The 288,358-nt window shown below is 37.4% G+C and overlaps 16 protein-coding genes and 2 long non-coding RNA genes across 37 annotated transcripts; 14 read left to right on the forward strand and 4 right to left on the reverse strand.

Moving 5' to 3' along the window:
- Nucleotides 1-1,368: 1,368 nt before the first annotated feature.
- On the reverse strand, nucleotides 1,369-2,667 carry LOC127523315 (uncharacterized). Its single transcript, XR_007932845.1, has 2 exons — nucleotides 2,474-2,667; nucleotides 1,369-1,723 (listed from the first exon to the last, which is right to left on the reverse strand). It is a non-coding gene; the product is annotated as an uncharacterized LOC127523315 (long non-coding RNA).
- Nucleotides 2,668-9,783: 7,116 nt separating this feature from the next.
- Nucleotides 9,784-16,161, forward strand: msl1b (MSL complex subunit 1b). 2 transcript variants are annotated; one of them, XM_051913871.1, is made up of 9 exons: nucleotides 9,784-9,976; nucleotides 10,602-11,283; nucleotides 11,792-11,973; nucleotides 12,804-13,123; nucleotides 13,202-13,266; nucleotides 13,364-13,431; nucleotides 14,272-14,399; nucleotides 14,520-14,592; nucleotides 14,722-16,161. In XM_051913871.1, the coding sequence occupies exons 2-9, from the start codon at nucleotides 10,669-10,671 to the stop codon at nucleotides 14,810-14,812; spliced, it is 1,542 nt and encodes a 513-aa protein (XP_051769831.1). In that variant the 5' UTR covers nucleotides 9,784-9,976; nucleotides 10,602-10,668; the 3' UTR covers nucleotides 14,813-16,161. The 2 variants fall into 2 exon arrangements, with proteins under 2 accessions (XP_051769831.1, XP_051769832.1); XM_051913872.1 differs by having other exon boundaries at nucleotides 9,797-9,976; nucleotides 12,816-13,123.
- A 224-nt stretch (nucleotides 16,162-16,385) lies between these two features.
- chmp2a (charged multivesicular body protein 2A) lies at nucleotides 16,386-19,858 on the reverse strand. The gene is made up of 6 exons (XM_051913879.1): nucleotides 19,675-19,858; nucleotides 18,908-19,075; nucleotides 18,640-18,819; nucleotides 18,409-18,539; nucleotides 17,478-17,539; nucleotides 16,386-17,389 (listed from the first exon to the last, which is right to left on the reverse strand). The coding sequence occupies exons 2-6, from the start codon at nucleotides 19,073-19,075 to the stop codon at nucleotides 17,268-17,270; spliced, it is 663 nt and encodes a 220-aa protein (XP_051769839.1). The 5' UTR covers nucleotides 19,675-19,858; the 3' UTR covers nucleotides 16,386-17,267.
- Nucleotides 19,859-20,958: 1,100 nt separating this feature from the next.
- fbrs (fibrosin) lies at nucleotides 20,959-36,784 on the forward strand. Of its 6 annotated transcripts, none has more exons than XM_051913843.1 (19): nucleotides 20,960-21,377; nucleotides 22,459-23,077; nucleotides 23,336-23,527; nucleotides 24,176-24,208; nucleotides 25,431-25,460; nucleotides 25,570-25,615; nucleotides 26,444-26,789; nucleotides 29,151-29,365; nucleotides 29,485-29,687; nucleotides 29,776-29,820; nucleotides 29,997-30,092; nucleotides 31,152-31,235; nucleotides 31,339-31,377; nucleotides 31,483-31,554; nucleotides 31,775-31,934; nucleotides 32,238-32,315; nucleotides 32,493-32,573; nucleotides 33,616-33,823; nucleotides 33,981-36,784. In XM_051913843.1, the coding sequence occupies exons 2-19, from the start codon at nucleotides 22,769-22,771 to the stop codon at nucleotides 35,518-35,520; spliced, it is 3,777 nt and encodes a 1,258-aa protein (XP_051769803.1). In that variant the 5' UTR covers nucleotides 20,960-21,377; nucleotides 22,459-22,768; the 3' UTR covers nucleotides 35,521-36,784. The 6 variants fall into 6 exon arrangements, with proteins under 6 accessions (XP_051769807.1, XP_051769808.1, XP_051769806.1 ...); XM_051913844.1 differs by having other exon boundaries at nucleotides 31,167-31,235; XM_051913847.1 differs by lacking the exon at nucleotides 32,238-32,315 and having other exon boundaries at nucleotides 20,959-21,377.
- A 273-nt stretch (nucleotides 36,785-37,057) lies between these two features.
- On the forward strand, nucleotides 37,058-64,916 carry srcap (Snf2-related CREBBP activator protein). 4 transcript variants are annotated; one of them, XM_051913839.1, is made up of 34 exons: nucleotides 37,058-37,584; nucleotides 39,753-39,831; nucleotides 40,166-43,092; nucleotides 43,988-44,245; nucleotides 44,365-44,550; nucleotides 44,639-44,779; nucleotides 44,874-45,069; nucleotides 46,705-46,874; nucleotides 48,114-48,201; nucleotides 48,321-48,410; nucleotides 50,034-50,204; nucleotides 50,300-50,529; nucleotides 50,618-50,795; nucleotides 50,894-51,030; nucleotides 51,189-51,358; nucleotides 51,523-51,715; nucleotides 51,889-52,025; nucleotides 52,211-52,397; nucleotides 53,343-53,512; nucleotides 53,663-53,817; nucleotides 53,914-54,129; nucleotides 54,231-54,395; nucleotides 54,558-54,731; nucleotides 55,890-56,204; nucleotides 56,319-56,482; nucleotides 56,759-57,069; nucleotides 57,191-57,393; nucleotides 57,526-57,695; nucleotides 57,826-58,022; nucleotides 58,178-58,292; nucleotides 58,392-58,511; nucleotides 58,621-58,800; nucleotides 58,917-59,000; nucleotides 59,093-64,916. In XM_051913839.1, the coding sequence occupies exons 3-34, from the start codon at nucleotides 40,645-40,647 to the stop codon at nucleotides 63,245-63,247; spliced, it is 11,874 nt and encodes a 3,957-aa protein (XP_051769799.1). In that variant the 5' UTR covers nucleotides 37,058-37,584; nucleotides 39,753-39,831; nucleotides 40,166-40,644; the 3' UTR covers nucleotides 63,248-64,916. The 4 variants fall into 4 exon arrangements, with proteins under 4 accessions (XP_051769799.1, XP_051769801.1, XP_051769800.1 ...); XM_051913840.1 differs by lacking the exon at nucleotides 37,058-37,584 and adding an exon at nucleotides 38,663-38,858; XM_051913841.1 differs by lacking the exon at nucleotides 54,558-54,731 and having other exon boundaries at nucleotides 37,059-37,584.
- A 152-nt stretch (nucleotides 64,917-65,068) lies between these two features.
- On the forward strand, nucleotides 65,069-78,754 carry ttll6 (tubulin tyrosine ligase-like family, member 6). 2 transcript variants are annotated; one of them, XM_051913866.1, is made up of 16 exons: nucleotides 65,069-65,492; nucleotides 66,315-66,473; nucleotides 68,121-68,279; nucleotides 71,270-71,307; nucleotides 71,421-71,539; nucleotides 71,639-71,769; nucleotides 71,876-72,032; nucleotides 72,188-72,331; nucleotides 72,893-72,978; nucleotides 73,068-73,293; nucleotides 73,441-73,619; nucleotides 74,581-74,769; nucleotides 74,867-75,011; nucleotides 75,205-75,444; nucleotides 77,652-77,937; nucleotides 78,042-78,754. In XM_051913866.1, the coding sequence occupies exons 3-16, from the start codon at nucleotides 68,122-68,124 to the stop codon at nucleotides 78,284-78,286; spliced, it is 2,343 nt and encodes a 780-aa protein (XP_051769826.1). In that variant the 5' UTR covers nucleotides 65,069-65,492; nucleotides 66,315-66,473; nucleotide 68,121; the 3' UTR covers nucleotides 78,287-78,754. The 2 variants fall into 2 exon arrangements, with proteins under 2 accessions (XP_051769826.1, XP_051769827.1); XM_051913867.1 differs by lacking the exons at nucleotides 65,069-65,492; nucleotides 66,315-66,473; nucleotides 68,121-68,279 and having other exon boundaries at nucleotides 71,146-71,307.
- Nucleotides 78,755-80,744: 1,990 nt separating this feature from the next.
- Nucleotides 80,745-83,267, forward strand: hoxb8b (homeobox B8b). Its single transcript, XM_051915551.1, has 2 exons — nucleotides 80,745-81,918; nucleotides 82,208-83,267. The coding sequence occupies exons 1-2, from the start codon at nucleotides 81,495-81,497 to the stop codon at nucleotides 82,525-82,527; spliced, it is 744 nt and encodes a 247-aa protein (XP_051771511.1). The 5' UTR covers nucleotides 80,745-81,494; the 3' UTR covers nucleotides 82,528-83,267.
- A 3,913-nt stretch (nucleotides 83,268-87,180) lies between these two features.
- hoxb5b (homeobox B5b) lies at nucleotides 87,181-94,959 on the forward strand. Of its 2 annotated transcripts, XM_051915292.1 has the most exons (3): nucleotides 87,181-87,562; nucleotides 93,057-93,535; nucleotides 93,992-94,959. In XM_051915292.1, the coding sequence occupies exons 2-3, from the start codon at nucleotides 93,070-93,072 to the stop codon at nucleotides 94,237-94,239; spliced, it is 714 nt and encodes a 237-aa protein (XP_051771252.1). In that variant the 5' UTR covers nucleotides 87,181-87,562; nucleotides 93,057-93,069; the 3' UTR covers nucleotides 94,240-94,959. The 2 variants fall into 2 exon arrangements, with proteins under 2 accessions (XP_051771252.1, XP_051771251.1); XM_051915291.1 differs by lacking the exon at nucleotides 87,181-87,562 and having other exon boundaries at nucleotides 92,170-93,535.
- On the forward strand, nucleotides 87,597-92,042 carry hoxb6b (homeobox B6b). The gene is made up of 2 exons (XM_051915293.1): nucleotides 87,597-90,800; nucleotides 91,256-92,042. Exons 1-2 carry the CDS (start codon nucleotides 90,380-90,382, stop codon nucleotides 91,507-91,509), a joined length of 675 nt encoding a protein of 224 aa, XP_051771253.1. The 5' UTR covers nucleotides 87,597-90,379; the 3' UTR covers nucleotides 91,510-92,042.
- Nucleotides 94,960-98,350: 3,391 nt separating the features above from the next.
- On the forward strand, nucleotides 98,351-106,020 carry hoxb1b (homeobox B1b). 5 transcript variants are annotated; one of them, XM_051915288.1, is made up of 5 exons: nucleotides 98,351-98,532; nucleotides 98,885-98,993; nucleotides 102,192-102,714; nucleotides 102,965-105,124; nucleotides 105,252-106,020. In XM_051915288.1, exons 4-5 carry the CDS (start codon nucleotides 104,530-104,532, stop codon nucleotides 105,578-105,580), a joined length of 924 nt encoding a protein of 307 aa, XP_051771248.1. In that variant the 5' UTR covers nucleotides 98,351-98,532; nucleotides 98,885-98,993; nucleotides 102,192-102,714; nucleotides 102,965-104,529; the 3' UTR covers nucleotides 105,581-106,020. The 5 variants fall into 5 exon arrangements, with proteins under 5 accessions (XP_051771248.1, XP_051771247.1, XP_051771246.1 ...); XM_051915287.1 differs by having other exon boundaries at nucleotides 102,247-102,714; XM_051915286.1 differs by having other exon boundaries at nucleotides 98,351-98,993.
- Nucleotides 106,021-115,919: 9,899 nt separating this feature from the next.
- Nucleotides 115,920-149,409, forward strand: skap1 (src kinase associated phosphoprotein 1). The gene is made up of 13 exons (XM_051913602.1): nucleotides 115,920-117,099; nucleotides 117,873-117,978; nucleotides 118,657-118,682; nucleotides 118,916-119,032; nucleotides 132,432-132,512; nucleotides 132,589-132,672; nucleotides 132,769-132,893; nucleotides 133,018-133,081; nucleotides 134,200-134,448; nucleotides 136,278-136,322; nucleotides 136,411-136,517; nucleotides 146,739-146,832; nucleotides 147,582-149,409. The coding sequence occupies exons 1-12, from the start codon at nucleotides 117,060-117,062 to the stop codon at nucleotides 146,829-146,831; spliced, it is 1,137 nt and encodes a 378-aa protein (XP_051769562.1). The 5' UTR covers nucleotides 115,920-117,059; the 3' UTR covers nucleotide 146,832; nucleotides 147,582-149,409.
- A 157-nt stretch (nucleotides 149,410-149,566) lies between these two features.
- psme3 (proteasome activator subunit 3) lies at nucleotides 149,567-153,389 on the reverse strand. The gene is made up of 11 exons (XM_051913603.1): nucleotides 153,224-153,389; nucleotides 152,612-152,644; nucleotides 152,465-152,527; nucleotides 152,270-152,374; nucleotides 151,427-151,475; nucleotides 151,210-151,328; nucleotides 151,054-151,122; nucleotides 150,799-150,866; nucleotides 150,657-150,711; nucleotides 150,476-150,562; nucleotides 149,567-150,359 (listed from the first exon to the last, which is right to left on the reverse strand). Exons 1-11 carry the CDS (start codon nucleotides 153,263-153,265, stop codon nucleotides 150,279-150,281), a joined length of 771 nt encoding a protein of 256 aa, XP_051769563.1. The 5' UTR covers nucleotides 153,266-153,389; the 3' UTR covers nucleotides 149,567-150,278.
- Nucleotides 153,390-153,792: 403 nt separating this feature from the next.
- nbr1a (NBR1 autophagy cargo receptor a) lies at nucleotides 153,793-165,077 on the forward strand. Of its 2 annotated transcripts, XM_051913600.1 has the most exons (21): nucleotides 153,793-154,028; nucleotides 154,442-154,504; nucleotides 154,663-154,681; nucleotides 154,791-154,813; nucleotides 154,995-155,177; nucleotides 156,051-156,128; nucleotides 156,236-156,450; nucleotides 157,939-158,058; nucleotides 158,183-158,434; nucleotides 158,677-158,836; nucleotides 158,930-159,178; nucleotides 159,298-159,420; nucleotides 159,508-159,583; nucleotides 159,701-159,811; nucleotides 160,665-160,841; nucleotides 160,927-161,058; nucleotides 161,235-161,700; nucleotides 161,891-161,973; nucleotides 162,795-162,861; nucleotides 163,322-163,424; nucleotides 164,190-165,077. In XM_051913600.1, exons 1-21 carry the CDS (start codon nucleotides 153,927-153,929, stop codon nucleotides 164,367-164,369), a joined length of 2,982 nt encoding a protein of 993 aa, XP_051769560.1. In that variant the 5' UTR covers nucleotides 153,793-153,926; the 3' UTR covers nucleotides 164,370-165,077. The 2 variants fall into 2 exon arrangements, with proteins under 2 accessions (XP_051769560.1, XP_051769561.1); XM_051913601.1 differs by lacking the exons at nucleotides 162,795-162,861; nucleotides 163,322-163,424; nucleotides 164,190-165,077 and having other exon boundaries at nucleotides 161,852-161,937.
- A 1,376-nt stretch (nucleotides 165,078-166,453) lies between these two features.
- Nucleotides 166,454-173,059, forward strand: tmem106a (transmembrane protein 106A). Of its 3 annotated transcripts, none has more exons than XM_051913605.1 (8): nucleotides 166,454-166,637; nucleotides 167,892-168,063; nucleotides 168,187-168,250; nucleotides 168,374-168,527; nucleotides 168,628-168,768; nucleotides 168,958-169,001; nucleotides 169,177-169,230; nucleotides 171,872-173,059. In XM_051913605.1, exons 2-8 carry the CDS (start codon nucleotides 167,940-167,942, stop codon nucleotides 171,984-171,986), a joined length of 696 nt encoding a protein of 231 aa, XP_051769565.1. In that variant the 5' UTR covers nucleotides 166,454-166,637; nucleotides 167,892-167,939; the 3' UTR covers nucleotides 171,987-173,059. The 3 variants fall into 3 exon arrangements, with proteins under 3 accessions (XP_051769565.1, XP_051769564.1, XP_051769566.1); XM_051913604.1 differs by having other exon boundaries at nucleotides 166,470-166,637; nucleotides 167,936-168,063; XM_051913606.1 differs by having other exon boundaries at nucleotides 166,477-166,637; nucleotides 167,838-168,063.
- Nucleotides 172,183-174,568, reverse strand: LOC127523190 (uncharacterized). 2 transcript variants are annotated; one of them, XR_007932829.1, is made up of 3 exons: nucleotides 173,635-174,568; nucleotides 173,146-173,229; nucleotides 172,183-173,027 (listed from the first exon to the last, which is right to left on the reverse strand). It is a non-coding gene; the product is annotated as an uncharacterized LOC127523190 (long non-coding RNA). The 2 variants fall into 2 exon arrangements; XR_007932828.1 differs by having other exon boundaries at nucleotides 173,137-173,229.
- Nucleotides 174,569-174,723: 155 nt separating this feature from the next.
- arl4d (ADP-ribosylation factor-like 4D) lies at nucleotides 174,724-176,990 on the forward strand. Its single transcript, XM_051913608.1, has 2 exons — nucleotides 174,724-174,917; nucleotides 175,631-176,990. The coding sequence occupies exon 2, from the start codon at nucleotides 175,758-175,760 to the stop codon at nucleotides 176,358-176,360; it is 603 nt and encodes a 200-aa protein (XP_051769568.1). The 5' UTR covers nucleotides 174,724-174,917; nucleotides 175,631-175,757; the 3' UTR covers nucleotides 176,361-176,990.
- Nucleotides 176,991-201,975: 24,985 nt separating this feature from the next.
- dusp3a (dual specificity phosphatase 3a) lies at nucleotides 201,976-220,019 on the forward strand. The gene is made up of 3 exons (XM_051915156.1): nucleotides 201,976-202,404; nucleotides 209,931-210,157; nucleotides 216,134-220,019. The coding sequence occupies exons 1-3, from the start codon at nucleotides 202,238-202,240 to the stop codon at nucleotides 216,340-216,342; spliced, it is 603 nt and encodes a 200-aa protein (XP_051771116.1). The 5' UTR covers nucleotides 201,976-202,237; the 3' UTR covers nucleotides 216,343-220,019.
- Nucleotides 220,020-233,656: 13,637 nt separating this feature from the next.
- sost (sclerostin) lies at nucleotides 233,657-238,205 on the forward strand. The gene is made up of 2 exons (XM_051915417.1): nucleotides 233,657-233,992; nucleotides 236,271-238,205. Exons 1-2 carry the CDS (start codon nucleotides 233,752-233,754, stop codon nucleotides 236,663-236,665), a joined length of 636 nt encoding a protein of 211 aa, XP_051771377.1. The 5' UTR covers nucleotides 233,657-233,751; the 3' UTR covers nucleotides 236,666-238,205.
- The last annotated feature ends 50,153 nt before the right edge of the window (nucleotides 238,206-288,358 follow it).

Raw genomic sequence — 288,358 nt, forward strand, 5'->3', positions numbered from 1 at the left:
AGTTTGCAATTTCAAGCAGCATCATGGGCTGTTTTTGTACAGTTTAAATAAACTGGAAGCATATGATATCAGAAGTCTTGCACATTCAAGTTACAAATGTTTGCACACTATGTCAAAAATTAGGTGGATAGTCACACTACGTGGGGTAAGTTGTCACAATGAGGACCTGCCATAGGTTTTCCACCAAAATGTAAACAATAAAACAATTAAGAAACAGCGAAAACGTATAATGTATAACATACACAACATCGGAAAAACATATCTTCCTTACTTACAGTTCTTTATTTCTTTTCTTTTCCCCTCTTTACATTCTCCTCACTCAGGCTTTCTTTTCAAACATGATCTGCACTGTGGACAAACTCACAACCCCCTGTAACAAAGGATATGCCAGCCTGCATCTCTGGCTCTCTGGAGAGGGCCTATTTAAGACAGATTTGCACCCCAGGTCAAAGAACCTCCAACTGGGCATGTTAGCCAGCAACAGTAGGCCTCCTCATCCTGGTGTTTAACCCTTACCCACCATGGCACTAATACAGAAGGGGTGAAGTGTGGTGACCACCCTAACTGTTCTCTAACATTAGGACAAAGAGACATACATGTTTGTGATTTGGGGTCTAATAGCTTGGAGCAGTGATACTCAGGAGCATTAATTAGTCTCATATGTAGGTGGAGAGAATCATAGCAGACAAAAAATAAGCAGTTTTTACACAAGTACAGACACAGAGTCCAACTGACAAGTTCAGCAAAAGTTATTTAAGGCCTCTTTCCATATCTTCTTTTGTCCTTATAGCCATTTATTTTATGGAATAAAACATACTGAATCCTCACCTTGGTGATCCGCCTCAACAGGGAAGGAGAGTGGCTCGCCTGAAGGACTCACCCAGGATTTTTACATTAACATCAAGTCTCCAGCTGACATTCTTCATGAGCCAAGCAAAAGCCCCCCACTGCTTTTACACCTGAAGCCCCCTCTCTCCAACCCTCATGTTTTTTTCTCTCTCAAAGAATGAAAAAAAAGAATAATACTTGATTCCCTCTCTTCTCTTTCACCAGAAGGTATGCATCTGATTTTGCCAGAGAAAACTGAGCCTTCTTAAGCAATACTTCATGTTCCGTAACGTTGTTTTACACGCAAAAGTTAAACATTCACACAAGTTCTGATAAAAAATAAAAAAACCCTCTATTTTAAAATATAAGAATTTGGATTGGATAAACACTCTCTGAACTGAATATTTCATTTTTGATAAAACGTTAATAAAGAAACAATCCCTGTTAATTTAACAAAATAGAATATGGTTAAGAACAGAATTAATATTAATGTAGTAATAATAATAATAATAATAATAATAATTTAATTATTAATTACAATTAAACCAAAATTTGAAGTTTTAATATTTTCAAAATCACACCATGTTGCAACAATAGACTAGTTATTAAGGGACAATGTTTATTACATTACATGAATGACAACTGACTTTATTTCAAGACTACTTACCAAAAAAACTAATTTGTGGACATTATATTTATCTTTCAGTCTCCGCTGAGAAACAAATAGGATATAAGCACATACCAACAAGACAAACATGCAAAACAATATTAAAGTAAAATTAGATGTGTTCTGCTTGAAGCGGTGCTGCGCACATCAATCGGTGTAGGTGAGAGTGCGGGGACGGCTGGAACAAGGGGCCCAATTGTTCATGCCACCAGTTTCGGCAGTCACACCCTTAAAATAGATGACATATTTTTAGGGATATTAGGACATACCAAGATGGTGCGATTGACCAATCATTTTAAAGTATTCCAGAGAGCATATAATAAAAAGAAATAATGAATTATTTATTTAAGCATTTCCTGGGTATCAACCAGTGGCATCAACCCCATAACATTGGCAATTGTAGTGCTCTACAGTTTGAACTAAAACAACTGTAAAGTTGTTTCAGGCAAAGAGTTGAGTTGAGGACCTAATTTCAGTGTTTTATTAACACAAAGGATAAACCAAGAAAAGCCATAAAAAAACGCAATGGCTTCGGATACACACAATAACCAATAAATACAGTCTAAAACAAAGGGCTATAAATACACAGGAGTACAAGCAACTAAACCAGACACATGGGGGAAATCAATGGAAACCTATAGAAACTAAGGAAAACAGGTACTAAACCTCAGAAACTGAAAACAGAAGCAAAGAAACAAAATGAGTATCAAAATAGGAGTCTATGAAAGGAATACACACAATTAGCGATGACAAGACTATAAATCTGCTCCAACTGAGGTATAGATATTCAGGTCTATTCATCTCAATGAGGGTATGACAGGAGAGCATCATGTAGAAGGATATTCAGATATATTCATACAGAGATGACTACCAGTTCAAATTGCATATACAACACACAAAGATAGCATCCTGATCCTGAACATCTGTATGTAGTTTCAGTGTTAAAAGATTTCATAGATCTTGCCTTTAGCTACAGACCTGTCTCTTGTAACCAGCAACAGATCACTCCAATCAGAGTGATGCTAGAGGAGGCCCTGCACCATCCAGACAGCTTTTGGGTTTAAATATCAGAAAATGCTCATCTTCAAAAGATGACATCCAAATATTTTTTGATTCCCATTCCTGTTCTGGCTTTCATTTCCTGCCCCTAGGAGAAGGGCGTGTATGAGTGTGTGTGTAGACCTGGAAGCCCGAGCAGAGAGTCACATGGCTCTGGTTTAGGTGGAAAATCAAACACAGTTGTGGGCAGGCACCGATTTAACCAAAATAGGTACTTTAATCATTTTTATGGATGGTGGGAGTTTACAACCTTTATATGTATTTATGTACTCTCAGACTAGGAGAGAGGCATAAATCATGCGGTCACTGCAGGAGAGCAGAGGAGATCGGAAGAAAGGACAGAAGAGGAGATGGAAGGACAGAAAATGAAAGAGAGCGCCAAGAGAAGAAGAGAGGAGAGGTAAAAAGACAGAAAACAAGCCAAATTTTGACAAAGTCATTCAAACATCACTTAAAATCATTATATATCTGACGGAAGCTTAATAAAATGAATTTTTACTTTTTATAATTACACTAAAGGATTCAACATTTACTCTTAATGTGGGTGGGAAAGGGTGCCAAAAGCCAGGTGATTCACCTTCATTAGTTTAAATGAACAGACCCATTAGTCTCCTTTATTACAGACTAATTAGGCTATTAGATAAGGGCCAGGTGTTGGCATGCAAAAAGAGCACTTTTGTCACCTTAGAGTGAACTTTGTTGTGATGGAACTCAAAAAGCTTTCTCCATCCCTCCCACACAGAGTATTTTACAAGTCAACTCCGACCGCTGCAGGAATAATAACAGGGTTGGTTTTGGAGGTTGAAAATAAACAGGACGGGTCCTTGAGCTGTAAACCTGAGTTGGGAGTGTTGTTTTTGTTTCCATGGCTTTCGAAGCTCCACTGAGAGCTCATGGAGAATTGATTGTGTCTGAGTCACTCCCTCCGCCTGGTTACGAGACCTTTTTGTTTGTTTTTCGCCCATTTGCTTGTCGGCCCAAAGAGGTACGCCTGACCCCTTTGTCTCCCCTCAGAACAAACTCACATACATATTTTGGTAATTAATAAAAGACACTGATTCACACAATGCCATATATTTACTGGATGTGGTGATAAAATAGGTATCATAGCTGCAAGCTGGGGATGCGTGTATAAATGTGTGTTCTGGGGATATGAGGTGGGAAGTTATGGCGCCTGCATGCTAGAGAAAGCACTGGGGGAGAGTGTGACGGATAGCAATGAGCAAGATATGTTTTGAGGGTGTGGAAAGAGCTAGGTCATTTTGAAATCAAGAGGGAGTATAACAAATTGGATTTCTGAAAGGAGGTTTATAATACCTGGAGAAAGCTATCTGTCAGCATTCCCACTAAAATCAATGGCTGTCGCTTGAATGGCACAGGATGCCACAGAAGTTTGGATGAAGCAATACAAAGCATTCCTGTAGCTCAAACAGTTGAGCATGGCACTAACAATGAGTTTGATTCCCAGGCAGGAAATGTTTGCAATATAAGTCACTTTGCATAAAATGTATAAATTACCAAAACAGCCGCTTTTTGACTGTCAGGCCAAACCTTTCTCTTTGCTTAACCATTCCATTCCGAGCCAATCCCAATTTACATCGCAAACAAGTGACCAATCCTGAGTTGCGACGTCACTACAAGCATTCTACCAGCACGGTTCAGCATGGTTAGCCAACCATACTGAGAACTCCGGGTCGAAAACAGTTTGTAATTGTGCCTTACCAGGCTCAAGTAGAAATTTAACTAGAACTGTTCCGCCTGACGGTGGAAAAGCAGCTTAAGTGAACTAGTTTACGGAATTAACAGTTTTTGCTAGTAAAGAAACAGTTCACAAGGCCTTAAAGGGTTAGTTCACCCAAAAATGAAATTTCTGTCATTAAGTACTCACCCTCTTGTCGTTCCACACTCGTAAGACCTTCATTCATCTTCGGAACACAAGTTAAGATATTTTTGATGAAATCCGAGGGTATCTGATCCACAGCAACGTCATTGCACCTTTCACGTCCAGAAAGGTAGTTGAAAACATGGTTAAAATAGTCAATGTGACTACGGCTCATTATTGGCCGAAGCTGAACACGTGAGCAGCACGACGCATGCATGTGATACTGACACAGGATCCAGCCAATAATGAGCCGGCATTCGGACGTAAACAAGGAAGCCTTCACTGAGTTCACTACATATGACAACAGTTCGAATTGTTGAATAAATTCATTATTTTTGTTTTGTTTTTGCGCACAAAAAGTGTTCTCGTCGCTTCATAACATTAAGGTTGAACCACTGTAGTCACGTTGACTATTTTAACCATTTTTTCAGCTACCTTTCTGGACGTCAAAAGGTGATGTTGCTGCCTATGTGTGGATCAGATACCCTCAGATTTCATCAAAATTATCTTAATTTATGTTTTGAAGATGAACGAAGGTCTTATGGGTGTGGAACGACAAGAGGGTGAGTACTTAATGACAGAAATTTCATTTTTGGGTGAACTAACCCTTTAAAAGATAAATAAATATTTATAAATGAATAAAAAATAAAAATGAATCAATCAATCAATGAATCAATCCATCAATCAATCAATCAATCAGAGCAAGAAAAGAAGTGAACTTTTCTTTATTACAGAATATTTTCACCTCATGTATGAACTGAAGAGACATTTTGGGCTTTTTGGACTAGTGCCCCCATGCAGGGTCAATGTCATAAAGTATAAGTGTTAACTTATTTATTACGAAACTCATATATCAGAGTTAGGCATGAAGTTTAGATTTGTCTAAATGAAACTTCTCTACACAAGATGTCAAAACCAAAACTTGTGATTTATTTAGTTTGCAATACTTTGGTGGGTACTTTTTCTTTCTGCAGTAGTTCTTTAAAGTATTTAAAATGCTTCCAGAAGTGATGTAACTATATTAATGTAACAGAAAGTGTGGATAAATTGAGTTTAACTGGCTTTTGAAATGATAGGCTACTCACAAAAATCATGAGCCCCTGTGTTATCCCCTTCTACACCCCATGCACCCACCAAGGTCATTCTGTGGAAATAGAAAGCAGCAGCTGAGCTTATGGAGCCAATACAGATGCCAATTTAAAAGATGGACTAACAAGATGAGTTATGTGTACAAGAATGAAAAAGGAGCAGAGCGAGAGGTTGAATACATTGTTTCATCTGTTATATAAAGCAATCTGTGATGTTCTGATTCTGGCAGAGGAGAAATCAGCAAATATAAAAATATAGATGATTATAGTATTCAGCAGCCTCCAGGATCCACTGTTCTGAATCAGCCCCTTTGGCTAAACCCGAACCTATTCAGCGCCGGGCTGGAGGCAGCGTGATGGCTGCCGGCCAAACGTGCTAACTGTGCAGCAAGAGATTGCAGAGCCTCCACTGTGCCAAACTGTGTTGAAATTAACCCAGTAATCAGAAACATTATGTTCTTGTGGGGAGAGCCCAGGCAATTGGCAGATGGCTAAGAGCATTAGAGAGATACCTGCCAAACGTTAGCCTGCTCTCTCCTCCTGGTGTGAAAGCCATTGTGATAACGAGAGAGGGGCACCCCTGTGCATCTGCAGCATATGGCGGGGGAAATATTGACTGATATTATAATTATGAACAGCATAATCTAATAATTAATCATGCACATGCTCACATATTCAATACTCAAGCAGACACATACCGGAGGAAAGCCATTTGTACATTATGCATGCAGGAAGAATATGACAGATGCCACAAGACCTGTAGCTGTCTATACTGACATGATGCTTTAATCTGCAATATGATCACTTTCGATCTGAAGATGCTGCAATGGATATGATATGAGACAAGAAAATGTAAAGTCATCTAGAATTGGTGTTCCTAAGTATCTTTTCTGTACTTTTAAAGACAAAATCTTGACGAACGATTTCATTTAAGCAACAGGTTATAACAATGATTCATGATTCTAATTGAGTTAGTTACTTTTTATGGAAACTAATGCGTTATGATATTTTTGCATTACTTTTTCTCACCTGGGCTGGGCTTGCTTGCTTGTTTTTTAATGACAAAAAAGTTTTGGACATTTTGAACATTAAGAAATAAAGTTTTCAATACATAATGTGACCATTAGCAAAATGTTTGAACATATTTTTGTTTTCTGTGCTTATGGCCATAGCATAGTGATAAAAGTGGATCTGACTGGATTATGAATACTAATTTTTGAGAACCACTACATCAAAACCATTAAAATTTAGGATTGTAGGTCAACATTTAGCACCTAAACAAGGCGAGTTTGATAAGTCATGATAAGTGAGGGTGTGCTCCATTAATTACTTACCGTTTATCTCTGAATTTGAAGAACGTTGCCGTATGAACATAAACAGCCTGCGAACACACAGAAACACACATTGATGTGATCCATTTAAGTCTTTTAGAGATCAATAGCTTGCAAAAGTCAAGTGAGATAATACGCTTTAGTTTTCTCAATTTCTCAGAGAGAGAGAGAGAGCCTCAAGCCCTCTGATGTAGGCTATTCCAGCTGAGGGAAGTGAACCTCAGTCTAACTAAACGCCTGCCTGTGTTCAATCATTTAAGATATATTCGTTGGCCTTAGTGGTAATTGTAAAATAACAACATAATTGCATTTGGGCCACATTATACACACTTCTTCAAACCACTCTTTTCTACAAATACATTTAAGCTACGTGAGGAAGCAAGCGTTAGAAAAATATAATCAATTGTACTACATCTCCCCCTGCTGGTGATATCAGTTACACACACATAAATGCACGTAATCTTATGCCGCTGAAACCAGCAGGTAAACTGAGTAACATTGAAAATAAGATATATAGCCTATTGGGTCATAAATACTTTCCCATACGTGTGAAATACAAATACCATCACACCTTATGACTAATGTAAAAGTTAAATATGAGAATTTGAAGTTTGAAATGCGAGAGCTAAATTTGTCCATTTTGCTAATAAGAGTAAATCAATGTAGTCTGATAGACTGGAGGGAGCGTGAGCATTATCTACATGAGTTGGGTTTCAACAGTTGTAGCTACCTTCACCGGTTAGAGATCTTGTAGAGATCACGGCCTATGGCATATGGCAAGCTGTTTTGACTTTTATTCATTTTTAGGATATGAATTCTTGATATCAGCAATTCAATTCTTGATATCAGGAATTACATTTCCACTAGTAACAATGTTAATTCTTGATATCAACAATTAAATTCTTGATATCTGTAATTGTATTTTCACTAGTAAAATGTCACCATAGGCTGCCATTCAAATTCAATTGTTGATATCAAGAATTGATTTCTTACTAGTTGAAATTCCAATTTCACATATCAGAAATACAATTCTTACTAGTAAAAATCATAATTTTTGATATCATTAATTACTTTGTTACTAGTGCAAATATCTATTCTTGATATGAACAATTGAACTAGTAACAAAGTTAATTTTTGATATCAATAATTTGTCACTAGTGACATTGTTAGTTTCTGATATCATGAATGTGATTGTTAGTAAGAAAGCCATTTTAGATACCTTTAATTATATTGATATCAGAAATACATTTTCAGATATCATAAATGAACATTTTTACTAGTAGCAATTCAATTGTTGATATCAAGAACTGACGTTTCAACTATAGTGCCAAATTAATTCTTGATATCAAAAATTCACAATGTAATTATTTATATCAAAAATTATGATTTTTACTAGTAAGAATTGTATTTCTGATATGTGAAATTGGAATTTCAACTAGTTAGAAATCAATTTTTGATATCAACAAATGAATTTGAATGGCAGCCTATAGTGACATTTCGCTAGTGAAAATACAATACAGATATTAAGAATTCTAGTTTTTAATAGTGGAAATGAAATTGCTGATATCAAGAATTCGTATCCTGATATCAACAATTCAATTCTTGATATCAGATACTTCTTGATACTAGTAGCAATGGCAGTTTTTGATATCAGGAATTACATTTCCATTGTTAATTCTTGATATCAACAATTCAATTTTCACTAGTTAAAATGCTAATTTTTGATATCAAGAAATACATTTCCAATAGTAAAAATAGTAGAATAGTAGAATTCTTGATATCTGTAGGCTAATTGTATTTTCACTAGTGAAATGTCACCATAGGCTGCCATTCAAATTCAATTGTTGATATCAAGAATTGATTTCTTACTAGTTGAAATTCTAATTTCACATATCAGAAATACAATTCTTACTAGTAAAAATCGTAATGTCAGTTCTAGATATCAACAATTGAATTGCTACAAGTAAAACTGTTCATTTTTGATATGTGAAAATGTATTTCTGATATCAATATAAATCAATATAAATTAACATTGTTACCAGTAGCAATTCAGTTGTTGATGTCATGAATAGATATTTGCACTAGTAACAAAGTAATTAATGATATAAAAAAAATATGATTTTTACTAGTAAGAATTGTATTTCTGATATGTGAAATTGGAATTTCAACTAGTAAGAAACCAATTCTTGATATCAAAAATTTGATATTGCCAGGAATTTGAATGGCAGCCTATGGTGACATTTCACTAGTGAAAATACAATTACAGATATCAAGAATTCTAGTTTTTACTGGTGGAAATGTAATTCTTGATATCAAAAATTAGCATTTTAACTAGTGAAAATTGAATTGTTGATATCAAGAATTAACATTGTTAAAGTGGAAATGTAATTCCTGATATCAAGAATTGTTGATGTCAAGAATTCATATCCTGAGAAATGAATAAAAGTCAAAACGGCTTGCCATACACATCCTCATGTTCTGATATCAAAGACAAGTGACACTCAACTTTTTCCACATGATTTTATTAATTGGTTTGCTAAATACAGAACAGTATTACTGCTCTACTACTGAATTAGTTTAATACAGCATCTCTTCAGTTAAAAACATAAACGCATACTGTCCACTCAAGTGGACATCTGAAAATCTCTTGGGTAAAAATATAGGTAAAAAGGTTCTTGTTTTTCGTGCCATAAGAGCAATAAAAACACATAGGAAAAAAATCCTGATTTAAGTTATCATAATTCATGCACGAAAGGGTTAATCCCGGATAAATAAATTTAGAAATGAAACGAAAGGAGTGCGAAAACTTCGGAGGAAATGACGTTGAAAGGTCCTCTCCCCAAGTGTGCACGGTACGATCCATATTTTTCCTCTGACAGACAACTAGCGTTCCACTACCACGACTATCTTTACCATTTTCCATAGGTTAAAGTAACGTTAACGTAAGTTAGTGCAGATAAAAATTTACATGCACACTGACTTTTAATATAGCTCGATAGACCCCATTACTCTGAATGTAAACATGTCCTGACACTACGCATGCGCACTGATTCAAACGCACTCCTATGTTGGGACATTGTGCAGATTCAAGCCTGAAAATGGGGGACAAACAACAATAAAAGTAAAGTAAAAATCTTATTTAAGACGCTTTTCTTCTGACTGTTGAGGGTTTACCCGAGGCGAACCCGTAACTATGTAAGAAATGCGGTATAAAGTGGATTCTGACTGAACTGTGCAGCGAAAACGACATAACATCGTTTGCTAATAGCGGCTAGCTAGCAATGAGGATCAAAATGGAGGCGCGCTATTTATTATTAGCTCAAGTTAAAATGGTTCATACCTCTTGAACAGTATGCATCATAGCGTTTAGTAAGAAGATTCATATGTATCTTTAGTAATGGTATAATAAATGTGTGCATGTCTTCACCCAAGTCCAACCGGTAGTGAGCTGCAGTGATCTGTTGTTTATGACTAAGCAAATGATTTTTAGCCTATAGGCAACTTATATCATAAGCGATATTATGTGAACGGTTTTAGTGTTTTATTTAGTCTTTGCTCACCCGCTTATTTAATTGTAACTTTATAAAGAAGCATAGGTTGCATATAGACAGAAACTATATACTTCTTTGCAGTCTTCACATTTCTTCTGCATTCAAGGCGATTTTTAAATAATAATTTACAATTTACATATTCGTTACTTTGCTATAAAATTGATTCTAATTGGATTCTAATTCTAATTTTTCCAGGTATAGGTCTGCAGACATATCAACTCTATAGTAGCCATGGTTCATAGGGTAGAGGTTTCTCTTCGCCATGAATATGCGACCTGAATGCTTTTCTAAAGTGGGATTGTACTCAAACAACTGTGACTTCAGCCCATCCCAAACGAGACACCCAGTTAGTGTCCGAAAAGAGCTCAGTGATTCTCTTGGTGACACTCCAGACAGCAACAGACAACATCTGATCTTGGACAAGACTTTTGGTGGGAAAGCTGAACGGACTTCATTGCCTTTAAAGCCTGGCAGAGAGTTGGCTGTGGCTTCAGAGGCTGGCTCTGTGGGCACAGAAACACTGTCATCTCAAGCTAAACAAATGGGGGGTGAAGGCACCCCTGTAAAAAGTAAAACTCCTCTTGGACAGACCAACACCATTGATAACAAGCCAGAGTTTGTATCCATGAATTCACATAGTAATTCTAGAGACCCTGTGGGTGAGAAAAGTGCCAAAGGGTTAGAGACCATGGGAGCATCACATGAACACTCGGAGGGTAAAAAGACAAATTTGAGGAAGATCACGGGTCATCCTCACACACAAGCCACCTGCCTTAAACAACTGCTTTTGCTTCAGCTGGACTTAATAGAGCAACAACAGCAACAGCTGCAGTCTAAGGACAAGGAAATAGATGAACTCAAATCAGACAGAGATACGGTATGTACACTACCATTAGGGTCTGCAAGGATGCATTAAATTGGTCAAAATACATTTATTATGCTACAACAGTTTTCTATTTCAAATTCTGTTCTTTTGAACTGTCTATTCATCAAAGAATCCTGGAAAAACATGTATCACGGTTAACCACAAAAATATTAAGTGTAACAACTGATTTCAACATTAATAATATTGTTACTTGAGCACTAAATCATGTGATAGTGTGACACTGAAGACTGAAGTAATGGCTGCTAAAAATGTTTGCATTGCCATCACAGGAATAAATTACAACTCATAATATATTAAAATACAAAACAGTTGTTTTAAATTGTAATAATATTTCACAGTATTCTGTTTTTACTGTATTTTTGATCAAATAAATGCAGCCATGGTAAGCATAAGAGACTTCTTGCAGACCTCAACCTTTTGAATTGTAGTGTAACTTTCATGGTTTGTGGGATATTGATTTTTGTTTTTTCCCTAATGTATTTGTCCTGCTTTGAAATAGTTGCTTGCCCGAATTGAGCGGATGGAGCGCCGTTTGCAGTTGTTAAGCAAGGAACCACGTGACAAGAGGCTCTTCCAGCCATTAGAGAGATGGGTCCCTGACACGGATGACTTTTGGGAATCAGATTTGGGGGACAGCCCTCAAACTCAGACATCTAAGTCAAGTGGCAAAGTGCAAAAGAGGTAAGAATGGGAAATTCATCTGTTAGTAGAGCTGCACGTTTCTGGATAAATTGAGAATCACGATAATTTGTTTCAAATAGAGATCACGATTCTCACATGATCCTGAACAGACAAGAGCCAACTAAACAAAATAACATGATTTACTAAAGGTTCTGACAAAATGTTGATTGTTGCAGTCTATTTAAAATGATTAATTTGAATGATTTAAAAAAAAAAAAAAAAAAAAAAGAATAAATGATTCAATGACTCACTCATAAATACTTCACTTGTTTCTTTGCTGGATGAATCAGCGTTTTTGAACGAATGTCTTGAATAAATGATTCAATGACATACACTTTTAAATCACTTGTCGCCACTTAGTGGCATAACGATGTAATTTAAACAATCTTTATTTGAAAAGTCAAGTTACTTTCAAAAGGATTTGCGCTCTTTTCGTAGACATCAGTTTTTATATACAAGCTATAAACTTTAATCCCAGTTCGGCTGTGATATGAATACTTGTAACATAGAAATAACAATTCTGCGTGGTTAAAAAGAAGTTTGTGAAGCTGTTTCATACCTATAAATGATAACTGCTTTCTCTGGCTCAGCGGCAGCGCCGACGCTGATTTGAATGTTCCGGTGTGATTTTGTCAAAGGTTTAATATACAAATCTATTCAATTTAATAGGCGAATCGTTGTCATTCAGGAATGAGATCATTAGGTGTTTGAATGGAGATTGAGATCTTTTAACGATTAATCGTGCAGCTCTAGATGTTAGTCTCTTTCCTGTTCTTTTTTTACTTGTTATTTCTTCTTGTGGCTTCAGCTTGACTGATATAACCTGTAAGTACTCCATCTAGGAAGATGAACATGTTAGAAACAAAGATGCAGAGGTCAAGGGGTAAATCCTCAAGAATGACCCCCCAAAAATCAGATACAGGAGGGACGTCGCCATGTCAGCATGACCTGCGAAGCAAAGAGACCCCAGAGAAGACAAACGTTGTGAAATCATCCGGACAGACGGACCTGCATCCAGAGGAAGAAGACAGCAGAGAAACCGAAGAGCTTCCGTACATGACAACAACTGAGATGTACCTATGCTGCTGGCAGCAACCTCCAGCCTCTCCATTACAGGAAGAGTGTCCAAAGAAAGAAGAGGATGTTGCAAGTAAGTGCCTGGTTCAAATGCAAAATGGCTGTTATAAACATTGATTTACAAATTCTAATACAAAAAATATTTCCTCAGTCCCATCATGGAGGGAAAACATCATGGAACCCCTCCAGGAGGAGGATGCTGTTGACATCCCCGAAGTAAGAGCCATCATTTATATCATATATGTAATATACATAAGTCCCAAGAATCTTAAGTATGAGTTCCAGTGTCATTTATCAATCTTGGTTTCTATAGAATCTTGATGATGGTGCTTTTCTGAAACGGCACGCAAAGTTAGAACTGGATGAGAAGAGACGAAAAAGGTGAGATTTAATTCTAAAAAAGACTTTATTGTTCATTAAAAAAAATCAAGTGAATTGAATAATGTGATATTTATTGATTTATTGTGACAAGAGTCAAATTAGCCCAAACTTTACTCACCCTCAAGCCATCCTAGGTGTATATGACTTTCTTCTTTCTGATGAACATAATCTGAGAAATATTAATAAATATCCTGACGCATCCAAGCTTTACAATGGCAGTGATAGGGATTAATGAGTATGAGTTGAAGAAAGTGCCTCCATCCACAGCTATTCATCATAAATGTGTACTCCATACGGCTCCATATTTAACAAGTTATGAAGTCAAATATCTAACTTCCGCCAGACCGCCTTCCGTATTGAAGTTCCGAAGAAAGTGTAAACTGGCGTCACGTCAGTTAAACTTTTTCCGTAAGTTGAATAGGGAAGGCGTAGGACAACTGCAAGAGTTTTACACTTTCTTCGTACGTTGAATACGGAAGGCGGTCTGGCTATTTTAATTCATAACTTGTTTAAATATGGATATTTTTTTACACAAACGCATCGCTTCACTTTAGAAGGCCTTTAGTAACCCCCCAGAGCACACGTTTATGATAGATGGATGTGGATAGATGCACTTTCTTCAGCTCATACTCGTTTATCCCGCTCACTGCCATTATAAAGCTCGGATGCGTCAGGATATTTATTAATATTTCTCCAATTGTGTTCATCAGAAAGAAGAAAGTCATATACACCTAGGATGGCTTGAGGGTGAGTAAAGCTTGGGCTAATTTTCATTTGAAAGTGAACTAATCTTTAACCCTTTTAATGCTCTTAATATTCTTGCTTTTTTTCTCCTTTTAGATGGGACATTCAGAGAATCCGTGAACAGCGTATGCTTCAAAGACTGCAGCAGCGCATGGAGAAGAAGAAAACGAATGTTCAGGAGAGCGAGCCAGAAGTGTCCTCGTTTCATCCCGATTTGGACAGTGGTATAAGCCTTAGAAAGATTCATTTGAAAAAAAAAAAAAAATTATTTTGTATTATATTAATGAACAAAACAACCATTATCGTGTTATATACTATATTTTTACTGATGTTCCCTTATATAGTGGAGGCAATCCTAGTCACACCCTTTCTGCCAGTAGTGGCGTTTGGTCGGCCTCTGCCTAATTTACCTGCACAGTAAGAGCCTTTTTTTCTTTTTGAAATATCTTCTGAGTAACATGTAACTGCTTTTAAGTACTGTTTAAGTGTCATTATAACAATTATAAGGCATTGTGAACAAGTTGATCCACTTCTGTTGTCTGCTAGGAACTTTGAGTTGCCCTGGCTTGATGAAAGAAGTCGATGTCGCATTGAAAACCAGAAGAAACAAACTCCCCACAGGACCTGTCGGAAATAAGTCGCACCTATTCTGGGCATATGTCCGAGTTGAATGCCACACAGAGGAGTGCTACTTCATGTCCAGTGGTAGAACATGGGATTAAAAGTGGCAAAGCACTATTTGATCAGTCTGTTTGGGTGAGAAGGAAATAGCAGCATTACTGCTGAGTTTTCATTTTACTGTGCCCTGATAATAAAGCAACAACTGCCCGGTTAACTGCTATTTTAGTTCCCTCACAATCAGTGTGGTGTGGCCTTGATTTAATTCTTTACTTGTAGTCCTGTTCTGTGTATTTTCACTGAGGTTAAGTGATATTGATTATTGCAGGCTCCACTGCAAATACTGTTTTAATGTGCACTAAACTGTGGTTATGGAGTATTGCTGCACATTTGCATGTAATTGTGTTCAGAATGACTTTAAGGATTTTTTGTTTTTGAAAATGTAATTGTGCATGAATGTCTTGATAAATCCTCTGCCTCAATGTACATATTTTTGTAAGCTTAGCATAGTCGTTTAGAGAAAAAATATTTGCAGGATTAGAGTGAGGATGCTAAAATGCTTAAATGAATGAAAAGTAGCAAGAATTTGTTTGTACGACATTTTAGGGTTCTCTGAAGTTGTTCAGCATCCCATGCAGGTTTAAGGACAATGCCCTTAACGTTATTTTTGGATCGATTAGTTGGTCTGTTGATGTGTTGTTGTTTTTTTTTGGATGTACACCAATGTTCTTTATGAAAGTAACATTTTTACACCACCATTTTCTTTAAACCTAATCCATGTCCAAAAGTGTTGCTTGTCTTTATGAATTTTGCATAAATTCTGTGCCTCATGGGATTCATGGGATTTCAGGGCCTTTGTAATGTATTTCCTAAAGATATTCAATTCTTGTTACAACTGATAAGTGATAATTTTCCTTTTTTTTCCTCCTTCCTTTTTTTGTGTAAATGTGTTGATTTTGTGAACACCACACACATCAAGTTTTTTTTTTCTTTCTTTTCTTTCTATTTTTTTGTGTGAACGTGTACAACTGGACCCATGTAAATAGCTTTACTGACATACATTGGCTGTAAATAAGGAAAATGTTGCTGTTATTTTTTTATTTAATGTCAGAAACGTTGTATGTCCAGCATAGATATTATATTAATAGCATTATTTACAAAGTAAGAATTTTTGTTTTTCAAAAAAAAAAAAAAAAAAAAAAAATAGATAAAACTCACTCTTGTGGTTTCATAATTGATGCACAATTTTTAATGTCTTATGTGTCCATATTTGGTTTTACTGTCTTTCTTCCCAAATCAATTGATTGGGCAGCTTAGCATTAAAAAGATGTGATCTGTTTTCATTATCAAATCACATTTATTCAAAAACCTTGATTTAAGTATTTTAACACAGTTTTGATTATGTATTATATAAACACTTTAATACAATTTAATAATTGTGTGTATTATGCAAAATTCAGTTTGGGGTAAGTTAATTGTAAAGTCATTTTGTAATTTGTTTGGTGAAATCCACAAAACCTAGATACTTATTTTTGAGAATTACCTATGCATGCAAATTTATATCTGATGACCATTGTAAAACATCACAGAACTCAAGTGTGAAAAATGTTTATTGAAACAAAAAATGCAAAATAATGATTTTTTTTTTCTTCCAAAATATACCACCTCTTTTGATTCACCTTAAGATAAATACACTGATAATATTTCTAATGTTTTTAATATTTCTTTAGATTATTTTGAGACAATACAAGCTTTGGAAAACTGCCTCCAAGATTTTTTTTAATTAAATGAAAAGTTGTGAGACATTGCCTTGCACAAACTTGAGTTCATGAAGGTTTATAGTTTATTGAACAGGCCTGGGACTAAAGATTCAATCACTTTGAGAAACAAATATATATACCACCACATTTATTATATGAAGGTATTTACCACTATAAGATCACGATTAAAATATTAATAGAAGATAATGATAGTATAATAGCACAGGTATTTCAAAGAGAATTCTCTGATGTTCCCTTATAGGAACAGATTGAAAACTGGAGTGACTCCATTTCGCACTATTTATATAAAAGATTAGGATCACCGTCTGTTTGTTATAATTAAGAGATGATGTGTGATAAACCAAATTTTATAGCAGTAAAATACTTAGTGTTAAGTTTTCCTCAAAAGATCAAGTTGGAATCCCAGGGTAAGCAGATTCTTTGTTGATTTTATCACCTTTAAAAGTATTTGTCTAAACAGAAGGCATGAGGGCAGTCTGATGCATTGCATCTTCATTTGGGTTATGTGTTTGGTAACATTTATACAGCACATGTCATAAAAAGAGGACATAAAAACAAAAGGGACGCATTAAAGCGTCAAATGTCAGAAAAAAAGACAGCATTCACATCCTCTCTCTTTGCATCAGTCTACATTTTAGTGAAGCGAGCTTTACGCAAACATTTCTGAATCAAAACCTTCATTGAAAGTCTTTCTCAGTCTCTCCTCAGGTTGTTCAGCCTCTCCTCCAAGTCAGCATCAGCATCTGCCAGTGTAGGCTGCGGTTCAGCTTTCTTCCCAGCTGCAACCGAAAGGCTCCCTCCAGTAGAAGGCAGGTCTGTTTGAATTAAATAAAGTTAAGATAAGAACGACTTTGGGTAGAACTTTAAGGCATAGTTAGTAACTGTGGTGTCTTTTTAGCTTACTTGAAAGTTCATCAGACAGAGTCAGACCCAGCTCATCCAGAACTTGAGAAACCACAGCATCACTGGATTTGAAGTAAAAAGAGTGCATGTCAGAAGAGTGCATGTCAGGAGAGTGCAAAGTCTGGTATGGAGACATCTCTATTTCGGAGCTACACTACTGATTTTATAATGTTTTATATAGAAAAGTCTCCTTTGCTCACCATGGCTTCATTTATTTGATCATTATAAAATAGCTGTTTTCTACTTGAATATATTTTAGAGATCCAGATCAAAGGTAGGAGAAAATTGTAGCTTTAATAAAGATTAATCTATATTTAATTTATAATTTATGCAGTGAAGACTGTAAAGTGTTTAATAACTTTATTTAATTTCTGTAGGCCCATATTTCCTACCTGTTAGACAGGTAGGAAGGCCACAGGTACAGTAAATATGGCATTTATTATAATGGGTTTATGTGAAGATTGTTTTAGGTTGATATAAATTAAAAGTTGTTATTTTTTTAAAAACTAATAAATGTTGAATTGATAGCTTTCATGTATACTGTAATGTTCAATGTCTATAATTAATGTTTTATAGAAACATCAGTACCATTATTAGCATCAGTGATTCTGGCCTTCATTGATGACAAGATGCCATTATACAAATATTTAAAATATACTGTCTTTAAGTTGTTTCTACATTAATTTGGAGAGTGAGTGTGAAATTATTACAATATAAAAATATTAAAAACTCCAATGTTTTTAATCACGATTAATTACAGAAAAAAAATTTAATGTGTGATTAATTAGTTAATTTTTTTTAAATCGATTGACAGCACTAATATATTTTAAATATTTATTCCTGTGATGGCAAAGCTGAAATTTCAGCAGTCTTTAGTGTCACATGATTCTTCAGAAATCATTCTAATATGATGATTTATTGGAATTCTCACCTCTCCTCTTCATCGTCTTCATCTCCCATTGCATCATCGATTGCATCATTCATCATCTCCTCCTTCATGTCCATGATTTCACTTTGGCGCTCAAACTCCATCATGATCTTCTGAATCTGTGGCAACTTCAACTGCATTGAGAGAAAAAGGAATTCACATCAAACAAATGCACATCAACGAGCTATCTGTTGACAAGACAAATAAAAACTGAGAATGCTATTGCGGATATACCTGTCTGTTCATGGTGGCCATAGCTTTGGTGACTCCTTTCATGGCCTGCGCCATGCTGTTGTTTGATTTGAGGGTTTGGATTTTAAGGCTGACAGCTTGAATATTGGCTCTCATCATGATGAATTTCTTAACGTATCGTCTTGTGCGGACCAAGTCCTTAGCCATGATTTTCACAGCATCCTGTCGGAAAAAGAATATCACTTGCACTCAAGCGAGACTTCATGGACATGTCAGTAACAGAGATATGTCAAATTAAAACTCTCCTAACCATCTGTCCTTGTTTGGCCATTTTCTTAATGTCAGCAATTATTTTCTTTTCCTGTTGCTCCAGCCTCTGGCGTTCTCTGTCAAGATCTCGCATGGCTCTATTTAGCGCTCTCTGATTCTGTCTGAGCATCTCCTCCGGAGTCTTTCTCCTTCCAAACAGGAACTCCATCTGACATGGCCAATACAAAAGAGAGAAAAAAGACCAGATTGTTAGGTGTTTGAAGGAAAATTTTAAGGAAGGGTTTCCACAATCTGATAAACTATCCGAACAACACTACAGACAGATGATTATGTCACAGAAAGGAATTCATATTCCCATGACTCTCGGGCACGTGATGCTATGACATCATTCTTTACAGGTATGCCATAAGGTGAACAAGTGGTTTCTAAAGTTACTCTCAAATTAAAATATTTTACACGCTATGAATCAAGTGGCATCACCCATACTGTAATCGCTGTCATATTGTTCGCTTCCTTCCCAATTTAAGACAAAAAAAAAAAAAAAAAAATCGAACACTCCTTAATATTCAGCTTATATATATGATACTGTTAATGACAATGAACAGCGCCATTTAGCACAATACACTCTGAAACTTACTCGAAAGGACACCGATAATCCAGACTCAAACGTTGAAAAAATAAATGATTGTCCTTTTATAAAATGACAAAGACTTTTTCTAAGTAATATTAATAATAATGAGCTGAGTTGCTAGAATTAGCTCAACAAAAGAAAGAAACCCTGGAGGCCTTTATCGCTCTCATTTTTACCTTGCCTTTTCTTTATGTGGAAAACGTCCACCAGAGATAGAAGTAGCTGATCAGGACAAATATCGCGCCGTCGTTTGTTTCTTCTATTCCTTATTTAAAGTTACAGTTCGTCGATCCACCCGATTGTTTTCCCCAGTCTAGCTTCTTCCGCATATGAATGTCAATACTTCCTTTGTAAAGGTCTACGTCACAGGAAATGCGTCATACAAGACTTCTCAACAAACCAGAGCCGTTAACGGCTCTGCAACAAACAACAGGGACATTTATGACTGACTAATGACAAATTGTTGTGCAATTTTCTTTTGCTATATGAACGTGTAATATTTTTTTATTATTATTATTATTAACGGAAAGAGTTTGAAAAATGAGGCATACATTATTAATATTTCATATTCATCAGTGTAAATTAAGCATTTATAATTATATAGTTACTATAATGGAAAGTACAAACAAAAAAGATTGAAACTGTTTCTTTGTTTAATACATTTAATATTTTGTGAAATAGCAAGGCCTTTTATTATTTTATTTATTTGTTTTATTATTTAGTTATTGTTATTATTTTGGCAGTTTTATTTACATAGATTGTATTTGTTTTATATATTATTATATGTACACCCTTGGCATTGTTATGTAATTTGTGACTCGTTTATTATTATTATTATTATTATTATTAATATATTGTTATTGTATTTATCAAATTAGATATTATACTGGTTATGTTCTTACACTGAAATATATTGTTTTATCGTATGAAATCAAAAATACCTTTCTTGAAAATATTGTACAAATCTTGAATTTCTTAGATAAATTTCATATTAATAACTTGTATTATTAATAATAATAATAACAATAAAAATTCCCCATAACCTCTTATACAGCACATACCATCTCTTTATATTTATACGGATATATGCTACAATGCAAAGTTGATATATTATGTACTGTTCTAATATGCATATGTTACTTAGGAAACAAAACAAATTCATAGACAGTAAACATCATGCATAGCTGAATTAAAGAAAATCTCCAAACAAATTCTACAGTAAAATATCCAGAAAAAAATTATAAAATAGGCACACTGAAGTTACTTTGGTTAATTACACATATATCAAATAGCCTATAATGACAAATGGTAATACAGTCTAAATTAAATAAATATCTCAATATCAACACTTGTTTTTTGGACGATGAGAACAAATGTGCATTACTTCTCAGAATGTGCCCTTCAATGACAGTAGATGGCAGTACTGTCGTCGCATTCAGTACAGCCTGTCTTTAGCGAATCAACAGAGGAAGAAAACCCGACAGAAGCACACAATGCAGTTTGACTGCTACGGGTTATCCACCCAGGCTTCATGTATGCCTTAGCTTCCCAAATAAAATGAATAAATCTATTTATTCCATTTTGACGATCGGGACGAAAAGCAATCTTTCATAGGTCAATTTTCACATTGCGCTTGAGAAAGAAGACAACTCCTGCTGCGGACACCGGCGAAATCTCCAGCTTGACCGCACACAGTGGATCACAGAGCGGGCCGCGGAAGGAGGTGCCCAGCCTGCGCTGACGGGGCTGCGCTCAACATCCTTGACGCTGCAACTCCAGCCCGAGGCCTCGGGGCCTGTTGTATATTATTATCGTTTTAAATGGAGGCTCGGACGAAAGCAGAAGCCAGAGGAAAATGGCCCTCTGTACAGTGCGAATGGTGGGTGTGATTGGAAATATTGTTTTTGTTTTATTCGTGTCCGTACCTTTGAGTATCGTTAGTAAAACAAGACGGAGTGGGTTAGTTTTTAGCAAAAAGAAGGAAAAAGGTAATATAGTTCAGTTGAGATTTCGCACAGTGTCCTCTTTTCTCCTCTGCTCGTTAAATAGAGCTAAAGGGCTAGTATGTTATTTCATCTGACGGGTTTTATTTTTTAAATCCGCAAATAGACAAGTGGTTAAGAGTCGTGATAGGTTCATCGGTTGTATTAATGTGCTGAACTGAGTGATTAGTTTAATTTCCTTAAATGTGAAGTGCGAGGTGGGGTGTCAACGAAGCACAGGCTACATGGTTAGCTTGTTTTATTGGAGTCATATTAAATAGCTTTGGGCCCCTCGACAGATGTTTTAGAAGAGAAATAACGAACTAGACTGTTGTAAAACGAGTGATTGATCTTTTAAAATGACATTTGATATGTGGTTAGGTGGTTCACGTAACGTTGGTTGGTGTTTACTCGCCTGGTTGTTTACACCGGATATATAATAATCGATGAATAATTGGCAACATCACAATCGCATAAATTTACTACTGTCATATATAGTACAATAAGCTAAAATGTTACGAATTTGGTCGTTTAAAAGCGAGTGTGTTTAATTCGCGATCATAACCAGGTTAGCTAACTAGCAAGCTAACATCGAGCGATGTAACTCGTCGCTTCATTACGCGATTTATCTGCTTTAGATTCAGGAAAAAAAAGACTTTGACTAATATTTTAATCTAAAAGGATTCATTTTGCTCCACGGTTGGGCTTTGTTTGTATTCATCTACCTTTTAATAAAGTTCACTAACGAAAACTCAGCCCTAACTTATAAGGTAGCACATTTTTCTCTTTTATGTTATTAGCATATCATAGTTATACTTTAAAAGACTATAAAACATATGTCAGTGTATATTCTATAAGAAGAAAACCAGCTGTTTCCAACATAACCAATGCACATTTCCTTAGTTAAACAGCCATATTGAATCTTTAAATGCCTGACTGCGCCACTCATGGGTAGTTTCTCCTTTTTTCCTTCCCCAGATGAAAGTGACAATGTCTTGACAGAAAGACCGTAAGTGGAATATCTAGAAGCTTTCATAATCGCTGTGTTATTGGATAAAACAGGCCCGTTGATGCCCAGACATGACTGAACTCAGACTGCAGTGTGCTCGCACCATACAGCTTCCACTGGACTCTATTAAATTATAAGACAGAAACCTTAAACCACATTTTCATCTGAGATCCACAGCTCTGGTCCTGGAGGCGTTGGTTTTTATTCAGTAACAGTTGTAAAGACTCCCAGGCCGGACCAGGGTGTGTTTTTAATAAGTGCCTTTGTACGAACATTGACATGGACGGTCCCAGTCGAAGCGGAGGCTTCAGGCAGAGCCGTCGCTCCCGCTCGCAGCGTGACCGAGAGCGGCGGCGGAGGAGAGCGGATCTCGAAGAGCCCAGGGCCTCGTCGCCATCCTCGGCCTCGGACCAAGAACTCTGTAGAGGAGACTCTCTGCTCCGTGCCAGCGGAGGAGAATGCAGACCCGGCTTCCCCGGGGCCAGACACCGGCCTCCGCGTCGGAGGAAGCGAGAGTCGGTGTCTTGCGAGGAGGATATCATTGATGGATTCGCCATAGCCAGCTTCATAAGCCTGGAGGCCTTGGAGGTTTGTGTGCTTTTTCATGTTTTACTATAGTCTGACTCTGTGGTAAATGTTGCAGTACTGTATGGAGATTAGAAGTTGTGACATTTTGCATATTAATTTTAGGAAAAAATATACTACTCAATAATACCTACTAATTAATACACAATTAGTGTAAATTGTGTAAAACAAATAAAAGCGTAGTGAGTTGAATAACAGCAGTCCCAGTACAGAGCTTGAATATTTGTTGCTCTAACATGTTTTACTGTGTTACTTTGATAGATGGACTGTTCCCTAAAGCCTCCAGAACGATCTGGCTTGTTAATAAGTAGAGGAAGCAAAAGGAAGAGAGGTCTAGATGAAAACGGAGGGCCTCTGTCAGAGCCGGAAGAAGGACCTCCTGCTACGTACACCAACAGTTGGGAGCAGCGCAGGAAGATCAAATCAAAACTGAAGAGAAATAGAGATGCTAAGGTTAGTACTGCAGTTTCATCACACTTTACTTGAATAAAAAAAATTCACTGTTAAAAACGCCCATAAAAAATATTTCACAGCACTATTTTTGGTGCAACAAGCAAACATTTCTAGAATAGTCCTGCGTAGATGTGCTTTTAACATGATAAATCAGTTATTTAAAAATACGTTTTTAATATTGAGCAGTAATGGTGCTGTATTGTTGGGGAAATTAGACTGGTGACTGGTCTAAACAAAATTTGCATCACATGTGCATATGATTCTCGCTGTCCTAGCAGCTTTCAGAAGACTGCTGTACTGACTCAGTACAGATATCTGGAGAGCAGGGTGACCACTGGCCAATGTGTGTACCTGTATGTAGTTATGAAATTCAAAGGCAGCAAAAATAGTGTAGAAAGGCAATGTGTAGATTTCAGAAATGATCCCAAGGGGAACTGCCACTTCTCTAAATATGTACATGATTATCAGCCAGTACAGTAGTCTCAAGAGTAGCCAAATATCAGCTGATTAGTTAGTCTGACCTATGTATCAGCCTGTAACTAACTACTGGCAGCAAACCCTTTAAAATGCAAGATAAAAATAAATATATTTATTTGCTACACTGTATTCTTTTCACCATGGTTTGACTTTTCCAAATGTCTGTTTCAGTTATCTGGAAATCACATGGAGACAGGATACATTGTAAGTTGTTTTTTTCCCCACGTGTTGTCTTTTTTTCTTGCTGCCCATAAACGCGACTGAAATGTTTTCAGACTTTCAAAATGCATATATTGTGCACATACACTGCCATTCATGGGCACAGAATATTGGGCACACTTTTTTTTCGGGCAAATGTGTTCACGGAGAGGTTTTCATGGGCCAATGTGAATACATATAAATTTAAATTTAAGGAGACAAGATAGTGTACGTATGACCTGATATTTTATTCTTATCCTAAAAGAGGTGATGTAAACATCATGGAGTGCTAAACTCTCATGTAATGTATGCTTCATTCATACTCAAAGCCGGAGGGCGCTCTCTCGCAGAAAGTCCAGAACGGACTCGTAGAAGTAATAACTTAGAAATCCCTTATATGGACAAAGGCATCAAGCTATCGCTGTAGCTGAATAAAAAAACAGAAAAATTTAGACTGATGAAACATGAAGACAAAAAACACACGATTGCAACATTAAATGGTTTATGTGTGTTTTTCAAGCAATCTTGTGGTATTTGAAAGTATATGAGTAATGCAGTGCTAATTGAAAGCCTTTACTACAGTATAAAAACTATAAAATATTTGCATTGTATAAAATCTATGATGGCTTACTGCACAAGTGTTTGTAGTACATAAACAAATCTTAAAATTGTATTATGGGAAAAAATAGGAAAACATAATAGAATACAAATTTGTGGTTATTGCTCAGCAGTGTATTTGATTTCTTAGCCAATTAAAAGCAAGAGATAAGAACTTGTTAGTTAGACACAGATCAGGGGAAAACACTGGCATTATACTTGACATGTCTGTCCCCCTCACTTCTGAAATGATGGCTATGCCCCTGCTACCATTCAAAAGTCTGGGTCTGGTAAGATTATTGTTTTTCAATTAAGTCTATTATGCTTACCAAGGCTGCATTTGTTTGATCAAAAGAGCAGCATTTATTTCAAATGGAAATCTTTTTGTAACTTCATAAATGTCTTTACTGTCACTTTTTAATCTATTTAATGCATCCTTTGCTAAATAAAAATAAATATTAATTTCTTTCAAAAAAGAATTTTACTGACCCAAACTTTTGAACGGTAGTGTATGTTTTTTGTTTGTTTGCATGTCATAAATTATATAATAAACAAGGAATATTGTCATTACATTTATTTCTTGCAAGAATGTAATGCTATTACTTAATTACTTTATTTTTTTTACCCACAGTGCGATACAGAGAGTGAATCGGGAGATAAGGTAAAAACCTTTCTTCGTTTACCTCATTTTGCATTTATTTATGTATTGTGATGTGTTTTTCTATTTTCATGAGTTTTTCCAAAATGACAATTCTCCCACTATTATTTAGGCTTCTGACAATATGGAGCCAGCATTCATCGTCTGCACAAGAGAAGGTAAATGTCGGCTGCCAGTGGCAGATTTGTGTATTAGGGGTGGGAGAAAAAACTAATTCTCTTTGACGATTCTGAAAATTTCACAATCAATTCAGAGTTTCGTTCTTAACCGCAGATTCATGACACTGTGTGCGCTCTAGAAACAGCTGTATTCTGCTTGCTTCCAATTCCATACACATAGAGAGACACACACACACACACAATTCCTTGAACCTTCCATAAAATAATCTTCTATAAAGTTTGAAAAGGTTGAAGCAAATTACAAGTGCAATCGCAGGCTTCATTGCACTGGATATGTACTTTGCTTGATGTTACGCTTACAATGTGCGGTCTCGTCCGCCAGTATTTCAGCGTTTTCTCCTCAAAATGCTCTACAAAGGCATCATTTATGCTGTTTGGAATACAGTAGGTCTATATATTCAGTACACGAAACTCACTTACTGACAGACGGCTGCTTTCAAATGCTAATGTGCACTCCGTGTAAGTGGTTAAATACACTTGCACCTCAAAATGCTTGTATAACATGAAATTAATGTAAGCAGTCAGTTATGTCTTAAGGGATTAGACAGACAGGACAAGCATCTAATATGTCAAAATAGAGCTGTACATTAGAGTAAATGCGGACTATTAGATCTCCTGCTGCCTCGGACAATGGTGTTCATCATGAATTAAAATGCATGCGCAATTTATATGCCACACAGATATTTTTTTCATGAAGAAACAATGCTTTTGTGTATTCTTACATGGAATTGTTTGATTATTTTGTTGTCATAAAGCCTGGAAAACAGTATTACATGGATTACATTGTAGCTCTCTCCTTTTCCATAGCAGTTAACTCCAACTCTGCAAGCGCTGCTGTGGGCAACGGTTGCCCTCTCTTGCCCTCGAATAGCTCACTATCCCTTCTGTCAGTCACACCCCGGGTCTCTGGCCTGGAGAGGAGTCAGGAGAGGAGTATGGAGCAGCCTTACCCTGAGCCCATCTCTACCTCATCCTCTCTGCCTAGCCTTGCAGCCCATTCCACTGCTTCTGTCTCCAACTCACTTCCTGAGCAGCGTAATGGAAATGGTGGTCCTCATCACCGCCATAATCCTAGCCCACAGCACAAACACAAGCCTTTCCTCCCTTTCCCTGGAAAGTCACAATCGATCTACTCAATGGCCAGCAACAACAGGTCAGTGTAGTGAAACAGTGTTTCTGTGTATTTTAACTTAAACAGTGTCCTCAGCCTTCTAAAACCAATCATGCTGTTGAAGCTAATAGAATAATCTTGGCACACTTAGTTTGTTCACATAGCTTCGAAGGCATATTGTACACAAAAATAGTAAAAGCTTTCTGAAATTGTTTTTTTTCCCCCCCCCCCAATGTGTTTGCCTTGGCTTGACACAGCTTCAGTAAAAGGTGTTTTTTGTTGTTGTTGTTGTTTAACAACAACAATGTAATGATGCATTATTCAAATTAATCAAAAATGACAGTAAAGACATTTATAATGTTTCTGAAGGATTATGAAAGCTAGAGTTATGGCTGTTGAAAATTCAGCTTTGCCATCACAGTAATAAATACAATTTTAAAATATATTATAATAGAAAACAGTAATTTTAAATTGTGGTAATATTTTTATTGTATTTTTGATCGAATATTTTGACCAATGCAACCTTGGTGAGCATAAGGGATTTCTTTGAAAACATTTAAAAAGTTAGTGAACATCTATTAAATAATTTGTACTTAATGATTTTGGCATGAATAAGTTCTTATCACAATTACTTTTTTTCTGTTTTTCCCCCCACCAGCACAATTATAAGTATTATAATTATATTACATTACTTAATTTTTGTATTTAAATGTTATTACACTACTGTTCAAACGTTTGGGGCCAGTAAGATTTTTTTTATGTTTTTGAAAGAAGTGTCTTAATGCTCACCAAGGCTGCATTTATTGGACAAAAAAACTGTGAAAACAGTAATATTGTGAATATTATTACAATTTAAAATAACTGTTTTCTATGTGAATATATTTTAAAATATTATTTATTCCTGTGATTATGGCAAAGCTGAAAATTCAGCAGCCATTACTCCAGTCTTCAGTGTCACATGATCCTTCAGGAAAAATAAAATATTAAGCAGCATAGCTGTTTTCATCATTGATGATAATAAGAAATGTTTCTTGAACACCAAGTCCACATATAAGAATGATTCCCGAAGGAACATGAGGTTTGCGCATTCACTTTAAGGAGTACCGTTCCATGGCGTATGCGTTTCAGGTGATAAATGCAATCAATCATAATTCTAATTGCAAGAAAGCATGTCGAAATGACTATTCCCAAAGTATAAATGGTTAGTTAATCCAAAAATGTAAATTCTGCATTTACTCACACTTATGTTGTTTTCACGCATCACGCAAACATTTGAACGTCGTGTAAACTACAGTATGCGTGTCGTTGTAAATCTGTTCATCATATAAAGCCGTTGTGTCTCTTCAGAAGACTTGGATTTGGATTAGACTGCTCGATTGATTATTTTTACGATGCCTTTATGACATTTTTTGGATCTTTTAAGTGTTAGAGGAATGGACTTTAAATGGAGGGACAGAAATCTCTATATAACTCTATATATCGCAAATCATATTGTTTACACCAACGGTACATATTGTCGCATTTTTATATCGTATCATTATCTTGATATAATGATGTATCTACCCAAACGCTAGTGTGTATATATAATAAATACAGTAATTGAATTAAAGTCCCCCTGTAGTCAATAATTTTATCTCTTAAAACTTATCTTTGATCAACAAAGTACATATTTAAATGTTTTTTCCTGTGGAAAAAAAGATTCTTAATGCTTTAAAATAGTTGAATGTAACTCTACACCCTTGCCTCATTTAATATACACGGATCTATGAATATGATAATTAGCCCCGCCTCCACTTACTCGCACAAGCTCAGATGAGAACCACTCGGCCAACTTACTGAGGTAAACGCTGCACAATGGTATCGCTTTTTACAACGTCGGACACATAGCAGTAATTAATGTGATTAGCGTTTTTCTTGACTATGTTATCAAACAGCTAATAATGTGTTGCTAATGTTACACAAACCATGTTCACATTCGAGAGTCAGACAGCTGTCTTCTAACAATCAGTATCCTTAAAACGCTTTGAACAACTCAGAACGTCAATGGAGAAAGGCATATAGTTCATCATAACATCGTTATATACATCGTACACCCGCCATATTGCTAAATCTACCCGATTTTTCATATCAACAGAAAAATATACCAGGATAATAATTAATGTTTCTGTCTTTAATCTGTTATTGTGGTATAATCAAATATATGGCATATATATATATATATATATATATATATAATATATTTTTTTTTTTATTATTTACAAGCATCAGATGGTTCCTATCATATTGCGCAGCTCTTGCCCAGCTGCAATCTGACTTGTACCTTTTGTCAAAAGAGTGTGTCTGTTAATATAATAGATAGATCGTATTCCCTAAACTTGTGATGTGGCATTGGTTTTCCATCAGGAGCAGTACCTCAGGCAAGCCTCCATCTTCATCAGCCTCTTCTTCATCAATCAGACCACCTACTCCTGCTTCAAGTGTGTCCCTAGTTCGAGGCCCAGGGGGTGTGGGGACAGTAAGACCCTCCTCTCGACCAAGTCCTGGTGCTGTCTTCACACCGTCCCCCAGCCTTCCCCCACCTCCTCCTCTAATGCAGGTGTCACCCCACCCTTCAACAGGTAAAGTTTAGTAACCGATACACTACAGAAAGATATGAAATGTTAACCGCTCATAGAAATGAACGGTGTATGTTGCTATTCAGAAAGATGAAGTTCTTTCTTTTCTATTCAATTAACAGATCAGGATCCGACACAATCAAATGCCTCTGCATCTGGAGGACCGTCTGTGTCAAGTTCAAGCTCTGGGACATCTAGCAGATCCTCCCAGGCCCAGACGTCTATCCCTACAATGGCCTACCAGTTCCATCAGCACAATCACCAGCACCAGCACACTCATACTCACCAACACTTCCTACATCCCACAGCTGCACCACAACCATTGGTGAGGTGTCAACTATAGCCCATTTCAGAAAGTGTCTGGTTATGGCATTTCACACTTTGACATTTCTCTCGTGGTTGTTGTTTTTCAGTTCGAGAAGTATCCAGGCAAAATAGACAGTCTCTTTCGACACCCAGTAAGTGTATTGAATTTGTAAGCCTTTAGTTTTTTACATTTTTATTCATGAAGTTTAATTTAAATGTGTGGGACAATTTTCAAACTTTTGGTGAATATAGCAGGGTTTAAGGTCTCTATGAAACACTAGTGTTTCTAGTTTCTGATTATTAATAATTTCTTTCCTCTCCTGCAAAGTTTTTTCCTCAGTACCCACCATCTGTGCCTGGAATACAGCCTGTTCTTCCGCCCACAGGACCTTTCAGTTCATTGCATGGAGCTTTTCAGCCTAAGGTAAGAGTTGCTTGTCATTTTGTCCATGTTTTGAATTTTGAAATCTAAAAGCTCTGTGTATAAATATTTAAATCAGATGAAGAATGCTTGTGTATTACCACAATATCCAGTGATCTTGGAAAGATAATAATGTGCTATCTGTCCACCGCATAAAAGCATTAAAAAGGACAACCATTTCATCAAACTTTTAACAGTAGTCAGCATATTTTGCTAATAATGTACACTACTGTTCAAAGGAAGAAATTAATACGTTAATTCAGCAAGGATGCATTAAATCTGTCAAAAGTGACTTTAAAGACATTTATAATGTCAACTAATTTTTACTTTTTATTCATCAAAGCATCCTGAACAAAATGTATCATGGTTTCCCCAATTATATTAAGCAGCGCTGTTTTCAACATTGATAGAGAAATGTCTCTTGAATTCGGTGTTCACATGCTGTCTGCGGTGAGTTCCACATTGAGTTCTCTTTCGCATGTTCTTGAATGCTTAAAACTCGCTTAAATGTTTAAACTGACAGGACTTAAAAACGTGCAAATGATAAATTTCCACTCTATGATGGTTAAACTTTGCCAACTTTGAATCATATGTGTTTTGAACCGTGGGGCCTGATCTGTACGGGTCATTGATCAACTACGATCCCTACTTGAACCGATATATACTATCGCAGATGTGCACATAGTGATGTTGATGCTGAACCGATATATAATGTGCAGCCCTTCTCTTAAGTTAGCAAAGCTTATGCTGCCTTATCTTAACATTTATTTTGGTAATTGTAGTTCTTCTGGTGTTTAGAAATACTAAGTGTTCTACAGTATAAAGGGATGAATATTCATGGTTTTTGTTATATTTTGGGCAAGATATTTTAAAACTTAAGAGGTCATGTGTTAGAGTCTTGAATTAAAAAAGTTCAAGGACAATCTGATCTGTCAGGATGACCACTTTAATTGAACTTTTTAAATACTTAAAGCCAATTTTTGGCACCAATTCAGCCACTTTTTATCCTGTTTTTATTTTGAATCCATGAAGTGGGTTTGAACAGTGTGTTGTTATTGACAGCTTGTTGCCCTTCAGGGAGCTGCTCCAGAGATGACTTCTGGTTTAGGAGTTGTACCGCCTCATCTGCAGCCTAAAGCTACTAGGGTAAAGATGCTGTATCATGTACATTTGTATCATACATCATTATCAAGAAACTTTTGTTTGAATAATGTATGGTGTTTGTGTTTCCTATTTTCTGTGTCCACAGCTAACAGACCCATTTGCACCACCACCAAAAGTCAGTAATGTAAGTTTTACTCTTTTGTATTGTACTTGATTTATTTTAGTTGTTGATCTCTAAATGAGTAGCAGGGATTTCCTTTCTAACTGTACTTAGACGGTCTCTTTACAGAAACCTGGAAAATGGTGCGCTATGCATGTCCGTGTGGCTTGGATGATTCTAAGGCATCAAGAAAAAGTCAAGGTTTTTGCGTTCATCTGTGTTTTCATTTTTAGTTCTAATGCAAAAAAATGGGTTATAAAGTGGCTGAAATATTTCCTAGTATTTTATAAAAATGTATATTGATATTCAATCAAATTTTGACCATGAAACAATGAGATTTTAGAAATGTTTTTTAGAAAGTGTTTTTAAATACTAGTAGTGTCATTCCTGTTGACCTTCTTTTTGTCACTATCTTCCTCAGCTTATGCATGCTGATCCACAAAAGCTCGACTTCCGTAATGACCCATTGCCTCGACTCACTGGCCCTGGTATTGGTGGACTAGGAGGTCTAGGACCACTTGGTGGTTCCCTTACCCCAACTCATGATCTTACAAGACCAGGAAGCCTGTTTGCAGCCGCTGGTGGGTGATACTCCTTACAATTATTTCTGTTACAAATTTAGGAATTCGCCGGTGACAGCCTGTGATTGTTCTTAAGCTATTGAAGTGAGTTGTTTCCACCTAAATAATAACAGTTTTCAGATGCAAGACACTGACAGCACTACTAAAGGATTTTTACAGCACTATTGTGCTGTTGTACAAGGGTTTTAAATTAGAAAGACTTAAGGAGGATATAAAACACAAACTTGGCCAAATGTCAACACTCAATGGTAGTCCATTTATGGGTGTTTAAGCTTTTGTCTGAGTTGACCTATGTCTTCTCAGGTGGAGTCAATCCGTCCTCCACACCATTCATGCCTCCATCAACGCCCCACTCTTTCCTCAGCCCAGCAGCACATCTGGGTAAGAGACTGACTCTGAGAAAGTAGGGGCATCAAAAGCCAATATGACCCATGCTGCTCTTGTTGCTCTGTGCAGTTCTGTTCTTCAGGCTTGCTTGACTTGCTAGCTTTGTAGAGCATAATTTCCTCTGTATTGATGTCTGATTTCATCATCACTAACAACTGTTTCTTGTTGCAGAACCATATGTTCGTTCACCACCGTTCTCTTTGGGAGCCCTGGGTTCTAGTGCCTTTGGAGGCCTAGGCAGCCCCACGATAGGTTTGTCATGCCAGTTTGTTTTTTAGGAATATATTAATAAGTAGGATTGCTCTTACTTAGTGATTTTCAATCTTTTTGACTCCAGGGCATTTTTTTGTGATTTACTGGATAAGGATTTGTAAAAATATGTTTTACTTACAGTTGGTACTCAGTAAAATATTATAAAGCTTGGCATCACTAGAAAATGGATATAAATGGATATTCATTATAAAATTCCCATGGAGTTAAGATTCACCAGTTTACATGACATTTCAGGTCGAGAAATCATAGTTTTAAAATTATGCTTCCTCATTCATCAGTGGTAATCCTGGTTCTCTAAAGGAAAAAAAAAAACAGTTGTTGAGGGGTGAATCAAAATCTGATATATCTTGATTTTGTTTTTGTGTAATTGTAATGCTTGTTTTGTCTTATTTAAACCATTTTAAAGCCCTGTTTATGCTAGTGCATTTTCGTTTTAAAACACATAACTTTTGCTACGGTTACGGCTGGTGTTGTCCACACTACTCCAGAGATTTCGATCCTCCAAAAACTGAGACTTTTGGAAATGCTGCAGAACCCATTTTAGTTTCAAACTAAATTTTTTGCATTTCTGTGTAGACAGACCAAAACTGAGACTTTTATATTTTATAATACTGCAGCTGCCTACATGCACAAGAGGCAAGCTATTATTAGAGCAATCAGCAACAATTGGCAACTGTTTACACTTGTACACATGCCCAGTGTGCATGAATGGTCATGTGACATGCGTTTTCGGTCGTGTAGTGTGGACGGAGATCTTTTCTGAAACACAGTGGAAACACCAGTATGGACGAGGATCATTTTAATTTTAAAACCCTATGTTAAAATGAAAATGCACTAGTGTGGACATCCTTGGAAATTTGCTTGCCCCTGGTTGAAAACCACTGCCCTAACTTGAATGTTTTTATAGCATTTCTTAAGCATTTTAATTAAAGGTTTATCAAAGGTTAATTTAAGTACTGCTTTATCAGTCACATTCTTCTCTCAGCAAAAGACTAATCAAATTTGATACCTTTCCTTTTAGCGGCCAGTGTTTTTGGACATAAGACCGAACCCTCTGCAAGTGCGGTTGGAGGACTAGGTAATCCCCATGATCCATGGAATCGTCTGCATGTTGCTCCTGCCTCTTTCCCCTCTGGATCGTCTTGGGCCAAGGGACCGGAGAAAAAAGATGATCGAGGAAAGGAAGTGGAGAGAAGAGAACTGACTCATATAAAAGATGAAAAGGACAGGTATGACATTATAACAAAATACGTTTCTTTTTCTTTCTGTTCACTTTAACTTTCAATGATTTGTTGTCATAAGATACTTTTCAAGATCAAAAGTGAATGATGTATTGTGTCTCTCAATTTGACACATACTTAAATGGTTTAATACTGTTTCACACAGAGACAGTTTCATGTATGGACGCCCACCAGTGCGAATGTCACCTGGTGTCCCATCCATCAGGCACCGCAGCAACACCCCCAGTTCACATACGAATGGCTTGGGTGCACTGAGCGTAGGTGGGGTCCCTTCAGATGGCCAAAGCAGAGAGCGTGAACGAGAAAGAGAGTCAGACAAGAGACAACATTCTGCATCAAGGGGACCAGGGTCATCTTCCTCTGTAGCACCGGACAGACCTCGATCCTCAACATCTTCTATTCTCACAACCTCTCCTTCTAATGTCCCCTTAGCCCCTTCTCCCCTGGATCTGTTTCACCGACAGCCACCACACACTCTCAGCACAGAATCCAATCACTCTTCGCAAAGAGAGAATAACGGTCCAGCCTCTTCTTCCTCTTCTAGTTCGCTTCCAGTAAAGAAACCTGATCGGACCACAACTCCAGTATCCAAACCTGTAATTGGTCTACCAACTGGGCTGCTCCTCCCCCAAGTCAAGGTCAAAGAAGAGCGTAAGGAGGAGCCTGAGCCAGTGCCCATCTCCATACCGCATTCTGCCGTAACTTCACACAACTTTGAACGGCCCAGTAGTCGACACACACACCATCCATCCACCCCTTCCTCAACCCTCTCATTGACGCCTACACCTGGCATTCCTCTTCCTCCTCCAACTCCGCACCCTCCCCACCATCCTCTGTCCCTTTTAGATCGTACACGGGCTATTGATGCCTATCTAGGTGGTGCTGGAGGCTCAGCCGGACTGGTATTAGGTGCTGCAGCTGACCGTTTCCCACCACATCCACATGGTCCTCCGCAAGGTCATTCCCAAGCCACTCACAGCTTTCCTTGGGACCCTTGGAGGGATCTGGCCGCCCAACAACAACAGCAGCAGCAGCGCAGGGAAATATTGACTCTGAGGTCAGCAGATCACCTTGCACTTCGCTCTGATCAACACTTGTCAAGACTTCTCCAGCATCAGCAGGTACAGCGACTCTTGGAGGCTGAGAGAGCCGCAGTAGCGGCAGCTGTGGCGTCCAGCCCGCACCATCCACCAGTACCTACCTCTACGTCCTCTGCTTCAGCTTCAGCAGGCAGGCCAGAGTTCGGTTTGATGTCCCACCCATTTGATGAGGAACAACGTGCTCAGATAATGCGGGAAGACTTTGAGCGAGCACGGTACTTTGGGATGCATCCACATCCTCACCTGTCTGCACCTCACCTTCCTAGCCCGTCTCATGCTGCCCACCTAGAACAGCTTCACGCAGGGCTACTGTCTCACTCTCATCTCCATCCAGCTGGAGCCTCCGCACAAGCATCACATCACCCTGGCCTCTACTCTAGACTTGGACCCCTGCATTCACACTCTCATGTGCCTAATGGCATTCTAACGAAGACCCCAGGTCTAGTTGGGGCATTGTCAGTTGGGGCTCCACCACCTCTTATTCCTTCTGTTAACAGATCTTCTACTCCACCCCGCGGCTCCAGACTTGGTGGGGCAGGAGACTTGGCCCTTTTTACCACACATAAAGATGGCGAGTCAAGATAGTACTAGGTAAAGTTTGGGGAGCTTCCAGAACTACTTTGCTGAATAAACTGCTCCTCACATGGCAAGGTTCTGCAGGACACTCAAAAAGAGCTAAGCTTCAATGACCATACACAAGTGTTGAAACAACCCGGGGAGAGAACAGAGACACTTCCCAGGGCTGTTTGATATATTTATCCACTGTGGTTATGTTGGTGCAATTTAGGTACTCTCTTGCTGTGGCCTAGTTTTTATGTAGGGTTTTCTTTACAAAGAGGCCTGTGGATGCTCAAAGACAATTCATTACTACTAATAATATGAAGACAAGTTTTGTTGAAGAGTGGTGTCTTAAAAATTGCGAACTTGTTTGTCTTGGTGAACTCAAGGAAAACCTATTGTAGAGTTATGGTCCTCAGCTTTGCGTTTGAAGAAAGAGAAATCGGACCCTGGCTGAAGTAATCAAGTACTTCTCATTGTCTGAATCAGCACTGTTGGCAAATGTATGAATTAAAAGAAACACTTGGTCCATATTCTGCTTTAAATATTCAAGTCATCCATCAGACAACTTCCATTAACATCAGAATGAACTTAAGATTTATTTTATTCTTTAAAAAAAGTTATTATGAACTGTATGTACATCTTGTTGGATAATATTTTAAAATTTAAAGGGAAAAAACTGTCTCCCATTCATTAGTCTGACTCGGTACAAGAGCTGGGCCAGAATATAGTAGAATAGTGATATTGCTTTTGTAATAATTATTGTTAACATTAATTACCTTCCATAATAAATATATTCACTGTTTATGTTATGCCATGTTTCAGGTCTCACCAAATGCACTCACTTGTTGAAATAAGTCAATGATGATTATTGTCCAGCAAAGCACTACAATGAGATATTTTGCTCCAATATACCGGTTATGTTAAAACCAATGTACTGAGGATGTATCAAAGCCAGCCTATACAGTTCAGAGAATTGTATATCTTCATACTTTGGGAGAGGAGTGTGTGTGTGTCTGTGTTATTTCTATGTTTTCCACAGTTGAAGCCTTTGGAAGTCTCCAACAACCATCATCCAAACACAGAGTGGCACGAGGCATCTGTCGACTGGACAAAAGGAGTGCACGTCTTGTACTTGCAGCTAAACTATAGGATTAGAAAGACTCTTGAGATACAGGACATTCTGGATTAATTATTTGAGCAAAACAATTTTATACATTTTAAATATGTCCCTTTCCCCTTGAAAAGAAAACCACGAAGATTAATTATTAAACAAATGGTTGGTTATTTACATGTGTTAGTGTATTGATTCATTGTGCAAGTATAAATGATGCATGGTGTACTATCCCTTCTAAAAATTTCAGAGCCAAACTGTGACTTACCTAGGCTTACATCTGACTAAACTTTGCATATTTTGAATTACTTAATATATATGACCCATGTGCAATAAACATTAATTGTCACCATAAGTAAAGGTAGGAGACCTAAAATTCTATCTTGAGTCATAAAAATCTGTAGAAATATTTGTTAGTGTCTGTGGATAAAAAAACTTTATTAAACGTAGTCTAAAATGAGTGAATAGAATATCAGTAACTTATACCTTGTCAAACCGCTGCCAGCCAGGCAGTGAGAGAGAATTTTTTTTAAAAACTAGTTTGGAAAAACAAATATGTATTATAAAGTTCCGTGCAAACAAGTCATGGGTTTGTTAGAAATATAAAAACAAGGTGAACTTTCAGCAACGGCTGAGGTATCTGTGCTGCAGAAACTGCCTCAGAAGCCTGCAGTGAGTCAAGTGCGCGCTGAAGCACGTCTCGCGAGATGTCTATTCGCTCCGCAACTTGGTCAGCAGTCGTTCGTTCCTCCATTTCGCTGCGTCGAAAGTCTCCTCCCCGCAACCGCTAGATTCAGCGATTCCGGACCCAGTCTCTCTCGGACCGTTCTTTAACTTGATCCTACGAACCTGCCAGTACCTCACTGGGTACCGAGAGACAGTTTGGAATAGTCTCAACACGGATTGAGTACGATTTGAAGCGGATGGCGACTCCTTCAGCGAGAATTTAGTAAAAGAAAAGTGCTCGGAAATTTCAGGTAGGTGGGAACTTAAGATGGCGGTGGTGAGAGGAGGGGGGAATGCTGGGGAGGAAGTGATAGGAGAGGGAGGGGAGGAGGGTAATGGGGTCACTGGGGGGGGGGATTGTGACATGGCGGGACAAGTTGACTTTCAAGCGATCGGGTGCTAAAAGTATGGGTTTTGTAAGATTATGTACAGTACGGCCTTTATTGAACTGACTTGATTTGGATCAACAGCACATTTTATCATTGCAACTACCTCCGTATAATCTACTTTAAATGCAAAATATAGAATTGTACCCAAATCCTTAGCAATTCAGATGGGTTCCTATTTCCTTTGTACCGCACACTTTTGAGAGGACATGCTGGAAACGAAACTGTCGTCTGTCACTGCGAATTCAACAACAACCAAGTTGTTATATTTGTGCGTTACTTTAGCCTCTAGTGCGTTTGTTTATTGTTCTTATTCAAAGCGGTTTCATATAAAATGTCATATTAACCAATGCATTGCTATGAGTCATGAAGATACAACTAATTCAGTATATAGTAAGCATGACAGACTGTAGAATTGTTGACTGTAGTGATGGAAAGTCCAACTGATTTCTGCGCATCAGTTCCTTCGAACAAAGAACCGGCTCAGGAACCGACTCAGTGATTCTTTGTCATCCAGCGGTCCCTTACATGCTCTAAAACTTCCCCAATAAAGCTATTTGTATGCACATTTTGCTGTTTATTACCTTTTTCTTATTACCGTTGTAATTGCAAGTTATTTGTAATGTCAATGTATTTGGAACCTAAATATAATTTTGCATACATTAAATAGTATTAAATGCACTTGTATTTCCTGTCAATGATTTTACAAAGTTTTTAATATAATGCTAAAATGTTATTTATTAAAATTAAAAAGCGCAACTGTTTCGTATCTGTTGATCGAACTGTCATACAATTACATAACGTATTTTTCATTAACAGCCGAATATTAAACTAACTTTCATTTCGAAAAGATCCGACTCAAAAGAACGACTTGTTCGCGAATCGGGCATCGCTAGTTGACTGGCATTTTTGTCTAGCGTGACCCCGCGCGGTGACGTCAAGACGTCGTTCCTGTAATGGGTGTATAAGAAACATCAAGCAATATATTTGTTTATTGACAAGTCTAAAACTATCGATATGGCTAATGATGAGTTATAGTTTGTTCTTGATCATTGCATAACTTCTTATGGAAGCCGATGTGTACACGCGCGCTCTTTGCCCGAGCAGTGTGTTCAGCGCGCGCGTGAAAGCTTGAAACGGTGTGTGTGTATTTATATTTATATCTCAATGTGTTTGTCTGAGTCAGATAGTTAGATAATAACAGACACCCTCTCACATACTATTACACAAACAGTCAAAGAATTTAGTTCCCTGTCATTTAAACACCAACACCATTAAATGAAACGTTATCGTGTCGGCTCCATTGCAACGTCTATAAGCTATTAGCATTGCTAGCCTTCTAAAGGCCCATGTGTGTGCGACCGCCTCATGTATACAAAACTGCCGGCTGCGTTTGTTATCTGTATTCGGTATTACACGTTAACCGCCGTCCTATCTTCTGAAGTTTATGAGCACTCGTAGGAGAATAACGTCCGAACAAGCGGTAACTCGTCGCTAGCTGAACGTGAAGCACCCGCACTATTGTACTGAATGAGACTGTCCGGCAATATATGTCCGGCTATACAACAGTTTTTCTTTGTAACTTTTAAGTGATAAGGTGTGTGTGTTTTAAAAGTTGTGAGCAGTTAGTATTCTTGTTCAAAATGACTTCATTTCGTTTTGTATATGCTCGGTAGAAGCCGGCAGTTTGAAAAAAATAATATTAGCGATATTTACTTATGATTTCCTATAGTTCCAAAAGAGAATAACTGTCCGTAAGTCTTTAGATTCAGCCAACGAGAAACACCATTTTACCTGTGTTTGCTCTGAATTATTTGGCTGCAATAGCATTTTAACTACCGACCACGTAGAATAGATAGCATTTGAGGAAATTAGTTCTTCTGCAGCTTAATTCATCTATAATTTTCGTTCTAAGAAAACACGTTTTTCTCTCTATTTGGCGTCATGCACGTGTTGTTTTTTCAGGATTGTATATTTGATGTTACACATAAATGAACAAATTCATGAAATTCACTCCAAATGTTTAACTTTAGACCCTCAGATGCAGCGGTACCCTTGATCTCAGCATCCTGGAAGTGGAAATCACGGAAGAGACTGCTTCATCACATACAGGTATTTATTAAGTTCATTCCTTTTAAGTTATATGCAGGCCCACTTGGAATCTGCAGCTGTAGTAGAATTACACACTTTGCACAGAATTGTAATGTCGTCACTCATATAATTCTTTAGATCTTTCACCCCGTGTTTTTGTTCTCTCAGCTTTGATAACACAATGTTTAAATACTGCTTGGCAAAATTTCTCTTGCAATTAAGCACAGAAAATTTTAAAAAGTCAACAGATTCCACATAGGCGTTTTATTTTTTTATATGTTCATCTCAACATGCGTGTCATGTATTTTTGCATTTTGTTAAGGGTTAGACATGACATGTCTCACTGTTCTTTCAGGTTCAGTGTGTAGCACTGCCGGTTCTGAAGCAGGACAGTCTGGGGAAGAGGCGGTGCAGCAGCGCACCTGTCCGGCAGTGGCTGTGCTGGGTGGCACCTCCGCGGCTGCGCAGAATGTGGCCGGGCCACCCCAGCATGCCCTGCAGCCAGTCGCAGCTGCCACTCTACCACCATCATCAGTTGACATCAGTACTGGATCTCAGCAGCAGAAAGGAGACTCAAAGGCTGCATGTAAAGAACAGACCATCGCTCACATTCAACGAAACAGCGGCATCAAGGAACCAGAGGAGATATTGGCTGTCCAAAGAGGACTGGTGTCAGCTATTGCTAAAGACTCACAAAAGCTTACAGACGCATTGGAGGGTCAGACTCCCTCAGACAAACTTTTTGAGAGAGGGACTGATAGCATTGCGCAAAAACAGGATTTCCTTCACGGGTGTAACACGGAGCAATCAAGCCTTGCATACAGGGAGATTGATATGGCGGAAGGATCCAGCACAGGCCACTGCCAAGATTGGAGCCAACACCCTGGAGATGCAGGGGGTGTCTCTGCCCCTATTGAGACAGAAAAGGGACCCTTGCCTCCAGAGACAATCAAATTGGACTACAAGTACATGTGTGGAAAGCACACACCTGGAGAAAGCCCCTGTGACCCAAGAACAGAAGTCATCCCAGCAGTCTCAAGTGCAGTACAACAGACAACAGACAGAAATGTGGAGCAGCTCCAAACAACTCCCCCTTTTCAGACAAATCAGACTGCCACCTCATCTGCATTTGGCGTCCCACAAGAACAAAGTACGACAAATTCAGCGAAGTGGGCTTGTAAACTTGACTCTAAGGAGGCTATGGAAGATGTCACGCAACATCTGCCTAAAACAAACAAAGAAGGTGCCGTTAGTCCAGGTAGACAAACCTTGTCAGCTGAGGGAACAAAACAAGGTATTAGTGGAAATTCTCTTTGCTCAGGATATTCATCAAAACAAGGGGGGCAGCACATTACCCCTGAGAGTGGAAATAGCATGCCAAATGACTCCGATAAGGGCGGCTGTTATCCCCCAGAGGACTGCAGTAAAACACAAAGGGCTACGCAAAAGACAAGCCCCCTTCCTAAAACACCTGGCGGGCCCACCCCGCCTGAGAATACACAGTGTGTGCAGGAGCTAAGTTCTCAGTATGTACATGTAAGTGAAACCCCCAAAATGTTTCAGTTGGGTAAAGAGACTAGTGCAAGGGAGGGACAAGTCAATGAGAAAGTCCCTGTTGATGGAGATTTGTGTTGTAATGTGGCTGCTAAAGAAGTATTTCACAACATTTCTGTTGATGAACCAAAGCTGTCTGGGCATGGGACATGCACTGACAATGTACAGGTCCCTATTGTGAATGAAAGGTCACAAGTCGTGGTTTGCGACTCTTCTGATGTGATTTTGAAGCAGAATGACAGTGCCAATCGAATAGAAATATCTATGTCTTCAAATCACCAACAGGATAGGAGCATGCTGCTCGCTCACACTGAGAACTGTGTGACTTTAGAGGGGCTAGAATCAGATCAGCCAAATCTTTCTGACTGTATGGTCCAACAAGTACAAGAGTCCGTTCCAGCAGATCATAAACTCTCACAAATTCAGATATGCCTGAATGACACACCAGGTATCGTGAATGTGGAAGAGAGGCAGGAAGTGAGTGCAGAGGCTCTCAATGCTGTCAAGGTAAAAGATTTGATTGACGTAGGTATTTTAATGCAGCCAGATTTGGAGGATACTTGGCTGGTCGTAAGTGAGATAGACGGGCAGTCTGAGCATGCAGAGATGGAGGTCAGCGAGGAGTCTCTGGTGCAGTGCCCTGAAACCCAGTCAACTGTTGCTCTATATGAATGCACTGTGCCCTGCTTTACATCAGCTGCCATTCACAGTGAAGTTAAGCTGCTGTTAACTGACAAAGAAGAGGAGGAACCAATAGAAACATTGACGCAAGGCTTACAAGCCCAGAGTAATCTAGGGACTCATTCTGATACACTCAAGCCCACAAAAGATTTAACCACCATACCTTCTACCCAAAAAGAAGGATCTATAATTGTCAAGCAACATAATTCAAGTCCCACTGATCTTGCAAACACATTGACAGGGTTAACGTCCACAGTGTTGGATGCCACGCTTGACTCTGTGCAAGAGCAGCAAGAATCTGATGTGGTGAAAAGCACACAAGGTGTGTCATTAATTTCATTGTCTTGTGGCACGATTGACCCAAACCTGTTGATCTTAAAGAAGGGTGACAACCCTGCCCTTAAGCATCCTTCTTCCCTGTCAGCTAGGATCTCAACCAATCAGAACTCCCCTGTCCAGGCTGGATCCCCCAGTGATGGATTGAATAAAGCTTCAGAGTGCCTTGCTAAAACTGATACACTTGCATCTCCCACAGTAAAGGAGGATGCCACGTTACATGCTGACTGCCCTGTCTCAAACACTTTCTCTCAATCCTCTCGGACTCTTTCCACTTCTAATGTACTTACACAGAACAGATCTGTGAAAGAAAACATAAATAAATCAAATAGTTCTGTCAAGATGCTTCAAAATGAATTCTCTGCTAATACTTCATCAACTTCAGTACAACTCCATAACTCACAAAGCCGCTTTCCTCTATCTGCTGGAGATGTGTGGGGTACTGTATCCAGCGTTGTCCCAGAGGGGAATCAGTTTAAACAGTCATCGGCCACTACACCATGCCAAGATTCAATGTCTTTGGGAGGTGAACTGGAGTTGGAGCAGCAGCAGTCACCGGACAAACTTTTGTCAACAACGCAAGATGCTCAACACTCCATCCTGGAGCCACTTGATGCTTCTGTAGAAGAGAGCAGCGACGGAGAGGTTGACAGCTCTATGGAGGTCCAGAATGAGGATAGCAATGCTATGCCCAGTCCAGCAGCAAACAAGGTAAAAGCAACCGAACTATTAACTGTTATGACTTGAACAATGATGTAGTAGTGATTTCAAGTTTTTTTTTTTTTTTTTGTACGTGTTTAGTCACAATGAAGGTATCAGAGGTAGTCAGCAAAAGTGTTTTTATAATTCAGATCTTTTTTAGCCTGTACACAGTCCATAACAGTTTCAAAGCCATAGTCTGATGCTAGTGCACTTCTTGGCTGTATATTAAGCCATGTGTGTTTTCCAGCATGAGCAGAGCAGGACAGACAGACAAGGCTTGTTATTGAAGGTAAGAGGTGTCAGGCATCCTTCAAATCTGATCGTTGCAATCTGATGCGATGATCCTGCTTCTTACAACTAGTGGTTGACCGATATAGGTTTTGCAATGGCCAGTATTGTTATCTGGAAGGCGGGGTGCCCAATTTATTTTAGTGTTATTTATTTTTAACAAATATGCTGATATTAAAGTGAACACTTATTTTACCAAATATTTAAATTCACAAAAAGGGGGAAAATAAAACTTGCGTTTCATCAGCCAAGCTGGCATGGTTTCTGAATGATGCCAAAAATCTCAAAATGGCCAGCTAATTGACGTGGAATATATATCGGTCTGTCACTGTTTCAACTCGGTCACTAGCTTAAATTTTCTAATTTTTTTTCCAATTATAACCTGGAAGGAAAATGAGGGTATGAAACTGTTTTATCATTCAGAGTAGCATGTATTATTTAGAAATAAGGAGAGAGGTTGTAAGATGTTTGCTCAACAAGATGTCCTTGTAGACTGGCTGTTTTTATAAAGCTCTTTTATCTCTTCTTGGGCACTCTATCTCTCCTTTGTACTCTACGCTGAATAATGTTGTGCAGTCACGCAGTCAGATACACTGTTTTATTTGTCTGTCCCAAGGTTTGCCAGTGGATTGCAGGCAAGGTTACAGCAGCCTCTACTCCTTCCTCCTCCCCCGTTCCATGTCCATCGCCATCTCCCTCATCCGGTGACTGGATGCGTTCTCACACAGGCAGAGCCTCACCTGTACAAAACTCTCATGGCAAAAACATGCCCTCCACTTCCTCCCAGGGTTCTGGTGGCTGTTCTCAGTCAGAGCAAACAACCACCCCGAAATCCACCCCGAAGCATACAGACATGGCAGAACTGGCAAAACATGTGAGAGAAGGACAAATTTCATAATTTACTGTCTGAAATAGTGATTGGCGTTCATAATTGGACTTTATTCTTGTTTTTGTTTTGTTGTTTTTTTTGTTTGTTTTTTTTACTTCTAACAGGAAGCAGAAATAGAACATCGTACCCTTGCACTAAAACGTGAAGGTTTCTGGTCCCTAAAACGCCTGTCTCGTATAACCGAACCAGTACGGCCCAAAGTTCATTGGGATTACCTCTGTGAGGAAATGCAGTGGCTCTCTGCAGACTTTGCACAAGAGAGGCGATGGAAAAGAGGAGTGGCTAGAAAGGTAAATGTTACATTTAGGCTATCCTATTTGAAACATGCTATTTGTATTTTGAAAATGGAGCATCTCACCAGTCTGAACTTATTTTCAGGTAGTACGGATGGTGATGCGCCACCATGAGGAGCTGAGGCAGAAGGAAGAGAGAGCGAAACGCGAGGAGCAGGCCAAACTGAGGAGAGTTGCTTCTTCTATTGCCAAGGAGGTCCGTGCCTTCTGGAGCAGTGTTGAAAAGGTGACTTTTCAGGGGGTTTTTGGACAAAATTTCTATTGTACTAGACTATAAATGATTCACATTTTAACTGTTTCCGGCCCATTGCTGTACACAGGTTGTCCAGTATAAACAACAGTCCAGACTGGAGGAGAAGCGGAAGAAGGCCCTAGATCTCCAGCTGGATTTCATTGTGGGTCAGACAGAGCGTTACTCTGACTTGTTAAGCCAGTCTCTGCATGCTGCTCCTGTACACAGTTCAGACACTGCAGCTGTCTCCAAACAATCACAGCTGAATGCTGTTGATGAGGATGGTGAGGACTGACTTTTGTTTTACTGTGTTGTTGTTTAGATCAAGTATCTTGGAACTAGGGCTGCCACTAATAGTCAAATAAATGTTAGTCGACGAGAAGAGGCTTAATTGACAAATTTTGTTAGTCGGTTAGTCACGGGGAAAAAAAACCCCACAGCTGAGCGTGCATTCTACAAGATGCTTAGGCTCTGTTGCGCAACAAATCCTCCACCATGGTCTTGTCAGTCATCTCGCTTTACTCTCGTCATGTGATCAGTGAACTGATTCCTGCTGCACTGTGTGTGACTCTGCAGCTCGTGCTGGATGAGCAGAGCAGACATTTACAATAGTTTACAATTGAAGCGACCGCTATAGAGACAGAGCGAAACGCGTCATAATCTGAAAAAAGCAAAAAAAAAAAAAAAAAAAAAAAGCTGTTTATAAGCTGTCGACCCAAAAAACAAGCGTTTAAAGACTAAAAAGTGGATACAGGCGATTGAGACAGAGCGCGACATGTCATATTACTATGAGAATTACGCCCACTGGAGGGTAACGTAATTAGCGACAGGGAATATAATATATAAAACTGACATTTGGATATTTAACTTAACAGTGACAAAATGTTTACTGCACACGTAGGCTTACTGAGGCATACTGAGTGTCAGGATCCCAAAATGTACCCGTTCTTCCTGCTGATGCTTCACGTCTTATTGCCTGTATCCACTTTTGTCTCCTTAAAGACTGACTTTTACAGTTCAATAGCTTATAAAAACTTAGTTCTGGGTTTTTTAGCTTGTTTGCTGTACACCTTGTCACACGGCAGCTTTAAGGCATTGTTCTGTTTTTTGTTATAAGTCAGAAATGACAAGGAGGCAGCCTCACGCAATACAAAGTCAATGGAGATGGTTGGATTGTTTTCCCCCCGGTGTGGGCGTGGCCTAAATGCGCTCTCTCTTTATCCAGCTGAATTAAATGGTTTTTATTCCTATAAAAAAAGCAAAATGACAGTGGAGGCGGTGCCGTGGTGGGCACTGTATGTTAATTTTACTCTCACGCTCTGTCATGGCGATATTGCGAGACAGCTTTTCACTCGACAAGAAATCTCATCACATTTTAATATCATGTGATCTCATGTCACGAGATCTCGTCACACCCCTACTACTACTTTATGCATGTCATTGCTATATATATATATATATATATATATAATATATAAAAAATCAAACCAAGTGGGTTATGCTTAAATTATGCTAGATTAAATTTGTTTAATAGATGTATGAGGTCAGTTCCACAGAAAGACTGATAGTTTAAATGCAGTCTTAATTTTAACAGTATTTAATGTTGCATTCAAAACCTAGAAAACATTTTATTTCTTTATTATATTAAGCTTTTGTTATTCTCGTTTGATATTTTATGTAGTGCAATGGTATTCATTGATTTTTGAAAAAAAAAATCAATTTAACCTTGGCTCAAGTGTCCAAATTCTGTGGGGCCACTGTACACACAAAGATTGTACTTTAATAAATTTAGTGAATTAAAAATTTGCTCTTGTGAGTTTTTTTGTGTGCAGTAGGGTTTGATATGTTTTTGAACACGATTCAGGAAATTCTTGTTTACTCTTTGTTTAGATGTCTAAATTGTCCCTTTTCTGCTGCAGATAGAGACTTTGAGCCACCTTGTGAGGAGGAGGATGATGAAGAGACCATAGAGGTAGAGGAGCAGCAAGAGGGGAATGATGCAGAGACACAAAGGCGAGAGATAGAATTACTGAGGGAGGAGGGCACTCTGCCTTTGGACCAGCTACTCAGTACTTTAACTCTCCCCCAGGTACAGCGATTTCCCAGAATCAATTCCAACAGTCACATACACTAATTAATTTATGTAGTAGGGCTGCACAATTAATCGAATTTCTAATCGCGATTACGGATGCCACGATTTCACGATTACATGAAAAAATATCCACTTACATTATTCTGCGTGTTTAAGAGGTGTGTTTAGAGCATGTTACGTTGCGAGAGGCGAATCACGACTACTTCAGAGTATAAAAGGTCTAACCCAGCACAAAAGGAGCTACCAGTGACGTAGGTTTACGCTGATATGTCGAACGCATGCGAAACACCAGGACCTGCCATTTTTAAAAAGTGTGTACACAGCCTATATATTTACTCTACAAACTAACTCTACAAACATGGAAAACAGTGATAGATGGACCTCTCAAATGAAAAAGAAAATCCAGCGTGACTTTGAGCAGACCAAGCAAAACATGATTATGTATTTCTGCTAAGCTAGCGACATTGGGCATCAGCCAACCACACAGCAAAAGCTAATACTTTTTCATATCTTGTCTACTTTCTTTGTATAACAGTTCTATCTAATAACGTATTAGACAGGACTGTTAAACAGATCGTAAACTAACGAAGACGGAGAATGTGAACACTGTGTGCTCAGGATCTGTCTGAACTGTTCTCAGCACTGTCAAAATAAAAGTCCGCCGTGCCGTCAAAATAAAAGTAACAACAAGAAGCACAGTTTAGGTCACTTCAGGCCCTAGGGAAACATTAGTTCTCGGGGAACCACACTGGTGGCTAGTTCCTATATCTAAGTTCCAAGAATAACCCGATGCAAAAGCCCCTATTATTATACCATGCATACGCTGACTTTTTTTTATTATTTAAAAAAGAAACCAAACCAATGTGTAGTTGACATTGGAGGTTTAATGCTATAGAAAAACAATAAAAAAAAAAAAAAAGTGTTCTCAGCTTGTTTTTTATTTTTATACAAAAATATGGCATGCAGTTGCTTCAAACAATGGTATAAAGCTATTCAATACATCATTCAATGTAAATTGTGATAATCGTAATTAATAATCGCAATTACAATTTCAAGGGAATAATCGACAATTATGATTTGTGTCATAATCATGCAGCCCTATTACGTAGCCATTGTCTCATAGTCAGAATTCTCTGATTAATGTGGTCCATAACTGTTCACATCAGCTGATTCAGTATGGCATCATATTTTTTTCAGTTCTCACATATTTAAATAGACTTATTTTTCCTTGCACAGGTTGTTGAATCTGAAGAAGAGGCCTCGGATGCTTCATCTTCTACAGTTGGAGATGAAGACAAAGAATTTAGTGCCAATGAAGAAGATGGTTAGTAGAGGTTTTTTTTTTTTTTTTTTTTTTTTTTTTTAGATTGGCAGACACTTAACTTGGGTATCCTATTGATTTGAACAAAGATATAACTTAAATTATTCTGTGCTTTGCTTCAGCGGAAGATGAAGAAGACACCATTGCAGCCCAGGAAGTTGTTGAAGGAGAGGGAGACCATGCAGAGGAACTGGATGACCTTGCTAGAGAAGGTAAATGAAATAATAAAATATCCTTAAAGGGATAGTTCACCCAAAAATGAAAAATATCTCCATGATTTACTCACCCTCAAGTAGGGTTGGGTATCGTTTTAATTTTAACGATTCCGATTCCGGTTCTGCTTATCGAATCCGGTTCTTATCGATTCTAGATTCCGATTCCAATATTTTTTTTTTTATGGAGAGAAAAAAAGAGCAAATAATTTAAGAATAATGTTTTTACCTTTTATTCTTGCCACATTTAGGCTATAACCAGTAGGCTGTAACTGTTTTTGTACCTGAGTGTGAGACGCTGCTATTGCTAAGCTGTATCTGGTGCTTTAGGACTCGCGGCTGGGTTAGAGTTCACATTTTGTTCAAATGTTTCCAGGCGCGCCTGTATGCTTTTCAGAATGCCTCAAGCGCAGGTCATGTGACTAGAACCAACCGATCAGCTTCGGCCTTTCCGTAATAACATCAAAAGCTCAGCCGGGTTTTATTTCTCATCTCCATAAATATATCTAGTAAAGCTAATTCAAGGGCTAGAAATCAATTAATCCTTTGCTGATACTTCCTCGTCATCTTGCAGAGCGCAGTTCATGTTTGCATAGCAACGACAGACGCCACTGGAGCGAAAGCGCTTTGGAAAGGAGGAGAAAGTTTAAGAGCCGCGCTTTCCACGCGTTTTTAGACTGGACATGTGAATGGCCCCAAACACGGTGCATTCCTTCAGATTAATACCGTGTTGAAGCAAAAGTCAGTGCCGATTGTAATGAACTGCGTATGTGTGTGATGAGATAAGGTCCTTGTCGCAGGTCCTAGCAGAAAGATACAACTGTAAAATGCTCACTGCTGTTCACCGTGCGAGAATGACTGAAAAAAAAGTCAGGAATTGATAAACAGAATCGAAATGCGCGCATCGTATCGAATACCCGGTTCTTTGAAATTTGGAACCGATTCTAAAATGGAACCGGTTCTCGATACCCAACCCTACCCTCAAGCCATCCTAGGTGTAAATGACTTATCTTCTTTCAGACAAATACAGTTGGAGTTATAAATATCCTGGCTCTTCCAAGCTTTATAATGGTAGTGAATGGGGCACTGTATTTTGAAGCCCAAAAAAGCACATCCATCCATCATAAAAGTAATCCACACAACTCCAGGGAGTTAATAAAGGCCTTCCAAAGTCAAGCGAGGGGTTTTTGTAAGAAAAATATCCATATTTAAAACTTTAAACTTTATAAATTAGCTAAAATGTAATTTAAATGTAATTTATTCCTGTGATGGCAAAGCTGAATTTTCAGGAGCCATTACTCCAGTCTTCAGTGTCTCATGATCCTTCAGAAATCACTCTAATATGCTGATTTAGTTATCAGTGTTTAAAACAGTTGTGCTACTTTATATTTCTGTGGAAACTCTGGTACATCTTTGAATAGTTCAAACACATTTATTTGAAATATAAATCTTTTGAAACATCATAGATGTCTTTGCTGTCTTTTTTATCAGTTTGAATAACTAAAATAATAAAAGTTATACTAACCCCAAACCTTTGAATAATATAACAAAGTGTGTTTAATTATGACTTAAGCAGTAATTTTTTGAGGTCAAATTGTCACTTGTAGTTTCTTTATTTCACAGGGGAGATGAGCATGGAAGAGCTCTTAGAAAAGTACAGAGGAGCATATGCCTCTGATTTTGAGGAGCCCTCAGCGTCACCAGATTCCTCAGAAGAATCAGAGGGAACTGAGGAAGAGGCGGAGGAAGAGACAGAAGGAGAGGACAGTGCTGATGATAGTGGCTCCTCCTCAGGTGAGCTGAAATTTATGGCAATATGAATTGTTGTATGAAGTGTCCAAATACCGCACATCATTAACTTTTCCCACTGTGATCCACACAATATTCAGGTTCCCAAGCGGCTGTAGACAGTGACGAAGAAGAGGAGGATGAGGATGTGCAGGAGAGTGATGATGATGAGGATGATGATGATGGAGGAGAGGGAATGGAGGTTCTGCTGAGAGAGGGAGACCATAGTCCCACTGTAACAACATCTCCCCGACCTAAGAAAGAAATCAGCCACATTGCTGCTACTGCTGAGAGCCTTCAACCTAAGGGATATACACTGGCAACAACAAAGGTAGTAACAAACCCTCAGAAACAATGGCTGAAGAACATATAGTTTCTGTTTATCATTAACTGCAGTTGTTTGGTTTTTTTAATATAAGGTCAAAACACCGATTCCATTCCTCCTTCATGGTACCTTGCGTGAGTATCAGCACATTGGACTGGACTGGTTGGTCACAATGAATGAGAAGAAACTCAATGGCATACTTGCAGATGAAATGGGGCTTGGAAAAACCATCCAAACCATCGCTCTGTTAGCTCATCTCGCTTGTGTAAAGGGTAAAAAGTCAACATAAATACATATTTCCCTATGATGTGTGTTGAAAATATAGTGGATATATGTAGTTTGACAAACATTTTCTCTGTTTCTCTTACAGGTAACTGGGGTCCACATCTGATCATTGTGCCCACCAGTGTAATGCTCAATTGGGAGATGGAGTTGAAACGTTGGTGCCCAGGATTCAAAATCCTCACCTACTATGGCAGCCAGAAGGAGCGCAAACTCAAGCGACAAGTAATGAATACAATAATGAGCATATTTATTACAAATTAAGATCTTTTTAAAAAAAAAAAAAACACTTTTACAAAGCTCTCTAAAGCAATTGTGTATTCATTTAGCCTTTCAATCCTTGTGATTTTAGAATTGTTTTTCCCTTTTTTATCATTTCTCAGGGCTGGACCAAACCCAATGCTTTCCATGTTTGCATTACCTCGTATAAGCTAGTACTGCAGGATCATCAGGCTTTTAGACGCAAGTCTTGGAGGTACCTCATTCTGGATGAAGCTCAGAACATCAAGAACTTTAAGTCCCAGCGCTGGCAAAGCTTGCTCAACTTCAACAGGTACTACTTGTATAGTCATTTCTATGATGCACTTGATAATTTATCGCTACAGGTCCCATTCTAACTTTCATTTCTTTACGTTTTATGTGCAAAGCCCATATAATTATGAGAATGTAATGAGTTTATTTACTATTTTTCCTCGCAATTCTCTGTCTTCCTTGCAGTCAGAGGCGATTGTTGCTCACGGGTACCCCTCTCCAGAACAGTCTAATGGAGCTTTGGTCTCTTATGCACTTCCTCATGCCGCACGTTTTCCAGTCCCATCGTGAGTTCAAGGAGTGGTTCTCAAACCCGCTCACTGGCATGATTGAAGGGAGCCAGGAGTACAACGAGGGCTTGGTCAAACGACTTCACAAGGTAGTACAAGTTTATGAATTGTGGAGGACATTTTAGTTGATCTATTGCATTTATGGATGTAGCACAAACATAGTTCCCATGTTTCTCTTATGAACTTTGTGTTTGTAATATTATAGGGAAGCATTTATGCATTTGGCTTTACATAAGTTTCCTTTATCTCTCTCTCTTTCTAGGTGCTACGACCCTTTCTGCTGCGGAGAATAAAAGCAGATGTGGAGAAACAAATGCCCAAAAAATATGAGCATGTTGTGCGCTGTCGACTCTCCAAAAGACAGCGTTTTCTCTATGATGACTTCATGGCCCAGGCCTCGTGAGTAACCAGGGCAAGCAGACATGGGTGTGGTTGAGGGAGAAAAAAAAAGCCTTTTTACTTTGAAGATAACTTCCAATCTCAGGCCTTGGATGAAAATTAATTGGCTAATTTTGTTCTTACTTCAGGGAGGATTTTTTTTCCCCCCTAACTGTTTGTCTTTTTTTGTGCCCATATACTCCCAGGACACGAGAGACTTTGGCCAGCGGTCATTTCATGTCTGTGATCAACATCCTGATGCAGCTACGGAAAGTGTGTAATCACCCTAACCTGTTTGATCCAAGGCCTATACAATCTCCCTTCATCACAAAGGCCATTGTCTATTCTACTGCTTCACTGGTTCAGCGGGCTCTTGAGACCTCACCATTTGAGGTAAAGACCAGAAATTACTAAACTTTCACCATCCTCTAATTTTGCTTGTTTATCTATAATAGGTGTGTCCAATCCTGCTACTGGAGAACCAATGTCCTGCTGAGTTTAGATCCAACCTGCCCCAACACACTTGCATCAAAGTTTATAGCAATCCTGAAGACAGTGGCTGTGTTCAAAATCAACCTATACCCTAATATATTGCACTGTTTGAGGGGACAGCCATTTGTAGTGCTGTCCGAAACCACGGTCAATCCCACAATGCACCTCAATAACAAGTGTATACCCATGCACTGTGAGTATTGCACCGAATTAATTCCCATGTCTTGCCAGAAGATGCCGCCCGCAGCATTTCTGGTGTACAGTGTCACTCACTCGCTTTCATTCACTCATTCCGTGGACTGTATTAGTAGAATAATGTAGGGAATAGTGAATGAGGGAATATGGAGCATTTTTGGATACAGTCTTGATAAGCTGGTTCAGGTGTGTTTAATTAGGATTGGAGCTAAACTCCGCAGTGTGGTGGAGCAGGACACCTTTGATCTGAACCCTTTATTATTTTCTTCTTTCTGAGGATAGGGGTGGGCAGTATTCCAGAAATTACAATGTTTTGTGAAAAGCACTATACAAATAAACATTTTTTTTGTTGATTTTAACATCAGTTTTGTTTTTTGTTTTTTTTAATCTTGACTTTATTTGGGACACTTCCAGCTCTGTATTTTTACATTCTTTCATGTTTTTTCCATCATTCCCATAACAATGAAATAGCCCTGTCCATTGATCACATTAATGTATAGCTAAGGTGATTTATAAATGGAAAAAAAAATCTTTTTTTGGTTTCAACACATTTCTGTGTTCAGAAATTTTTTAAAGTTAATGCTTGTATGTTTCTTTTTCTTTTCTGGACCCTCAGTGAAGGTTAATTAAAAAATTATATTATTTTCAAAGCGCTGTGACTTGTCCATGTTTGACCTGGTTGGTCTGGAGCAGCGTGTGTCTAGATACCAGGCAGATGTTTTCCTGCCTCAGAGGAAAGTGACACATCAGCTTATTCAGGAAATCATGGAGTCCCCTGATCCTCCTCCCAGACCGAAGCCTGTTCGCATGAAGGTCAACAGGTATGTTGTTTGAAATAGTTAAGCACACAATTCTGATGTATAATATATATGCTCAAGTTAAATAAATGTTTTTTATATTAAGACTTATTTTAATTGTGATTTTGATCATATCTTTTAATAAAGTTTTGGCATATGCTTGCTTCTCTTCAGGATGCTCCAGCCTCTTCCTAAGTCTGATGGACGTTCAGCAGCGAATAACCCACGGTCTGCGTGTCCTACCACCATCGCCACCACAGTTCAGTCACCAAAGCCTCTAATCACAGAGGTCACCCCTTCCCAAGCTCCCTCCCAGCCAATACCTCAAGGTCAGCTCAAGGGGCCAAGCCTCACATCCTGATCAGCAAGTATCTGTCATGTGATGGTGTAATCAGGAAGAGAATAACTTTTTACTCTTATTTCAGTTTGTCCTGTTACTCCTGTCACTACTCCAAGAGCTCCAGTGGCTCCTAGTAGCGTCCCTTCTGCCCCTGCAGTCAGGCCGCCAGCCCCCCAGCCAGTGACTGTACGTCCCTCAGCACCCTCCAGCATCACAACTGTGTCTGCACCCCCTCAACCACCAAGCAACATTATGACTCAGAGGGTCCTGCTCAGTCCAGATATGCAGGCTCGTTTGCCATGTAAGTTAATTACATCAGACTTGTTTCACTTCATTGTTTATCGGCATGAAACAGTAGCAGCACATTGTTAAATTATTTTAATTTATCTCCCACATGTACAGCCGGTGAAGTTGTGAGTATCGCTCAGCTGGCCTCCCTGGCAGGCCGACCAGTGTCGTCCTCTCAGGGCAGTAAACCAGTAACCTTCCAGCTACAGGGCAACAAGCTCACACTCTCTGGGACTCCGCTGCACCAGGTCCCTGTTCCTCAGCCGCGACCCATCCAAGGTATCCACTGTCTTCCACATAAATAGATAAATAATCTGCTTGTGGAAATAGTCCACTGCCTGCTTTGGATAGGTTTCGCTTTTCCTGCACGCCTTTAGTCTTTCTGTGAGTGTTTGGTGTAGTCTATAGCCTAACACTTTCTTCTGTGGTTGTGCCCTTTAGGAAATGTAATGCATCTGGTTTCCAGTAGTGGGCAGCACCACCTTATTAGTCAGCCAGCTCAGGTGGCAGTTCTTCACACAGTTAGTCAGACAGGTAGCAGCTCAGCAATTCCCCACCCAGCCAGCACAACCCCAACCTGCTCTGGACTAGCATTACCTTTCACCGCTACTCAAGGTACTGGTGCTGTCCTTGAGTTCATCCTTGTTTGGGTACAGCCTGTATCCTGGGTACCAAACTACCTGTTACTCAGCAGAGCATGTGCATGGGTATTCTGGCTTTGGTTCTTTTTTTCTAACTGCATGTGACAGCTTATTTGAATGGTTTGTTGGCTACTTACTCATTAGGTCCTGTTGAATGAAGGTATTTGAAATCTAAAAAAGATAAATGCAAACAGCACTGCAAATATTAAGTCAAATGTTGTAGAGGTTGCATGAGGTTTGAAATGGTTTGATTTGGTTTTCATTTTTATTTACTTGTTCATTATTTTATGAAGTGTGTATTAAACTGTTCTCATTTCAGAATTTTTAATTTCTAGTTTTTAATTTTGTTCCTTTAAGTCTAATGTATGCAGGTAAAAATGTATAAAGTTTCAATTGTCCATTCTTTTATAGAGTTAAAAGACTAAAGAATTGCACTACCATTCAGTTTGGGGTCAGAATCGTTGTTTTCTTTTGGGAGATATTAACCTTTTATTCAGCAATTATGCGTTAAATTTATAAAGTGACAGTAAAATCATTTATAATGTTACAAAGGATTTTTATTTCAAATAATTTTTTTTTTTTTTTTTTTTTTACTTTCTATTCATAAAAAAAATCCTGAAAGAAATGTATCAGTGTTTCCACACATATTAAGAAGCAGTTTTTCAACATTGATAATAATAATGTATCTTGAGCACCATATTGAGCATAATAGAAGGATTTCTGAAGAATCACGTGACATTGAAATATGTATATGTATATAATGGAAATATGTATATAATGGATGCTGAAAATTCAGCTTTTCCATCAAAGGAATCAATTACATTTAAAAATATATTAAAAATAGAAAATAGTTATTTTAAATTGTAATAATATTTCATAATATTACTGTTTTTCTGCATTTTTAATTAAATAAGTTCAGCTTTTTTGAGTGTAAGAGACTTTTTTTCAAAAACCTTTAAAAAAAAAATTACTGGCCCCTAAACTTATGAACAGCAATGTATTAGATAATGCGAGACATTTTATTGATAGCTCTGCTACTGTAATCAATATTCTGGTGCCCAGTCGAACTGAACTTTCTGTCCAGGTTAAATACTTGTGTATTTACTAAACTCTCTCTTTTTTTTAATTCCAGTCCCAACATCCATGGTAAGTGGACCCGGAATTGTAAAGATTGTTGTACGACAGGCACCAAGTAAAGAAGGAGGGTCAATCCCTACTCTGGCCGTGCCTCCTTCTCCTCGCCCTGCTCCTCCTCAGTCGGTCACCCTTCACCCACATGGCACTCCAAGCCCTGTTCTTAGAGCGTCCGCTGCTTCTCAGCCTCCACACCGGCCTCCGGTATATGCTGCTCCACCCCGAACTGTTGCTTCCTCCCAGACACCACCCACTCGTCCTGTGTTGAGAGTAGTACAGGGACCAGCACCACCACCAGCCCCAGAACCACCAGGTAAGTTGAGCCCAGATGTGGTTTTCAGAATTTACTTGACAGAAGTTTAAACAATATATTAAGGAAAAAAGAATAAGTAGAATAATTATGCATTCAATACTCTGTACTTTTCAGTTACGAAGGCAAATTCATCATCAGTGCGTGAGGACAGTAATAATGATGTGATAACTTTGCGCATGAGCACACCTAAGCCCACATCCTCATCTCAGAGCAGTGGGTCAACATCTCAGCGTCCCCGCATTCAGCCGCCACCTCCACCACGTTCCCCCTTCTACATGGTAATAAATGGAGTGTTAATCTTAAATTGATTCTTAAACTCAAAAAGGAACATGACACTGTTTCTACTTTAAATCTCAGTTTAATGACAACCCACATCTAAGGGTGTAATATTTTGCTAATATAGATGTTTCTTAATTCAAGCATCAGTAACTACATCATAGTGCATTTAGGTCAATTTTCTGTACCCTTTATTTTTGGTATAAAAATTTGGTGACCCTGTTAGTTGTTTGTCTGTTTCTGTAGCATTCACTTATTTGTTACTTTGGTTCTGACAGTCATGGCTTGCAGGCAGGCGAAAGGCTCAGCGAGATGACAGAATCTCTCAAATTATGCGCATCAATGAGCTGCACTGCAATGCTAAGCCTGTGTATGGCCGTGAGGTGCTGGACTTTCTAACCTTCCTCCCAGGCCCTTGTCCATCTCCACCACGTCCTGTTGTAAACAACTGGAGTTACTCAGGTTATAGCTCCTGCCTGACTGCTCAATCACATCATACCAATAGTATTTTGGAAAAGAGCAAAGTCCTGACGGAAGCCATTCACAACTCAGAGGAGAGGCTTCAACTTCTCTCTGAGGTCATAGACAGGTATAGCTCACAAACATGCATAAAGCACTAAACTTTTATTTAATTTAGAAATGGAATATAAAAATTACATCTGAAAATAATAGTGTCACACTGTGTTTAAATGTGTGCCCTCATTCCACAGGTTCACTTTTGTCATTCCTCCAGTAGAGGCAAAGCCTATCACCATGCACAGCTGCCACCCACCTCCTTCCCTCAGATACCAGCAATCTGTTTTCTCCTCTGTTTTATCTTCCTATCTCTCCCCACTTACACACACGCTCCATCGCATCCAGTGTAACATGAGGACATATTTCCCTGACTTGAGGCTTATTCAGTATGACTGTGGTAAGTACTGGGACCCCAGAGTGTGCATTTTAGTATTTCATTGTACTTGAATTTACCATGTTTATACATAATAAACATATAACATTTGTGTAGTACCATAAATAAATATTTTATGGCTGTTCATCTGTTTAGGTAAGCTACAGACACTCCACCTCCTGCTTAGAAAGTTGAAGGCAGGAGGGCATAGAGTCCTCATTTTCACTCAGATGACACGTATGCTAGATATACTTGAGCAGTTCCTCAACTACCATGGGCACATTTACCTGAGGTTGGATGGAAGTACACGTGTAGAACAGAGACAGGTGAAATACTATTTCCAGTACTCGAATTGTGTGTTTGTGATTTTCATATAACTTGACTTAGGCAAGCAGAACAAAGTATGTGTTTTGTCTCTCAACTGTGACATTATTATAATGCTTGTCTACCTTTCAGGCTCTGATGGAGCGCTTCAATGCAGACCGTCGCATATTCTGCTTCATCCTGTCCACCCGCAGTGGAGGTGTAGGTGTTAACCTGACTGGGGCAGATACAGTAGTGTTCTATGACAGTGATTGGAACCCAACCATGGATGCCCAAGCTCAGGACCGGTGCCATAGAATTGGACAGACAAGAGATGTCCACATCTATAGGTAAAGGCAAAACTAAAAACCTTTTTTTTTTTTCTTTCATACAGAACCAATTATTATTATTATTATTATTATTATTATTTTTTAAATAAAATAAATGATTAACATTGAATAGATTATGCAAGCAAGTTTGACATTTAAATATGTTGTTTGTTTAGGCTAATCAGTGAACGCACAGTTGAAGAAAATATTCTGAAAAAAGCCAATCAAAAAAGGATGTTGGGAGATATGGCTATTGAAGGCGGAAACTTTACCACTGCCTTTTTTAAGCAGGTAATAGCAGCTTTAATTTTAATCTAGTTTTTCATAGTGAAATCCTAGCTTGAAATAAACTTTGGAAGGATTGATTGCATAACTGTCTCTTTCCCTCAGCAAACTATCAGAGAGTTGTTTGATGTGTCAGAGGGAGAGAAGAAAGTGGCTGAATTGAGCGTGCCTCAGTCAGATGATGATGAGTCCGTCAATAAACATACAACCACCATTTTGGAACAGGTAATTTTAAATATATTCGTTTGGTGTATTTAATGTATTTCTTTGTAAGAAATTTATTCCATCTGTTACAAACCACTGAAAATGAGATTTTATGTGTTCTTTATACTAGGCCCTGTGTCGTGCTGAGGATGAAGAGGATATCGTGGCTGCATCTCAAGCCAAGGCTGAGCAGGTGGCTGAGCTTGCAGAGTTTAACGAGAACATCCCTCTGGATGATGGTGATAGCCGGGACCAGGAAGAGGAGGAGCTTTCCAAAGCTGAGCAGGAAATCGCTGCCCTGGTTGAACAGGTAGTCATGATATTAATGCTTTTCTTTATAGAATCTTTTATTAGAATGTGAATTTACCTGTTTTTATCATAATGTACCTTTTTCCACTAAATTTCAATTATCCCTGTTCTTAACAGCTCACTCCCATAGAGCGATATGCCATGAATTTCCTTGAGGCCTCCCTTGAAGATATTTGCAAAGAGGAGCTGAAGCAGGCAGAGGTAACAATTAAAACAGTAACCAAGCTTTGATTACTTTATGGTAGAATAAACTTTTAGCAGTCATACCCACAACATTTATCTTGACTTTACAGGAACAAGTTGAGGCTGCAAGGAAAGGGTTGGATCAGGCAAAGGAAGAAGGATTGAAACTGCATCAGTCATCTGACAGTGATGAAGAGGATTCCGTACCTCCTAGTAACGAGGAACCTACTCCAACCCGCCGCCCTCGTAAACACAAAGAGAAAGGCGCTCCTTCTACAAGGGTCAGTGGCAGGCTCAGAGGGGCACCTGCTGACAAGATACCCCTAACCCAGCTGTCCCCAGAGAGAGGCAGGAGGGGGTCATGGATGAACTCTGAGCGCAGTATAAGCCAAACCCCTGGGTCCACACAAAAGTCACCCCAACACAGAGAAGTGCCTGAGAAACTTCGCAGTGGTCCGCGCGGGCGAGGGACAACCAAAGAATCTGAATCCCTCATGTCATCAGAAAACCAGACAGTCCAAACCAACCAGCAGCTCTCAGATTCAACAACCTTGTCCCCTGCTATGCAGGGCTCAGTCCAAAAAATTAGAAATGTGTCATCCCCCCACCTGCAGCCCATTTCCCCATCAAGCTCTGTGCCTTCAGCTGCTGCATCTCCTCCAATGGACAGAAACACTTGTGGCCATCAGTCCTCCTCTTCTGCTGCATGCAGAGAGGAGAGTGAAGAGCAGGGGGGAGAGACAGTGTCTGAAACTGTACAGTGTAGCAGGAGAGATAGGAGAGCCTCTGCATCATCAGACTCCATCTGTTCTCCTGAGCATTATTCTGAACAGGATGGTCAGCTCTCCCTTTCTCCTACTCTTGCATCACCGAACTCTCGCTCACCACGAAAGCGTCAGTCTGCTGAAAGTGAAATTCTCAAGGGACTTCCAGAAGATTCTCCATCAGCCAAGGTCCTTCGAAAGCTTCCAGGTCGTCTGGTCACGGTGGTGGAAGAGAAAGAGCCCAAACGGAGACGGAGGGGAATGAGTGGAAGTGGAGGAGCACACAACGAGGGTTCGTCAGAGGAGACTGAACAGGTAGAACCGGTTCAAGAACCAGCCACTCATTCATCTGATGGAGCAAGTCAAACTCTTAAAGACTCTCCTCCCATATCAGTCCCCACATCCTTAGCTTCTTCCTCACCACCACCACCACCACCACCACCACCACGAGAGCAGGAACAGGCCTCCTCTCCGTTACAGTGTAGTCCAGGGAGAGGGCACCACCCCTGTTCCCCAACACACCATTCACCAGATATGCCTGTCCTACGGAACTTACCAGTACGCCGAAGGCTTGAGACAGAGTCTCGAATGGCTGCACAGTTAGGAGAGCAATTTGTAGGAAGAGGTAGAGGGGTGGATCGGAGATCTGCTTTGTCACCAAAGAAACAAGAAATGAATTCAGACAAGGACAGTGCTGCTCAAAGTGACTCAAATGTCACCAATCTTATATCAGTGAAGCGCAAGAGGGGCAGGCCACCTAAAACACCCCCAAGGGCACCAGAGCTGCCAGAAGACAAGAAACCAGTAACCCAGAAAACCAGTCCTGAGCATAGTCCCCCTCACTCACCAAAACGGAAAAGGGGTCGTCCCCGTAAAGATTCCACCACAACTACAAGCTCATCACCATCTTCTCCTTCTACAGCTACTCCTTCCTCCCAAGAGCCTAATTTGTCAACGTCCAATGTTATGCCTGTGACTTTGCCTGCTGTCAGTAAAACTTCACCAATAAGCTCTCCAACACTCAACCCCACTTCACCCTCAAATGCTGCTGAAGTGTCATCATCTAAACCTGATTCAGAAACAAATCAATCCACTACGTCTGTTTTACTGTCCTCTATGCATAGAGACTCTCAAAATATGTCCTCGTCTACATCAGAACTTGTAGACTCACAAGGTGATACTCACACCAGTCCAAACCCTGTAATTGCATGCATTGACTCTGACACCAATACACTTAAAACTTCACACAAGTCTTCTACTGCAGAGGCCTCTCAGACTTGTACTGCTTCTTCCCTTACACTACAGCTTCCAAGTCCCCTCATAGAGCCTCTCACATGTACCCACTTATCCCCAATCCATGCCGAGAAACTTACCCAAATGCCTGTGCTTTCTGAGACCAGTGAAATCCCAGCATTTTCAGAACCTTCAGCTGTCTCAGTGACTGCTGTAGAAGCTGAGGAAAATTCAGTCACAACTAACCAGCAAATAGATCATTTGCAGTACTCAGATACATCAACTCATGTCACTTCACAACCCTTACACAGAACCAGTACAACTGCAAACTCTCCACAAACCTTTGTAGAACCCATGTGCAATATAGCTGCATCTCCTACTGCCACTCATCCGTCATCCACCCAACCTTCTCCACCTGCTTTGACTTCTGGGATTGAGCCAGAATCCTCCTCATCTAAATCAGAGGCACCAGAAGCTTCAGCTACACTGACTCTGTCAACAGTCCAGCAGTCCACACCTAAGTCTGATCAAACTTCTGTTCCTACCTCACAACTTCAAATTACAGCCATTGAAGCAGCAACAGATTCAGCACCTGTATCACACAAAATGTCTTCAACATCTTTACAATCTCCATCTACCGCTAATCAGACAACAACAGATTCTCTGTCAACATTCAGTTATACAGATGCAGATTCTTCTCCACCCCAAAACATGCCAGTGGCTGATAATCATGAAGGCCATTATTCATCCAAGGACGAGGTTGTAACTGAGGAGGAGGTTGTAACTGAGGAGACAGAGAAAATTGAAGTAGACAGTGTTGCTGAGGATGATGCAGGAGAAAATGAGGGCGTCTTATCTCAGCCAAAAAGAAGGAAATTGGATAGTTTGCCAAAGGAACAGACACCCAGTGCCTCAGGAATTGCCTCATCAAATTCAGATATTGAGACTCATGATGCTCCCAAGAGTGATGGACCTGTTAAGCCATCAGAAGAGGAAACAAGAGAGGACAGAGAGACCAGATCATCTGCCAAAAAACGAAGCGTTAGTAGACAAAGCAGCCAGGAGTCAGTCCGTTCCTCTTCCCCATCTTCTGTATCCTCCAGTGGTATAAGATCATCTCAGTCCAAAAAGGCTGGAGAGAGTAGGAGGCCTTCAAAAAGGAAAAGGGATGATATAAAGTCTGAAAAAGAGAAAACTGAAGAAGGATCTGACAAAAAGCACCAGTCCAACTCTTCCTCCTCATCTTCAGACTCTGAGGACTCTAATAGTACGAAAAGATGTCTGACAAGATCGGCTCAAAAGAAGTTGGAGAAAGATGGCATGATTTCTAAAAATGATGAGAGCAGTAATAGACAAAGGGGGAGATCAGACAAGAAGGGTCAAACCACCAATACCACAGAAGGGGAGTCCAGTGGTGAAACGTGTTCAAGAGTTACCCGGAAATCTGCAGGCCCACAATCCAATACTTTAGCTTCCCCTGAACCTGAGGTACTGGGCAAACGCTGCTCAGCCCTTAATGCTGCAGCCAAGCTCTTGGCAATGAGGGGAAGAGGGCCAGACACACCCAGTCCCAGCCCCAAAAATAAGACAGCTGTACAGCAAAACAGAGCACTGTCCTCTGAAAGAAGCAGTAAATCCAAGGGAAAAACAGGGCAGGACTCTCCTAAGATGTCTAACAGTAAAGCAGGGAGTGGTAGGCAAACCCCCAATCAGTCAACTGAATCACCACAGTCCTCATCTTCTGCTCGATCCACTCGGCAGCGACCGGGCAGCCTTGTTCCACCCTTGGAAACAGACAGGTTTAAAAAAGAAGAAAAGAAAAAGGCATCTGATCAGAAGGAAGAAGGTGAAGATGAAAATAGAGAGACCAGGTCTTCAAGAGGTCATAGTGCCTGCAGTAGTATAAGCAGCGAAAGAGGTGCAGGCAGCAGTAGAAGTCGGAGTAGCAGCAACAGCAGTCAGCGCACCCACAGTCTAAGCTCACAAAGTACAGAGCCTACCCGCTCCCGTTCCAGAGCAGCCTCCTCTGGTAGTGATACAGAGAGAGGCAAAAGTATACGGCGGAAGAGCGATGGAGGCAGAGACAGGGAGAGCAGGAAAGAGAAGAGGTCCCGGAAGCATGACAAACCTGAACTGAGTGCTGGGTCCAGCGATGGGACTCCGGACAGGGTTCTCAGGAGTGTAGCTGCACTGGCAGCCGCTCAGGCACGTACTCCGGCTAGCAACACACGCTCTTCATCCACCCAACACCGGCACTCCAAGACGTGATATGGAGTGGAGAAATCATCTCTAGGTTTAAACAAGGAGTTGGATGTGAATTTCAGTAAGGAGAGAATGCAGATTTTATGGAGGAAAGGGGATCAATTTTATTTAAGGCCATGGTTTAGCTGTGAGAGAAGACGGGGAAAGAAAGATCTGTTGCACATTGCAATTAGATCTGACCTCGCCTTTGCCACTCAGCTATCTTAAGTCAAGCCATTTACAGTGTGGAAAGGGTCTATAGATGCAGGACAATTATGAAGATTTGGTCACCTATTTAAAAATGTGTCCTAATAATTTGAGTTAAAACCAGAGAATATTTTACCCTACCACAAAGACTTTGGAACTTCAAAGTAGCTGGGCAAGAGGCAAGATTTATTATTTGTTCACACTATGTACTGTAATCATAAAGACTGGAAATACTATGTGAAGTATATGTTAGAAGATTGGTTGCATAGATTGTACACTTTTTACAGAGTTTACTAGTGCTGCAAATGGTATTGATGAGGAAGAAATTCATTAATGCTACATTGAAACGATTAGTGGGGATTGTATAATTGTAAAGTTTTTAGACTGCTGCATTCTGGATAATGTTTATCAGCTGTTTTGACTATTGTTTGTTTCAAGTCAGTTGATAAATTACAAAAATATCTTCTATATCTTCCAGGGTATGAAGAAGAGGGCAAGTCTAAAAATGAGATTTTTTTTTTTTCTTCCCCCCCCCTCTGCACTATGCTGGAGTTACAATTTGCTTAAATCACCTGTCTTGTGTAATGTTTCAGTCCATTACTTTTAAATTCTGCTGCTGCCTGCTTTTCCCCATTTGCACATCTGGAATGTCTCAGACATTGGAGGTGTGCATTGTGATTTAGGGTTTTTTTTGTTTGTTTGTTTTTCTTTTTGGTTTTTTTTTTTTCCCAGAACATCAACTTGTCAGTACATCTTTACTGGTACCTCACTGCATTTTGTAAGCTCTAAAGTATGTGTATCTCTTGAGCTTGTGATGAACCTTGAAATTTGCTTGTTATTTGCTTTATAGCAGTACAGAAATGGGAGACAACATCTTGCTATTTTTCTTATCTCTTTCCCAAAGTGTTAGTCATTATGATCATCTTTACACATTAAATTGTATTCTCGAACACAGAATCTAAACAAGTTTGAAAAAATGAGAGTGCCTGTTGATCCATACAAGGATCCATGTTAACGTATAGACGTTTGGTCATCTGTAGTGCTTCAAGTGTAATAAGCTCTTCCACCCTTCATCGTAACAACGCCATTTCTGTTTATGTGCAACCAAAACTGAAATAATTCCTCCAGTGAAAATTGCTACTGTCAGCTATTTTTATTTCTGGAGTATTGGTCCTTTCTTATGAAGGGACCGATGCTGGGTTGGTAGGATACACCTGAAATAACTTCGTAAGAGGAATATCTTATTTTTTTGCTGAACATTGGCAGTCAAGTGAGTTGTAAGATAGCTTTTCTTTGCCCTTTTTGGACAGAAAGATGTTGGGGGGGAGGGGGGGGGGGTGTATTTAGTAGAATATGGTGATGGTCTTATTTTCATTTTGATTTGTCTATTCTAATTTGTTACATTCCTTATGTTCCCTTGTAATTCCACATTGTTTTACTTGAAAGATTGAAACAAAAATGTAAGTTGAATAAAAAGACCAAAAATACACTTTGTTGATGTCATCTTAAATGTCTTTATTCAAATTGTAAATTATTTTAATCATGATTTTCTTGATCAACATGGACACTTTGGAATTGGGTCATTTACAATGGCTTTAAATTTTGTGATTGTAAAAGTGCAGAATTTCCTCAGTAGATTGAGTTAAAGTCCCTCAAGCCAATTAGCCACGTCTAGTTTAATCTGCTTGTTCTTTTTCAAGCCTCAAAACCTGTTTTGGTTTATGCTTTGTTTGTATGGTTTTTTTTTTTTTTTGGTTTTTTTTTGTGGTGATGTTCAAATAGTAGGCATAACCGTTAATACGGGTTGGATTAATGATCCAAAAACTAGATTAGCAACATCAGAGTGGGAACCAATCAGAGATCAAGTATTTGCAAACGTGAATTGAGATTGGACATCTGTGTGTTCCCCTGACCTCGTGCAGCTCATTCCGTTTTGAGAGCACCTGGCAACATTGTAAGCATGAGAAAATCCGCTGACATTTCCTTCTGAACAGCCATGAAAATCCGTGTTACTGGGCTGGCCCCCTATGAAACTACTGCGCATTTTTGACAAAAACAGCAACAGGTGCGTACTTTAATTCCACCGGACCCACTGAGTTGCTTTGCTGTATTTATTTAAGAATATTAGCCAGCTAGCCGGCTAACCTTCTTTTGAAACGCATTCCGTTGCCATGGCAATTGTACAGGGAAAGTCGTGCGCTGACTTAAAAAGCAAGGGAATCAAGCACGCCATTATTTTGCTTTTAGTCTGGCTTGCAAACTTGCAAAAAGGTAGTTTGAGAATATTTATGTCTTATGTGTTACCCTAAAGTAGTTTATATTGTTTTAATCTGAGTTTAGTTAGTTACACTGTTTATAGTTTGAGTGTTACTTCAATGTCACAGAGTATTTCAGAGTGGACTGGAAAAAGGAAAGATTGTAATTATTGCTTTCTGCTTCTTGAAATGTAACTACAACAACAGTTCTTCGTCTGATGATTCACACTTTTTAAATCTTATTTATTAAAATTGAGCAATTTGATATATTTAAGAAACTCAGTAATAATTGAGTTTGAGTTGATGTCTGTATTACATTAACTTACCATCTTATTTCAAAGACTTTATTGTTGCAAATCCCAGTATAGTGTAACCAACAGCTTCTTTTTTTATATGTAATATTTGTTCCAGGAACCAAGCACTTTTCTCATCACATTTGACAAGTAGGGATTGTCTTTCTTCTCTGATTCTTGCTCGCCTCCTGGCCTTCATTTTCATGTTCATGTATCAGGTTTAGGTCTCCTGTGTTTCTAATAGGTCACTTGATCTTAAGGTTTCAGCGTGTCAGTATGTAAGTATATCCAAGTTGGGCCACCCATCACAGAAGAGGCGAATTTGTTCCTTTTTGTCAGGTATTACTTGCCAGTACCCAGACGACAGCTCGCAGAGGGGATGATGATAGCTTTCTATTGCACAGCTAGAGCCAAGTGGTGTGGACAGGAGACTTTTACATCTTAGAGGGTTGTGAGCTGACTGCCAGCACTGCTGCCCTCTTTCTGAAGAGATCACAGGTTGGTGTAAGTGTTGAACCAGTTATAAAATATGTAGATTTTATTGGATAAATTGATAGCTTTTTGAAACTGTTGATCAAACGTAACAAGTAAAACTATTATGTGGTTTTGTTCTACCTATTTTCTTGAAATCCTGGTGAAATGGTTCTCCTTTAAAATGTATTTTTTTATATTTATTTTCCCTTCTCACTGAATAAATATTATCTGTCTAATAAGGTCGCTAGGCTATTTCATTTGAGCTCAGGGCCAAGAGGTCATGGTCAGGATTGTCTAATTCACTGGATCAGAATACAGTTACCTCAGTCAGGTGTCTTACCTTCTTTCCCTTTGCTAATTGACACTTGCATTCAGAAGCACTTACAACTTCAGTTGGACCGCAGATATGTCGCTTTGTGTAAGCTGTGTGGCTAGTTTTTTTTTTTTTTTTTTTTTTTTTTTTAACCATAAAAAGCAAAATTGACAATTCTTGTTTTTTTGGAATATTTCAGTGTTTATTATAAAACCTGGGAAAACATGTCCCTCATATGAGATCACAGCAATAGGCACAGTTGGGTTCTGGAAGTAAAAACTCATTCATTTTTTCCATAAGGTCCTGAAGCCGTCAGCCCACTTAATTTTAAAATAAGTGTTTAACTGTGGAATTCCTGGTCAAAAACTACATTACTAATGATGCTGTATAGAAAATTACACCAATCAGAGAGTCAAAAAAAGCAGCTCTTTAGCTCCGCCCACTCCCATGAAGCTCTGCGAATGACGTAATCAAGCCGATCTCCCTACACTCTCGAAATACTGAAATGTTTGTATATACATGCATATTTTGCAATGCACTTAAAATGTTTTTATACATTTAATCAACATTTGTAAATGAGTAGTTTTATATTTCTTCATTGTTTTTAATTCGATTATGCTGTTGACAGTGCTTCACGGGTTTGGAGTTCTTTTACTAAAACCTTTAAGTACACAGTCTTGTATCTTTGTCTTTTTGTCCCATTTTCAAAAACTTTTTTGCTTCAAATCAAATTTTGTAGTGTTGTGATTCACCTTGTAGCTGCTTAGCTTGGTTCATGGCTCAACTCTTTAACAAAACTATTTTAAAATCCCTATAGGAAAAAGGAATGAAAAAATACTTATGGAACTAGCGCCACTGAAAAAGGGGATAGGCACTGTTGCACTCTAAACAACAATGAACAAATATATTCTCAGTGGACAAAGTCAAGCCCCGCCCTATATTTTTTCTTGTTCTTGAAGCCGTTTCACTCGGATATGCGTCACAATAGGGAAGAAAAGACTATCACACCTTCCATTTCACGCCATGTTTAATATCAATAATATCAATTTATTTGACCCATTGAAGTGGTTAAATACTGAAAATATGGTTCAGTTTAGGTATTAAGTGACACAACCTCAATCGTGTTGTTGACAGGTGGTATACTCAACTATGAAGAGAAACGGGGACAGAAACATGATGCTAAGCTTAGCATTTTGCCCTTTACAAGCACTACCGATAGGGTTGATTGAGTTTCACATTGGGGATGTGACATCACGCAGCAATATTAGATCTTTCAGCTCATAAGTTCTTAAATAGGTGTTTCACTAAATCTCTCAGCCCTCGCTCAGTCTTCATCAAACTTTTATGTTTGTTCTCAGAATGGGGACACCAGTGGAGCACTCAGTGAGTGAAGTGTACAGGTGTGAGCCTGATCCAGGGGTGGAGGGAGAAGGCTGGGAAAGTGACACTCCAGCAGAGCCCTGTAACACGCCAATCCCTCTGCCTGCAGCGAACAAGAAAAAAAAGAAAAAGAAGAAGTAAGCCATTTCTATGTTATGGTATTCATATACAACCATTAAAAAGTTTGGGGGCGTTTTGTAGTTTTTGAAAGAAGTCACTTATGCTCACCAAGGCTGCATGTTAAATAGTATTACACGTTAAACTGTTTTCTATTTTAATATCTTTTAAAATGTAATTTATTCCTATGATGGCAAAGCTGAATTTTCAGCAGCCATTACTCCATTCTTCAGTAATGCATGATCCTTCAGAAGCCATTCTAATATGCTGATGCTCAAGGATATTGGTGCTCATATCTTATTATTATCAAGGTTGAAAGCATTTTATTTGATACTTTTTATTTGAAACTATGATACTTTTTACTGTCACTCTGTACTGTCACTTTTGATCAATTTAATGCATTCTTGCTGAATAAAAGTATTAATTTTTTTAAGAACAATCTTACTGACTTGAAACATTTGAACGTTAGTGTACATAAGATATTACTGTAATGTCACGCATTTAGTAACATGAACTAACACTGAACAATACTTATACGGCATTTATTAATTTGGTTAATGTTAATTTCAGCATATACATTTTTAACAATTCAAGCTGTATATATTAACATTAGCAAATGTATAATGACCACAACCCGGTCACCAATAAGTGGCAAGAAAATTAATTAATGAATGAATTAAAAGCATATAATGAGCAAACATGAATTAACAATGAACTATAGATTTATAAAAAAAAAATAATAATAAAAAAAAATTAATCTACAATGTGTGCATAATTATTATGCAAGTTGGTATTCTGATCATATTTTTTTCCCCAGCACATTTCACCAATTCCAAACCACATCAATCTTAATAACTACTATTAATTTTGTATTTAATCATTTATAAGTGATATATAATAGTTCATGAAGGCTGGAAGTGAAAAATGCCTTATATTTAGGTGTGCATAATTATTAGGCAGGTTTTCTTTTACAGATAAAATGAGCCAAAAAAGAGATTTAACTCAGACATTTAATTAAATGCTCATGAGAAGGATGCAATACCAATGCAATACTGGAAATTGCAAAGTTAAGGCATGACCATTGGACAGCGAAATGCTCATTAGGTCAGCAGGGATAGACAAAAAAAGGTGAAGGCACATGTTAATTTTTGACTTTTAATAATTATGCACACCTTAAGACATTTTCACTTCCAGCCTATATGAATAATTATATATCACTTATAAATGATTAAATACAAAATTAATAGTAGTTATTAAGATTTATGTGGTTTGGAATTGGTAAAGTGTGCTTGGGGGAAAAAAAAAAAAGATGACCTTGCATAATAATTATGCACACACTGTAAATGAATAAATGCAGTAAAAATGTTAATAATCAGTTAGTTCTTGATATTAAGTGCATTACCCAGTGTTAATAAATTGAACCTTATTTAATTTGATTTTTTCCTTAAATTATCGATAACTATAAGCAATATTAGTAGGAAGAGGACCTTTTAACAAGATTTTTATACAACCCGAATTCTGGAAAAGTTTGGACGTTTTTTAAATTTGAATAAAATGAACACTAAAAGACTTTCAAATCACACAAACCAATATTTTATTCACAATAGAACATAGATAACATGTTTAAACTGAGAAATTTTTCAATTCTATGCACAAAATGAGCTGATTTCAAATTTGATGCCTGTTATAGGTCTCAAAGTTGGCACAGGGACAACAAATGGCTGAAAAAGCAAGAAATTTTGAAAAGATTTAGCTGGGAGAACATCTAGCAACTAATTAAGTTAATTGATATCAGGTCTGTAACATGATTAGCTATAAAAGGGATGTCTTAGAGAGGCAGAGTCTCTCAGAAGTAAAGATGGGCAGAGCTGTGAAAGAGTGTGTAAAAAGATTGTGGAATACTTTAAAAACAATGTTTTTCAACATCACATTGCAAAGGCTTTGCAAATCTCATCATCTACAGTGCATAACATCATCAAAAGATTCAGAGAAACTGGAGAAATCTCTGTGCGTAAGGGACAATGCCGAAGACCTTTATTGGATGCCCGTGGTCTTCGGGCCCTCAGACGACACTGCATCACTCATTGGCATGATCGTGTCAATGACATTACTAAATGGGCCCAGGAGTACTTCCAGAAACCACTGTTGGTAAACACAATCCGCCGTGCCATCTGCAGATGCCAACTAAAGCTCTATCATGCAAAAAGGAAGCCATATGTGAACATGGTCCAGAAGCGCCGTCGTGTCCTGTGGGCCAAGGCTCATTTAAAATGGACTGTTTCAAAGTGGAAAAGTGTTCTATGGTCAGACAAGTCCAACTTTGACATTATTGTTGGAAATCACAGACACTGTGTCCTCCGGGCTAAAGAGGAGGGAGACCTTCCAGCGTGTCAATAGCATTCAGTTCAAAAGCCAGCATCTCTGATGGTATGGGGGTGCATAAGTGCATACAGTATGGGCAGCTTGCATGTTTTAAAAGGCACTATGAATGCTGAAAGGTATATAAAGGTTTTAGAGCAACATTAAACAAAAAATACTTCAAAGACAACCACGAACTCTTCAGCAGCTGGAAACCTATATCAGGCAAGAATGGGACCAGTTCCAACACCAAAACTCCAGAAACCCATAACCTCGATGCCCAGATGTCTTCAAACTGTTTTGAAAAGAAGAGGAGATGCTACACCATTGTAAACATGCCCCCGTCCCAACTTTTTTGAGACCTGTAGCAGGCATCAAATTTGAAATGAGCTCATTTTGTGCATAAAATTGTAAAATTTTTCAGTTTAAACATTTATGTTATCTATGTTCTATTGTGAATAAAGTATTGGCTCATGTGATTTGAAAGTCTTTTAGTTTTCATTTTATTCAAATAAAAAAAAAAAACGTCCCAACTTTTCTGGAATTCGGGCTGTAATTAAACATAAACTGTTGTATAAAGGTTAACAAGGGAGCTGTTCAATTCCTGAACAATGCACAGGTCTGTCTCTGTCTTCTTCCTTTTTTTCAGATGACTGTGGATTAATCTCACCAACTGCAAATATGAGAGTGGTGAGTTTTTACTCCAAACATTTGTGGATATAGTCTCAAAGCTTTGACTAAGCATTTGTGTTTATGCAGTGGCATGTTTTTTTTTTTTTTTTTTTTTTTTTTTTTTTTTTAAGTGCGTCGTGCTGCTCGCAGATATGGGCTACGAGAGGCTGCAGAAGGAGAAGACTGGACCCTGTTTTGGACCGACTGCTCTGTCTCACTAGACAGGGTCATGGATATGAAGCGTTACCAGGTATTTGCTGTCAAACATCATTCTTCTCTTGTTTAGTGTCCTTTACGGTGTCACTCATCCCCCCTTGGCTAACAAGATGCTTAAATTTCCCCCACACAGAAAATCAACCATTTTCCTGGCATGAGTGAAATCTGCAGGAAGGATTTGCTCGCACGTAATATGAACCGTATGCTGAAACTCTTCCCGAAGGAGTACAACATCTTTCCTCGCACATGGTGCCTCCCTGCAGAGTGAGTTGTTTCGAGTTCAATCATATGTTTGTGTTGCCATACAGATCTTTTAATGATCATAAAATGCAACTTTTCCCTATTTCCCCACTCTCTCTATGTCATTCAGTTATAGTGACTTCCAAGCTTACACCAGAGCCAAAAAGCACAAAACATATATCTGCAAGCCAGACTCAGGTTGCCAAGGACGTGGTATCTATCTTACCAAGTCCAACAAGGATATTCGGCCAGGAGAACACATGATTTGCCAGGTGTATATATCCAAGGTAACACAATGTTCATAAAGTCACAGTTACTACAAGAAGCCTCACTATTATAATACTAATATCCAGTTAGATTCAAAATATGATAATGAATAGGTACTGATAAAATGTCTTCATTTATTTTATTTTTATTATATAATTAATCTTTGTTTCTACAGCCGTTCATTATTGATGGGTTCAAGTTTGACCTGCGCATTTATGTGCTAGTGACCAGCTGTGACCCCTTCCGCGTCTTCATGTACAACGAGGGACTAGTCCGTTTCTGCACCACTCAATATAATGAACCCACTGGCAGCAATGTGGTGAGGGACTTTAAAGATAGTGAATAAACTTGAAACAGATTCATGTATTTTAGTAGTAATTATTGCTTAATGCACATGGGTTCATAGAAGATCGTTGAAAATTGTTTGTAATGAAATACTGACTTCAAACCAGTGGTTAATGGGGGTTATGTGCAACAAACATCCGTATTCTGTAAAACAGGTCGCGTTGCTTGTGGTTCAGGTCTTTTGGATGTGTTTGTTAAATATAGAGCCGTTTTACTCAAGATACCTTCAAAGAAGAGAGCAAAGATGAGCGTAACAATGTCCATCACATATGCAGATTGATATCTAAAAGTTTTTTTGTTTTTCTTATCACTAACATTTAGATATTTAAATCGAATGACATGGCAACATTAAAAAAACTTGCTAGGTTAGCTGATTACCTTAAAAGTCCATAGATAACGCTGTCTGTTCATAATGCTGTTAACACTTTCTCAGACAAGCGGATGCAATGAGACCTGTTTTCCTGTTTGTACATTTGACCGTTGGCATAAAGCCTATTAGATTATTTTATTTGCTTTTCTTTATGCGACTCTACAGGAAGATGTTTGCATGCACTTAACTAACTATGCCATCAACAAGCATAGTGAAAACTTTGTACGTGACGAAGATACCGGCAGCAAACGGTAATCTTTATGTTCTCACAGAATATGATTTTCATCTGTTTTTCTTTAAAACTGTATAAAAAACTGTTTTTCCATTTATATCTTCATAGGAAACTCTCCAGCTTCAAGAAGCACATGGAAGACATGAGCTACGATACCGATAAGATGTGGACAGACATTGAGGATGTCATCATTAAGACATTAATATCTGCCCACCCCATTCTTAAACACAATTACCACACCTGCTTCCCCAATCATGCATCTGGCAGTGCCTGTTTTGAGATCTTGGGATTTGATGTGTTACTGGACCGTCGACTTAAACCTTGGCTTCTTGAGGTTTGGACTCCTTTTGAGGCTTATTTTGTTTAAGCATTTTTAAGTAGTTTATACCATTTTTAATTACCTGGGACTTCTCGATGTAACAAAATCTATGTGAACTGCTTTCATTCTAGCTGTATGCAATCTTTGAAACTGTGTGTTTAGGTCAACCATTCCCCTAGCTTCACCACAGACTCCCGTTTAGACCGGGAGGTGAAGGACGGCCTGCTGTATGACACTTTGGTGCTGATTAACCTGGGAGCCTGTGACCGCAGGAAGATCACAGAGGAGGAGAAGCGCCGGGTAAAAGAGAGACTCCAGCAGAACCGCTCTAGGGAGGCCAGGTACCACAAAGACCACAGCTGCACTTAAACATGGCACTAGTTTATGAAAGCCCATTTCCACCATGGAATTAAAAAAAAAAAGAAAAAAAAAGTAATTGATACTTTTTATCTCTCAATTCTAACTTTATTTCTTGCAATTCCGAGTTTATGACTCACTATATAGAGTGTAACAGTCGGGTTCCGGAAGTAAAACACTAATTTTCTCCATAGGTAAACTGATTTTTAACGATAGACCTTTAAAGACTGACCTTCTGTGAGCTACAAGGTTGTTGATCCCATGGTATTTGTTTTTGCTGAAGCCGTCAGCCCGCATTATTTCAGCTTTTTTTTTTAAATAATCGTGTTTAACATTGGAAATCCTGGTGAAAAACTACATTACTCATGATGCTGTACAGAAAATTACACCAATCAGAGTCAAAATAGCTCTTTAGCTCCGCCCACTCCACTGAAGCACTGCAAATAAGCTTAAAATATATTGTTTATATATATATATATATATATATATATATTATAAACCGGGGCACCATTATTAAGTAAACATTGTGTAATCCGACCCTACAGAGGACAAGTGGTTTAAAGAATGGATGAATGGATGGATCTCCCAGATTTGACTTTTTAACACTAAATTCTGAGTTTTTTTCTGCACAATTCCAAATGTATATCTTGCAATTTTGAAGTAAAACCTCATTACTACAAAAACTTATTTACTACAAATTGACTTTACATCTCACAATTCTGACTTTATTTCTGAGTTTATATGTTTTTAAGGGGTGTCTAAATTAATGTACAAAAGGATCTCTCTGCTGAAATCAGAATGACTGCTGATTTGTGAGATGTCATATCAAATTTATGAGAAATAAAGTCAGAATTGTGATATAAAAAGTTGCTTTTTTGTTGTTCTGTGGTGGAAACGGCCTTTGTCTATTGTCTGTTAAGCACCATATGTGTTGTGTCTCATAAGGAACGAGGAGCTTCGTCAGTCTCAGGCTGCTAGTATGGAGCAGATGCAGAAATATGAGGCAAAACACATGGGTGGATTCCGGCGGATCTTCCCTCGGGAAGGAGGGGAGAAATACGAAAAGTATTTTCAACACAGCAGCTCTCTCTTCCAGGAAACTGCAGCTTCCAAAGCCAGGGAGGAGTGTGCCAGGTGTGCACATACTGCTTGTTGTTTTGCAGAAATTCATCAAGCTAATTGTAGACAACAACAGAAGAAAAATGTTGATTCAAAATGTGTATATTTGTAGGCAGCAGCTGCAGGACTTGCGTCTGAAGCAGGAGCAGAAAGAAAGGGAAAAGAAAGGATCACGTAAGCAGGATCTTCAAGGTGAATCTGCAGGAGAAAGAGCAAAACCAAGAAGAATTCAGCCTCCGCACCAAAACCCCAATTCAGTGAGTCATTCTCTTTAAACTTGTGTTTATATGTGTACTTTGATAATGCATTGTTTATTACAAGTTTCTTTAGTTGACTAAACGTTGGTTCCTTTGACCTACCACTAGAGGGACCCTTGTGTCTATTTTTGATTAGCACCAAAGACCTCATGAATAACTTATGAATTCCTTGTGGTCTTATCCATTTCTTTAGCTACCAGCTATGTTAGATCAGACCACCTTGAGGGGAGAGACACCTGTTGCTCTTGACGTAATAGATGAAGAGGAGGCAGAGAGAATCAGTGAACTTCACCAACGAGAGACTCTGCTGCTGAACATGGGTGTGGTTAACCAGGTGCGCCAGCTACTTCAAAGTGCCAATCATCTTACTGAACTTATCAGCCACTCACATGAGCAAGCCAGCTTTCCCCTACACTGCAGACATGACCACAAGGTATGTGAGCAAAACAAAAAAGCCTGTATTAAAGGGATGGTTTAACCAAAAATGAAAACTGTCATCATTTACCCACCCTTATGTCATTTCAAACCTTTTTCCTCTTTGAAACTCAAAAAAAGTTTTTTTTGTTTTTTTTTTGTGTGTCAAATGAAAGTAAATGGTGTCCAGTTCAGTGCTGTTTAAGTACTGTTATAGTATTTATTCATATTTACATTAGCTTTAAATTTGTATATTTTCGTTTTAGGTTTTAGTCATTTTGATATGTGCTTTTGTCATTTTTATTTATTTAATTTTTTTTTCAATTTCTATTTAGCTTTAATATATTTTTATTTCAGTTTTAGTTTCAGTAATTTTATTAATTTAACTTATTTATTTCAGTTAGTTGCTAAAGCAACATTTCCGTTTTTCATATTTATATTTTATTTTATTTCAGCTAAAAAAAAAATAAAAATTAATGCTTTTAGTTTTAGCTAACAGTTAGCAACATTCATCCACTGTTGTTTTGGACCCCATTGATATTCATTGTATGGATAAAAACAGTTAAATTCTTCAAAAATGTCTTCTTTTGTGTTTCCACAGAAGAGTCATACAGCTTTGGAATGACATGAGGGAGAGTAGTTTCTCCTCTCTGACTGTGGACAATATTTTAAACTGCCTTAAAGGGTTAGTTCACCCAAAAATGAAATTTCTGTCAAAAATCATCTAAAATATCTTAATTTGTGTTCCGAAGATGAACAAAGGTCTTGAGGGTTTGGAATAACATGAGAGTGAGTAATTAATGACAGAAATTTAATTTTGGGGTGAACTAACCCTTTAAAGTGTTCATGAACTGCATGTTTTTTTTATTTTAGAATGTTCTCTGAGGTCCACTTATGTTATCAAGGTTTTTTTTCATCAAAAAAACATCCTAATTTAGTAATAAAAAGTAATAAACTATTTTCTATCCTGTTTTTGACCCTCTCTTTCGAACACTTCGTTTTGATAGGTGTGCCGCATTCAAGAAGTAACAGTTCTGCATATGAAAATAATTTTCAGCGTCCCCGCCATTAGACGTGGAATTGTTTTGAAAACGTCTGATGTTGAAAAATATCTTGTTACATAGTTGAAACCTTTGCCAGTGTGAAACATTTATGCGTATTATAAGTCTTGGTTGTGGCAAATACAGTTTAAGTACTTTGAGTTACTACTATAATTGACAAAGGATGACTTGCGGTGTTTTGTGTAAATGGGATTATGAATGAATGTACCATTGTTTGTCACTGTCGTTCTTATAGGCTTTGATAAAGTGAAAAACATATACATTGTCATTTGCAGTTTCGTGTTTTAAATAAAATGAAATGTAATGTCTTACTGATGACAAAACAGATGATGTTGCTTACTGAAACTTTTATTTAGGATTACAGCAAAAGACTTAGATCAAAACAATAACAAAAGCAACGTTCTCTACGTGCTTTCTTCCGTATCCTATAATACAATGCATTAACCCCATAAATGCTGAAGCAAAGGAAAGAACAGCAAATTACACATACATATCAAACGATCTGTATCAGACAAAGCAATAGTGACACATGGTAAAACTTGTGCTGCATTACTGTCGGGTCCAACATAGTCGGCACTGCATGATCTTTTATTTTCAGTCTCTCTGAAAAGTCTGTCTTGTTTAAAAACGAATTTACAGTAAATGAAGCAAACAAAACGAACAGTGTCTTACTGACGCAATATAACTGGAACTTAATAACTAAATAAAGTTAATCTACGCTCTCTTAATGTTAGGATGTTAGGCAATGCAAAGACTGTGTTTTCACAACTTGGCACTTCAATACGTCTTGTAATCCTCAAAGGTATCTCTATGGTTTTGTTGCTGGAGTAATCCAGTGTTTGCGTCTGTCTCATATTTACTGCATGACATGCGCAAATCGGTGGGCGGGGCTAAAGAGGCAATGATGTAGAAGTAGGTGTTGATCTTCTGCAGAGGCGGTTTTTGTCGCACTAATGACATAATAATGTGACAAAATCCAAAACGAGTCGCTTTCTGAGCTTGGTTTCAATAAAAGCTGTTTTTGGACTAATAGGAAGTTTTGAGTTCTGAAACTTACAGGATATTTTTATAGTACAATGACCTCTTATATGTCAAAAGACCCCTTTAACAAAACATTCCTCCTTTTTTTTGTCAATTCTCCTGATACATTACTCTCTCTATCCAGTTGGACTCCATTGCAGAGATTTCTTGGAGACAGAAGAACCTCTGCACTATGATGCAGCAGCAGGTGTCTACAAAAGCCAAGCCCTGCCTGCAGTGTGTGCATTACCAACCACTGCAAAACCGAAAGCCCTGGCCCTCTCTGGAACATGGTCTGCTCCAGCCAGTCCAGACTGAACCAGGCGGCCTGACACACTGTGGAGTGGAAGAGATGGCAGCATCAAATACAGAGCGACAATCATCTGCTGGTCTAATGAAGGCTGCTAGTGCTCAGCGGATACCTTTTACATGTGATTAACTTTTCGAATAGTTCTCTGGCTCTTACTCTCATATCATAAATCTAGAAAGGAATTATTCATAGAAAATACACCTGTCTTCTTTCTCTGCTTCACAGTAAGTGGGTCTTTCTCTTGGCGTCACGGCAGTATGAGTTCCTCTTTGGCTGAGTCAAGAGCGAGAGCGTCAATGTTAGGAGTGCCTCCATTCGTTCCAAGGCGACCACAGGGTCCCATGATGCTCCGTGACCCCAAGTCTCTCTTCGTCATTTCCACCCCTGCTCCTCTTGTCCCAAGGCCACACCTCTCCCACACTCTTCGAAAGGCCCCTCGTAGAGTCCCCTCACATGAGCACAGCCACTGACACAGGATGTGTACAAGCTCAACATAACCAAGTAAATCGATACAATAAGTATTGGAAGTATAGGCTAAGGAAGCTGTTCAGTGAGAAGTCAGTATAATGAGTCAGGAGTAGAAGGTGAGATGGTGTGCATTCACTATCTGTCTTCCATACTGGAAATGTGAAATTTCTCTCTTTGCTATTTTCAATATAAAGCCATTTTTCAGGTTTGTCAACTTATTTCTGTAATTTGGTTACATTTAGTCAGGAAACTTGATTTTGGACGATGCAATGGGCTGGTGCCTGCTGTAGCCTTTTTAATGTTTTTTTTTAGCGTACATTCTTAGCAAACAAGCCATAAGTGAATGATTTTAATATAAAATAATGTGAACATACTTTTATACATTCTTTGATTTAACACAGCCTTTGTAAGCTATTTTCATGACTTCATGTCAAACTGAGCCAATATGAATAAACATTTCAATAAAACATTTTTATAGTATTTTGTTTATTAGTTCTAGCATGCAAATCCTAACTCATAAAGGAATAGTTGCCCCAAAAATTAAAATTCTGTCATCATTTACTCACCCTCTTGTTCTTCCAAACCTGTAAACTTTTTTTCTTTGCGAAACATAAAAGAAGATCATTTTTGTCCATACAATGGAAGTCAGTGGTGTGAGGTACAATGTTTGGACACCAGTATTCTTCAAAATATTTTCTTATGTGTTCTTCAGAAGAAAGTAAGTCATACATGTTTGGACATGAGGGTGAGTAACAATTTTCATTTTGGGGTTAACTATTCCTTAAATAGTTTAATTCTGTGCTGCAAAACAGATTTGACATATTTTGTTGTTATATATCAGACTTTCTAAATTAAATTAAAAAAAATAAAAAATTAGCTAAAGTTGAGTTTTAACAGCAAGTAAATTCTCCACTACATGTTTACCAAAAACATCATTAGACCTAGATAAAAAGGTTTGTATACTATAAAAACATCATAATGTATTTATTTTTTTAATGTATGTCTTCATAAATAAAAAACAAAAAAGACACGTAAAGAGGGCAATCGTACAAAATTACGGGTAAGGGTGGTTTGGATGTAACATCACACCCCCGTCGACTGTATGGACCAGCTATGCTATTGCTAAGCGTTACACTCAATCAATTAAATTATCTAAAATATATTATTATATATTTATATTATTTAAAATTATTATTATTTTATTTCAGCGTTAATTATAACCTAACAATAAAGTAAAAACAAATAATACAAGTCTAAAAAAAATTATTACGTCTATTTCTATGTGAATGTGATTTCCTTTATCGCACATAAAAGCAAACTGCTTGCCGAAATCATCCGTGTGTAATTTAATCTCATTGCTGAATGAATAGTTTTGCATCATCTTAACCTTACTTTGGAATTAGTTTGTATAATTATTTTAAATTATTAAATTGATTTTTCCCCCTGTCTGGCGTAAGCTTAGAATGAGTTCAGATGTTTCTTTATTCCTTTTTTAAATGCATTTGGCTTCAACGATGCACATACCAGATTAGTTCGCATTTTAGAGCTATAGTCTGACATACGCACCGAAAGACGAATACTAATGCAATATAATATTAAAAACGTTCATTAACAATTTACTTTTGCAAATGTATTTTTTTGTAAATTAAATGTAAATTTTGCAAATATTATTATTATTATTATTATTATTATTAAAGAATAAGAATATATTAAATAATAGGCTCATTATTTTACAGATAAAAGCAGATAATAATAATGATAATGATAATAATAATACGTCGTTGTTTTACAGCAAAATGCAAATGAACCGCAGAAGCAGAGGCTGTCTTGATACAGAAGAGGCCTACGCTTAATTTCGCGTGGCTTGATCTAATAGTGCATAAAATGAAGGCAGTAATATCTAATTAGTTGCTCTGGTCGTAAAGTAACTGCGGAAAATGAAAGCAACTGTGGTATGAAAATATCTTGCAGCTGTTCAGCACCGCGTTGTTTGCTTTCTCATTTTCTCCACATAATTACTCCGTTCTACACACCTTTCCTCCGCATGGTGCAAACAGAGAGGGAGAAAAAAACAACCAAAATAGCAAACACTCAAAAAAAAAATCGTTTTTCGATAGTCCAAGGAAAAAATACAGTTAAAAGCAAACAATGTTATTAGTTGAATGTTTTTGTGCGCATGGATTCGTTAAGAGTATAGCATTATCTCCCATTGTAGACAAGCAGATTTTTGTCGCCCTCGAAAGAATTCTAGTGAACTTACAATGTTCACCACACGATGGCAGTGTTACTCTAAAAGCAGACAGGATAAATCACCTATCCACAATCTAACCTGAAGAGAGAGATTCGAGACGTTTTACAAAAATATTCAGTTTACTTTTAATTCTCAAATAAATGAAAAGCTTGTGAAACAATGACATAAATTCACAAATATTAAAAGTACCCTCTCTAACACTTTCTCTGATGTGAGATGCAAGTTGGATGGGTGGTCTTTTCTTAGCTTTTCTGAGTTGACTGATAAAAGCATTTCCACTTTGAATCCATTCACTTTGTACTTCATGACGTTTTCTAAACGAAGTAGTAGCCAAATCGAGCTTACATTGCAATGGACATATGGACACACAAATATCTTAATCATCAAAACATAAACATGAATTTAATTACAAATATGGTATATTTTTCTTCATACGATGGACCTGCATAAATCTGTTTTTGTTATCCCACTGGAAACATATCGTTTGTCATGTCCATGTGCTTTTGGCTGGCACTGAAATGGTTTACCAATAACACTCCTACTCCGCCTTCCCCTCTACCTCCCCAAGAACTCCCTCTCTCCCCTTTTTCATCTCCCCTTTTCAGTCTCTCCTGCTCTTCCTATCACAAGATCGCGCTTTGTCTGTTTGGAGATGGCGTGTCCATCCAATGATATAAGGAATCAATAACTGACGTTCATATGAAATGCAACTCACTATCAAAGAGAGTAAAAAAGGAAAACTATTTATTGCTCGGGGACCATCACTAAGGAGTCATGTGGGTGCAGCTACGGATACATTTGTTTGCATGAATATTTACGACATTTCATGCATATAATTTCCACCTGGATGAATTCTGTTTTATTGTAATAATAGGACAGCATTTGCTCAAAAACATTATTCATCTTGATCTCAATACAGTTGTCAAAGTTCCTTCTTCGGGGAGTTGATTTTACAAGCAATGAGTTCTTACTTCGTCAATTCCCTCTTCACTAAATTTAAAGGAGGCGATTCTCTGCGCTCCAACTACTATGATTGCTCAGGGTACGCGCCGGATCTTGGAGGCAGACCATCTGTGCTGTACGGTCACAACACAGGATCTGCGTTTCAGCACGCGGCTCAGTTCCCGGAATTCTACCACCACGGTACATCATCGTTCTCCCACGCGTCTTACCAACAGAATCCGTGCGCAGTTGCTTACTCTGGAGATGCCACGGGAAACATCTTGGGCCAGGACACTTTACAGAGACAGTCGTTCTTCAGCGCACCAGATGCGGATTTTACGCAATTTGGGGATTGTAATTTAAAGGTCAACAGTATCAGGGATGATTTGGAAAGTGCAGAACCGTGCACAGCGCAGCTCTTCCCATGGATGAGACCACAAGGTGAGATGAGTGAAGAGAAACACCTAGTCTGTTACAGTCCCACATAAAACACTGTAGACAATGGTTGGCCTACTTATTACCCCCAATTAAACGCTTTATGGCACCTATAGATTAGTGAGGAATTAACACCCCTTAAGAAAATCCGGATTGCTCGGTACACATTGTTTAATGGCAATGAATGGGAACTGTGAGAGTTTTAAGACTTTGTTGTTTTATTTTATTTACAGAGATAAATATATGATCAATCAAACACTGTTTCACCGGAAATAACGCATCTTTTCCCACACAGCTACCGGCCGGAGAAGGGGCAGGCAGACCTACAGCCGCTATCAGACGCTGGAACTGGAGAAAGAGTTCCTGTTCAATCCTTACCTGACCCGCAAGCGGCGCATCGAAGTATCTCACGCACTGGCCCTCACCGAGAGGCAGGTGAAGATCTGGTTTCAGAACAGGCGGATGAAGTGGAAAAAAGAACACAACAAAGACAAGTTTCCCAGCAGCAAAGCGGAACAGGAGGAAATTGAAAAACAGAGGCAAGAGGAGAGCCAGGTATCAGAAAAACACACATCAGGAGAAGATGACTCGGAGACTTCCAGTAATTCTAAATAGTCTATTGACTGTAAAAGAAAACCATCGCTGCAGTCGATCACTGCAATTTAAATACAAGTTTGAAGTTCAAAATGGCGTCTGTCGACACAAATCAAATACAACGTATTCCATTCATTGAGGCATTTCTGTTTTCAAACTGAGATTATTTCCGCTTCGTATGTTTTGATTAATCAATCTCAGTTTTGTAAGGTTCCACTGGTGTGTTTGTCCTCGAGTAGAATACTTTTGAGGTTACTGTTGCAGCGAGGGCATATGAGGAGAAGGATGTGGTCTGCATGGCGTCTATTTCCTATCTTCAAATGAGTATGAGTCACAATCCAAGATATGTTCTCTTCAGTAACTTTGTTACATCATATAAGATGGGTGATGAATCAGCATTAGTGAGTGCATTACTGTACCTCTTACTGTAAGAAAATGCACTTATTGTGATTTGTTAATTACTGTTCGAAAAATGATTATTAAGGTTTACAAATCTACAACCGAACTACCTATTATATGGGTCATTGCGTCAATCATTTTGTCAGTGTATCCATGCGTTATGCTTTCCTGAGAGGGGATGGTTCAAACGCACAATGTTATTCTTAAAATGCTGTGTAAATATTTGATATTGCAGTTCCGTGGAAGCACTGTTCTATTGTATTTTCTATTGTCTTTAACTGGAAGTGGTTCCTGAAAGAAGCCACAATAAAATATAAGAAAATAATCCCTTGGTCGCCTTTGTTCTTTTCTTCCCCTTCCACTGGATTGTCTATAATGAAAAGGTTTTTTTCCTCTTCAGAACACAAACACTCAAATTATTGTCACACTTCACAACCTGAATAAACGAATATAAAAACCTCAGTGTATTTAATTTGTTGCGGGTAACTGGAAATAGTTTTTCATCTGTAATCCTCAAATAAAATTGAGTAGCATAGACTGTAAATCAATCTCATAAAAATGAAATGATGTCAATTGTAAATCATTCAAATAAAATAAGTAAATTGAAAACCAATCGCATAAAAATCACATTAAAAAAGGACCATATTTCACTTTCTCTCTTGTAAGAGGGATTGCAATAACATGGGTGGCCTAGTTGTCTGGTAAAAAGTTTTAAAGGTGTTTAAAGGACCTGAGGATCTTTTACAGTTACTAAAATGGTAATGGAGAGTTATGATTAAAACCATAACAACCATAAGAAATCAATAATATTAATGACCAAATCTACCCTGTATACTTTTTTTTTTTTTTTTTTTTTTTCTAAATCACGTATTACGTATATATTGACGGCAAAGTGTCGACCAAAACCATTTGACCCCAAGCCAAAAGTTCAATATGAGCACTTCGTTTGATGCAGGCAGTTTACAGGCTTTTATTACTCTGGTTGGATTCCCGAGCAGTCTGGTCTCAATCTCCTTCTCGTCGTTTATGAACAGCAAGTGCCAGATGCCTCTTAATTGTGCTACCTTTCTTTCAGAGCTTTTGGCTGCCTTCAGTCTAGGACATTCATTGCCTGAGATTAAATATTTGAAGATACTGAACTCCTAGGGGCTCTCCTCTGTGTACACTCTGGTCTATAAATGTGGCGTGTAATATACTCTGCTATAGAGGGATTTGAAATTTATTTCATATTAGGCCTATATATTCGTTGCATTTTTTGAAATAAAAAGATCAACTAGGTGATTGTTTGCTTTTTATGTCGTCCTAAAATGGACCTAAAATACAATACATTATCATTGATCTATCGTTTCAAACCAAAGATATCAAACTATGACAACGTAAAAATACAAAGTTCTAATTCTCTAAATTCTAATTAAAGTTGAAAAAGTCGTAGTTAAGCCGAGAATAGGCTACATGAACCTCAATTTAGGCTACAGAGCAACAAGAATGGTTCGATAGCAGCTTAATGTTTTTTATCGTTAATTTTAATTCAATAGGCTAAATTAAACGTAGGCTATATGTCTAGTTAAACGGAATGTAAGCCGAAATGTTTTCAAATAGGCCTATATTAGATCGTTTTTGTTGAAGAATGGAATATTACATATAAATTGACGAATTTCGTTGTATATTTCGATCTATATTATAGCCTGCACCAATTCGGTTATTTTGGCAAAATGTGATCTGCATTTGTATTCGTGTAAAAATGAAGCGGCCACTGAGCAGTGCACGACCAACCAGAAGGATTCTAGAAAAAGATAGACTATGGCCTGAGCCGTATTATTATTAAACCTGTGCAAAAGAGAAATCGAAATAATGGGCTTAGGCTATGTGAATGTTGCATGTTATTCTTTTATCAAAACATTAACAAAATTATTAATGTATGCAAAATGTAGGCCTACGTGTCATAAGAATTAGCATTATTTTACATTATTAAAACAATGTATGTTTGGTAAACACAGGAACTGATTTGAAGTTTAACTGCTGAAGACTTAACGGCATTGAGCCGTACATTCAGTTAAAGCTTCAGCTTATACAGACATAAAATTTAACATCAAAAACTTTTTAACTTCCAAAGAACGATAAAGCATCCAACCATAGCCAGTCACTCAAACTGTTCTTAATATGAGGGAACCATAATGCTGCAAACTTTATTTTCTGTGTGTCCAGACTATATGAAACCTAGTTTTGATGTTGACAAAGGGGCTAGTTCGGAACAAGAAGAGCTCTTTATGCTAAATACAAACCGATAATGGTTTAAATTGTATGCAGCTGTATTTCGTTTTTGTTTTTTTCTATAAGCAAGGCATGAAAACATATTAAAATCAAACATTTTAAAATACCATATTTTTAAAGAAAAGGGATAAAACGAATATTGAGGCCTGGATTATGCAGAGGAGAATGTTAGCGTTTTATTTAGGCTGGGCGTATAGGCTTATAGGGAGGCCTACAGACTATATATGTTGTGCTAATCAGCACGATACAATGTTCATATATATATATATATATATATATATATATATATATATATATAACCATTAATATTATAGGCTAGTTATATCAGATATTTTGTGAACTTTTTATACATTATGAACAGCTGCCTATTTGCACGTTTTTGAGAATATCAAGATCACAATCTAAAACAGTCTCTCGTGAACAACTAAATATTTTTTTCAGTTGTAACGTAATCCTACATTAATAAAAAAGTTAAATAAAATCCAACATATTATGCCACACTTCGTTGGGCCTTTCATCTGATCTCATGTGGGCAAATAGCATTATCTGAATTATTATTGACGAGAATACGTTTGAAGTAGGTATAATGTAAAAATGTAAAAAGAGGTGTGTGTGAGTGTGTGTATATATATATATATATATATATGTATATATATATATATATACACACACACAATATAGGTTATAGGCTCAAATCCATGTGGCCTATTAACAGAACCATGCATTAAATTTTTCTATTAATAAGTCAATGTACATGTTTTTAAATAAAACAGTTTAAGTTGTTTAAAATATAAAGTTAACGAACTCAAGTAAATTTAGAATCGTTTATAAAAGAAATACGTGATTTTGTTATATTACATTCAATTATATATTCAGTATAGGTCTATTTGATTCTCTATGCCATCTAATTTTCTCTTACTTTTCTCGTGTAAGGTAAGCTAAAGACTTGACACAATAGAAATGACAAAACATATAGACAGATATAGAGACGCTTAGCCTATATTATGAGAATGAAATTATTAAGTTTTAAGAATACAATAACGAAAAGCACTAAAATTCATATACTAAATGAACAATGCATAATTAAGAATTAGATTCTATATTTTATTTAGCAGTCTATTAAACAAAAATGTAGCTTTCTATACAAATTCAAATACATGCTTATTGAGTTGTATCTCAATAAATTTAAACGAATATAGAGTGGATACAATGTAAATGTATTAAACGCTAAAATTTGAAATGAAAATAATTCTGAATGTATATACCTCATATGCTGTTTTTGGGGCCTTTTTTGGACAGCATGCGCTGCTGATCTTCAAGAGCATTGCCTTCTCGAGGGTATAGCCTATACAGACCATGCTCGGTCACTTTTGGGTTATACTGTTTTATTGCCCCAATAAATGTCGGAAATAAGTGTTTGTTCGTAGATACAGGAAGCAATTCTTTCCTCCACGCATGTTTAGTGCTGTAAAAAGCTTTCACGTTCCATTTGTCTATTCTCTTAAAGTCACCTGACAAAAGAACGCACACCATTGAGAAAGAGGGAATGGTGCTCTTTTATTTTAGTATAATTGGTCCATTTCAGTTTTAGCCACAGCTGTCCTAAAGAGCCTTCATTTCTATAAATGGAAATCTTTTTTTATTATTATTCGTTACATCATTTTGTGTTTATTTATAAACAATGCAAAACCTTTGTGTAGCTGGACTATGAACCATCTATAAAACTGAAATCTAAAATTCTAGTACCATAATAGACTTAATTCATCTTCAAAAAAAATAATGCAGCCTATATCTTTGACTGTTAATGAAGTGAAGTCGTGCTTTTTTCTCTTTTAACGAATAAAGATGGCGGCGACCGAGTTGCTGCTGAAGCAAAGCAATAAACTCACAGCTGTTTATGAAAATTTACAACTTTGTGATAGAACTTTATGTGTGGTTCTGCAAGTGGATTGGCTGACAGGGGTCACGTGAGCAGCTCTCTGTGAACATGAACTTTTTATGATTTCCCAAGTGGCTATAATGCAGCATTCTTTTGGTCAGGGCGCAGTCAGTAGCACCTCTGTCCTTTATGTTTTTTACGTTTGTTAAAGCAGAGGGAAAGACAAATTCTCTTGAGCTTGGCGAATTGTGTGCGTTAATATGGATGGAAAGCTCGACGTCACGCTAGTACGAAGCGTCTGCGTCTTTAGATTTTCACATCAGCTGAGAGTGCAAGGGTCAAAATTCACTAAGGACCTTAGTTCATTCTTCTCTAATTTGTCAAGTTTTAGCTCTGTCTGGCTTACCCGTACATCAAAAAATACGACACGAGATCCAGGTTAACCGACGAATCTGCGTGATTGTTTTGGATCATTCCACTGAAGCGGTGATGAACGGGAAAGGAAAGGTAGGACTGGACCTATAGGCTTCTGTACTCCACTTATTCCAGCGATGTCATGATGCAAACCGATGTGTACAGATTTCCTTGCACAGTACCATCTTCTTGAGCATGTATTTTGTATAACAACACAAACAGATTAAAGATCATTTAAGTAGATAAGAACTGGTATGAACATATACAGAAAGTCTTCATGCGTCGTAAGATGGTTTAAAAAGATCGACATGATGTGTGTCGCAAATAGGCCTATTTGGATCGATGCTGTACTGTTTTATTTGACTAAAAATACATGCTTAAAAAGAAGTATTGTTTACAGAGTTACAAGATGGCCGCTGCATTAAAATGATTATTATGAGATTTACATTAACTTTGAGTTTACAAATCAGCATTACCGAGTTTCTTAGCAAATAATGATCACTGTAGTCGTTTTTTAATTAATTTATTTTTACTTTTATTGTTTTTTAATTAAGGGCTGTAAAGTTGAATGTAAAAGTTGGTTTCAGCCATTGTTATTTCTGCTGTTCATAATGTTTCACGGAATTTGCTCAAACCCATGACATTTTCTATCTATCAGTGATGAGTTCATGTTTTTGAGGACATTTGTGAAGACGATTATGTCTCAAAGCATCAGCAGTTCTCTAATTGATGTTGAAGGTTTTTTTTTTTTTTTTGGGGGGGGGGAAACAAAAATGCAGTAGGCTACTTTGTAACATCTTTATTTTTGTTTATATAGCCTAATTTGGTCATTCTGAATCTGAATAACCAAAATAATGTTTGATTTTGAATTACAATCACATGGGAAATTGTTCTGGAGAAGCACACCTTTTCTCAATTCTTGCTCTGTGATGTCATCTAGTGACGAGATTTGGTAACTGTGGTGAAATTCAGTGTCTGTGTTTGGGTGTTCTCTGCATGTGATCTGACTGACTCAAAGACCTCCAGCATCCCTAGATACTGTGTTTAGCCGAAGTATGTCTACACTGAGCAAGGAATCGACAAATGCAGTTTGGGAATTGTTCATGCTTTAGGTCTAATTTTTAATGTTCTTTGCTATTCTTGATTAGCCTATTTAACGATATTTTGTATTTCTCTGCTCTTAGAAATCGACCTTGCACTGAAATTGTGTAAGGTCCTCGTTAATAAGCATTTTCTTTCTTTCTTTCTTTCTTTCTTTCTTTCTTTCTTTCTCGTGGGCTATGCTATTAATAATACAATATAATACGGAAAGAAAGAGCAGTCTTGTATCCTCCCAGAGGGTGAGGAAAAACTAAAATAATAACATTTACTTAAGCAGACATTTAATATTCTAATTATAACGACAAAGAATCGCTGCAGTCTTAAGAATACACGAGAATGTTCCAGCCGTCCAAGGGATAACTCGCAACAATAACGTCATCGAGTACTTACGTACTGCAGCCTATCGATATTCAATAATACCTCTAAAGATCAATTTTTATTAATTTACAAAACTGATTAGTGATTAATGGTTAGCTTTTTTTCTGAGAGGTTTCCTTTCGCCTTAACTTGAAGGCTTAACTCTTATAGCCTACGTAATAATTTAAGTATTACAATTCAAAGAATGTTTAATTTATACTTTTTTTTTTTTTTTTTTTAAATACATTTTTATATTTCAAGGACACTAGACATTACAATTTGTATATAAAATGTAAACCATGTAATTGTGTTATAGGCTAAAACTTTGACGTTGTCTATTTCAAACAAGACGACAACAATGAACAACATGGGCAGGACTGAATTTAAAATGGAAAGGTGCAGCCTATTTTTTTAATCGTGGATTATTGAGTTTGTATTTTTCTTCTATTTACCATTAATGCATGTTTTTAGTGATATGTGAAAATTGCTTGTTTTATGTTGATTGTGGTTAGCCTACATAATGTATTGCTGAAGCAGGTTTTCATGATGAGTTCACTAAATATTCTTTATATGTTGCACATCTTGAGAAAGTTACACAATATTCCGATAAACAACGTGAAAGCCATTCTGTACGGTAAGATTTTCGATAGATAGATAGATGGATAGAGATGGATGGATTTTAATTGTTTGGAATGATTTGGAAGGCCTTTTGAAAATGCGTCCAAGGTTATACAGTCTTTGTAAATTAGCGTAGTCAAGTTGTGTCTGTGTCTATGTGCTGGGTGATTTTTTTTGTTTTATAGCAAGAGAATGCGCTGTATGTGTAAACAACGATGGTATTAGACTAAAGAGGGTAAAGGTCAGTACAAGTTCGTGTTGGAGAGTGAGAATCAGTCTGTGCGTCTCTGAAATTGTCTCGTGCACCTGAATTGAGCCAATTAGATGTCGGCATACAGATTTTCAAAAATTTGAGCACTGGACATTTGTGAATGAAGACAGTCGAAATGAAAATGACGTGCAATTACACACTTGTGAGGTTTGCGTAATATTTCGTTAAAAAATAGAAAATGTGGCGGGAAAATTAATTATTAATCACATACTCATATAAAGTAATTATTTATTGATTTTATCGCATTTTAGATTTCCTTTTTTATCCTTTTCTTTTTCTTTTTGCGGTAAACGGAGAAAAACACTTGCGTCTGAGTGTTTAGATATGCCCTGGGGATTCCATTCTGTGCAACAAGAGGGCCCCCACCACACGTTATCCTGTTGTCAGAAGTGCTCAGGATTGGTCAGGCACTGATCAGCTGGTCCGTTTCCCCGCGGTCTCAGATTGGCACCTCGCCACCCCCCTTCGGCTAAAACCAAATCTCAGATAAAGTAATGGCAAAAACCACTTGGACTATAAAACACAACAAATCATAACACTCGGACAATAACACTGGCCACCCCATGAGTTCCTATTTCGTCAACTCAACTTTTCCCGTGTCTCTACCCGGAGGACAGGAGTCTTTCTTGGGTCAGATACCGTTATATTCCTCTGGATATACAGATCCTTTAAGACATTATCCAAGCGCTACGTTCGGAGCTACCAATGTCCAGGACAAGGTTTACACCTCATCGTATTACCAGCAAGCTGGGGGCGTTTTTGGGAGAAGCGGATCCACCAGTGCTTGTGACTATACAACACCCAACATTTACCGAACCGCTGACCGCTCGTGCGCTATCGGAGGTCTGGAAGACTCGCTGGTCCTAACCCAGGACCAGTGCAAGACGGACTGCACTGAACAGGGTACAGAGAGATATTTTAACAGTGAAGACAAACCGTGTACCCCGGTTTACCCGTGGATGCAGAGGATGAACTCGTGTAATGGTAAGACACGTTTGCCATTTCTCTGTTTTGCATGTTATAGAATGCCACACTACTTTCCACTAGGACTCCATGTCAACATATAAAAGAGAGATAGGCATAGTCAGCAGTCTTTAGAAAAAGTTATATCCAGGTAAAATAAATTGTCAACGGATCCAGTAGCTAAGCTGCATTCTGAATATTGCGCTTTTTAGTAAGCGTAAAGTCTTCCTCATTTTTACTGTCTATTCGAGTTAGATACACTCAACTGAATGACTTTTAATATAATTTCTTAAAACAAAATACTTGTCTCACGTGTAGATAAAATGCAGATGTCAAATCTGATGTCACTGCAGTAATAACAGTCTTCGTAATAATGATAGTGGTGACGACTGTACAGTGTTCTTTTACTATGTACGTTGTCCTGTTTGTATGTTTACTGGATGTTGACGCGTGTCTTTCTTTCACCTTTTTGACAGGAATGCCTGGTAGCACTGGCCGCAGGGGTCGTCAAACCTACACTCGGTTTCAGACTCTTGAACTGGAAAAGGAGTTCCACTTTAACAGATATTTGACCAGAAGGAGAAGAATTGAAATATCGCACGCTCTCTGTTTGACGGAACGTCAGATAAAGATATGGTTCCAAAACCGTAGAATGAAATGGAAAAAGGAGAATAAAGTGATGAACTCCGCAAAGGGCAGCGAAGAGGAGGATGGTGGAAAGGCGGGGTAAATGTTAAAAAGCAGCTTATGACGAAGCTCTGGAAACATTGTACATAACACGTAGCCTGTAGTTTGAATTAATAAGTAATGGTCTGTCCAACAAGAAAAAACTACCTAATAAGTTTTATGTTGCCCTAAAAAGCTTCAAGAGAGACTTTCTTTTTTCATAAAAACAGGCGTCTAAATCACCTTTGTGAAGACGGTAAAAGATCTATGGGAGGTGCTTTTACCACAATTATATATTTTGCGGTATTTGGCCTATCTAAACTAATAAGACAAATGCTTTCTCGCTCTTTGAACATTCTAATGCCTATAATTTGAAAGAAAACACAAGTTTATGTTTAAACTTCAGGATTAAAGGTCTTACATTGACTGTGTGTTTCAATCCATGTTGTGTGCTAGAAAAAGAAGAAAATGGGACATTTTGATGCTTAATTTATTGGGTCGTCACTTTTGTGTATGTGTATGTGAATGCACTAAGAATAATACGTTATCATACTTTGTTAGCAATGTCATTTTGTCAATAAAATGATTGTTTAACAATTACTGTGGTTTATCTTTCTTTATGTGCATGGGCGTCTTCTCAATGAGCCAGAGACGTTTCATTATCAGCTTTATTGTGTTATAAAATATTTTATCTGAGAGACATCTGCTATATATAGCCTATATTTATTATTATATAGGCTAAATGTTATATATATTTTTTAATTTCCAACTCTTCACTGCCTTGTGAAGTTGTGCTAGTCAAACGGGCCAGTTTGACATAAGCATCTGGCCTATTTTTTTATTATTATTATTATTATTATTTATTTATTCTTTTTTTATTATTACTTTGTAGATCTATGTCTTAGTTTGACTATCAAAAACTAGGTTGACTAACCTATGTTAAGAAGCCACATATTTATACGGTTTGGTATGGAATCACTGAATGAAGACGCTGAAACACCCAAGATTGCTTTGAGAATCTAAAACTAAGAAAAAAGAAAAACGACGTGAAATATTCACACTTTTCCTTAATTTAGCGTATATCTGTTTATAAATACGACTTACTGTTAGTGTTCCAATAGCATATAGTGTTGCAAAATTATGCAGCAAAAAGGCTTTCCGAAATGGGCAGGTGTTTGGTCATTTTACAGTTCTTCCAGTAGGTGACGCCCTCCGCTAACGTGGGATGTGGCGCTCGATGGGGAGGCACCATTGAGTTGAACCTAACGATCATCATTTCGTCATCATTTGTAACCATAGAGCATGAATTACCTCTTGAAGTCATCAGAGAGAATTTACGACTGGTCAACAAAGGCACGTGATGCCCTAACGCTCTCCCATATTTGGCCGCATACATGGCAAAAACGAAGTACAGTGCATTGCTATAATTCATTATTACATCATAAATTGTGCGGCGCTGGATTTTAACGACCAAGATCTACAAATCAAGACATTTTAAAACATCCAAATGAGCTCTTATTTTCTAAACTCGTTCTCAGGGCGCTATCCAAATGGGTCTGACTATCAGTTACTAAATTATGGTACTAACGGCGCTATGAACGCTTCTTACAGGGACTCCACCAGCATGCATTCCGGGTCTTTCGGTTACAACTACAATGGAATAGACCTTAGTGTAAATCGTCCCAACAATGGCCATTTCGGTGCAGTTGGAGATAATTCTCGCTCTTTCCAAAATCCGGGTCAGGAGACCCGGTACAGACAGTCGAGCTGCTCGCTCTCGTCTCCAGATCCCATGTCTTGTGCCACCAGCGAGAGTCTGGAATTGAAGGGTTCATCTCCTCCATCTGATCAGAGCACACCAACCGGCAACAGCAGACTCACCAACAGCAACAATCTCACCAGCAGCAATAGCACACATTTTGCGGACACAGACGAGACCAATGTCTCGTCCGAGACCGAGGAAGGAGCACAGACCACCACCAACACACGTACGCAGAAGCAAGAATCTGTGGCGACCTCGACTACAACACCTAACGACGGTCAAACTCCACAGATATTCCCATGGATGAGGAAGCTGCACATTAGCCATGGTATACACATCTCTGTTCTTTTTCATTTAGGCATGCTCAAATGAAAATTGTAAAGCCTTGCTTTGATGATAATAGTTTATTAAAGAAGTTTAATTATACGTGGATTAAATGCATGTGTTTCTCTTCAGATTTTTATAAACTACCATATTCGTTTAGAACTAATGTTTGTCTTACAAAACACAATAATCCTTTGATGGACCATTGATTTAACCTAAGTATAGGTTAAATAGAGAATAACCACTCTATCTCGGAGGTGACTGCATGTAAAATTATTGTGCAGCAGTAAAGCCATAAAATGCAATGGTAGGCTACTAAACTAAACGCCTTGAATATAATATAGTCTACATAGAATCAGCCAGCAGTCCAACATCCATAATGTAACGGACATTTAAGTCCATTTCCGTTTGATGGGTTGGTGATGTTTGCTTATTATCTCTTTGCCCTTGCTTATGCCAGATATGACTGGACCTGATGGAAAACGGGCTCGAACAGCTTACACTCGCTACCAGACGCTCGAGCTGGAGAAAGAGTTCCATTTCAATAGATACCTAACACGCAGGAGGAGAATAGAGATAGCTCACGCTCTCTGCCTCTCAGAGAGGCAAATCAAAATCTGGTTCCAAAATCGCAGGATGAAATGGAAGAAGGACAATAAACTGAAAAGCATGAGTCTCGCTACGGCGGGGAGCGCATTTCAAAATTGAGCATTTCACGTCACATTAATTGGAAAATTCGACTACTGTTACAGCGCTGCACCTTTCAGCTTGTTGATATCACCTGACGACGTGTGATTTCCCCCGTGTAACTCAAAATTGTCAGCTCTTGAATATTGTTATCACATATGCTAAACTAGTTACAGTTGCCATAAAATGAGTGTGAATGTCAAGTGTGTCAAGTTTATACATTCGTGGAGGAAAGCATGTTCCATGTGAGCTATTCGTGCAACGTATTCTAGACCTGTTACAAGAATTATGTACAGTACAACTCGCACTACCTAACTATCTTAAGTGATAGTGTAAAAAAAGAGAAACTTTTGTTGTATCCTTGAACTTGTATTGAAACGTCATGTATTATTCACGCAACATGCTATATTCTTGTTATGTGCCGGGCTTTTTGATTTCTCGTAGATGATACCTGCATCGCGAGAAAAATAATCTTTTCGCACTTACATTTGTGTACTTAGGCTGCAGCACAAGATTACTTTGGGCTCGTAAGATGTCCAATGAAGAATGTCTTTATACAGTAGTGACCAATATGTTATTTGTAGTGCACAACGTGAGTTATGAACGTTATGTGTTAAAAGTTGGAGAAAAAATGTTTTGTCATTGACATGTTGATGGTATCTCTGCCATTTTTTTTGTATTTGTGTCTAAACTGAAAATGAGTTGATCCAAAAAGAAAAATAAAGTTTTCTCTCAGTCATACATGAAAGTCTCTTTTTGTCTATAGGCCTGTTTGGTTAGTGATCCCAACACGTTGGACAATGCATTACATGGGCAACTGGTTCTCATTTCACCCACCTGATATTTTACACTTTAAATAATTATTTTTCTCTTAAATGAAATCACACTTGTGCATGTAGGCAATCTTAAATTAAGCTATAGGTGTTTATGTGTTCTGTTGCATATAAAACAACGGATAGTCCATTCAGTTTTTGCTGCGCTCTGCGAGGAAACTTTGGATCTCGGTACAGAATATGGCTTATAAAATGGCAATATTCAAACTCAGCACTTATGTGTCACAGCACAACAACTCAACTTATTAACGATATTTTAACGGTTATTTTTTTGTATGAAACACAACAGACAAATCATCTACCCTGACTATTTTCTTCTGAAGTCCAGTCCGTAACACCAACATGTAGCTCTTGGTAGCTCTAAAAAAGTCACGTGAGGTCCATAAAGTTAGTTTTATGGTTTTAGGGGGGTTGACAATGTGCTACATAATTCACATTCTTGAATGTAACTGACTGTTTAACTGCTTCAGCGGGATTCTAAAGGTTGTGGGCAGCATGCGGAGTCTTCTCAAACTGGACAGTCGTTATATCCCATGCTGACTAGGCTGTCAACAAAGATTTTCATAATATTTCTGCTGGATGTGAAACGATAAGATGTCTTCTCTGTAGTTCTCAAGTAAGTCTCTTCTTTGGCTTCAGATGGTCATGCTTTAATGAATTGTTTCAAAGGATCAAGCATTTTAGCCAATTTACAATTTTAGTTTAAAGATTTATATGTCAGAGAAAGCAGACTTATTGTAGCCTATTTTTTTTTTTTTATCATTGAATAATATCATTATTCAATGATAAAAATACATTTGTAAACCACGGTGGATTTTGACTCGGTCAAAAATAAAAAATAAAAAATGTCATTAACCTTATGGCTGCATGCATAATAAGTGCAAGGTTGGACCGGGCGAAATTTATATTTGCGAAGATGCGTGGATTATGGAATGTATTTTGTCCTTATATTTTCATTAATACCTGAAGAGATAAATCTAAAAATCTTTCACTTTTACAACATTTATTAAAATCTACTTCACATCAGATGTCCAAAAATTTGGTATAGTGACATTTTAATTATGGTTAAACGTTAGGCAGAGAAAGTTCACATGGTAAATTTTGTTGGTATTCCATGCTAAATTGTAGATCAATCAAGCAATCTGAAAAATTACATACATATTTTTTTTGTCTTACCCATTTTGGTGTGTTTGCACATTATTGTATGTCTGGACTTTTGAAATAGGTGCAACATTTTTAAGATGAGAACGTGCTTTGTAGCGTTTGTGTGTGTTTTTAAAGATACTATAGGATGAATGTAAGGATGTAACTACAATTTTCTCGTGATAGAAACGGTTCCTCGATTCATAACTATTAAAGTCCCATTTTACCCCTATAATGTGTTTTGCATATTGATAGGGGTAATCTGGGCGCTGTTCTCATCAATTATTCATTGGGAAGGGATCACTCCGAGGTCAGGAGACGAGAGTGGCACACATGCCTTCCGAGAGAAGCACAAGGTCCATGCCAAACTGACTAGATTGTAATCCTACAGTTTTGGAATAAATTTTCACTCAACAGTCAGTACTGTCTAAAATTCTCTTAAAGGCATTTTTGTACTCAAGCGACATTGTTGAGAGGGACAGACTTTAGTGGAAGAGTTGTCCGAGCAATTAAATTGTAATCGACGCAACGCTAAAACAGATTAGATTATTTTGAAAGTTCTATTATTATGAATTTTGTTTGGCTTGAGTCATAAATAAAAGCAATGTCTCTGAACGTTTCGTTATGTTGCTAGTTAGATTGATGTAATGTTGCTTCATCACCAGCAGGGCCCGCCTCACACCGAGCTCCTGGTCGGTTTTTACTCATTCTGCATAGAGGGACATTCTGATGCTTTAGGTTTTTTCACGAAAACAAAATTTTTAAAAACAGGTAAGCCGCGAAAATGGAAAGCTTTTTTCAATGCGGCAATTTCAATTTTTCGTTTGTTGGTTTTTGGTGGGTGACCCAGGTCTAAACAATATTGTTAAAATATCTCATTAAATAAACTATAGGAAGGGTGTAATTATAAAACAGCAATGGGAACCCGATTCGCTTCATGGTAGAAATATTAAATGTGGAAATTTGCAAATATCAAAATATCAAAGCTAGGAATCTATATTCTATAGAATATTAAAAATGTTTGAAAAGAAAACGTACTATGACAGTGCGTGGCATGCAGGATCAGAGTTCATGCTGAGGTCACTTATCCAGCTATGTTCTGTGATTGCTGGCACCATTCTCAGCTTTTGTGGCAATGGCAAAACATAAATAAAAATTGAGAGCAGTGATATAAAATTCTTGCATGATGTATTTGAAGGTATGCTAATTTTTGTTCTGAAATAATATAGAAATAACCATACTGCTATTTGTCTAGTCATTTAAAACATTTATTTTTTATGTGTAGTTATAAAAGTTGAATTGAATTAAAATAATAATTTTTGGAGAATATTTAATTAGTGGTCTGTTTGTACTCGGTAGTAGTGCGATAACACGTTCAGGAAAGCACTAATCGAAGTGTGCAGCAGCAGGATTGCCTAATGAAGTTGATAAACGATATTTCGCTTAAGGTTATCTTGAATTTTTCATCTTTAATCGATCGTTATGCGCCCAAAAGGTTGTGTGATGTCTCCAATGAAGCTGTTGGAAGGCTAGTCCTGCAGAGACACACGCGAAATGAAAGTCCGAGAGAAAAAACCCATAATACGTAAAATTTTGCAAATGGATTTACAGTGTGAAAGTATGTTTTCTGGATGCAAAGAAAATGTAGAAACATCGAGAAACAAGATGGGGACCACCGTTTGTGCAAAAGAGTGAGACACATAGTAAGTTTACTTATCTCTTTACATGATCTCAGGATTTTATCCAACTAAGCAATGTATCAGATATGTGATTGCCTTTGCTTTTGTTTTTGACAGCTGTTTATATTAATATAGCCTAGCTAAGATAGTACGTTTGAATAGTACTATGTTGGATTAGAAATATTGAGGTATAAGGGAAAGTTAATAGCAAATAACTAATAATGCACATGATAAAGATATGGGTGGAAATCTGCACGTTATACATGCTCAAATGACATTTGTTGTTGTTTTCAACAAATTCACAATAAAAGGGTAATATTTGTTTTCTACAGGGTTGGCCTGACAGAAAAGCTTAACAAATATACCGATGATGTCTGTCATCTATATATACCCTGTAGATCCGAATTTGTGTGAATAGAAAGTCGCAAATTCGTGTCTTGGGGAATATGTAGTTGACATAAACACGACGCCATAGTGGAATTGTGGATACACTTTTTGTCCACGCAAACTGCCTTATTTATTTATTTATTTATTTATTTGTCTCTCATTATTAGAGATTTTAAAAAAAAACCTAAACGTGATGTGAATGTTTTGAAAATTAGACACCTGATGGCGCTACATCATTTGTCATGTGATGACAAATGCTGGCCTGCGAGAACGTGAGGAATTTTTCAGCATCTATTCCTATTTAAAAATCTTGCAGGATCATTCATGTAGAGGTTTTGGTCACCACTTTGTTTTTAACCCTTTTTAGAATCTAAAATCTAATTTTTTTCCAAGTTCTCAGAGACAGACAATGCTATTTTTCAGATGTCAAGCAAAAATGCTGAATCCATCATAACGCACAGAGGCTCAGTAACATTTATAAAACAATTATATAGCTTAGCAATTTACACAAGAATAATACAATAATCAACACTGTAAACTACTTGAGGAGAAGACAAACTGTGTTACTCATCATTGTCTTGTTATACTAATTAAACCTAACTTTACTTTCTTTTATTTTTCTAGCAACAAGTGTATCCCAGTGAGGCTGCGTGTGAGGACTCGTTTTCCACGTGTTATTCATCAAATGGACAGTCTGCAGACATTTGAGAAGAAGGAACATGACAAGAAACAGGTAGCCTAATTTTTACATCAGGAAATACTGTCATATGTCAACTGAATTTATCTTTATTTTTAGATTACATAATGCATGAATAATGAGGAAATAGTCAGAGCCTATCCGTATTGTGCTGTGTGCTAAATGTCTATATATAGGCTACTTGCTTGAATAAAATAGACTTCTGTTTTCAATCTCTCGTTGATACAAAAAGTAGCTAATTCACGGTGAATAGTAAAGAAGTGGATGAAGTAAAAGTGAAAACATACTGTATTAGTTCCACATCCCTTATATGCCATGTCACGTGATTCATTAAATAATTAATGAAGAGGCTGCAGAGCAGAAAGGCAAAGCAGCCAACTCGTCAAGACTGGCTTTTCGCCGAGCTAACTTGAGTGAGTTTGGGAGAAATTTCTTGGGGCTTTTCCCTCGCAAGAAGCTATCCTCATTGCTGTGAACAGTCAAGAGGGAGAATGTAGGAGCAACCGCACAGCATAAGCACCACACATTGTGAGTAAGCCTTTAGATCTAAAGCTTGTAGATATAGCCTACTGTATTACTGGGAACGGTCTTATCTGCAGACTTGAAGAGAACATGTAAAGGCCAATGAGATGCATATTTTTAACACGATTTAATCTGTAATGACACCTAAACTAGATTACAAATGCAACCTCGTGTCTCAAACATATTTGTTCACTGGAGAAAAAATGTGTTACGGAATAAATTGTTTTAGGTAACAATTTCTTCTACATTTATTCTTATAATTTATGTTATTATTTTTTTCCTGGATTTTATGGCAGGCTTTTGTGTGTTTTATAGGCTATTTCATTAGGCTGTACAACTGTAATACGCCTATATGAATATTTTACCAACAAGTTAGTCCATCTCGATAATTAATGTAATAAAGTGGCCGTTACATAAATTATAATGTTGTAGGCTGGTTTAAAAACTGTTAATATCAATAAAACTGTTAATATTAGATTGTTAAGGCCTTGATTGGTTCGTCTGATGGTGACTACCCGGTTTAGGCCATCTATGCCGAATCCACTGCTACAATGACATGAGCAAAGTAATGGAACACTAGAGATCAACTTGAGAGATCAAAGGCCTCCGGACCTTTGGGGAATTGATCGCAGAACCATCCCAAGACAGCGGCACTCTCTCATCTTCAACATCACTAATTACAATATCATGCACGAATAATTCGAAACAGATGTCCCCTTTACAAGCGTTTACAACCATTTTATGGTAAAGATATTAGTTGACATATTGGAGCGCCTAAAACATTTTTTGGGTGGTTCACGCGTCTACCAGAGTCAGAATCGTACTCGTTATCCTTCTACAGAGAAAACGTAAGGCTACTTTTACCAATGATATATGCCGCATTTGTATGAACATATTTGTATACTGTAATTTAGCTGCTAAAAACGTACACATGTGCTATAAAGTCCCAGACATTTAATGACTTATAATCGGCTCCTCAATAAACATTTGCTTATCTCACTAACCTACACGAGCCACTATCAGCTTATTTAATTGAAAATAGCACACATCTCTTCATTGGTTTGTTTTGTTTGTGGTAAACGCTCTTGATCGTTTGGTATGTACACCACGTCAATACTGCTTCAGAGCAACATCCTGATCTTGCTTAATTTTTGTTTGTTTCGCAGTTCAATTTATATCGATTGCTAACTCCGAGAGACATCCTTCTTTGCCTCCATCAGCTTTTACATTCAAGACATCTGTAATCCTCTCGGAAGAGGAAATTTTCCTTTCAGGAGCCTGATACTGTATACGCTTTAGACAGAATATGGATAATGGGCTATATTTTTGTTTTGTTATGACTTGTTCTTTTCTAAAATGTGTCTGATTAGTGTTGGGTCATTATGCTAATTTCACCGGGGTCTTTTGCTGAGTTCACCCATAGATTTGATACACTCGATCCTGGCTTTTATCACTTAGGCTATAGGTAAGCATTTATTGCATTTCTATCGTCATATCCTGGAGAGGAACATATTTTTATTTGGTACATAAGACATAACTCATTTTCAGTGATACAGCAGGAATTCGGAGTGAAGCTGCAAACATTGTTTTCAACCAGGATTTTTTAAAACGTTGATTAGAGTGAATTAGCCTGTGCACTTACGTAAAATATATTTATTAGCAAATATTTCTCTGATTTGTGACTCTCTATACGAAATCAAGCTGGTGAAGAATAAGCTCACAGTTTGTGAATGGCGGAGGATCTGTCTGGGTGATTAATCGCCCTAGTACTTTGGCTAAGGTTCAAGACGAGTTCACTGGGCTTTGTGCGTTGTTCTAAACCACTGCACATGCACTCCCTTCCCATTGTTTTTTCCAACTAGTCTCTTTCTTCGTTATTTAGTTATGTTTTTATCATCCCAGTCACGATTAAAAATAAATATATTTTGTGCGACCATCTTCTTATTTTAAATGCTTCAGCTTTTATATTCCATAACCATTAGAACAGTTTGGTTTAAGTGATTGTAAATTGAGATCTTGCCGTACTTACATTCTGGATAATTAATTCAAGAGCATTATTATTTTGCCCTGATTCATGATTAACGATTTTCCAAACGTTGTTTTTCTGGTTGAATTAGTACCTTCCTTTTTCTCATAAAAAAAGACAGACGATGTTACGCCAGCAATATAAAAATAAGATGTCTGTAGGTCTAATAAAACGAGAATATAAGTGCACATGGTTCTTTGATTCTTGATATGTAGGCCTAAGTCGTTCATAAAACAATTAATTGTTCCGCCAATAGGCTATTTTTTCTCAAATGTGTAGAATTATTTCGATACCCTGAACACATTTTGGTTTACCTCGGTGTAGCCTACCTACCAGTAAAAAATAAGCAGTTAAAAGGAAAATATTTTCTTAAATATTCTCGTGTAGGCTATCGTTGAATATTTGAATGTTGTTCGTACACGTATTTAGCCCATTTCTGTGGCACAGTGTCATCTAAAATTTGTTTTAAAATACATTTTTATATTTAATTTATTCTGAGTTTATGATGCACATTGCATAACAAGGCGCATTTTAAAATAATATGCAGCTTATATCACGACGAAAAGACTATTGTTACATTAGCCTATGTATTTTTTGTCAGCAGCACAGTGAGATATTCTGGTTTCTGGCAGTGCGTATATTCCGCAAAATAGACACTATTCATATCTTTTTTTTTTTCCTTTTAGTTGCGATGATGGATTCATGTTCCCTGACTCACACCGTGTTGCTCTGACCCTGCAGGTCATCTTCCAGCGGGCCTCCGGAACCATACTGTCACATGACACGAGAGGCCAGAGTTTTGCTAAACCCCCAGAAAGGACCAACATAACTGATGAAAGCCGTCCAGAAAATGCAGATAACGAACAACAATAACGTCTGTCTCACAACGTCGCGGAATTATTTGCAACAATGTCGTTATACATTTGAACATAATGACAAAATTCATCACCCTAAACATATTGGGTCAGCGATCGCTAAGGACGAACTTGCACAGTGAGATGGAATACAGAACGAGATAAAGGAAAGGACGTTAAAACGAGGAAAAAAAATAGATGTTGTAGTTATACTATCCTCAATCAAGACAGTAGCTCGTCAGTGTTCCTTCCTGCAAACTACCGAAGGTAACTTTAGGAATCAACAACTTCTAGCCATTTTCTTGGATGACAGAATTCAAGAAAACGACAAAGAGGAGCACGGCGTCATTTGGTGGTGAGTAAATAGGCCCACAGTTAAGAAATCTAAATGAAATTATTATTTACCAGTAACATAAATAATAATGCAATAGCCTATTCGAATTTTGGCATAAATGCAAACTAAAATCATATAGCCCTTTTTCACAGACAATGTGTGAAATCTGTGTTCGCTGTTGTTAATTCAAATATTGTTTATGCGTATTTTGTCCCAATGTAGAGCAATTGGTTCAAATCCAATTAATATAAATTCATATCCTCTTTAACAGCTCAAGAGCGACAAGAAAACCCCGCTGGGATTCATTGCCTCAAAAAGAGCACGTACTGCTATACAAGTGACCAGCTGTAGAGCCTGAGAAGTTCCACTTCAACCCATATTTGTGCAGGCGGAGACGTGTGGAAATGCCCAGTTTAGCCTACTTAAACCTATAGCCTACTAAGAGGGAAATAACAATTTGGTTTCAAAACCGGAGGATGAGGCAAAAAAGATTGTAGGTTGAAAAGAATTGTCTCTCGTAGCTATTGCTGGACTATCTCCGATCAGCAGCTCATCACCACCGTCTTGAGTGAAACTGCGAGAGGTTTATTTATTCATGGCATATACATTGCCTCAAGTAAAAGGCCCTTCCGCAAATATGGGTGGGTATGCTTATCCAGTCTATATAGGCCTACATTAATAGCATTCTCTGTCTCCTCTGGACAATTACAAAACTATTCTGTCATGTTCCCCAGAGATAGCCTATAATAAAGTCCCCCCAAATGCCAGTTTCATGTAATATCCGAAATTAATTTTTAATGATAAATAAGTATTATAGTAATGTAATTGATTGATGTAATAACGTCATTGGGGTTAATAATTCAAATTATTGTGTGAAAATGAAAAGCGCTAGGCTATGAATTTTACATTTTAGTGTGTGTAGCCTAATGTATTTAGGCCTATTGCTTCTGATAGGCTAAATTCAAGGTTCTCGCGATGTTCATTTGAAATCTAAGATCTAATCATCAGAGTTTATCTGGGACAGTTTACAATTCTTGTTAATAATTTTCTGTATTCGAATGGAGAATGTTTGTCACTTGCACTACAAATAAAGTTTTTAGGTTTCACTAAAGTCGAATATATTAAGCTTATCCTTTGCTTTTAGGAAAGAATCCTAGAAAGCAAGGGCACGTTTCACGATCTCCCTTTGCTTAGAAACAAAATATTGTAGCATCATAAAAACCTTACTTTAATGGGAGATTCTAATCATTCTTTTAAAAAGTAGAGTGGCTCACCATATCGAGAGAGAGATAAAGCCAATCTCTAGGCTATTGGTGTACATAGAAGTTCATTCAGTCCAGTTAAATTAGGAACTTAGATTTGAAAATAGCACAAGAAACTCCCTGGGGGAAAAAAACACAAAGGCGGACTATATCAAGTCAATGGTCTACTCTTGCGTATGATTAATTTTTAGGGCCTGTTTATTTATAGTTTGCAACACAACTTCAGTTGTCCTCGCCGTCACGAATACAATATAAATTCGCTGTTATAATTGCTGTGCTCGCTTTTATTCACATTAGATCTACGTTGCCAGTTTATCAGATTGATGGGTGGATTCGATTGATGTGTTTGTCATGTAAATACGAATCGTTTGATGGACACCTGCAACGCCCAGAGTGCTACCGCAGGTCGCACACTATTGGTGCAAAATTAGTCACATGATCTGTCACTTAACTGATATGAGCTCGGATAGAACTTTGTGTGGTTTGACATACTGCTTAGAGGTTGTAGGGGCACTGGGACCACACATCAGCGTATATTGACCCTGCTTAATCAATTTTGCTTGGTCAGTCAACAATGAATTCCTACTTAGATTATACGATTTACAACCGTGGTACTAACACTTATAGTTCGAAAGTTGGGTGTTTTTCTATGGAGCAAGAATACTTGCCAAGTGCTTGTGCAAGTACAAATAGTTTCATTCCCGAGGGACGGCCAGTCGGAGGGAACACTTTTACACCGGCATCGCACGAAACTCATGGCACAACTTATTCACAACTTCAGTCGCAGCCATACCACATCAATATGGATATGGGGAAAACTGGACACACCAATTTCTGCAAGCAAACCCGACCTCCTCCTCCTCTCTCGGACTATGGACATCAGCACGTTCTCACTCAAGCAGATGACCACATGCGCCTTCAGTCCCCTGCTTTCTCTGTCGTGAATATGGGATCCAACATTGGAACTTACAGTGAATCTAACTGCAGGCCTGGCTCGGTCTCTGGAAGCCATTATCAGTCGTATCCCTATGGAGAACACGAACCACACGGCTATGGCTCTTTCAGCAAGTACCAGGTCTCCCCTGACAGTGACAGCGACTCCAAGACGAACATCAAACAAGCGCCAACGTTTGACTGGATGAAAGTCAAGAGGAATCCCCCTAAAACAGGTGAGTTTAGAGTACAGCGGTTACTATAAATATGTATGTATATGTATGAAATATGTAATGTATGTATTATTAAAATGTTGTCAAATGACGTTTCTAATCTAAGCTGTCTTTTTTTATTCGACTAAAGTCGCCGAATATGGGATCCACGGCCAGCAGAACATAATACGCACCAATTTTACCACCAAGCAGCTCACAGAACTTGAGAAGGAGTTTCACTTCAACAAGTACCTGACCAGGGCGCGCAGAGTGGAGGTGGCCGCCACCCTCGAACTGAACGAAACGCAGGTTAAAATTTGGTTTCAGAATCGCAGAATGAAACAGAAGAAGCGCGAGAAGGAAGGAACAGCGCCAATAATTAAACGAGCGACTCTTTGCTCTTCTGGTCAAAGCGCAGACAACTCAAACAGCTCATCCCCGGGTGCTTCGCCTACCTCAGACTCTTCCACTACTATTTGATGCTTACGTGCCTTTGTGGCAAACGAACTTGTGCTGTGGAGAACTACCTAACTTATTCCGCTGTCGTAGACAAAGCATTATATGTGCTAGTGTGAGCATGTGTTTTATATATAAAACGCAAAATAATCAATTTTGCTGCATTAGAGCTACTGAATTCATGGTTCAAAATCCATTAACAGGGTATATGCTTAATAGTCAAAAGCAAAACTTTTAAATGTTCTTTTTTTATGTCAGGTTGAGATCTTATTTTGCACTAGAGATTCATTCCTCTGTTGAAAGAGAAAAAAAAAAAAAACTGTTGAAAAGACTGACATGTTTATGTATTTAGAAAACAACCTGGCCTGTGATGTGATAAATAAATATTTTATTTTTCTGAAATATGTTTGATTTATAATTTCATCAATTTATTGATTTTCTTTTAATTAAAAGGCTCTTCATGATGTTTGTAAGATTGTGTCCTTTGTCAGAGGATGTTGCAATACAATGGGTCTAATTTAAATCAGTGTTGCTCTAGTCTGTATAGTTTGACAAGAGGAATGTTGCATTACACACCGGGTGGCTTCCTAGGACCTTTTCACCTTTTTGTGCCTCCAAGCTCTCTAAACATGTAAACACTCCTTGGTGCTCAGAATAACACTCACTGTCTACATGTGAGGTTTCAATCCTACTTGGCACAGCGCAACAATATGGCATGTAAAGAAAGTAGGACTTGTAGTGGAGTAAGAACTTTTTTTTAACTCCAAGTCATTATGATAATAAGGCCCTTTTCATCTCATACATTCTTAGACAAGGCCAGAAAGAAGAGTGATTAGATTTAAAGAAATAATGGCCTGGTTTCACAGACAGGGCTTAGATTAAGTCAGGATTAGGCCTTAGTTCATTTAGCACATAGCTTTTTTTAAACATTAGAAAAAAGCATTACTGGTGTGCATCTTGAGACAAAACAATAGCGCTGACATGTCAATAAGTTATGTCAGTGGAAGTTACTTTAAGTTAAAACCGCTCAATAATGCATTTTAGTCTGGGACTAGGCTTAAGCCTTTGATGTTTATTTTTGGAACACCAGATTCAGAATGTAAGCAAAGACGTGAGCTATTACATAGGGGGAAAAACTGTTTAACCCTAGATACTATCTACATTAGCCTCAATTCTTCTAGAAAGTTTGCAAAGACTTGACAACCCTGTTTCATTCCCCTGATCATCTGATGGACTGCTCCAATATTTACTCAGGGTGTTGGGTTTGCACAGTATTTGCCCCAGCAGCCACGCACTGTCAGCACCCTCTCCACTGACCAGGTTCACTTGGAGTTCAGGCCTAAATTAATTCACAAAAGCCATGGGCCTGTCCAGCAGGGGATGAGAAGGGTGTCTTCCCAAAGGTCACTCAGAGTGTTATCTCTCTCCAAAACAAATTATCCACTATAAACTGAAAATTGAATCAAATCTCTAATATAAATAGACAATAAAATACATTTTAAATAAATTAATAAAATCAAAGCTGCTAAGGTACCTGCTATTCAGATTTGGATATATTGAGAATTTTCACTGAGCAATTTCACATCAATACAAAGGTGAAATCATAACAAAAGGTGAAAGATGTACAAGTTTAATTTTTACCATTATACGTTATGTAAGGTATTTTGTATATGCCCACTTTTAGTTAAATGTGTTCCAAGTCAGTCCATCTTGACAAATACTGGTAAGGGCATGGTGCTGATTAAAAACATCTTTATTTCAGTTCATTTAAAATAGTGCATAAATATCCTAGCATGTGAATCCTAAAGTGTTTGGAAAAACTAAAAAAATATATTAGTCGGTCAGTCAGAAGGAAAAAACAACAGCAACAATGGAACATATTTACTTTAAGTTATTAAGTATGTAGTGTTTGTTACTTGCCCTTTTGGGTTGTGTGGCTCTGGGCTCCTACTGGGTCTCCCATCTGTGGGCATCAGTGGAAGAGCTACAGTGCTGCAGAGACAGATGTTCAGTCAGCCCGGAGGAGGAGGCTGTTTTTCACCAGGTTGTCAGCATGCAGAAAAGGCTCACACTGCAGAATGTGGGGCAAGAAAAGCAGTCCACAGATACTGGCGAATTAGAGGAAGATAAAAGTAGCATTCTCAAACAACAATAATACGTAGGGATGAAATAGGCTGTTAGGAAAGACAGGGAGAGAGAAAATAGATGCATATCTGGGAAAGAGGCAGTCCGCAGTAGTCATCAAAAAGTCAATCATTTTGTGAAAAGTGGAGCAGTCGTTTTTAAGATTACATCAGGTAAGATTGGCAAATATTTCAAAGAAAGACACACTCTACATACTGATAAATGATGCCACAGTATTGCATATCACTTTGCTGGCAAAATTTGATCCTTTTATGAAAAAAAAAAAAAAAAAAAAAAAAAAAAAATATATATATATATATATATATATATATATATATATGGATGTTTAAACCTCCACATAAAGGATATATTCATATATGAACTACTGTTCAAAACTTTGGGGTTGTTTTTTAAAATATTTTTTTATTTGGCAAGGATGCATTAAATTGATTAAAAATCATTTAGATTTCCATTTCAAATAAATGCTGTTTTTAAAACGTTCTATTCATCAAATAATTCAGAAAAAAATGTATCACAGTTTCCACAAAACTATTAAGCTGCACAACTGTTTTTAACATTGAAAATAAGAAAGTTTCTAGAGTATCAAATATTAAATGATTTCTGAAGGATCATGTGACACTGAAGACTGGAATAATGGCTGCTGAATATTTAGCGTTGCCAACACGAGTATATTATATTTAAAATAAAATATATTAAAATTGAAAACAGTTTCCTTCAGTACTTAATAAAATGAAAAAAAGAATTGTTGGTTTAACTTAAAAGAGTAAGTTACCTGGTTGCCTTAAAATTTTGAGTTCATTGAAATAAAAAAAAATGGAGTTAATACAATGAAGGCGATTGGTTTAATCAACAGAAACTTAAAATATTATGTTATCTGAACTACATCTAAGTTCATTTGAAAAAACAAATCATGAAAATAATTTTTTTACAGTGTAGAAATACCACAAATTCAATGACAAAAATCATATTGACAGGTAGACCGCCTTTGCTGTCAGGTCACTTTTAAGGTGATGTTTAGGGCAGATCTGAAGCTTGCAATGTATATACTCTCCCTGCTGGGTGTGCTTGTCAGAGGGTCTTTTACAAATCAAATGCCTGGCTTGACTTCCTGAGTCTTGTTCAAGTCCCTCTGAAGCATGTCACTCTGCTGGGGTGCATGACCTCAAAGAGATAAAAAGAATACTGTATATACTATTCATGGGCTTGAAACAGGGGTCAGGGGGTCATTTTATATGTCTTCTTGTCTTTCACAGACATACAGTCAACAGCTAAGACAGTGGCCACATGCAGATAGCCTCCTCCTCTCGGTGAAAACAGGAAGAACAGGAAGCCTTCCTCTTGCGCTCTCCACACAGACCCATATGACCATCCCCCTCTCGCTCAATCGTATCCATGTCCTCACGAGGCGATTTAATCAGTCCACCGCCTTATTAGCTGAGTAACTGAGAGGGACAAGCTTCCAAGACCCTGTAGCACACGCAGCTCTTGCCAGTAAGCAACCAACAGATATTGGTTTAGGCAGTGTAAAAACAAATGTGCAAGGTTTTTTATAGTATAACACTGATTAGATTATGAGGTCGAGAGAAGTGAAGTTATTGCACCTGCTTAGAAAGGGCGATTTGGAAAGTTGCCAGTTACTCTCAAAACCAACACTATGGTGTTTTTGTCATAATTGAATTGACAAATTTCCTGCATGTGGTTTTGTTTGTAGGGATCTTAGAGCTTGGCAAAGTGTAACCCGTGCTCCGTCACTCATATGATTTAGAGAGGCAAGTAGTGCGCGCCAGAGGGAGACAAATGAAAGCTGACAGTTCATTTTATCAGTGACAGATCGTTGATCTCATGGACTGCCTCCCTGGTCTCTCTTAGAAGGCGGTGAAGGTTGAATATTAGTGGATACTGATACAACCAACCGCCCCCTTCTGAATCCCAAAGGCTTTATATTCCAACCAGCAGAATATGAGCTACAGCACTACACACTGAAGCTACAAAACCAAAGTAGTATCAGATTTCAGTAATAAAATTAATATGGTATTATTTTATGATTTATTGCTTCCCTTTCCACAATTATATCTCATAGAAACCTTTATATTTACCAGAAAAAAATGACATAAATACAAGCTAAATTAGTTAAACAACTGCATAAGGGTAAATTTTTTCTCAAACTGAGATTTATACATAATCTGAAATCTGAATAAATAAGCTTTCAATTGATGTATGGTTTGTTAGGACAATATTTGGCTGAGTACAACTATTTGAATATCTGGAATCTGAATCAAAATATCTGAATCAAAATATTGAAAAAAATCACCTTTAAAGTTGTCCAAATAAAGTCCTCAGCAATGCATATCCACTCACAAAAATACATATTTTGCTATATATATGGTAGGAAATTTACAAAATATCTTCATGGAACATGATCTTTACTTAATATCCTAATGATTTTTGGCATAAAAGAAAAATCGATAATTTTGACCCATACAATGTATTGTTGGCTATTGCTACAAATATACCCTTGCGACTTATGACTGGTTTTGTGCTTCAGGGTCACATTTTATGTTTTGCACATACAATGAAAGTCAATGGGGTCCAATGATGTTTTGATGTTCACTGAGTGGATAATTATTTTTTAAGTTCCACAGAAGAAAAAAAAATGAATACAGGTTTGGAATGGAGCTAAAAGATTAATACTTTATTTTGACAACGCGTTTCAGCACACAGAAAAGTTTTTTGTTTATTTTTGACCCCTTAACGCCACAAGTGTTGCTGGTATTGTCCATAAACTTTGTTTTTATTCCATGCACCTTGTTGGACGTGTGAAGTTGCACCAGATTAATTGTACTGCAGGTATGTAACACTGTAAAAAATATTCCGTAGTTTTTATTAAATAATTTTGGCAGCTGTGGTTGCCAGAATAATTTTGTAAAAAATACAGAAAAACTGTAAACAAATTTACAGAACAAACTGTACATTTTACAGTATAAAACTGTAATTTACAAACAAGAAAATTTGAATGTAAACCAGTAAATTCAACAATGCACACTACTACTAAAATCTGTTTTGTACCTTTAACATATACTGACAACCACCATAATAATGCAGGTGGTAAAAGAGAAAGCCACATGAAGAATCAGAGTTCAGCACAAATAGCTTTTCCACAAGCTGAAGTATATACTAATATAAAGAAGGTGCAAAGAGTCATTCACGCAAATGCAAAACACCATCATGGTAACCCACAACACTTACATAATGCAATAAACATTCATTAAACAGATTTTACTGTAAATTATACATTGATTTGTTCCTTTTTACATCAAAAAATTTTAAAATTTACAGCATTTTACTGTGAAAATTACATAAAATGTCTAGTAAGAGCTTTTACAGTTTTTCCCTGTATATAGTATGGGAACTTACTGTTAACCTATTTACAATTTTTTCCCGTAGTGTTTTTACAATATTTTACCGTTAAAATCACATTCATTTTTTACAGTGAATGACATGAGGATGATTTTTTTTGGATGAACTATCCCTTTAAGCATATGCACATGAATAAATGTTTCTGAGACTAAAAAATCTAAAAAAATTCTAAGTTTTCAGAACTATTAATTTCAACAGTAAACTTTTAAATGATCCTAAACAATTTAGCCATTTGTGTATGAGAAAACATTGAACTGAATTCATTCTACTGAAGAGCTGTAGTGAAAAACCTTCCTCAGTAACACTTTATAATAACTGCACGCTATGAATCATTAGTTAAGCATTAGTAAATAGTCAATTCATCATTTATAAAGCATTAATAGACAGTAGTATGGAGTTTATAAATACAGCTATAAATGCTTTGTTCTTAATTTATAAGCATATCTATAATTTGTTTAATAATTGTATTTTCATACTTTATTAATGATCAGTTTATCATTTCTAAATTAAGTATTACATTATTTACAAATTTTTTTTAGGAGTTGTCAGTTGTTCATAAGATCATGTCGAAAGTGTAAATGATTAATAAACTATTTAAATGTACATTTATACATCTTATTATTAAGACATATAATAATAGTGTGTTAATAAATGCTTTATTAACACATATTCCCACTGTAATTCATGACTAATTCAGGTAGTTATAAAACATTTATTAGTTGTCAGTTAACTATTTTTGTGAGCTCATCTAAAGTGAGGACTATTTATGCCTTGTAAAGCTTTTACAAAGGAGATTTAAAAATTCAATTATCTTCTAAACAGATAAAGGAAACAAATACAACAGACTGATACAGAACAAAAATATTTATTTCAAGATGCAAAAAATGAAACTGTACAACTTGATATAGCATGAAAAATAAACCCCTGTAATCATGAATTACAGTATAGGAATACGTGTTAATAAAGCTTTTATTAACACACCGAGTAGCTATTACTATATATCTAAATAATAAGATGAATAAATGTACATTTAAATAGTTACTTAATCATTTACTTACACTTTCTAAATGATCTTATGTACAACTGACAACTCCTAAAAACTGGTTTGTAAATAATGTAATACTTAATTTAGAAATGATAAACTGATCATTAATAAAGTCTGAAAATACAATTATTCAAACAAGAAAACACAATTATTAAATCAAGAACAAAGCATTTATAGCTGTATTTATAAACTGCTTACTAATGTCTATTAATGCTTTATAAATGATTAATTGACTATTTACTAATGCTTAATGATTCATATAGTGTGCAGTTATTATAAACTGTTACCCGTTCCTCTAAGTTCACCATGATTGATATGTGGGTGTTGACATAAACTGATACCTGGGAAATTCTTTTGATGAACTATTATACTTTCCCCCATCTTCTTTGGAAATATTTACCACACAGGTCCTTAAACACCCACACAAACATCTTCTAAGTGCTGCCTGCAAGTGCCTGAAGTGTCTTGTGCATGTGTGGGGACATTAATTAGCAGCAAGTATTTGAACTGAGTTCAAAGGGTCAAACCAGCGACAGAGATGAGCCCAAGGCTTTGAACGGGCAAAAATGTTTTCATACCATTTAACAAGAAACGCATTATAAACCGGTTGATAGTAATTGAATCTCATGATGGAACAGACGACAAACTCTGAAACTGTTCCAGTGCCTTCATATTGACCCCTGGTCTCTCGAGGGGTGTGTGACCATGTTGGAGTGTGATTTCTGTCAGGTCGGGGCGGTTGGGGGCTCTCAGATGACAGAGTTCTGCCCCTCCCCCAAGTGAAACGCAAATGAAAAGGAATGCAGAGATAAAAAAGCCTGTGTTCCCAGATAAGGGGACAGAAGAAAGGAGTAGGCGAATGCTAAAAGAGCTCTCTTGGGGAGATGAGAGGCGCTGATGTCAGTGTTGGTGGTAGGAGATCATAGCAGGTTCCTCTCATCAGCCCAGGCCTGTGTTTGATACTGGGTCTTTGTCGCTCTTTCAGCTGTGCATTGTTGGGAGGTGTAATCCCGGGCGGATTACAAAGGCAAGATCCTTTCATATGGCTGTGCCCAGCAGGCAGGAGGCAGTGCTCATGCTGGAGTGGAGGGCCACGCTCATTCCTCTATCTACCTTCACAAGGGGCCATATAGCTGCAGGGACAGTGACGAAGGGGTCATTCGGTCATGTCCTCTCCTTGGAATTCTGCTCCCCCTTCTCCATTCAGATGTTTTTTCTTTCATGATCTGCCTCCACCCTGTACCTGTGCACAACGCCTTACACCTAACAAACTGGCAAATATAATAAAATACTGAATATGAGCTCTGATATTTACAGTAAATTGACCTTTGAACAACTATATTGAGTTAAACCAATATTAGGCACATAACTCACCTCAGGTTTGTGCTATTGGCATAAGTAATACCTTAAATTGTGCGGCTTGTTTGTATTTGTTAGTAAAATTGTACTGTTCTAAACAGCTGGACTTAAAGGGATAGTTCACCCAAAAATGATCATTTTTATTTTTCTTCAAAATATCTTCTTTTGTATTCAACAGAAAAAAGAAACTCATACAGGTTTGGAACAACATTTTTGGGTGAACTATCCCTTTTAAATGTTCACCTGGAGGATGATAAAATATGTGGGAAAATCTCATAGACTTATACTGAAGTATAAACTCAAGCCATAGGGTGACTAGAAAATCATGTGATATTATAGAATTTTGAGGGGGCTCTTTTAAAGGGTTACTTCACCCAAAAATGAAATTCTGTCATTAATTACTATTAATTAATTAATTCTGTCATTAATTGAAATTCTGTCATGTTGTAATTTTATGAAGTGACAAGAATACTTTTTGTGTGCAAAAACAAACAAAAACAACGACTTTATTCAACAATATCTTCTCTGTGTCATTCTCCTACGCTGTTTAGTCCAGCGCTTCCAGGTTCTACGTCAGAACGCCGGATCATTATCGGCTGGCTCCTGCGTCAGCATCTCATGCATGTGTCGTGCTGCTCACGTGTGCAGCTTTGGCCAATACTAAGTCGCCGTTCCGACGTATAGGTCTAGAACCTGGAAGTGCTGAATGTAAACAGCGTATGAGAATGACACAGAAGAGAAGATATTGTTGAATAAAGTTGTTATTTTTTGTTTTGTTTTTGCGCACAAAAAGCATTCTCGTCGCTTCATAAAATTAAGGTTGAACCACTGCAGTCACTTAGACTATTTTAATGTCTTTAGCACCTTTTGGGACTTTGAAAGTGGTGGTTAAATTATGGACGAGCTATATACTGTACTTCTTGGATTTCATCAAAAATATCTTAATTTGTGTTCCAAAGATGAACGAAGGTCTTACAGGTGTAGAACGACATGAGGGAGAGTAATTAATGACAGAATTTTCATTTTTGGGTGAACTAACCCTGTAGGCAACCACCAAGCAATGCCACAGCAACCCCACAGCAATGCTCTGGAAATAAACCACAACACTGTACCATTGTAGCAAGGACTTTTGGATAGGCAAACATCATTTACTTTTTCTTTAGAAAATCTAAAAATTCAGTAGGCTTTTACATTTGTCTGCAAGGTAAGGTAAGGTATGTTAGCTTATGTATAATGTATAAAGGTTCCTGGGGTAAAAGGTACAGTTGAAAATACACCATAGTACTTTCCTAAACACCTGTTTGTCAATATGCACTGAAAAAAAAGAACCATAAATTCATCATGTGCAATGAAATTAGATCTAACATGTAATCATTTTTTGATTACTGCATAATTAGCTAATGAAAATCTCTGAAATTATCATGTATATAAACTTTCAGAGTCAGAGCGCAACTAAAAATTTAACCAAATACACTTTTATGTCGCAACCAAAACACTGAAACCCCACTAAAAATACATCACACCTGAAGTGCAACTAATTGTTTTTCATCATTGGGAAGGAACAGATATGCGAAATGGCTCACACTGACTTCTCCAATCACAGTGGAGATTAATTTGTAAAAACATGTTCATATTGGAGCCCCAAGACATTAACTGTACTGTACTAAAGGCAAAATAATCAATATGTTCTTATGAAACATTTAAAAGGTTATGAAATGTTAAAATATAGTTTGGAGTGTCATTGTCTTTCCTGCAATTTGAGCCTCCTCTTAAGCATTTCATTGCCCAATAGCCCTGTGTAACTGCAAATAATAAATTACACAACTTGACTTGACTAAATAAGTAATTAATATGTTACTAAAAAATATTCTGTTCAAAACATTTGGATATTATGAGATTTTTTTTTGCCATATCACTTCCCCAGGGGCTTTTTGGCCCAGGTTGGAGGTGTGGGTGGCTTTTACCCCACGTGTGGTGAAAAAAAAGGCCCTTCCAAGCTTACATTATTTTTTTTAACAACCTAATTTCCCCCACCTTTTAACATTTCTTCTTACACATATTATGTTGGTCTATCAATATATACAGTACCCTAAACATAATCAAAATAAATTGGCCTTGCTCTGATTAAATTCTGTTATTAATGTTATAACTTTGAAAACAGAAGACTGAGATTGTGCTGCCCCAATGTGATGTAGTCCCTAGTCTTTCACATGCATTAAGTGCTAGCTCAGCATCAAACTGCTGATTCAGAATTTTGCAAACAATTGTGAAAGGCAAGCAAAAGCTTTTATGATATGATGCAAATGAATCAGAGACTACACTGCATGAACAGGAGTCATTCCACTGAGCAAATGCAGGGCAGACCAAAAAAAGAAAAGAAAAAGCTATACACTCTAAAAAAGAGCTACAGGGTAAGTCATACATTCACCACGTCATGTCCTGTCTCTGCGTAAAATAAATACATTAAAATTATATTTATTTATTTATTAACGTTAACATAAAAAGAGGGCAGGAAGTGGATTTTCTAACAAAAATAATAAAAAGAAAAATAATAATGACAACACGAATGAGTGAATGTAAGAACATCTGATTTTCACAATAAATTAATGGTAAATTTAAAATGTAGGCTATGTTTTCTATCAGTGTCACATACATCTCAGTAGCGAGGTAGATTCGTGACAACAGCAAGCTTTGACACTAATTTATGCAATTCAGAGTGAGTAATAGATTTCTAAACTACTTTTAATCACACAAATATAAACACTTCCGGTCGCCCCAGGGCAGTTGTGTGGCCTCGCCATTTTTATAAACAGTGTAACAGAACAGAGTTGTAAACATTGCATAAAATAATAATAGGAGCACCTGACTCGACCTACACAACGATATGAAAACGTCATTTAAACAAACAAACTGACCAGAGGCCTATACCCTTTATAAACATTACGAGTCGTTCAATGTGGAGAAAACATGGCCACAACTAAGACATTACACCGCTGATGGTATACTCACGATCGATGGTCATGATATTAGATAGTGGCTGAGGCAAACAATGAGATAAAAAAAAGAGGTACAGTGGTTTTGAGCACGACTAGTTGCTGTCAAATCGTAGCAAACGAAAACACTTCAAGCGACAACAAATTCAAAACGGTGTAGGCTACTCAATTGTATTTTAACTGGGTGGATGGTCTAAAATTAATATATGGTGGAATAGGCAAATTCAGTTGTAATATTTTGAAATTAATTTTATTTTAATTTGAGACTCGTGTCACAAAGTAGTTCGCCTACATCTCTTTAGGCTGTGTTTCATTTTCACAACAATGTGCTTTGCACTTCCTCTTCTTCTTTCCTCCGCGAACCGGTTCGTGTGTGTGGATAGCCTGTCTCTTTCGATTCTTTTTTATTTCACTCTGTGAACTCATTATGTGGGATGACAAGTGACCAACAAATACATTAATTTTTTTTTGACCTTCATTCGTTGACATTAGCATATTTTATTAGCTTTTATTTCTGTTTGGAGTCTTACTCAGAGAGTAAGATATGGGGACGGCGGTTGATGACATCAGACAACTATTAAGAGGTACTCTCCATTGTTTCATTGTTAATTGAATTTGAATCAGATTTTTGTGCTTCTTTAATATGTGTAAATATATGTAGGCTACCTATTTTTTTTTTACTGTGTGTTTTTATCTGTTTTTATTAAGGTAAACTAGCTATAGCATTTGATAAATGTCAACTTTTGATTTTAAAGAAATGCTTCTTATATAGCATAGCCTACTAAATAAAGAAAAAAGAGAGGGAAATCACAAAAAAAAGAAAAAAAAAAATCACAGGACTTAAAGCACCTGTTTACATTTTAAAGTTAGTTTTCCAATTCATTGTAAACATGTCATAACCAAATTTGTGGTTTATGTTATTAAACCTTGATACAGACTGTTTTATGATTTCAATTTTATTTTCTCTTGTAATTATTCTGCTTTGCTGTGTTTACTCTAGAAGAAAACATATTGTACAAAATGGTACTTCATGAATGATGCCATCATGAGATTGTTATCGTTGTTCTGACACACAGACAGGATGACTATTGTCATTTAAACATTCTGGCGTCAATGACATTTGCATGAATATAACAATCCTTTTATGATTATTTGCATCTTTCAAAACATGAGTGCTCTACTTAATAGCAAAATCACATGAGATAAAGGTCACATTTTTCTCTTTCCACATGTTGAAATTCAACATAAAAGTTTATTTCATTATGTCTTTATTTTTTGCTCATGTTGGTATCTTGTAAACAGACTCTAACATAGCATGAGTAGTTTACTGAGGTTGTTTTTTCTCTCCTTTTTTCAGACTGTGAGCTGTTTGTTTTTGAAATACTCCAAGATGAGAATCTCAGTAATGCTGCTGGAGAGGCCAGAGAAATTCTCTTACGAAATTTTCTTGTCATCCAGAAGAGGTATGTTTTATTCACGTGCAAGTATTAGAGCTGACACATACTTGCTCCCCCTTGTTTGTATTGCGCAATGAAGACCACAGAAAGTATATAGAAGCAAATTATCTGTGCTCCTAGTCGAGCTACAAATGAAACACAACTGTTAAACAGACAGGAAGCAAATTGCTCAGTTTTTCTATTGTTGTGTTTTTAGAAGCAAGGAGTACAATTACAGCGTTGGAGTGGTTTTGTGGTTTGCTGTGCTGAAACAAGGTGTTTGCAAGGAGAACAAACATACTTAGGTTTTTTTTTCTTCAGCACTGGGTCACATGAATACTTAGATGTCAATGCATCGTTTGCAAACGCTGCAATGCACAGTTTTACAGATGCATGTGTTTATACAGATACTCAACCTGCCATCAATCAAACGCCTCTTCAAATCTGCATTTGAATTTGGAGTACGACTTTCATTGTAGAGCTGAAATGTTTATCTAGACTAAGAAAGATAGTGGAACAATGTAGACGTTACATGCACTTGATTATAAGCATTATACAGTAATTTGGAGCAAAATATCCACCCCTCACAGTGGGGTGGATATTTTGCCAGGTTTAATAAAACTTTTGAGCATTGCAAAGTCCATTTGTTTAGAAGGTTATTTTAACATACTTCTCAAAAAGCATTTCTAAATTCTCTCTTTTCAGACACCCACAAGAATTTCCCCACAGAAGTAAGTGAACAGCTGTTTCATAATTCTAATTAATTGCTCAGTGAGATTTCCGTTCAGATTCAGTCTTTCCCGGAACAATGGTTCTTTAGAAAACAAGTTGTCGGTTTGACAAAATCAATTTCCTCCCACTGCATTTTCATTTTATGTATATCTGTCGAATTCACTCAACAAAGTTTCGACTTTTGTGAAGCTCTTGCTTTTTTGATTTTAATTTTTTTTTTTTTTTATCCTAGATGAATCCAATCTCGAGGATAGTTCAGATGACAACCGCAGCTCCAGTCTGGGACGCTCTGCCCCCTCAGATGATATGTCAGTGGCCTCTGACTACCAGGAGGAAGGAGCCACTGAGCGTGAGTTTAAGCCACTCTATGAGCATATGAGTGTGTTTACTCGTATGTCTAATGCATGTAAGCTGTGATAAGTCAAGACAGGAAACTTGTCTAAAGCATCTTTAGCACATTTCTTGTTGTGGGGGTTTCACTGGTAATGATGAAATACCCCAGTGGAGGTGTTTGGTAACAGATCACCCTCTAGTGGATTCCCACAACTCTGCTGCTGGCATTGAGGAGTGTGTGGAGGGGGAATGGGAGGGTGGTCTTTTACCTCCATAGAAAAGGGATGAAGAGCTCCCTCTAGTGGCAGGCGGGGCGGGATGTTTGGGCATGTGTGCTGAGGCATGCTGGGTTCTTTGGGTTAAACTGTGGCATGTTTGCCTGTGTTTAACAATGGTGTCTAAATGTTAGCTTTCTTTTGCTTCGGACACAAAGTAAATTTACTTTTTTGTATAGCCTACTAGAATTTGAAAAACGTGAACTGGAATGAAATTAGAGAGAGTTTAAAAACAGGATGTACTGCAGATTGAAAATGGCCCGACAAAATCTGTGTTTTGTGTTTGCTGATTGTTTTTTTGCCAATATGGCCAGTTTGCTGTTGCTTCGGGCCAGATCTGTGACTGATCATCCTTGGCTCCTCTGTAACCAGCTGGTCTTGAAACTCAACACTGTACCTGAGGGCCGTTTAATCCATTTTCTCTTCTTTATCACTCATCATACAACTGACAATTTTTTTCAGAGGCATCAAAAGCCTGGAGCTTTGCAGAAAAAGCTAAAAGAAAAAGAATTAAGGGAAGTTCAGTTCAATATCATTGATCTCTAGTTAACGGCTCTGAGATGCTTCTGTAATCCAATAAAAGGCAAAGACAATTCTCTCTCTCTCTCTTTGCTAGATTTTACTTCATAGAAATATTTTCTTCTTTTAACAGTTTTCCAGATTGAACAGAAAAAAATGTCAGGCTACACAATTGCCAATTGTGAAAACCATAAATTATTGTTTTTATCTCGAATACGTCTTCTTGTTCACTGACACGAAACTTCTCACCACCCTGGTAAAAATGAATACTCCATTGTCCCATTTATTTTATATGTTGTTTGTAATTTAGCAACAAAAGGGGTCAAACCTGGATGTGCTCCTTTGATTCGCTTCTTTGCCGGAAAAGGCATATAAGTCAAAGAGGAGTAACTCGAAGAAGATTCGCATCATGTCGCTCTTTCAATAAAGATAATGACCAGCAAGGGCAAGTGCAGTTCAGGGTTCATGTTTAGTTCACCAGTTGGGAATCTCACATCAAACCCTACGATAGGACATTTGGAATTTGAGCGGGAGAGCATTTCAGAGCATATGAAATTAGAGAGAGGAATATAATCAAGAAGATTAAGGTTCAAATGTGCACCTTTTTCAGCAATTCCGATTTAGTTTGTTTTCTCATTTGCCTTTGATTCAATAAAGACGCTCCATGCTGTGAGCCCTTCTGATTTTTTTGCTTAGCTCGAGTGAGTGAAAAACAAAATGCATATGTGATATGAATGAGCTGGTGTCCTTGCATGCTGATATTTTCAAATTTACCCTATTGTAGCGGAGGGTAAATATAGTTCAGGCATTCAATTCCTGCACCGTTACTCGCTCCGTGATGTCACATGCTTGCCAGTGTGAGGAAGGGAAATTGACTGTGTCTGCTTGTGCTCTAACCTGACTGGAAGACGAGGCAGCAGTTGACTCGTCGATGGGAGGAGTCAGTTTTATTTCATTTAGCCTGCTCTGCCTCCCTGTCTCCAGAGGGAGGTTTGACAGTAGATTTGTTATAGCTGACAGGAACAGATGGGCGCTCTATTGTCAGGGCCCCTGTCTGTATGGTAATGTGAACTGAGTTTCACCCGCAGACCGCACGGTTGACCCCACTGTGCCTGCAGCCTCGTCTGGATGACAGCAGCCCTGCAGCCGAGGATGGGAAGCCCAGGGCAGGAGGAGCCTCACAGTGGGGTGGATATTTTGCCAGGTCAAGTTTAGGAAATGCAAAAGTAGTAGAATAAAAAACATTCTTATCACTTTGAATGGCCTGAGGCGTAGATATTTGACTGGGTTTTTCGCTAAAATTATAAAAAAGGCCATTTTTATGTTGCATACACAAGATGTCCACCAATCATTTCAGTAATAACAAATACAACAGAAAAAAGGTGTATGGTTTGTCAGCCTGACAGGAGTTTGTGTGTTTAAGAGGCTAATATCAATGCATGTCCTATCAAAGGCTGCACATGCTCCGGGCTCTTTGTGTGCACTGACTTGATTTATGTCCAGAAACAAAAGCCCCTCTCGTTCCTGTTATCTTACCCCACCACGGCTCTACAGGCAAAGCTGGAGAAGCCAATCAGAGAGAGAGAGGCCAAAGATTCAGAGTTAAGTTGTTTCTTTATCGCAAATTAGATCATCAAGATGTAAATTTGATTTTTTTCAAGATCTTAGAGCCTCTTAATTAATGGTAGTGTTGGTTAGGAAATTGATTGTTGTAATGAATCTCTGGAGAGTCCAAAAAGAGCTTGCATCAATGAAAAAGACATTTTAGCCTGGCAATTAAGCGATCCATTGCAAACTGAAGTGACCAGCCTAACATGCAAATCATCTTCGTCATCATCGCGGTTACTGTCAAGAATTTCAGAAGTGCTCTATCCTGCAGCCTCATCTTGTCATATTTATCCTAATGCAATGGCATGTGGCTATGCAAAGGTGGAGTCATGTGATCATAAGCACCTTACATGACCTCATTGTTTGAGTCAGCTGGTCCTCATCCATGTAGCCTCCATACTTTGCGGTGAGTGCTCACACTTTGAGTGTTTCTTCCTCCCTACAGTAAACTTTTGACCCCTGGGTCTTGTTCTGGTCATTTCATGACCTGTCTGAACTCTGTCTAGGGCAACCGAGTCTACATTATTGACCTCAGTTGCCATAGCCACAGCACAGTTCAAATAAAGTTTCCCTAGCTAGGACAGGATTATCAAACACTTTTCCGAAAGCATCCTTCCATTCTAGTAATCATCCATTAATTTTCCTCCAATCACGATTAATATTCCGATGCGGTTATAGAAAGAGTAAAGTATGAGGCATTGGCAGGCTTCATAGGGCACGTTAAATGACTTCGGCAAAGATGACACCATCTTTCCTCTGCGCTGTCGTTTTTCCCACCCTCTGTTTCCCTTTGCGTTAATTAATTGAAATAGACACATATTAGACCCGAGCATCCTCAGTGCATCGCTGCTTCTGCCGTACGGGTTCAAAAGTTCACTCCACTCTCCGAAGGCTTCGATGCTGCTGAAAATGCTGATATTTGCTCTCGCTCTGTCTCTCGCTCATTTGTAATTTCACTGTTTCACCCAAACACGCTCTCACTTTTCTCTCCTGCCCAGTAAACTGATCATTCGGAAGAGATTTTCAACTGTTAATGTCATATCATTGTCAGTCGCCCTATTCATTGTGCAGTGATGAGTCAACAGAGCGTACATCACTATATTCATCAAGCGTTTTCTTTCATTGGTTAGGAAAATATTGCTTCTGTGCTCGATATAATATGTCCAGGTCTAGTAAAAGTTGGCATGGGTGACGAGAGGAAGTCTTTCATGATTTGCAAGGTATGAAATAAGCAGAATAGGAAGTCACAACCTTGAGTGTCTAATCTTCTTTGCAGCCTGTCAGTATTGCAGACAAATGGCAAAACGATTCAATGCTGTGGGTTCAGCTAGAGGTTAGCCTTCCCAGGTACCTCCAGCTCTCTCTCTCTCTCTTTCCTCTCCCCCTTACCCATCTTGCAAATGAGAATTTGATTTTTCTCTCCACTGGATTCCATTTCTGGAGATTGATGAAGTTTCGATGCAAGGCCCAGGTGGCCTGATGCTTTCATTGGGAAACAAATGAAAGCGTGTGTAGGTGTGTTTGCTGTACACCCACAGGCAAGGAGTGCTGTTCTGAATGTCTTCTGTGTGTCTTTTTTAGTTTTAGCTAAATGCAAATTTGCTCTTGGCAACCGATGATGTGCATGTTGCATTCTTAATAATCTTTGTGTGTTTTACATGGGCATTTGTGGAGTGTTTTTATGCTAGAAATGAACATTCGCTGATTAAGATCTTTTTTGTCTTTATATTTACCGACATAATTCATTTGACACGTCTGGCTCTCTGAGGTTCTGTTCTACAGCAGCATTTGGAATGTTTTCACATCTTTAAACTGACCAGAAGATCGTTTTTTCCATGAGATGTCTTTCTACCCTCTGATTTGTCAGCCTGTAGGTATCATTTATCTGTCCAAAAATGGAAAATATTATGCTAATTGCCTAATTTACCATATGTTTTCAATTGAGTGTTGAAACATGTAATAATCATAAAAGAGTCTTTTCCCCACACGGTTCTGAATTTGAGTAAGGATCTTCACGAGTGAAAGGCTATATTTAAGTTTGGGAGGTTTAGGCTGGCCTGGTAATGCACATCACTGCAATGCGTGTGTGATAAAACACAGCCATCGGTAACCACTGAACCAAATCAGTTTCATGATGACTGGCAGGGCCATGATATGACAGATTCCAGTGTACAACAGAAAAAACCCTCTTGATGTTATCACAAGATGAGGATTTTCTGTGAAGTGATCTTCTTTTTTTTTAACAACAATTCCTGGCTGCAGTCTATAGGCATCTTGAGCCAATACAAACACTAAAAGTTAACTTATCCTGCACTCCTAAATTTTATAGAGTAGCTTAAGATGGAAAATTGTTTCCAGATTTTTGTTGTGTATATATAATAAATTATTTAAAATAAAGCACAAGTTTTATTTTTATAAAGAGAATATTGCTCATATATGGCTGGATTAAGATTACAAACGTGTAACTGTTGGCTCGTGTAGTTCTACCTTTTAAACAGTTAAGCCTTTGAACTTTATATTTATTTACTGAGGAGACACGCGCGGTTCTTCACGTGCACTGTAGGCCTGCGCGTGCTACTCCACAAAGCCAACATGTATGGGCGAATAACTAGAAAGTTTTTTTTAGAAAGTAGCCTATTTATGAAGCATTTCGAATGTGAATTTTTCGTTTTGGCTATTTTGGCTATTGAATATTTTTTTCTGATATCTGTATATTGGGCTACCCAACTAAAACGAATTCTAAACGAATTTCTATTTAAAAAGAGAATCCCAAAATCATATAAAACATAGCAAAACGGGAAAAGTGTATATATATATATATATATATATATATATATATATATATATATATATATATATATAGCTATATATATATATTTGGAAACGAAAGTTGTTTAAGAGAATGATAAATTCTATACGAATGAGATTTTCTTGCATTAAAAATAATTAATCTGATAAAGACAGATGTATTATTTAATTCTATATTTACAAATACTATTTATTCAAGTAATTTTCAAATAGGTTAATTACAAAGTAAAATACTATTTTCTGAAGTCCCCTGATTATTGGAAGAATCATAATTTTACATGAATAAAGCTGGCTGACTGTTTAGAATAAATAATAAATAATTAAATATCAAAGGTTTAAATGGGAACGGAGTCTGGAAAACTAACACTTCCGGGGTTTTTTTTAAAACCCGGAAAAATCGTGATATATCTTTTTTAGGCCTAAACACACAAAAAATAAAAACACTTGTGGGAAACGGTGACAAATGATTTTATTGTTATTTTTTATTAGGATGTCATTTAATTATTTTTCTGATTTTTATTCGTTGTCGTGCTCTGTTAGATCTTTTGTATATATTAAATCAAGCTACTTTAATACAGTGTACTCGAAGTTCAGTCTTCTTCAGAGAACACCATTCACTTTCCCTCAACACGCGCCCTCTGGTGGGCTTTTTAGTCTTTACCAATTTCCTAAAACTAAAGCAATTCTGATGATATTTACACGTTTTATATAAACTAAATGACACTTTTCGGCTATCACTTAATACTATAGAATTTCACGTTTTTTTTTGTTTTTTTTTTTTCCTGAAATGCGACATTTGATTATTTTTTACTCCCTCATTCTCAGTTAAATAAAACAGACCCACAATAGTAGCTTTCTGGAGTTTATCAAACGGTCATAAATACCTGTGTGACACACATATATGTGAGCGTTAACAAACACGTCAAACTTTACGACCGTACTGCATTCCTCATGTGATCGATGCTTGATATCATGAATCTTGATTTGCCGTCTGCAGACAGTCGACACGTGTCCGCTGGCATATTTCATCGTTCTTGCATCAAACGTGTTCAAAGAAAACCTAACAAACACGCAGACAAGAGCCGTAATACATACTGAATGTTCCAATAGTATTCCTTTACAGACCTTTGAAGTCATGTTATTTTATATTTTCCTTGCTAACTGTCCATATGCACTCATTTTATTTAAATCCAATAAATCGATATTGCATTTGGGAGACCATGAAGTATTATAATAATGCTATTTTGTTTCAAGTACAAGAAAACATAAAATTTTATTTTATTGTTCGGCTAAACAAGTAAGATTTCATTTTTTTTTTCAAAACAGCATATTAAAATGGGAAACGAATGTAAAAGAAAAAGAGCAATTCTAACAAAACAGGCAGTGTGTGTGTGTTAGTTGTGACAAATACATTGCCCTATTCTCTGCAGCCTTTGTGGGTCCAGTAGAAATAGATTGTAACCCGTCTGGTCAGCCATGATATTTATACTATTTTTTTTTAAACATGTAGATGAAAACCTGTGTGTGTATCAAATTTAACAAAATTACCTGCTGCATTAGTTGATACCAGTTCTGTTATTTAGCATCCATTAACAACTGAAATGCAGTAAGAAATTATACTTCCTTACCTCAGTTTTTTTTTTCTTCAGTCCTGTAAATCCTTTATATTTTTTTAAAGACTTACAACTGTCACCTCAGGAGGGAGCTGGACATATATGATTCAGCACTAGTTAATTTCTAATTGGTTGAACTGATGCTTTTACAATTCATCCCGAAATACAACACTCCCTGTCTCCCCCTTTTTTCTTCTCTTTTAGGAATGTCTCAATTTCTCCACACATTGGCTTGTGACAGAGTGTAGATCTAAAATTATATTGAACAGCTAATAGAAACAGCAGCAGTGCAATGCTATATTTAAAAAGAATTATACTTGCCTGAATTATACACTCTAATATATAAGCAGTTTATTTAAAAAAACTTTTAATAGAATAAATATCCCTTTTAGTTTCTTATGTAAAATAAATTCACATCCTTTCAGGGTTTTTCTTTTCTTTTCTTTTGCAGCATTTATTTTAGACAGGAACCTGCTCATAATTCTTTTTGAAATAAACACACACTCATTTTTATTGTATATTCATGTTTAGTTAGTTCATTTTTCTCTGTGAATTGGCTATAACCGACAGGACCGAATTCCAAGCTTTCTCATGCCTCAGCTCCACTAGTTTAAGTATATTTCCACATCTCGCCGAACTCATTTTTCTTTGCGGCCGTGTGTGATGATGACACTGCTTTCGAGTCATATCTCCTCTGGCTGTCGCACCCCAGTCCACCTCTCTGCCATCTCAGGATTATAGTATTTGCAGTTAAACTTTTGAATGGATGTCATAATATATGGGGGTAAAATTTATAGAGCTCTGGTCTCTCAACGGAGGACCCCCTTTGCTTTCCCTGCTCATTGCCAGGCTATAAATTCTCCTCTTGTACGGTGTGGCTCGTCAGTAAAGGAACAATGTTGTGGCACTAAAGCATGTTAAATGGTTTCCCACATCATGTGTGAAGCCCACAATTGCGCCGTTAAACAGAGGCCGGCTAAAGGTCCGTCCTGGAATCTTGTAAATAATAAGTAATACTGCAAAACTGTTCAGGGGCTGCATGATTTCAGGTCTCATGTTGTGAATAACAGATCCTTTTCATTCAAATCGAATCAGTTCTTGTTAAGGACAATTTAGAGAGGTGATGTTCAATTGAGCCATTCACCTAGGGATCTCTCTCTCTCTCAGTCTTTCACTCCCCCTCCCTAATGCTTTTCCTTCTTTTTTTCTCACCCTCCTAATGTTTGCTATGCGCAGGCATCGCACAGAGGCCACTGCCTTTGCCTTTAATGAGGAAAAATGTGTCAATTTGCTGTTCTCTGTTTGCAGTTTGAGTATTGGTGTGCGGTACAGGGGGGTTAAGGATGCTCGGAGTTCTCCTTTTTTCTAATCAAGTGCTGTACAGGAGAGCGCAGTAATTCCGGTCTCTCCATCTCTCCCTGATCAGCATTCCTCCCCTGCCTCTCTTCTCAGCCCCCCAGGGACCCTCGTGCCTTCTGTTTCACCTCATCTCTGAGGTTCACGCCGAGGTCAGCCGCAGGCCCGTGCGTCCCGTGCAAACAGGATAGGGCAGCGATATGATGCAGATTTCGTGCACTGTTTATACTGTATATGTAGGCATGTATTTTTGGCACATTATATATAGTGATTGGTTGATATTAGATTTTTTTTTTCATTTATCAATATTGATATTTAATAGTGCATGCTCATTTCCACCATTTTACAGTATCCTTTGCCGTCATCTTACATTCACTTAAAGTTAATCATGCTAATAATTTCATAAAACTGTTAAATGTCATCTTTAGCAAATCGCAAAATTCCATTTTCATACTGTACATTATAATGTTTTGATGACTAAATTCGGTTGTAGTGTTTAAAATGATTAATTCAAATTCATTTTTAATGTTTCATCTTTAATTTATTTAGACAAAATAGAATATAATTTTAATATTCATAATCATTATCGACCAGAGAATTTGATGCAGTATAACAGGATGCTTCAGTATGCAAATGCGATCATATGATTGGTTAGTAATCCTTCATGGACTTCTATAATCAATAGTGTAAATATGTTAGTAGTCTTGACTTTTGTGTCCACTGAATCTACAGTAAATCACTGTATTGTGTCGATGGTTGCATTTGGAAATGTCAAGGTAAACCTGTAATGTAGTAATTTAATCTTCCCAAGATATTTAATAATTTGATCAATTATGTGCATTTTGATCATGTCAAATGTCGTAAACAGAGAAGAGAAAATTATGCACACTATCTTGCAAAAAGATACCATATTTCATACAAAATGTATTTAAAATACGTTTATTTCATACTAAGTATACTAGAAATCCATTAACATATTTACTGACATATCGCTTGAGACTTACTGATATAAATATTATAATTAAACTTTATTTGGAGTACTTCTTTATTGCACAATGCACATTTCTTAATATTAGGCCTAAAATGTGTTTTAATATCTCTATTAGTATAGGATGATCACTGTATTATATTAGTCTTTAAATGCAAGATATTTAAAGTGTACCTAAAGTATACTTGCAATAGTTCCATTTTAGCACAATCATATATACTTAAGTATATCTTTAGTTGGACCTCAGCACTACTTCCGTATAACTAAAGTGCATTAAGTACGAAATTCCAATTTAGCAGACTTTAAGTATATCAATTTAGTATACCAAAAGTACAATTGGGTATTTATATTAAGTACATAAATATGTAAATGTATTTGTAGCATACTTAGCACAAAATAAATACATTTTGGTATATTTATTTTTCACTAGAGCAGGCATTATAAAAAGATTGAAAACAATCTTAAATGTGTAAATGAAACTACATTTTGCCTCATTTATGTCTTTGACAAACCTGTCACTACTGACTGTGTCCCGTCATTGACTCCTAGTCACTCAACTGATGCTATTTAATGGTGTTTTACATTAAATTCCTTGGATCATTAAAACATTAATCATATTTTTATAGCTGGATCACCTGCTGTGCTCATAACATCACCTGTGAGCACAATATCATGCATGTTGGTGAGGATGTTAAATGCGCACAGAGCCCAGCTTTATTATCCAATATGAATACCTGATATGAGCTTATGACGAATGGTAATTAATTAAATAGTATATGAGGTTGTTTGTTTGCCACTCATTTGAGACCTGCTGCTCGTGCTGTAAAATCCATTTTTGATGTCATTTTTACAGAAGGGTTCTCAGCAGAATGAGTCCGCGAGGAGTAAACACTGTAGCACATTGGTGGTGGCAGGCAGTGTGCTGTGGAGTGATAGGAGTAGTGTGACCTGGAGCTGTGCCTATACCTCCATGGTGCAGAAGGAGGGGGAGGGAGGCTGGGCCGGCCATCTCTTGGTTCTCCGGTATCCCGCCGAGCTGTTCTCGTGGCATCAGTCCCCGCTCTCCTGCTGCCATGGCACTGATGAACGTCCCTCTGCGTGGCACGCTCAATGCCTCACTCCACCAATCTCGCCCTGCCACATTGCAGAGGCCACGTCATGCATCACCACAAAGCGTCTAGCAGCCGCGGAGAGCGCCTAGAGGAAAGTCATTAGCTTTGCGTCGCTCCCTTTCTCCTCTCCCCACATCTCTTCGTTTTTGTGTGGCTCTTGTGATGAGTTACTGACAAAATCAAGCTTGGAATTGGACGTCTGCTTAACGAAAACTAAATATACAAGTAGTCTGATTTATGTTTTTCTTTTTTTGATACAATTTGATGCTCTATTTTTATCACTGAATACTTTAGAATAATTGATGTTGGCACCAAACAACATGAGAAAACAAGTCGGAAAAGGCACAAAGCCTCTGAGAATGATGGTGATGTAACACTCTGAAATATTCATAAACATCCACAGCACATTTAAATGGAAATGATTGGCCTTATGCTAATTAAGGAGGGAGAATGCAGGGGGCGAGAGTTAAGAAACCTCACTGCTCTGAATAATTAAAAATGCAATTTATAGCCGAAATGAAAATCCTCAAGACCGGTTCCACGTGCATTTTTTATGATGCTTTAATAGTTCTACAGAGGTAATTGATTGTGTTTATGATGGTTTCGAACGTGCAGGTTTATAAAAACACGTAGAATCAAAGGAAACCGACCGAATGTAAGAAACAGGCAGAAATATAATATGGTTCGGCCTCTTGATTTTTTTCCTGCCTTTTTGGCTGCTTTTTGTCCTCTGTGGCTTTAAAAATATCAAGCTCTGATTGGTTTGAAAGAAATGACTGAAGTTGAATGTTGCATCTGTTCGTCCAATCAGAATCTTGGGTTTCCTTGGAGACAGTTCAGAATGGAAAAACATGCCATTTTTTCTGAAGGTGAAATGTTTGGCTACACTGCTACCCTGTGGAAGAATCACGAATATAGTGACTGGCCAGATACACGCCCACTGTTTAGTTTCCTCGGAAAGGCAGGTCGTAGGTTGTGAAGAATGGCGAATTTGTGTTCAGTCATTCATTTTACTGTTGCTTAAGTCTCTGAAAGCACCATGGGGTCAGACAGCGAGGCCTGAGGAAGAAGGTTGTCAGTAGGTGTGCGAAGATTAGAGAGACTGTTAATTGTACGCCATTCTCACATTTCTTCTGTTTATTCTGTTTCTTCTGAACTATTACCGGGGCTTGACCTTTTAGATAAATGAACAGAGGGGGATGTGGATGGATGAGGGGAGTAAAAGGTGTCAGGACGAAAGCGTACAGGGAGAAAAATTAACAGAGAAGTGGCTGGACTGAGGCCTCGTTTTTTTTCGATGATACATCAACTTACCCTTGACAAACAGTGTGTAGTTCAGTTGTATTTATGACAACGTAGATGTGACCGTGTGTACGGAAAAGGTTCATGTGTGTTCGTGAATGTGAGTGAGGGTCAAAGGGCTCCTCTCTGAGATGGTCATCTGTCTGATAAACTGGACACATAACATGGCAGGCTACAGAGCTCGGTGGTGATGTCACGCAGACTGGGTGCGTTTGATGAGCTGAGTCTTATTTATAGGGGCATTAGATTCTCCAAGCTGTTATATTCACCGCTCACATCCCAGTTGCACTCAGCGTTGTTCTTTTAACATTTTTTTCCAATGACAAGTCTTAGACAGCCCTCTTAAGACGGTTAAGACTACATAACATTGTCTGTTTTATGCATACAATGGCAGCCTTAGCTCAAAGAGAACAGATACCACAGAGATTACTTCAACATCAGCATGCAGGCAAGGAAGCATCTGCTCATGTCTAAATGAGTTTTAAATAAGTCTGGTAGCGTGCCCAGAGGCCCACCTGTCGCCTACGCTCTCTTGAGGTTTGAAGCTGATGAAAGCTGGATCGCGAGGGTGAGGATTTGTGTCTCGTTTCTCTTTTTGCAGCAAATTGTTCGCCTGTGCTGCCACTCTCATATGCCCTAGAAAACATGCTAAAAATAGGTGCGTGGGTGCAGATTTAAGTGCAGCAAGCCCTGCACCACATTTTGATATATTCCTATTACAGTTGTCATCATATTAGTGCTGAGACAATTTTTTATGAGTGGGTCTCTCTTACCCATGCTAGTTCTACCACAGAGGGCCTTACGCTGTAAGATAATGGTAAAAGATAAATTTAGGATATATACATTTATCATATATGCACTGCCATTCATAAGTTTGGGATCGGTAAGATTTTATGTTTTTAAAAGAAGTCTTTTATGATGACCAAGGCTGTATTTATTTAATTAAAAACACAAAAAAAAGTAATATTATGAAATATTATTACAATTAAAAATAGCTGTTTTCTATTTGAATATATTTTAAAATGTAATTTATTCATGTGATGGCAAAGCTGAATTTTCAGCATCATTACTCCAGTCTTCAGTGTCACATGATCCTTCAGAAATAATTCTAATATGCTGATTTGCTGCTCAGGAAACATTTATTATTATTATCAATGTTAAAAACATTTGTGTACAGTTTTTTTTCTCAGGATTCTTTGATGAATAGAAAGTTCAAAATAACAGCATTTATCTGAAATAGATTTTTTTTTTTTTTTTTTTACTATGTGTGTTTGTGTAAATATATTTATTTACACACACACACACACACACACACACACACACACACACACACACACACACACACACACACACACACACACATACCATTGACACTGCCATTTACAATTTTGGGGTCAGTCAATTATTTTATTTTTTTTGAGAGAAATTAATTATTTTATTCAGCAAGAGCACAATGATTAAAACATGATCAAAAATACTATAAATTATATTTCTAATAAATGCTGTTCTTTGTTCCTTTTATGATTAAAAAAATCAGCAAATCAGCATGTTAGAATGATTTCTGCCATCACAGGAATACATTATATTTTAAATATAATATTAAAATAGAAAACAGTTATTTAAATTGTTACAACATTTTACAATATTACATTTGTACTGTTTTTTTGATAAAATAAATACAGCCTTGGTGAACATAAGAGGCTTATAAAGTGTATAAAAATGTGGGCCTTATGGGCTTGAATATGTGTGTTACTCACTCATTTTCTTACTTCTTATGTGTCACATTACCACATTATTTCACAACACAACATTTCGTTTGATTTCTGATTGACAGTTTTTGAAGAGATCCCTATGGTGGCTGCACAGGACCTGAGTAACATTCTAAAGCAAGGCTACCTGGAGAAGAAAAGACGTGGTAGGAATCTTAGAAATCACGAGCATCATAAGTCACATAAGGTTCACAAGCATTTCTAATCTTTTTCTTTTTTCAGATCACAGTTTCTTCAGCATGGAATGGCAAAAGCGATGGTGCGTTCTGAACAACACCATATTTTATTACTTCGGGAGTGAGAAAGGTGTGTCCTGTCTCGTTGAATGAGGTATACAAGTATTTTCATAAACATCAAAGACAGAGATATTGAGAAACTTTGGATGTTGTCTTCTAAATTCAGACAAGCAGCAGAAAGGCTCGTTTTATATCAACGGCTACAGTGCAGAGATGGTCCCCAGCTTACGCAAGGACTCCAAGAAGAATTCATGCTTCGAGATGAGTGCTCCTGGAAGACGTTCTTACCAGGTTCAACACACACAAAAACGCAGCCACATTGCTCATTACTGTAGCTGTGTTCAGTTATCTTGCTACCATTACAATGAAGAATGAGAATAGCCCTCAAATCAACAATGATAGTTTCTCTCTGCAGTTCACTGCCAGCAGTCCCCGTGAGGCAAGAGAATGGGTGGACCAGATCAATTTTGTCCTTAAGGGTATGTGAGATATGAAATACAGTTTTATTGGAATACATAACATATTTTATATTATGCTGAATGCATCTGACTTGAGCCAAGCACCACGGTGATCATATTGATGTGAAAAGGGCAGTTTTATAAAAAGAGGCATACCAATAACTTTCCTTCTGGCTCAGCCAATAAGATAGGCTCTAGACCTCCTCATGCAGCACGTCACTGAGCTTCTGAGTCCAACGTGCCTCAGGCTGCCTCCTCTTCCCCGTAGCGCAGCGCTCTTTACAGGAAATTGATTGGGATTTGCCCGGTCATCCTTTAGGGGCATCGATCTGGTCCTGCTTGGCATCCAGGCAGTGAGGATACGATAGCCTGTGTTACAGAGCTCAGTCACCTGCAATCAGGCCCTCACTTCATCTGAGACAGATCTGAGGCACCCTCGCCACTCTAAAATGGGCTCAATGCGGCCCTCTGATTTGCGGGAAGTAATAGACACTCCTGAGATAGTTTTCTTCCTTCCCATCCCCCTTCGCACATGTAGATACAGCCAAATGGCACAAGCATCATTCAGTATTAGAGCAGTTATAAATGTCAAATTTGGCTTTTTTTAACAGATTTCTGTGCAGTTACTGTACATTTCTGATATTATTATTATTTATTTTATTTTTTTAATAAATTCTCTAAAGCTTCAGTGGGGTCCAAAAATGCTGAAAATCATATAAAGTTGAATTTAAACCTGGGAACAAAAAAAAAGAATGTTTAACTAATTAAAATATTTAATTTTCCGCCCTATTTGAATGTCACTCATTGAAAAAGCAAATTTGTGACATTGAATATTCTTAAATCATGTTGAGAACCAACTTGTAGAGTTAATGCAGCTAGAGTGCCACTGTCATTTAAGCAAAACGGTGACAAACCAAGAAAAAACAAAAAAAACAAAGTACATCTGAAATTCTTGTTATTTGTGAAGTTCAGATTTTCACTCAAATTAAATGTATTTTGTAATAGAAAAGCATTAAATATAAGCCTTTTCACTATTGGTCTCAGACTTTTGGGGCCTCACTATATGTAGATTGGTTATTTGTCTGCTGCCGTTTTCATTATTTAGGTGTTAATGATTGCTTTTTTGACTTCTCTATAAGATCTGAGCTCTAACTTCATCCCCTTTGATGATGATGAGGAAGAGGAGGTGGAAGAAGAGGAAGAGACTTATGATGACATTGAACGAGCTACCACACCACCACCACCACGTCCTGGGCCAGCGTCTGCACCGGTTATAACCCCAAGTCTGGCACAAACCCCTCGAAGCAGCCGCGAGGAATGGAAGGACCAAGCAGGGACTCAGGAGGACGATGAAGATGAAGAAGAGGACATTTATGAAGAGCTTCCAGGTATAGAAAAGAAACGTTAATTGGCCATTTAAACAAAAAAGGGTTACCCTCCTTTGTTTAAATGGCCAATTGACATTTTTTTTATCCCGATGTGCATTTGATTGCCTTGATCACTAGCTTAAAATACTTTCATCAGTTTTTGATGGGTTTTTACTGGAGCAAAGCATAACCATCAACTCTACAATGTTGAACACCATCAATAAGAGCAAATTCATCAAGATCTGGTCACCCAAAGTGATAGCAGGACCCTCAGAGGACCTAATGAGACCTCTGAGGAGAAATACATCACTCTGGAGTGCTGTCATTTTCACCTTACTTTGCCATGTGTGCTGGGCAGCTGAGCTGGCCACAGATGGCGGATCGAGTGACCACCTCTCTCACTTTTCTGTCCTTCATTCATCTCTCTCTCATCTTCTTGCGCCTCTCAGATTTTCAGTTTGGAAAAGTGCTGAGCAGTCCTTTTATGGCATTGTCTAAAAAGTGCTGATATTAACTGTGCTCATATATTAACTAACCTCATTAAAGAAATCATGTATATGCGATCGTGTATCATTCAAAAGGTTGTACGATCAAGAAATGTATATATTTATTCAGCACGGATACATTTAAGCAGCACAACTGTTTTCAGCATTGATAATTATAAGAAATGTTTCTTGAGCACTAAATCAGCATATTATAATGATTTCTGAAGGATCATGTGACATTAGTAATGGCTTCAAGTGTTAATGAGGGATATATATATATATATATATATAGTTTGTGTTTATATAATATATGTGTATATTATTATATTTATACATTATATATATGTGTGTGTGTGTGTGTGTGTGTGTATATACAGTATATGCATACATGTATATGTGTGTATATGTATGTATTTATATATACACATACATACACGTGTGTGTATATATATATATATATATAATCATCAAAAGAATGGAGATGAAAATCATATATATATGATAAGGGATATATATATATTTCCAAGATAGTGTTGGGGAGCATTAACAAGGGATATCCCTTGTTAATGCTCCCCAACACTATCTTGGAAATTATCTGAAAATTTTATTTTTACTGGAAATTTTTAGGATTCAGAATGCACACATCAATTTACACTTTGACAGTTTTGATATTGAGATGATTTTCATCTCAATTCTTTTTCAATAAAGGCATATGCAACAGATTCCAACACATATTTTAGACATATTTTACCATATGCACACGTGCATATGGTCAAGGGCTACTTTAGCTTTACAGGTTTTTTCCTCATGCTGTTCCTGGAAGCTCAGGGCAAGCTCGTGCTGTGGGAAGTATAGGGTTGCTGGACGGTGGTTTTATCGGCAGGCTGACAGCGTGAGGATGGATGTGGGAGACAGAAAGCTGGGCTATCACTGTCACCTCATAGACCTAGAGGTGCCACGCCCAGAATCAATGCCTGTCTGCCTGAAACACACTAGCCATCTAACCCAGGCCTGGCACCTCCCCTATAAATCAAACGGAAGCTGGCTATTCTACCAGCACCACAGATATTGTTTAATATACTTATAAAAGAGTTCAGAGGTACACAAAGTTGATCCAGAAGTTATATCTGCGAGAAATATATAACATAAGATGAGATAAGAAGTGTATTAGCTGCAACACTCTCAGAAAAATGGTACAAAAGATGTCACTGGGACTGTACCCTTTAAAAAGGTAATATTTAGGTATTAATATATACACTTTTGGTACCTGTATGTACTTTTGGGGACTCTTTATGTACAAAGGTGTACCTTTGAAAGGGTTCTTGTTTTATATTTCTATAACCTTTGACCCTCTGTATTTTTCAGATGATGAAATTTCTGACAACGCTGAAGAGTTCACTGAAAAAGCTGGTGAGTACTTTGTGTGCGCATTGGTGGAGGGATGCTGTAAATTGACTTTATTTTTTATTTTTTTAAATCTCTGTTTTTTAAAATAAAGGGTCTTCAGATTATGCAAATTATTACCAAGGCTTGTGGGACTGTGAAGCGGACGGACCCGATGAATTGGCCTTCCAGAGAGGAGATCTCATCTACATCCTCAGCAAGGTCTGTGTTTGCTCCCTCCATCTCTCACATAAATTCACACACACAAGGTCAGACTTTTAGTTCAGCGCTGTTGGTTGTGTCCTTGGCTGATTTGTTGGTTAAAGCGTTCTGCATGTTTTTTGATTTTCTTTTCCTTATCTCGCTCTATCCATCTCCTCACTAATGATGAATAATACGCAGCTGGCCATAAGATGAGTCATATCGGTCAATACTCACTGACTTTCTCTTAGCAGCTATTCATTTACTGTATTCTAAATGACAAAGCTGGGATGGTCTTCACTCAGTCAGTGCATTCTTATTGTAGCATTTTACAAAGAAAACCTCTGACAAAATATAATGCATCAAGATTTGTACATTTTTATTTCTGTTGATAAATCACACAGTTTTAAAGAATGAATTGCATATCAGATTTCTAACAAAGCAGTTACATTTTACATAAGATTATCCATACAGATATCCAAGAGATTTGCAGGCAACAAATTGAACCTGTTTTGTAGCATGTCATATTGACTTAACAGAAAACTGTTGTACATCTGTGGTCTGTAGACCACTGCAATACTGTGGCCACACAGGCACATTCTCAATAATAGGCTGTTGATTCATCACTGTAGTTGAGTCTTGGAGCATTGAGTGATCGGCCAAGCAAACCACTTTATTTGATACATTCGCTTTAATCTATATATTTTTGTGTTTTACAAATGGGATGTTAGCAGGAACGCATAGTGTAGCTGTTTCTTAAAGATACACCACTGATAGAATCAATATGTTTTAATTTTGCCTTTAACTGAGCTCAATGTTATCTTAAAGGGTTAGTTCACTTTCAAATGAAAATGACCCCAAGCTTTACTCACCCTCAAGCCATTCTAGGTGTAATGACTTTCTTCTTTCTGATGAACACAATCAGAGTTATATTAATAAATATCCTGACGCATCCAAGCTTTATAATGGCAGTGAACGGGACCAAGTATGAAGCTCAAGAAAGTGCATCCATCCATCATGAACATACTCTACACGGCTCCGGGGGGTTAATAAAGGCCTTCTGAAGTGAAGCGATGTGATGCGTTTGTGTAAGAAAAATATCCATATGTAACAAGTTATGAAATATCTAGTTTCTGCCAGACTGCCTTCCATATTCAACTTACGAAGAAAGTGTAATGCCTCTGGCAGTTCGAAACGCTTACACTACATCTTACACCTTCCCTATTCAAATTACGAAAAAAACGTGACATCAGTTATGCTCTTATGTAAGTTGAATACAGAAAGTGGTCTGGCGGAAGCTACATATTTTACTTTTTAACTTGTTAAATATAGATATTTTTCTTACACAAATGCATCGCTTCGCTTCAGAAGGCCTTTATTAACCCCTGGAGCCGTGTGGAGTACGTTTATGATGGATGGATGCACTTTCTTGAGCTTCATACTCATTGGTCCCGTTCACTGCCATTATAAAGTTTAGATGCGTCAGGATATTTATTAATATAACCCTGATTGTGTTCATCACAAAGAAGAAAGTCATATACACTTAGGATGGCTTGAGGGTGAGTAAATCTTGTGGTAATTTTTCATTTGAAAGTGGACTAATACTTTAAAGAGACAGTTCACTTAAAATAAAACTCTGTCATTGTTGTTTCAAACCTGTGTGATTTTCTTTCTTCTTTGCAACACACAAAAAAGATATTAAAAAATGTTTCAGTGTTTTTTAGGCCATACAATGAAAGTCAGTGGTGTCCAGTGTTGTTTTGAACTGTACCCAGTAAGCAATTTTGCGTTTAAAAGAGGTCTAATAATAGCCGTCCAAACATAGCCCTGGTGTCTAGGCTAAAACAAGGCAAAATTTGGGCTGTAATTTGGGCTGTGAAAATTGAGTAGACCAAATGAAACCAAACACCTTGTAATTACTGTTGACTTTGGTTACATGATGGAATATCATACATCTCGCAAGTTATTTTGGCAAAAACGACATGTAACCAAATTCAAGGTTATTTTGACTATAAGTGGGTTACTTAAAGTTAGACTATAACAGGATTATAGTCAACCTAGATCGTGAAATGACGGCTATTGCTTGCTGGGTACTGACTTTCATTACATGGACAAAAACAGCTCAAACATTCTTCAAAATACCTTCTTTTGTTTTCCACAGAAAAAAAGAAAGTTGTATAGTCTAGGTTTAGAACGGCTTGACAGAATTTTCATTTTTAGTTGAAATATTCCTTCAAAGAATTCTACTATCATGTTTGACACACTTAATATTTAATGAACTCTAATGAAATGTACAGATATGACAGCTAATGAACCCTATAATCAAGATTAAATAACAAGACAGCTAAAACAGGTTTGATTCTTTTATTCAGAAAAAAGTGAGAATATATAACATCCGATATGGTTGGTTATCAAAACATGGTAAGGATGTGCACAGGTCATTTATTTTTATCTCATGCCGTATTTCTAATTTGTGTAAACAATGAGTCTAACCATCTCAGATAGCTGGAGCATGACTCTGATTTTGTCATCAAGCTGTTATTATATACAGACAAGTAGATTTATCAGCTCTTACTTTTAATCCCTCTGTGACTGACATGTAATTGAAATAGCTTTTATTGATGGCAGTATTTTCGAAATAGCTGCACTTGTATCGCTCAAATCTCTTAGACCTCTTCAGATGCATCCTCAGAATAATTTCAGACAATGTGGGGCTCCTGCTCTTGTTTTACGGGTGATTCCCTGGAACGTTGACCTTACTGAATGAAATATAGGCCGTTGGCTAGAACTCAAGCCTAACTCTGGCGGTCCCACTCATAAAGCAGTGGTCATAAAACCTGAGTGCATAAATTCTGCTGCACAGAGGCGTGGAGGGGAGGCCAAGTATATTTGTGTCAACACCAAGCGTAATTACAAGGTGATAAAGACGTGGAAGGTGCTAAATCAATTCCTCTAACCAACAGGTTTTTGAGGGAGCGCTATGATTGACCGCTGTGAAGTCACAAATCAAAGAGGTCGACAGCGCTGTCACAGCATTGGTGTAAGCAGAGCGTACAGATTAAAAAAAGCTCTCTCATCAGTCTTTATTGATCCACCACTTACAGTGAATAAACAGCTATTCGGCTCATCTACACAAATCACTACACGTATCTATAATATGTGGGAGCATTTTGGAGAGCGCCTACAGAAAATAGTTAATGGCTTATTAGTAGAGTATTTTGTTTATGCTCAGGTGGAAGCATGGAAATAAAATTTAAAGACCCACTGTGAAGAAAATCAAGTTTTTCATGTTGTTTATATGTCTATGTGGTGTTTTTAATATGCTTTAAGACAAACCATGTGCGAATTCATCAGTCAACAACACCATTGCTGAGTATTTTTTTCTTAAAACTGCAGTGTACCAAAGACAGTCTCAAAAACTCGATTTGAAACCGTTTCCTACCATCACAAACATGTGACCAATCCCTTCAACATGTGGGGCGGGGCTGTTCTCCATTGGTTTTCTATGATGTTCAAAGCATTTCTAAGGATGCTGACTTTTAGAAGGCAGCTGTCTGACTTTGAGATGGCGGATGGGAACATGGTTTGTGTAACATTAGCAACACATTTGCTGTTTGATTTGCTCCTCTTCATCTTCTTCTGAATCAGTTTCTGGTTCAAATATTTATGCCTGAATTAAACCAATATTTTTCCATTGGCAATGTGTAGTGTTTAGTACAATTGTGACCGAATGGATCAGGTAGTCCGAGCTGGTGTCATTGAGTGGATGCAGGGACTAATTTGCATATTTATGTATCCTCCTATACTAAATGAAGCAAGGGCGAAGAGTTACATTCAAGCTATTTTAAAGGGTTAGTTCACCCAAAAATGAAAATTCTGTCACCCTCATGTCGTTCCACACCTGTAAGACCTTCATTCATCTTCGGAACACAAATTAAGATATTTTTGATGAAATCTTAGAGGTATATGACTCGTTCATAGAGAGCAATATAATCACCACTTTCAAGGTCCAGAAAGGTACTAAAGACATCGTTAAAACAGTCGATGTGACTGCAGTGGTTCAACCTTAATTTTATGAAGCGACGAGAATACTTTTTGTGCACAAAAACAAAACAAAAATATCAACTTTATTTAACAATATCTTCTCTTCTGTGTCATTCTCATGTTTTTTACGTCCAGCACTTCCAGATTCTACATCAGAATGCCGACTCATTATTGGCCAGCTCCTGAGTCAGCATCACACGCATGCGTCGTGCTGCTCACATGTGCAGCTGTGGCCAATACTGAGCCGGCATTCGGACGTAAACATGGAAGCCTTCACTGTGCTTACTGCGGCAACTGCGTAAGGATAATGACAGGAAAGAGAAGAGATTGTTGAATAAAGTCGTTATTTTTGTTGTGTTTTTGCGCAGAAAAAGTATTCTCGTCACTTCATAAAATTAAGGTTGAACAACTGTAGTCATGTCAACTGTTTTAACGACATCTTTAGTACCTTTCTTGACCTTGAAAGTGGTGATTATATTGCTGTCTATGGACGAGTCATATGCCTCTCGGATTTAATCAAAAATATCTTAATTTGTGTTCAGAAGAAGTGTGGAATGACATGAGGGTGAATAATTAACAGAAATTTCAATTTTGGGTGAACTAACCTTTTAAGGCATAAATATATTATTTCCAAGATATTATTTTCTTCTTTAGTGTTTCATAGAAGAAATAAAGCCATACAGGTTTGGAGATATCCCCTTTTTTTGGTAAACTACATCTTTACGTTCTGGACTACACTGCTGAGTTATTCATCTAATAAACCCAATGTTTTAATCTGCTGGTGATTAATCCAGAGTTAATTTTGCGTGCAACTCCAATAGTTGCACTAACAGCTCCCTGTTTCCTTCAGATCAGCCTCCCCCGCCGCCATTGCCTTCCTTCTCATGCCGCATGGCTCCTCAATCAGAACACTTGAACATGAAATAGTGGCAAACGCTAACATCCATCTGCCAGCTTTGTACAGCCTACTCAATCCTCAGGGCTGAAGGATCACGGCAGCAGGACAGAAGGATATTTGGGGGTGTTTTTCTTTCTGCTCTAATCACATTGCATGTTCGCTACCATGTAACACATATACTTTAATTTGTCTTATTAACTCTCGCTCTTTGCGCTATAGATGGTTTGCTGTGTTCCGTTTTTTTCCTACATATGTAGTTGAAGGGGCCCATGGAGACTTTTTCTTAACCATTCTTTTTTCTTCTTCAACCATGCCATCCTTTTGCATTCCTAACTCTTAATTTATGCCCCTAGATTCAAAGTACATGACTCCCAAAGGTCAGACCCAACACATGCCAGTATTCCCAGTGGAATCCCCTTAAAATACTGGAATGAGAAGCAAAGAGATTTATTGCACTAAAAATGGAGGCAAACTTCTCCAAGATCCTTTTAACATGCAAGCCCACTGATATCCCTTTCTTTCATTTCGCCCTGGCCTTTCTATAGAATGTGCTTTACACTCTCACCATTAGGGGCTGTAAACCAGGAATCTTGGATGCCAGTCTAGACAAGGGCCAACCCACTGTTAACATCTAGATACTCCATCAGTATGGCTGTAGACACTACTGCCACCTTCTGGCTGAAATATGCAGGGCTTTTCAAGCTAGGTGGCCCATCTAGTGTTTTTAAAACAAATACTTGATAGTTTGTGTGGAAAACCTTGCTCTTTTTGTAGAATATTTTTACGTATTATTTTAAATTATATTTTATATTTATATTTGCATTTTATGTTTTTCTGCTATTAAGCTGTTCAAACAGCTTTTAGACTACCATTTAATCTGATAAACGTGTATTTCTCTCATGGTTCACTGTGCAGGTTTTTACAGGTAGACATAAATGTGAATTTGCATATGAATGCGCAGTTCTCACAGACAAAACTGGGTGATTGTGACTGTTATCTCCTCCCTTGTGGGACACATCCTAATAAACTTCAGACAGATGACGGCTCCAGTTGGCCTCCCGCCCAGGGGGTCAGTCTCCTACAAAATGCCTAAAGAAAAGAAAAAGGTGCCATAAAAGAAAAGGAAAATCCAGTGGAAATAGACACTCCTTTTAAACTCATTCTCACACACTCATCTAAGGGCCTGCCTTCTTTGTGGCAACATAGGCACAGAGGTGCTGTATAGACATATTGAGCTTTCTATTTACCAGCAGAGGCATCAGGGGGTGAGTCTGGGGTTCTGGGGTCATGCAGAAGGCAACGGTCATCTCCCGGTCAACTACAGTAGGTCATTATTCAGCCTAAGCCAATAGTCCAGAACTGCACGGCGGCTGCCCCTCCTCACACTCTGCATAATTATTATAAATGGGAGGCCACATAAACAGCCATCATTACAGGCTCTCAGCAGCATACACAATCCACTTTAAATGCCTATTAAGTTTAAGTGCCATCAGTAATCCCCAAGTGTACTTTTACAACGGCAGATTATTTGGTCTTCCACATTTTTACTCGATGTTGCACCTTCGAACGCCGAGGATTTGGGATTAAATAAGGCCTGTGGCGTTTCCTCTCCGGTTTATTTGACTACGCAATACAAATATTAATACTACGAGTTCTTAATGGCTATCTAAGATGAAAATTACATGCAAATGAAATGCACTGATTGAGATAAATTGAACGACGGCTGTCTTTGCTCGAGCAGCAGATCAATACCTGTTCGCCACCTGCCGTGTCTGCTGCTTAGGACTAGCAAACAACGTGACGTATTGGTGTTTGTCTTTTAAGATGGCTGGATGAGTGAGTCCCTGTGCAGCACTGAGCGTGTGGAGCCGATGCTTTACGACGCGAGTTAAGGAAAGAGAAGCAGGAGAGGAAAAGTGGAGGAGGGGGTTGTAGCACCCGAGCGCCGGGTTCAGCGGCGGGGCAATGAGAGACTTCCTGCGCTCCATCACTCCCAAGGCCTACCTCAGTCAGCTGGTGGCCAGGGGCAGAGGCCTCATGTCTCATTCTTATTACCATGTCTCCTGCCTCCACAGTGCATGTGTGTGTGTGCGTTTCTTCTCGTAACAGAAAAAAATGAATGCGTGTGGGCACCGAGGGAGAGTTTTGCAAATAAGGGAAATGATTAAAACACGACTGAAATGCGATGCAAAGCGTGTCATCTTGGAGGGCAATTTATAAAATGGAGAGGAAGAAAAGGAAGCTGCGTTAATATAAACAGGAGACACTTTTAAGCCTGTCATGATTTTGTTCAAGTTAAGCCACTCCTTTTTAAGGCATCATTAGCTGTCAGTCTGTCCCCTGGTCACTGGAGAGCAATGGGCCCATCTGAATAACATTGCCAGCCGCCCCCCTGAGTGAAAAATAAATGATATCAGTGGCACACTGCAGGTGTTGTCATGGCAACACACACTCTTGATAGCTCCCTGTGCCAACTCCGCCTTCCTCCAGAGAAGGTCATGCGGAGGTCAGCGCCATCGCAACGACGCACTTCACTTTCTCAGCAGCTGCCCACCAGACCTAGACCAAACTGAGACGCACCTGACCCTGTCCTGTTACAGAGCAGCTTCCCGAAAAGCCACCCATTATCCCAGTCCCATGCAGTTCTTTCGGGTAAATCTCTATAACAACCCTCTATACGGTCAGGCGCAGATTGGATGTCTCCCAAATGCCTCTAGCTGACAGATGCATTGCCGAAAAGCAGATTGCTAATACTGGGAGGCAAGAAAAATGAGGCAGGAATGAAAAGGACACGAGTCATCGAAATGGGACGGACTGCACTGGAATGTATTGACTCTCTTTCTTGTACTGCGTGTGTACTCTGTTTGAACCCACAGTTACACCATGTTGGGGAGGGTGGGGGTGAGGAAGGCGGGGCAGCGTGGAGGCGTGTTGGATGGGAGGAGGTGCAGCGTGTTTTAAATGGCTTCATTAGCCATGGACACACCTGTGATTTCGAGGAGTATTATACAACAGTTTGTTCTGGTCCTCGACTTTCATTGCTATTCCAAGATTGCTGATATACAGTTCAACTGGACTGGGACTTTTCAAAGTTTTAACACTTTGCTTAAATACAGAAATACTGTCAGTCTGTGCATTACTAGTGTGGTTACATCATTACATCAGTAGGTGGCGATATGCAACTGTCTGTTCCTGAATGAATCAGTGGCTGTCCAAAAACCGTAGGCAGCTGACTTGTTGCCTCGCTGCCTTATCAGGCAATGACTTTGTAGGCAGCGTTTGCGCACTACGGTCCCTTTTGAAACTGATTTCAGACAGACTTCTGAGGCAGCATAACGATTTAATGACCTACAGCAAAATAGAGAGAGCTTTGGTGAAAACTAAGCAAATATTTAATAATTACAGTAGTAATTTCTCACTAGAAATCTTTGGTTAAAAACATACATTTACACACAAACTGACCAACAACCGCAACTTTCAGACGCCATCTTTCTTCTTTAGCTTAACTTTCACGGAATGGAACACACAGGATTGTGGGATATCAAAGGCAGCAAAGGAATCAATGAATGGTCCAAATAAATGAGTCATTGAATCATTAACTCAATCGATTTATCTGAAACACTGACTCATTCTGGAACGAAACAAGTATTTCTTTATAAGGGATTCATTGAATCATTTCCTCAACTGATCTGTTCAAAATTACCCTCTAAACCCATTTTCACTATATAGTAAATAATTACAACATGCATAATCTAAATAAAAATAAGGACACAGTTTTGAGGATTGGAGAAGCATCATCAGCTCTCCATCACAGCGAAAATCATTTACTCAACTGATTCATTCAAATAACAATTCATTCAGGAACAGCGCTGTTGCTCTGCGTGAATGACCTGGGAGTTTTGTGTTTGTGCATTGAAAAAAAAACTGCAAGGTCCAGCAACGTCTTTTTTAAAAGCTAAACTTTTAACTAGAGTTCCACATTTTTATTACACAGCGACATGCACAGGATGCAGCAAAAGTGGCGAGACAAGAACGGAACAGTCAACACATGTCCATCTAGTGCATGTTTGCATAGAAAAACAATGGAAAAGCAGCGCATTAAAATGCAAATCTCGCTCTCTGTGATTGTGAATGGCCCCTTCTGGCAATATTGAGTCTAAAATGTAAGTTACTCAGTATTAACTTCTTGTTTACTGAACTGTTGTATAAGAGCATCAATCTACACCTCCAACAATCCCCATCTGCATAGCTGTATGCGTCTCAAACAAAGAGCTCAAGTTCTCAGATGTACCGTTACCGAGGCGTTGATGCCACAACGGCATTCAGCTCACCGTCCAGATGGATTTTATTCCGTATAGCATCATTAAAGCAGCTCATCTGCATGGGCTGAGGACTACATTAGGCTCTGAGCACTGTGGGTGTGCTTAAAGAGAGGAAGGTAATTAGTTCCTACTCTCCTCAGCAGGCAGTGGATGGATGACATGCTCATCATGTCTAAATGTACAGTGTGTGCTTCTAGAATACTAAAGCTCTTAAAACACTTCAGTCTTCCACTATCAGTCTATCTCTGTGTTCTTTAATCTCCTCATTTATAACCCCCTGTCCACCTGAGTCTGTCTTCATTCATTAAAGGCCAGATCTGGGGCTCTCTCCACTCTTACTCTGAAGAGCTTTGGTCTGGAATAGCTCTTATATGTATCTGATTTTTTGAATTGAGAGAATGTTACAGTGGGAAAACAAGGAGCTTCATGACAAGAATTAGGGATTTCTTCTGCTTCGCTCAAGACATAAAATAGCCTACCTTGTCATGCAGTTCCAGCACCCAAATATAAACATTTGCGCATCCAAGCACCAATGTTAAATCATTGTTTCTCCAATTCCTAGTCCCCTAAATGTCAGTACCTCTGGCGGCAGTTATTACCTATAACTTCTAACAACATAATCATCATACTTCTTTAATTACCATAGAAATGACTAAATTGGTGTTTTAAGATTTAAATTAACATTTATATTTGCATTTCAATGGCTGTATGCAGGTGCATGTCATTTTGTTCTATTAAAAACATTTTGACATTTTCTTTTACATGCAGTTTAAAGGCTCTGCTGAGACGTGCAAATGAGTAAACACCTCTTCATTCAGCAGATTTTTCTGACAAGACTGAATACGAATATACAGTGAACATATATGAATGTTCAGTTTTTGAATTCTAAAACAAAAACTACACTTTCTAATGTGATTAATTATACCTGAGGTTAAAAATCCTCACATAATGGTCTGTATTTCTGTTTTTCTAAACTAGGAATACAACATCCATGGATGGTGGGTCGGGGAGCGAGACGGTGCTATCGGCATAGTCCCCAAGGAGTTTTTGCATCCTGCTTATATTCTATGAGGTACTTACATTCACAGAATCGTTCTAAATGATCATTAACCATGGGACATAAACAAGAACAGCTCCCTGACTCTCTTAAACTGAGAGTGGGAAATAAATGTAAAGTGTATTAACGTATTGTTAAAGTTACAAAAGCCATTGTCCTTTCTGTGAATGAACTTTATCACTGTATTAAAGTTTAAAAAGTATTCAAAATTGCTTCAGCATTAAATCCAATTCCTCCATGCTGACACCTGCTGGAAATTATTGCAACTACAAAGAAATATGGCAGCATTATTTTAGATTCACACAGAGGCTGCATCTTAAATCGCATACTCTCTTGAGTAGATACTTATTTTGAATAAGTAATTACTTCACGGCTGCTAAAAAAAAGTATGTTCTATATAGTATGAATGTGTGTAGTATAAATGTAATCTGGGCATACTACCTTAACCATGCTGTCATTATCACGTGACCTACCAGCGTTAGTTGCATCTTTTCACCGCCATTCACAATTCCTCTCCCGTGGCCTCATGGGATAGTAATGTGTCCATTGTATGCACACTTCAGAATCTCGCTGGAAGTAGTAGGTCATCCGGGTACTTTTTGCGTACTCTTTTATGAGTGCTATGAATTCGGACATACCTCTTTTGCCACATACTGTTTTTCACCTATTATACAGTAGGAAGTATGCGATTTCAGATGCAGCCTTAGTATATTGTTCAAACTGGTGTTAATTTTGTTTTTGTTGTTTTTTGTTTTCTCTTCTAGGTTTGCTTTTTGTGAAGATCACAGAATTTCCAGGGTTATAACACTTTAACACATCATTGTTTAGAAATTGTAAATGAGTAGATTATAACGAGAGTTAAAGGGATAGTTCACCCTAAAATGAAAATGAAGTCATAAATTACTCACCCTGGTGCTGCTTTAATGGCAAAAGGAGAATTTGTAAAAAAAAAAAAATGTCCCGCTTGTGCTCGTCGATATAATGGCAGTGAATAGCGACCAGCATCAAGCTTTTTAAAAAAGATGCGAAAGTATCACAGAATGATGCCATGCAACTTGTTGTATATTCCAAGTGTTCTGGGGGTATACGATATGAAATTTAATGAAAATCCTGAACTTGGCCGTTGGTCTTCAGTGCACAGCTATGCAGTGTGCTCATCGCTATAGAGTGGTGGAACTATGACGCATTTTTGTAGGCCAAAACCTGGAAGCGAGTTAGCATTTTAGCACTTCCGGTTCCATCGTCCCAAAGTCAATGGGTTTTTTGAATGGGTATTTGGTTAAATGGCTGAAATAAGGTCTGTGGTTAACACAATCTTGAGATAATTTCACGTTTTATTCTACAACATAAAATACATCAGTATTAACCTACCCATGATTTTTTTTAAGCTGTTACGTCTTGAAAATAAAAGTTGCTAACAAGTGGCTAAATTGGACTACAGAGGCTGTCGGTGACATTAAACGTCATCACACCAAACATGTAAGCTCTGTCTGCTTTTATGGGCTAGTTATGCTTATAACTGCGCTCTTACAAACTAGTCTAATTCAGACTTTCTGGGAAATGTTTTTAGATAAAGACTGAAAGAGTTGTCGAAAGCTTAGTGTTGGTGACATTGAAATTGTGCAAACATGGTGTAGTTCGCTTATAGCCTACCTTTAGCGTTTTGCTTCTGGCAACTGCATTTAGGCTTCAAAATTCATAAAAGTTGTGTTCATCTGTGAAAATTATCTTGATGGACAAAACGTTTAAGTATCATAAACTTTTGTTGATCACAGAGCTTTTTTTTTGCAACAATTCAAAAGCCTATGGGAAAATCCTATTGGGTTTTTGTCGAGGGAACCAGCGTGCTGCTAACTGGCAATTGGCCAGCAAAGTGACGTCATGGTTCCACTACTCTGTTCACTGCCACTATATGGATGAGCACGGGCGGGACATTTTTTTTTTAAATTCTCCTTTTGTGGTCCATAAAAGAAAGAAGGGCATAGTGCACAGGGCCACCCAAAGGTGACTTAATTTTCATTTTAGTGTGAACTATCTCTTTAAGTAAAATTGGATTTTAGTTCATTTCTAGAAATGGTAGAACTAAAAAAAAAAAAAAAAAAAAAAAAGACCAAATAATTTGTCTTGCATGTTTTGTGAATAAGTCTTTTTTGTATTAAATTATCAGTGTACACTAAGAGTTTAGGCATATCTAAATCTAATTTTTTTATTTGTTCAAGCATAAGCCACATTTACACAAATGGTGTACATATAAAAAACATTTGTAGTTTCGAAACTTCTTTTCCAGTTTATTTCATTGATCATGTAAAGACTGTGATCTATTTCAACAGCACAAATTACTGAATACAATTCTTTTCATTCACAATTTAGGCTGTAGCAGCATCTTGATAAAGCCATCTACTGGTTGTTAGGAGTTATTCTATATGTTGAGATGTGTTTTCTTCTTGACTCTGCATTTGTATTTGAAAATGTTTAGTTGACAGTAGTTGGTAGTATATACTAACCGATTCAGCATATATTACTCAAAGGAAATAACCTGTCATACCACAGTATGCTTCAGTAAAAATAAAAATAAAGAGCTTTTCTACTTTGGACTTTTTTTTTTTGGTAAAATAAATGTAATCTATTTGTATTCATACATGGACTACAATTCTAGTGCAATGCTAGTTCTTTAATATGGAACAAGGAGTAAAAATATTAAGAACAAAAGCACATCACAAGAATGGCAGTTAAGTACGTGCCTTAAGAGTATTGTAAAAACAATAGTTTATTCAGCAAAATGTATCACTCTTAAAACTGGACAAAAAGAACCATAAAAAGCTTCCAGAATCTGATGAATCAGTAATTTCAAATGAAAATATAATATTCCATCATGTAATACAACTGTCAGCTCACACTCCAAATAAAATCTTGCAGATGAACCGCCTTGCTTCCTACATGTACATTTCAGATGAACAACGTAAACTGCTTAAGTGAAATACAGCATCAATAAGAGCTTCTCTGCTTCTTGACCGGAGAAACCGACCATCATCATCCATATTCACCTAACCCCCTAAGGAGGCTCAGAAACACTTGAAATGGACTTAAAAACAGAACTACATGGAATTTGGCTTTGCAAAAGATAAAAAATGAAACCCAATGTTGAAACGTTTCTTTAATTAAAGAAAACCAAATCTGAGACAGTTTTCTCGGGACGCATGTTCAGGCTCTGCCTTTATACATTTCCACTGTCCACTAAGAAACAAAAAGAAAAATCAAAAAGGGCTTCATTTTGAAGTGTTTAAAATAGTGACCATATTTTACAATTCTATCTTAAGTGGCATGTTCTATCAGGCCTGGTTGAGCGGTCCCTCTATTGGCCTGGATATAATGGGTGACAGGACTGCTCTAGAACCATCTGAAGGCTAAAGCTAGCTCCAAATGGTGGAACAACGGGCCAAGAACGAAAGGGGAGGGTAATCTTAATACAGAGCATCGGTATTGCTGCTCCTCGGCCTCTTGATCTTCTCGATGTTCTTCAGGATCATGTCATGTAATGTTACCTGCGAGACAAGTTTGTTTTTATTAAATCAGTTATCACAACAACACCCAGGACAGCACATATATGCAGTATTTCTACACATTAAATCAGAGAATCTTTTTTTAGAGCAATACTTACATATTGATTTCTCAGCTCTGACACTATAATCTTGAGGCTGATGTATTCCTTCTCATCAATCTCGGTCACTGTGCGACGATAATCCTCCTATAAAAAGTAAAAATATATATTATGCATATATTAAATAACTAGTGTATTCCTGATCTAACTGCTATGTGTGTGTATTGAAGATATGACTTACAACATGAGGGTATTTTGCTATTTTGGAAACCAGCTTTGCCCTTGTGATGTAATACCTGCAAAAGATAGTATTTAAAAAATGTAAAAACAAACAAAAAAAAAACAGTCTGAATGTAAATCTTTTCTGGCTAACACTGACGTACCTGGATATCTGATCTAAGTAAGAAGCTGCTTCTCCTTCCACTGTTCTGAGTTCAGCAACCGTCTCCTCCTGTAGAAAGTGAAGAAACAGAATCACAACCAGGTAACTGCCTGACAGGACCAAAGCTTCCTTATTGTTTCTTTTTAAACACCAAAATTTACCGTAAACTGTGAGGAATTACTGCTTGTCCTAATCTGCCTACAACAAATGTAGCTAATTGCAGGCAAATAAAGAACTGAAGAATGTGGCACCATACCTGAATTGAGACACCAAAATTGTTGCCATCTTCTATTCTTGGGATTAACAACTGAACCCACATCTTGACCTAGAAAACGAAGGAAATGACATTTACCCAGAATACTTTTAATGAGAGAGAGAGAGCATGTCTGAGACTATGGTTACATGGACCTACCGTGTTGCACTTTTCTATGAGAGTTCTGATTTCAGGTTTGACCTTTTCAATCAGCTCCACCAACTTGCCATTGCTTTTCATCATTCCACCAGGCATGACAAAGACCTTGGTCCCGCCAACTACAAACAGAAAACATAGATAATGTTTTCAGCATTTCAAACTTACTTTAGTCACTTGCCAAATTAAAGACACTGTTTTCTTAGGCAGGAAAACTCACCTTTGTCATCTCCTGCACCATCTTCGAGTTTCCTCTTCTTAGCATTTTGCTATTAAGAAAATATTTCAAGGTTACTGGCTGATCTTTTTGTTTCATGTATGGAAGCTTATTTCCACCACAGAATAAAAAGGTAATTGCAACTTTCTCACAATTTTATCTTTTTTCCCCCCTCAAGTTCATATATCACAATTCTGAGGGGGAAAAAGCCAGATATAAACTGACTTTCAGAATTGTGAGGGGAAAAAGTCAATTGTGAGATAAAAAGTTGCAATTAGTTTATTTTTTTATTCCGTGGCAGAAACAATCTTAAAAATGTTTTGCACAAAGCAACAAAAGCTTATTTCTTCCGGAATTTGTCCCTTGTTGGCAAACGCTATTTACACTAGCTCCGCCCACCAATGTCTGGTTGGGCCAGTTTTGGTTTTAAAAAAGACATGCAAAAGTGTTTATTGGGTAGGGTTAGGGGAAGGTGTAGAGAGGTTTTTTATTCTCCCAATAAGGCATCATCCATTTAATAATTTTAATAAATATAGTCATCTACACTATGATATTATTGCATCCTGATACATGTACAAAAATACTGAGGTGCAAATAGTATCTGCCAATATAAAGTATAGATAGCATCTAATTACTATATACTCTTATTGCAAAGAACTGATACTTTTACATGGTGTAAATAGAATATATTGCTATTTTCACTTAGTGTAAATAGCATCTATTGCTATTTGCGCTTAATGTAAATAGCTGCTGCCAATTTTTTTTGTATCCAGTTCAGCGACTTTACATCACTCTTTCAGCTTGAACTGCTTTTTGACTGAGGAATTAAAACACTTGACTTCTTACCCCCTCAAGCCCATCATGGATGTCTGTAAGTAGAATTGGGTCTGGCACCGTCAGATTGATCTCTGAATGAATTTCTTTCAGCTCACGGATATTAATTGTGGGATCCTAAAAAAGACAGGACAATAAAAATGCTGTTTAGTACATCTGAAGAAGTGAATTTCAAGAATGCATCATATTCTATGATTAAACACTTACCTTCAAAAACTGGTCCAATTCTAGCAATTTCTTCGGGAAAAAGTTTGCAACCAAATCCTCAGCCTAATTTTGAATAATTAAACCGTAAGCTGCCCAATTGTAAAAGAAATGTTCATACATAAATTCTCGGTAAGTGCAGTACCTTACCTCTGCTGTAATTCGTTCCCTGAAAGCGTCAACCTGGCAAGACAAGAAATATTCACATATAACTATTAAAACATCTAAATGACTATTAAAAGTCATTCACTCTTAAAAAATAAATAAAAATAAAACAACGGGCGGCCCCTCTATTTTAGGATGCTAAATGTTGTCAACATGTAGCATATAATTGTGCCGCTTCCCACCACCCCATGACTTGTTAGCCTCACCGTCTTCGCCGTGATCCCTTGCTAACATAATCAACGACTGTAATGTCAAAAACCGGGACTGAAGCGGTTATGCATTTCTACCGCAGCAACATGCTGCTGTGCTAAAAACACGCTTCATCCACACACTCGCGGTTCACGCTGACTCCACCGCGCATGTGGGAGCTCTGGCTTCCCCATAAAGATTTGATATATATAATCCGCATATACTTTATCACAATATGTATTTTCCCTTTTAAAACAGAAGTGATTTTACAAGCATATGTGCTTGTAAAATCTAGCTAACGCGCTCACGAGGTGACTCACGAGCAAGCCGGCTAGCCGCAAGCTAACATTTACAAACAGTTAATCTGAGTGCTCCTTATTTAAATAAGGTAAGCAGTGAGAAATTTACCTTTGTCTTGATCTCATTGTCCACCTTAAGAAGCGAAGACATCGTATTAATTCAATAAATGAGGAAAAATTAGGGATTGTCCTAAAAGCATTAACTAACCGTGTGGCTCACTAACTGCTGTCAGCCACAAGGCACTTGAGCGCTTCTTGATGACGCAAAGGCTTCGAGACCGTAGAAGTAAATACATAGAAATCACATCAGCGCTGTCGTGTGGAAACATTTCATCTTCATTCATTTTTATTTTGATACATTTTGCAATATACAGAATCTGGTATTCATCACAAAACCAAGTCAATAAAATATAGTGGTCGCGTCGACGTGAGAATGTAATCAGCAGCGCAATTATTGCTATAACGGTATCTATGTATTCATATCTATGTTCGCGGCGACTTCAAAAGACGTATGTGCATGCGTGCGTCATATTTTCGTCTGTAAAAATATTGTTTATTTAAATTACAATATTAACTAATAAAACGACCTATTTAAATATGTTTGATGATAATATTCGGTAATAATAATAAAAAATATTTAGTTAGGACCAGGACGTGAGATACTTCCTGTGACGTGTGTTGGGGGCGTGTACGAATCTAGCGATGTAAACAAGAACGCAAAAGACAAGTCTCACAGTGTTGACACCACCACGGGCATTTTTAGAGCATCGTATCCCCGCATCAAACGTATCAAGTGACTCTGGCTCACAGTCATGAACCTCCCCGTCACTGTCAAAGTGAACTTTAGGGGCAACGTGAAGAAATTTCCAGTCTTGGACACGAACAAAGCACAGTGGGAGACTGTGGAGGCCTGGGTAAGGAGTCATTAAGCCTTGCTGTGTGGCGTTTATGTGGGGACGTTTACATTTCTTGGTCCTGGAAGGCCGTAGCTGAGGCCTACATAAACAAACCTCAACCGGGAGTATAATACGTTTAACCTTCAGTCAAAACATTTAATCCTATCATAGCAGATACATCATAACATATATCTCAGTTGGGTCTTTTATACAAATCTCAGTGATCTAAATTGCAACAATATCTGTCATTTGCTCTTGACCTTTCTGTTCAGCCATAAATCAGATGACGGCTTATAAATAAAGAGTAACGTTGGAGGATATTGTTTTTCACGCTAATCTGCATGTAACTCTTCGATGTCTTAAAAAACTGCGGTTCTTGTTGGTGTTTGTTTACATTGTTAGCTGACTTTATGCCTTTTTATAACTTCTAGATTAAAACTACATTCGGCTTGTGCCATTTTCAAGTGAAATATTTTGACGAGGACAACGAGGAGGTACATAAATTATTATAACAGTTTAATAACGAGTTTTTAATTTATTTTTGATTTCATAGTTTTACAGATTACATTGATTGCTTATGCTTTTAACATACAAGTATGATAAATCTAATTTCAAAGGTACTTCTATTGACATTGTCCATTTATTTTTACAGGTGTGCATAAACAGTCAAGGTTTGTAATAATTAATGGTTTTCACAAAATAAGTTATCTGTATTGTTGCAATATTGATGTCATAATAAATATGAAATATTATTGTTTTTATTATTTGACAACATCGCAGATGAATATACGGAAGCTCTAAAGGTAAGAACATAAATATTTTATTCAATCATTTTTGTGATGCATGAGCCATTCTACTGAGGCCCATGCTGTATTAAGTTACCCGTATGCCTTTGATTGCTGTCATCATCATAATTATCAAAATTAAAAAAAAAACAAAAAAAAAAAGGCTTTAAACAAGATGTCTTTTTTTTTTTCAATTTAGAGTGCATTTAAGCAAGCCAATCAGCTACACATGAATGTCTATAAGATGAAGGGTCAGGCAGAGGGTGGTGCAGTGAAGCCAGAGCTGAAGGAACTAAAAATAGATCCTAGACCAGCTCCACCGTATCGAGCAAGGGTCAAGATGGCAGACAAGGAGACCCAGGTGACCCCCGAGCGGGACACGGTAAGCAGTTTGCAATCTTTTAATAAAACATATTATGTGCCAGGGGTGTCAAACTCAATTTCTGCCTGGGCCACGTGAGCATTATCTGTACCCTCAAAAGGGTTGACTGAACATCTAAGACCAGTATCATTACTGATTATTAGGGGCATTTCTAGAGCATTTTTCGCAAAAAAGCACCAAAGCATTCAATTCTGGTGATTTTGGGAGTAGTGTCTATTTATTTATAGTATGTAGCAATCATTAACATAAGTATGTGCTGCATACAGATAATTTCATAAGTTCAATATTACAGCTTAATTTCCTGCCTATAAGCCTTTTTTAAGTTCTAAAAAAATGTTACGGTTTGGTTGATGACAATAACAAACTCCACATATTTATACATTGGAGCTGTGCATTCCTATTTCCATGGCGATGCATCAAGCTGTTACTTAGCGCTGTATGATTATTGCTGCTTCCAAGGACATAAGTGTAAAAAAAAAAAAAAAAAAAAAAAAAAAGTTAAAAAGCATATTGAAATGTAGCAGTAGATCATGTCAAGCACTGCACGTTGTAAACGCACTGGTGTGATCATATGCATCAGAGGGTTAATAATCACAAGGAAAGCACTAAATGAAAAGCATTAACCGAGAAGTGATAACCGAGGCGTTTCATACGTACATTTCAGAAATGAACTTGTACGCCACTTGAAATGAATTTGGCCTGTGGGCCTTGAGTTTGACACCTTATGCTATATGCTATCTTTATAGTGTGAGCTGTTTATTAGTTCATGCATATCTTGTAACAAAATGTTGTGAATAATAATGGACTGGGCTTATTGCAGTGCAAGAACATTTCAGACTGAGAAAACCTGTTTTTGTTGTTTTCCTTAAACAGGCTGTGGCCAAAGAAAACAAAGGGATGAAAACTGAGGAGGAAGCAGTCCCAGCATGGTTCAAATCCTACATGGACAGGGTACTGTTTCTTTAAAAAATGTCAAACTGATAATTTTATAGGTCTTTCATAGGTCTTTTCTTTAGCTGGTCCAAATTTTTTGCAAGTGTTCTCAATCTACCTTGCAGTTCAAAGATCAAGTGGTAAGGGAGGTGGTGGACAGGATGTGCAGTGAGTTTTCTGGCCAGTGTTGCACACACAGAGCCTTGGATCCTCCCGCAGAGGAGCCAAGCACCTCCGGCACTCAGAAAGCTACAAGCTCCACCACGCTAAGGGCCTCTAGTTCAACTCCAAATTGCAGTAGCTGCAAAGGACCAGCCACTGGGGGAGGATATCAGTGCAGGTGAGACTGTCCTTGTTTTACTAATGACTCTCTTCAAGACTATTTATTAATTACACACTATTTGAGAAACTGAATCACAGGATGTGTTTATTATTTATTCATTTAACAGACACTTTAATCTAAAGTGACTTACAAATGAAGAATACAATAAAAGATTAATCTTAAATTGGCAATAATATGAGAATGCTAGCAATACAACATCGTTCAAACATCATTCAGAATAGTACATGCTAGTGAAAGTATAGACATTTTTTCCCCAGCAGGATGCAGTTAAAGTTATCAAAACTGACAATTTATTTTTTATGGAATATTACAGTATTTATTATAAATGATTTATCCGTGCACATCATTATTTTTTTTAAATTCATGTGCCCTCGTAATCTTTCATCAAAATAACTTCCCAGTCAATAATCGAATTAAGATTAAGATAATCCAGTCAATTTCCAATGGGCAAAATCAAATCCTGCTCTACATTTTTTTGTTTTGTTTAAGAAGCCGTTTCACGTCAATATATACATTACAATAAAGAAGAAAAGACTATCGCAACTTCCGTTTAATGCCGACTTTAAAGGGTAAGTTCACCCAAAAATGAAATTTCTGTCATTAAGTACTCACCCTCATCTCTGGAACACAAATTAAGATATTTTAATGAAATCCGAGGGTATCCGATCCACTCATAGGCAGCAACGTCACTGCACCTTTTGACATCCAGAAAAGTAGTCGAAAACATGATTAAAATAGTCAACGTGACTACAGTGGTTCAACCTTAATGTTATGAAGCGACGATAATACTTTTTGTGTGCAAAACCAAAACAAAAATATGACTTTATTCAACAGTTTGAACCATTGTCGTACGTAGTGAACTCAGTGCAGGCTTCCTTGTGTACATCTGAATGACAACTCGGTATTGGCCGAAGCTGAATGCGTGAGCAGCACGATGCATGCATGTGATGCTGACACAGGATCCGACCAATAATGCACTGGCACTCAGATGTAAACAAGGAAGCCTGCACTGGGTTCACTACGTATGACAACAGTTCAAATTGTTGAATAAAGTCATTATTTTTGTTTTGTTTTTGCGCACAAAAAGTATTTTTGTCGCTTCATTAAGATTAAGGTTGAACCACTGTAGTCACGTTGACTATTTTAACCATGTTTTCATCTACCTTTCTGGAAGTCAAAAGGTGCAATGACGTTGCTGCCTATGTGTGGATCAGAAACCCTCGGATTTCATCAAAAATATCTTAATTTGTGTTCCGAAGATTAACGAAGGCCTTACGGATGTGGAATGACATGAAGGTGAGTACTTAATGACAGAAATTTCATTTTTAGGTGAACTAACCCTTTAAGTGCGAGAGATGAGTTTTCAGCTGTTTCTTGAATATTGTCAGAGATTTAGCTGTCTGGATAGGGTTAGGAATATCTTCCCACCAGCAAGATGTCAAATGTAATGCTCAATAGAAAACATTTCTCTTCTTTTATGTGCAGCGTTTGTCCATCTTGCGTCTTATGTGAGCCATGTAGTCATAAACACGATCCCAGCCACAACCTAAAGAGAACAAGGACTCCTTTGTCTGTCCCTGAACGTGGAGTTACTCCGGAACCCAGGCAAGCCAAAATAAACACTTGGTGCTCAGAATTTTGTTCCGTATCTTCTGCTTAGCCTGAATGGTTGTTAAGCGATATAATTATACTTGCTAATTGAATTTGATTCATTTTGGCTCATTCTCAGGTTTCTGAGACGGGGTGACAGGACTGTGCGAAAGGCGGAGAGGCAGCGGCTGAAAGCTGAGCGGAGGCAGCTGAAGGCCGAGGTGAAGGAGATCAAGAAGAAGCTGAGGCTGGAGAAGAGAGGTCTGCTGTGGAGTGGAGCATCCAATGGGACCGCCAGCACGGGCCTTGCCCCCGCTCCCGCCCCGACTCTAGGCCCAGGACCAGCCCCAGCTCCGGCCCTGTGCCCAGACCCTCAAACTTCCAGTCCAGAGTAAGGGCCACACTGAGAGGGGTCAGGGCTGGGTGGCCTCCCTACCCAGCCCAGAACAATCATTATCAAGATTATCACATTGTCTGTTATAGTTATCGCTGGCAAGTGGATGGAACTACCTCAAAATGCACCCGCTGCCTTTATGTATTACGTCCTTTTTATACTTTTTTGATATGAGCTTCAAGAAAAAGACAGACGCTGAAACAAAGCTGTTCTGATGATCCTCTGTGCACTCAAACCAGGGGTCCCAAGGTCTCCTGCTCCACCTTGGTGCCCACAATGACTGCCTTGTTTCTGGATGAGAATCTACCAGATGGCACTTGTCTGGAGCCAGGCACCAAGTTCATCAAGTACTGGAAGATGAGGAACACTGGCAACATCAGCTGGACTTCGGATACCAAGGTACTTTTTTTTAAAACCCACTAGAAGTTCATATATGTTGAAAAAAGAAAGAAAGTGTAGGCTGCTTTTGCATTTGTGCTTTTGTCTTTGTAGTTGAAGTTTATGTGGGGCAACCTGACCCTGGGGTCACGGGAGCAAAAAGAGGTGGCAGTGCCCTTTCTGCAGCCAGGTCAGGTCGGTGTGGTGAGTGTGGCATTTGTGGCGCCCCTGCTAGAGGGCACCTACACGTCTCACTGGCGCCTGGCACACTGTGGAGTGCAATTTGGGCCCAGAGTGTGGTGTAGCATTGTAGTGGTGCCAAGCGCAGGGAAGAAACTCAGTTCCCACTGCAGCAAATCACTGGTGAGTCAACTTTAAACCATTGTGCCTTTTCAAATATTTTCTTTTTAAGGCCATATGTTGCAATGGTATCTACTGTAGTTCCTGAGATTTTCATCAAATACTTAATCTTCCCCTTGTAGAGGACCGATCTTTGTCTGATGGGGAAAGATGGCATGTTCTGGTCAGGCACCAGAGATTGTGAAGTGTCTACCAGCTCCCGTAGAGAATACTACATCCCCTCTGTGGACTTACTGACAGCACAGGTATGTATGTTGTTGGACACAAAAACCATCTTACGTTTGTTCAGTGATGTGTGCCTAACTAATGTCCAAAGTCTTGTTGTTGTCCAGGATCTGTTGTCCTTTGAGTTGCTGGATATAAACATTGTGCAAGAATTGGAGAAAGTCCCAGCTAACACTCCAGTTGGTAAGGCCTCATTGTGGTTACAATTATGTAATGTATCCTCAGGGAGAATCTGTTCCTCAATGTCAAGTGCATAATTAGTCTGGCCTCATTTTTGGAGTAATTGTGTAATCTCCTCAGATATGACCCCCTGTGCGTCTCCACCTCTTCATCATGGACCCTTGTTTGGAAAGCACAGAACGGGACTAAGCAAAGTCGAGGCTGGATGTTCAGGCAGGAAAAAACCTCAAGGTTAGAGCATCTGATGTGGAATTTTAATTGCTGATTTGTAGTTACATCTAACAACCACTACAGATAATCTCTGTCTAAATAGCAGGATAGGTCCTATATACTCAAATCAGTATTTTATGTACGCTGCTTTTCAAAAGTTTGGGGTCGGTAAGATTTTGAAATGTTTTTGAAAGAAGTCTCTTATGCTCAGCAAGACTGTATTTATTTAAAAAAAAATCCAGTATATCAAAATACAGTAAACTGTAATATTGTGAAATATTATTACCATTTAAAATAACTTTCTATTTTAATATATTTTGAAATCTAATTGAGTCCTGTCATGGCAAAGCTAAATTGTCACATGATCCTTCAGAAATCATTCTAATATGCTGATTTGGTGTTCAAGAAACATTTCTTATTAATATCAATGTTGAAAATAGTTGTGCTGCTTAATATTTTTGTGGAAATGTGATTTTTATTTTTCAGGATTCTTTGATTAATAGAAAGTTCAGCGTTTATTTAAAATAGAAATCTTTTGTAGCATTACAAATGTCTTTACTGTCACTTTTGATCAATTTAATGCATCTTTGTTGAAATAAAAGTATTAATTTCATAAAAACAAATCTTACTGACCCTAAATTTTGAACGAAATTTTATAAGACAAAGTGGCTTTTGCGATTAAATGACACTAGACTTTTTCTTAGCGGAACAAACAATGTACTTGGAGGATAAATGTCCTCCATTTTGTTTTTTACATTTTACAACCAGATGTTTAGATCTGTTGAAGGCTTCTGTGAATCAAGGTCTATGTGACTGGATCATAGAAAGGTTGGTAGTGAACTTGTATATACTGATGTGGCTTGTTCTCTGTTAGTGTTGCAGCCTCAGAGACAGAATGAGCTTCTGGACGTTCCAGGGAATGAGGACGGAGATGAAGACATCAGTGGGACTCAGTTTGTGTGCGAGACTGTGATTCGTTCTCTCACTCTCGAGGAGGAACCAGAACGCAAACCTCAACGCAGGACTCGGCCTAACCTGAGGAGGCATGACAGTGAGTTTCTGTCTGATGTATTAGTGCTCACAGAACTTTACAGGCCTCTGTTATTTTGCTAATTTTGCTCCTAATTATTTTGCAGTTCATAACCCTGCTCGCTTTCAGGAGAGATCGTTACAGGTGAAGAATGACAGACCTTTGCCAATCATAAACAGGCCTGAGGCTCCAGCACCTGTGCCAAAGCCAGTCATAACAGAGGAACCGGTCATGCCAGGTGTGCATGTTCTCCATTTGTTTTTTTATGTCACTGTTGCTTAAACAGACATAATGAATGTGTTGAAGTCACTGTAAATGAAATGCGCCCTTGGACTTGGGCTTGCTAAAAATAAGCATGCTTTTTATCTGCATGAACTGTACCTTCTTTCAATTCACACTTGGTTATTTTCATAGTCTTTTCAGAGGCATTGATTGGCTCAAATGAAAACCTCTACACCGATCCAGCTGCACAGGAGGAGAATGAAGAGGAAGTGGAACACAAGGGACATGAAAATGATCAAGATAAAGAGGAAGAAGCAGGAGAGTGGGATGAGGTGAGCAGCCAGGTGTCCTCTGCCTCATCTGAGGACTACATTGTCATCCTGCCTGACTGCTTCGATACTTCCAGGCCCCTGGGAGAATCGATGTATAGCTCAGCAATGTCCCAGCCTGCAGTCCCTCTTGTTAACGAGCCAGAAGCACCGCAAATCCCGAGCACGGCTGAAGGAGAGAACGAGGAGCCCACCCCTGTTCCAGCCCTTCAAAACAGCTTGAACCGGATGCTGTGCACTTCTCAGATACTGGACACTCCCCCTCTGATTCCAGAGATGGTACCTCCGTCCATAGCTCTCTCGCCACCCCCATCTCTTCGAACCCACAGGTTATAGAACCTTCTAATTCTTTTTTTGACTAATTAATAATGCAGAGTGAATTGTAATGTTTATTATGCATGGACTTTCATTTGTTTTAATCACTTTATGATTCTTTTGCATATCAGTGAGATCTCATAACACTTTATGATTCTTTTGCAGATCAGTGAGATCTCATAACACTTTATGATTCTTTTGCAGATCAGTGAGATCTCATGATCTTGAGTCAGGACCAGGGGCCTCTGAAGAGAATGTATCCTGCCAATCTGAGGATGACTCAAGTGGTGAGTTTTCTTGTCTGCTAACTAGACTCCGTGGCAGTTGTGGGAAAAAATGGAAACCTCTAACCTAAACTTATTTCTAAAAATTTTTTTTCACTTTTTTCACTGACACTGATCTGCAAAAGAATATAAATATAAATATACATACTTAAATATATACTTAGTATATATATATATATATATATATATATATATATATAATTCCAAAGTAATAATAAAAGTATGTTTGTATTTATTATATACAGTCAAACAAAAAACTATTCAGACATTTTTTTTTATATTTTTTATATAGTTTTACTAGTGGGTGCAGGACACTATAGTTCATTTATGTAAATGAGGATAGCAAAATAAAGTAAACTGTGAAATATTATACCCAACAATTCTTCATGCAGTGGACTACCAGTAAAATTGATAAAAATTTGGGAAATTAAGATTAAGATAATTAAGATTATATATATATATATATATATATATAATATAAAAAGATAAAAAATAAATGCAAATATACTTTTATTATTATTATTATTATTATTATTATTATTTTGGAATTAGTGTCAAGCATCTTTAGGTGTGAGTGTGAGGTGTGAAGTGTTCATCAAGAAAAACAATACCATTTTAAAATATATTAAATTTTTAAATATGAATTAATATTATTATTGTTATAGGCATATATATATAATATATATTTGGTTCTGTAGACCATACAAGCCCACTGTCTAAGACTAAGAGACTGTATTTGTTGTCTAAGCTAAACTAGTTGTGTAGCTTTGAGCCATCTTAAAAAAAGTTGTGTGACAGAATTGTATGTTGTTTCTTTGCCCTAGGTTGCAGATCAGCTCATTCAGAGGCCCCTGTTAGTGCCTTTGAGACCTGCGGCTCCCAGGATCTCAGGTATAGCAACACAGTGAGGTCGTTTCTGCTTACATGCATTACAGGCATTTACTTTATAATTATATAATTATTTCAAGAAAATGTAAAGAAAGATCGAGTTTTTGAATATCTACATAAATGTCATTTTTAAATCCACCTTTTGCTAACTCTGAAAGTTTGAATGCAGCAGAAGAGGAAGTAGGTCTGCACACAATGTTTTCCTGTGGTCGACCACATTTTTTTCTTTGTTGTCAGTATGGTTAACATAATGCCTTTTTTAAGATTCTTTTAAATAAGAAAACTATTTAGCATAGGCATGTTAAGCATGAAAATCATACTGGCTTTCTGTTTTTGTTGACTGTTTTTCTCATAGTCTTGTTTCATGATGGATTTATCCGTGTTAATCTCTTGAGTCCTCTTGTTTTGTTGGCACGGGACTGTTATGACACGACCTTCTGTTCCTGTTTTTATTCTTCTGCAGGGCACGTCACGGTGGTCTGACAGAGGGGCTGGTGAAGGGAGCACTCTCTGTGGCTGCCTCTGCTTATAAAGCACTCTTTACAGGCCAGAGCACACCGGCACAGGTGTTAGATTTTTCCTCATCAGTGCACGACACATCAGAACACAACATAAACAGCCACCATATATTGACTTTTCTTTCTATTACACTACCGTTCAAAAGTTTGTAAATGTAATTTATTCCTGTGATGGCAAAGCTGAATTGCCAAATGATCCTTTAGACAGCATTTTAATGTGCTGATTTGGTGTTCAAGTAACATTTTTTTATTATTATTATCAATGTTAAAAACAGCTGTGATGATGTTTGGATTCCATCAGAAGGGTGGATTTCAATATTTTTGTCTAACTGATACATTTTTTTAGGATTTTTATATATATATATATATATATATATATATATATATATATATATATATTTCATAAGATATATAAGATTTATATTTCAAATAAATGCAATTCTTTTGAACTTTCTATTTTTTATATATATATATATATATATATATATAATGTGTGTGTGTGTATATATATATATATAATAGAAAGTTCAAAAGAATTGCATTTATTTGAAATATAAATCTTTTCTAACAGTGTTTATTGTCACTTTTGATTAATTTAATACATCCTTGATGAAAAAATCTTAATTTCTTTAAAAAATAAAATAAAATCGTACTGAACCCAAACTTTTGAACACTAGTGTACTATTTCTAGAAATTTGTACCATGCATTGTGTACTTCATTGTGGCTTTTCTGCATTCTTTGTTATCTCGGAACCCTGGCCTTGGCATGTGAGTGACCTTTAACATAGTATCTTTGGTTTGGTTCACTTTCAGCGGCCTGCCGTTGACCCAGCCTGCGAGGATGCCTCCATGATGGCTGTTTTACAGGAGATGGGTTTCAGCAACCAGCCGCTCAATCAGAGGTTGCTGAGGAAGCATCACTACAGTTTGCTTGATGTAGTCAATGAGCTGGTGCAGTTGACCGACAGCGAATGGCACATCTCAAGACATTAGGAAGCACCGTGGCAACCTCAGTGAAGTATAAGAATTGTAAATGATTTCATCGTGTTGCAGTATTTTGGTGAAATGCCTCCGATGTTCTTTTCTTAGAGAAATAGTTTGGATTCTCGAAAAAAGAGAACTATATCACTATAACTGACCATAGCTGCAATGATGCAATTACTTGATTGTACAAATTTAGTTTAGGACATTATGAATGGGGAAACAGCATAAGGTTTATTAAGCAGTCTTAATGCTATCTTTATTCAGTGCGTTTGCCCTACTAACACATATAGACTGCTGTTAGGTAGGCTTCAGGTATCTTTTGTACTGCTTGATTAGATAAGATGACTAATTTGAGACAATACCCAGAGGGTTTCTGTTTGTTTGAGCACTTTTGCCTCTCAGAGGAAAGATATAAAAAGAAAAGCTTGTGTTGATTTTGTTATTTGTCACAGTGACCTCTATATTTGTATATCTTACTTTAAATCACACTAATTCATGTCACACTAAGGTGTTGGGCTGCCGGACATATAGGAATGTGCAATGAGTTTTTCAGTCACGCTTAACTCAACCAGTGATTGATTGGTCAAAGTTTTTGCTAGGCACCAATTTTGGTCATATTTGTCATTTTCATGTGCAATGTATTACTATGAACTGAAGGCTTATCAACATGGCTTTTTGTGTCCAGCACAGTGAATAAAAAACATTCCATTATCGTTATCAGTGTGTTTGAGTTTTATTCACATTGCATAATCATGAGTCTTCTTGCTATTGTTTAAATCACACCAGTCAGCAAAACTATGTTTGGTTAATGTACACACAGCTGAAGTGATGAAACAATGGAATGTTCTAAAGGTTAAAATAGTAATGGCTTTAGTCAGCTTCCTCCTTCAAGGCAGGAACTGAGTACAGATTCCCCAGTCCCTACGTTTTGTGTCTTTGTTTTGTTTTTGGTTTTGTTTTTTGTTAATTGTCAAATGATAATTTAATCATTTTTTTTGTATTTGATTCATTGAGCTTTACTGGAATGTGTAATGTTAATCAGAACAAAATGTATGTTGTACTGGAATAAGTACACAGCAGATATATATATATATATAATACTTAATTTAAGTAAGTATTTAATAATTAAACAATACGATACTTTTTTTTTTTTTTTTTTTTTTTTTTTGCTTTTTTGATTGATGATTTTTCAATAAAATATTTTATGCAGCATCAAAGGGAAAGGAAAAAAGGGGAAAAAACAATTTGGGAGGGGGTATTCTTGTTTACATTACAGTCCATTTCTTCCAGTATTTTACAGATAGATCCTTATAAGTCTCAAAATAAAAGCCAATTGTATATTTAACACTTTCTATCCATTCTCCAAGAAAGGGGATGTCCTGCTTATACTCTTCTTACATGCTACACTTAATATATTAACAACATATACATCTCTTCTCAACACGGTGTGTGTAATTTTTCTAAGATACAATATTGTGAAATTTCTTGGTGTTTCACTTCCGAAAATCTTTTTTTATCTCCAACAAAAACATGTTCCAAAAGGGTAATATTTTTAGACAACTCTAGAATACATGAAGATGGTCAACATTGACTGCCCACACATCCTCCAGCATAGTTATCACAACTATGGATAATTGTTTACTTTTAATTTTTGGGGTAATGAAAAAACGCACTAGATTTTTCCATGCGAACTCTTTCCATATCTGTTAACATGTATGTTGTGTGTCTTGCAAGCAAAATACCATTCTTTATTTGGAATTTCTTTCCCTTATTCTCTTTCCCGTTTCCGCTTAATACACCTAGATGTGTGATTTTTTGCCCCGATAGAGAGAGAAGATTATTCTGGGATTAGTCAATCAACTCTGCTAGTGTATTCAGTTCCGTACTACCCTTTTTTAAATCCCTTTCAAAATTTCACTTCTCTTTTAATAAATTTTTACATTTTATTTTTCTTTGTAAATCTCTAAGAAGTCTTGACACTAATTCCAAAATAATAATAATCCCAATATACATTATATATGAAATGTCACTACAAAATGCTGTAGTCTCAACCGCAGTTTATAAACACGCAGTTTCGATTATGACCACCAGATGGCGTGGTCACAGCTGTGAAGGACCAAAATAGGGAAGTAGCTGTGCAGTGCGAACTCGAAAGTTCATTCGCGAGTCTTGAAGGAAAGTGGCATGTGGTGTCTACAATAATTTACGAAACGAATGACATTAATCTACGGGGAAAGAGTAAATCCAGATATCAGACAATGCTCAGATGAATTCACGGTAAGTGGAAAAGTGCTGTTTGAAGATTTGTCATAAATGCATTTAGTAATGTTATGATGACACGACAAGATGTAGGAAGGAAACTGATATATATTTATTTAGTCTTTTGACTTAATCTTGCCACTGAGGTCGTCTGTGTACTTGTATCTTTCTCAAAATGTTGTCAACCTTACACATTAGTGCTGTGTTCAGAAACGTATAAAAGTTGCCTACCTAGGCACGTTCGGACTCGGAGTCAAATGCAGTCCAGGCATAATAAGGCAGACTGTTTTGCATTAAGATAGCTAACTCTAAATATCGTTCAACATTTCATTGCATTTACCTCACAAAACGTTGCAGCTGGAAACGGTTGCCATAAATTTGGTTTCTTTTTCCTAAACTCGAAAGTTGTCAGTGATCACCAACATCCGAAACAATCGCAATAGATACTGTTTGTAACGTAATTTAGGTTGTGAACTATTGCTTTGCACTCTTCCATGCCACTTTATTTCCTTTAATTCAAAGTAAATTATGTAAATTGAAAGAATATTGACTTGTATAAATATTAAAGTATATGAAAATTATGTATAAATCTACAAATGGTTCCTCAAAGGTCACGTGAACTGTGCCGTTTAAAGGGATAGTTCACCCAAAAAAGAAAATTCTGTCATCATTTACTCGCCCTCAGGTTGTTCCAAACCCGTATAAATTTCTTTGTTCTGTTGAACACAAAAGAAGATATTTTGAAAAATGTGGGAAACTGAACAGTTCTGGGGCACCATTGACTTCCATAGTAATTTTTTTTTCCTACTATAGAAGTCAATGGTGCCCCAAAGCAGCCTGGTTACAAACTTTCTTCAAAATCTCTTCTTTTGTGTTCAGCAGAACAAAGAAATTAATACAGGTTTAGAACAACCTGATGGTGAGTAAATGATGACAGAATTTTCTTTTTTGGGTGAACTATCCTTTTAAGGTCTTTAATCAAATTATGGAACTTTGTTCCATAATGATCTTTGACATCTTTTGCAGTTTTATTGTTGTGGAGCTTTATTGCTCTTTTGGGGATATTTTACTGTTTTACAGCGAGACCTAAAGTGGTTGTTTTGGAGACAGTTTGGATTGTTACTGTAATGTATAACTAGAACAATATAACGTGTCACCCTAACCTAAAGTTAAAATTGAAACAATTATTTGAGTATGTTTGTTGATTTTTCTCATCAGTGATGTACCTACATACCAACAGACAAACCTTAGTGAAGCTCTCTTATTGTTTAGGGTGGAGGTCTTTAGTTTTGACCTGATATTTTCTGGAAATACAGCATTATGTCCCCGAATAAAAATGGGGAGAAACGGAGGCTTTCCAGATGGTTGGACTATGGCAGTATAAATGGGGAAGGACAATCAGATCCATGCCCTACCTGCCAGGGCACAGGACGCATACCGAGAGGCAGGTTTCAGTGTTTTTACTTATTTTCCTATCATTCGGTTACAAATAAAGTTTCTTTGGCAGTTTTGGCTCTTAAACACACTCTTGTTCTGTCCGTCTTATCTTGACCCTTGACTTCACCAGGTCAGGAGAATCAACTCGTGGCAGTCATTCCTTGCAGTGACCAAAGACTAAAGCCTCACCACACGTCAGTATCACTATGACACGCAGCCTGTAGTTCTGCTATTTTCTCTTTTCGGTGGTTAATAACATGTGCTTTATCATGTTAATATTCTCAAATGTATTTACAACATTAGTTAATGTCCCACAGGAAACTGTATGTGTGTATATCAGTGGTGATTTGCCTCCTGATCTGCTCGCTGATCCTGTTTTTCCTCTTCCCACGGAGTATGGATATGTCACCTGTGGAACTACAGTCATCTATGGTCTATTTCACACCAGATACAGTTAAAATGGTGGTCATGGTAGGTGATCTGACACATAAATGACAGTCTAAGATTTGACTGTTGTATTGCAATTTTTTATAAAGCTTATAATCCTATGTCTGTATTATCCATTCTTCAGCATGAAATGAACCTCACCAACCAAAACTTTGTCAGTATCACAGCTGATAATCTTAGTGTGCAAGCATTGATTTTCGAGACTGTGGTTGGCAATACCAAACACCCCAGTGTCACCATACTTCCTCCTCGATCACAGAAAACGGTAAAATCTTTTATTATTCAAGCGAATTATGTAAAGAATTCTTCAAATTTAAAATGTTCTCAGATGCATTATACAAGGCATTGGAAACCTGGGAAGAAAATGATGAATAATAATAATTAAAAAAAAGCTTTCTTGAAAGCCTCCATTGATCCTGATAGGGATTTCATTCATCTTTCTTTCATCTTTCAGATTAAAGTTTTAGCCGACATTGTTATTAAAGACACGGGCCTTAAGTAAGTAATGATTTAATCAATATATAAACCTCATTTAAGGTCTTTTAATCATAATGTATTGTTTCCCACTATAATCTCAGTGTAAATTACATCATGTTTATGACAGTGTATATGACAATTTTCAAATACACAAAATATATCTAGAAATGCTTTCTAATGTCCGTTCCTTTTACAGTAATTACTGCAAGTCAAGTGCCATTCGGATTCACACCTTATTCTTGCATTTGCAGTAAGTATAAATTTTTAAGCAAGTATGCATTTCTCTTAGCATACTATTTGACTGAATCAGTGAACGATGGTTGCCAGCGTTGGTTGATGTTTTGAAGGCTGTGATTTGGAGGGTTGAATAAATATTTGAATTCATGTCTGGTATACCTTGTAAATGTATAACATTCTAAAATCTATTCACTGTAAATACAACAAATGACAAATGTATTTTAGTCCACATGTAATGTTAAATCATGTTCGAGACAAGCAGCAGTCAGCAAATGGCAATAACTAAGTCACTTAGTCCATTTATTTTATGAGGGTCAATCCATCTCTTTAGTCGGAGTCCAGATGGGAACCTGAAATTTTCCTCTATGGAAAATAGTCCTCTATGGTAGCGTTCTGCTTAGAAAATGTTGAGTTTAAGTTCTCAAGCAGGGGGCTGGGGACCACTAGGGGGCCTTAGCAAACTTCTAAAGGGAACTTGGACATTTATGAGGCCCCCTATCTGCTGTTTTAGACCTGACAAGCACAAGCTATTATATGTGTATCTTGTAATGTATTATAGAGATCAAGTTTTATTTCAAGGAGTTCAGAACATCCTGAACTATAAACATAAACATCCGTGTTGTAAGCCATAACACAAATGATTGCTGTGGTTAAACCAAGTAAAATAAAAAAATAAATAAAATTGGTCAAGCCACAGGCATATCACCCTGTAGCCCAAGACTGGTTGCCCACTGAAGCCAAGCAGGGTTGAGCTTGGTTAGTAGCTGGATGGGAGACCTCTTGGGATAAGCAGGTTGCTGCTGGAAGAGGTGTCATGAGTTCTGTGTGGGTAATAGCACCCTAGTATAGTGATGAGGACACTATACTGTAACAATCACCGTCATTCGGAAGAGATGTCAAAACAAGGTTCTGACTCTCTGTGGTCATTAAGGCACTTCTTGTAAAGAGTAAGGGTGAAACCCTGAGGCCAGTTGTTCTAAAGTAATCTGATCAGATTTCGGCTATCGGATTGGATCAAATCCTGAAAATGGGTTGTTCAAAAGAAAAAAAGGATTCTGAAATCAGATTAGATCACAAAATCCAATCTTGGTTTTGTTCTGGATAAAATCGTCAGTTTGTTTTGGTCAAAACATTTTAGTAAGATTGGGATGCCTTTGATCCAAAAAAAAAAAAAATCTATTATACTGATCCCATCAGAAGGGTGGATTTCAGGAACAAAAATGTAATAAAACTTTAAAACTGGTCAAAAAATACAACATTTTTATCATGTAATATAAATACACACATTTTTTATTTTGCTCTTGATTAGTTTAACTGTTCAAGTAATAAATTAGAAGTAGACATTAGGCTAAATATTTAGCCTTTTGGTAAGATGTAAAGTAAAAAAAAGATTTTGGTGCCATAAAATAATCCACAAACAGCTGTAAATATCAAACAAAAATATTATATTTAATTCAGAGTCTTTTTTTTTTTTTTTAATCACTGTTTGTAAACTACATTGGCACAATCATAAGAGATGAACCTAAAGTTCTTTGGGCGCGAACGCAAAGTTTCTCGGGTGAACGCTATGCTGAACTGAATTGAAATGTGTTTTTTTTCCCATCTCATATTCTTTCTATCACCATGTCCCTTTAGGGGCTCGTAGAGCACTAGCAATCCAGATTTGGTAATCTGAAAAAGTGTGTATCTGGATCAGGGTGATCCAATCCAATTTTACCTGATCCTGGATAGCAAAATATGGGATTTCCAAATTCAGATCATTCTGATCCAGATTAAACTTTTTGAACAACTGGCCCCTGGTGTCCTGGCCAAATTCTGGCCTAATAATCCTCATCCTTTGAATTGGCTCGATCACTCTCTCTCCTCTCCACCTACAGCTGGTGTGTGGTGAGTGCACTGGCGCCGTTGTTCTGTGGCTGCCGTCGTATCATCCAAGTGGATGCTGCACACTGGTGGTGGTTGAGGAGAGACCACTCATATAATTGAGCACTTTGGGTGTACAGTAGTACATAAGTAAAACGCTATATAAATGTCTCATTCATTCAAAATTGGTCAAGCAACCGGTGACCCATGAATGACTTTTCACAAACTCAACTTTATTTTTTTTTTGCTGACTCTCAGTGATGTGAACTTTGTAGACTTTGGTCTATATTAAAATCTTATAGGTTATAAAGTGCATGACCAAAAAAAAAAACACCCATAGTAAAATATACACATTACCGTTCAAACGTTTAGGGTCAGCTTTTGCTTTTGAACAAGTCTCTTATGTTCAACAAGACTGCATTTATTTTATTATAAATACAGCAAAACAGTAATATTGTGATACATTGTACAATGTAAAATAACTATTTTCTATTTTATTATATTGTAAAATGTAATTTATTCCTATGAAGGCAAAGCTGAAATTTAGCAGCCATTACTCCAGTCTTCAGTCACATTGTCCTTCAGAAATCATTTCAAAAATGCTGATTTTGTGCTCATATTACATTTATTATTATTATATAATATTGCGCTGCTTAATATTTTTGAAGAAATTAAATCTCAGTCATTGTTCATTTCTTAAACTATGCATGCCACGTGTCAATTTTTGGTTATATAAATTCAGTTCAATTCATATTTAGTAATTCATGTACAATTCCTTGTGTTCTCTACAGATTGAATATCAAAGTCTCCTACCTGTCCCATTCAGAGGAGATGTCTACAGATGCCTATGAGTACATTGACTGTGGAGTGAATTCCACTATGCCTCATCACTTCCCTCTGCTTTGAGACTAAACCATTGCCAATCTATGGCCACGAATGCTGATGATATACAAATCTAAGTAGGCTGCTTTAAACAGGATTATCATTTTATGCTGTAGTTTACTACAGTCCATTTAAATGGGTTTTGATTATAATGACAGTAACATATGATACAATACAGACATCACTGGAATAATGAATATGTGTTGCTAACTTAGACCACTTTTCTTGCTCATTGATTTATTAGTGTTTACATAATATAAACATGTTTTAAAATTTGCACAACACGAATTTGCACATTAAATTGTAATTTTATTTGTTGTAAATTCTTGAGCAAATTATGCATCTAATCAGAATTGTTAAACACCTAGTTCTGTTTTAATTAGCATTATGAAAGAAGAATAAAGTCTGGTCTCCTATAAAATACACCTTAATATGTGGAGTTGATACTGTCCAGAAGTCTGGCCTTCATCTTCACCATTGCTGGGAATACTGCAAGGACTGAAACAAATCATGCACACATCTTATGTTGATGCTGCTATTTTCTGGATCATTTCCACCTTATAAATTCTTTAAATAATCACTGTGAAATTATACACATACAAGGGCTGGACAAAATAAAATGGTTCTAAAGCCAAATTGTCTTTATGTAAAGGTAAAAAATATAAATAGATAATATCTAACCACAGGATCTGTTGAATCTGACTGCTACATTATATCGGAACAGGATAAACAAGTTTGCAGTACTCACCGTGTATCTTTTCATCTTGGCATGACACTTGCAACTGCATTGCTCATCAACCTCTGAAGAAAACAAATATGTTTACACTGACTGCATTAAGATTCCATGTATCGTATGTCGTAGTTAATTTTGTATTTTGATCATTCAAATTCAGTCACCTCTAAAGCAGTGACTTTTTGTTCTTAATGGCATGCAAACAATGGAGAATTGTTGAGTGTACTTATGTTTGATCTGTTATTATGAGCTGCTTTACCTAGAGACCCTGCAGGTTTACAGGGTGTCATATGTGCCTCAGAATGCTCTTTCTTTTTACCTTGCTTATCTTCCTTAAAAAAGAAATAAAATCCCATATTATTTAGATGTATTATTTAACTTATTTATATTTAAAAAAAAGGGTAATATAAGTGTCCAAAGGTATACTGTTAACATGGGAACCTGCTTAACCGAGGCAGATAATCTGCGATCCAGCACTTGTTGACGGCGGCGGGCCTCCCAGTGCATTGCTGACATGTTACACCACAAGCTGGCCTGTAACGTGAGACCGTTTCCTGATTAATGAAATTCAAACCCACATGCTGAGATGTTTCCTTTGTCATGACACGCTCATAAAGAAATAAACACTGAACTGATTTCTTAGCTGCTCATAAATGTTGACACAACAGGACAAAGCTGAGTTAGCAGTGAACGCAATAAGGTAAACAAAAATAAAATATTCATAATGTGACAAGTCGTTGCCGTTTTACATTTGTAGCGTATTTAGTCCTGTGCCATTCATCCTGTGCCAGCCCGATACCGTTACATCACAAGTGTCTATTATAGGCAGAGCAAAAACATGCAATAATATGTTCTAGATTAAGACAAACTACAATAAACAATGTTAATTCTAAAAACTGGCAAGAAAAACAGATTTGCAGAGCAGTAGACACAATTTACCAAGTTCTGTTGTTCTGCAGATATGTCCAATCCACACCGGACAACACTACGTCCTTTTTGGACGGCTTGTTGGTTTCCTAGCAACGTTCAGCAGCAATCGCTTTCAACGTGCTGACGCCACACGTAGCCTACGATTGTAGCGCGTTATGTCAATTAATTGTTTATTAAGTACTATTAGAAAATAAAAACGCACTTAAAATTTGCAGAGTTGACTGAAAAGATCTATTATAGACATTTTGCTTTTTAGATCACAGCCTTTTACAGTGTTTAATTATTTTATGAAAAAATACTAGTAATTTATAGTAAATACTATAGTGTTTTTGAACCATACTATAGTAAATTGTATATGTTATAGTATTTACAACACTTTGTTAATGAATGCTACAGCATACTATAGTGAACTGATAAACTGTAATAAATACTGTAGTTTACGTTAGTTTTTACTGCAGTAAACTGTGTATTGTAGTATAATATACCCTATAGTTGTAGAAAACTTAGTACAGTATTGGGTAATTTGTTTATATTAGGCTACTATAGTTGTTATATTATCACAGCGACTATAGAATTACCACAACAAATTAATTCAAGTAGCCTACTTTAATATAGTATGGCTCAAAAACAGTATAGTATTTACTATTAATTACTATTAAGTATTTTTTTCTTGTGGGTTGAAGTTATGGTACCCTGGCTTAGTTATTAAATATTTTAAACAAAACACTAACTTTTTTAATGTAGCCTATATTTCGTTGCTATGTAAATCTATAAAAACGTGATTTTAGGGTTTTGTAGATGTAGGCCTACTTTCTAAGCAGCTCTTGCTGGTTACTACATTCTGTTCGCTAGCGTATTGTGATAAATTATATCGAATAACCTTTTTCTTAGATATCATTTAGGGGGAACCCTCCATAATTCGCACTCAGGCACAGCAAAAATAAGATACAAGATCTACTACTTGGTAGTTTCGATGCCTCAGGCTCGCCACAGAGAGGTGCTGTTTGGGTAGAAAACAAATACAACTTGACATTCGATACAAGACGCAGAACAATCAAACGCTAGAGGGAGTCGCGAGGGAGGAATGAGGGGTTCACGTGACGTCACATGCGGGGATTGTTGTTCTGGATCTTGCGAGCTCGGCTCCACTTTCATCTCTGAGGTCACTGGTATCGGAGAGAAGGGAGACTCTGGAAAATGATCATTGTTTTGAGTCGCTCGGAGAACTGGTCGACTATGTTTTTAAAGTGAGAAATGGAAAAGCTGCCTATTACAAGATAGACACCTATTAGGTAAGTGTAGTAAATTTTGACAAAGATTAAACAGCTTCGTTTTACAAGCGAGGTTTTCGTTCTCGCTACACTGCGGATTTCGGTCTCAAGTATCTGCTGAATTTGCTCGAAAGAGATGTTTTTGATTTTATGTTGTAGTCTGTAACCTTTTTAATGATTTTTAAAGTTGTTTCGAATAGGATTTTACTATTTTAAACTTTAAATGACCCAGCTTTCGTACATTTGGCAGTAGTTGTAATCTTACTTAGACGTTGGCATAGCCTACCCATAATTTCCATTTAAACTATATGCGTAAATGTAATAATAAATCACAGTTGTTTGCAGGAAATTATAATAGCTTTTTTTTTTTAAGAAATCTATTTCTGTTTAGACTTAAGAGGATTAGGTCCGGCAAGCATTGAGAGCAACCTCTAGACAGCTCAATCTTTACCTACAATTAACTTATTTGTTACTAAAGAGTCTTACAGTGAGTTATTGTGAATATAAAACCAAAGCCTTTTTGGTAATTTAATTTAAAGATTTTTTTTTTTTTTTTTTTTGTATATAACCAAATACTTTTTTATTACTTTAACATTTTATTTAGTAACTCCTAAAACATTGCAGCCGGTTTACTCTTTGTATTTTATTTGCTTTTGCTTGAAGGCAAATCTGGTGAAGTTGTAAATAACTTCCATATCGGTGATGATAATCAGCTTTTGTTTTTCTTTAATTAGGTTCCACACGGTGCCGGTGATCTTACAGCACTTCTGTCTGCCTGCAGTACCTTTGAAGTAGGGGCAAATGCCAAACACTTAGACGAATCTGTTTCTCCTTACAAGAGGGTGAGAAAACCAAGTTGCCATGGGAAACCAGCTGACAGAGATTGCCCCCAACACACCGTTCCTGCCTAACTTCCAGTCCCTCCACGTTGTGGTCATTGGTTTGGACTCTGCGGGCAAAACCTCGCTTCTCTACAGACTGAAGCTGAAGGAATTTGTTGAAACTATCCCGACCAAGGGATTTAACACTGAGAAGATTAAAGTTCCGGTCGGAAATGGCCGTGCCATTACATTTCAGGTGTGGGACGTGGGTGGTCAGGAGAAGCTCCGACCTTTGTGGAAGTCCTACACGCGGCGCACAGACGGCATGGTCTTTGTGGTGGACTCCACGGAGGCGGAACGCATGGAGGAGGCTAAGGTGGAGTTGCACAAGATTACTCGTACGTCAGAAAACCAAGGAGTACCAGTGCTGGTGTTAGCTAACAAACAGGACCTTCCAGTCGCACTGCCTGTTTGTGACGTGGAGAAGGTTTTGGCTGTACACGAACTGAGTGCCTCCACCCTACACCACGTGCAAGGGTGCAGTGCAGTCGACGGGCAGGGGTTGCAGCTCGGTTTGGAAAAACTGTATGACATGATCCTCAAACGAAAGAAAATGGTTAAGCACGGCAAGAAAAAAAGATGAGCTGACTGTGACAGCCTCGGTGGACCCTGAGTTGTTGTCATAGGATTTTTGCGAATCCCTGAATGAAGAAAATGCTCCAGATGGCCCAGTGGCCAGGAGAAAACAGATTTGACCTTTATGTGTCACACAGTATTGAACTGCTTTCTTCCATGCCGAGTTATTGCTGTGCAGCTCCCTTTTGTAATGAAGGAATATGTGATAGCATTGATAGGCTGTAGTATCAGCAGAATTTAAGCCTACGTCCTTGCCTTTTTTCTTTCTTTTTTTCCAAGCAAGAAAGAGACTGAATCATTGCTTAGCTAAATATTGATTTTCACCAGACTTCAGGCATCCTTTTTTCACATACGTTGAGTTGATTGCCAGTGCCGATATAATAAAAGGCCATATACATGTTCACGCTATGTTAGTTGTGAAACTGTAGTCCAAAGCGAATCACTGAGATTCACTATTCACAGATCTACATTTTAGTTGGAATACCTGTTTGTTTTTACATGCTGTAAATAGTTTTTGTAATGCTGTAGAATTAATAAATTATAGACGACTTTGACACAGTCAGTGCTTCAGAAGCCATATCTTTTATTCCTGAGGCTGTACAGTCTTTGCTGAAATAAATGATAATCTTTATTATAATTTATTATTAAAACATGTATTATTTATCAGATAGATAGATGGATAGATAGCCTGCTAGGTTTTAATTCACTGTGATGAAACAGAAAACAGCCCGTATTAAAGTATTAATAGAGCAGGCGCTCATGATGATGTCATCAGTGTTCAGGGAGAGCGTCCCACAGGAAATGCATTGATGCTGAAAGAACATTGTTTGATGTAACCTTGATGTTATAGCCTAATTCGGAAACGGGCGGAAGCAACATTATATCACATTTGCTGACACATTATACAAGATAACAATTTATTAAACAGCCAAAGTAAGATATATGTGGGATATAGAGAGATAGGCAAATGGAAAGTGATGCAAAATGCTGCAGCGCTTTAAATGTAAATCTACTCTAATTTTGAGGTTTGAAGTGTTTTAAGAGGGCAAATGGTTTTTAGATGTCCCGACCCCCATCATTGCACAGACAGACAAATCTATTTACTTTGCTATCAACTTCCTAGTAAAGCAGCTGCTTTGCTCTGATTGGATTAATTGGTGCTCTGGGTTTATGGTGAGGAGACTGAAACGGGGATGATTTATAAGATCAGTGAATGTGGTAATGTAATAAGACTTCTGGGCCTGTGGCAGGATGATATGTAACTTGCCATTTTGATAATTTGTTTAGGATTAAAATATTTGTTATACTATATAACTTGTGTGTTTTTGAAAACAATATATGTGTTAATTAAAGTTAGTGTTATATTTCAGTATACTGTAAAAAAGAATTGTTGGTTTAACTTAAAGTAAGTTACCTGGTTGCCTTAAAATTGAGTTCATTGAAATTAAAAATTTGAGTTAATACAATAAAGGCGATTGATTTAATCAACAGAAACTTAAAATATTATGTTATCTGAAACACATTAATTATTGAAGTTGATTTGACAAAAGAAAAAATGTGATAAATCATGAAAATATTTTAATAGTACCTATTTTTTCAAACAATGGACAAAAATAGACTGAAATTCAACCATCAATATCCAATATGCATCTGCTGTGCTGAAAGGGACACCACCAAGGTAAATGTTAAAGATTTTATTGATCTCCGTGGTCTACACCCTGCCTCCACCCCACCTCAGAAAACAGATGCTTGTCAAGGTTTCTGATCCACGACCTCTGGTTGTCAATACATCATGAGTATCACACGGGTGGAGCTCTGAAGACGAGGACAAATGTCGTAAGAGACCTGATTTCAGTGGCATTCCACTTAACTGGTTCTCTCGATGTTATCTTAAGAATGAGGCAAGTCATCCTGCTGAGCTGGTTAATTAAGAATTGGCATTGTCCTCTTAAGTTTAAGACAAACAGTAATCCTCTCTGTCAAGCCAGATTTTCTTATGTAAATCTTTGTCTAAATATTTTACTACAATGAAGTGGATTTGAGTCTTGTAAAAAAAACAAAAAAAAAAACTTAGAAGCTGTCCTTAAAAAGCGTCTGAAAAGTGTTATGTAACAAAGAGCTGTTCCAAACCATTCTAAATTGTTTATGTCCCCTCAGGCCAGCCATGCATGATGTCACATTGAGATGTGCGATCATTGATAATGCACTAAACAAGCCCTGTGGAGTATTTCCAGCCTCACCCAAACTATTGAGCTGCCAACTTTGCACTCAACATTTAACTTTTGTGGGTAAACATGTTTCAGACCTTCATGGTGGAATTTTATCAGCGTTGCAGATAACTCAAAGGCTGTTCCATGTGGCATTGTAGTTTGGAACGTAACATTTCCCATCTTTTTTTCAAATGCTTTTTTACCAAAATTACCAAAGCTTCCAGGGGTCCAATATTAGGAAAGGGGAAAAAAGAAAAGAAAAAAATTGCAATGACAAGGTAGCACATAAAAACAAAGATGTTTATTCACAGTGATGCCAGTTATAATCTGATGTTTTTCTGCTTCTTGGAACACTGTTAGCGTAATTAAACTGGAGCTTATGTTTACTTTGGACAATCCTACTAAACGGAAATGACTTTTTTTTAAAAAATAAAATCAGCTAAATTGTCTGTTGCCAATATACACACTGGATGTGTGATTCCACGTCACTTCTTTATCACTTTTATTTAGTACAAAAAACCCAATAACTTAAATTTTTCTTTCTAAAACAACCAAAATCTATTGGATTTAATACTTTTTAATAAAAAAATCTAAATGCTGTTCTTTTTAATGTTCTATTCATCAAAGAATCCAGAAAAAAAATGTATCAACACAACTATTTTCAACCTTGATAATGATAAGAAATGTTACTTAAGCATCAAATCAGCATGTTTTCTGAAAATTCAGCATTGTCATCACAGGAATAAATTACATTTTAAAATATATTAAAATAGAAAACGGCTATTTTAAATTGTAATAACTTTCTACTGTTTTTACTGCATTTTGATCATATGTGAGCATAAGAAACTGTTTTTTTTTTTTTTTAACTTACAAAAATCTTGCCAACCCCAAACTTTTGAACAGTAGGCCTAGTGTATATCTGTGGTGCAGAGAGCACTGTGGGTAGATATTTTAATTGTGGTTATTAATAACTAGACTAATAACTATTAATAACTAGGGGATTTTGGCCCCTTCTAACTATTTACAGGGGCTTAGACTTAAAAACTCCCAAACATCTCAACAAATGGCCCTTTGAAAACAACCCCTTTTTATAATCTATATCCAACAGAATGTCAGTTTGAAGAGTCACTGTTTAAGCATTTCCCGTGTCTATTGTGTTTAACAAAATCAGGATGTTTGCCATCTGAATGTTGGCAAAATGATCCGTCACTGTGTTGACATGGACCCAAGTAAGGCAGGGGAAGCCTCTGGGATTATGAAAAGATTAAGAAGGGGAATCACAAGATGGCAGGTGCATGATTCAAATCATGTCACATCCATCATGGAGTGTTTCCCCACAGTCACTGTATCACGCTTTATCCTCATTTATTTTGATCTAGGATAGAAAAAATCTCCCTAAATTAATCGTACACACAAAACAACTGTAACTCTTACAGTATACATCAAATGTGCAGTTGTGAAAGAGCTTTCTTTTTATATCTGGGCTAGATTAGAGGACAATAACATCAAAAGCTGCCATCCTGGGATGCAATTTTGGCCTCAATCCTGCTGTAATTTCACACATCACAAAAAAAAGAGCACATAGGTGCTCAGGGAGCCCCTTCTGTGGAATAGCTGGCAAATCAAACGGCCCAGACGTTCTTATTTGTCACCTCAGCAACTGTGAGCGTGTAACCATGGGTGACCTCAGAGAGCTGCACAGGACCTTTTAATTGCCTTTGTGGCTGGCTATGTATTTCATGTGGGGGTGACAGAAGGGGCAGAAAGGGATATAGAGTATTTATGGCTGCTGTGTCTCTTACGATCTCCAAAATTCTCACAAGCTATATTGCTAAATCCAATATTGTCTTGAATGACACCTCACGGGTCTGGAAGAGATTCAGCGCAGTATGTTTGTAAGACCGCCCCTCACACTGGGGGATGCAATGTGTTTATCGTTTAACCGTTGTTGTCAGGAGGCGGCGATCTCTCTAGCCAGCACTATTTTCCACAGGCTCGTAAAGCTGCCACTGGGACTGAGATGAGAAAGCGTCCTGCGGAGTGGGATTGTCGGGAACCAAACAGAGTCCCAGGGCAAGATAGCATGGGTCATAAATCTATACCCCAACTCAAAAGGTTTGTTGGGGAAAACACTGCACTGCAGTTTCACTCTTTGGAGGCTGAGGAAAACACACTGAATAAGTCGATACATACTGGACTTTAAAGATGGGGTGGAGTTTTAGTGGGTTTCAATGAGCTTGCCATCTATCTCTTCATTAGACTTAAAGGGTTAGTTCACCCAAAAATGAAAGAAAAAAAAAACATCAATTACTCACCCTCATGCCGCATGTCATTCCAAACCTGCACATGAAGATATTTTAAATGAAATCTGAGAGATTTCTGTCTCTCCCATTGACAGTCCACGCAACTACCACTTTGTCGCATTAAAAATCTCATAAAGAGATCGTAAAACGAATCCATATGAATCGAGCAGTTTAGTTCGAATTTTCTGAAGAGACACAAATTGCTGTATATGATGAACAGATTTAATTTACAGTTTTATTCACATATAGACATAGATCAGCGAACATATACGAACAAACCTCATTGATTATCGCACATCCGAACATGCTTGAGCTTCCGTTTACCACAACTGCTGTGTGCATTGATGAATGTTTATATGTGAATAAAAGCCTAAATTAAATCTGTTCGTCATGTAAAGCAATAATGTCGAATTTCAGAAAATTTGGACTAAACTGCTCAATTCATATGGAGAAGTTTTATGATACTTTTAAGCACTTTTTGAAGTGTCGAAGTGGTAGTTGCATGGACTGTCAATGGAGAAACAGAAATCTCTCAGATTTCATTAAAATATCTTAATTTGTTACAAAGTTGAACAAATGTCTTTAGGGGTTTGGAACGATATGAGTACATGATGACAAAATTTTCATTTTTGGGTGAACTAGCCCTTTAATGTACTGTGATTAATTAACTGGGGAAAGTATGGTGATATTTGGTGGTTTTTTTATTTTTTTTTTATATCTAGTAAATGTTATTTAGGTTAAAATATGCAACATGGTTCTTAGTTGCCTTGCCTGGTTTTGTAAGTGTGATTCATTAGGCGGGAGGCCCCTCTGGAATTATTGCCTTACATAAATACCAAAATGCTTGTGCCAAAGGTTTCACATAATTCAACAATGGGCCTCTGAGCATTCAAAACATACCTCATTATTGTAATAATACCTTAACATCTAAAATAATCAATAAGATTTGCTCCTGTAACCAACAAATAAGGATTGGTTACATACATTTGACACGTAAGATTAAGACAATTTAATTCCCACTGCAATTTATCATTATACATTTTGACCATTTTAAGAATGCATAGTGTTGGTGTATATTCTTTGTGTCTGCATTGCTTTAAAATCCTAGACATGTTAATCCTAAATATTGGAAAGGAGTTTTGTAATGCCAGTGTGGTGCACAGGCAGGAAAAACAGTTTTTATGTGTTTATCAACAGTCTTTTCTCTGAGGTCTAGTGATCCTGTACCAGGATTATCCCAGTATCCCATCTGGCCAGACAGCTCTTGGGGATTTAATGCAGCAGCATCTGATCTACTGCTAAACTCAACAGCTGATTTATGTATTGCAATGTTGTGGTTGCTAAGAGCGATTGAGAATTGATCTGCCTCTCTTTCGGTACACTGCAAATCCGGGAATTTAAACCTGGAAATAAAGTTTTAGGATCTTGAAAAATTAGGATTAAGAAATCACATTAAAATTAAAAGAAAGAAGAAAGTCTTAGAACAGAGAGGACAAACAAATGCTGGGAGTCCAGGGTGCAGAGCAGGTTTTATAAGCAGATCTGTAGAAAACAGCACAACCTATATGTCTTCTGCAAGATAGGTCAATGAGTTTTCTTTTACTTTCATTAAGTTAATGTACCAGACTCAATTTTGACGACAACAGCATAAAACATGGATTTTCTGAGTCAGCATGACTGAAGCTTCAGGTAGCTTCATTATCGCCTACTGCTTTAAACATCCCAGAGTACTAATAAATGTAGCGTAATTCAGCTCTGCCTATTTTGAGAAAAAAAGAGAAGAAATATTCCCTATAAATGTTATGACAGAAAACTAAATTTTATTTAGAACCAGTTCCATTAAAAAAATACTGGAACAGAATTCTGTCCATTTCCGTTAGCAGGACTGCATGTGCATTCTTCTGCCGATGTGGACAAAGCACCATACTAAATGTAAGTTTCCTGCACTACTTTTCAGTGGCACAACCAGGGCTTGACATTAACATCCGCGGATTTCAGCAGTGGCATGTAACGCAGCCACTCCCACTAGCCACTTTGATGGGGTTTAATTGTATATATAATATACATTTTTCAGTAAGGCATCTGAAAAAATAAAAACATTGATTTTTCGATACATATTGACTTTGAAATATTTCCAATACTAATTTTAAGCAGAATTGATACACGATACCAGCAGCACTTTCTCTCTCATCTCTCTGACGGGTAGTTGGCACACAAACCCGCCTTCCCTCACTCACTTGTTTCATTTGCTCCAGATGAATATTGTTGGTGTCACAGGGCTTGAATTTTGGCGTGGGATTGCACGTGTTGTGCATAATTTTACTCTTTCCTCACACTCAAAGGGCCTCATTTATAAAATGTTGCACAGAAACTGTCCTAAATTTGATCTTACTATCATTTCTCTGATGTGCGTACGTGTGATTCATAGAATGAATGTACACACAGAAAACGAGCGTACGCCTCTCTTTCAGATGTGAAATCTATAAATCTATAAAATGCCAGTCTTGGCGAGTATTCACGTAAACACAGTCAGTTATTTTTTAAGTGAATGTAAACGGAGTTGAGAAAGAAAACGCAGATGTGACCATATAATGGATCTGTGCGTCAGGTCTTAAAGTGACAGCAGCCTAATATGCCTGCTGCCAAATTATGAGATAATATTAAATTGGTATTGATGTCAAAATTGTGGCTAGTGAAAATACTTAGTAGCTAGTAACTTTGGAAAACCACTAGCCACAGTGGCTGGTGTACAAAAAAGTTAGTGTCAAGCCCTGGGCACAACAATACCAAAACATACAGCCATCAGCGAAATTTGATTCCCAAACTAATTTCTCTTATGAGCCAGTTTATTTTTTAAGTGAATTATAAACATACAGTGTGACCAGTGTAGTCTGATTTCCAAACAAATTACTCTTATGAGCCAGTTCTTTTGCTGAATAAAATACATGCAGCACAACTGGCGTTCTCCAGTTTCCAAATGAATAAATCTTGAGCTGGTTCTTTTAGTAAATTCAAAATATGCAGTGTGATCAGTGCACTCCGATTCCAGAATGAATGACTCTAATGAACCAGCTCTTTTACTGCATCATAGAGTGCAGTTAGCATAGTCCGATTCCCAAACAAATGACTCTTACATGCCGGTTCTTTTGTTTTGACACATAAACCTTGTGAGACTGTTACTGGTTAACATTTACTGCAGTCATATGACAACATCTGGTTAAAGATTCATTACGCATTTTATCAGTGATGTTTTATAAACAATCAATGAAATATATCACATTTTTGTTTTGTGGTCTAATAAGACAAAATTATTTTATTGCATTTATATTATTTATATTCTATTCCTACTCTTACTAAAAACCCAATGTGCAAAACTAAACCTAGTTAGGCATTTATAATCTCTGCTGTATAGGCTATTACATTTGATTGCACAAATGATTTACAAAACACTTCTCATTGTTATATTTTGCATTAAGCATGTTTGCAGATGCAGCAAAATTCATGTTTTTTAGTACGATACTATTACTTCTCAACAGATCAAAATCTCTTATATCACTCCACCAATACCCTGCCTACCCACACTCAGGGCTCTTCTCTCACCACCCACTGTTTGCTTTCTGATAGTAAAGCAGTTTTTAGTGTGGGTGGGTGATCTCTCACTATCCTGCACTGCCTCTGGCAGAATGCACGCTGGTGCTGATGCCTTTGTTGTACAGCAGGACACCCCTCTTGCTCCAGACCAGCATTCCATCTCGCAACTCGTTTTGCTAGATACAGTATTCTAGTACCATTATTGCTCAACCAACCATGGAGAGTAGTGAGTGGGGTCACGGTGTGAGAGAAAGGAACGCACGTGTGAAGTGAAGCCCACGTGAGTGTGGGCGCTCATGTAGTAAACACTCACTTGGTAACAAAAGAAGTCCTCTTCACTAGCTTAACAGAGAACATTGCAGTGAACATCTCTGATTTAGCATTAGAAATCTCATCAGTATGTGTTCGTATGAAAAGTTAGACCAACTCCTAAAAAAGAATAAGGCAAATTCATTGAACAGTTGCAAACAGTTAAAAAAAGCGTTTTATTCATTAATTTAAATAGCACTTTACAATAAGTTTTCATTTGTTAACATTATGAAAAATAATATGTCTAAAGCATTTATTAATCTCAGCATTTATAAGTACATTATTAAAGTTGTAGCTGTTAATATTATTTTAGGAACCTTAGCTCACATGAACTAACAGTAAACAGTTGTACTTTTTTTTATTAAAGTTCCCCTGTAGTCAATAATTTTATCCCTTAAAACTCATCTTTGATCACCAAAATGACGTTTAAACATTTTTTCCTGTGAAAAAATTTCTTCAAATGCCTTAAAATAGCTTGAATAACTCTACACCCTTGCTTCATTTAGTATACACAGATCTATGAATATGCTAATTAGCCCCTCCCCCACTCACTCGCACAAGCTAAGAGATCCACTTGGTCAACATACTGAGGTAAACATTGCATGGCATCCCTTTTTACAACGTCGGACACAATAACGCTAATTAATATGATTAGCCTTTTGCTTGACTACATTATCAAACAGCCAGTAATGTGTTGCTAATGTTACACGATTCCCTTGCTTCAGAGCGGTCATAGTTAATGATATGCTAAAGCCCGCCAGCACATTGATGTGATTGGTTACAAGGCAGTTTGTGATGTCAGAAACACCAGCGATTTCAAACTGCGCTTTTGAAACTGTCTTTAGATCACTGCAGTTTTAAAGACAAAATAATCAGCAATGGTGCTGACTTATGAATTTGCACATGGTTTGACTTAAAGCATATTAAAAAGACCACATAGACATTAAAAACTTGATTTTCACCACAGGGGGACTTTAAATAACGCTAAAAATGATAAATGTTGTAACAAATGTATTACTCATTATTAGTTAATGTGATATTCATTAACTAACGTTAACTAATCGGACCTTATTGTAAAGTGTTACCTGTCACGTATATGGTGGTTGTCGAGAGATGCATGATGCAGGTAAGCCAAGGGAAATAATAATCACTGAGAACAATCACAGGAAATAACATAAAAACAGCTATAACCAAAGACAAGAACCGACAAAAGACTGAACAGAACAGGGAGTATATAGGCTATACACATGAGTAAACAAGGGAACTAAATGAGAAACAGGTGAACATAATTAGGAACCATAGTAACAAACTGAAGGGAAACACTGGAAACAGAAATACATGAACAACAACACAATGAAACTAAACAACTCTGACAGATACCATTATTTTTTATTGTTATTAATGTTATTCATTTAATATTATTAATAGAATTATTAAAGTATTTTATTCATTAATCAGCTATAAACAAGTTTAACCAGGCACTAAATGTGTCTTAAGCAGGTCTTCTGAATGTCATTCTTGTCAGTGCAAACACACAGCTGTTCATCAAATTATGATGCAATGTTGGAGTTCAGCACATATTTTGTTACTTGATTTGAATACTTTCAGGTGCTAAAACAACAGAGACAGCACGTGTAAATAAACGACAACGGTAAAACATTTCCTCCTAAGACTTTTGTGCAAACATATATGAGGTCCACAACACTTGGCTTTTCACGGCACTCACACCCTTTATTTTAGAAAACAATTGCCCTATTTAAGAAGCCATTCTCCTCTAATGCATGGCAGGCAAAATAATCTTCATGCTGGCAGCTGGCAGGCGCTGCAGGTGAGAGTTCAGGTAGCTGTTAATCATGCGCTGTGTGTGGGTCAGCTTTGAGCCCAGGTCTGGGAGCCAATCACGGTTCCTCTCATGATTGTTGAGAGGAACCCATGCAAAGCAGATTGGGTATTCACTCCACAGCCCCTAAATGGACACCTCCATAAAGACGCTTTTGTTTATCCCTGTTGCTACCCGGTTCATCACAAGCTTTCGTGGGACAATTATTTTCTGGCTTGTGCTCGCTCGGTTGATCATTTTCTGAACCCGTTCTTCCAGAGCGGTTATCAGCTCGAGTTCAGAAAGGTGAATGGACATCCTTCTATTCCACTCTTATGGGTTTCACAAATTTGTGTATTCGTTGCTGTAAAATAATCTTAAATGCACAATGAATATGCTCAGTTCACATATGATTCATGAATTAAAACAGACAGCTAAATGGCATTAAAAATTGCAAGAGAATAATAAAAAGCATGCAGCCAGAGATGACAGCATTACTTTTCCATTGCCTCATGCCTCAGCCAGGCTACTTGCTGTTACTGCTTAATACCATGTTTGGGGACAAACTCACTCATCTTCTTGGAAACAGCACTTAATGCAAGTAAGTAACCGACATTTGCCTAAACATCACTAGAGTTTGTTTGGAGAGGATCAGATGTTTAAAGTTTAATCACAAGCAATGAAGACACACACATGCATACTCACTAAACTTCTTCAGAACACAGGTGAGAGATGGAAACTTAATTTATTTGACTGTAAATATAATACAGAAAAGATGGCCCCTTCTCCAAATTTTACTATGACTGTCATCTTGAACTCTAAATATAGACAAGAATGAATGCTTGTATTTGGCATTTCTATGGTCTTATTTAAGAGAGGGTGGCTAAGCAATTCTCAATCATGTGAAAATGGTCAAGAGCTACAATTAATTTACCATGGTTATGAGGAGAATAGAGTAAATCATGCAAATAACAGGATAAGCTAATGGTTTTGCTGTATTTTAGAGTGGCTAATTGCTAATACTAGGAGCAAAAGCTTTGATTCTGGTCTACTGTTTGCACTCATTCCATTTCCGTCTCATTAAACCCACTGAGCCACCATGAAAACTCACTAGTATTGCTAGAATAAATGAGACATTTAATTTGTCCCCAGTGGCCAGTTTCAAACATTCAATTTAAAATAAGTTGCATTTTAGCCCATCTTTATTCACAATAAATGTTATAAAAAACAATTGCTTGTACAACCCGACGTTTTTTAAATTTGAATAAAATGAAAACTAAAAGACTTTCAAATCACATGAGACAATATTTGATTCACAATAGAACATAGATAACATAACAAATGCTTAAACTGAGAAATTTTACAATTTTATGCACAAAATGAGCTCATTTCAAATTTGATGCCTGCTACAGGTCTCAAAATAGTTGGGACGGGGGCATGTTTACCATGGTGTAGCATCTCCTCTTCTTTTCAAAACAGTTTGAAGACATCTGGGCATCGAGGTTATGAGTTTCTGGAGTTTTGGTGTTGGAATTTGGTCCCATTCTTGCCTGATATGGGTTTCCAGCTGCTGAAGAGTTCGTGGTCGTCTTTTGTTTAATGATGCGCTCGTCTGACCATAGAACACTTTTCCACTTTGAAACAGTCCATTTTAAATGAGCCTTGGCCCACAGGACACAACGGCGCTTCTGGACCATTTTCACATATGGCTTCCTTTTTGCATGATAGAGCTTTAGTTGGCATCTGCAGATGGCATGGCGGATTGTGTTTACCGACAGTGGTTTCTGGAAGTATTCCTGGGCCCATTTAGTAATGTCATTGACACAATCATGCCGATAAGTGATGCAGTGTCGTCTGAGGGCCCGAAGACCACGGGCATCCAATAAAGGTCTTCGGACTTGTCCCTTACGCACAGAGATTTCTCCAGTTTCTCTGAATCTTTTGATGATATGTTGCACTTTAGATGATGAGATTTGCAAAGCCTTTGCAGTTTGACGTTGAGGAACATTGCTTTTAAAGTATTCCACAATTTTGCGCACTCTTTCACAGCTCTGACCATCTTTACTTCTGAGAGACTCATTTTATTCAAATTTAAAAAACGTCCCAACATTTCCGGAATTCGGGTTGTAGTTTTATTATATGAATTATTCATTCGGCACCAATGACGTGTTTTCAGTTTCTAATTGAAAAGTGTATGATTGCTAAACAAGACAAAGTAAATATAGGCTACTCAACACTTTTAAAAGTAAAGGTTCTTTACTGGCATCAATGGTTGAAGAACTTTTAACACACATGGAACCTTTCCATTGTACAAGTTTCTTTATAGTGGAAAAAGCTTCTTAAGATTATTAAAATATTCTTCACACACACACAAAAAAAATGGTTCCTTCAAGAACTGTTCACTGAAAAGTTCTTTAGTGAATCAATAGGTGTCATTAGGTGACAATTCTAAGTATATTAAATATAGTAAGTATACTAAGTATATTGCATTTCCATTCTATGTGGTCATAATATTTTTCCTAAGTATCATGCAATCACGACATAAAAGTATCATGCAACATTATGACACACTGTTTTAGGAATGTGTTGAGCACTGTACTCTCTGCCTCCCACGTCCCACAATTCCTACTTTGTGATATGTGGGTCAGCATTAATGTATGCAGCACCTGAGCTAATTGGTGCAGCACTGAAAAAACCCTGTAATCACAGACAAAAACTCAGACTATAAAAGTACAATCAGGACATGCCATCCATTTCAATGTATGTGACTTCAAAAGAGTAAATCTATGTGTGATGGTCTGCACAGATGGACAGGCAAACACAAAGCAAAGACATGAGGGGAGCTTGACAGCACTCAATTTCGAGGCAGCAGTCGAGGGGAACAGAGCTGTCAGAGAGGTGACTGTAAAGGACGATGGGGAGTGTGAGGAGTTATGGATGTAAATAGCTCAGTTGTATGACACAGGAGAGGAAAAGAGAGAGCAAATGGATGATACAAAGCAGCAGCACCGGAGCTTGCAGCTCTACTCCCCAGGCAGATTCACACACTTTACTGCATTGCAGAGGAAAAAAAGGGTGGTGGTGTAGGGGGTTGGTTAAACACATATACACACACACACACACATACACACAAACTCTCAAAAGCTTCCCTCACTTGTTTTCTCAGCGATCAGCAAAGATTTTTTTTATAGTCAAGGTTGGTGTTTTTCTTTAGAACACTATAGCCCTAAATAAAGAGATCTATGTGCACTTACTTACCTGTATAATGATTGGATGAAAGTACACTTAAGGGGTTAGAACCAATCTATACATTACCATGTACTCATTTGCATGCAAATGCAAATCAGTGCATACATTAAAGCCCATGAATATGATCCTCTCCTAACACACTGACATTGCTGTGGATGGGTAACCTCTACTGTCCACCTGTCTCAATAGCTGAAGTCTGACCCTGATCTGTCCTCTGGAACCTACTGTGGGGTACTGAGTAAGGCTAACTGCTGTTAGAAACCATGCCAGCGCCTAGTTTGGCAGCAAAGTTTTTATGTCCTCACTTGATCCTCCATTGCAAGGTTAAGTGATCACATGCAAGAGGGAGGAGATACGCCCTGAACAGACAATGTTAATCTTCTAATAGATAAAATTCCTCCACTCCCCCCATCAAGTAGAAAGACAAATTGAGTTGCAATGAGACAATCTTGTACTTTTGAAGTATAGTATGGAATGACTACACATGCATAATGTTCTTCTGGACTGGTGTTGCATCCAAAAGTAATGTGAGGGCGGGAGTTTGCCTACATGAGGAGGAGGCGTTGTAGTGTGTGGGGTGGAATAATCAGAAATATTACAAACAATGTCAGTTTTCACTAAAACAATCTCACACAGTTAATGGTTTTGTCAACATTTTATTAAACACAGTTTAATAACAGTTAGTAAACAGCATGCATTATAGCTATCTATCTAGTGACACATTTAATAATAACTTAACCGATTTGTTCAAAAACGCTAAAACATTTGGGAACTAGTGAAACAGAGGAAAAGTTGCCAGGTGACTGAGATTCCAAAGTGCTCATCCAATGGACACTTTACTATCCCATGAGGCCACGGAAGAGGATTTGTGAATGTCAGTGAAACAACAGAACAGAAACCTTAAGTCACATGACAATGACAACATATCGGATGCAGTATATCCAGATTTCATTAATTCTACACTCATTATAGAACATACTTTTTTTAAAGTCTGTGAAGTAGAGTCCTGCATATTTGATGTAACGGGTGGAATAATATTTACGTGTCGGGTGCGGTTCGGGTGCGAGTCGGATGAGCAGTAGGCACGGGTCTGCAGGTCCAATAACCAAGACTATTTTGATTCAGTTCGGTACATTTGACAGCTGATTTCAAACAGTCCTGTGCTTATATGTGTTCACGCTCTGAAAACCTTTCGTTTTGTTAGTTCACTTAAAAATGAAAATTATTAAGTGAACTAATTAATTACTCACACTCATGTAATTCCAAACTCGTAAGACTTTCATTCATCTTTGGAAAGGAAATGAAGATATTTTTGATGAAATCTGTGAGATTTTTGGCCTCCGATAGACTGCAACATTATTACCACTTTCAAGGCCCAGAAAGGTAGTAAAGACATCGATAAAATAATTCACATGACTACAGTGGTTTAACCTTAATGTTATGAAGCGACGAGAATACTTTTTGTGCGCAAAAAGCAAACAAAAATTATATCCACAAATCAACAATTTCTTCTATTCCATGTCAGTCTCCTACGCTGTTTACATTGTAGAGACACTGCAGCGCTTCCTGGTTCTGTGTCAGAACACTGGCTCAGTATTGGCCGACGCTGTTCATGTAAGCACCACAATGCATGCATTTTAGTATATTTTTCACGCTGCTAAAAAGAGGACCAGCGGCCAGGTAAACACTGCTGAGATTCAGAAGAGACAACCGTGTTTAAATGCAGAATGAATCTACTAAAATATTGTTTAGTAGCTTTAAGATTACAGATAGACCTAGTAAAACAGTCTTTGTTCTATTAGCTTACTTGTGTTGTTTAATACAATGTTTAATCAACTGCATCAACCCAGAATGCCTAATGTTGGTTTTATTCCTTGTGTTAGGCTACATGAGAAATTATATTTGTCTACCTTATGTAGGAGATTGTTTATGTCAAATAGGTCGGGTCGGGTATGGAATAAAATTAGTGTTTCTGTCGGATAACAAGTCGGGTGTTCTGTAAATAACTGTGGGTGTGGGTTTATAAAACAGGACCCGTGCAGGACTCTGCTGTGAAGTAAGTAATATTTTGGATGCGCAGACTGTCTCTATGAAGGAGTCATTGAATCATTCACTGATCCAATTTGTTTAAAAACGCTGGTTCATTTACAAACGATTCCAGTAACTATATTTGTGAATTAATCATTAATGCATCCCCTCAACCAATTTGTTCAAAAATGCTGAATCATTCAGGAACAAAACACCACTACTGTGTTTGCTGTGACTTTGTTTGGAACTTGACTTGAGCAAAACAGACCAAGTAACTAGCAATATTGTGTCTAAAAGTTCACACCAAGGACAATAACGATAAAGATATAATTCTAAAAATCATTAAATGTAAAACAATAGCAGAGTCCACACCACAACTATCATGATAATGGCACAAAAGAATGATATTATTGGAATCAATGATTTTTTTCAGCTGATGACCAATAAAAAATCATTCTAAATGTAAGGTTAACTCTTAAGTGATGGGTTGTATGTCATATATTTTGTATTTGTGGGGGGATTTTTTTGTAGGCCTATATATTCTTATATTGATACTTTAGTCTTAGTTTACTCCTGCCCAGGGACAGCAGATGAAATTTAGCTCTGTAGCTAATTCTGGGGCAGTTTTTTATTGTCCATTGTCCCTGTCAAATAAAGAATAAAAATAAAACAAAAACATTGACAGCCAATCAGAATCCATCCTGCTCTTAGGAACTCCAGCATTTAAAGCAGAAGATGACATAACTGCGAACAAAACGTTATCGTACATTGGTGTGGACATTTAGTTATCTTTATAGTTGATCTTGGTGTTACTCAATATTAACTCCTTGTTTATAGAATCGTCCTTCAGATGAGACGTTAAACCGAGGTCTTGACTCTCTGTGGTCATTAAAAAAAAATCCCAGGATGTCTTTCGAAAAGAGTAGGGGTGTAACCCCGACATCCTGGCCAAATTTGCCCATTGGCCTCTGTCCATCATCATCACTCTGTCTCCTCTCCACCAATAAGCTGGTGTGTGGTGGGCGTTCTGGAGCAATATGGCTGCCGTCGCATCATCCAGGTGGATGCTGCACATTGGTGGTGGTTGAGGAGATTCCCCCTTCAATATGTAAAGCGCTTTGAGTACCCAGAAAAGCACTATATAAATGTAACAAATTATTATTAATTATTATTATAGATAGATAGATAGACTAAAATATTGTACTCAGAATAAAATCTGAAGTTAAAGCAGGACATTTCACCTGTTTGTTAAACTAGAGATCAATGGCACACACACATAAACTCTCTCTCCTCTCCAGCACATGCAGATACACTCATAAGAATTTCACTTAAGTGGAGCTCGTGTTACCACATAAGCATGCATGTGCGGGGGCTGAGGCCGTGGAGAGGCGTCAGTGCACTGCCTCCAGCTGACAGCTCCCTTCTGCCTAAGATCAAGGCCAGCTGAGTGCACAGTCATTCATTCTCATACAAAAACATGTGGTTCTCAGAACTAGGCTTCAACTAATCTGCCCAGTAACAGTTGCAGTGTGCAGTGGAAGGAGCGAGTAGTGAGGAGAAGGGATAGTAGAAGAGGAGGAGGAGGAAGCCACTAGGAAAACAATCCAGCAATAGCTAAAGATAGATCTGAGCTTCCAGGCACGCTAAGGCCTGGCACACTCAAGGTTAGTGTATGCACTGGGCCACGCAAACACACATGCGCACAAGCAGATAGGAGCACAGACAAGAGGCCAATGGAGAGGATAGACAGAATAAGCATTGCTTTTGCTTACTTTTTTTTTTTATTTTGTATTTAATTTTAGTTAAAGTTTTAGTAAATTTACTGTGCTTTTGTCATTTTATTTTATTTATTTTTTTAAATATGTATAACGTTTTTATTACTTTTTATTTCAATTTTAGTTTGTTATTTTAGTACATCAAGCAAAATTAAAATGAAATAAAAAACTAAATTTAAAGTTTTATATTTTATTTCATTTCAGGTAATGTTTATTTTATTTCAAGTAATGTGATTTTTTATGCATTTAGTCATTTGGCAGACGCTTTTCTCCAAAGCGGTTTCAGTTTTAGTTATAACTTTGATTCAGAGTAATGAATAATGCATGGTGATCTCTCTCATATGACTAATGTAAAAATCAATAGATTGTAAGCTTCATTCTTGGCTGCAGTGACAATATTCAGCAGATGTTGCTTGTAAAAAATCACAGATGGCCTTTGTGGAAGGATATGGAAAGGAAATTACTCAAACTATGTATTTCATCTACATTTTATGTTTTATAAGGATTTATAGAATGTGAATGTGCGTGTTGATCCAGATGTTGCATCTTCTGAAGTCATCGCAGGAGTTGGCGCCGTCTCTTCCAAAGTTTTAGTCATCTGATATACCAAGTTCTGTCATGAAACTCTAGATGGCACAGGCTGATAGGTTCTTAACACAAGCTGCTGACAATTACTAGTTAACTAAGTGGCACAAGCTGATTATTTTCTGTTGCATCTGCAGCAAATGAGATTCCTACTCAACATTTAAATAGTTGGTCAGTGTTTGCTGTAGCAGTTTGCAGCGTGCTTTTAAAGTTCCTCTGAAACCCTTCACCTTCCCCAGCTCCACCTGTATAGATGTGCTAAGTGTAATTTCATATGTGCTATTTGTGCTCACAGCGATGTAAGTCATACTGTGTATGGGTTATGTACATATGCTGTGTATGTAACCATATGGGCAGTTGTGGCCTAATGGTTAGAGAGCCAGACTTGTAACCCGAATGTTGCAGGTTTGAGTCGCAGGTTTGAGTCTCAGTACCGGCAGGAAATGTAAGTGGGGGGACTCTCATTACCTTTTTTTAGAAGAAGAAACTAACGCACTACCGTCTGAGGTGCCAGTCAGGAGGGATAGGTCCAAATATATATGAAAAGATATGACTGCACACTCAACTTGCAAATAGTTTATTTACCAACGTTTCGGCAAAAAGCCTTTGTCAAGGTGACTCTCATTACCCACAAGGCACCTAGCTGCCCACTGCTCCGTGTGTGTGTTTAATACTCACTGCTGTGTGCGTGCGCACTTGGATGGGTGAAATGCAGAGCACAAATTCTGATTATGGGACACCATACTTGGCTACACTTCACTTTCAAGTCTTTGCTAAGCTCTTCAGAGAGTTGTCATAATAGAAATATTTTCAGTAATGTTACATGAATTATACATAGTACATGTACAAAAAATGTGTATATAGCCAGACTCTATGACAAAAATATTTCACTTCATTTATATTAGTTTATAGTTTAGTTAAAATAGTTTGTTATTCAGGACATTATTGTTCCCCAAACATGTTTGAATAAAGAGATCAATGTTTAACCTAAAATTTAAAGGGATAGTTCACCAAAAAATATATTTTTTTTTTGGTCAATACAATGAAAGGTAAAGCTTTTAGTGCATCAGGTAAGTGTTATGAACATCTGCTCAGACGGACTGTCACGTGTACAGTACTTGCTCCAAGCTGTGGTTTTGCACAGGCCCATCATACTGTTTAAAGTGGGAAGAAATTATGAGAAACACCACATTACTCTAGGTCCATTTTGGGTAGCATTTTCACAGTACTTGGCTTTGGCAACATAACACACTACATTTGCAAAGGCTTTAGATAGAACTGAACTTGTGCTGAACTCCCATGAATGGGATTTAAATCCAAAGTAATACGTTCAAGGGGCCTAAGTTAGTTTTTTTTTTATTATTATTGTTGTGTCTAGCCAATAAAGCCTGGTAATCTTTCCACTGAGACACACTGAGCCATTCGGAGACGTTTGGCCAAGGTAATATGGTCTTGCCCCTTTGGCTAACCTAATAAAGCCTAACCTCTTTCCGACAGGCCTATTACACCAGTCTAGCCTTGTTCTTAGGTGTGACATCCTGTGCTCTTTTCAGAAGGGTGTTGCAGTCTGAAGATTGCAGCTCTTTTGAACCTTTTTATTTAAAGCATCAGAATCTGGACAGATCTTTCCTCTTAAACTGCAGAGAGATATTTTCTGAAACATACTATTTGGTGTCAGAAATGTATAATTACAGTTTACAAGTATTTAACTCGCATACGATAATTGCAGCCTTATTTCAACCCCTGTGCTTACAAGGACTGAATCCTCATGTGACAGAACAGTCATCAATTTAGATTCAAAGATACAATTTGCTCAAAAAAAAAAAAAGTCCTCTCAGAGAATGAAAACAAGTGCAGCCTTCAAATTACATAAGAGAGCACTGAGGAACAGCCATCGGGGCTTGTGTTCAGGGCCAGTTACATACTGAACTCATGATGTGGAAAACAGTACTCTACTGAGTAGATGGGGACTGTTTCATGGCACGGATGATGAGAGGAAGAGAGACATCACAACACTTCTACAGAATCTGTTGTTTGTTTGTTTTCACTAATAGTTTTTAAAAGAAAAACGAAGCTATTTGTGTGCAACAAGACCGCTATTGTATTCATTCTAATTTGGTATGGCATGTTTGTTAGAACTCTAATTATATAATATACAAAAGATGCCTATCTGTACTTGATAAGAGGACATCTGTTGTTAAAGGTGCAAAGAGATAAACTTTTTTAGCATGAAGATTTGGTTTGTGGTGCTGTTGTCTTTTAGCCGTAACTTAAAAATTTGCGGTAAAGTAGAGAGGATTTCTACTGCAAACAAACTGAGAGCTAAAGCTCTTTATGCTCCTTAGTAAAGCGGGATCTCTCTTGACAACATATCTCAACTTTAAAAACACACCACTGCATCAAGTTATATCAGCATTGTGTTGACAATTTTGGAGACGCTTGTTTATTTGAGCAGCAACAGATACCTGGTATATCTGTTGTCAAAATGTATTTAATTTAATTAAACATATTTTAGTCTCCTATGAGAGGTGTTTAATATAAAATACACATGCCTACCCAGAGTACTGAATAATACAACAATGACACTCTATAAGCTATAGTAGTAATATTAATAATTTAACTTTTTTCCCCACAATGTATATGGTATCTGTGCAAATAACAATACATAAACAAAAATTTGTTTAAAAGTTTGGGGTTGGTAAGAATTTTTAATGTTTTTGCAAAAAGTCTCATATGCTGCACTTTTTTTGATGAAAAACACAGTAAAAATATTATTACAATTTATAATAACTGTTTTCTATTTAACATATTTTAAAATGTAATTTATTCCTGTGATGGAAAAGCTGAATTTTCAGCATCATTAAACAGTTGTAATGCTTAAAGGGTTAACGTTAGTTCACCCAAAAATGAAAATTCTGTCATTTATTACTCACGCTCATGCCGTTCCAGACCCGTAAGACCTTCGTTAATCTTCGGAACGCAAATTGAGATATTTTTGTTTAAATCCGATGGCTCCGTGAGGCCTCCATAGGGAGCAATGACATTTCCTCACTCAAGATCCATAAAGGTAATAAAAACATATTTAAATCAGTTCATGTGAGTACAGTAGTTCAATATTAATATTATAAAGCGACGAGAATATTTTTGGTGCGCCAAAAAAAAAAAAAAAAAAAAAAGAATTATTTAGTGATGGCCGATTTCAAAACACTGCTTCAGGAAGCTTCGGAGCATAATGAATCAGCGTGTCGGATCCGCAGTTCGGAGCGCCAAAGTCACGTGATTTCAGCAGTTTGGCGGTTTGACACGCGATCCGAATCATGATTCGACACGCTGATTCATTACGCTCTGAATCTTCCTGAAGCAGTGTTTTGAAATCGGCCATCACTAAGTAAGTCGTTATTTTGTTTTTTGGCGCACCAAAAATGTTCTTGTCGCTTTATAATATTAATATTGAACCACTGTACTCACATGAACTGATTTAAATATGTTTTTAGTACCTTTATGGATCTTGAGAGAGGAAATGTCATTGCTCCATATGTAGGCCTCACGGAGCCATCGGATTTAAACAAAAACATCTTAATTTGTGTTCCGAAGATCAACGAAGGTCTTACGGGTGTAAAACGGCACGAGGGTAAGTAATTAATGACAGAATTTTCATTTTTAGGTGAACTAACCCTTTAATATTTTTGTGGAAACCGTAATAAGTTATTTCGTAAGGATTATTTGATGAATACAATGTTCAAAAGAACAGCATTTATTTGAAAAATAGAAATCTTTGGTGTCACTTTTAATCAATTTAATGCATCCTTGATGAATTTAAGTATGAATTTATTTGATGATCTTATATTAAATATCATTGACCTGAGCCTTAAAATATAAAGAAATCATAAATCAGTACATGTTAATGATGAACACGAATGAGCCAGTGTGTGAGACATTATAGGATGTGCAGCGATTCTGTGTGCTCTGTCCTGTTATTCGGGTTAGAAAACGTCCTGCTGTTTAGTCATGCACCAGTGGAATCGGAGAGGGTATGCAGGGGGGTTCAAAGAAAGTGCAGATCAGCATAGATTAAAATTACAAATGTAACCACATGCACTGGGACACAGAAAATCTTCTATAATGGTTTTTAAAAAATCATGCTCGTTTTCAACATGGTCAAATTTTAATGGGTAAGGGCTAAATATGTTTCTATCATTAAAATATGTGTTGTTTATTAACAGTTAAAGAAGAACAGCTATCTCTCCAATCTTAAATCTGAATGCATCTTTTCTAACCCTCACTTTCTCAAAATAAACATTATAATCCTCAGGTCTAATGCAGACAACTAAACAAAAAGGCTATGGACCAGATGACCTCATCTCAATGACAAACACGAGTGTCACGACCTCATTTCTCAAGTGTTAGATTCATGCGGCCATTATACAGCCAAACACAACAAGCTGACAATTGTCAAGGAGGTCGGTCTCAGTGTCACTTAAACTCTCTTGGTGTCTCTGATCACCTTTGCAAAGTCAGGCTCTGTTTCTTGCTGTCATGTCCTGAGTCTGCTCCAGGTGCTTCAGCAAACAGATGGTTAGATTATGCATGAATCCCTATAGTGCAGTGCTGTCTCAGGGGGCTATCTTGTCTTTAGTCGGCTAAAGGTCATTAGTCGAATATTCTTCCAGAAGGATCTGACAGTGATGATTAAAGCAAATGCTGAAAGTAAAAATGCCATTGCCAAGGTCACAATCAAAATGATTGCTGTGTTGTATTTAGCAAAACATGAATTGCTATGATAATAACATGCTTAGACCTCATCCTCATAGCTGTGGTTAAGTGCTCTCACGAATAAATATGCCCATTAAAAATCTAGAGCTGAGTGCCACTGCCACCTCCTGGCTGATAAATGGTATTGACTACTGCAGTAAGATTTTTTTCATGAATGCTTGAATTTTCTTTTTAGGTCTAACAATAGGGCCAAATACATTTCTGGAAGAGACATTTAACTTTCTCCATAACTCTGAGGGTTTAAAGCAGACTGTTTTATATATGCATGCAATATATCTTTATTGCTCCAACTAATCAAAATGCAAATTGTGTAGTCACATTCCCTATGGATCTCTAGACAAACATGCTGATTTGGTATGAGGGCATGTTGCTCCCTGGGGTAACGTTCATTATGTCTCTTTGACAAACATACAGGTCTACGCTACCCAAACGTACAAAGCTCAACAGTATGTGTGTGTGTGTGTGTGTATACAGTATTCATACATACATACATACATACATATACATATATATATATATATATATATATATATGAAAAATATACAATTATTTTATATTTGCAAGAAATAATATTTCTACATTTAATATTTATATTTTTAAATGTTAAGTTGTACAAAAGGAAATTGGAAATTAGCAACAAGCTGGAAATTATACAGTTAATATAAATCCATAATATATATTATATATTATAATGTGTGTATATATATATATATATATATATATATATATAATGTAAATATATATATATATATATATATATATAGAAATAATATTATATTAGAAATAAGCCAAAATATTTATATTTGTAAATGTTTTTGTAAATGTTTCTTTTAAAAAATTCAAATTTACAACTTTCTGTAGAAAATATAATATTATTTTACACATGACAATCAAAAAGTGATTAGAACAAAATAATTATGTAAAAAAAAAAATCATGCTTGTATTATAATGTGTTGTCAGGGTCTCAGGTGGTTTAGTTTCTTCCTGGATTAATTGGATGGACATAGAGTCCCAAGTTGTCAATAAAAAGACAATTTAACTGATGCAGTCCCTCCTCCAACCCTATATTGCTTCCCAAATATTCAAATCATGCCTTTGGCTACATTTTACAAAGGGAAATCCACACAAGCGCTCTCTCAGTAAGAAATGTAAACACAAGTGAAATAAATTGTAATAGGCATCTTTTGGCTCGTTGCTATGTACTTGCATGGCATCTCATTTTATTGCTATGGCAGCAGACAGTGGCAGGCTTATTGTGTCAAATATTGTAATAGCATGTCATCAAAGTCACAAAGAGTATGCAGACAAAGACATTTAGATTTGACATTCCAATAAAAAAGTGTCCTCACACAGTAACTTTAAGTTTACCGCTCCAAATTATAATCACAGACTAACCAGTCAGATTGATTGTATTTATGCAACTGCAGAACAGAAGTCGCAGCAGAGGTCAACTGTTATTGGACACAAGAGCAGCTCTAAACACTCTTCTCTCATTGATCAGCTGCCAACGTCGTCTATTGGATTCTGTGGCAAGCTGAGTCTCTTTCATAAGACAGCTGGAATAAGGACACTGCTGCTCGCTTCACTTATGTATTTCACTTGTGTACTTAAATTAAAATATCTTAAAACCTGCATTTTGTTTAGTAAATTTAAGTGGTGTTATTTCAGTGGGGGGGGGGGGGGGGGGGGGGGGGGACATTTAAAGGTGCACTCAGTAAATAAAAATGTTTTACACTTAAATATACAGTATTTTTGAGAAATGTCAAATAAAATGTAAAGGACTAAAGTCATATTCATCTAGTAACAAAAGCTGTTTTTCCACATGAATATTAAGCCAGTAAACTATGATTGAATGAAGTCAGACAAGTTAGAATAAACATGCATGACTAAGGCAGAGCAAATAGTTTATTTCATTGTGTTTTGACCCTTAATCCAGTTTGCTTTTATTTATTTAGTTTTTTTTTTTTTTTTTTTTTTTTAAATATGCTGTCTGTGCAGATTTGTTTAAAATCTAATAAATGTACTGTTGCTCCCTCTAGTGGTTAAATGGGTAATTACAAATTTGGGTTTAGGATATTTTTGTTTACATGCTTTCATGAAACAATGCATTGTTATTTATTTTAATGCTACTCATGCACAAGGCGGAAGTAGTTCATGAGTAGAAACAGCAAAACTGGAAAATGACACCCGAGGAAAGGCAAAATGGAACACTATACATTTCTTCAAATGAAATGCCTGTGATTAGAGCATTGGTGTGCTATTAAAGACACTGTATATCCTGAGTGAATTTATTGTAAGACAATATAAAACCGACTTAATATGTGAACTTCACAAGGATCTCAGTTATCTGTGGCTATATAGGCCTATCAGGTATTCCCTTCGTTGTGTGGGGACAAAATGTCCCCACAAGGATGGCAATACCAGAAATGTTTGACCTTTTGGGAACATTTTATGTTCATACACAAATTATGCCACTTTATCAATATCCAGTTAACTTTCTTTCTATTGTAATACACTTTTGGCCCAGATAAAAACATGTTTTCCTTATGGGAGCACTTGTAATAGACTTCAGTGTCTGTCAAATTTGACATAATCAAGCAGGTAGATGAAGTTTTAGAGTGAAAATATGTGGGTTAAAAGCCACTTGTTGGATTAATAAAGGAGAGAGAGAAATAAATAAATAATCTTAATTACTTTTATTAAGCCTGCCTGTCACAACATCAATTAGCTAACACACAAATCTAGCCTCACATGAAGGGAGGGGTTAATGCTCAGTTATATTCTCGTGTTAATAGATCAATGGGCGGATTACTTGTAGAGAATAACCGTTAAGGACATTGTTTTACGCACAACAGGTGACATGAATGTGTAAAATGCTGTCTAACCTATCTGAACTGTAGATGGATTCGACGATTGAGTAGCGTCCCCTTTAACACTGCTCTCATTGACTCGTGTATCGGTGCGTTGTCGCCATCTTCCGCCAGTTCTGTTACCGACCTCACCGGAGCATCACATCAGACCGCCGGTGGGCGAGTCCGGGTGTGTCTGTCTGCCTGCGAGAGAGCGGCCGTGCGAGCGTGCGTTCAGGAAAGCTCGCAAATAACACCGAGAGGGGAGGGAAATAAAATGCTGGGGAATCGAAAGCGGTCACATCTTCATCACTAGACACTTGTTGTTTCTTTCTTTATTTTTTATTTTATTTTTATTTATTTATTTTTTTGCTTTTGGAGGAGGATAGAAGCATGAAGAAGCATCTCAGCCCCGCGAAGGTACCACTGGAAGTCACCGTACCAGACACCGAGGTGACTGTACAACAACTCAACAAGCTGCTGTCAAACGGCAGCGGTTTCTACAGCCTCCCAGCACAACATTTCAACGAGGTCTTTCCCAGGATTTACATCGGCAATGCGTAAGTTCAAACGATCTTATGTAGACCCTTCTGCTTCTGATCGCAGGAAAACAGTGACAGTTATCTGCTTTCAGCTGTTGGTCAAATGTGTTGATTCGTGAGGTGGCACTGGCAATTGATCTGTAGCAGGATCAGTACTATCCGAATCTTTTACATTGTCTAGGTGCGAAACAACAAACCTGTGAATGTAGTGTGTCACATCTCCACCTACGAGAACAATCACGAAGCCACAGGAGATTTTGATAACGTTTACATAGAGTCAGTTTGAGTCAGACTGCAAGAGAAGCTGCTTTTCTTTCTCCACGACCGTCCTCTATCGGTAACATCTCGCTATCTCTCTGAGATCACTGGTTACAAAATCACTTCATTTCGACATCAGTCACGTGTTTCTTTGTATTAAATTATTACTAATGCATATTAAGTGCATATTTTCTCTCTCATACAAAGAGAAAACGAGCTCTAGGGATTTTAATGAGTCAGTTTTCTCGATTCACATATTAAAATTCCTGCCGATTTAACTGCATCAATCTTGAAAGATGATTAAATCTTGTGCTAAAGAAAATAAACATTTGTATAATTGGGACTTTGGACTCAACTTCTGTGACAAGTCCACTGTCTCCACTATTTGCATGGTGGTTTTAAGATAATCCAAAAAACTATAAAGGTAGTCAGATTATGTTAGTTAATTTATTTTCAGGTTTAAAGTCACCATGAAATCCAAATTGACAATTAAAAAAAAAAAAAAAAATTCTTTAATCAAAATTACGGAGCCCCTCACGTGACATGCGGGAAAAAATAAGTATATCATGGCCACAAATTAACAATTTGTTCCCACAACTTAATGTTTTAATAACAAAATTCGGGAGGAGCAACGTTCAAATAATCTGACTAATCATCATGTCGTTTCAGCCAACTGTTAGCAATCAGTAATCAACATATCTACCCAATCAGCATGAGTGAAAGCATATATATAGACACAGTCAACTCACTCATATTCCTCGACAGTTTTGCAGCATCCCTCCACCACCCCGTCTCCTCACATTTGCCTTGTTACTTTCCTAACTGGAAAACGGGGGGAGTACTCTGGGTTCGGGCCAAATACCGAGCTCGGAGACCTCTCCTTGGACAGCACGCCAAATACGCATACTATTTACTATCTGATTATTTGTAAGTGTGAACTTGTGAACTAATAATAGGCTACATCAGCACGTTTTACTAATTCGTTCCCTCGTTTTAAGTAAAGCCGGGTGCACACTGTACAATTTTGGCCACAAATTGGCCACCTGAGACAAATTTTGAGAACCCTAATAGATTCCTCTGATTCTCGGCCAAATTCTTAAGTCTTTGATCGCTCATGTTCGCCGACAGCCGTGTCAGAAGTTTGAGGCACAACCTCCTACGACACCTGTCGAATCAAAAACCAATAGGAGCACAGAACCTGATGACGCAATTAGTGAGACAACAAAACACCACTTGCAATATTAATGCTAGAGATTGTTTTTGTTTGCTAGCCACTATTTTCATTTTATTAATCATACAGGACAGAAACTTCTTATATTTCAAAAGATCTGTACATAGTCTGGATGCAGCTTATTAGACTTCCCGCTATGGCATCAGTAATAATCAAACAACCATAAATCTAAGAGAGTAAAAAATCACTCACAGCTCTTGAAAGGTAAATGTTCTGAAAGCACTCTTTATTGCTTGTAATGTTTCGTTGTTCCTCATTATTATTTACTAGGCGACTCGCTTGTTTTGAAACTTTATATATGCCCCTATATAAAATTCTTAACATACAGTTGTATTAATGTAAATAATTAAAAGTTAAAAAATACAAAATAAGCTACTTTTAATTCCATATGTAATTAAAAGCAATTAATAAGCAAATTAATTAATAAGAAAAAAAAAAGTATCAAGAATCCTTTTGGAATCGGATCGTGACTCCTAGAATCAGAATTGGATCGGATCGTGAGGTGCCTAAAGATTCCATTTCCCACCCCCTAGATAATATATATATATATATATATTGCCTGCAATTTAACTAAGGTCTACTAAAATGTGATTCCAATTTTTTTTTCTTATATCGCGATATAATATCGATATCGTCTGGACAGTGGAAAATATCGTGATATGAATTTTAGCTCATATCGCCCACCCCTAGCATGACGCATGTCAGGCCACGTACAAAATAACTCCCCTCACACTTGCAGTGACATTTCTTCTTCTGTGATAATGTGTTTAGTGGCATGAGGGCGGGATAACCTGTCACTCACTTAGCATCATTATTGCTGTAATAGCTGTCATTTCAAAGATTCACAGCCCTTCACTTGAGGCAAACTTGAGGCAGATCAAAGAAATTATAAGACGAAATTAGTTGTCATGACATCAAGCCAACTATGGTTGCAACATAATTCAACGGAACTTGCGACCATAGTTGGCTAACGATACTTTTGGGGAAACGCATCCCTGATTAGTTTCCTAAAATATTTGTTCTTATGGATAGTTTGTGACTAATAATATGAATGACAAGATATAAGAATTACTTATTGTAATAGTAATTTAATAACAATTCAGTAAATGATTTAACATAATATAAATTGAAATATACCTATACACTAGCCAGGTACATAAATTGTCCAACATCTGGCCATTTTAGTGATTATCAGCGTTTGTGAATGATTGTGCCTGTTTGGCAGATTAACAGAGGTGTTATCTTCCATTGTGTTAGCTCCAGAATACTGTTAGGTTTTCAAATATTCTGAGCGGATTTCAAATAAATAAAAAATGTTTTATTATTGAATATAATGTTTATTTCTGTAATGAAACTGTAATGATCTACTAATGGCAACTGATATTTTGAATGGTTGGAGTATTGTTTAATGCTTTAATTTTCAATGCAAGACTGTAAACAACACACCCATCTTGGACATAGATGGTATTATGTTTTATGAGTTATTTTCTCAGTGTCACTTATTTCTTTAATGAATCAGCTCACATAAGCATCATTGTATTGGATAACTATTAGCATATTATCTCTTTGTAACAATCAATTTGAGCATAAAACAACAGTCTTATGTCCCTGGATTAGTCTGTGCTCCTACGAGCAGCAGGAATTTACATGTGGTCATTTGTAGATATTGACAAAACACTCTCACTGAGCTGCTAATGTCTGTATCCGCCCTGTCTGTATCTTCCAGATTTATTTATATTCAATTCTGATGTAATGGATGGATAGATATATAGATAGATAGATAGATATACAAGTCTACAATATAAGCAAAATACACAATGAACACATCTACCTGTATGATAAATAGACAACTTTATAGAATACACTTTACAGAGAAGTAAACCTTGCACAACAAATTCTGCTGTTTTTCCTCCTACACAATATGCACAGTATGCACAAAAAAGTACATTTTGCACATGTATTATAATGCACAGTGATTTACAATGTATTATATTAGGACTAGTATTACAAAAGCATAATGTCTGAAATGAGATGATCCCATCCATAATTACCCATCTAGATAAGACTGAATGTCCACATTGTTTTCAGCACGTACTGCACTGTTGTTGTTTGTTCAGATTCTTGCCAATACAGCACATTAATAAACTGAGTGCAGATATAAGAGTGTGCCAAATCTTTGGGATTATCATTCAGTTAGTGTTATGATTGTAGGATATGATCTATGATACTTTCTTTAGTAATACAAAGTCATTATGTTTATATATAATAATTAAAATCCTAGAATTGATGATGTTTTCAGCATTTGTGTGTCCTTATCACTACTAAAAAAATTTTATCAGTTCATGTTGAAAGAAACATCCAGAGCGATTTGGACCTTTTACCTTAGGTAAAGGTGCAGTATGGGGCAATGGGCCACTTTTTTCATAGCACACCACTCTTTGTAAGACTTACATTAATAATGCATGTAAAGGGACTGCAGTGAACAGAGTGCAGGACAGGTGAACAAGATGCAAAGCAAACACTTTCTCTCTCTGTCTCTCTCTCTCTCTTTCTATCTCTCTCTCTCTCATGCACATGCATACACACATACATATACAAACACAGGGAGAAATATGACCACAATCTGCAAAGGCTCCATATAGACAGAGTCTCACTGGTTAGGGGAGAGTTTGAATTATGGGTGTTGGGCGGCGCATCAGAGTCCATCACTTCATCACCACTGAAGAGCCTGCGCTGCTGGCAGAAACAGAGACTGATGGGCTGCTACATCCTCCAGTTATAAACCAAAAGGGCTGCAGACTTTATCTTTATTTAGGGTGTTCTTTTGAAATACTGTGGAAATACAGTGTCATATATTATTTTAGGGAAGTAATACCTAAAATACCTAAAATAATAAAATATATGTATACATATATTCTCCACATGTGCAGTCTTTCATCTACTGCATTGTTAAGAGGGATTGTGCTGAGGAGTGGACGAGAGAGACATAAAGAGGCTGGATTTTTAGCAGACAAAGATGAAAGAGTTCCAGGTGCTAAAGCAAAATACAGACAATGCAACTACATGTCAGAGCATTCTGCTCCGCTCTCTTCTCATCTCTTGTTTTCTCTCTCTGTGGACTTAAAGTCCTATTTTGGGCACTACGCTGGACGCCTATGGCTCTTTGTATGCCTCTGGGCGGCAGCCAAGATCTCCTTGGTGTGTCTGTTCTGGTTTAGAACACGGCTGTCTCCAGGGGCCCTCTGACATCGGCCGACATCTCTGCCAACTAAAAGCGGCTCCACAATTCACTCCAATCAGTCTCAAACTAGACACAGAAAACCATTCTGTAGTTGGGGCTTTTTGGGTGGGGTTGGCAGGGTCTTGGGTTTGTTGAGGATGCGCAGATTGCCATTGTTTATCGCAAATGGATAAAACTTGTACGTTACAAAAGGGGTTACGTAAGAGTTTATGAAGAATTAATGATTACAAGGTATTTAGCAGTGAAAGAACACGAGAAACGTCATTCAATTTTAAAATACCTTTAAAAATATATTTGCAAATAATGCTCTGTTTACTAGGGGTGCAACGGTTCAAATTGCTCACGGTTCGGTTTGTATCACGGTTTTAGGCTCACGGTTTCGGTACGGTTCGGTATGTGCTATGTTCAGGGAAAAAAGGACTACTGTCAAAATTAAAATAAAGAAAATAAGAACAAATAATCAAACTACAAGCAACAGCACAAATCAATACAATAGAGCAAAGATTCAAATAAAATAAACAGCTCTTTTCAGGTAACTAACAGTAGTTTTCAGGTACAGAAAATAAATAAAATAATCAAATATAAAATAACACTGCATGTTATCTTTACTGTATAAATTAAATAAAGATTAATCATTATTTAGTTACAAAAGCTATTCAGTCAAGAGCAGTGAGTGATTTATTTGTCATTTGTTGTTTAATTAACATTAAAAACACAGGCAGCAGGAATAGGCTTCTTTCCCTTTAAAACACAATGCACGATTTTTTCGACTGTTACACATTCACTCAAGACATAACCGACTATATTTGTTAGGATACTTGCCAAGACGGGCCTGTTGACATAATTTTTGTGTGAATTTGTCCGTTCAAACGCATGACTTGAAAGAGAACTCCATATTTGCGCGCTGTCTGAGATAAAGGGCGTGCGCGCTTCAGATGAGTGCAGACACAAATCTTCTCACAGCACGCGCGAGTTCTCTTTCGCGTTTTGCTCTTTAATGTTTAAATTAGCAAGGCTTAAATGAGTTTAGTTTAAACACAGATAGCAACGTGCGCTGTTCAGGTCTCACCTGCGCTTGTGCGCCATCAACACCCGGGTGATGACGCCGTAAATGACTGCTCATATTCGAGCATACGGCACTCGCAGTGAACCAAGTTTACAGAGAGTGACAGTTTTGTTCACGCTTTCATCATGACTTTTGTAACATTTTGGGAAGCCAAAATGCGTATTCATCGACTGAAACATACATTATCCGAACTCTGTCTGTTTTACACGTTGCTATTGTCAACAAACCTTGATGTGTAGTCATTCGAAATGAACCGGGGTGCAAGTGCGTGCCGAACCGTAAGTGGAGAACGGTACGGTTCGATTTTTTACCGAGAACCGTTGCACCCCTACTGTTTACACTGCCAGCAATTTTACAATTGAGACATAGTGCTGGTAAAAATAAGGTGTTAAGGCCCATTCACACAAAGGACAATAACTATAATGATACAGTTTTAAAAATCTTTCTAGTTTACACCACAATAATTGGAATCCCTTTCAAAACTATTTTTATTAGCTGATGAATGATAAAAACATTGCCAGTCAGAATCCATTTTGCTTTAAAGAGTTTGAGCATTTAAAGAAGCAGAGATCATAACTGGAGCATGTACTTATAACAAACAACATTATCGTGCATTGGTGTGGACGCGAATATATTTATCGTTATAGTTATCTTCCTTGGTGTAAACAGGCATTTAATTTTTTTGGTCAAAGATTCAGCTTTCTTGCTGCCAGAAATGAATGCCAACAATTTCAAAGACATGGTTTTCCATATGCATTTTAAAAATTGTGTCACTGTGGGCAGAGACAAATTCTTCACTCCTATTGGTAGACGCTGCATGTTGAGCACCAGAAAGGTACTAAAGACATTGTTAAAATACGTGACTGCAGTGGTTCAACCTTAATTTTATGAAGTGACGAGAATACTTTTTGTGCGCAAAAACAAAACAAAAATAACGACTTTATTCAACAATATCTTCTCTTCTGTGTCATTCTCCTACGCTGTTTATGTTCAGCACTTCCGGGTAAATGTATAGGTTTTTTCAAATCTTTCAATCTAATGGACAAAATAAGCTCATGCAATTTACATATGAACACGCCCGGAGACGACGGAAAAACATCAGCTTTCGTTTCTGCTCTAACAGCCACAAGACCATGGCGAACGCTGTAAGTGCGTGTTAGAAATAAGGAATGGTGAGAGAACATTGTGCTTGGTACATTTTTTGTCTTCAAACCAAACTTGGGTCTTTAGCCGACAAACTTTAAATCCTGTCTGGCTAGCACGCTTCCCATAATGTTTACACGTTAGGTCAGTAGGCGGAGAGTAGGCGGTCTTTTGCGCTGTTGGAACACATTCGACCACATGAGCTGTATGAAAGCAATCCGGTCAAATGCATTTTCGACTACCTCTGGAAGTGGCCTAGTAATGTTTATGAACATCACCACCATTTAAGATGATTATTCATGTTCTTACTTTTTATAAAGTATACTTTTTATGAACTTTGTATTACTGAACACGCCCACATCTAGTCACGATTCAGATTTATATCGCTTTGTTGCTGCAAGTTGCTGGCAGCGTGAACGGGGCTTCATTGAAAATGAACAATATGGTCATATTTTCATGGTCTTGGTTTCATTGACTCAGTCTCAACACACTTCTGGTCTTGACTTAAAGGAGGTGGTCTCAATTACAACACTGCCTTAAAACATTACAAAATTGGTTTGTTTGTTCCAGGTGAGCTTCACACGTGCTTTGCTTCTGCTCCCCAGGTTTGTGGCCCAGAATGTGATGCGTCTGCAGCGGCTGGGTGTGACACACATACTGAATGTTGCAGAGGGAAACTCTTTTATGCATGTGAACACCAATGCAGAGTTCTACACAGGAACTGGGATCACATACCACGGCATACAGGCCAATGACACTGAGCAGTTCAACATCAGTGCCTTCTTTGAGGAAGCGGCAGACTTCATTGATAAGGCTATGGCACATGGAAAAGGTTAGCTGCTCGTCCTTTTTCTATTTTTGTAACTTTTTTTGTCTTCTTTAGACCTAGAGTATGTAAATTAATTGTAAAGAAAGCATTTCCCATTCAACAACAATACTATCCCAAGATATTACAGAAATCTGGTTCAGACCATTTAAAATAACACAGATTGTTGATAATTCATGAAGTATTAAGCCAGAAATGTCTTTGCGGAGATAAAATACTTACATGATGACTATGTTGTGGTATTCATAACTTGACCTTTCTCTAACAAGCCAAGTTGCTTATTTTTTTTTTACACCAACCCTTTTCCCTTATGCCAGCATTCTTGTATTTATCATTGTTTTTTATCCTTTTCTTGCACAAAGTACAAACAAAAGTCCGGACGTAAAAAATGAAAGGAAAGAATACAGTAGATTTATTGAAATGTTATATGTATCCATGGATAATAATGTATCCCAAAGTGGATCTGGTATAGTCCCTATGCACAAATTTTATCCCTAGATATCTCACACCAGTCGTTTTAATTGGTGCATTTAAACCCATCTTTTATGGCATGGATTTTATGCCATCTCTAACACAGAGGAGCAATTATAAAGCGTCTTAATTGCAAGTCATCTTGGCAGCAGGAGCCCAGTAAGCGGTAAATCAGACGGCATGCCTGGGTCGAGGGAGGACACTAATCTTTTCACTGAGAGCTTAAGCTGAAACAAAACCTCTAGAATATATGCTGCCACTTCGCAGCCCGGCTGAGCTCAGCTGTGACATTTGCGACAGCCATGCTTACAGTGGGCTTGATGTCATCTGGTGAATTTGCAGTCTGAATCACAATGAGCAGTGGGAGGGATAAAGGTCTGAGTGCTCCTGCTGCCTCTGAGTCACACTGAATCTGTTTTAAAAATATGCTCTGCATAGGGGTGGGTCACGATGGCAGATTTGTCGACTAGTCTTAGATTCTTTCTTGTTTTTAAGCGTAGATGCTTTAAAGGTGCACTGCGGAGGATTTTTTTTTTTTTTTGCAGGATTCCATTACATGAGTACCTAAAAAAAAAAAAAAAAAAAAAAAAAAACTTTATTCTTGCCTTTCCTATACGGTGAACCTAAAATGATTAATTATCTTAAGCAGTAGGGTCTTAATTTTGTGGGAAATCTCACTTATACATAATTCATCCTTGATGTCAAAAAGTGACATACAAAAAAATTGCATGTGTCTTGCAATTTTATGTTTCAGTGATTAGAATTGAGAGGCCAGAGTACAGTTTAGATATGCGGGTGCACAAGGCGCATACACTCTGCTTATTACACACACAGGGATGGGCAGCAGCACACAAACATGCCAAATATTAAAAATAAAAGGATTACACTGTAAAAGATTATTATTGTGTGCATAAAGATAAAAATGCTTTGGTGGAGTCCGGATTTTCCCGTAGATGGTCTGCTCTTGCACGAGGTTAAAGGTTAAACCATTATACGTTTCCTACTAGAAAAGCGTTCAGTATTTCCGCTTACAAATTCCGCCATGTAAATAGCGAATCTGCCATGGGGTGAGCGCAACTGGCTTTTAAAGGGAATGGGAGATGAGACTCTAATTGGTTTATTGCACGTTACGCCCAAAACACACCCATTACTCATTAAGAGAATAGGGACAACCCTTTTAGACCATGCGCACCAACCATTTTTCTCGTACTTAAACTAGCAAAAGTGGATTCGGACACGCCCCAAGTGCACTTGCGCCGTGTGATTTAGACCATGTGCTTAGATCATTAAAATAGGGCCCTTAGTTTTCCCATTTGTGTACACCTCTCCTGTCTCCATGTTGAGAGAAATCAGGAGTGAGGTGCAGAGGCGTTGTGTGTGCTGTGTAAACATGATGGTTTTTGTAGTTGTAGACCAGGGGTGGCGAACTCCAGTCCTGGAGAGCCACAATCCTGCAGAGTTTAGCTCCAACCCTGATAAAAACTCATCTGCCTGTAGCTTCTCTTCAGACCTTGATTAGCTTGTTCAGGTGTGTTTGCATAGGGGTGGGTCACGATGGCAGATTTGTCGACTAGTCTTAGATTCTTTCTTGTTTTTAAGCGTAGATGCTTTAAAGGTGCACTGCGGAGGATTTTCTTTTTTCTTTTTCTTTTTTCTTTCGTTTTGAGTACCTAAAAAAAAAAAAAAAAAAAAAAAAAAAAAACATTATTCTTGCCTTTCCTATACGATGAACCTAAAATGATTAATTATCTTGAGCAGTAGGGTCTTAATTTTGTGGGAAATCTCACTTGTACATAATTCATCCTTGATGTCAAAAAGTGACACAAAAAAATTGCATGGTCTTGCAATTTTATGTTTCAGTGATTAGAATTGAGAGGCCAAATTCCAGAGTACAGTTTAGATGGTAATTTGTCATTCACACAGAGCAAGTTTTTGCATTTAAAAATGTGACAAAGGGCAGTGAATGGAAAAAAAAAATGCAAGGTTTAGAAATACGTTTGTTAAAAGTTTAACTTTTTTAACTTGAGGGCCATGATTTTAGAAAACCTTGTTATGCGAGATGGAGCAAAAGATGTGAGCGCAATAGTCCGTCAAGCACGTTATCATAGAAAGCAGCAGAATTAAATGCAAAAATGCATTTTATGTGAATGACATCATGCAAAATAATGTCTCTGGCCGATGTGTAATGTCTCTCGCTGTTTTTTGAGGCTCTTGCAGCATGATGTTTAACAGTAAAATGGTGTGTCAAATAAAAATAGATAAATGTTTTAGTTAAATAGTTGAGATGCCATTCACGGTGCTATGGTCATGTTGGGGGTAACATGAGTTAAATAATCAGATTACTTTTTTCAAGTAACTAGTAAAGCATTACTTTTAAATTTACAACAGAATATCTTAGGGCCCTATCATTCACCCGGCGCAATGCGGCGCAAGGCGCAACACAAGTGTTTTTGCTAGTTTCAGCCCGACACAGTTATCATTTTCCCGTCCTGCACCATGTAGCAAATGCATTTGCGCCCGTGGGCGTTCTGGTCTGAAAACGAGGTGTGTTCAGGCGCGTTACTATTTTGAGGCAACTGAAATAGACTGCGCCACTGACCAACTGAAACCTGGTCTAAAGTCAATGGTGCAATATTTGTTTTGTTATTTAAAGAGAGCGTTAGTAATATGCGCCTATATGCGCATACACTCTGCTTATTATACACACAGGGATGCGCAGCAGCACACAAACATGCCAAATATTAAAAATAAAAGGATTACACTGTAAAAGATTATTATTGTGTGCATAAAGATAAAAATGCTTTGGTGGAGTCTGGATTTTCCTGTAGATGGTCTGCTTGTGCGCAAGGTTAAAGGTTAAACCATTATCCGTTTCCTTACTAGAAAAGCGTTCAGTGTTTCCGCTTACAAATTCCGCCATGTAAATCTGCCATGGCGCGAGCGCAACTGGCTTTTAAAGGGAATGGGAGATGAGACTCTGATTGGTTTATTGCACGTTACGCCCAAAACACACCCATTACTCATTAAGAGAATAGGGACAACCCTTTTAGACCATGCGCGCCAACCATTTTTCCCATACTTAAACTAGCAAAAGTGGATTCGGAAACGCCCCAAGTGCATTTGCGCCGTGCGCTCTAGACCATGTGCTTAAATCATTAAAATAGGGCCCTTAGTTTTCCCATTTATGTACACCCTTCGTCAGAATATTACGCAAACCTGCAATAATTAAATGTTGAATAACAAATATACTTTATGTATTTAATCTCACTTTATTAACCAGTGTCTTTGCTGCTGACTTTTGATGATCCAGTTCAACCATACTGTTAAGCAAACTATTAAACATCACATTTTTGTCTATTTTTTTTTGACATTGCTGAAGTAAGAGTTTGAACTTTCTCATCCTGTGTCCTATTCTTTTGCAATCCATAATGGCAATCCACAGCTAAGAGGTTTGAGCTGCGCCCTCTACTGTTCAGGCGTGAATTTGCATTTCCTTCTGACAGGCTTATTCTTTTCACTTATTGTGCAAAAGGGCCTTTACATTTGCCCAAAATAGAACTTTTTTAATTAAAAAACAAACAAGCAAGCCCATCCTAAGTGAGAAAAAGTAATGTGTGCATAAAGATAAAAATGCTAACACATTACTTTACATAAAAAGTAACGCAGTTAGTTACTTTATTAAGTGAGTAACACACAATACTTTTAAATGTCGGGAATTTTCCCTGCTTATTACAACTGTGAGTAAGCTACATATACTGCAAATATCGCTATAATAGCGCTCATTCTAAAATCTGAATAAGATTTATGCTTTTTTAAGGTATGAGCATACATTTTAATTTGCCTTATACAGTTATTCACTGCTGTTATGTTATTATGTTATGTGTTAGATAATATTGTTTTAATTCAAACACTTAATTTAAATTATTTGACAGTGGTTTGGTTAACAGCATGTATTTTAAAGCAGTTAATATAATGACTTAAACACTGGTTAAATTAACATTTAATTCAACAATACACTTAATTCCTAGGCATGCTATTAAAAAGCCAGATAATTTGCACTGTCCTGCCTGTAGCCCTTTAATTATTATTTCTCAAATTCGTAAAGAGCCTGAAGTGGACACTGGTCCATAAGAACACATCAGAAAATTAAAAAAACACACTTAACAACTTTTTCAGAGAAATATCGCTGGCTGTGAATAGACTTAAAGGATTAGTTCACTTTCAAATGAAAATTACCCCAAGCTTTACTCAGCCTCAAGCCATCCTAGGTATATATGACTTTCTTCTTTCTGATGAACACAATTGGAGATATATTAATAAATATCCTGACGCATCCGAGCTTTAAAATGGCAGTGAGCGGGATATGAGCTGAAGAAAGTGCCTCCATCCACATCCATCCATTATAAACGTACTCCACACGGCTCCAGGAGGTGTTAATAAAGGCCTTCTAAGCGAAGCGATGCGTTTGTGTAAAAAAAAAAATCCATATTTAACAAGTTATGAAGTAAAATGTCTAGCTTCCGCCAGATCACCTTCCGTATTCTAAGTCCTACTCCTTCCCTATTCAGCTTACGGAAAAAGCTTAACTGATGCGATGCCAGTTCTTTTTTTCCGTAATTTGAATACAGAAGGTGATTTTACTTCATAACTTGTTAAATATGGATATTTTCTTACACAAATGCATCGCTTCGCTTCAGAAGGCCTTTATTAATCCCTCCGGAGCCGTGTGGAGTACGTTTATAATGGATGGATGTGGATGGAGGCACTTTCTTTAGCTCATACTCATTGATCCCACTCACAGCCATTATAATGCTTGGATGCTTCAGGATATTTATTAATATATCTCAGATTGTGTTCATCAGAAAGAAGAAAGTTATATACACCAAGGATGGCTTAAGGGTGAGTAAAGCTTGGGGTAATTATCATTTGAAAGTGAACTAATCCTTTAAAGACATGAAATATTATTTCAATTCAATTAATATTGTCCATCCGAGCAAGATGATTTGTACCAGCTGGTGCAGCCGGCCCAAGAACACATTCTATGTGAACATGCACATCCTTAGGAACCAACTGGCTAGTCGATTTTGAAAATATGTAGTTTTGCATATCTGTAGCACTGCATTGATCCACAGGGAGCAGAGATTTAGGAATCAATGAAGGCTATCTCCTTGACACATAAACAGCACAAAGACTCACAGGAGAACATAAGTAAGCGGGGCTGCTGGTGGAGGAGGCATCAGGTTTCAGATCCTCTGCTGTATCTGCCAAATAAGCACAGCAGAGGCTGGCAAGGTGAATTCCTCCAGGAGAGTGGGCAGGTCAATAATGAATGTGAACGTGTGTGTTTGCATGTTTGGAGGGGATTTGGCCTGAAGGTTGACTTGAGAAGGTTTGCGATGAAATGACGGATGTTGCGGCAGAGGCCACATTTGTATCCTCAAAGGATGAAATCTTGGGTAGCACTCCAAATTCTGCCTTTTTAAATCTTTTTTTTTTTTTTCTCTCTTCTAGGAAAGGTTTATGTTCACTGCCGTGAGGGCTACAGCCGTTCGCCCACTATCGTCATCGCTTACCTCATGCTCCGTCACAAGATGGATGTACGAGTTGCCACAGCTACAGTAAGACACAAGAGAGAGATCGGCCCGAATGATGGATTCCTCTGCCAGCTATGCCAACTCAATGAAAAGCTGGCGAAGGAGGGCAAGTTGAAGACCAAATGATAGAATGTGCTCTACCCCCACGTATACTCTCAAATGCAGGCACACACAGTCAAACTAGTGTGCACAATATTTCCTGTCCAAGTATATTAACAGAATGTATACATACATCCAGAGCATATGCATGGAGGTATACAAAGTGTATTCAAACACACACACTCTCACATACACACTCACACGAGGTGTTGTCAGTATCCTGAATAATTACTCCTGCCTCCAGCTGGCTGGTAAAGGGAAATTTACTGGCATATCTGAATAATTAAGGCTGTAGAAGGAGCAAGGGTAGCATTTTATATGTCATCACAACTGTTTTGTTTTTGCATATTTCCCATGATAATCAGTGTCTGTTTTTCACCAGGTACACCTAAAGCATTCCAATTGCCAACTATTTGTATATCTAACAAATTCAACTTTTGGAGCATATTAGCCCAATCGTCATCTGTAAAGTATAGCACAATCATCCAATAGGCTCCTATACTGCGATTGTTCATTCCTTTCCTATTTGTATGTGGAGGAATATGATATTTAGGTATAAAAAAAAAGCATGAAAATACACCTTTTAACTAATTTACAGAACTATGGCCAGATTTTTTGATGGCTTTCCAGCATTTTAAATCAGGACTAAACAGGAGGACAAAACTGTTGTGTACCAGCACACAGCTCATTCACTCTTTCAACACAAGATAAATTAACATTCCACAAATAGTAGCATACAATCAACAAGATATATCTACAACAAGCCAACCGTATGTTGTAGCTCGGATTCAACAGACGCTACAAACAGGTTCAACCCGGTTCTATGCAGCAGTGATAATGAATCAGCCCCATTAGATCTCTTTACTCTGGAATCACTGTCTCTCACTGCCAAGTCTCATGCCACATTTTGTCCACCACAAGATCACAGTCAGCCTTGACCAGAGAGACACGTCCGATAGGTGGAGAGCCTTTGCCATCCCAACTGCCTAATGATGTGCCCTTACACAAGGTTTGTTACCCAGAGGCTTAGTGCGCCTTTACATTGCTAGTTTAAAGATCACAGAAAGGAGTGCAAAGCGTGTCAGTGACGTCTGTGGAGCGTAAATATTTAAAGATAGCTGTTGAATTAGAGTAGGTTTACTTCGGGGCCAGCTTTGTCTTTAAAACAGCATCGCTTCAGCACTGGAATTGATGCGTTTTGTTGAACTGCTGGCGTGTTTCATGTTTTAAAGGGGTCATATCATACATATTTTTATCATTTAATAATTTCCCCCGAGGTCCACTTATAACCTTAGTCAGATTAAACAGGCCGTTTTTGCGGCTGTGCCTTTAAGACTTCTATGTAAGCATCCTCTTTGCATATGAAACTAGTTAGATTGATGAGTTACTGATGGTTGTACAGCATCTTTGCAGCAGGCTCACAAAACAGTCCGCATTGAAATATGCTGTTTTCAGATCAGACTGAAATACAACAATGCACAGAACATTTCTCTTATCGGTAGTTATTCTAGTGTTTAGAAATAACAGTATCAATCCTACTTTGTCTGTCCATATAGCTTTTCCAGGACTGGTTGGGCCATGTTGATGTGTAAATGTTAAAATATTGGCTTTTTTGATGTTAAACATTTCAAAATGAGACATTTTTTAGCTTGGCTTCAGTAAAGAGTGTTTTTGATTCCGGTTAACCCCAAAAAATGTGGTTTCTCATGATATGACCCCTTTAAAGAGAACCAACATCAGTTTGATGTTCATGAACATCATTTGGAATAAGTGCATGCGACAGTTTCAAACATGTAGCTTTTTGAAATTATCTAATTTCTATTGTCAAATTTGATCAACCTAATACTATAGCCCCGGGGCCTCTGAATATTTATAAACGAGGGGAAATACTATCATACAAATCGTAGGCTAGATTATAACACAAAGCACTACTTATGCCTCTTTTTTATATTTCTATATTCCAGATATATAGCCTATACTTGTATATACATATTTAGATGTTGACATATATGAATGTATATGAATTGTCCATAATATTTGTGTATGACCAGTATCTATTAACAATAGAAATATCTAATATATTGTATTCAACATTCACTTTACTTTAAAATATCATGAATGCCGTTGCACATTTACCCATTGTTTCATACACCTTATTGTTTGCTAAAAGCTTCCATATTGTCCTGTTTTTCTTTTCACTGTGATAGAGGGTGGTGTGTTTTGCTATATTATTTTCTTTTTAAAAATCATTTTTATTGTATTATAGGATTCACAGCTAACACTGTTGCAGGCTATCTCACAGCATTCATTCTACTGTACTTTATCTTTGGGGTTTTGTCTAAGAATATTTAAAATTGACAAATACATTTATGTATGAAAGCATTCAAACTATAAACATTCCTTTATTATAATCTGGAGACCTAGGCTTTATACAACCTAACCAACTGTAGCTATGGAACCCTGTGTGCCGTCATAAAAAAACGTGAACCAATGAGGATGGTCTGTGCCAATGGCAAGCAAACTGGGAGCTTATCAGTCATTATCAGACGTCTAAACTGAAATCTGTCTGTTCTTTTAGAGTTTTTAGCAGCAACTTTTAACCTCAAAAAGCAACAATGGCGCATTTTGAATAAGCATATTTGGAAATTTCAACATAAAATGTGTTTGCTGGCGCTGTTGGCTTCAATGCTTCAGATGAGGAACACACCCTTTTCTGAAATGGATCTGTGGAAGGAGAAACACTGCCATCTGCTGTTGTTAACCCGTGTGGTTTGCACAAACTGTCCTGCTATGTATTGCCTTTTATTCATATGTATCCGATTGTATGTTACACGGTGTATAGAAATTGTAAACAATGTAATTATACAGGGAAGATTAAATGAAAATGGTTGTACCACTATATGGCTTATATGATGTCAATAGTATTTAACAATGAATCACAATGCTGCTTGGTCATTTTGTATTTATGTCCCATTATCAATATGTGATTGTTTTTATCTAATATTTTCAATAGCACTGATGTTAAAAGAACACTACCCAAGACTGAACATGAACTGTCTAAGGTGTCTAAATTAAACTTACATGTCCATATGCATACGTGAAGCACTGTGGAGCATTTTTGCGTCGAAATTTGTTTTGTCCACGTGTATAAGCACATAGCTGCATTCATATGTGCACGCCGCTCACTAAACGTAACTCTATATCGTCTATGTGCAGTCTTTTACTCCTGTATGCTTTGTGTTGTTGCTGTAATGTGATATTGTAGATGATTGACCACTTGTTTGTTGTAAAGGACATGGAAACCTCAGCAGTTGCAAATTTGGCAGGAGAGTTTGGCACAAATGTTCACACTCTCAAATTATGTTTAACATTTTGAGTTAGGGGGGTACTTGATGTGGCTAAATGACAGAATTCTGGTTTTGTTTTAATTTGACTTAATCAGGAATGGAATTACAGAACGCTTGAAATGGAGGTCAATTGAATGCATTCACATGACACAGGCTGTCTAAACATCCCACCTTAAAGCCTTATCCTGAAGATGGATTATATTTTTGATTCATGTCTTCACTTCACAAAGCAAGGTGTACAGCTTCTACGGACACTTTGTTGAAGTGCACTTGATTAAATCACAGTTATTTTTCTTACATTGGAAAATCTTTTTCTTTTGTTTTATGATGTCAGAAAATAAATGGCTAAAATTGAAATATTGTGAATTTTTTGTCTAAGATTTACTCATCTAGCTTAGTGATTCCCACCTTGTTAAACCCATAAAATTACAAATTAATATAAAATATTAGGTTGACAATTTGTGTGAATGACACTTGTAGAGAACTATTTGCGCACATACGCTACTGTTCAGTAGTCTGGAGTCAGTAACATATTATTTGAAAAACATTAAAGTGACAGTACAGAAATTCCTATTTCACATAAATGCTGTTTTTTTTTAACTTTCTGTTAATCAAAGAATCTTTGAATCGCGTTTTCACCAAAATATTGAGCGCAACAACTGTTTTCAACATTGATCAGCATATTAGAAGAATCATGTGACACTGAAGCAAGTAATAGTTGCTGAAAGATAAAACATTTAAAAAAATATCACAAGAAAATATTACCACAAATTCTTGAACAGTAGTGTACACGGATAAATATGTAAATATAATACACTGTAAAACTCAATAAGTTCAGAATACTCAAATGTTTTGAGGTAATGAGTTTCCTCAAATGTTTTAAGTAAACAAACTCATTTTTCAAGTAAGTAGTTTAAAATTTTTGTGACAAGTGGGGTGGGGCCGAGAGCCGTTGAAGCGGAGCAAGGCCAGTGTGGTGCACAGGTGTCTCTCATTAACAATCACATCACCGGCATCCCTTCACTCCCACAGTTCTCAGCCTCGCTCCACTCATCATAATGTTAATAACATTCAGTTAATTTACATAAACATCACATTCAGATCTTGGTTAAATGTTAGATAACAAATAACACATGCTATTATAACTATCAAAGAGACTGTCATTATACTTGCATGTATATAATCAAACAACATACTAAGTATATGTAAGCAATAAGGTACGAGAGGCTGTGCTGTATCGTGTATCTGCAACCCCTTCAGCCATGACTTATTCTCGATACAGCACTAGCCTTGAGTACCTTATTGCTTTTATAAAACGGTTACCACACAATACAAATATTAAAGGCAAAAATATGTAACAATGCAACTTTCATGAAGTAAATTCTTCCTTCTGCCTTCCTTCCGCCAGAAAAAATAGTCCCTGACCGTGAGCAGCAACAGAAGTTACATTATTACGTCATTAGATGGTGGCAAAGACTGTCTTTATGAGTGTGTCAGTCAGTAGTGAAGACTTTTACATTGAAAAGACTGAATTGTTGTGAACGCGGAACAAGACGCAACTGACAAATGCTTTTACTATATATAGCAACTGTCAGTCACGGGAAAACCCCTTAACTGTTAAAAGGACAAGATTATTACATCGGACATTTAAACTGATTTTTTATTATGAACATAGGACTGACCTGAAGGAAAATGCTAAATCTGAATGCAGGTAATAAATTCGATCTCTTTCTCACAATACTCTTCTACATAATACAATAAGCTTCAATGAACAATATCAATTGAGATCATACAGTTTACGTTGCTAAGAGTGGTTGCTAAGGGTGTTGTGTAGTGATACACAGAACTGTTGGGTGAAGCAGTCATAGCCCTATTTTATCGTATTGACCAATCAGAATCAAGGACAAGAACTAACCGTTTTATAAATGGTCTTAAAAGTTTTGCAGCCCATCCTTAACCTAACCACAGGCTCTACTCTTCACCACAATGGTAACCCTACAAAACTAACATAACAGAACCCCCTGTAAATCCCAACATAACACAACATTAAACACTATGTATCCCTATGCAAAAACACAAAATAACACTTAATTTCAACATTTATTTATACAGTCTGATGCAAAGCATGCTGGGAATTAGAAATCTGCTGCAGCTCAACTCCATAATTTTAAGTTCATCTTACTACAATGAAATTTTGAGTTCACGCAACTTTTTTCTTTTAAGTACAATTAACTTTCATTATTATTTGAGTGAAACAAACTCATTTCATTTAATTAATTTCACTGTTTTGTTTTACAGTGTATGATATAATAAATAACAGTGATACTTTTAAAAGTGTAACATCAAACAGTATCCTCAACCTTTGACACATTTTTTTCCCCTTTCTTTTTTCTTGTATTGTCTCTCCAAAGTCCAAAGCCAGAAAAAACACAACTTTAATATTACATTTCATTTTCTCGTATTATTCATATTGCTCAATGCAATAATAAATTATTTTTTTGCATTTCCTCCTAGAAGCATGAGAGGGACTCATTTCTCATGTACAAGAGTAGTTTGCATGACAATACACTATTAGTTCTCCTTATGTGTTGCAAGCAGTCCATGTCTGTGGGCCTCTGCGGTCTTTGATTACAACAGAATGAGGCACATGAAAAAGCACTCACAACAGCCCCTAATTACTCCTGTTAGATAACAGAGATAAGTATGGTAACATTCAGCTGAGTACAGACTTTAATGCAACATTTAAGAAACCTCAGCAATTCTACAAAGACTGTGCAAATGAAGTACTTCATTTGTTGAAGAGATCATTATAAAATATGAGTAGGTTTTGGGTCAGGGTGTGTGAATATTTATGTATTTATGGAAGTACAGTACAGTACAGTACAGTACATTATTTATGCACATTTCCAAAAGATGCTTTATGGTAAGAGTTTATAGTCTGTCTCCAACAGATGGAGACAAACGCTTCCATAAATCTGTCTTCCTCTGGGGTCCTGTGCTCCTTGTACCATGACCTGCACACTAACAAAATTCTTTCTTTTGACGCATACACATACTCATACTCATATCCACATACTCATATAACACTCTGTCACAGAATCACAAAGGACAATTTGCCTGTGATTTGATGCGAATGGTCTTTGAGGTCCTTTAGCATTTGTTCGGCACACCTGGCGCTGGGGATGACCAGCTTCAGACTTCATATATCCACAAGGATCATTGAAAACGTTCAAATCAATTGGTCTGACACTAGGGCCGATCTCTATCCACGACCCTGCGCACACTGCAATTACCCAAGCCCAGCTGTGGGGTCCTTTGAGACTGCTGTCCAGGGTCTCCACCCTGTCACACTCACAAACCATGCAGGACCACAGAACCAGACCTGGAGGAGAAACAAAGCACTTCAGACATCAGGACAAACACAGCAGCTAAAACAGAGCAGGCTGGGACGCACACACACACACACTGGGTTTCTATATTTTATGGGGACATTCCATAGACTTAATGGTTTGTATATTCTATCCCCCTACACTAACCGAAAACCTGCTCTTCACAGAAAACTTTCTGCTATTTTAGATTTTCAAAAAAGATCTTTTTTTATGATTTATAAGCTTGTTTCCTCATGGGGACCAAAAAATGTCCCCAAGAGGTCAAAATTTACTGGTATTACTATACTTGTGGGTACATTTGGTCCCCCCTCCCCACATGTATATTCTCTCTCTCTCTCTCTCTCTCTCTCTCTCTCTCTATATATATATTTTCTTTTTTTTAAAGGGGTGGTTTATTATGATTTCACTTTTTTTAACTTTAGTTAGTGTGTAATGTTGCTGTTAGAGCATAAACAATATCTACAAAGTTAGGACGCTCAAATATGGAAGTAAAATAATGCCATATGTTTTTGAAACAAAAAGCATCTTGAATTGCACTACTTGAAAAAAAATATGCATTGCATTAACCGTGCTTGTATTTTAATGCATTGTATTTTTAGGGCTTGCATTTTTATGGGCTGAAATTCAACATGGTTTTTTATTTAAGCTGTGAATATTTCAATTCAAAACAGTTCACACACATTTTCATAGTTAAAAATTCAATAATTCACATTCACCTTTCAGATTTCACTTCCAAAATATTCATTCTGTTTAAAAATACAACCTATAATATTCAGCAGGCAATTTTCGGTCCATTTTATTTCGCGTCCACAAATTCAGTGGTTCAAATTTCAACATTTCACATCCGGGAACTGCAGGAAAAGCAGTAGAGTACCGAGCATAATCTCCATCTGCTGTTAGTCGACCTCACCAGCATGTGGTGCAAGCGCATGCTGATGAAGAGCAGAGCAACAGTTAGAGCAAGTCATTCATTTCATTAATTAAAACGGATTTACATTAATGGAGCAAGCGGTAAGTGCATGTGTAATTATTATTAGGGACAGTATATATGCAGAAAAGCTAATAAAGACACAAAAGTTGTGTTTACATTTAATTCAATGTCTTTACTGTTACTTTTACTGTTACTTGTGTCAGCTACATGTAAGCAGCTTTCTCTACAGTGAACGAGATTATAACGTTATTCCCCGGTACTGATGTACAATTCAAACGTTAAATCTGAGGTAGACATATAACTTTCCTTAACTTTATATCATGGCTGTGCTGCAGTACTGAGGTTTCCCTCACACGTCATACTCCAGGATTCCCCTGCCATCTGGACGCTTAACTTAGCTTTTTAGACTAGACAGTGATATAAAAGACCACTGAACTCGCACCTATACTGTAATATATAGGGTACAGGTAAGCAGATGGACTCAGAATATGGACGTAACGTGCAAAGTTTGATGCTAAGCGTTTCCTAGTGAAATACTGGAAACTTATATGTCTACCTCAGATTTAATGTTTGAATTGTACATCAGAATCAGAGAATAACATTATAATCTTGTTCACTGTAGAGAAATCTGCTTACATGTAGGTTACACAGGGATTAACAGTAAAGACATTGAATTAAATGTAAACACAACTTTTTGTGTCTGTATCAGCTTTTCTGCATATATACTGATCCTGATAATCATCACACATACACTTACCACTTGCTCCATTAATGTAAATCCATTTTAATTAATGAAATGAATGACTTGCTCTATCTGTTGCTGTGCTCTTCGTCAACATGCGCTTGCACCACCTGCTGGTGAGGTCGACTAACAGCAGATGGAGATTATGCTCTGTACTCTACTGCTTTTCCTGCAGTTCCCGGATGTGAAATGTTGAAATTTGAACCACTGAATTTGTGGACGCGAAATAAAATGGACCGAAAATTGCCTGCTGAATATTATAGGTTGTATTTTTAAACAGAATTAATATTTTGGAAGTGAAATCTGAAAGGTGAATATGGATTATTGCATTTTTATAATGAAAATGTGTGTGAAATGTTTTGAATTGAAATATTCACAGCTTAAATATAAAACCATGTTGAATTTCAGCCCGTAAAAATGCAAGCCCTGAAATACAATGCATTAAAATTCAAGCATGGTTAATGCAATGCATTTTTTTTTTTTTCAGTTACTGCAATTCAACATGCTTTTTGCTTCAAAAACATATGGCATTATTTTACTTCCATACACAAAATTCAAAGCAAAGGGAGATATTTTCTTTTAAAGAATTCTCTGTTTAAGGACTACAACAAATGGCTGGTAGGAACTACAACGAGCTTCTTCCCGGGTTGGTGACATCTCACCTAAAATTTACATAAACCCTGCCCCCGAGAAAAGGGGTGAGGCCATGTTATTACCACGATACAGCATGTAACACAAATGCAATAGCATGTCATAAAAGCAAGATAACAACATGACAAGTTATAACCGTAATTAAACTAAACCCTACCTGTTCTATTTTCATGCAGTATATATTCTCTGGCTCTGTAGGCATCTTACAACAGTTCCCACACGAGCAATTTATAGATTATCATGACAGAATATGCTAATCAATGACTTTAAGATAGTTAACTCCACATCAGCTACATAAATTCATCAACAAACCATTCAGAAACGTCCTGTTGCATTCTACATGTTGTCACTTCTTCTTGAGTCTCTCCATCATTGTCCGACTTCGGTTTGAACATAAAAGACTGAACAGTTTCTGACATTTTTAGTGAGTCTTCGTGAGGTAATCGGTGCTAGGGATGGGCAGATCGATATGAAGTATCTATATATTGATACTGACATTGAGTATTTAAAGTATCGATACTCAAATTAAAATATCGATACTAAGGTGTGTTTTTTTTTTTTTTTTACCAGTTATTTTGTTTATTTAACAATAAATTTAATGCATACAATATGCATTGAATTGGACAAATAAACTATGTTAGCGAATAATTTGTAGTAGAAGTATTTTCTGCTCATCTGAACACGCAAATGCTGCAAGTCAGAACCAATCAATCACAGAGAGCGTTCGCGCACTGCCGACACTACATTCAAACAGGGCTGCGTTTAGTATCGCAAGAAACCATTGATGCTTTTGGGAAACGCAGCCCAGAACAATGCTTAACAGAAGACAGAAAAATATAATATTATTATTATTAGTTATTTCACAATAAACAAAATGAAATAGTAGCCTACATAGTTTGTGCAATTACATTTATTTAAATTGAAGGTTAAAAGTTCATATTGATGTTCTGTCAGAATACAAATGTTTCATTTTATGGGTGCAACAGCCTGTCATTGGCAGCTTATGAAAATGAACCATTACTACAGTGACCATAGTTCAGCTAGGCATATAGGCTTATTTGTAGATTTTCCATGGTTTACCAAGTAAACATTTTAACGACGTGTAAACAAAAATACAATCTAATAAACTGCAATTAAGGCATATTGAATGTTAAAATGCCTTTCAAATATAATGTTAAGTGGGTATCATAACCCATATTACTCTTAGTAATTCAATAATTAAATAAAGGTTAAAACCCTGACAGCAACATAGTGTCGGCACAGATCCGGCCCGCATCTGATCCACGTATAATCCACATGTACCAGATGTGGGCCGGGTCTGGGCCAGACTATGTAGCCGTCTGGGAATCTATAAGTTCATATTAGAGGTATCGTATCGGTATCAATATTGGCGATAATGGCCTTGAAAGTATCGGTATCGTATCGAAAACAAAATAAGTGGTATCGCCCATCCCTAATCGGTGCTGCTATGAGCTCTTGAAACTCTGCCCTCTTCTTGAGAGCAGCAGCTCATTTGAATTTAAAAGGACACACAAAAACGGAGCGTTTTTGTTCACCCTCAAAACGTGACAAATTTAACATGCTATAAAAAATGATCTGTGGGGTATTTTGAGCTAAAACTTCACATACACACTCTGGGGACATCAGAGACTTATTTTACATATTGTAAAAGTGGCATTATATGGCCCATTTAACATTTAAATTCTTTTACTATACATGAGCTTAATTTCACAAAACAACAACTAGAATTGAGATGACAGAATTAGAATTTTTGGGTGAACTAATTCTTTTAGGTCATGGATGATATGTCAGTGTAAATTTGTTAATTAATAAGAAAGAAAAGGAAAATATTATTTTAAGAAAATTATAATTGTGTTTTATATTTTTATAAACATTGCCTGACAGATTTTGTAACCATGAGGTGGGCTTGACCAAATTCTGGATAGATAATTTGGCAGAAGAACTTAGTTTCAGTAACAAGAACTAATCTTATAAAAATCTCATTATTAATGCCACTTCTTGTAAATGATATCCCCCTTTTTCTTTGTCGTCTTCCTTAATGACTGGCTTAAATGAAAAGCATATGATGTTCCCCTTTTCAACTTTTTTGTCCCATTTCACTGCATGCTCCCATAATGAAAACTTAAGAAAAAAAGGAACATCTGTGGAGCAGCACTAATTATTGGGAAATATGGGAGAGAACATTCTTGGAATGGATGGGCTTCAGATCCTCTTCCAAGCACTTGTGCCCGCAGTGGTGTTGCTCGTTTCATCTTCCTGCACTCTGCTGTTGTGTCGTTCCTGCGGGGCCTTGCCAAGTGCGTCTGATATTTATTAAAGAACTGTCATGTAAAGAACAGCAGAATATGGCTGTGTGGCTCCTAAGGGTCCAAGTCAGATTGCTGGCGAGATACTGGCGGGGGTGTTTGATTTGGAAGCAACTGGGAAGGATGTTATAGCTGGATGGACTGTTATTTTTCCAAAGTCATTGTTTTATTTTAGGCGTGAAATATGCACACGGCACTTGTTCCTAGTCATGTAGAACAACAAATTAGACACATCTAAAGCACAACTTCATTATTGTAGGAGATCAACCGTAATGATCTCTAATTAGCCACAGACACAAAAACCACATGAAAAAGGATCTTCAGCTGTGTTATTGATGCACAAATAAAGCCAGAGCTAAGATACAGCAGAGAAACATGCGCTAATGAAGGACAGACTCCACAGTTGACCCCCATTTGCAAGGTCAAGTATTAATCCATTCGCTAGATTTGGAAGAAACTGAAGTCTCAATGTGGGCGGTAGAAAACCAAAGTGGCAAAAAGTTCAACTAATGTTTGTAAAATGTTTGGGAAATGAAAAATGCAATGAGCTCTATAACAGGGTACAGCTAAAATTGTTTTTGATATGCATTTTGTTTGACATACAATGAGTTTTCCTCAAAATAACACTTTTGACTTCACAATATGTACATAAATAAATTTCAGAGTGAACTCTGACTCAAAGGAAACCCAAACGAAGAAGGTTGCAACAATATATCAGCACAAAGTAGGATTTACGTACACATCTGTTGTCTTTGGCAGTCCATGACAAATCGACAGCATCGACAAAAGCAGACGGAAGGAAAGTCCACACTGTGAGGTGTCTGAAACCTGTCCCTTCCCAAAGCAGGTTTATTTTCTCAGCACAGTCTCTTCAGTGTGGGTGGCCAGTGGGAATATCTTTCCTGCTACTCCATCATCAGCTATCTTCACATGACAGCCAGTGGCATGACCCTGTTTATTAGTCCTGCTTATAATTAGTCTTTATTGGATTAGATACCAGAAAGCAAGATTATTTTCACATGCTTGTTATCTGGTTTTATTGATCCCATAAAAAAGCAAACTTGTGGAGCTTTTTGAAACGTGCTCTTGAAATAACTTCCTTTCCCCCCTCCTTCTTTTAAAACCCAAATAAATTCCTGTATGCTCAGCAGCTGAGCCTTTTTATACGTTCATGCCTAATTAACGCACCTTTGCTGAGCATTCTGGGAAATGGTGGCGCTTCATCAGAAGAGCAAATCATCATTGTGTGTTTCTGCAATTAAAAATCTTCTTTTCAACAGATTTCAATAGTCGCTTTCAGTTTCCAAATAAATTCAGAGACACTTCCACTCAGAAAACTAACACCCAGTGAAATTGTGTTGTGACATGAGTGATTTATGTACCATGAAAATGGCATTCAGCTCTTACAAACTGTTGCAACATATTGATCCACATATTTTGAGTTTTCCGTCAAAGATTACAACATACAAAATGTTACATCTTGTAAAATTAAGTGACTTTTCAATAACAAGAAAGCTATTTCCATAACAAGTACAATACTGATGTATTAACACACACTAAAATGATACATGTACTCATTACACAATGAGAAAACTCTTCTAAATGTCACTACAACTAGAATGGCTCTGGTATAGTAAATCCTGAATACAGCATGATCGTCATTTACCAAAAAAAAAAAAAAAAAAAAAATCCAGAAATAATATCTATAATGACTGACAAGGTGAACATGATTTCACCAAGTACAACATCCTGGTTCAACGTCTTTGTAGATCCTGGAACAACATTCCAATGAACCAATCAGATTTGAGGGACAAGTTTACAGTTTATGTCAAGTTTAGGCTTACAACCAGGGTTAGGTGCTTCTACATCAGTGTTATTCTCCTATCATTTCCCTCTGATTTTAGAGATAAGTTTTGGGTAGGGTTAGGTTTAGTGGTAGGGATAGGGTTAAAGGGTTAGTTCACCCAAAAATGAAAATTCTGTCATTAATTACTTATCCTCATGTCGTTCTACACCCGTAAGAAACTTCGTTCATCTTCGGAACACAAATTAAAACCTTTTTGATGAAATCCGATGGCTCAGTGAGGCCCTTTACTGCCAGCAATGTCACCGAACCTCTCAAGATCCAGAAAGGTGCTAAAAACATATTTAAAACAGTTCATGTGAGTACAGTAGTTCTACCTTAATATTATAAAGCGACGAGAATACTTTTTGTGCGCCAAAAAAAATATTTTCAACAATATCTAGTGATGGCCGATTTCAAAATACTGCTTTGGAGCTTTATGAATCAAATCAGTTGTTTGGAGCACCAAAGTCACGTGATTTCAGCAGTTTGCCAGTTTCATACGTGATCCGAATCACTGAATTGAAACAAAAGATTCGACCCTTTAAGTCAAGTCACCTTTATTCATTTGGCGCTTTATACAATCTAGATTGTTTCAAAGCAGCTTTACAGTGATAACAGGAAAATGATTCAATGATGCAAACAGAGTTAATTTCAGCTGTACAGCAGCTCTAAAAGAAAACAGTGTCATTGTTCAGCTGAAGGCAGTTCAGTGTTGAATCAGTTCCATTCCTCAAAGATCATCAATTATTAAATTAGTTCATTTCATAAAGCAGTTCTGCAGAAAACAGTGATGTCTTCATCAGGGGTGCGTTTCCTGAAAGCATCGTTAGTCAACTATGGTCATAAGTCCCATTGAACTCTATTGGTAACAACGGAACTTGCGACCATAGTTCGCTTTGGGAAACACACCCCAGTTCAGTTCAGTGTCAGTGCAGTCAAATCAATAATATTGTTGAATATTAAGTGTCCCCAACTAATCAAGCCAGAGGCGACAGTGGCAAGGAACTCCATCAGGTGACAGAATGGAGAAAAAAACCTTGGGAGAAACCAGGCTTAGTCGGGGCGGGGGGCCAACGAACGAACACAGTGTGATTATGATGCTGCATCACAAGTCAGAAATCATATTGTGGATCAGTAGCATTCAAATATTTCATCCAAAATGAAAGACTAAAATTTCAGACAGGAATGTTGTTCCAGGATCAACAAAATATGTTGATCCAGGAACATATCTTACTTGGCAAAATCACAGTGATCATAATCACACTGTGTAAATGACAATGCCAAATCACTTGAGAATTTCAAGACATTGAAATGACGTTGTTCTGCACAATCTCACTTCCAGTAACCTTGGACCTGATTTGATTAAATAAATAATTTTGGAAAACTAGCAATCTGGATTGTAACAGAGTGAACCAGAGAACAATGACGCACTTTATTTCTCAATAATATTCTCTCATAACTGAGCTTGTAAGCACTGTCCATTATATTTCTCCTACAAATCCATTTGCTCATAACCTCATCAGAATGAGTTTAATGGTTTTCCTCACCATGCTAGCTGCAACTACACTACCAGCCTGTGTGCATATCTTGTAAGAGTGGATAAATATTGGCTAGGTGATCTTTGTTTACAACTGCACTTGTGGCAGCTCTGTTACTGTACATAGAGTGGTTAACACATGGACCCAGCGGTCAGCAAGGTTTGCCGAGAATCACAATAAAACCACAGCTGAGGTTTCCGCTGCTCTTAAACTCAAATGAACTCTTTAAAAACATGATTTAGTCTTGGAAGTATGATTCAGCTAGTCATGGCTTATTTAAACATCTAATGTGCTTCTATTTCTGTGAAATTTTCAGACTATTGTTTTTTTGTATGAAAAATGTGCTACCAATGGCAAATGAAAATGACTTGGCAGATTGAGATCTGAGGTATTACTGTAATATTGTAGATTCATAAGCTGCAGGGGAGCTGTACTTAGCTTTACACATAAAATATGATCCATAAATGTTTTTCTTCAGTAACATTGCGCAAATGCTTCATTTATAATAATATTTGTTAGGACTGTATTTCTAAATGAGACATCAGCTCCCAAGACAGCTGAATATGGTGTAATCTACGCATTTGATTGTAGAAATCACTGATGTTTTGTGCAAAACTGCTCCATTTACCACATATTACATTCGTACACACTAATATGTATCCTCTTGGCATGCTTTTTGAAATGTTATTATGACTACATCCCTGAGAGTATTCCCTAAGCTTTTTGCTGACTAGTTGTGTGTGAAAAATTGCCCCGATTATCATAGACAGAAGAACATTTTCAGACTTTATTATGACCCATGTAAGATATTGTAAATATATGTAAGTGGCACTTGAGACAGAATTAAAAATGTATAAATAAGATTCAAAATATGAAGCAATAGATGTTGTTAAAAACAAATAATAATAATAATTATTATTATTATTATACAAGATTTAACCATGAATCTAGTGGCAAAAACTTATTAACAGGGGCTGACAGCACTTTTTGTTTTTGCAAGAGTACATTTCTGCTCAACTTTGACCCTGTTCCTTTATCTAAAAACTTTTAATGCTCAGCTGCAAGTCAGTATGTTTGCATTTCATATACATTGAGAGTCTAACCCTGTCAGTCCAGATGAGTTAAATGCTTTGTTTATGTGGCTTTGACATAGTGTTACCCTTTTTTCCTTCTTTATACAAATATCTTTTGCTGGCAGGCCTTGTAAATCTGGAACACATCTAAGTGTTATTTATGCTCAAGCTGCTATCTTGATAAAGCATGCCTGTGTTTTCTGTGCACAAACCCAAAGAGATATAAAAACAGCCAGTGAATGACAGGGAAAGAACATAGGCTACAATCAGACTGGGCCTGTGGTGGACACTGTGATCTTTCTTTTTCTTCATGATGACAGGACAAAAAGAAGAGTCACAATAGTCTAGATCTCAAAAGAATTCCATCTATCCTGCCAAAGTGGTTTCTAAGCTTAAACGATTGGCCGGACACAATATATCAGAGTAGCATTAGAAGTTGTTGCTCAACCAGTCTCATGCATGGTGACAATTGTTTGCTTAGCTTAAAGTATTTTCATGCAGAATCAAATAATGCAATAGATAGGAGAAGCAGAACTTACAGTATGCCATAAAAGAGAAATAATCTTTCAAGGTTTTTTTTTTTTTTGTGTGTGTTTAGGCTCCCTCAAGAGGGCAGTGTTTGTACAAAGCGATGCATTTAACGCTGATGTGAGGCAGTTATGTGACATAAAGCATCTGCATATTGTGCGTGTTCCACTGCTTATTCATATTAGTCTTTAAAACTACCAGACTGATAATGTGTCCTTAAAATATTCACACAATAAAAGAGTCAAAGGAAGAGGGGGATGGGGTAGTAAAAATGAGTCTTTTTCATACAAGTATAGGCCTATATAAGGTTTTCAAAAGTTCCAGTTATGATTAAGCTCATTACAAGTTAGTCATAGCACGTAAAATTCGCCAAATAGCCTACGATATAAACACAAGTCACGTTTTCCATTGGGATCGGGCACGATATCGCAAAACGTTAGTAGCTTAAGCTATTTTGTTTAAATGTCACAACATTTATATTACAATTCGTGTTGCGCGTGAAAAATATCAACAGATTGTGTCTGCCTAAAGATAATTTAGCAGAAAATTCCTTTTTAAAAAGTCGAATTTCTTAAACGTCTAAAAATTACTCGTTTAGATAGTTGTATAGTTTTGCAATTGCACACAAAACAACAACAATAAAGTAGAATTGTAGGCTATAAAAAATATAGGAATACAGCAAATATGTAGGTAATTTTTAAAAGAAAGAGAAGGTCTGTCCAAACTTCCGACTGTGTTTTATGAAGTGAAGACAATAGCACACGACACATGATGAAAAAGAGCAGTAAAGACATCTCATTTCTGGTAAAAAAAAAAAAAAAATTAAAAATAAGTAGATGACTTTCCTCTTTTCAAGTTGACCTTACACTGCGCGTGCCCCTTCCTTCCTATCAGTTTCTGAATGAGCTACTTTGCCTAAATCCCTCCCACTTCGTGTAAGCGCTAAATTATCTCGGTTTTTTCCCCCCAAACCTGTGGTACTTTAAAAAGGAAAGCCTCTCACGAAGAGAAGAAAACCGGTCAGAGTTTGCCCGCTGAACGTCTCGTTCTCTAGCTATTTTAGTATGCAGGTGTCTCTAGCGCTCGTGCACTGCAGCGCGCGACTGTTGCTGCTGCTGCTGCTACAGGGATGTTTCACAGCTGCGCACGGATGGAGGGCTTTAAAAAATGATGCTACAGAAATTATACCAGAATACACGGAGGACACGAATAAACCCGAGGAGCAGATACAACTTTCTGACAATAACACAATGAACCGGGCTAAGAACGGAGGAAGGAGGTCATCAGCCAACTCACGTACTTATGGTAAGCAACAAGAAACAGATCTTTAATTAATAGTATTGAGCTCTATCAAAATAGATCAACACCAACATAAACTACTGTATGTATTTGTACTAAATAGTCAATAGAATATGATCTTTAAAAAGTTTTAATGTAAAGTTAATAACCCCCCTGCTACCCTAGTGCTGTTAGCCTATAAAATTATTTAACTTAGTTATTTTGACTTTAATCAATTTTATTTCAGCTAGGCTATTTGATTAAGCAAGCACATTAGTGATTAGATATTTTAAGTAGACGGGTACAGATTGTATCTGAACACTTTATTCAGGAGTATGCTGCTGTTAGTGAGCGTTTGCATGTTTTCAAGTTAATAAATGATTGAAAATTAGTTTAAAATATAATTAAATCATTTCCGCTAGATAGATCTTGAGACCTACACTGTTTTTTTTTTTTTTTTTTTTTAATTTTTTTAAATCTAAAATGGATTAGATATCAGCAACTGAAAAGTTAATGGGGTGACTAAATAAGAAGCCTATCTATAAAGATATTTGCTCCAATAATTTGTTAAACCAATGACTTTAAAAATTCACCCTGCATTTTTATAGTGTAAGGTATATAGGCTACATATGATTAACCTCCAGAAAACTGGATATCCTGTATCGGCTCTAAATAGATGTGCCGCTTTTAAATAAAAGCTCTAATTCAGAAAGAACGTACGCCGCTCCACCTTTTCACCAGCCCAAGTGATACACTAACTTCGATAACCCCTTTTTTGTTGCTGTATCCCCAATTTTACACAATTAGACAAGGTCTGCCTTTCCATAACCATCTAATTGCAACAGTATGGTTTTAAGGTAGTTGAAAATGTGAGAAGTTATTCTAAGGGGTCATTTCTTCGGGGCATTGCCATGCGAATGACTCCCACCTGTGAAAAGTAAAACTACTGTGAATTCAAACCAACAGTAGTTCTAACAATGTACAATGTGTGTTTGTGTATGTGAATGTCAGAATTAAAAAAAGGGGGGTGTTTTCACGCTTGGTCCTTTTCAGGGGTCTGAGTTTGGTTCTTTTAAAAATGACTTAAGTAAGAAAACACCCTTGTTTCCAGAACACAAATCAAGACTTTGGACTAAAGTAAAGTCTTGGGAAGTGTGTTTGAGTAATTGGAATGACTAAATTTATTGCTAAATAAATACACAGATTACTTCCAATAATAATAATAAGCGATCCTCCATGAACAGAGTAATGAAATTATCACAATAATAAGTAATAAAAATAATGAAGGATTGAGCAATTTGTAAAGTCAACTGAAGATGCAAGATAATTCCAAATAGGCTCAGTAATTATGTCAGTGAGCAGTTCTAAAATGATGTTGTATTTCAGCATAAGGAAACAGTTATCAAGCCAAGCATGAACGCTATACTCACTCATCAGGGGGTGGGATGGGGTAGAGAAAGAAATCACACTCTCATGTGCTGCTCTTGAAGAGGTGACGTGTGTATTTTCTCTGGTGGTCAGTGTGGGGTCATGTTGAGATATGTTCATCTTCCTCTGGATCTCTTCCAGCTCCTCATAAAACATCAGATCAGATTTTCTGAGAATCAGGGGAGGCTGAACCTGAACTCATCACATACATAAATCCTTTGTTCTTCTCCATGAGGGGAGCTAAAGAACGAAATAGATCTTTCCACTCTCAGTTTAATCTTTTTAACTGACACATAAAATGCGAAAAATTAATGAAGACATTTTTGATATTGTTTGAGTAGTTTTAGCGAGATTACATTCAATTCAAAGATTACTGCAAAAAATGTACCTCTTACCCAGACAGAAGTCTCTCAATCCAGTTCACAAGAAGTCAGTCCTTTTTGAACTTATGTTGTTTAGTGTCTGTGGGTTTCTAATTGATTGTGTTTCTCATCAATTCCAGCCTCAACCAAGAGCACATCTACTACAAATTAATGGCCAAATCCAGACCAGATTAAAAATAAAAAACATTGAGCCGATATAAAAAGATTTTATCATGCATTTCCTCTCGGGTTGGACGCACAACAAATTTTTCTGGGAAACTTGACAAAACACAACAAAGTCAACTTTCGGAAATTTACTTAAAGCCTGTGTATATAACAAAACATGAAAATTAAAATCTGTTTTGTTTATCATAGCTGTGAACAATCCAAAACCCAGTATGTCATACAAGCTATAATAACTACCAGTATTGGTAGCTGTGTTTTATTTAAGATGCATCCCTAAACCATTTTGTAAACATTTAACTAATCTCTTCTGGTTTTGCTCTCTTTCCCAGGAGCCTCTGAACTAAGCTGTAGGGAGCTGCGTTCTACCCGCTACGTTACTGATGGATCTTGCCGTAGCGTCAAACCTGTGAAGGAACTGGTGTGTTCCGGTCAATGCCTTCCAGCTCATCTCATGCCAAACTCAATTCTAAGGGGGAAATGGTGGAGAAGCAGCTCCTCTGATTACCGCTGCATCCCTGCTCACTCCCGCACTCAGCGGATACAACTCCAGTGTCCGAACGGACCAAACCGGACATACAAAATCCGAGTAGTCACGTCTTGCAAGTGCAAACGCTACACTCGCCATCACAACCAATCGGATGTCAAGGAGTTGCCCTCTAAGAAGCCACGGCGCAATAAGAAGCACCGTAGCAAAGTGCCCTCAGTCAACAGCAATTCATACTGAGGGGAAAAGTTGAACTGATACAGAAACTCTCTCTTGCACACATACAAATACACCTATATACATATGCACACATATTTCAGAAACTGCAATCCAAGGGAAGGAATACACGCATTAGCATTTAACAAACTTGTTGGCGTGCCAAGAAGTTTCCAATGTATTTCAGATGTCTCAATGTTTGTATGTGCTCTTGAGCCTAAATATTCCCAGTTTAATCACAGAATGCCAGTGGACTAATGGATGCTTGAGTGAAAAGACGTATGCCATTATGTGAGATTAGTTCAGGGAATGTGATAGTTCATGATATTTTGAGGGAGGAGGAGTTACTCCACATATTCTTACCCAAGCAGTTCATTTCAAGTTTGAAGTTCATTGAAAGGGTAAGCTAACGTACGGGCAAACACACTGAGCGCTCAACCAACCCACCGAGCGCTCATGTGAATGTTTGTGTACCAGATTTGTCCTCCTCTTTTGGGACTTGGAGCAGCGTATGATTTAACCGTCCAGCCGTGTCGGGCCCAAAAGACACGCCGCTGCTGACAGATCACTGAGGCCCAGAATTCTTAACCTTGGTCAATTTTACCAGCCCATGAGTCCTCTTGATGGGCTGGGGAGCCGAGCCAGTCACCTTGTGAGTTTCTGCAACTTCACATTTCCACAAGAAACTGATCGGAACTGGCAGTTAGAGCCGCGTTACGGAGAGTTCGAAAAGTTGTGTCAGCCCTCCACGGTCCAAGTCCCTGGAGGTCAAGAACCGCAAACGATATTCCTGTGACTTGTCCTAATTACCAAATAGTTCCATTCCTGTGTTTAGGATTTGAGTCATAAAAAGCCATTTCCTCTAGACATGGTCAGTTCCTGTTTGTTAGAACACTCGAAAAAGAGGCCCACATGTGCACAAGAATCTGCAGAAATTCCTCGCGGGCAAAAAACCCTTTCTGCACCTTCCTTCAATGGAAACCATTTGGAGATATTCAGCTATCTGCAATCGCTAGCAGGTTACCTACATCCATTACTGAAGTCTTCAGCAAAGATGTCATCCTTCCAGTCTCCTCATCTGACCGGAAAAGAAAAGACAAATAAGTGAATCAAACTCTGAAATTGTGGGCTGGATGTTGATTTTACACAGGATAAAGAGATTATGAGAATGCCAATTGTTCAACATTTTCTGCTCATGACTTACCCACCTCTTTTTTTTTGTTCAATGCTGATAATATTTGCTTATTTTTCAATTGTGTATTTAAAATAGCAACTGGAAGGGATTTTTATAATGTAAGCAGACTTGCCATGAATAGCAACTTGTATATACTGTACCTGTGTGGTCTCATTGAGCGGTATCCTCCTCCATGAATGGATCCACTCTCTCTCTGACCAAAAGACTGTTACAAAGAATGAACTGCATATTTATTTTTTCAATTTCATCATTTAAATTATTTATGCAATCTTTTTGTAGAAAATAATAGCCATTATTGTACTATATGTAATTATAGTGATGAAAAAGAGTACATAAATAAAGTTAAGCAACGTATATATGTGAAAAGAAGTGTGTTTGTTATCATTCTTGTCAGACTGCTTTGACAAATCCTTTCTCCTGTTGGGCCGTGCCCGCACGCTAAATCCGACCCTCAATAAGCCCTCTGTAAACAATATTCTGCAATTAGGAAGTAGAGGCTTTGTAGCACTTTGGAATGTCTAAGACACCTTTACAAAAGGCGAGAAAAGGGAAGAATCTCCTCGTCAGACGGGAACAGTACAGTCACAACAGAAAAAGCTCTTTTCGTCCGGTATGGTGAACTCAACCCACAGGCCTCCATTCATCTATTTGTTTGTTTAAGCTTGCACAGTCTGAGCCATAGATTGACAACAAAATGTGTATTGGTCGACTTGTTTTAGTCCTTCTAATCTTGTCTCTTGCTCTCTCATGATGAAATTCCCTCTATTAATCTAACTGGGTCCAGGCTGCTCAGTACACAAAACTACATAGAGTCTCTATGCTGTAAACCAAACATGAATGTTTACAGAGTTTATATACTCTTACAGTATGGCTAAAAGATGAATATGAAGAAAAAACTCTAAGGAAACATTCTAAACGAAATGATTTTCATTTCTTGTTCGACTATACAACATCTATTGGGAACATATTTCTAATATAATCGTCCCAAATTCATGGCTACTTGACATGCCATGCTTTTGCTCAAAAGTAGCTGGCAGGCAGAAGCATTTCCAAGTAATTCAAGAACAAGTGCTTGAACGTGTCACATGAGTAGTTCCTAAATAAATTGATGCTGACAAAGCATCTGACCTGAGTTACGGCCCCTGTTTGCAGTCGTTACTCAGCAGGGACCTGGCACGGACCTCCACAGCCACAGGGAAAGCAGGAGTGTGTGAGAGAGGTCAGCTGGGACTCACTCCTCAGTGTGTGTTTAACACTTTTGTGCCTGCTCCACAGTATCTCAGACGCCACAGCACTGCTCAGACACTTAACTCCTCCAGAAACCTTGTCAGCCAGAGCAGACAATATCTTGTATACGCTAAAATTGATTCTTAACCCTTCTTTTGTCCTTGGGTCAAGTTTGACCTGTTTTTGCTAAAGAACATGCTATAAATACAGTAGTTTTTGATACTGGAACATTGGCTATGGGACAATTTAAAGAAAAGCATACTTTTTATTTTATTTTATTAAATAACTAATCTTTCTTCTCTGCGTATGACATTAACTGATATCTTACATAACTAAAAAACAATTTCAAGTATGAAAGGTTTTTATATTAATATACACTATAGTTAAATATACTGCTTTTGCAAATGAAATGGAGCTGCTGTGTACTATCCCATGAAATTCAAGAAGTGCTTGAGTTTGCATAGCACCTAAATAAATTCATGCTGACAAAGTATGAGTCGACAGATTGGCTACATTAATGAAGGCACTGATGTTCTTCCAAATATAGGCCAAAAAAATCCCACATCTGATCAGCTGACTTACATTTTATGTTAGAAATGGTTTTTGCCAAAAGCCAAAACACATCATCTTTCTGTGATGATTGCTCTGTTAGCTGGGATTATGTTGCAAGTTTTGGCTCAATCAAAAAAAGTAAAGGTCAAATTCTCACAAATAATTGTTTGAATCTTAAGTTTCCTTTTAGACTTGCATAATGGCCCAACTATTGTCATTAATGTCCAAGTTTTATATACAGTATTGACCAATAGTGCTGTCCGGCCTATGAAAATTTACATCGTCACCCTTTTTTTTTTTAAAAAGATTTTGTAAGCATATTGCGTATTTGTGATGGAGTCAACTGTTTTATTTGTGATAACGCAATGAAACATGCCAAGTTGTGTGGACATAAATTTTGGTCAGGCTGTCATACAAAGAAATTATGAACACATGCAAAAACAAGAGAGAACCAATGAAATATTAACAACTGATTCTGTTGTAGTTAATGTTTGCTTTTTTTTTTTTTTTGCAAGCTTTTTTTTCTTTTTTTTTTCTTAGTAAAATAAAACCTGTAGCAGTAGTTTGCCATTTTTTTTTTTTTTTGCCAAATAATTTTGTCAGATAAATACTTTCACCATGTTTTGTGTTTTAAGTTCTTTCTTCATATTTGGTTTAATCAAAGTTGTAGGGTCATTAAAACACTTTTGGCCACAACTGTAAAATAAAATGTCTATTTTATATGGAAAAAATATATATAAAATAGTAATTTTATATCAAATTACTCTTTTATATGAAAATACGTGGTTGAAATTAACCAGGAAAAGGGGCACATTTAGCTGAAGCCTTTTCTTCTTCTTCTTTTTTTTTTTTTTTTGCACAATGCACTTTGGGACTACAAAAGAAGAAGAAGAAGAAGAAGAAGAAGAAGAAGAAAAAACAGAGTTCAAGAAGTTTTTAAATGAGTTTTCAATTTGGGTTGAATTTGATCCAAGGATCAGGCGGGTGCAGTAGGAGGGTTAGGAAAATGAGGAGGCTATAGAAAACTCTAAAAGTGTCATTTAACCCTGTTATCCACTTGACTATAATGTATTAAAGACATTCATTGTTGAATAAGTCATTGCTTAACCTAAGATGACGTCTTTACCTTCTAGTGTCTGAAAGCACACAGGTTGACCTCTTCAGTGGTACATGGCAGACTTCCAACACATGATGGTGATTAAGTAAATCTTACTGAACCACTCCAGAATGTCACTTCCTCCTGGTCAGACTACATGCATGCAAAATTAAAGACACTGCTTTTGCAAATGAAATGTTACGAAGCTGCCGTGTACTACCTCATGAAACTCAAGAAGTGCTTGAGTTTGCATAATACCTAAATAAATTCATGCTGTCGATTGATTGGCTACTTCAGTCATTAATGGAGGCACTGATCGTCTTCCAAATGTAGGCTAAAAAAACCCCCATCTGATCAGCTGATTTACATTTTATGTCAGAGTAGATGGTTTTTTGCCAAAATACATCATCTTTCTGTGATGATTGCTCTGTTAGCTGGGATTATGTTGTAAGTTTTGGCTCAATCAAAAAAAAAGTAAAGGCCAAATTCTCACAAATAATTGTTTGAATCTTAAGTTTCCTTTTAGACTTGCATAATGGCCCAACTGTAATCATCGATGTCCAAGTTTTTCCTAGGGTGAGCATATTTACTGAGCAAAATATTATATAAAAGAAGCAGGAGTTTGTCAGGAGCCCAAACCTAAGAAACAAGGAAAGAGATTCCACAACATACAATGCGTCCCAAAAGTTTGAGGCCACACTGAAGACCTGGGGTTTAAAATCTAATTTAGATCTGAAAATAAACATAAAGAAGTGAAGTGTTTTACATTTTTCAAAATGCTCAAAAAGAAATGTTATAATGTATAATGAATATGAAAAATTTAAGATATACTGTATTGTTTTTTTAAAAGATTTTTTGAATGTTTTTGAAAGAAGTCTCTTATGCTCACTAAGGCTGTATTTATTTGATTAAAACACAGTAAAATATTATTACAATTTAAAATAACTATTTTCTGTTTTAATACATTTTAAAAGGTTCACACACAGTTTCTGGCAATCTCATGTTAATCTTGAGTACCTATAGAGTAGTAGTGCATCCTTCATATCTCCAAAAAGTCTTTAGTTTAATCATATTTATAAAAGATACATACGCTGTACTGAGTATTTCCGAAAACAGCCGAGCGCCTGGAGGCGTGTCGTGGGCGGAGCTAAAGAGTGATGAGCATGCACAGCTTTTGTGTAGAGATCGTCTGCAAGCTATCAATGGTCAGCTAAACAACTGTATTTAAACACAATACACCATCGCATTATCCCTGGATAACTTTTGAATCACTATAATGAATATAGCGTATGAATGATGAATAATGAATTTATGAATTCACTACGTTCGTGTTTTTTACATTATATGCACTTAGGCGCCTACTGCCAACAAAACAGACATTTGAAGCAGTTCTACTCACCACCTGCGGTTCTGACTCATGACCGGGATCATTATCTCTGTGACCGCTCCATCTTTCAGTTTCAAACGATCTGTAAATCCAGCGTAGAACTGGGCCTTGTTTATGAAACCATTAGTACAGATCCTGCGGGCTCGAGCAGCCACGGAAAAACACAAGATACTCTCCATTCATTTTAACCAATAAAAAAGTGATTGAAACTATCAGTTTCTATGGTTGTTTTAATAACAAATATCGAGAGCGCATCAATGTAATGAGTGAGCACAAATCTCTCAGCTCCACTTAACGCTGGGTTCTTTGGAAAGCAAGGTTATTTTTCCCTCACAACCAAAAACACACTTCTTTGGTGACATTGTTGATCTTGTGAAGTCCTGTGACCTGTGCAGCGCTGCTGATGACTTCCGTAAACCCGAACGCGTGTTGATGGGCGTGCTCTTGCTCTCTCGCTCTGGTCGACGTGTGCGCGAGTGCCCTTCCGGGAGAAGTGCCCGTACAAGGAATTCCGACCTTATTGACATCACTCAGGCACATACTCGAAAAAAACATTCAGAATCCTGTGACTATTTGGAAGAGAATGTTTGGCACAGAAATACTCTGTCATACGTCCAACTCGTGTTTTGAAACTTTGGCCACGTTTAGCATGAAAATCCAACTCTTTAACAGTGTAAATAAGTCAGAATACATGAAATAGCATTATACCCCCCCTTTAAAAATGGTTGTGCTGTTTCACTTTTTTCTGTGTAAACCATGATATTTTTTCCCCTTCAGGATTCTTTGATGAATAGAAAGTAAAAAAACAGCATTTATGTTGAATCATAATCTTTTGTATCTTAACTGTCACATTCAATCAATTTAATGCATCCTTGCTAAATAGAAGTAGGCCTACTTCTTTTTTTTTTAAACCCCAAACCATTGATAGTGTACAAAAATGCAAAATTGATGCATTTTCAGTAGTTTATCTGTATAGGACAAGCCCAAACAAAGAAAAAACCAAACAGGGGGAGTTAAATACTCAAGAACATGACATAGTAAGTCACAATAATGAGATTCATTAACAAAACACACTTGGAAACAATAAAACCAATGGCAAAAGGAAACAAAAGACAGGAAACAAGGCCATAATATAAAGCAAAATAAAAAGGACATGGATGCAATACATGCTATTGGATGCATTACTAGGGATTGCTCTTAACTCAAAGCGTTTAATGCTCAAGTCAGTCTGCCTAAATCCTCAATTCAAGGCACTCCAGACAAGAATCTAATAAAGAATCTAAACACATGTGGGCTATGACAGATGCATTTGGATACTCATGTTCAGCCACTCCCTTATCAGGACATACAAACTAACAGCTTCAAACAAATCCAAAGCAGAGCAGCACTTGGCATAGACCTGGGAACATGGGAAGTGTTATAGAGGACAGAGAGTGGGATCTGGTGGCGGCGAGGGGGCGTCTGAGGGAAAGGCCAGGGTCAGGGCAGAAAAGAGAGACTGGAGCCACTCAGCATGTCCTCCATTACACCCCCCACTAAAAGGCTTTTAAGTGTCCACTGCTCACTGGATTCAAAGAACGGATCCTGGGTCTAAGAGTGGAAAAGGGCCACCTATCACTGATCCATGAAGGATGGCTCAGTGGGAAATTCGGGTGGGGGGGAAAGAACGGATGTGTCCAGGGGTGGATGGTAGCATCACGGGTCAGTAGCGTTCGATGAGCCTTGACCGTCCCAACCAAGTGGCAGCATCCGATGTAGGCCAAAGATATGTGGCGGGAAAAGAAACCGGATAGTCAATAAACATTTACAATCCTAATTCAAAACAAATATGCACTGGTTGACATTTTGTGCCTCAATTGTCACCAATATGGCAAAAAAACTGGAAGTTTCTTGTAGAAACACACCAAGCGGAGGCAAACAGACTCTGCGCAATGTGTTTGTGTGGGAAGAGAGGTAACATTCGTATCAGTGCTAACCGCAGGGCTTGCCAGCTGGGTGTCGAGCCTTGGCTTTGGATTGCAGTTTGTTTGTTTAAAAGATTACAATCCATCCAAGTCAAACAGACACCTTGAACATAACCCAGCTCTGCCAATAAACACATGCCAAATGGTGTGAGTGTACTGCACTGAGCACTCTTGCATCAGAGGGGAAGGAGAAAGGCCAGGTAAAGGCCACCATACGCTTGTGTGATATCAACATATGATGTCATGGCTACCAATATACAGAAAGCTGAACTGATTACATATAATAATTCTACAGCTTAGGCAGTTAACATAAGCACAGTCTCATGTTTATGGAAAGTCTCATATAGTCTTCATTATGTTTGGATCTTTGTGTGACATATTCTGGAACGGCATGTCTTGAGCAACAACAAATGAAATCAGTTTTATTCTTTCTGTCTAGACAGGAAAATATGACAGAGCAATTGTCTATTCTCTTAAGGTGATGATACATGGGGCAACTTTTTGAGTAATGTTGCCGGGCAATGTTGCTTGGGCACTTTCCCATTGAGAATAAGCAACAAATTTGAATCTGGATACTTTAGATCGGTCGTGGGCAATTTTTTTAGATCCTCCATTTAGAATGCTAGCAGCCGGTCACGTGACTGGCTTGGAGATTTCAGAAAAAAAATCAAACAAGATTCCGGCCTCTCAGCGGCAGTGGAGCGAAGAAAAGCAGCGTGAACTTATATCTTTTTATGTTGGTAAGTTGTCATGTGTCAACTCAAAACAGGAAATTTACCTCATTTAATGCTTAAAATTAAATACCAACAGGTGTTCAATTTCATGTGTGTAGGCTGTAATTTAGCCATTGAATGTTTTCAGTTAAATACTAAAAAGACGCATTCTGTTTAACATATGTAGTGGTGTAGGCTGTAGGGTGTATGGCACATGAGAGTAGCTTTTGACGCGGATTCGAATCCGCCTTTTGCCAAACTCGCTCTTCTCCCTTTTCCTATCACAAATCAGATCAAAAAAAGGCATTTATATTTAATAAAAATGAAGAAAATATTTGAAAAGTTGAAATAAAGTGCCTAACTGTTCATTATAAAGTATTTATTGGGTTGGCAATAGATGTGCTCCTCTCTGATTGGTTGCTGCCAACTATCTGATGCCCTAATTAGTTGCCCGTTGACGGCAACATTGCCCAGCAACGTTGCTCAAACAGTTGCCCCGTGTATTATCGCCTTTAGTGACAATCATCACTAGCTTGTATTTCAGTATGGCCCGCATAGCTTTAGTTCTCTATTATGAGAATAGCATGGGCTTTAAAGGGTTAGTTCACCCAAAAATGAAATTTCTGTTATTAAGTACTCACTTTCTTGTCGTTCCACACCCGTAAGACCTTCGTTCATCTTCGGAACACAAATTAAGATATTTTTGATGAAATCTGAGGGTATCTGATCCACACATAGGCAGCAACATCATTGCACCTTTTGACTTCCAGAAAGGTAGTTAAAAACATGGTTAAAATAGCCAACGTGACTACAGTGGTTCAACCTTAATGTTATGAAGCGACGAGAATACTTTATGTGTGCAAAAACAAAACAAAAATAACTAATTTATTCAACAATTTGAACATTTGTCATACGTAGTGAACTAAGTGCAGGCTTCCTTGTTTACGTCTGAATGCCAGCTCATTATTGGCCTGATCCTGTGTCAGCATCACATGCATGCGTCGTGCTACTCACATGTTCAGCTTCAGCCAATACTGAGTTGGCGTTTGGACGTAAACAGTACTTAATGACAGAAATTTCATTTTTGGGTGAACTAACCCTTTAAGCAGTGATTCTCTACCAGGGGGCCTCAGATACTTCCAAGGGGTAGTATTTTAAATGATTTATTTAAATTTCAACTTTGAGCTCAATTCAAATGCTAAAAACAAAACAAAATCAAGATGTCCTGTATAATGAAATCATATTTTATTTTCCCCCAGTAGCTTTTTATTTATTTTTTTTATTTTTGAAGAACACAGTTAATCCTGGAATTATAAATTATAGTTAATTAATTTAATGCATCAACACTCCCAGTTTCAGGATGTTAATAAAAAACAAACATTACAGCAGAAACACCAAAACTATTTATCTAGCCTACAGAAGGGGCGGCCTTCGCTATTGTGTTGGACAGCGGGGGGCCTTTGAATCAAAAAGGTTAAGAAAAAAAATGCCGCCTGCATCCAAACACATGCATTAGATTTGAAAGTAGTAGAAAAAAATGATTGCCTGTATAATGTCTATTCAATTGCTGACAAAGGACAATCACACTGGTGGATATAAAATATGGTACCAACCATTGAAAACCCATGCAGGCCACACCCAACTCTCATCACCCAGATGTGCACCACAGCAGGTTCTGATCATGATAGAATGGTTTTGATTTGCACACAACGTTACTTTTTTGCCATGAGCTTTCATATGTCTCTGTAGCATTACCTCACCACTCAACACAGGGGCTGACAGCTCTAATGGTGGTTTCACTGTGTCTCTGTAAAAATGCCACTACTTCAACATCCAAAAAACAGCTTAAGAAGAAATGCAGAAACCTGGGAACCACATTTAAGATATCACCTCATCATTGCCAAGTTGATTAATTTGTATTTTTATTGAAAGAGCAGATCTGTACTTCTCTTGGTGCACATTGGTCAAATTGTTCTATTTCAATAATGTGTGCAAAACTTTTTTGTTTTCACTGTGCTATACACCTTTGTAATTTGGTGTTTCTTTATGGACACTCTTAAAACACTTTTCACCCTCTCACTATTTATTTAATTTGTCCAACAGTAGATATGCATGCTAATTTCAGCTAAAGCTAAATCATAGCTATAGGATTTTATATATCCTAAACACTCAAAATTAAATGATATTTTCCCACTTCCTGCAAAAATTTGACAAATCTTGACTGGAAAGGATACAATAAAATATTCTGCTCAAAAATAATATTTATATTGGGTTTCATTATATTCTAAAGAATTCTCTTCATGGACACTGTTGTCTGGTAAACTAGTACATAACATTTAAAAAAAATCAAATAATAATAATTTTTATTTCATTAATGAAATATAATAAAAATAGTTTGTTGTGGTGAAGATGACACCACAACAATGAGGAAGCCATATTTTTTAGGGAAAAAAAGATAAATAATTTGTTTGTACACAATAAATATTGAAATGCTTTATGTAAGTAACAAGATTTATAGTTCAAGATTGAACATCTGCGTCTGCGATGTGGGACTGGTAAAACAATAAAATATATACATAGAGGGTTTTTTAAAAGTAGCATACAAAAAAAAATGACAGTTTTAACAGTGTTGGGGTTAACGCATAACATGTAATCAGATAACTTTTTTCAAGTAACAAGTAAAGTAATACACAACAAAATTTCTGAGTTACTTTTTCATATAAGTAATGCAAGGTCCCATTTATTGACTGACACCTCTCCTGTCCCCATGTTGAGAGAAATCAGGAGTGAGGTGCAGAGGCGTTGTGTGCGCTGTATATACATAATAGTTATTGTAGTTCTAGATGTAAGCAGGCATTTAATCATCTCATTTGCACAAAAACAAATTCAGTATTCCTCGAAATGAATAAAACAGCGAAATGCAAACTATTAAGCAAACCTTAATTAAAATGTTAAATACATAATTTATGTATTTAATCTCACTAAACCAATGTCTTTGATGCTGACCTTCGATGATCCAATTCATCCATACAAATAAGTAAAAATTACTTTAGTTAAATATCACATTTGTTTCAATTTTTTTTTTTTTTTTATTGCCGAAGTAAGAGTAAAAGTAATGCAAAAGTAACATAATGCATTACTTTCCATAAAAAATAACTAAGTAATGCAATTAGTTAGTTTTTTAGGGAATGATGCAATATTGTAACACATTACATTTAAAATTACCTTCCCGCAACACAGGCCCTTAATATAACGGAAATAAAAAATATATAAAACGTATATCAAATAATTAAAAAATCAACCCCTTGACATATAAGTGCCTGACGTTGAGGAAGCACCCTTGTCTTCTGTTTCTTGAAAAATGTCATTGTGTGCGTTACTTGTACCCTCTGTTTGATAATGTTACAGATGGGAACTGTTTTGATTTTTGGTATTTTGAGTGCTCTGATTAATCAGTCTCTTTTCAATCCTTTAAAAAAGAGAAAGAAAGAAAAAAAAGCAATCAGTAAAAATGCGGTGAAAATTGTTTCCTAGCCGTGTGGCCTGGTGCATAGCTCAAGAGGGGGTTAGCAGCTATCTTTTGGATCTCTGAAGCTTAGAGGGATTTGAATGCAGTGATCAATTCAGCTTTCTAGCCTTATCAGATAACATATACAGCCTCTGGGAATGTCCATGCAAACTCACTCACTAGAAATACCAAACAGAGGTGTGTAAACTTTGATTCAAAAACGTCCAAATCCCAGTTAGAGTATAGCGAATACAGAATGCAACAGGACTCAGTGGAGAAATAGACAAGTTGATGAATATGTAATATGCATTGACTTGGCCAGAGTTTGACTCTCCAGAGTTTGACTCTGTTTGACATAAACATACTCAAAGATGTGAAAGACCCCTGAGTTCTGATTCTCATAGATCTCTTCTGAAGTATTGAGATATACTTTAATTTTCCTCTCAATTGAGGTTGTATTTGACGATGGAATGAAGATGGGCAAATAGCCCATTTTAATCTCAGATGGAGGAGACATGCAAGGGGATGATTTTAGCAGATGCATTTCCATCAATAAAAAAAAAACAAAACAAAAAAAAAACAGTTTAAGAGAATCACGTAGGAAAAACATGCAAGTTGGCATGTCGGTTTTCCACTCAAATCAGCTGAAAAGACTTGTACAGGCTTTTCTGCATTAACTTGCAACAGAAAACATAATATTATGAATTTGATTATGATTTTTTTCTTCACTAAACTAAACTTCAGGGTCACAATTTTTTTTTCAAGTGAATAAAACAGACATAAGCCAAATATTTCTTTAAGAAAATTTGTCAAAGCATCAAGCCAGATGGAAAATAAATGTGGTGGAAATCATCATGTCCTCCTCACATGCATCCTAACTATGTGTTTTCAATATTTTTTCTTCAAACATATGCAAAGCACATTATCAATCTAAGACCATCTGAGATTTCTGACAGAAAGCGTGTAAGAGATGGAGACAGATGGGAAAGGAGGGAGAGAGATTATTATAATTGCACAATAATACTTTTTTAGTTGCCAACAAATTAAATGTAAATGTTTACGCAGAAATAAAATTACATTTTATGATATAATGGCATGCAATTGTTTCCCAATATCGGTTAAGCACGTGATAATAGTTAAGTCAATATATGTAAACTCAAGCAATCCAAACCCAGTCTAAGAGTCACCTGCCTTATGATCTGTGAACTACATTACCAGGCACTGGCTGAAATTACAGTTTGTAAATCCCACTAGATCCGGAGTGACGCTAAAGCTCAGTTCAGCCCCTGACTGACAGGTATCAAACACAACTATAGAAAGCTCATAACAAAACATCTTCGGAAAGGCTGAACCAAAAATACCTAAACCAGGAATTTCACTTTCTCTGATGACGCTCTGACTTTAAACTTCCTATCGTCACCAAACCCTTAGAGAAATCATTCTTAATCCCACCAGATGAGTGAATTGAAGCCATTTTTTCTGGGTTCTCTAAGGCAGTTTGTCAAGTACGTTTTCTCCTTCTTCTTAAAGTCAAAAGCCTGTTTTCTTTTCTCACTTTCCCTGGGTTATCATCACGTTTCAGCCATAAAATGCTTCATATGAAAAATTCACAATATGAACAGACAACTTCAAACAGCTTTAAGCAATTTCAAGCTGCATAAAAAAAAATAAAAACTGCAACATTATTATTATTATTTGACTAGCAATATTCCTACATGTCCTATTGAAATCAGTCATTCCTTTCAAAAAGTGAATAGTTTGAACGCTTCAATCTGTCAGAATAGTTTTGAGGCCCCACTGAAACATTAGAGTCCTCTGGAAACCATAGCAATGGTAAATCCTAGACATACACTACACGTGTGCTGTTGAATATAAATTATCCTGAGATCCGCGAGACCTAGGGCTGTAGTCAACAGGGGAAGCATCAGCGCTCTACCCTACATCCCCTACGGTCACCTCTCTAAATGAGCCGTTCTACTTTTATGGGTGAATGCAAGTGTTGAAATCTGTGAAGCATGTTGCAGGTTCCCTTGGCTTTAGTGCATCCATCTGGACAATAAACCCCACAGCAGCTAGACCAGAGAGACGTGCAAATAACAAACAAAGGGAGTGGGTTGGAGCAAATTCCATTTGTCTTGTGATCGCTTACCACTTAATGAAAAATCTGATCATTTGTGCATAAAAGATACATCTGCTAGCGAGCACATTTTTCCCATAAAAGGACACATCGAGAAATGTCCCTGATATTTCTAACGGCCAAGAACGGTGATTACGGTTGTTTCATCTTGTCTGGGCCTGATAAATGAAACCAGAAAGTGGTGAACTCACAGTTGCTGTGGAGACAAAGCAGAAATCGTTCAGCAGGTGCTTTCCCACTAAAGGATGAAGTACGCATTTGCAGAAGAGGTGGTTGCTTTTTACACTCCCTTAAAACCGCAACACACATACTTCACATTCTCCCCAACTGGAGGGGCACAAGTACAGGGTGGAATCATGACCAACATTACATAATTCCTAAATATTTTGAAGGTCAACAAACATCTCTATTTTATTAATCTTGCATAACATCCTGTGTTTGGAATCACAAGCTACGTTCCAAAAACAAGTGTGCTCCCTCCGTAGGCAGCATTTTAGGACATCATAGGAGTGATCACGACACAAAGCCTGTTTTGGAACACTGGAAACTTAATTATGCTGCCTCTTCTTTTTGCCAAATTCTAATACTGTGCTCCAGATAATTCCCCCACCTCCTGTTTAAAAATAACCACTGGAATGACTTGAGAAGTCATATATCAGATAATGCTTTCGGGAATTCCAAAATGATGGCAGCTTAAAATTTTCTTAGTAGTCATTCCGGCATTATGTTTTGTTTGCAATTTGCAAATTGTAACACATTTAAGTTGGAATTTCGGTTTAAAAGACTTAGTCTGGAACAAAGCATACAGCAGAATTGCACATATAATTCATAAAGAAGGCAATCCCAGAATGCACTGCTATGAGCTCAGTAAAAAAATGTAAGATGCAAGCTATGTGAGAGACTTAATTTATCTATAAAAATGATAATACTTACTAATAATTACTTCAGTCTTAAGTCACACAAACCTTCAGAAATCATTCTAATATAGTGATTTGCTGCTCAAAAACATTTCTCATTATTATCGGTTCAAAATGGTTGTGCTGCTTAAAGGGATAGTTCACCCAAAAATGAAAATTCTGTCATCATTTACTCACCCCCAAGTTGTTCCAAACCTGCATGAATTTCTTTCTTCTGCTGAACACAAAAGCAGATATTTTGAAGAATATGGGTAACTGAAGAGTTGATGGGATCCATTGACTTCCATTGTATGGAGAAAAAAAAAAAAAAAAACACTATGGAAGTCAATGGAGCCCATCAAATCTTTGGTTACCGACATTCTTAAAAGTATCTTCTTTTGTGTTCAGCAGAAGAAAGAAATTCATATAAGTTTGGAACAACATGAGGGTAAGTAAATGATGACAGAATTTTCATTTTTGGGTTTTCACTTTAAAGGGGACCTATTATGCAAAATTCACTTTTGCATGGTGTTTGGACATAAATGTGTGTTGGCAGTGTGTGTACACAACCACTCTATAGTGATAAAAATCATAAGCAGTGTCTCCCAATGACCTGTTTTCAGCCATGGAGCTAATGTGACGTCACATTAACCACAGGCCCCGCCCATGACCGCTGACTGACACTCCATAGTTCCTGCTGTCAGCGAGCTGCACGCTGTCCACCATTTTCTCAGCGCTCGAGCAACAATGTCTAGTAAGTAATTGAGATGTTTTGTTGTTGGATGTAAGAGTCTTCATTTACCTACATCTGAGGCGCTGAATGTAGTGGATTAGTTTTATTTTTGAAGAGAATGCGCCACAGATTTAATATACACATATGATTTCTGTAATGTTGCCTGCTATTTACTTTCACAGACATAACTGACTGTGTTTATGTGAACTGTGTGTGTTTTTGACAGAACCTTGTGTGTATTTGACAGTTTAAACAAAACAAAAAATGTGAAAGAGAAGTTACTCAGCAGACGTCTGATAGCCAGCTGTCTGTGTGCGTATGCTTCAGATAAGTGCGCTCAGAAAATGATTCATTAGATGTTTAAACTGATATAGCTTTAAAACGCGTGGAAATAATACACTTTAATGATGAAAGAAGAACTATGCTATCCGTGAGAGTGATCGCGATATAGATGATAATCAAAACCAAGCAGATGTCTTGCTATTATTTGGCAGAGAATCCGATTGAGGCAGGAACTGTGATCGTAGAGAGGGGGCGGGGCACAGCAGCGAATTTGCATTTAAGGGCACATGCACGAAAACAGCCTATTATTGACTGTAGTCAGAAATGGGTATTTACAACATGGATTTATAAATGATCTGTGAGGTATTTTAAGCTGAAACTTCACAGACACATTCTGGGGACACCTGAGACTTAAATTACATCTCGTAAAAATAGACATAATAGGCCCCCTTTAATATTTTTGTGTAAACCCATGATACATTTTTCAAAGGATTATTTTATATATGGTAAAGTTTAACTATTTTAAGTTTAACTAAGAATTTAACTTCATTAAACTATAACAATGTAAGTCTCACTGTCAATTTTGATCAATTTAAAATATCCTTGCTAAATAAAAGTATTGATTTCATAAAAAAAAAAATCTTACTGACCCTAAACTTTTTAACAGTAGTGTATATATTTAATTAAAAACATGTATATAAAATAATTAAAAACATTATCATTTACAATTTTATATAAAATAAAATAATTAAACTCCCAATTTTATTCTAAATTCTGTGTATATATGCTCATTAAATTATTGTGTCTCCTGTACAGAGTAGTATTTATTGAACAGAATTTCTGCTAATGTAGAGCGTTCCAAATCAGTTACTAATGAGGTTCCATTTTAGTTAAAATACTGCCTTATAAGTTCAGTAGGATTTTGTAACTTATGTACAGCCTGCTAACAGTCTTGGAGAAAATAAAACTACCTCAGAATCAGTATACCTGACATTTTTGACCAAATATAGCAGAAAAAGAATGGAAATAATCTCTTAATCAAAAGTTGGCAAAGTTAAACTAAGGACACCCAAAACATGTTCTCCCCTCCAGAGTCCTCTAAACTAGCAGGTCTGCTAATGCTCTAAGAGACAACCGGCACAGGAAAAATCCTGCTGACACAAACTGAAGTTCACACAAATCATCTTTCTGAACCTGGCCAAGCTCATGGGGGTAGGTCGCCCAAGAGATGGACAGCCTCATTTGGTTCCCTCGTCCTGGGATCCATCAGGATACGTGACAGGCCGATTGTGGACCCGCTGTTCTGACAGCACCAATAAGTCCACATGAAGGGAAAGCCCTTGACTGCCCCTGCCCCCACTTGCCTTGCCTCATTACCCTCCACAGGTGCCTCCCGCGTCAGCCGTAGCCTCTATCTCACAGGACGGATCTGATCTCCCCCACACACTTGGACTCAACCTGCGGACCATTACTGTAACACTCCCCAGAGCCGGACTGCTCCGGTCTTACATACTGTGGAAGTGTCACACAATTCAAGAATGATTAAATGAAATAGGTGTTCAAAGTATATCAGGTGTCACAACAAATGAAGGGAAAGTCAAAGAGAACAGACCAGACAGAGGCATCGTTATGTTGAACTGAACACCATATTTAGGCATCTGCCAAGTTACACAAACGTTCTCATTTTTTATTAGGGAGACTGAGAGATATGTCATCTTTCATCACGTACAATGGACATGTCTTTAGATAAAGATGGTTTCATGTGTTCATTTTTGTCATGCATTCTTTTTAATATCAGAGAAATAGTTTTACTCGCTCCAAACAAATGTACTGTGCGCATGTTTTTTTATCATACGCTGGCTGGAGACGAGGCCTGGAAGCCCCAATCCTCCAGACTGTAGAATGAATTCTGTATGAACTTCATATGACAGAGGAAAAACAGCCTCCAGTCTAAACACTCAGAACACCTCTATGGGCCGCTGTGGAGATCAGCCTTTCAAAAGCAATGTTTTCACAGTGAGATACATCCGGTGCTATCAAACATCGCTAAATCAGAAGAATAAAGAATATTTCTACAGCTTTATTGTTGTTATTGTAGATAAAAGAATACCAATTGTATGTAATTCATACACATCGATATAATCTGTTGACTCTCAAAAATGTTTGAATATATATTAATTTAAATATCTGGTATGTCTATTTTGCATGCTGATAGCGCATAGTCTTGTGTGATACACTGCCAAAACGCAGCCATCAGGGATGAGTAACTGGATATTGCATGCTGAGATGGATTTGATAACCAGGCAAGCTTGTTTCTATAGCGTTTCTCTCAGTATGTAATTCAGTGATGGCTTACATGAAATTCAGTTTACATTATTAAATTTTTTTTAATTCATAAACCAAGGTTGAATATTAATCTTCTGTATGAAAATGTTCCTTAATGAAGATTTTTTATTTCTTCAATGATAAAGAAAAGACAAAATGTACATCATGGCTGTAATTAAACAGCTGTTTTATAATTAAACTGTTATATATATATATATACCAAGTTATGTCATGAAACTCTAGATGGCACAGGCTGATGGGTCCTTAACGCAACCTGATGATATTTACATCGTTAACTACATGGCAGAAGCTGATTGGGTCATGTCACATCTGCAGCCAATGAGCTTGCTGCTCATCATTTAAATGGTTGGTTACATTCACTATAGCAGTTTGCAGCGCGCTTTCAGAGTTCCTCTGAAACCTTCCACCTTCCCCAGCTCCACCTGTATAGATTTGCTATACAAGTAATTTTATATGTACTATTTGTGCAGCAGCAGTATGTCTTACATGCTCATAGCAGCATATCAGTGTACGTATTGGTAGTAGCAAGTTCCACCAAGACCAAATACATTAACATTGTCATATCCATTACCATGCTAAAAATCTTCTGAGAGTTGTCCTGATAGAAATATATATTTCTTTCACTTTATTGTCAACTAAATCTTATTTTCCATTGACTAAAATTAAATGCTATTTCACTCAGATTACAACTAACTAAAATTAATGAATAAAGCCCTGGGTATACTTCGTTTTTTTATGCGTACGCTAGTGTACGCGCACAGTTGGACGCACAGCCTTGGAAAGTATACTTCATTTGACTCGTCTGCATACACAGGTGTTCGACGCATGCGTAGTTTTGAGCTATCTGTCGCCACGAGTTACAACCCATGTAAACATCTTTGTATTCTTTCATGCTAGAGTTGTACAAGTGAGGGTACTTTCTCACCTCTTTGCACAATCTTTCATCTATGTAGGTCTCCATTGTCGCTGTAGCTTGCATGTGCTCCGGTCTGTTCTGTTTATGCAGTTTTTCTTTGACTACCTTGTGAATTGACGCCCCCAGGGCATGGTTGCCACCTTGTGGATAAACTAATTATTGCAAAAAAAAAAAAAAAAATTTAATGCGCATGTGCATTTAATTCGGCAGTCTGCGCAAAAATTCGGCAGTGCGCATATGGTAAGCGCGTGCTCTTCTGATGACGAAATTCGCTGATGCTCGCGTACGCGTTTCATGAGTTCACATTTACATATAATTAAATAGAGTAAAAACTATGCGTATTTGGTGTGCTGTCCGGGGGGAGGGCTCCGAGCTTGGAATTTTGGCCCGAACCCAGAGTACTCCCTCCGGTTGTGGTAAGAAGATGGAACTAGAAGTGAGGAGATGGGGTGGAAGAGGGATGCTGACAAACTCTCGTTGGTTGAGTTGATTAACTGAATGCCCTTCACTTGTGCTAATTAGGTTAGCACCTCCCGAACTTTGTTAATAAAACATCATAAAAAGTGAAGTATACTTTGGGCTTAAGATATGACGAAATATTGACTAAATTTAAAGGATATTTTTGTTAAAAAACTATGACTAAAAAATTAACAAAAATTAAAAATGAAGTTTTAATTTGAATTTAATTTGAGTTGTGAAAAATGCTATAATAAAACAAACAAGAAATACAGAATGTGCTCACTATAAATACAACACAAGACAAAAAGTCTCATGATAATCCTCCCTGAAATTGCTATCAGTAGGTCAGTAAAATGTTCTATGTGCTCTTTGTTAACAGTGCTGGGAAGTAATTGTTAAGTGCTGTGATATCCATTAAGATTGAAGGCACTTGTAGAGAATTACGGCCCTGTGTCTCTAAGGTGCTGATTGAGCAGACAGATGGTACATAAATTATGATGAAAAGACATCAGCAGGTTGACCCTCCCCATCGAATGCTTAATCTGCCGCCAAGAGAGATTTTATTTTCCTTGAAAGACTAGGAAGAAAGGGACAGATTGGAGAGAGAAAGAAAAACAAAAAAATCAAGAAAGTCATTCCATTAAACCTGTGGTTGGCAATCGCGCATCTGGAAAGCTTCGGCATCTGTTGCTAGACTTTCCAAAAGAGTGTTCTGATTTTCCAGAATGCTCACATGAAACACGATAAATCATTTAACCTCTGTAGGTGGTTAAGAGGGATCATGCACTCCTACGTCCGGTTCATTTGACGTCTTTGAAAAGCGGCATAAAAATTTACATACTCTGTCTTCCTAACAACCGATGGGGCCAGAAAGAGCATCTCAACCCTTGCGACAAGTCAAATCAGTGAATTTAGAGACTGACTGTGCAGATAAAACATTCTCCTCGTCAATGACGAATGCAGAGATTGTTCAGCCTGAATGAACTCCCAGAACCTGTTCGCGCACTCGTTCTGCAAGGAGTCCCTGGAGGAGTCATGGGGGGCTTGTGTGCGTAACCCTTTACCCTACTTGTCCTGGATACACATCTGCACCTGCGCTTTACGAAGGGTCCCCATTAGCCTTGCACGGTCACTCTCTGTCCTGTCTCTGCAGTCTCAGAACTTTTTAAGTGTCTCAGTGTCTGTGTCTAGTTGCAGGTCTTTCTCCAGGGACCCGATTAGAACAGGCCGCTCTCTCAGCTGTGTTCTCTGCATGTCAGAACGGGCCTGCTTTATTGTTTCATTATGAGGGGGGGTGACATTCAGGGAGTGTGTTTTACTGCCACTGGCTGTTTGTTAAGTCCAGGGATCATGACTCGTCCAACACTCACTAAATCATAAAAAGCTTTTTTAAACGCTGATTGCTTTCAGAAACACAACTGCAAGCCAGACTGATACATAGTTGAAACCGTGAAAACGGTTTTTGCAGGTAATTACAAATTAGTTTTTAGGAAACAAAGAGCTTAGAGCGTTACTTTAAAACATGTTGAAATGATAAAAGAACATAAATGTGCATGTTAGGATGCACAGCTTTTGTTAACGTCACAAGGTCTCGGTGTTCTCACTGGCAATTAAGTTTAAGCTCTGTTAAGCTGATTCAAATGCATTTTCAGCTCTTGAAGGACATCTAACACTCCTGAGCCTTAACCACGGCTGTCTCCCGATACCGGCCTACGTAAGTCTCCAGCATGCCAATGAGTGACTACATAAAAGCATATAAATTTATTTTTTATTGGGGATTTGGTAGGCGGTAACACTATACTTTGAGCTGTTTGCTTAGGATGAGAATGGAGGTAAGGAAAGGGAGAAGATGGGTAATGGAAGATTAAATTTTCAAGTCCCCCACCAGGACGTGGTCTTGGCTCTGTCGGAGAGGATGTGTGTAAGCTGCCAAATGTAATGCTCAAATCAGTCAGAGTGAACTAGTTGTGCTTTAACTTGACATTTTTCACATTTGGAAGACGCTTTTATCCATAAGTGACTTTCATTTAAGTTATACATTTACCAGGATTTGTGTTCCCTGGGAATCAAACCCACGATTGTGTTACTAGTGCCAAATTCTATTAGTTACAGGAACATTTTCTGTGGTGATATTATTCAGAGATTCATAGTAATATTACTTTAAAAAAAATAAAAAAAGAGAGAAAAAGTAATGAGTATTTAGAAGTTCAAATAAACATTATACATAAAGGAGACCAGGGCTAGTTGCCACACTTTTTACTCTAGTAAATCCACTTTTTTTTTTACTTACTTTCACTGTAAGTTTATCTTTGAAAGTCATACAGCAGCCATATACCTTAGTCTCATCTACAAAAAAAGCTATTAAACATATTCACTATTGTTTCCCTGATAAAAGATACAAGTAACTGAACATACATTGACCTTGTCATGCTGCAATGTGATCTTATGAGTATTTGTGTGTATTTTTAGGTAAAGTGTTATTCTATCACATGTATATTTACTTGCGTTTTCATACACACTGACAGCACTAAAACGTAAAATATTTACCTATGAACAACTTTTTGAGACATACAAATGTGTACATCATTTTGTATATCCTTTTTTATCAATATTAAAATTGTGGCATTGATATTTTGATTCTATTGTATTCAATTGTCATATCAATGACATTATGTTTTCAGTCGCATTTATTAAACGCAGTTTTATCATCTACTTTATATGAAGTTATAACATTTCGCTCCGTTCTGTGACTTCTTCTGCAAACTTGTTTCAAAAGATTACATAATGTTAAATAAAACTACACTTTAAAACCCTTAAAATGAATAGAATTTCTGTAATCGGTTAACCATTGGTTATTATTATGCAATATTTATTTTGTTTGCCATGGGACACAAAAGGCGATTTCTCATATGCTGTGACTGACAATAGAACCATAAAATACGCCAAAAATACAACATAAATTCACAAAAGTAATACATTTTATTTGTGCGCTGTAATCCACATATTTAGAATCTATACGTTAGCAAGGAACAGACCCAAATTCAAGACTTTATTCACTGATCTTTATCTCCATTCTCAGCAGCAGGGTTGCCATGTTCACATAACAAAACCAGCCTTCAACCCTTCGCCGGGAGTTTGATTGACAGGCGATCTAACCAATCATAACGCCGACAATGCAGTCAGGGTAGTTAGTAGATTAACGCTGTGGACTTGAACTTGAAAAATGGTGTGTACTTACGTATTTCCATGGTTAAAACAACATTCTATCTGATGTTCATTATTGTTTATTTGATGCTATAAATGAACTAGTCGGATGTGGTGATCTGTTCACGAGCTGCTTGAACTGAGGCCCTACGGCGATCTGTCATGACACATTAAAGAGCCACAAAATGGTATTTATTGTTTAAATTTCTTTAAAAGTTACAAAATGTGAAATTTGAGACTTTGTTTCATATTAAAAGTAACCTGCTCTGCCTCTGTCGATGCGTTGTCAGCTTGTTCTTTGCTCCGTGTTTTATTTTTCACTGCGTGAGAACATGATGTGTGGCGTGAGAGCGGCATGGCTTGTCGGACATAGCAACAGTAATTAAAGGGGGCGGGTCTTCGCGAACAGTCAATTGCTATTCAAAACCCACCCAATCACGGCCAACAACCTGCGGTAACAGTGTAAAAGTAGCCCAAAGTGTCCCCTCAAACGCTGAAATGACTGTTTATACACAACGTGTGCCCTTTCCGTGACTGCCCAAAGCATGTAATTTCACACTGTACAAGTTTGGGGGTGAGACAGCAAAAACGGTGTTAACTCTGCTCAGGAGGAGGGTTTCATAACCCTGGGAAAGATGATGCTAACTCCACTTCTAAATTACAAGTTTGAAACGTTCCTTCACCCGGGTTTAAAAGTGGGGTTTAGAATGACGGTAACCCGGGGTTAAGTGCAGTGAAAGCACAGTGAAAAGTCCTTATATGAGGTAAGATGTCACAGTGGAATGTGCCATTCAACAGCCTATTATATTTTTTATTATACTCAAAATTTAAAAATATATATGGCTTAAAACCATATAGTATATAAAGAATAGCCTTTGTGATAGCCTTCTCATGTGAAGACCAGGTCTCCCTTATACTTACCTACACGAAATCTAGTTGCATGATTTTATCCTGTTTTTAGCTTCAGGTTCATCCAAGGTCTTGTTAACAGATGAGTCTATTGGGACAGATTAACAAGAGTTTGATTAAGCTACAGTTGATTTGACTTTTGAAATGTTCATGAAACACTGTATGAGCATGTTACTGACAGCACAGCATCTGAGTCCAGGTGTCCTATAAAAGACTGCAGACTATTCTCACTCTCATCCCTCTCTTCTCTTGCCTCTTTTGTATTCCACTCCCTAATAAAAGTGTCTGCATTTCCCCAACAGCAGATGTGTGGCGCTGAATTATGCATTGCAGCTAAAGGATACATTCCCGTCATGCCGCTGTTCTATAAAAATAAATCCCATAAGAGCATCATACTGACAGCGGCTGTACTCACTTGTACTCACTTTTAAGTCCTGTCACTCAACCTCAAATTTCCAAAGCACCTCCTCTCAGAGATAAAACTTTATCCTATGCTAGCGGTAGTTACGTCGCAGAGTTTTTACTATTACGGTAAGTTCAATACAAGTGAGGACTCAACATAAAAATATGAACATTAAAAAAGGTGTATTAAATAAATGTATATAAACAATAGTTAAGGAAAATGTGAAAATGTGTGTCAGGTTTTATATCACAAAAATGAAAAATGACAACATCAGTTCACGAGTCAAACTTTTATGTTACTCTCAGGCAGTTCCCTCTAATTTTTTATTTATTTTTTTATGCCATTCTTTACAAAGAAAGTCTATAATTCTTTTTTCTTAAAAATCAACAACAAAACAGATCTAATGCAGAACAATCCATTTTCTCAAGATAACTTTTGTTGAGAGCTTATTATAGTAAAATAACTAATCAGAAAACAAGAGAGAAAAATAATAATGCATTGGGTGTCTGTAAATTTAAAAAAGGAATGTTTTCCTTTGATGCCGCTATAAAATCTTCATACTGTTCTAGGGTGCGACTCTTATCTCATAGCATACTCCCCACACAGTGTCTGTGTGACTCGTGTACTCCCACACAAGCTTTCTCACAGCTTCAGACAATTATGAACATCACCGTGCATTCAGATGGATCCTGAGGAACATTTTAATTTTGAAAAAACAATATAAAAAATGATATATGGAAAAACCACACAAACTCTGTATGGCCGAAGGAATAAAAATCTAAATGCTCATGACTATAGATCAGGTTAAATTGTAAGCATCAAATGTCATCATTGCAAAATTATAGTGTTTGGCACTGCAGATGGTGAACAAAAGATGAAGAACATTAAAAACCAGTGTGTGGAAATCATTTCATGTAATACAGCACATCTCACAGAAAGCGAGAGAGTGAGAGAGAGAGAAAGAGAGAGAGAGGGGGGGTGGGGGGTCCCAACTACTTTCTGTTAGTGGCTGTTTAATGTTTCTGTGACAGAAACAATATGAACTTTCCTTTTTGTCTTCTACACATTTCTAAGCCAGGTTTCATTACAGTAAAGTGGTCTGGCTCCAGATTCTAGGTGGCAGGTGAAAGAAGATATCACTTATCTTCCACTGATAAAGAAATAATATAATTATGGTTAGCAATCCCACATACAAGACAACATAATTGAGCTCATGTAAAAGTGCACATAGCTAAAATTTCTTCAACTCTGAGAAGGAAATATATTATACAATAAAGGCCTGTTCACACTACAAATGACAACTATACTGGGGTGCGTTTCCTAAAAGCATCATTAGCCAACTAACATCGCAATGTATGATTTGGTGTTTCCCGAAACCATAGTTCAAACGAACATTCGCGAACTGCATCGCAAACTTGTGTGGTTGTAACGACAGCTCTCGAGCTGTGGTTAGAAGCATAGTTTCTTATTTTATGACGTGGACTTAATAAATCGTTATCTTGAGCAAAATAAGCAAGCTGACATTAAGTATGATGTATATGTTTTATTTCAAATATATACAAATGTCATTTAAATATTTTAGTTTGTCAAGAGATTTTGAGCATTGTTTTTGAAGAGTGCAAATGTGCATACGTGCTCTGGTATGTAAGAACGAGCCTATGATTGAATCTGGAAATAAAGATTGAGAAATGAGAATTAGTCCTCAGATACCATGTCCATAATTTATAGCAAAAAAATCTAGCATTAATTCGATCTCCAACGGATTCATTTAAAGAAGATATATAGAATAATAGTTAAGACTATAGAATAACACAAGATGCGTCACTCGTATTATGAGAGAAAGTGCAACGCGCAATATGGCGGAATAAGTCCCACCTTCTAAATAAGAGCCAATCGCCGATTGCGTCAATGCAGCGGCCGTTAGAAGCTCCGGTTACTATAGAAACAGTCAGATGCGCGCCTCTGAAATGAGATACAAGAGACGCGCATTTAGGCTGGAAAATACCATTTTTTGTCATGATTCGAGTGTTTAGAAACAAAATTTATGATTAACTATACTATCGTCCACACCAACGGACAAATAACGTTCTTTTTATTGCCGCTGCAGTTATGTCATATGCAGCTTTAAATGCTCAAGCTCTTCAAAGCAGGGTAAATTCTGATCTGTTTATGGCTGTCTATGCTTTTATTGTACATCAGCTTTAAACAATAGTTCTAAAAACAATTAGAATTATATCGTTGATCTGTGTCGTTATAGCTGTGGTTAAAATGTTATAGTTATTGTCCTTGGTGTGAACAGGCCTTAGAAAAGCTGATATACTACTGGCAAACCACCAAAGGAGATGTATTATTATGCACAATGTTTCTTTTTCCTATGGGCTTTCCACTATGCATTTGCTACACTTAATTACATGTATAACGCAATATTATTACAATTGTAATATTTGGAACACCCTACTGATGTCATACAATGAGAAACTATTACAATTAAAACTGTTCTGTTTTCATCCTCTAAGAAACAATAGGACACGCCTCAAGCAAACAAAAACTGTTGCTAACTTTGGCAGGGCTAAATTATAAACTAGTCAAAACTACAAAGAATAACTGCAATGACATGTACATGAAGACATGCAGTGTGTTTACTTCTTAACAAATAAGCCCTTTCAAAAGACTGTGAGGAAAAGCAGGACAGTAGTATTTACAAAAGGGCATATTATGGTAATTCAAATGGCACTGGCCCATGTTCCCATAAAGTACGTCCAAAATGGTCAGCACAACTGGAGACAGATATGTGATTTATTATAAACCGCTGCTTCCATTTATGGCCAAGGCCTGCGCACAAGCAAAAAGGTGTGAAATAAGGCTTTTACGATCATATAAAACCATAGCAGCTTATTGTTACATAGTGAGCAAGATGATGGACCCACACTCGTCTTAATGGCAGATCTCCACATCCCTCAACAAAGCCCTGAAACCTCAGCCCATAATGTCTGCTCTTGTTCACACAAAGAGGCAGCGTGCCACGGAGCCCATGAGGATAGTTGGCTGAACATGATCTGATGGGCTTGTTTGATTCACCAGGCGGTGCATCATTTATTAAAATCAATACCAGGTGAGGGCAAAATGAAACCAGACAAAAGGCTAAATGATATAAGACATGTCAATATAAATGTGAAAACACAAGTGAATGATAATCCAGTATCTGGGTCCACCCATAAAACTGTGATCAGCTGAGTGATATCATGGCATATCAAAGCATGATGCACGTGTGTCATGTTTTCTTTTGAGTGGCACACCCTAATCATGACTGACACATCCAGTGCGTTGGCATGCCTTAGATCTTTGTTCCAGCTGAGCTCTGATTAGATCCGTGGAGTACTCCGTCTTAATTGTACTCGGTCTAACTACTTTCATGTGTCGAGTGGAAGGAGTGCAGGTATGGGCCTAATCTAATAAAGATTGAACAGAGACTGTAGGAAGTGGTAGGCGTGGATAGGATGAGCAGGGCCGCTCCATATGTGAGGGATGAATTCAGTTAGACTCATCCTGCTTTATCCACCAAGACCTGTCAACATCATCATTTTTACTCTTGGAAACATATGTACAATCTGAGATGGTAATATAAAACAACAATAAAATGGGATAGCTGGACTTGGGAGATAGTAATACGATAGTATTATGGAGGTACGCAGTGATTAATCTTCATATTGCTGCAATATTTTCAAGAAAACAAAATCACATGTTCAGTGTGAATATGAGATGCTATGAGGGATAACATTTAGCTACGCTTACTTGCACGGGATTTCCTTCCCTTTGATTATAAATGGTCGCTTTGAAGAACCCAAACCATTTAAAGTGGATCACAGAGACTTATGAACCAAGCATTGAGTCATTCCTCATTGTAGTGATTGTGGGTTTACTGAGATCCTGCAGCCCCCTACAGGCCTGGGAATCTGGAATCAGGCAGAGGTATCTGGAATGGTCAATGTGTGTGGAGTAGCACATGAATGCAGCACGGGCCAGCCGACTTGACCCAGGGTGAAGGGTGAGTGCCAAATATGCACCAGTGGCCGGCTGCACCAGCTGTGCGAAAGAAACTTAATCTAAGTATGTGAATATTTCACCATTAAAGGGTTAGTTCACCCAAAAAGGAAAATTCTGTCATTAATTACTCACCCTCATATCGTTCCACACCCGTAAGACCTTCGTTCATCTTCGGAACACAAATTAAGACATTTTTGATAAAATCCGATGGCTCAGTAAGGCCTCCATTGACAGTAAGATAATTAACTCTTTCAAATGCCCAGAAAGGTACTAAAGACATATTTAAAACAGTTCATGTGACTACAGTGGTTCAATCTTTATGTTATGAAGCGACAAGAATACTTTGCCAAAAAAACAAAATAACGACTTTATTCAACAATATTTAGTGATGGGTGATTTCAAAACACTGCTTCATGAAGCTTGGAAGCTTTACAAATCTTTTGTTTTGAATCAGTGGTTCGAAGCTTGTATCAAACTGCCAAAGTCACGTGAACCATTGAAATTTCGAAATATTTCAAAACACTTATGACGTAACGAAGTCTCGTTTACTGAAATCACGTGACTTTGGCAGTTTGGATGCTCTGAACCACTGATTCGAAACAAAAGGTTCATAAAGCTTCGAAGCTTCATGAAGCAGTGTTTTGAAATCGCCCATCACTAGATATTGTTGAATAAAGTCGTTATTTTGTTTCTTTGCTGCACAAAAAGTATTCTTGACGTTTCATAACATTAAGGTTGAACCACTGTACTCACATGAATTGTTTTAAATATATCTTTAGTAGCTTTCTGGGCATTTGAAAGTGTTAATTATCTTGCTGTCAATGGAGGCCTCACTGAGCCATCAGATTTCATCAAAAATATTTTAATTTGTGTTCCGTAGATGAACAAAAGTCTTACAGGTGTGGAATGACATGAGGGTGAGTAATTAATGACAGAATTTTCATTTTTGGGTGAACAAACCCTTTAAAATGAGAACCTAACCCAATACATAAAAATGAATAATTATGAAAGTCTCTGACCAGGAATGACAACTGGAATAAAATGGCATGCTGATTAGATCTTTTACTTGACAATCATTTAAACATATATCATATTGTTTACATTTACACATGTTTACATAAGGAATATTATATGAATAAATTACTTTAAGAATTTCTCAAGCACAGAGTCAATTTTGGATTTTTTTTTTTTCAGTATTTACTTGGCTAATCTTATAACACAGTTCCTTACTACTTATCATAGACATTGTGTAAATATATCTTGTTTATAGGATTATATATCTTGTTTTAAGGATTTTTAGATATTTTAACCTGAACATTAGACAAAAATACTTTTTTTTTGCAGTGCACAGCTTTACACCACCACATCCCTTTACAAAACTGAAAGCAGTTTATTGGATCAATCAAAGTAAATATCATATAATGCAACAACACATTACTTCAAAGAGATCTTATGATCTAATTGTTTAGCCTTGCCTTAAGAACTAACAGTGTAACCAAATTAAGTACAGAGTTCTAAACTAGCTAGCAGTAACTAAGCCCCTAGTGTGAATATTACATTCCAATTTAATTAATACCTTATGAACGGCTGGTGCAACTACACCCTGGACTCTACAATCTCACTACTGATCTTTGTATTTAAAAAAGAGAGGAAAAGGAGGGTGGTAGGCATGGCAGAGTCATAAAACCCCTTATCACAGCCTGATCTCTGACCTCTTGTGGGAATCACAGGACCTGGGAAACATGGAGGTCAAGGGCAAATCAATAAACCTCGTCTATCTGTCAGCTCCCCACATCCCTTCTCTTTTTCTCACACTCACACAGTTTTCCTAAATATGGGCATGTTGAGACTATCTCTATTCAGAAATATTCAAGTCTGTAAATCAGGGGAGCGAGGAAAGTATTCCTGGCAAGCAGTTTTATCTGATAAAGGGAAGTGCAACTGAAATTCCTCAATGATTTGTTTTCCAAGTGCACGGGCAGTTTACAGTCTGCCAACACCAGAGTAATGCCACTGGAAGGCCCATAAGTCAGCGTCTCCTGAAGCAGTTCAAGCATGAGAAGATCAGCTATGCCATCTCCCCTTTTGTCTCCTCCTGCATTTATCTCTCCCTTCCTCAGCACTTCATTGTTATAGTTTAGCCTGAGATGTGTTAAATTAATGACATACAAACAGGGCCAAGAGCTCTTTAATGTCAATACCACTACAGGGCCAATACTGCTCATCAATCTCCCAGCATTTCTTCCCAGAGGGCCATCGCTCATGTGGTGCTTTGATGAGTGATAGATGAGCTGCTAAACAGCTTAGATTCCTCAAGTAATGATTGTAATTGACATGGCAACTCTGGAGATTTCTCACCCAACTCACTCTCTCCTCAGCATCAGCGCTCAAAGACATCAGGCACAAATATTCCTGCATTAAAATACCACAAGGCCAGTGATACAGACATGCAGAAGAGGTATGAGAGTCAAAGAGTCAAAAGAGTGTCATGTCTCTTTTGACATTTCATTCAGTAAAGTTAAAAACATGTTCACAACAAGAACGATAACTATAACGATAACTATATTAGAGTTCACACGAACACACAATATTGTTCTGTTTATTTTAAGCGTGCGCTGCGGTTATGTTGCCTGCCGCTTTAAATGCTCAAGCTCTTTAAAGCAGGATTGATTCTGATTGGCTGTCAATGTTTTTATCAGTCATTAGCTGGAAAAAAAAAATTGCTCTGAAAGTGATTCCAGCGACATTGTTTCTCTGTGCTGTTATCGTCATAGCTGTGGTGTGGACTCTGCTTTTCTTTATATACATAGAATCGTTATCATCCTTGGTGTGAATGCGCCTGGGTGAATGCGCCTTAATATTGCTCCATTGTTGTCAAATCAATGCTGTTGCTATACTGAATATTCAGTGTGAAAGGAATCAGCTGTGAACCTGAGAGTATTGTGTCTGTATTGAATGTAATTCAATAAAAAAAACGGTTTCATTCTATAATAAGTGCATGGATTATTTCGTATTTGTAGGCACAGGAGAAATTCAACCTAGCCTTTCGTCACTCTAAGCAAACATATGGCTCAAGATCCTCGAGCAATGCTAAGAGTGCCATATACAAAAACACAATAAACACCTTTTACTCAGACCCAGATTACAGACAACTTATTAGCCAGCTGTACATTTGTGTATCTGCGTTGTTATACAGGAAAACCTCACAGCTTGAGCTATAATACAGCTTTTCTTACTCTTTTGCTGTATATGATGAAATAAATTTAAAATGAAATATCATTGTGTAAAATTTCATTAACACAATTATAAGGCCATCCAGAGTATGTGATTTTTGCATGTGTGTGGTTGTTCTAACATTTTTAGTAAATTTAGAATACATTTTATTACAAAAGTTATACAGTAGGCCAATCATGATTTGTTCATGAAAATACATGTATGTGGATTTCACACACAAATTTGTGCATAGACACATATTTCTATTAAGTTGTTCTATTAGGCTGTATGCAAAAACAAACATACAACATGGCCAGGGTAGCCCAACTCACAAACGACTCATATAAACCGGTTCTTATTGTGAATCAAAAACATATAGTGTAACCATTGTTGTCAAGTCAAGTCACCTTTATTTATATAGCGCTTTTTACAATGCAGATTGCGTCAAAGCAGCTTTACAGTGATAACGCAAATAATTTTGGCTGCACAGCAGCTCCAGAAGAAAATGGTGTCATTGTCCAGCTTAAATAAATTCAGTATTGATTCATTCCGTTGTAAAAATTAATAGTTATTAATTTAGTTAATTTATCTATATATCAGCACTGGAGAAAACAGTGATGTCATCGTCCAGCTCAGTTCAGTTCATATACAATGGTGTCAATGCAGGCAGATCAAAAAAATTGTTGAATATCAAGTGTCCCCAACTAAGCAAGCCAAAGGCGAAGGCGACAGTGGCAAGGAACCCAAACTCCAACAGGTGACAAAAATGGAGAAAAAAACCTTGGGAGAAACCAGGCTCAGTTGGAGGGCTAGTTCTCTTCTGGCCAATAGCGAACAGCGCATGAATATGATTCAGGCAGCGTTACAGGTCATAAGTCCGATTGGGATCGCAACAGTCAAAATGTTTAATCCAGTTCCATCTAGTTGAAGATCGTATTCATCACGCTGGTATGGGACGGTTTGTTGGGAATCTGTGCCACTGGCTGTCGTGTTGGTGAGGCCTTCACAGGAGATGTTGTGTGATTCAAAAACAAATTACTCTTATCAGTTGGTTCTTTTTTGTGAATCAGAAATATACAGGACCACCAGTGTAGCCTGTTTCACAACCAAATGACTCTTATGAGCTGTTTTTTTAAAAGACAAGTTACTGGTTTTTAATCACATAAAACACTGCACTGTAAAATTTACATCATTAACAGAATGATTACCTTTTGTTATATGCAAGCAAAACTGACATTTTAACTTAAATATACCCAAATAAATAAGATTTAAACCAAATTGAATCAGGAAACCTGTATTTATATCCAGCCTTGATGCAGGTGCATTTGGTTAATCAGTCTAAGCTGTGTTTTCATTTAAAGCTAGCTGCTAAGAGCTTGCATATCACATGACATCTAAGACTACAGAGTAACACAACAGCAACAGTATATTTTGTCTGAATAATCATAACATGACTCAACTCTGCACCAGGCTTAAGTTCTATTCTAATTTGTTTTAAAGCTTAATTACAAAAATGTCTGTCCAAATTAGAAACACTACCACACTGATCAGGTCTGAAGCAGCTCCACTTTAACAATTGTCAGTGGATATACATAAGAAAGCAGAACTGTTGTTGAACCAACACATGTTCTGAAGTGTTTGCATTTGCAGGCATTACTGGTCAGTACTGTACATCAATTACAGTCTTAGTAACCACCACAACATGCTGGAATTTATTTAAGCCTGATGCCCAGTGGAGTGAGGGAAGAGATGTGTTCTGCAGGATCCATAAGTGCTTATGGGGAAGTGAACTATATCATGTTTTTTGTACGTTAGGTAAACGTTGTAGTAATCGCAGAGAGCTTTGACATGTCAGAATGATTTGCTGATGAAGAGTCCCATTAATCCCCAGACAAGATTTGTTTTTTGAATACGTCTGCTCATGGTTTCCCACCCGACTACTGTTATTCCTTGGCAAGGCTACTGGATTCCTCATGCTTGAAATTAATTTAAATGATCAGTTCCTCACAATCCTGCTGTCAGTGGTTCATGCAAAGCTACACACAAACAACATTACTTTACACCCTTTCAAACAAGTAGAAACTGAGCTGTTGTGGAAGATATTTGGAAGAATGTTTGTAACCAAGCTGATCCTGCACCCCATTGACTACCATTGAAATTTATACAGGTTTGGAACAACTTGAGGGGGAGTAAATGATGACAGAATTTTCATTTTTGGGTGAACTATCCCTTTAAAGGGTTTGGACCTACATGGTGTCCAGGAACTTGCCGTGCCATGCCGGTGGTTTTTACCTACATGGTCAGATGACATTCCCAGTGCCCACTCATTCACTCATTCACCTCAAGATGTTAAGCAAACATGCTCCTCAGAATGCATTCAAGGTGTTTCAGATCTATTGTTTTACAGTAATGGATGCATTTTTTTTTATCAGTTAAGATGCATTTGTTACTAGCCAATATTAGATATGCTTTTTTTTTTCTTTTTTTTTCATATTGTACATTATAACATTGTAATGCCTAAATTTACTTGTAGCATTTAAAATTATTTATTTTAATTTTTAAGATTTTTTTTTTTTTTTTTTTTTACATTTCTAACTAAGACAAATAAAACAAATAAAACAAATATTTATAAATACATTTTAATATCAGCCTTTTATCGATTATTGGCCAAAACAGGAAAATACTTATCAGCCTATCAGTATCTGAGAGAATTTTAATGTTGAGCATCCAAAATTCAACATCAATAAACATTCACTGATAAGTAAGATTTCCATTACACTAAAATATGGTTTAAAGTATCAAACACATCTATTTGCAAACCTATACTTCGGTTGAGAACCATGTACCACCTGCATGACAAAACCTCCTGAGGATAAATACAGCATTTTGAGCAACAGAAAAAAGACCTGGGAGGAGGTCGCAGTAAATCCCTCAGGATGAGGTGTTGATTTGAATTGCAATGCATGAGTGGAAGACTATCAGCATGGTGGTGGGAACAGGATGAGGTATAAGAGGCATACAACAAATGTTTTACAGTTGACACTCTCAGTCACAACTAGCAGAGAACAACAGCCAAAACAAACCCATATGCTGCAGATCTCTCAATGACATTGTTGAATACGACAACCATGATTGATTTCCCATCAAACTACTATTTATGTTGGAGAAACTCCAGGTTTCTTTAATTGAGAACTTAAGAGTTAGTCACAGGTATTGATGTTGACTTTCCCGAATGGGTCACCCACTGGTGGTGGTTTTGTTACTTGAATGTGTGAGATAAGCAAGAGTACCATTCTTTCTTCATGTTACTACCTTAAGTGAAATTTCTCATATTACTAAACACACAACACATTCCGGGAATGGATTTGGCTTCTTAAAACCTGGTTCGTGTTTGTAGTAAGAAGTGCTTTATTGCAACACAATGTTAAGAGCTGGTTGGCCATGTCGAAAGTCCTGGCACCAACGGATACTAAATAAATCACTGGCTACGTTTACATGTACACCAATAGTCTGATTATTATCAATAGTCAGAATAAGGAATTACTCGAATTTAGGTGTTTACATTACGTGAGCAAACCTCTTTAATCCCATTTAACATGCTATTCGCCATTATTTTGATTAGTCGCAAAGAAATTCGATCTCTTAGCTGTTTTTACACTATTCACTTATAGCCCTACTCACAGTACAAAATGTTCAGTTGAAATGCAACAGGCCTGTTTTTATTTGCCTGCTTCAAATGTTAAATGTTCACTGGCTAAAACTAAAACTATTAAATAACCTTTTTCGGTAATTGAAATAAAGCTAAAATAAAATAAAATAACAAAATAAAATAAAAAATATTAGATGAAAAATTAACTTAAAGGGGTCATATAATGCCACTTCTACAAGATGTAAAATAAGTCTCTGATGTCCCCAGAATGTGTATGTAAAGTTTTAGCGCAAAATACCCCACAGATAATTTTTTATAGCATTTGTCACTTTTTGAGGGTGAGCAAAAACGCTCTGTTTTTGTGTGTGTCCCTTTAAATGCAAATGAGCTGCTGCTCTCAAGAAGAGGGCAGAGTTTCAAGAGCTTGTGTTAGCAGCACTGATTACCTCACGCAGACTCACTGAAAATGTCAGAAACTGTTCAGCCTTTTATGTTCAAACCGGAGTCGGACAATGATGGAGAGACTCAAGAAGAAGTGACAACATGTAGAATGCAACAGGACGTTTCTGAATGGTTAGTTGATGAATATATGTAGCTGATGTGGAGTTAACTATCTTAAAGTTATTGATTGCATATTCTGTCATGATAATCTATAAATCGCTCATGTGGGAACTGTTGTAAGATGCCTACAGAGCCAGAGAATATATGCTGCATGAAGACAGAACAGATATAGTTTAGTTTAATTACGGTTATAATTTGTCATGTTGTCATCTTGCTTTTATTATATGCTATTGCATTTGTGTTACGTACTGCATTGCAATAACATGGCCTCACCCCTTTGTTGCGTGTTCTCTGGGGCAGGGTTTATGTAAATTTTAGGGTTAGTGATGTCACCAACCCAGGAAGAAGCTCGTTGTAGTCCCTACCAGCCGTTTGTTGTAGTCCTTAAACAGAGAATTCTGTAAAAGAATCTCCCTTTGCATTGAACTTTGAGCGTCCTAACTTTGCAGATGTTGTTTGTGCTCTAACAGCAACATTACACACTTTTAACTTTATAAAGTTAAAAAAAATGAAATCACAATGAACCACCCCTTTAAAAAAATTAAAAATTAGCAACTAACTGAAATAAGATAAAGTTCTAAAAAAGTGCAGTCTGTTTCCTGAATTAATGACTCTGATTCACTGAAAAGAACTGACTCATTAATCACATACAAAGGCTTCAGTGTAGTTACCGACAGTTGTTCATATGACACCACATATGCACATTATGCACTTTGTCAGTAGCACTTTATAAAAATACATGAATAAAATATTGTGTTTGTTTTGTATTGTTGTTTAGTATATAGGTAAGGCCAATTATTAGACTGTATTTATGCCGCCTAAACACACCTTTTGCAAGAATTGTTTATCATCTGTTCTGCCATGTTTTCAAACTTGTGCAAGAGTGTGACACGTAATCCATCTCCAGCCCACTGTAAAACCGAACGATGAAATTAATTAAACGAAATGAGTTTGATTTCACTCAAATAATAATGATGAATGTTCATTATACTTAATAGAATAAAGTTGCATGGATTCAAAATTTCATTGTAGTAAGTTGAACTTAATATGACTGAGTTGAGTTGCGGCATGCTTTGCATCAGACTGTATAAATAAATCTTGAAATTAAGTGTTATTTGTGTGTTTTTGCACAAGATTAACAGGGATACATGAGTTAGTGTTTAATATTGTGTTATGTTGGGATTTACAGGGGGTTCCGTTATGTTAGTTTTATAGAGTTACCATTGTGGTGAAGAGTAGAGCCTGTGGTTAGGTTGAGGATGGGCTGCAAAAGACCACATATACTGTATGCTGTTTGATTATATACATGCAAGTATAATGACAGTCTCTTTGATAGTTATAATAGCATGTGTTATTTGCTATCTAACATTTAACCAAGATCTGAACGTGATGTTTATGTAAATTAACTGTATGTAATTAACATTATGATGAGTGGAGCGAGGCTGAGAACTGTGGGAGGGAAGGGATGCCGGTGACATGATTGTTAATGAGAGACACCTGTGCACCACACTGGCCTTGCTCCGCTTCCACGGCTCTCGGCCCTGCCCCACTTGTCACGAAAATTTTAAGTTCTACTAACTTAAAAAAATGAGTAAGTTTACTTAAATGTTTTGAGGTAATAAGTCTCCTCAAATGTTTTGAGTATTCTGAACTTATTGAGTTTTACAGTGTAGCACATGCGCACTTTGGCCAGAGGAGAATAAACTTGTCTATATTGTGCAATTATAACCACAGTACTTCACATATTTTACTGCAATTATGTTTATGCTAATTATGAGCAAATTTACATAATCACAGTATTTGTATTTACATCAGCTTCAGCTTAATTGCATTATAAGAGTTCATGTAAACATAGCCATTGTGTAGAAACCAAACAATGTGGAAGAACTAAGTTATGGCAGCATTGTTGAAACAAAGTGTGTTTTTTATTGTCCTTCACAAAACAAATCTTCTTCTCCCTTACATTCTTATGATTAATGCCCAACATTAAGCAATTCTGCTGAACAACACTCCCTCCAGCCTGAGACAAAAGTGTGGTTTTACTTTATCTTTGATCAGCTTTCAAAGCAAGATATTTATTATTGATGTGGTGAGATAGAGTCATCTCAAGCAACCCAGCATCAAAGCTATGGGAACAAAATTTCACGATAACTCAGCGTTATAGATGTGTGTGCGTGAGTATTCAATGCTTGCACCCCACAGATGGAATGTGAGATGTTTAATTAGGTGCCTGTGAGTGGTCTCATGGGTAGGCGCTTTTAATTTCTCAGGCCTATGGTCTCTTGCTGCACAGACGGAGCCAGGTCAAATGCAGAGGAGGATGGCGGAGGCAGAGTGGCGGTGAGTTGCTAAGAGACGAAAGCCGTGAATACCTACGAACTCCCCGCCACAGTTCCCTCACAGCATCTGTCCCAACAAAGCACACTCCATCCAATTAAAGGCCACAATAGTCGTCTGACATCGCATGACTAGTGATAAGATCACTGAGGAAATGTGAAATATGAATTACCCTCACACAAACTACTGTGGCATCAAATGAAAACCATCGTGCAACACAATACGCCTCTGAAACATGCAGCCCAGAGCGTGCTTCCGAGCATCCCTTGGGAACACCGCCTGCTATTTGTGGTTGCTTTCAGAGACGGGGGAAAAACAGGCCTAATGCTTCACACTACCTGGCTGATGCCGTTAAAGGTGCTTCCTCCCCAGGGGCCGACATGTGACCCTGTTGAGACAGAGGAAAAGAAAGAGCAAGAGAAAGAGAGAGCTGGAAGGAGTCATTGCCACCATGTCTTGGTAACCGCACGCACACACGAAAGGTCTGTTCCAAAAGCCGTTGACCTTCTGCAATAAAGAAAGAGCACAAAACAAGACATCAATAACCTGAAAGCGATACATTGAAGAGGAAGCAGCCCTGTCGCATGGACCAGGTCTGAATAGTTCCTCAGGACAAGATCAACAAATAACATGAAGGAAGGGCTGTGCGCTGTCATTGTGAAAGCAACAATAGCACACTGTAAACTCCGGGTGATGGCATATAAAGACACGCCAAAGTATGGATATAATTTTCTGTGAATGATCCTATTGTTCCACCGAAACACTGCTTATTGGCTGATGACCAAACTGTGTCAGGTAACAGGTTGTTTGCAGAGAGATCTGTGGTGATACTGAAGTGGAAAGGAGGAGACAGAAAGTGATAGTACCATTGATGCCGCTTTTTCTTCTTTGTTGGATTTCAATTGCTTGCTTGGGCGGAGAAGGGATATTTTCATAAAGTTAAATGAAGACGAAAACTATGGATTTAAAAACATTTTTGTAAACGGAAATAATGCCTGAATAAAAAACTAAAATTAAATAAAACTACATAAAAAATTAATCAATGAAAATAATTAAAATGGACAAAACTGGCAGCCAGTCATTCTTGCAAAATAAACCCCTTCGGGCAAAAATGACCGGCAAACTGTACATTATTTCATACATATTCAATATATTTTATTATATTCAGTAATTTAATTTTAATATAGCTTTAAGTTTCAGCCTTGTTTTGGTTACTTTCATTAAGTGTTTTTATTACAGTTTAGTTTCTATTATGTGAATATATTTCTATTTAATTTTTTTAGTGATTATAATTTATTTATAAAATATTCAACAGTTTCCTTAACTATAATCACAAAAAATGACATTAAAATATATGTATAAAAAACTAAATAGAAATATATCCACATAATAAAAAAATGAACTAAAACTAACAAAACAATTAAAAATGAAATTAAAAACACCCCAAATGACCTTCGTTCATCTTCAGAACACAAATTAAGATATTTTTGATAAAATCGGATGACTCGACACAATTCGGCACATTTGCGTCAACTGTTTCAGTGTTTCACAAAGCCTTGCTCTGCCCAGTGGTGAACCATTGAAATTTCGAAAACACTTATGACGTAACGAAGCCTCATTTACTGCAATCACGTGACTTTGACAGTTTGATACATGCTCCAAACCACTGATTTGAAACAAAAGATTCGTAAAACTTTGAAGCTTCATGAAGCAGTGTTTTGAAATCACCCATCACTAGATATTGTTGAATAAAGTCCTTATTTTGTTTTTTTGACGCACAAAAAGTATTTATATTTATATAAAAAGTACTTCCTAACATTAAGGTTGAACCACTGTAGTCACATGAACTGTTTTAAATATGTCTTTAGTACCTTTCAGGGCATTCAAAGTGTAAATTAACTTACTGTCAATGGAGGCCTCACTGAGCCATCGGATTTTATCAAAAATATCTTAATTTGTGTTCCAAAGATGAGGTCTTACGGGTGTGGAACGACATGAGGGTAAGTAATTAATGACAGAATTTTCATTTTTGGGTGAACCCTTTAATAAAATGATCTAAAACTAAAGTGAAATTTAAAGCAATATTAAAATAAAAATAAATCTGAAAATGCAAAACTACAATAACCCTTGGGCAGAGCACACTTAATCTATTCCGTTCCATGAGAATAGGTCTGTCAGACCGTTGTGATACTTAGTTGGGCCTGGCAGCAATGAAGCCTTTACTGCACTGGAAACTATCCCATGACAGGCATTCTTCAAAACCAAAGAGGTACAACCATCATGCACATGTTCCCAGTATGAGCTGCAGTAATGTGGACAGCACATGAGAGCCAGTCCATCCAATGGCACCTTATAAGTCAAAGTAATACTGTGGGACTTTGGTGCAACCCTTTGGCACAACCATGCCTGAAACAATTTAGGTGAGTTCATTTTATGGACTTAAACCTTTATTTCCCATGACAGAATTACATTCAGATTAATGGAATTACTATATAAATGCACAGAAAGGTCTTACAGGCAAATACACACAGATGTGATTCACCCTCAAAGTCCATCTGCGAATGCCGACAAGTGATGAATCCCTATCACAGGGAGCAGAGATCTCACGCGTGCACTGGCTCGGCACAGCTGCTCTGTCCGGGGTTAGGATCTGTAAAGTTGCTTCCAAGGAGTTCAACATCCAAAGAGGGAAATTCAGGGAAGATTAGAGATGTCATGGAATGAAATAGTAGAAGGTTTTTTGTACTCCCTTTAGCTCTCTTGAGCTCTCTATGCTTACTTTCCCTCCATGTAAGATAGTAGTACTGTTGGAACGAAGTGAATCATAAGCACCCGAACACTTGACCTTTTTAGGAATTTAATCAGGTTAATTTTCCTAGATATAAAATCTTTTATCACTTTTATGGCCTTTTGAATATTTATACACCCATAATATTTTACGAGCTATTTTAAGATTAAAATAACACTGCAGAAGAGTTAAGCAAATATACAAAATGTTCATGATGACAAGCCCCATTTTATATTTGTTCTCACAGATCATTTTTGCGCCATTAAATCAGAGTTTGAACCACTGAAGTCATGAGTAACAGTCTAACAATGCGTCTTTTCCCCATTAATCTACCTTACTTCCAGCATTCTGCATCTTTTGTTAGCTGAATAAACGGCACCAACAAAGAAGTAGTAGTCAGCCAGAGCTTCTTATTGCCTTTGGACGGTGATCCCTTTAAGAATAAGGGTGTACGGTGTTCGGAAACAGAAGAAGAGGCTGGTTAAATCTGATATCGAATGTATCTGGGCCAGTATCAGATGGAACGTCTGCCCTGTGGGGTTACAAAATACACAAACATCACCACAGGAGGCGCCAATTAAAATGTACTTGATTCAAACTTTATATCCCAGAGTTTAATGAATGTTATAAGTTTAATATCAATGGACAAACATTAAACTGCCCACTTTTGTGTTGTCACAACAACTCACAAAAAAACAACACAAGTGTGATCACATGGTTACTTCAAAACTAAGCCTCTGTATATAGAGTTTCGTCTAGAGGAAGTGCATGAAAGAGTATACGAGTGCTCCTTTATAGCTTTTAACACAAAGCAAAGCCCATACTTTCAAAATATGTCAAGAAACGGAAGGACCCACCCAAGTCTTAACTCCATTCACAGAGCGAGAGGGCGAATGGGTGCAGAGGATATCATTACAATTAAATAGGAAACATGGTTGAACAAATCTCAAGAACCATCAATTAATATCTGAATGCTTTATTGTGTTGGTGGTCTGAGGTTTAACATTTTTAAATGACACCTTTCCGAAGGTAAAAATCCCGTAGGCTGCACATAAACATTAAAGGATTTAGACGTTTTATGCAACATCCAGCTCTTTAACAACAGGCACTGGAATGAAACATAACACAACACACCCTCTCCTCATCCTTAAATTAGTATGCAATGACTCATTCAACAGGAGGCTGGTGCTGAGTTAATCGTCTATGATTTACTGCACTTCCTCCCCCGAACTTCACGTCGACTGCTTCAAGTACGGAGTGTTGAGGAAAAGCTGGCGAACTTGTAGAGCTGGAACCCCAAGTGCTATTATTCATAAACATGTACTATTACTGCATGTCCTCACTCTAACCCTTTAATGCAGCTCTCAACCCTGAGGAGACAGGCACTGAGTACAAAGTCTTTATCACCCTCCACTTTCACCTGAGGGAGCAGGTTAGGGAGGGAAAAAAATGACTTACGGTAAAGCAATGTAAGCCAAACTAGACTGGCAGCCAAAGAGCTTTTCAATACCATGAATATGGATGTTTCAAAACCTGACAGCACAGCTGGGATTTTCATTTCTATATTTGATTAGTAGCCAAAAGTTTGATTTCATGGAGATTTCGTGAATGTATCTGTTCAGTGTGTGTAGTGACAGGTCTGAAACTTTACTGGCACGGTGGTCTGTAGTCAAAATCAATAACTCAAATTATGCATACAAAATAATAGGCCTATATATAAAAATAATCAAAAAATGAATGTGCACTACGGTATTGTAGCCTTTTATTGATTTTATTATTTTAATAATAATAAGTCCAGTTTTAGTGTTATTGAGAACTAAACTGTTTATAACCATCTGTTTCATTGACAGATCTCGTAAATGCATGACATGTGGCCGCACTGCACCCTCAGATTAGACTTGAACCCTTTTCATTTTGTGCCGCTTATTTTCCCATTACATTGTGGATATACATTTCAAACTTGTCCTCAAAATGTCAAAACTTATCAGTCTAATAGTCTAATTCATATGATATAAAAGCTTTGCAGGCCCTTAAAACAATGTTCACAGATGTCTTTGCTGTCCTATTGCCATATTTATTTTTTAGCTTAAGGCAGGTGTTGTAGCATTGAATAAATGTTTATACTTTATGAAATTAATAAACTTCATGAAAGTTGAATAATGTTGTTTATCTCACAAATAGTTAACAGTACTGGAACAAATGTATTTACATAATAAAAAAAATAAGTTATGCCCTGATATAAAAATTCTGCCTGATACCGATAATTATTTTTATATTATGTTAATATTATATTAAAGGGGTGATATAATGCCATTTTTACAAGATGTAAAATAAGTCTCTGATGTCCCCAGAGTGTGTATGTGAAGTTTTAGCTCAAAATACCCCACAGATAATTTTTTATAGCATGTTAAATTTGTCACGTTTTGAGGGTGAGCAAAAATGCTCCGTTTTTGTGTGTGTCCCTTTAAATGCAAATTAGCTGCTGCTCCTAAGCAGAGGGCGGAGTTTCAAGAGCTCATGTTAGCAGCGCCGATTACCTCACAAAGACTCACTGAAAATGTCAGAAACTGTTCAGCCTTTTATGTTCAAACCGGAGTCGGACAATGGTGGAGAGACTCAAGAAGAAGTGACAACATGTAGAATGCAACAGGACATTTCTGAATGGTCAGTAGATGAATTTATGTAGCTGATGTGGGATATCTTAAAGTCATTGATTAGCATATGCTGTCATGATAATCTATAAATTGCCAGAGAATATATACTGCATGAAGATAGAACAGATATAGTTTCGTTTAATTACGGTTATAACTTATGTTGTCATCTTGCTTTTATGACATGCTATTGCATTTGTGTTATGTACTGTATCGCAATAACATGGCCTCACCCCTTTGTTGCGTGTTCTCGGGGGCAGGGTTTATGTAAATTTTAGGGTTTGTGATGTCACCAACCCGGTAAGAAGCTCGTTGTAGTCCCTACCAGCCATTTGTTGTAGTCCTTAAAAAGTGATTTCTGTGAAAGAAAATATCTCCCTTTGCTTCAAACTTTGAGCATCGTAACTTTGCAGATGTTGGTTGTGCTCAAACAGCAACATTACACACTAACTAAAGTTAAAAAAATGAACTCATAATGAGCCACCCCTTTAATAACTGATTTTGTCTAAAAAAAATGTAGGCATCACAACATTATAATGTGCAGTATGAAAAACTGATATTGATTTTAAGATTGGCTAAAGATGAGATTTAAGAGAAAAAAATCAGAAAGGGCACATTAAATTGATAAAAAACGACAGTAAAGACATACAGTGGCGTAACTTTGTTTTGAAAAGTGGGTGGGACAGGAATGTGTGTGGTGGGGGGTATGTGTGTTGTAATTGTGTTATAACAATAATAAAAGCACAAAATTTATTGACATAGACGATAGACCTCATGTTTAATATGATAGTTTCATCCTTACATCTATAATACAGTATATTGTTAGTCTCAACAGTATTTACACAATAAATACATGGATTCATGTTCAATGTTAGATTATCCTTATGGACTAATGGTAGAACTTTTGTTCGGTGCACCGGAGGTCCTAGGTTCTAATCCGCCCTCGTATCATTTATTTTATTTTTTTCACATTAAAACCAAATATGTTCATCAGTGATTGTATATCAAGAGTAGGGACACGTTTATGTGTATTTTGTTTTGTGATTTCACCTGAACGAATACTGTCTCCGCAACAGCGCTAAGCAATAGATTCGCGTCCGTGTGAAGACTGCGCAGTGTGCACGAGCACCAAGAGAACACTGTTGCGCCAGCGATAACAGCAGCAACGAGCACTCAACATTATAGCGCTAGATCGCCTATTATTTAACACAAACGAACGAATTGATAATCAACTAGAGATGTTTCTTTTGTATTAGATACATCTGTCCCGCGAGAAAAAGTGGTGGGGACAAAATAGACCCTGGCAAAAAGTGGTGGGGACATTTCCCACCCGTCCCACCCGCAAATTACGCCTATGAAGACATATATAATGTTACAAAAGTTTTCTATTTCATTTTAAACTTTCTATTCATTAAAGGATCCTGGAAAAAGTATCATGGTTTCCAAAAATATTAACTGTTTTTAACATTGATAATCATGCACAAAGCCAGCATAATAGAAGGATTTCTGAAGGATCATGTGCCTGGATCAAGCCTGGAGAAATTGCTGCTGAAAATTCAGCTTTGCCATTACATCTTAAAATATATTAAATTTATTTTAAACAGTAATAATATTCGACCATATTACTGTTTTTACTGTATTTCTGATCAAATAAAGAGGCTTCTTTCAAAAAAAATTTAAAAAATCTTCTTTTGAACGGTAGTGTAAGATATTAGAGAGTACTGCTAAAGTTTGATTCACTATTTCAAAAGAGAAACTGATTGAAGAATGCCAGTTTACCCCATCTCAAACACATTAAGTAGATGGAATGTGTGAAGTTTGTTTGTTTGTATGTTTAAAGTGCGAGAGGGAGTGATGAAAGTCACGCTCACAGCTCCAGGCCCAGGACATTCCACTGCACCCCTCCCTCTATATGACTTCATCAACGCTGCTTAGCTGGAAGATCAGACATCCACCAGCCTGCCAGCCAAACCTCAAGATTTCAAATTAAAGAGCCTTGCTCTCACTCTCAAACACACATGCACACACACACAAGTCCCGTGATGTGCCAATCAGTTGTAAGCAAAAACACAACCACTCGACCTAATACAAAAAATCTTCAGAAACAACAGCAAGGACTAAACAAAAAGGTCAATAACCTTGATCTCCATGTTTAAACCACTCTGTCATGTGTCACTCACGCAAAGTTAACATGCACTTTACACATGGCAGATCTCCACATGCGTGTGATGTTTACAGAGCATTCTTTATACAAGTGTGAGATCTCACAGGAATTTAACTGCTACGTTTGACTGGCGCTAGTGTATAATGCTAGATGAAGTCTGAACATATGATCTCAATTGAAATCTATGTTGCATACAAGAGAAACCCAAGATGAGCAAAAGTGAAGGACAGCTCTTAAAGGGATAGTTCACCTAAAAATGAAAATTCATTTACTCAAATCATGTCGTTCCAAACCTATATGACTTTTTCTTCTGTGAAACACTGAAGATATTTTGATAAATGAAAGTCAGTAGGGTCCAATGTTGTTTTGACTTTCATTGTGTGGACAAAAACTGTTGGTTTGGTTTTTGGGTGAGTAACCCCTTTATTGTGTCAGCCTTGGCTTCTGTGGATGCTGCTGACATAATATGGCCTTCAAATTTGGTTCCATTGCAATTGAGCCTCTTCATTTCCGACAGTGCCACTGGCACCCAAAAACCGCATTGCTCATTTGACATTTATGGCCCAAATCTGCAAACCGTGAAGCCTGACAGTGGCCAAAAGGTCCAGAGACCAGTGGAGCCAGATACAGTACACAAACTGGAGGGAATGTTTGCAAATAAAGTGGTGTGCCGGCTGATCGTTATCAACTTTGCACAAATAAAGTAATTCAACGGACTGTTTGCTTTTTTCATATTCATATGATTAGGTTTTTTCAGGGAGGAAATGGATTATTATTATTTTGGGCCAAATATTTAATGTTCCCATTATTCGAGCAAGTGTATAAACAAATGCGTCAGGAGCAATTCATCGTGCTTACAATAACATTCTGACATTTTCCCACAGTGTGGCCAGGGCTGCCAGTAGGGCCAAGGCTTCCTCTGAGAGCTGTCAGACCCTAAGACCACCACAGTGCAGAAAGGTAAAGACAGAGGGGACACTGTCAGGATTGAACAGTGCTATACTACTGATTTGTTTAACTACCACAGAACATTGGTGTTTAATGTAGTAAAAATGGTTATGTGTGCATATCCTCAACTGGTAGAGCATGTGCTGCAATGCCAAGGTCAGGCATTCAATTCCATGGATATGGACAAAAAACATTAACTTTGGCAGCCCTAACATACTACAACCTAAAATCTGAAAACAATTACTAAAACTAAATTAAAACTAATAATGACAGAAAATTTAAAAGAATATTAAAAACAAAAATAAAAATTTAAAATAAAATAGAAATAAAAACTATATTAAAATGTAAGGTCCCACTGTATATTAGGTGGCCATAAAGGATTAGTTCACTTCTGAATGAAAATTTCCTGATAATTTACTCACCCCCATGTCATCCAAGATGTTCATGTCTTTCTTTCTTCAGTCGAAAAGAAAATAAGGTTTTTGAGGAAATCATTCCAGGATTTTTCTCCATATAGTGGACTTCACTGGGGTACAACGGGTGGAAGGTCCAAATTGCAGTTTCAGTGCAGCTTCAAAGGGCTCTACACAATCCCAGACGAGGAATAAGGGTCTTATCTAGCGAAAAGATCGGTCATTTTTAAAAAAAAATCAGGAAATTTTAATTCTGAAGTTAACTAATCCTTTAACTACTATGTACTTACATTTAAATTAATCATTTGATACAATGCACTTATTGTGTACATACATGTTTTTACATTGTACTTATATTTTAAAAAATCTGTGCATGTAATTACATCTGTAATTAATTTTGGTAATTACATTTATACACTTACACCTTAACCTACCCTTAAACCTACTCATACCACCCAACCTATCCCTAATACGGGTAAGGTTAGGGACAGGTTTGGTGGTATGAGTAGGTTTAAGGGACATATGGTGAAAGTATCCCACCTCAATAGCAGCAAAAGTGTTATTGCAATACAATATGAACACAATAAGTACATTGTACTTATTTTTTTGATTCAAGTACACAGTGGTTAAGGCCACCTAATATAAAGTGGGACCAAATTTAAGACTAGAGTAACACTGCTGCCAAATGCATAAATGTTTAATTTTTGAACTTAAGTTTTCTCAAATAGCAACACACTGTGATAAGAATCAAGTGCAAGATATCCACAAAATTAGATTCATATAACTTTTACAGTACTGTGTATTATTATATTAATTTTATTCTATTTTCTGCCAAATGTAGACTTAAACAGGGCACTCTTCCCACTGGAAGCAGTTAAAAAAGCATAATATTGACAAAAGCCAAACCACTTAACACAGGGAGGACATATGAAAGCACTTTTATCATAAGCAAATTCCTTTGCAGTTACATCCTCAATCACCAGGGACGCGAGACATGACGTAACCAGAGAACATGAGTCGAACATAAATCGTAAGTGCTGATAGAAAACCTCCTCACATGCTGCACTTCATCACACAACAAGCTTCTCGAGACCCATCTGAAAACTTGTCTTATTAACAGAGTATGAAACATCTTTTGCTCCCTGCCATTCATCATATCCGAGGCTCTGAAACGGAAACGGCAATGCATCACAGAGAAACCGATCTGAGCCATTTTAGGAAACCATTAGTGAAATGAGCGATGGTGCAGATTGTGTCAAGGCCGTTTCCTTGTTCCAACTCTGCCGACTGCTATTTACAGAGTTCTGATAATTGTTCGGAGGCCAAACACCAGCCAACAGATACATATCGTGAAATAACCCAGTTGGGATCAAGTTCAGCCCAGTTCCTTGCAACTACAGCGAGAGACAAAGGAGCACACGCAAAAGACAGGCAAACGTATATAAGGGCACGCGTACGTAGGATGTCAGAAATCATCCACACACGCACATCCTAACTATTATACACACATGCAAGGCCTCATCAATCACACTTTCTCTGGGGGGTCTGCATGGCCAAAAGCAATGTACATTGTGCAATTGGTCCTGTGTGGAACTTGAATAATAGTTCACAGTCCCACAGCCTCAGCTTGGGTTGGGGCCATGCCTAAATGTTCCTAATGAAATCAAGTGGCGTACGGACATTTCTTCTCTTTGCTTTTCTCACCTTTGTCTAACCCAAGACCTTCATCCTCACTTAGCGGATTCGTGAGAACAAAACCAGCCCAGTTGACATCCCGGCACCAAACGGCCTCATCGGATTGGATTTTATTAGTCGTTCATCTTAGCAGGAGATCTAAACAATAAAAGCTTTCAGTTTTTGCAGACTGTTGCACATACAACTGAACCATAAGCGTGGACATGTTACACATCGCAATGTCTTTAAAAGGTGAAGAACATTTGCAAATGTCATCTTGTGGTGGTGGATTTGTTGATTCACCAAGACAACACTGGATTCTTCTGTTTTCAATGAAGAGAGAGAAAATAAAGTGCATTAGTACATGAGTGTGTGTGAGATGTTCATCCATTCCTGCATTAAGCTCTCTAACCTCAGCTCCCTGAAGACTGTCCTCCTTAAAGCACCCCTAAAAAAGCAACTCTACAGATGAAACACTCCACTTTAAGAGCACAGAGAATCACTTGGGCTTTGTGATTGTTACATTTGCAAACCATGACCTTTTTTCCTCATATATATTGTACATGACAACCCACAATAAATGTCTTTATGGAAACAGAGGAAACTAGAAACAGACATTTCGAGTTAAGGAGATGAAGCTGTAATCAGAATAATTACAATTGTAACCTTTAGAACTGAAAACATATTTACACAGAGATTTAGTCACAATGAAATGGAAGTAACGACAGATCTTTTCTTCCATACTGTGACATCTGAGTGAATGGATTATTGAAAAAGAAAAAATAATGCAGGGCAGGGACTTGGTTCAATGTGGTTGTTGATTGGATAATGGCAGATTTAAATGCAAGCTTGTAGTATGATAGGGCAGGGATTAAGCTGAATAAATGATTGGAGAAATCCGGCATACGTCACTAGAGAGAAGTCTGTAGTTTTATAGATTTTTTGTAGTTTTTTACAGTTTTACAGGCATTTTGATTAAAAATTTTAATTAAAAAAAATAAATAAAACATGCATGCATGAATCGTTCGCGATAAGAGCAATAGCATGCATTTAGAAAATAGATTCATTTTAATTTTATGCTGACTTTAAGGAAAAATTTGTCCAAGAAGCAAAATTCTGAAACATTATAAGGGCAGGAGATGGGCCATTCAAACATGTGACCCATGCAGGCAAAATGAGTTGCAATGAGCACATTTTCAAAAATTAGGTATTGTTATTCTCACATTCTCTATTAAAAAAACCTCCAAAATGATGTATGATTTGTTGGAATCTGACAAAAAAAAAAAAGACTGAGCTACACCTGTTTGAAGTCGATAGAGTCACAAAGTCAATTTTGAGAAAAATCAAGTTAAAGTTTCTGAAGGTTCCAAAACAAAATCATCTACATTTCATTGGTTCAGACGCACACCATCGAGAATTCGCTATGAATATTCACAAAGTTGGAATGCTGTGCTTTACAACGATATTAAACTTGTGCTGAGGGGAAGCACTAATAGTCGAGATGCGGGTAGAGAAATACAGCATTTTTCATGGTGAAATGAAAGGTACTCCTCTCAGAAAACGTACAAATAAAGAAAGTTTTAGATGTTTAATTGCTATTTGGAGCATTGGGATCACTAGACAAGGGCTTAATGAACTCATTTTTGTGAAAACCTCAATTTCGAAATTGACATTTTTCAATTGTTTTGCCTGTAGCTCGAAATTAGCCCGTGTGCATTCCAAATCTAAAAATAGTGACTGTAGTCCCACCTAACAGTTAAGGGCCAATTACTTTTTTGAAAAAGGCTTTGCAATGGTCACAAATGAAGTAGCTAGAATTTATGAGACCATTGTTGTCAGATTATATCCTTATTATATAACATATTTGCTATGTGCTATTTGAACGTAATCTTGACCAATAATTTTTTCAAGCAGATATGCTATGCTAGGACGACTGGAAATAGCTGCTTGGAAGAGTTACAAATATAGGGCAGACTTGCCTTAAAGGTGCAATATGTAAAAATTTTGTCCGCTAGAGGTCGCTAGAGGCCTATTCAAAACAAAGGCGTAGCTTGATGACGCCAAGTTTGAGCGCAGAATCTTGGGACATGTGGTCTTCACCTCAACGGACGGTGCAAAAGAATACGGATAGGACTCGGGAAGAAATCATGTTCATGGATGCGATTATTAACGTTATTGTAGTATGAAGCAGAGCAGGACACCGAGTGTTATGGGAGCTGAACGAGGCCGCTGGAGCGATTGCGCAACACACGCCTCGCGAGCAGCTGAACTTTTATTATTTATTTTCTCTGAGGCATGGTAAAGCATGGTACTCGCAAAAAATCAAGAAAATTAGATTTAAACAATAAGACTAAATGTGTTGAGCTATATAACAACAATTAGTTTTCTGTCTATAAATATATCAAAACAGTTTTTGCCTTGTATATTAAAAAATGTAATATATTAAAGCATCTTTGGTGTTTCCATGGTTTCTACAAAATAAAACCGGAAACCGAGGCAGACCGAGGGTTAACGCGGGAATTACACAATTGACAGGCGACTCCTCACACGTCCCGGAGCCTTAAAATTGCAATTTTCTCACGATTTACGAATAGTTGGAAACATTTGGGATACTGTAAGTACTCAAGTGAACAAAATATATAACACTGGCCTAGTGGTTTTTGGATATTTTACTGCAAAAATATTACATATTGCACCTTTAAACGGACTTGGGAAAAATGGAACAAAAAACAGTTTATAAAAAGACTATTCTAGGTTCTGTAAATTTGATTGGATGAGCCACACTGAAGTCACTGCAATCGAACCAATATGCTGACTGCACATCAGTTGAATGCTACATAAATGCGCCAAGTTACTTCACTTGAAGTTGTGGCTAACAACAACCATTAACCATGGTAAAATCAATTTACCGCACAGTTACTTGTTACTTAAAGTAATAATATTATCCTTCAAGATGCTCTTGGTAGTGGTAAATAACTCTTTCCCTCACATATAAAGAGGAAGTTTCTGCTGAATGGAACTGAATGTGGTTTATTTACTGAAGCTTATTAATGTGTGTCTAAGTGTTTAAGGAAATGAGTGTGTCACTGCAGACACAATTACACAACGGCGGGTCCTTGTCTTCAATGGTAGATGCCTTGAGGATTTAGTTGAGTTGACATTGGCTCCTTCAAGGCTGAGATTGTGTACTATGCATGCCTCTGTGGCTCCAAGGTCTGACTCCTGCTTTAAATGCTCCCATGCATCACTGCCTAGAGACTCAGACGCCACAAGAGTGGTACAGAAAGCACAGGGGTACATTAGATGACACCTGACAGAATAGAATATTGAATCTTGAACCTTTTTGTG

Source organism: Ctenopharyngodon idella, chromosome 12, assembly GCF_019924925.1.
Source record: "Ctenopharyngodon idella isolate HZGC_01 chromosome 12, HZGC01, whole genome shotgun sequence".
Taxonomy (NCBI): Eukaryota; Metazoa; Chordata; class Actinopteri; order Cypriniformes; family Xenocyprididae; genus Ctenopharyngodon; species Ctenopharyngodon idella.

What these genes read in the sequence shown, in the direction of transcription:
- msl1b (XM_051913871.1), top strand. Translation starts at nt 10,669, where the DNA reads ATGAATATGCGACCTGAATGCTTTTCTAAAGTGGGATTGTACTCAAAC. An exon ending in ATGCTGTTGACATCCCCGAA is followed by an intron (nt 13,267 to 13,363) that starts GTAAGAGCCATC and finishes TGGTTTCTATAG; the next exon opens with AATCTTGATGATGGTGCTTT. An exon ending in GATGAGAAGAGACGAAAAAG is followed by an intron (nt 13,432 to 14,271) that starts GTGAGATTTAAT and finishes TTCTCCTTTTAG; the next exon opens with ATGGGACATTCAGAGAATCC.
- chmp2a (XM_051913879.1), bottom strand. Translation starts at nt 19,075, where the DNA reads ATGGAGTTCCTGTTTGGAAGGAGAAAGACTCCGGAGGAGATGCTCAGA. An exon ending in TGGCCAAACAAGGACAGATG is followed by an intron (nt 18,820 to 18,907) that starts GTTAGGAGAGTT and finishes TTTTTCCGACAG; the next exon opens with GATGCTGTGAAAATCATGGC. An exon ending in TCTGTCTGATGAACTTTCAA is followed by an intron (nt 17,390 to 17,477) that starts GTAAGCTAAAAA and finishes TAATTCAAACAG; the next exon opens with ACCTGCCTTCTACTGGAGGG.
- fbrs (XM_051913843.1), top strand. Translation starts at nt 22,769, where the DNA reads ATGGACGGTCCCAGTCGAAGCGGAGGCTTCAGGCAGAGCCGTCGCTCC. An exon ending in TAAGCCTGGAGGCCTTGGAG is followed by an intron (nt 23,078 to 23,335) that starts GTTTGTGTGCTT and finishes TTACTTTGATAG; the next exon opens with ATGGACTGTTCCCTAAAGCC. An exon ending in ATAAAAGATGAAAAGGACAG is followed by an intron (nt 33,824 to 33,980) that starts GTATGACATTAT and finishes TGTTTCACACAG; the next exon opens with AGACAGTTTCATGTATGGAC.
- srcap (XM_051913839.1), top strand. Translation starts at nt 40,645, where the DNA reads ATGGCGGAAGGATCCAGCACAGGCCACTGCCAAGATTGGAGCCAACAC. An exon ending in AGCTTGCTCAACTTCAACAG is followed by an intron (nt 51,359 to 51,522) that starts GTACTACTTGTA and finishes TCTTCCTTGCAG; the next exon opens with TCAGAGGCGATTGTTGCTCA. An exon ending in TATGCAGGCTCGTTTGCCAT is followed by an intron (nt 54,130 to 54,230) that starts GTAAGTTAATTA and finishes CCACATGTACAG; the next exon opens with CCGGTGAAGTTGTGAGTATC.
- ttll6 (XM_051913866.1), top strand. Translation starts at nt 68,122, where the DNA reads ATGGGGACACCAGTGGAGCACTCAGTGAGTGAAGTGTACAGGTGTGAG. An exon ending in CGCACCAAAACCCCAATTCA is followed by an intron (nt 75,012 to 75,204) that starts GTGAGTCATTCT and finishes CCATTTCTTTAG; the next exon opens with CTACCAGCTATGTTAGATCA. An exon ending in ACTGCAGACATGACCACAAG is followed by an intron (nt 75,445 to 77,651) that starts GTATGTGAGCAA and finishes CTCTCTATCCAG; the next exon opens with TTGGACTCCATTGCAGAGAT.
- hoxb8b (XM_051915551.1), top strand. Translation starts at nt 81,495, where the DNA reads ATGAGTTCTTACTTCGTCAATTCCCTCTTCACTAAATTTAAAGGAGGC. An exon ending in CCCATGGATGAGACCACAAG is followed by an intron (nt 81,919 to 82,207) that starts GTGAGATGAGTG and finishes TTTCCCACACAG; the next exon opens with CTACCGGCCGGAGAAGGGGC.
- hoxb6b (XM_051915293.1), top strand. Translation starts at nt 90,380, where the DNA reads ATGAGTTCCTATTTCGTCAACTCAACTTTTCCCGTGTCTCTACCCGGA. An exon ending in GAGGATGAACTCGTGTAATG is followed by an intron (nt 90,801 to 91,255) that starts GTAAGACACGTT and finishes CCTTTTTGACAG; the next exon opens with GAATGCCTGGTAGCACTGGC.
- hoxb5b (XM_051915291.1), top strand. Translation starts at nt 92,953, where the DNA reads ATGAGCTCTTATTTTCTAAACTCGTTCTCAGGGCGCTATCCAAATGGG. An exon ending in GAAGCTGCACATTAGCCATG is followed by an intron (nt 93,536 to 93,991) that starts GTATACACATCT and finishes TGCTTATGCCAG; the next exon opens with ATATGACTGGACCTGATGGA.
- hoxb1b (XM_051915286.1), top strand. Translation starts at nt 104,530, where the DNA reads ATGAATTCCTACTTAGATTATACGATTTACAACCGTGGTACTAACACT. An exon ending in GAGGAATCCCCCTAAAACAG is followed by an intron (nt 105,125 to 105,251) that starts GTGAGTTTAGAG and finishes ATTCGACTAAAG; the next exon opens with TCGCCGAATATGGGATCCAC.
- skap1 (XM_051913602.1), top strand. Translation starts at nt 117,060, where the DNA reads ATGGGGACGGCGGTTGATGACATCAGACAACTATTAAGAG. An exon ending in TTACTTCGGGAGTGAGAAAG is followed by an intron (nt 132,673 to 132,768) that starts GTGTGTCCTGTC and finishes TTCTAAATTCAG; the next exon opens with ACAAGCAGCAGAAAGGCTCG. An exon ending in AGAGTTCACTGAAAAAGCTG is followed by an intron (nt 136,323 to 136,410) that starts GTGAGTACTTTG and finishes TTTAAAATAAAG; the next exon opens with GGTCTTCAGATTATGCAAAT.
- psme3 (XM_051913603.1), bottom strand. Translation starts at nt 153,265, where the DNA reads ATGTCTTCGCTTCTTAAGGTGGACAATGAGATCAAGACAAAG. An exon ending in TGGTGCAGGAGATGACAAAG is followed by an intron (nt 151,329 to 151,426) that starts GTGAGTTTTCCT and finishes TTCTGTTTGTAG; the next exon opens with TTGGCGGGACCAAGGTCTTT. An exon ending in TACTTAGATCAGATATCCAG is followed by an intron (nt 150,712 to 150,798) that starts GTACGTCAGTGT and finishes TATCTTTTGCAG; the next exon opens with GTATTACATCACAAGGGCAA.
- nbr1a (XM_051913600.1), top strand. Translation starts at nt 153,927, where the DNA reads ATGAACCTCCCCGTCACTGTCAAAGTGAACTTTAGGGGCAACGTGAAG. An exon ending in TGGACTTACTGACAGCACAG is followed by an intron (nt 159,421 to 159,507) that starts GTATGTATGTTG and finishes GTTGTTGTCCAG; the next exon opens with GATCTGTTGTCCTTTGAGTT. An exon ending in TAACCTGAGGAGGCATGACA is followed by an intron (nt 160,842 to 160,926) that starts GTGAGTTTCTGT and finishes ATTATTTTGCAG; the next exon opens with TTCATAACCCTGCTCGCTTT.
- tmem106a (XM_051913604.1), top strand. An exon ending in CACAGGACGCATACCGAGAG is followed by an intron (nt 168,064 to 168,186) that starts GCAGGTTTCAGT and finishes TGACTTCACCAG; the next exon opens with GTCAGGAGAATCAACTCGTG. An exon ending in CAGTTAAAATGGTGGTCATG is followed by an intron (nt 168,528 to 168,627) that starts GTAGGTGATCTG and finishes TCCATTCTTCAG; the next exon opens with CATGAAATGAACCTCACCAA.
- arl4d (XM_051913608.1), top strand. Translation starts at nt 175,758, where the DNA reads ATGGGAAACCAGCTGACAGAGATTGCCCCCAACACACCGTTCCTGCCT.
- dusp3a (XM_051915156.1), top strand. Translation starts at nt 202,238, where the DNA reads ATGAAGAAGCATCTCAGCCCCGCGAAGGTACCACTGGAAGTCACCGTA. An exon ending in AGGATTTACATCGGCAATGC is followed by an intron (nt 202,405 to 209,930) that starts GTAAGTTCAAAC and finishes TCTGCTCCCCAG; the next exon opens with GTTTGTGGCCCAGAATGTGA. An exon ending in GGCTATGGCACATGGAAAAG is followed by an intron (nt 210,158 to 216,133) that starts GTTAGCTGCTCG and finishes TCTCTCTTCTAG; the next exon opens with GAAAGGTTTATGTTCACTGC.
- sost (XM_051915417.1), top strand. Translation starts at nt 233,752, where the DNA reads ATGCAGGTGTCTCTAGCGCTCGTGCACTGCAGCGCGCGACTGTTGCTG. An exon ending in AGCCAACTCACGTACTTATG is followed by an intron (nt 233,993 to 236,270) that starts GTAAGCAACAAG and finishes TCTCTTTCCCAG; the next exon opens with GAGCCTCTGAACTAAGCTGT.